Genomic DNA, 288,358 nt, shown 5'->3' with positions numbered 1-288,358 from the left:
TTCTTTAGATGTTAATAGAATGCTCCAGTGAAGACATCTAGGTATGGGCTTTTCTTTGTGGGCAGTTTATTCTTTGCTGTAAATCCAAATTACTTTATTTTTTAGTATATAAGTATATTCAGAGTATTTATTTCTTCTTGATTTGCTTTTGATAGTTTGTATCTTTCTAGGAATTTGTCCATTTCATCTTGGTTATCAAATTTATTTCCATACAATTGTTCATACTAATCCTTTTTCATTTTTTTTTTCAATGATCATTTTTTTTTCAATGATCATTTTTTTTTTTAAATTTATTTCAGCTTATCATCATGGGGGTACAAAAGTTCAGGCCAAATACACTGCCCATGTCCCGCCCATCCCCCCGAGTCAGAACTTCAAGCGTGTCCATTCTCTTGCCAGTGCGCATTGCACTCATCATGTAGTTATACCCCCATCCCCTCCCCCCACTCCCCATGAACTTTTTCATTTTTTTATTTTTATTTTTTATTATTTCAGAATATCATGGGGGTAAACATGTTTTTGTTACATAATTTGCTTTTGTACAGTTTCAGTCAAAGTTACCAGTGTGCCCTTCACCCAGATAATGTGCATTGTACCTATTAGGTGTGAATTTAGCCCTCTGCCTTCCCCTCCGCCTTCCCCTCCCACCTGCTTGATTTCTGTTGAGTTTTACTTCCATATGTGCACATAAGTGTTGATCTATTAGTGTCAATTTAGTATTGAGTACATGCGCTGTTTGTATTTCCATTCTTGTGATACTTCACTTAGAAGAATGGTCTCTAGTGCCATACAGGTTGTTGCAAAAGAGTAGATCACCATTGTTTTTTTATGGCTGAGTAGTACTCCATGGTAAACATATACCTCATTTTATTAATTCACTCATGTGTTGATGGGCACTTGGGTTGATTCCACATCTTTATGATTGTGAATTGTGCTGCTATAAAAATTCAAATGCAAGTGTCCTTTTTATAAAATGTCTTTTTTTCCTTTGGGTAAATACCTAGTAATGGGATGGCTGGATCAAATTCTAGGTCTACTTTTAGTTCTTTGAGGTATCTCCTTACTACTTTCCACAGAGGCTGTACTAGTTTTCAGTCTCACCAACATCATATAAGTGTTCCTTTCTCTCCACATCTATGCCAGTATTTGTTGTTTTGGGACTTTTTGATAAGAGCCATTCTCACTGGAGTTAGATGGTATCTCATTGTGGTTTTGATTTATATTTCCCTGATGATTAGAGACATTGAGCATTTTTTGATGTGTTTGTTGGCCATTAGTCTATCTTCATTTGAAAATTTCTATTCACGTCATTTGCCCACTTTTTAATAAGGTCGTTTGATTTATTTCTTGCTAATTTGCTCAAGTTCTTTGTAGATTCTGGTTATCTGCACTTTGTCAGATGTATAGCATGCAAATATTCTCTCCTATTCTGTAGGTTGTCTATATGCTCTATTGATTGTGTCCTTAGCTGTGCAGAAACATTTTCATTTGTTCAGTCCTATTTATTTATTTTTGTTGTTGCTGTGATTGCTTTTGGGGTCTTCCTCATAAATTATTTGCCTAGGCCCATATTTATAAGAGTTTTTCTAATATTTTATTCTAGAATTCTTATAGTTTCATGCCTTAGGTTAAAGTGTGTTACCCATTGTGAATTAATTTTTGTGAGTGTGGATCCTGTTTCAGTCTTCTACATGTGGCTATCCAATTTTCCCAACATCATTTATTGAATAGGGATTGTTTACCCCAGTGTATGTTTTTCTACTTTGCCAAAGATCAGATGGCAATATGAGGATGGTTTCAAATCTGTGTTCTCTGTTATGATCCATAGATCTATGTCTCTGTTTTTGTGCCAATACCATGCTATTTTGGTTACTATAGCCTTGTAGTATAGCTTGAAGTCCTGTAGAGTGATGCTTCCCAATTTGTTCTTATTACATAAAGTGTTTTTTTTTTTTTTTTTTTTTTTTGGCTATTTGTAGTCTTTTCTGGTTCCATACGAAGCATAGAACTATTTTTTCTAGATCTGCAAAAATTGACATTGTTATTTTAATGGAGATTGCATTGAATCTGTAAATCACTTTGGCTAATATAGAAATTTTAATAATGTTGGAAATGCTTGAAGCTCTGACTGGGGGGGATGGGAGGGGCATGGGCAATATACATAACCTGAACTTTTCTACCCCCATAATAAGCTGAAATAAAAAAAAGAAATTTAAATAATATTGATTCTACTGATCCATGAATATGATATGTTTTTCCATCTGTTTACATCCTCTTCAAATTTTTTCCTCAGTGTTTCATAGTTCTCCCTATAGAGGTCTTTTACTTCCTTAGTTAAATATATCCCTAGGTATTTTATTTCTTTTTTGCCATTGTGAAAGGTATTGAATCTTTGATTTGATTCTCAGCTTGACTGTCGTTGGCATATATGAAAGCTACTGATTTGTGTACATTGCTTTTGTAACCTGGGACTTTGCTGAATTTATTTATCCATTCCAGGAGTCTCTTGGCTGAATCTTTGGGGTTTTCTAGATATAAGATCCTATCATCAGTGAAGAGCGATAGTTTGCCTCTTCTTTCCCCATTTGAATATCCTTGCATTTCTCTGATGATTAGAGACATTGAGCATTTTTTGATGTGTTTGTTGGCCATTAGTCTATCTTCATTTGAAAAGTTTCTGTTCATGTCTTTTGCCCACTTTTTAATAATGTTTGATTTTTTGATTTCCATCTCTTGTCTGACTGCTCTGGCTAGGACTTCCAGCACTATGTTGAATAGAAGTGGAAATAGTGGGCAACCTTGTATGGTTCCAATTCTAAGTGGGAATGCTTTCAATTTTTTTCCCATTCAGTATGATGTTGGCTGTGAGTTTGTCATATAGGGCTTTTATAATTTAAAGATAAGTCCCATCGATGCCTATTTTGTTAAGTGTTCTTATCATAAAAGGGTGCTGAATTTTGTCAATTTTTTTTTCTGGTTCTATTAAGAGGATCATATGGTCTTTGTTTTTGCTTCTATTTCTGTGGTGAATTACACTTATAGATTTGTGTATGTTAAAACATCCTTGAATCTCTGGAATGAAGCCCACTTGGTCATGGTAAATTATTTTTTTGATGTACAGCTGAATTTAGTTTGCTAAGATTTTCTTGAGAATTTTTGCATCTATATTCATAAGGGATATTGGTCTGTAGTTTCTTTTTTGTTGTGTCCTTTCCTAGCTTTGGTATCAAGGTGATATTGGCTTTGTAGAAGGAGTTGGGGAGGGTTTCTTCCTTCTCATTGTTATGGAATAATTTCTGCAGTATAGGTGCCAGTTCTTCTTTATAGGTTTGGTAAAATTTGGGTGTGAAACCATCTGGTCTGGGACTTTTTTTTGTTGGAAGATTTTTTATTGTTGCTTTAATTTTGGTGCTTGATATTGGTCTGTTCATGATTTCTATTTTTATTTCTTTCTGACTGAGCTTAGGGAAGTTGTGTGTTTCCAAGAATTTGTCCATTTCCTCCAGCTTCTCAATTTTAGGAGCATAGAGATTTTTATAGTATTCAGAGATGATGTTTTGTATTTCCATGATATCAGTTGCGCTTTCTCCTTTTTCATTTCTGATCCAGCTTATTAGAGTCCTTTCTTTTCTATTTCTGGTTAATCTAGCAAAAGGCCTGTAAATTTTGTTTATCTTTTCAAAGAACCAACTTTTTGTTTCATTAATCTTCTATATAACGCTTTTGGTTTTGATTTCATTTAGTTATGCTCTGATCTTGGTTATTGCTTTTCTTCTGCTGGGTTTGGGATTGGTTTGCTCTTCCTTTTTCAGCTCCTTGGGATGATTCATTAGATTGTTGGTCTGTGATCTTTCTGTCTTTTGGATATGGGCATTTAGGGCTATAAGTTTTCCTCTCAGGACTGCTTTGGCTGTATCCCACAGATTTTGCAACCTTGTGCCCCATTATCATTTGGTTCAAAGAATCTTTTGGTTTTCATCTTTATCTCCTCTTTGACCCAGCTATCATTCAGCAATAGGTTGTTTAGTTTCCATGACTTTGTGTAAAGATGAGTGTTTCTCTTGGAATTGATTTGTAATTTTGTTCCACTGTGGTCTGAGAAGATACATGGTATAATTTCTATTTTTTAAAATTTGTTAGACATGTTTTATGGTCTAAGATGTGCTTAATCTTAGAGAATGTTCCATGAGCTAATGAGAAGAACATATATTCAGTAGTTTTTGATAAAATGTTCTGTAAACGTTTGTTAGGATCATTTGTTCTAGAGTTCTGTATAAGTCCATTGTTTCTTTGCTTATTTTCTGTTTGGAGGATCTGTCCAATTCTGCCATTAGATGTTGAAGTCCCTGGCTATTATGATACTGCTGTTTATCACTTTGTTTGGATCAAGTAGGATTTGCTTTATGAATCTGGGTGCTCCTGTGTTAGGTGTATAAATATTTAGGATTATTATGTCTTCTTGTTGAATTGCTCCCTTCACCATTATATAGTGACCATCTTTGTCCTTTTTTATGGTCGTTGATTTTAAGTCTATATTATCTGATATGAGAATGGCCACATCAGCTTCCTTTTGGTCTCCATTTGCATGGAATATTCTTTTCCATTCTTTCATCTTGAGTCTAAATGAGTCCTTGTGGGCTAGATGTGCTCCCTGGAGACAAAGATACTTGGCTTGTATTTTTTTATCCATTCGGCCAACCTATGTCTCTTGAGTGGATAGTTCAAGAGATTCATATTCATTGAGAGAATTGATACATGTGTTAGATTTCTGTTGATCCTGTTGGGTAGAGCCTTATTGTTTGCTTTTTTTTTTTTTTTTTTTTTTTTTTTTTTATCTCTTGAGCCATTGTGATATCTGGGCTCTGAACTTTAGCTTTTGGATGATTTTACACTGGCAGGTGTCTACTGTGCTGATCATTGTATAATGCAGGTCTGAGTACTTCCTGCAGGACAGGTCTGGTCTTTGCAAATTCACTCAGCAATTGCTTGTCTGAGAAAGTCTTTATTTCTCCCTCATATAAGAAACTTAGTTTTGCAAGATACAAAATTCTAGGCTGGCCACCATTCTGTTTTAGAAGACTGAGAATGGGGCCCCAGTCCCTTCTGGCTTGTAAGGTTTCTGTTGAGAAGTCTGCAGTTAGGCTGATAGGTTTTCCTTTGTAAGTTACCAGCTGTTTTGATCTGACTGCTTTTAGGAGTGCCTCTTTGGTGTTTACTTTGGCCTGTCTGATGACTATGTGTTGTGGTGATTGTCTTTTTACAGTAAATCTTTCAGGTGTCCTGTGTGCTTCTTGTACCTGGATATCCAGATTTGTAGCAAGGGCAGGGAAATTTTCCTCAATTATTCCCTCAAATAAATTATCCAACCCTATGTATTTTCTTCTTCACCTTCAGGGATGCCTATGATTCTTATGTTTGGCCTCTTTACATTAATCCCACATTTCTTGTAGGCTTTGTTCATTCCTCTTCTTTCTCTGTTCTTTCTCTTTGACTGATTTGTTTAGCTCATGGGTGTTATCTTCAAGCTCTGAGATACTTTCTTCTGCCTGATCTAGCCTATTCTTAAGGCTTTCCACTGTGTTTTGTATTTCCTTGAATGAATTTTTCATTTCCAGAATTTCTGTTTGGCTTTTCTTTAATACTTCGATTTATTTAGAGAATTTTTCATTCATTTCTAGCATTGTTTTTGTGGCTTCTTTGTGTTAGGTTTCTATTGTCTCTTTTAGTTCATTGAGCTTTCTTACAATACATATTCAAAATTCTTTGTCTGTCATTTTAACCATTTTGTTTAGGTTGGTATCCATTGGTAAGGATTTCTTTTGGGGGTGTCCTTTTGCTCTGATTTTTCATGTTTCCAGAGCTCTCTCGCTGATTGCTTCTCATCTGGCCTCTTAATTGATAGCTGGGGGTGCTAGGGCTGGCTTGTGGCCCTGTCTCTTAGTCCCCCAAAATCTATCCCTGACCATGCTGGGGAAAGAATTTCTGGTCTTGGGTTGCCTTTAGGGTGTTTTAGTTGGTATGAACCTCTCGGGTAACCTCTGACCCGTTGTCTTCACCTCTTCCCAATGGCGTGTACTGAGTTTGGTTCCCCAGCTTAATCTCCAAGCTGGTGTTTTGTGCTTTTGGGTGCAAATCTACTGCTCCCTAATTGTTTGAGTTGGAAGGCAGTATGTTTAGCTATGGGGTTGTTGCTCCCTGTCATTTACTGAAGTTTGTGTGGAAGAGCCAGCTGCTGAGGTAATCTTTCGTGCCTGTGGTAGGCTCTGATCCCCTGGGAGGTGGGCACAGAAATGCCCCAGGTTTTAAGAAGGAGCCTGTAGCTCCCAGCGGGTTGCTCACTCCCTATTCCCCCTGAGATGGGTGAGGAGCAAGACAGATCCAGGCTGGAATGCAAGAGCCAGAGGGGCTTTGCCAAGCCTCAGCGGGGCTCAGAGGTTGTTTATCCAGCCACTAGGGGAGCTGCTGATATGGAGTTCAGGGCAATCTCTCCAAGCCTGGAAAACTGCTCCCCAGAGGAGGGACCTAATCTTGTGATTGCTAATGTCCCCAGTCAGATGTCCACCAGCCTGGTTTCTCTGGGGGTTGGGGCATGTGTCCTCCCTATTTGCTCCCTGGAACTCCACAGCACTCTCCCCTCTTATCAGTCCAAATGCGCTCCCTCTCTGCCCAAGACTGGCTCTCCAGCTACCCTACAGTCATGGTGTCTGACCCACTGGTGTGTGTCTCTGAGTGATGCTGGTGGGTAGGGGGATCTTCAAGTGTGCACCCCTGTTCCACCACTAGATCTCAAGGTGAGGAAAGTACGCCTCTCTAGATGTGAGGTCTCTGCCAGGGTCACACTCCCGCTGAGGGAGAAGCAGAGGCTCATGAGTCTCTTGGATCAAGCCGCACTCCCTATTGTAGTGAGTGGTGGGAGGGCCACTGCCCTGGTGCAGCCCATGCTCCTGAGGCATTCCGTTGCCATGGGAAACCAGGGGCTAAGCTAATTCAGTAGAGTGAGGCAGCCTTCTCCAATATGGCGGTTCTCCAGCAGGAGAGGGGCATGGGGCATGCTCACAGATCCCCACTCCTCAGTGCCCTTCCACACTCTTCTGTTGGATATGGCCGTAAGTGCTACCGGAGCCTAGAACCGTGACCTCTCCCCTACGTCTCCCTACCCCACTCTCATGACCAGAGGGCCCAGCCTTGGCCTACCTGTCTGAGCCACCACTGGGTGATGCCGCCAGATGCCTGCAAGCAGGAAGATTGCAGACTGCAGCTGTCCTGCGGGCTTGGCCAGGAACGGCACACCTGTCACTGAGGACAGGCCTCTCAGTACTGAGCACTCTAGGGAACACTATGGTGGGGGGAGGGGCTGCGGTCTCCCTGCTCCTCTCCCGTTTCAGGGGCACTGGGTCCCGCCCACCTGTCTGAGCTGCCAGCAGGTGATCCCACGCAGCGCCTCTGCTGTGGCTCAACTCTCTGAGGCAGGGTCCGCTGGGAACATCCCCATGGCAGAGACACAGGCCCCTCCGTGCAAAGCGTTTTCACGATTGCTAATGGGGGGCCATGGCTACAAGCTGGCTTCAGCCAAAATTACTTTTGGGATGCCAGGTATGGAGGAGGTACAGGGGGGAGGTGGCCAGATGCGAGAATGCCGGCTGTCTGGTCCCTTGTTGCACTTCCCTGTGGGATGAGAGCCCTGTGTCCCACTGCTGGCCAGAGGCCCCTGGGGGGGGGGGCGTGGGGGGGAGCCCCCTTTACCCTTTCACTGCGCTCCGGGCCTCCCTGGATTTGGTCCGCACCACCCATCTCTCTTCTCTATCCTCATCTCTCTCAGCTTTGCAGATCCTCACGGTGGGGTCGCCGGACCTCTCTGCTGTCTCTCCCCATGGCCACATCTGAGCAATCATCGTTCTCCACTCTCCTCAGTCCAACCCTCTACTCTTCCACTGGGATGGTCTGACAAGTTGTGTCTCTAGTTGGCCATCTCAGCGGTCTCTCCCCTTTTCATTTTTTAAATTTCTGGAGCATCAATAGTAATGTCTTCTCTTCCAATTCTGATTCTGGTAATTTGTTTTTTCTTTCTTTCCTTCTTTTCTTTCCTTCCTTCCTTCCTTCCCTTCCTTCTTTCTCTCTCTCTTTCTTTTCTTTCTTTCTTTCTCTTTCTCTCTCTCTCTCTCTTTCTTTCTTTCTTTCCTAATTAATCTAACTATAGTCTTGTCAATTTTGTTTGTCTTTTCAAAGATCCAGCTTTTGTTTCATTGATTTTCTCTATAGTTTTTTTTAATTTCTTCTTTATAACTACATATATAACTTTATTTATTCATTTTGTTTTATTTATTTATTTTATTTATTTTATTTTTTTTTTGAGACAGAGTCTCGCTCTGTTGCCCGGGCTAGAGTGCAGTGGCGTCAAGCTCACAGCAACCTCAAACTCCTGGGCTTAAGCAATCCTTCTGGCTCAGACTTCCAAGTAGCTGGGACTACAGGCATGCACCACCATGCCCGGCTAATTTTTTCTTTATAATTTTAGCTGTCCAGATCATTTCTTTCTATTTTTAGTAGAGATGGGGTCTTGCTCTTGTTCAGGCTGGTCTTGAACTCCTGACCTCAAGTGATCCTCCCGCCTCGGCCTCCCAGAGTGCTAGGATTACAGGTGTGAGCGACTGCGCCTGGCCAGTTGTTTTATTTTTGAGACAGAGTCTTGCTCTGTCACCCTGGCTGAAGTGCAGTGGCCTCATCACAGCTCACTGCAACCTCACACTCCTGGACTCAAGTGATCGTTTTGCCTCAGCCTCCCAGGTAGCTGGGACTACAGGCATGTACCATTATGCCTGGCTAATATTTCTATTTTTTGTAGAGATGGGACATCTCACTTTTGCTCATCCTGCTCTCGAGTTCCTGGCCTCAAGCCACTCTTTTCCCTTGGCCTCCCAGAGCACTGGGATTACAGGCATGAGCCACAATGCTCAGGCTGTTTCTCTATTTCTATGTCATCAATTTCTGTTCTAATCTGTATTATTTTCTTCCTTCTGCTTGCTTTAGGTTTAGTTTGTTGTTTTCTTCTTTTTCTAGTGTCTTAAGGTGGAGGGTTAGCTTATTGATTTGAGATATTCTTTTTTAATAAAACCATTTACAAATGTAAGCACTGCTTTAGTTGCATATCATAAGTTTTGATATGTTATATCTTCATTTTCATTTGTCTAAAAGTATATTATAATTTACCTTTTGATTTCTTCTTTGACCCATTGGTTATTTAGGAGTATGTTTTTATTTTTCATATATTTGGGAATGTTCAGTTTCCCTTCTGTTATTGACTTTTAGTTTCATTTTATTGTGGTTGAAGTAGATACTTTGCATTACTCCAATCTTTTTAAATTCATTGAGACTTGTTTGTGACCTAAGATATGGCCTATACTGTAGAATGTTCTATATGCATTTGAGAAAAATGTGTATTCTGCCATTTTGGTGTGGCATGTTCTGCATATGTCTGTTAGGTCTAGTTGGTTTATAGCATTTTTAAAGTGTTTTATCTCCTTATTGATCTTCTGCGTTTTCTTTCTCTCCATTATTAAAAGTGGATATTGATGTTTCCAACTATTACTGTAGAATTGTGTTTCTTCAGTTCTCTCAATGTTTGCTTCATATATTTTGGGAGTCTGCTGTGAGGTACATATATGTTTATAATTATTATATCTTCTTTATGGATTGACCCTTTTACTGGTATATAATATCCTTCTTTATCTCTTGTAACATTTTTTGACTGAAAGTTTATTTTGTCTGACATTAGTATAGCCAGCTCAGTTCTCTTTCAGTTACTATTTACACAGAATAACTATGTCTATCCTTTACTTTCAGTCTATTGTATCTTTGAATTTAAAGTGTGTTTTCTATAAACTGCATATAGTCAAACCTTATAATTTTTATCCACTCTGATAATCTCTGCCTTTGGATGGGATTGTTTACTTCATTTACATTAATGTTATCATCTGCCTTTACTTTTTATTTTCTATATTTCTCATATCTTTTTTGTTTCTCTATTCTTTTACTGCTTTCTTTCATATTAAGTGAATATTTTCTAATGTAGCATTTTAATTCCTCTAATGTTTTTTTTTTCACTATACTTTTATAGTTTTTTGTGGCTGCTTTAGGGCTTACTATACATCTTAACTTATCAGAATCAGCTTCAGATTTATAATAACTTAATCCCAGTGAGATATAGAAACATTACTCCTATATAACTCTATTCCCTTTCCCCACTTTTTGTGGTGTTATTGTTATAGATATTATATCTATAAATGTTACAAGCCCAACAATACATTGTTATAATGATTACCTTATATAATTTTATGTCTTCCAAAGAAGCTAAGAAAATAAAAGATAGCAATTATATAGTTATAGCTTTTTAATATTAGTCCTCTTATTTATCATTTCTGATTCTCTTCATCTGTTCTAGTGGATTCAAGCTACCATCTGTAGTCATTTCCTGAGCTCAATACAGCTCTGCTCCCACCCACATTCTTTTTGCTGTTATTGGCAAAGATGTTATATTTCTATATGTTGCAGGTCCAACAATACATTATACACATATCATTGTATACAATTGCTTTTTAAACCAGTAGAGAGAAGAAAGGAGGAGAAAATTGCATTTGTACTGTTTTCATAATTACCTTTACCAGTGCTCTTTGTTTATTTGTATGGATTTTAATTACCATCTGGGGTCACTTGCTGTCAGCCTGAAGAATTTCCTTTAGTATTTTTTCCTTTCATATCAAATGAATACTAAACTTCCTTTTGTATCCTGTGTTCTAGTAAAAATATTCTTTTAGTATTTTTTTTATCTGGGAATTTTTTAAATTTCACATTCATTTTTAAAAGAGAGCTTTGCTGAATGTAGGATTCTTGGTTGACAATCTTTTGGGGGGGGGCACTTTGGATACATTATCTTCCTACCTTGTGGCCTGCTTTGTTTCTGATAAGAAGTCAGCTACTAATCTTATTGGGATTTCCTTGTAATTTGCAAACTATTTTTCTCTTGTTGATTTCAAGATTTTCTCCTTTGGCTTTCAGGATGTTTCCTATACTGTGTCTGTTTGTGGATCTCTTTGCATTTATGCCACTTGGAGTTCTTTGGGTTTCCTGAGTGTATAGATTAATGTTTTTCAATAAACTGGGAACATTTTAGGCCATTATTTCTTCAGATATTTTTTCTTCTTTCTTCCCCACCCTCTCATACTCTTATTATGCATGTGTTGGTGCACTTAGTGATGTCCCACATTTCTTTGAGGCTCCGCTAATTTTTCTTCATTTTTCTTCCCTCTCTGTACTTTGAATTGCATAGTTTCTGTCAATCTCTCTTCAAGTTTGCTAATTCTTTCTTTTGAAAGTTCAAATCACCTGTTGAGCCCCTGTAGTGAATTTTTCTTCTCAGTATAGTTGACCCTTGAACAACATATGTGGATTTTTTTTCAATAAATATTTTAGAAAATTTTGTGGAGATTTGTGACTATTTTTAAAAACTCACAAATGAACTGTGCAGTCTAGGAATATCAAAAGCAGTTTTTAAAAAGTTAAATATGTCATGAATGTATAAAATATACATCAATACTAGTCTATTTTATTATGCTACCATAAAAATAAACACAAACCTATTATAAAAAGTTAAAATTTATCAAAACTTACACACACACTTATAGACCATACATGGCACCATTTGCAGGAAAGAGAAATGTAAACAAATGTAAAGATACAATATTAAATCATATCTGTGTAAAATTAACTATAGTACATACTATGCTACTATAATAATTTCATAGTCACATTCTGTTGCTATTTTAGTGAATTCAAGTGTTCCAAGTATCTGCTTAAAATGTTATGTGACTTTAAAAAAATTAAAAAAAAATGCTATGTGACTCTAATTATCTCCTGAATAGTTTGTCTCTGTAGTAAATTACATATTATAGTAAAAAGTGACCTTTCAAGATTCTCATGTATTTTTCATTGTGTTTAGTACAATACCATAAACCCTGAATAACACCATGGGACCCATAAGAAGTGCCACTAGTGATGCTGGAAGTGCTCCCAAGAAGCAGAGAAAAATCATGGCATAACAACAAAAAGTAGAATTATTAGATAGACTGTAGATTGAGGTCTATAGCACTGGTTGCCTGCCATTTCAAGATAAATAAATCCAGCATGAAGGTTCATTGTGAAAAAAGGAAAGGAAATTGAAGCTACATCAGCAGGCATGAAAACCTTGCACTTTTTGTGAAATACATTTTTATCTTATATTGAAAATGCAGTTTTTATGTGGGCACAGGATTGCTATAAGAAAGGCATAACTGTAGGCTCTCATATGATTTGAGAAAAAGTGAAGTCATTATATGACAACTTAATGCAAAACGAAGGTAAAGGATCTAATGCTGGAGAATTTAGTGCCAGAAAAGGATGGTTTGATAATTTTATAAAGAAGTTTGGCTTTAAAAATGTCAAGATAGCAAGAGAAGCTGCTTCTGCTGGCCAAAATGTGGACGATGAATTCCCAGATGTCATTAAGAAAATCATTGAGAAGAAAGGATATCTGCTTGACCAGGTTTTAAATGCAGATAATAGTTCCCTATTCTGGAAAAAAAATGCTACAAAGGACATTTATTAGTAAGGAAGAGAAGTGAGCACCAGGATTTAAGGCAGGAAGGGATAGGATAACTCTATTGTTTTGTACAAATGCAGTTCGGTTTATGATTAGGACCATCCTTATCTATAAAGCTGCTAACCAGTGAGCCTTGAAGGGAAAAGATAAACACCAGCTGCCAATCTTTTGATTGTACAACAAGGAGGCCTGGACTGGACAATAAGAATGCTTTTTCTGGATTGGTTCCATCGATGCTTTCCTTGAAGTCAGGAAGTACCTTGCCAGTAAGGGGCCATCTTTTAAAGATTTTTTAAAAATTTGAGACAGGATCTCATTCTGTTGCCTGGGCTGGAGTGTAGTGGCATCATCATAGCTCACTGCAACCTCAAACTACTGGGCTCAAGTGATTTTCCTTCCACAGCCTCCTGGGTAGCTGGGACTACAGGCATGCACCACCATGCCTGGCTAATTTTTTAATTTTTTGTAGAGACTAGGTCATGCTATGTTGCCCAGGCTGGTCTCAAACTCCTGACCTCAAGCAATCCTCTTGCTTCAGCCTCCCAAAGTGCTGAGATTAGAGGTGTGAGCCACCACATCCAACCTGTTTTTAAAGTTATTTTGATATTAGACAATGCCCCTGTCCACCCAGAACCCCATGGGCTCAGCACCAAAGGTGTCAAAGTAGTCAACTTGTCCCTAAACACAACATCTCTAATTTGGCCTCTGAATCAGGGGGCTATAAGGACCTACCTTTAAGCCTCATTACACACAGTATTCTAAGGAAAGTTTTGTCAACACTATGGAAGAGAACCCCAATAGACAACATCATGAAAGTCTGGAAGGATTGCACCATTGAAGATGCCATCATTGTTATAGAGAAATCTTTAAAGTCATCAAACCCCAAACAATAAATTCCTGCTGGTGAAAACTGTGTCCAAATGTTGTGCATGACTTCACAGGATTTATGACAGAGCCAATTAAGGAAATTAGGAAAGATTTTGTGGATATGGCAAAACAGGTGGGGGTTGAAAGGTTTTAAGATATGGATCTTGGGGAAATTCAGGAGCTAATAGACACCACACCAAAGGAATTAATGGAAGATGACTGATGGAGATGAATGCTTCTGAACTAGTGCCAGATGATGAGGAAGAAGTACAAGAAGGAGTACCATAAAACAAATTGACATTAGGCAATCTGGAAGAAGCATTCTGATTATTCAAGACTGCTTCTGACTTCTTTATGACATGGACTCTTCTATGATACGAAACTAAAGCAAAGGGTGGAAGAGGGATTGGTACTGTATAAAAACATTTTCAGAGAAATGAAAAAGCAAAAAAGCCAAACAGAAATTATGGTGTGTTTTCATAAAGTTATACCAAGTGTGCCTGCCCTCCCGCCTCCTTCTACCTTCTTCACCTCTTCTGCCTCTGCCACCCCAGAGACAGCAAGCCTAACCCCTCCTCCTCCTCCTCCTCCTTCTCAGCCTACTCAATGTGAACACAGTGAAGATGAAGACTTTTATGATGATCCACTTGCACTTAATAGATAGTAAATGTTTTTTCTCTTCCTTATGATTTTCTTAATAACATTTTCTTTTCTCTAGTTTATTTTATTCTAAGAATACAGTTTTTTAGACATATAAGATACAAAATATGTGTTAATTGACTGTTTATGTTATCAGTAAGGCTTCTGGTTAATAGTAGGCTGTTAGTTAAGTTTTTGGGGAGTCAAAAGTTATATGCAAAGTTTTGACAGTGCAGGGGGCCCGCACCCCTAACCCCCACATTATTTGAGGGTCAGTTGTATTTTACAACTCCATATTTTCCATTTGGTTCTTTTTCTATAATTTCTATCTCTTTATTAATAGTCTCTATTTCATGTGACACTATCCTCATACCTTCTTTTAATTCTTGAATTATGGTTGTCTTCAGTTCTTTGAACATATTTATAATGGCTACTTTGAAGTCTTTGTTAAATCCAACACTTTGTTGTTCTCACAGGCAGTTTATGTTGCCTGTTTATTTTTTTGCAGTGCATGGTTCATACTTTCCTGTTTCTTTGCATGTCTCATAAGTTTTTCTTGGGAACTAGACATTTTAGGTATTGTAGCAACTCTGAATATTGTCTCCACTTGGCTTTTGGTTGCTTATTTCTTTGGTGACTGCTGCATAATTTTAGTGAATTCTGTTCTCCTGGTCCCCCTGTGTTAAGCCTCTGATGTTGTTCTTCAGGAAGCACAGCCTTGGGTAGACCTGCAGTCACTCTGGGCTGACAGTGGTTTTGGCAGAGTAGCAGGGCTTTCTTTAGCTATCTCTTTCCCTGACTCCACTCAGCTGTTAAACTCCACAAAATTCCAGCAGATATGCAGGGTTCCCAGCAGTTATCTCTTTCCCTGGTTTTCTCCAGCAAACTACCTGCCACACAGTCCAGCCTATGTTTCTAATGAACCCACTAATTTCCTCACAACTGTCTTTCACCACAAATCTGTTGTTTTTGAGAGTGCCCTTAGGTTTGAACTTCTCCACATTCTCTTATGAATGAAGTCAGTTCCTTTGGAAGAGACTTGGAGTTCTCTACTTTATAGTCTGCTGCTCCACTTGGGCAAAATTTCTGAGCTGCAGATCTGGGGGTGGAAGTGGGAACGATGGTGTGCTTCCCTCTGGGTGACACCTCACTTTTGGAGCTGTTTGATGGAGGGAGCGGGGCCAGTAGCATCAGGTGTTTTCACCTTGCCTCTCCTGGCATCGATCCACTGTTTTGTGAGCTGGTGCAAGGGTCATCGAGGCCCCAGTACAATCAACAGCACTGCACCCAACACAAAGCCTCTATCTCTCGAGTGCACGCTGTATGCAAGAAGGGAGCCCCACCTGTTTGCCGCACCCACCCAGATTTTAGCTTCAGCAATCCATAGCTGGAGATAGGATGAGAAGTACTAACATCGCCTTCGCACTGGGAGCTGGGGGGACAGACGGCCTTGTATTCTTAGCTGTCTGGAGTACAGTTTCCATCTCATTGAGCTTAGAGCAGAGAAGGAGGGAGTTCAGCTATCACAGACTCTCACTGTTCTTACTCAGTTTTAGTAGATCTTACCAAATGTTTCTTCATTTGCTGTATTCCCTTAGAATGATTGCCAGAGACTTTAAATGATTGCTTTGCTTTTCAAAAAGAATTTTAACCAGTCTCACTGGGTAGCAGGTCTGCAGAGCTCCTCATGCTGTCATGCCGGAAGTGGAACCCACCTTATTTGCTTTGGGTTCCTAGCCCCTAGCCCAGCATTTGGCACATTGTAGGTGCTCATAATGCAGACTGAACAAATGAATGAGTGGCTGGATGGGTGGGTGGATGAACAATGTTTATCAGGAAATGGGATGGTTAATTTTATGTGTCAAGTTGCCCGTGGCATGAAGTTCTCACACATTTAGTCAAACATTCTGGGAGTGTCTGTGCGGGTGTTTCTAGATGAGATTAGCATTTGCACCAGTAGAATGAGAAAAGCAGACTGCTTCCTCTAGTGTGGGAGGGCCTCATCTAATCCGTTGAAGACATGAATAGAACAAAAAGGCAGACTCCCTATGAGTAAGAGGGAACTCCCCCTGCCCAATGGCTTTCAAGTTGGGATATCATTTTTTTTCCTGTCTTTAAACACTCAAGACCTGGGGACATTGGTTCTCCCTAGATCTCGAGCCTGCCAGCCTTCAGACTCATCTGCTCTCCTGGGTCTCCAGCTAGCTGACTGCAGACTTTGGAACTTCTCAGCCTCCATAACTCATGAGCCAGTTCTTCCTTTCTTTCTATATGTATATGCATATCTATCCTATTGGCCCTATTTCCCTGGAGAACCCTGATCATACAGAAAGGAACATGCCAAATTAACATTTTTGACATCTATGTGATTTCATGATACGGACTCATTTGGTTAGCATGGTACTAAAAATAGCATCCTTAATTCCTATATGCCTTGTCTCCTGTGTATCAGACATTTCTGCTTTGGACCATCAAGTTGGGATATCTAAACATTTGCTATTTCTTTCTTTAAAAATGAACTCCTTTCAACACCATTATTCCTTGATTATTCAAATGAAATGACTGATAATCATATCCACCATTCCTCAAACGTGTTACCTTCAAAGCATGCACAATTTTAAAAATACAAATAACGTAGGCGAATATTTGTGGGAAACACATATTACGTTTTGTTTCTAGACCCGACTTCTTGAGAGTTAAACCGGTTTTGCTTTCAAAATAATCTTCCTCAGATCTCTGGAGAAATCACAAGAAAATGGCAGTTGGGATAGTGGCGTTTTTACATCGTGTGCCTCAGTAAATGAAAGTCTCAGCTGAACAATTTCTAATCTGCATTAGCATGCTCACCCCTCTCTCTCTCTCTGTTCTATTTTGTATTACATTCACACAGACCCTATTATCTGATCCTACAGAGATCTTGTTTAGAGTACACAAAACTTCCCTGGAGGCTTTTCCATTTAAAGCAATAAAGCAGATCAACATGGTACCCCAGTGCAGTGCTCTAGAAGGATGTGAGCCTGCAATTGATTTTCATTGTGGGAGATGCGTAGCATTCATCGGCTCACCAGCTTCGGCTCAACCTCAGCCGCGAGGCTGAGCGAGCCAAGAGCTGGGAGCTGGCTCCTCAGAACATCAGAGAAACAACAGCCTTTGCTCGACTGTCTATTTTTTGCCCAGTTTTAACACTGAAGGGCTTAGGAAGAGAACTGACAACATTTTCACCGTGAAGCTTATTCAATGTTTCTGTGTTGCCACAATTAAGTATTTCAGAAGCATATGTGCCGCCTTTTAGTCCAAGCCCGATCGTCCGCTCTGACAGGTCACAGACAAAAACCAGGATAATGACATTCTATCTTCATCACAGGATCCAGACACACCAGTCTGGTGTAGATCAAAAAAGAAAACAACAAAGCAAGTGCTGATTTAATTTCCTTTTCCTCAAATATTGAGTTCATATTGAAATTGAGCATGGCAAGTGTGAATTTTGCCAAGAATAGCACCTCTCAGTGTTAGATGAGATGTGCCAAAGTTTCTCCAGGTGACTGGAAAGTCCTAACATAGGGTGACCCCTGTGCGTTCCTTTTTCTGTGAGTTCAGATCCTAGCTGGGACATTATCCTATCTAGACAAAATGAAGACGATAATTGAGATTATCTAGGTAATTTAGAAATGTAAGAAAACATAAATTTCAAGCATACTGAGTATGGATGTGGGCCTGGGAATCAAGGAATCTGAGAAGCTTCTAGAAGTTGGATTAGGCAAGGAAACAGAATCTCCCCTGGAGCCTCCCCGAGGCACACAGCCCTTTTGAACCACGTTAGGCTTCTGACCTCCAGAACTGTAAGGTAATTAATGAGTGCTGTTTTATGGCACCATATTTGTGGTAATTTGTTATAGCAACAATAGGAAACTCATATACACTATTTCTCCATTTTAGCCTTATAAAAAAACCAAGCCTAATAAGTAGTCTCTCCTTGTCTTTTCCTTGATTCTTCAGAGCAGAGCTCTTAAATTGGGTTGGAGTGGCCATCAGCCTTCTAAAATTGTATTTACAGTTTTGCATCGCATGCATTTTTCTGGGAGAGGGGTCCACAGATTTCATCAGACTAGCAAAGTGACCTATGATCTTAAAATTGAAAATGTTAGTCTCAATCGGGCATTCCCAACTTCACATCTGTATCCCCAGCAGGATGTGGGTGAAATAAAAGAAAAAGTGTGAGAAAGAGAATGTTTAAAATATTCTTATTCCTTCATTAGTGGCCCTTCTGTCAGTCCTAAGGATGAGGCTGGATGGGGCTTTGCTCTACGCTGGTCGTCCTGGGTGTCCTTTGGGTGCTACTCTTGTTTCTTATACATGCCAAAATCTGTTCCTCAGAAGGGAGACTTAGTTGTCAATGATCTCACTGAGCATGGTGCTGGGTGATCCTGCTGCACTCCTTACTGCTGTGCAAAGGCATGCTGGCATTAGCGATGGTGGCAGGGCCGATGGGGTGTCAATAGGAACCCAGCATCACTCACGTGAGCCTAGGCTTATGTCCTGGCCCTTATATGGCATCTGGGGCATTTCCGTGATGTGTAGCCTTTTTCCATGCCTGTAAGGATATGGGGAGAAGAAAGGGCTTCTCTCTGGTCTTCAAATGATGTATTACTAGAATCATCTCGTACACAAAGGGGGAGAAAAAAGTCATACTCAATAGAGAAATAGAGACAAGATATTATCGGAAGTGGATTGTGCTTGCTGTCAGTGTAAAGCAAAGCAGAGATGAAGCTTCTACTTTTCATTGTGTAACAGTTATGACTTTGATTATGATACGTGCAACCATATTTTATTGTGATTCTTTGGTGTCTACCAGGACACAAAGGTTCTACTAGCTTTAAAGCCACTGCACCTTTAAGTAGTGACATGTGGAAAAATTGCTGTCTTGTTTGTGTCAGACAGCCACTTCCCGCTAAAATACTTATTGTTATTCCTTATTTAATAAATGCCCACTGAGCGTTGGGCAATGTCCAAGACACAGTGACAATCTCCGCCTACACACATGCATGTGCCAAAGCCAGTTGGCAGTGGGTGCTGTGATGCGCTTCTCTGACCATCGTGGATGGCATTCTTCTGAAACAAAGAGTGTCAACAGCAACCCAGCTGTAGATTTTTCCAAGAAAGCAATAAAAGAAAATGAATGCATTTTGTTTGCTTAGTGAATTACAAAGGAAACCATAACAATGATTCGAGAGTACGTATAAAGACTTTACAGTTGCCAAGTACTTTCACAGCAACTCTGTCATTGACTCTCGCCAATTTTTTAGGTATCAGGGCAGATATTACTGTCTTCCTTATCCTCGGAGAGGTAAATGGACTTTTCAAAGGAGAATAAGTAAATGGCAGAGCCAGGGACAAAACCCAACTATTCTGACTTTGGTGTCAGCCATTCCCTCCCCACCCCAGATATCACAATGTCTCTCATTAGCTGGGAAGCTTCCAAGCAGAAATTGTGAAATCTTGTGTTTTAATCCTACTTTCTTTCATACAGATAAGAGAGCCTAAGGAATAGTCCTTTAAGTTGTCTTTTCCATCAATAAAAAGTTTACTCAACACAATCTTTGTTATATATAGATTAGTATCTATTTACTGAAGTTTTGGAACACATAAGCCAACCAGGTAAATGCTCAGTGAAATTGAATTGTAATTTTTTTTGGCTGTGAATATCTTTGAAAAAATGGCAACATTTTCTGAAATAGAGTTTTGCCTTTATGCATTAATTTGATTTAAACATTTAGAATCACCTTTAATTATATACACACACACATACACAGTGTGTGTGTGTGTGTGTGTGTGTGTAAAACCACCAAGTTCCCTAGAGCTCCACAGAACATGAATAAACATATGGACTGTTCTCTTACACCTACTCCAAAAGTCTGAGTATTGAGGATTTATATAGTTAGAGACTATGTGGTGTAAATATGTATAAATTTATATTGTGTTAATTTATGGCATGTGGTACAGAAGGCTGTTTGCAAGTTGCAGTGTACTTCTTCCCACGTTTATACTGAAATATTCATTTCTGGGTTCCTTCCCCATGTTTTCCTTTGTCTCCCCACAGATGTTCAGGCAGCTTGTTTTCAGGGGAGAGAATGCGTCTTGGAAGTGTGCTTACTGAATGCAGTTCAGGTAATGCAAGTGTGCTTACTGAATGCAGCTCTGCCTCTATTAGGATGTGGCTGAGGGATAGTCCCCCTTCACCCTAGGTCCTGCAGGCTTCTGTTGTGGAGACAATTGCTCCAGAGCAGCCACACTCTGAGGGGCTGCTGTTCCCTGGCCTGCATGTCCTTAAGGTCCAGAGAGCAGTTTTAAGTAGACAAACAGCATTTCATCATTCGTCAAAGAAAAAAAAAAAAAAAGAAAGAAACCTGCACATCAAAATTGCATTGTGGCTTTTTGCCAAAGAAGCTGAATTTATTTATATTAGAGGGCCTCTGACATAGGCCGCCTCTGGTTATTTGTGGCTATGTTGAAGGGGAAAGAGTGATCGTAGATGAATGAAGCACACAGAGTGCTCACAAGCCACAATTTATTTAACCTGCTCTTTCACAAGTGCAAGTTATTAAAAAGTACTCCTATTGACTTATTTGAGTTAATCAATGTCTTCTTTCCTGGTCCTCCCACGGGGAGGTGTGCTAATGGGTAGTGGATGGTTGAGAAGGAGGCCGTGGGCAGGAAGAGGAAGAAAAACAGAGCCCCAAACTGAGTTGACGGCCCCTGAATGATCAAAAGCTGGTGGTAGAGGGAAAGAGGTTTGTCCTGACCGTGAGTGTGCTAATGCGAGGCTACTGCTCTCACAGGGACTATCAGTTTCTCCAATTTTAGGGGAAATTAGTGAGGAAACTGTGTTGAAGTTGTCTACTTCTCCTCTGCCCTTACAAGGGCACTGCTTATGAAAGTTGAGAACAGACCTGTTGAGAGACTGCTGGAATCATCTACTGTGGGGATCACACAAGGGTTTGCCAATCAAAAGAACTGCTCAGCAGGTGCCTTCCAAGCACCGGGAGTTCACGAGTCCTCACAACGACCCAATAGTGGCAAACCGCCATTTGCGCAGGACTGTAACATTTGAAAAGTTTTTATTTTTTTTTTAAAACATTCATTGCCACATCGAGTCTTCCCAACAGCTACGGTTCAAAGTTTTTAAAAAGAAAGATAGAAAATTGTAAGTACTTACTAAATGAGTGCCCTAAGGTAACATACTTGGAAAATGTCATAGGTATAACACAAATCCTAATCATTTCTCCCAAGGGTGCTGAGGGGGTGCACTCAATTATTATGCATTGGGTGAAAAACATCTGTGTTTAAGATGTTTATTGAAATTTTAGTTTTGCCAACTCATCTGGCATCCCTGCAACGTTCTCTCATTGTCCTTAACTTCTCTGGACTGTATTATTTAACATCAGCCACGCCCAGTGAAAATGCAGGTACACACATTCAGCTGGGAAAGAAGGTTCAGGTAGGGAGTAATAAAAAAGAAAAAATAACAAAAATGTGTTTGGGTGGATTTTGGTCTAAGCGTTATTTACCTGTCAGAGTTTAAGCTTTAGGCAGTAAGAAGCCGCTGAAAGATGGTGAGAAATATTGAACCCCTTCTAAGAGTTTATGATTTACAAAGCCCTTCACCTACAATCTTTCAGTGAGCCCTCCTCACCATCCCTTAAGAAAGATAACCATTGTTATTATCCCATTGTTATTTCTGGGTAAGTTGAGGTTCTGAGAAGGTGTGACTTTACTAGACTGGGTAGCCAATCAATGATAAAACTGAATCTCTAAGCCAAATAGCACGTGGTGCTTTCAGAAGTTTGATCAGGGAATGGCTTGTAGAATGCAGAATATATTCAGAGGAGGGGAAACATTTAGAAGCTATTGCAGAAACCCATGCTGTGGATTTTTAAAGTTAGCAATCTGAATGCAAACATCAACTCTTGAGGCCATGATGCGGATTGTTGCTATTCTCGGCGTGATGGAAGCAAAGGGGGTGGTCTCTGGATCTAAAAACAGGTTACACGCAGGCATGTGTCTTTCTCTTTATCTGACAGATAGATGAGTAATTGACTTCATTTACCAAACAGGCTGAGCACAACGTAAAATCATGCTACTCATCTCAACTGAAAAAAAAATTCTCTATTTTCCAGAATAGTCTCAGAGCACCATGTGTGAGAGAACATGACAGAATAGAAACTGATTATGCAAAATGTGTGAGAGAGAACTGCAGCTCTTGGTGACATGTGGCAGCCTCGTTGGGAAAGGAGAGCCGTGGAACTCTGGGTGCCGTCTCTGTCTGCCGCATGTGACAAGCTGCATGGCAGGAGAGGGTTAAAAAATGGGTTTGTGAACTCACAGGCCTCTGAGGTGTTCACAGGCTGCACACACATGGAGGGAGGTATCCTGAGAGGCCACGCTCAGCAGCAACACTCACACAGAGGTAAGGAGGGGAATGCCATTAATTCTTCCTTTCTTTTCTTTTTTTTTTCCTTTCTTTGTGTGTGTGTGTGTGTGTGTGTGTGTGTGTGTGTGATCCTTTGTCCCAGGGTCCTTACTCTGGGCATTGTAGAACCCTCTAGAAATATGAATACTCTATGAGAACCCCTCCCACTCAAGGCAAAGATTGCAAAAGCTCTTAAGAGGGTGAAAATGGTTACATGGTTGGACAGAGGGGGAATGAGAACACAGGGGGATAAAAGCTCTTTAGTACTCTGAGAATTCCAGACAGAGCAAGGAACCAAAATGCTGTTTGCAAGGTATGTCTCAGTTTGCCTACCAAAGCTGCTATGTTTAGGAGCTATCCAGGGTACTGGGTCACCTCTGGTTCTCACTGAGCAGGAGACGTTCTGCTTTATGTACCTGACGTCAAATCTCCACCTTGGGCTGCCTTGGACATGGCTTCAGCTCTAATTCATACCAGTTTCCTTCCCTCTTCTGTGTTCTTCTGGACTTCACTGATCCCAGAACCATCCACTTGCAAGCCTTAGGTTTAATCTGGTTCTGATAACCCGCTGCACCCAATGCCACCTTCACTATGGTTTTAATAAAGGGTAGCCTGTTTGCATGGATGTATTTCAGTAATAGACACACACATTCACAAACACAAACACACGCACATCATCAGACTTTGCAGCCATGGGGTTCATAGTTTTTAGATAGATTTTTGCATAAGCACATGTGAACTTATGTACAATATGTCAGACCTTGCTATATGGTAACCTGATTTTAAAAAAGTTTTGACTACAGATGTCTCTGATTTAGCCACATGTGAGTATATACAGAAGCTTGTAGCAATCAGTGTACAAAAGAATGTCATCAGGAAAAGTTTGAAGCAATGTGGAAAGAACTCAGTAGGCATTGATAGGCATTGATGTCTAATGCCTGTTCTGGCTTTGGTGAAATGTACAATGAGAAAATGATGTCAGTTCTAGGATAGGCTGGTGATTTGAGAATAGATTTCTGATTTCCTGCATCTTAATCTTGTTGGAAATGAGCAATTAAGTGCCTAAAGGGAATGTCTCAGATTGAAGAGATTCCCATTGGCCAGATCTGGGAAAATCTGAACTAAAATAATTAAGTGCAATAATGAATTATAAACCATTAAAAATAAAAAATCCTGCACCCATGCCGATGATAAACAGATAAGTAAATAATTCAGGGAGAGGAGAGGGCTCTTGCTTACAGTTGAGTGCCAGAGACCAACTGGTAAAAACTGGAAAATCGTCATTTTGCAAGCAGCAAGTTAAAGATTTAATCAGGCAAGAAACATTACTGAATGCTAAATCCCACAGGGAATTTTGAAGAGCAGGATACTTACCTGGTCTTAAAGTCTGTGTGTGTTAGTCTGTGTGTGTATGTGTGTGTGCATGTGTGTGTGTGTGTGTGTGTGTGAGACAGAGAGAGAGAGAGAGAGAGAGAGAGGGAGAGGACTCACAAGTGGGGAAGGAAGGAGGGTTTTCTGAAATGCTAAAACCTCCCTGCAATGTTGGCTGGCAGCAGTGGGAAGTAAGATGGACAAAAAAAATGGGTTGGCCCCTAACTACTTCTCCATAATGTTACAATATAGCAGATACTGGAAACCACTTCTAAAGGATTTTGAGAGGATCGTGATTCATGAATTCTATATCAAGCCAAATCATTGTTCTGAGAAGGGAACAGAAAGATATTTTAAGCCATGCAATGACTTGGAAAATATGCAACTCATATATTCTTTTTGACAACTACTCCAGGTAACTGAGTGGTTAACCAAAGTAAAACCTTCAAGCATGTAGAAGTCCTGGTATAAAAGCACTAAAAGTGATCCTTAAAACCATTTAAACCAGCATGCTTCTAAATAATACTTATAAGTATGATTGAAGAAATGGAAAGCAAAGGACAAAATGCTTAACATATAATAAAATAATGATGATCATATTAATAATAATTTAAAACTATGAAATTCCGTATAAACTAATGAAAGTTGGGGTTGGAGGGGGAAAGGGGATGAGAAAGTATAAGTATATTAATTTCAGTGTTTTGTGCAGTGGGCATTGTTTGAGTCAGAGAACTGACAGGAAGCAGATAACTCACTCCAATGGTGTAACTGAGGAGAGTTTAATGAAGAAACAGTTTATCCTAATTCTTGTACCAGGTTATGTGGAACCAGCAAGAGATGCTAAAACACCTGTAGCAGGTAGTAGCAGGTGGCTGTTACCAACTCCTAGGCCTGAAGAGGTTAGGAAAAGAAGCGATTACTGGAACCTGGAGAAAGCAGTAGCTGTAGTTGTAGCAATAGTTGCAGAAGAGGCTTCCCATCAGGGGCTGCTGTCCTCAAGAGAACATGCAGTGCCAACACCTGGCCCTATGGGAAGGGAACCAGAGAAGAAGATAGGTTGGGTTCTCTTGTCTCACACCCTCCCATCTCCTGCCAGAACCTCCCATTGGCTAAATCCAGCTGAGCCTCTGAGGGTGCGAGAATCCAGTTGAAGTTCACAGAGGAGAGACTCTGAGCCATCAAGCAGAGTGGAGAAAGGTGGAACGTGGACCTCAGGGGCAATCAGAGAATATTTACCAGAGACAACACTAATATTTTTTATATTATATAATTTATATTATATATTATATATTAACTATATTATTATTATAACATATAATATATAATATATATAACATATATAAATATTATATATTAATATTTATATTAATATTATATATTTATTTATATTATATATTAATATATTTTAATTTACTAATATTTACATAGATACAGGTGCAAAAAATTAAATATCAACACATTTTTCCAATAGTCTTCTATAGGACAATTTCGCTACAGATTTGTTGGAAAAGGGATTCTACGGTCAAATGAATTTGGCATGTTGTGCATTTTCTACATTTGAAGCCTAAAGTTCATTAATATATTCATAATAACATAAAAAGTAATAATACAGTGAGAAGCTCATTTAACTTTAATTCATCCTGAATTTCCCAAACATATTTAATGACAGAATTTTTTTGTTATGAGTAACAACTCTTAATACCCTATGAAACCTTGAGAAGTGCTACACTAGCAGGTTTAAGAGTATGATACAGACTTTATAAGTCATAACTGATAAAAAATTCATAGTAATAAAAAGTTTTAAGGTAATCATAGCAAGGAGCCCTCTAGAAATAAAAAGCCTCGTGTTAGTCACAGAAGTAAGGCGCAGATATCAATTAAGCCAAAGTATAAAGGACAAATCTCCCTCGTAGAAAGATAAAGATTCTAAAACTTAAAAAAGAAAATCCAAAAGAACACTGTCTTCAAGAAAGACATTTAAAACTAAAGAAGTTTAAAAACAAAGTTTTAGAAATCACAGGTAAGAGAGTAACACTCTGAAATATACAAATGTACTTTTCTTCTGAATTTGCCTTTGGCTGGGCATAAAGAGGATAAGGGAAGGATGAAAATGTCATAGCTGAAATGCAGGAAGAAAGAGATTTACTTAATTAGTATCAGTTGTAATCCAATTTCTGATATGTGAATCTAGAAATCTAGGCTATATTGATAGGGAAAAGGATTACAAATTTTTTTTTAAAAAACTCAGCTTTTATATAGTAAGAGGTAGACCTGGTGGATCAGTTTTCTTTATGCCTGAGGCTTGTAGTAAAAGTATATGACATTGAAGAAGGAAAAAGCCAAAATCGCACCTTTTTAAGCACCCCAAGAATGATGAGAAAATAAGGGAGCCAGGAGTAGGAAAAATGGGTTGTCAGATGTGTTTCCTGACTCCCAGGCCCAGCTTTCAGTTTGGGAAGTCATGTTAGATAGGTTAAGGAAAATGCTGATTACAGATCAGCTTGCTCCACTTCCCTTGTGGATGGTGGAAGGTGACCATTCACTGTCTGTTCCCACAACGAGCTGAATGTGGCCACATGAAGCTAAACTCAGTGGTATGATGTGCTTAGGCTGATAAAGGGTCTTGGTTTAGCTCCCCAGGGGTTCCCAGGTTGTGGACAGAATAAAGAATTTCCAGCGTGCCCTATGGAGAGATGCCAAAGGTGGTTAAGAGTGTTGCCTGGAGAACCTGCCAGCATGGGCCTTTGTGCAGTGGCCCTATCTTTGAGGGTTGTAGGGAAGATGGCTCAGGCTGGAGGAAGAATGGGAGTCCTAGTCAGAATGCAAGGTTTCTTTGGGCCAGTGAAGACTGAGGTAGAGACAGCCTAGTCATCAAGAAGAGAAAGTCCTCGCTCCCTAGACACATTGCTTCAGCTCCAGTAGAATGGCCAGGAACGGGACCAGTTGAGTCTCTCTGTTCACTAGTTCTGGCTAGTGGCCAGTAAGAATCCCTGGGTCACTTGATTCACACTCAATCTTTCCTCTAAAATCACAGGGATAGGAAAAACACACCACTGCCTCCCAAATCAAATATCATCTTGGAGAAGCATTGGAGGAATATAGAGACCAACTGTTCCAGTTTGCCTGGGACCAAGGGGCTTCCTAGGATATGGGACTTGTAGTGCAAATACCTCTGAGCAAACCCGTGTAAGCTGGTCACCCTGAGGGGATGGCAGAGCTTGGAAAGACTGGATATTACTTTCTCACCCAAGCAGAGATTGAGCTACTTAAAGAGACCGTTTAAACTGACGCATTGGAATGATTCATCCAAACTGGGCTAAAATGTAGTCCCTGATCCTCCCCTTCTCCCACAGCTCTTCAGCACCATGAGATCAGAGCAATTACATACCAATTTTATTGCACATCTGAATGTAATGAGATGTATCATGCAAAAGAGAAACCATCATCACAATAACAAAACCAAATAAACAGTACAACACACAATGTAGTAGAGCTGCTTCTGTTTACGTGGGAATCACTGGTGCAGAATTTGCCTTCCCCCTCTGAAAAATAGAAAACCAGATAGAGTATATGAAACAACTGTTTTCAGATGTTAGACAATGGGGAGTGCAGGACTGTGATCTCCAGAGCAGGAAAATAAATGAGTGAGTCCTGTGATTCCTGCAGCTTAATAACTAGAGGCAGTTTCCTGGTCATAGCACAGGGAGGGGAAACCGAAACACAAGCAGGCATTCTTGTTGAGTTAAGAAAGCCAGAGACTGATATTCAGGAAGGATAAGTCAGCTAAAATTTGTGGGACAGATACTGAAGGAGATGGGGGATGGAGGGAGGGAGAGAGAGAGAATGAGAATGCATGAGAGCAAACTTCAGAGGTGTGCAGAAAGGTCCCCTTGCAAAAAGTTTGGAAAAGAACCATCAGAAAGGTTGAAAAATTCTCAAGCTCACATAGGACTGGAAATAGATCACATTCCCACCAGTCAATGGGAGGAGATCTTGTAATAAATGGGCATTGGGTGTAGAACTCAGAAAGAGTTTTCCCCAGTAGTGAAGCTAAATTAGTCCTAGACTAATGGCTTCTGTGGCCTTGTCCTAGCAAAGGTTAAAAGCAAAGCTTTGAAAGTGACTGATCTGCAGTGACTTAACTGCATGTCAGAACAAAGTCCCACAATAAATGAATACAATACAATCCAGCACCCAATAATGTAAAGTTTGCAATGTCCAGTATTCAGTAAAAATATTGAAAAGTAGCAGGAAAATATGACTCATAACAAGAAGAAAAAGTCAAGCAATAGAAATTCAGAAATAACAGAAAGGCTGGAATTAACAAAGATTTTAAAGTAGCTATTACAAATCTTATGAATATAGTTAAGGATATTAAGAAAATATGAACTTGATGAGGAAAGAAATGAAAGAACTAAAGAGAATTTCTAGAAATGGAAAACATTATACCTAAAGTAAAAATTATAGTGAATAGGATTAACAGCATATTGGACATTGCAGTGAACTTGAAAACAGCAATAGAAACACTTCAAAATAAAAGATTTTTTTAAAGCCTGAAAAAAGTGAACAGAGTGTTGTGGTTCATTTTCTGTTGCTATAGCAAATACCTGAGACTGGGTAATTTATAAAGAAAAGAAGTTTATTTGACTCATGGTCCTGGAGGCTGGGAAATCCAAGGACCTGGCGATAGCTTCTGGCAAGGGCTTTTGTACTGTGTCGTGACATGACAGAAGAGTAGAAGAGCAGAAGAGCAAGTGCAAAAGAAGTCACAAGAGTGAGTGGAACTTGCTCTTATAACATCCTGCCCTCAGAAGGACTCATTCCTGCAAAAACTAATTCATTCTGACAATAATGGCATTAATCTATTAATCTTAAAGGCCCCACTTCTTAATGCTGTTATGTTGGCAATTAAGTTTTAAACATGTAAACTTTTGAACGACACATTCAAATCATAGCATAGAGTATCAGTAATCTGTGGGAGAATATCAAGAAGTTTCACACACACATAATTGGAGTTCCAGAAGTGAGAAAAGAAAGAAGAAATAGTAGAGTATTTGAAGAAATGTTAACTAAATCTTTTCCAAACTTGATGAAAAGTATAAACTTATAGATCCAAGAAGCTCAATGAACCCAAGGAGAAACATGAAGAAAACCATATCAGGGCACATTATAAACAAATTGCTTAAAACCAGTTATAAAGAGAAAACCCTAAAAGCAACCAGAGGGAGAGAAAACACATTATGTGCAGAAAGACAAAGATAAGGATGACATCATACTTTTGGCTGGAAATCATGCAAGGTAGATGATAGTGAGGCAACACCTTTAAAGTACTGAAAGAAAAAAAACTGTCAACCTAGAATTCTGTACTCTGAAAAATATCTTTCAAAAATGAAGGCAAAATAAAGACCTTTTCAGAAAAACAAAAGCTAAGAGACTCCATTGCCAAAAGAACTTCACTATAAGAATTTTAAAGAAAGTTCTTTAGGCAGAAGGAAAATAATATTAGGTACAAATTTGGATCTATACACAAAAATGAAGGAATTAAGAGTTCTGTAAAAGACAAATATGAGGGTAAATATAACAGAAAATGTTTCATTATTTAAAAATCTCTCTGAAAAAGAGTTGATTGTTTAGAGCAAAATTAATAGAAATATATTTAGGGATATAACATATGTAGAAAGCAAATTGTATGACAATTGTAGTATGAAGGAAAGGAGGATAGAAATGGAAGTATACTATTTTTAGGGTCTTAAATTATACATAAAGTAGTATATTATTTGAAGATAGACTGTGATAAGTTAAAAATATATATTACAAACTTTGGAGTAAGCACTAAAAAATAAAACAAAGGAGGATAATAGCAATGGTGAAGATGAAATAGAATCCTGAAAAAGACTCATTTAATTTAAAATAAGGCAGGAAAAAGAAAAAAGTAATGAAAATATATGGGACAAAGAGAAAATAAGTAGCAAGATAATAATTTTAAATCCAATTAAATGAAAAAATATATTGAATTTAAATGACCTAAACAGTTCAATTAAGAGGCAGAGAGTTTAAGACTGGATCACAAAGTGAGACCCAGTTGCAGTGTATGCTATACATAAGAAATTCATTTATTTTATTATTATTGTTCCTTTACATATATTTTTTCTTTCCTATTTTTTTATTGAAAAATATTAAGGGGGTACAAATGTTTTTGTTACATGACTACCTTATATCATGGTTAAGTCAGGGCTTTTAGTGTGCCCATCACTAGAATAGTGTTCATTGTACCCGAACATAAGAAACTCATCTTAAATATAAAGATTGGGTTTTATGTCTGGTACTTAGTAATAAATGGCATGAGTGGGCTTGACTTTATAGATTAGACTCCATTATTATCATTATTGTCTTCAAGGCCTCTGCAACCAAGTAGAAATTAATTTTAGGGACCAGTTGGCTACAAAGAATTAACTCCGCCAAACTAGCTCCAACTCAGAAGGCTGTCTTTTGGGAAGATGCAAAGATAACTCGTGAAACTGCAAAGCCCCCCTGAGAAATATTAGGAGCTGGAATGTCAGGAACCAATGCTACTTTCTCTAAATCTCTCAGTTTCTTCATGTTCCCTTAGTCCCCACTCCCACCCTCACCTCCAGATTATGCTGAGTATCTACAATACAGGATGAACACAGGTGGCCAGCACCAGCTTTATCTCACCTGGGGCAGGGGGGTGGTTAAGTATTCAGCGTAGACCAACTAAATATCTTTGAATCCCAATTTGTAATCCCTGGGAGAGGGTATCTGATTGGTTTAGCTTGGGCTAGTGTCTAACCCTGTTCTATTTGCTGTGACCAGGACTGGCAGGTGCAAGACCCATTACCACTTGGCTGGGTCTAGATCATGAGGCTTTATGAGGAGGAGGAGTGGGTATTTTTCTAAGAAGGAAGTGTAGTGGCAGAGAGGAAACAACTAGTATTTCCAATATGGGCCTTCTACACCTTGGGAGGAGGCGCATCTGGGCTTCCCACTCAAATGAGAGATAATAGCACCAACACCAGAACTTGTCCATACTGAAGAGATGAGGTGCTAAAGATAACTCATACTCTTAGTTTCAGATTTAATTCCTGCTTCTTCCCTCATTCTAAGTCACAGAAGGAGTCTATTTGGGATTATATACCCTAAACCCATACTTCCTATGGCTGAGTCAGCTAGCTGCTCACAGAAACATTTGTGTTCTTCCTTCCCACTGTATAATTGTCACTGGGAAGTAGCTGCCCAGCCAGGGCCTACGTGTTCCAGCCTCCCTGAATGTAGATGCAGCCATATGGCTGAGCTCTCCATAATGAAATGTGAGCAGGCCAGATCAACTAGAGCCTGTCATGTGACTCTCCATGCTCTTCTCCAGTTGGTTGTTGGTTTCTGAGGACTCTGAGGCCCTAACGGGTAGAAGAGCCATGATATGGAGGGAACCTGGGTCCCTGAAACAATACTGGAGAAAATCTGGTGAGCAGAAAAGACCTTTATTGGACTGTTAGATGAATAGAAATGAACTCTTATTGGGTTAAGCCACTGACATTTTATAATTTACATATGACCACTAATACTTAAAAGTACTTCTAATTCAACAAGGAATAGCTCCAGAGAATTTTTGGAATTCTCTGTGTTTCCACCAAACACTGCTATAAAATTCACTTCTGCTGAACTCTATAAACCAAAAGAGTGGCAAAGGTTGTATATAGATTGTTTAGCCTGCTGAGGGTTAACTACTCTGATACTTCTGCTCACAGTAAACACACAAAAATCAGGGAAGAAGTTGCCTTCCATCTTCTCCCTTCATAAGAAAAAATACTGAAAGAGTAATCCTATGTAGAAAGGGATATATAGGACCATTCTGACATTTTGCTTGGGAGTTTAAAACTCCTAAGTTTGTTACTGAGTCATAAATTTGCTATATAATAAATAAGCAGAAGGAGGCAAAGATGATCAAAAATAATTTCTCTGTGTTATAGAAACTGTTAATTCTCCCTTGCAGATATGGAAGGTTGAAGAATAGAGGGGATATATTGTGATTCATATGCTCATAGGTGAGGATCTTAAAGCTACAAACTTTTATTTATATTGGTAAAAGGCAGTTTGCAAACCATAGGAAGGGAAAGAACAACTTACCACAGAATTTTTGGGTAATTTCACAGGCTGCTAATTCAAAGGAATCTACTATATAATAGGTAAAATTGGCCTGGAAAGAGATGAGGGGCAGGACCTTTATAGTGAGGAGAGAAGAATTCAATGGCTTTACTCTCTGTGTCACCCAAGGGGCATTAGTAGTTTCAGATAATGCCCAATTTGCAAATGATTTACACTTCAAGGTACACTTCATTTATTCACTCTTTCATCCACTTAATAAATGCTTATAATGCCTTATGTACCAGCAAGTTTATAGCTTTGGAGATAAAGTGATAAATAAGATAAAGATCTTGCTTGTGAGCACCAGTATACTACTATGGATATGTAAACAAATAATTGTTACACAAAAGAAATCCTGCAACAAAAGTATGAAAGTCAGTTGTTTGCAACAAAGAACACATTTTTACAATAAATAATGTTATTTAAAATGGCTAAAATATAAAAGCAACTGACCAAAGTCTGCCTACCTCATAATGTAGCTAGAACATAGTTAAAAAAGATTAGTTCAGTTACATCTTACTGTCTTCCATCTGACTTATTTCCACAAAAGATTGAGATAGATAGGCAGTCCTGAGCATGAGTTACCTATTATTGCTCTACATTTAAATCCAGTCATGCACTGCATAACAACATTTTGTTCTACGATGGGCCACATATATGACCATGGTCCCATAAGATTATAAAAGAGCTGAGAAATTTCTATCGCCTAGTGATGGATGTCGTAGCCATGGTAACATCACAGCACTCATATGTTAGTGGTGATGCTGATGTAAACAAACCTACTGCACTGCCAGTGGGATAGAGGTATAGCTCATACAATTATGTACCATACATAATACTTCATAATGATAATAAACAACTGTGTTAATGGTTTATGTGTTTACTTTTGATCATTATTTTAGAGTGTATTCTACTTATATAAAAAAAAGTTAGCTGTAAAACAGCCTCGGCCAGGTCTTTCAGAAGATATTCCAGAAGACAGCATTGTTATCACAGGAGATGACAGGTCCACATGTGTTATTTCCCTGGAGACTTTCCAGTGGGACAAGATGTGGAGGTGAAAGCAGTGATATTAATGATCCTGGCCCTGTGTAGGTCTAGGCTAATGTTTGTGCTTGTGTCTTAGTTTTTAACAAAAAAATTTAAGAAGTGAAAAAAATTTCAGAATAGAAAAAAGCTTATAGAATAAACATATAAAGAAAAAATATTTTTGTACAGCTATATCATGTGTTTGTGTTTTAAGCTAAGTATTACAAGAGTCAAAAACTTGTAAAGTTTATAAAGTAAAAAATTACAGTAAGCTAAGTTTAATTTATTATTGAAGAAAGAAAGAAATTTAAAATAAATTTGGCCCATGCGTACAGTGTTTATAAAGTCTATAGCAGTGTACAGTAATGTCCTAGGCCTTCACATTCATGCACCTCTCACTCACTGACTCACCCAGAGCAACTTCCAGTTCTGCAAGCTCCATTCTTGGTAAGTGCCCTATACAGGTGTACCATTTTTTTTCTTCTAAGCTATATTTTTACTGTACATTTTCTATGTTCAGATATGTTTAGATACAGTGATACTTACCTTTGTGTTCCAATTACCTACAGTATTCAGTACAGTAACATGCTGTACAGGTGTGTAGCCCAGGAGCAATAGGCTCTACTGTGCAGCCTAGGTATGTAGCAGGCTATGCCATTTAGGTGTGTGTAAGTACACTCTGATGTCTGCACAATGACAAAATGTACTAACAGTGCATTTTCTCAAAGTGTATTGCTGTTGTTACATGATATATGACTGTAAAATCAAATATTTATACATGAGCTGCTTCTCCAGCACTTCCACATTGGATGATTCTGTTATATTAAATGAACTACCCACATTCTTTATTTTCTAGGCAACAGCAAGCCTTTGCTTGTATGAGGGAGATGGGGTATTGTTGAGCAAACCTAGGTGGATGATTGAGGGTGTCTGGAGGCCAACAGTTTTGTAAGTGGGCCTTAATGTGCCTCTGAGCTCAGGGTGTCTGAACTCAGCGTGCAGCCCACTGAGCTCAGAGGCATGAGGGCTCACTATGCCCTTCTAGCTGGATAATGAGTGAAAAGGTAATGAGCAACTGTGACAGTCATCCTTCCAGCAAAAAACAGATGGCACCCTCAACTGGGATTTTGAGAAATTTCATTGAAGGGACTGTTTACAGTGGTGTGAATGGAGCTAGAGAACCAACAAGGAGTGTTGAGGCACCAGAGGCTGATAACTGTGGGGACCTGTTACCATCTCTAGGTCTGAAGGGGCGAATTAGTCAGGGTTCTTCAGAGAAACAGAACCAATAGGAGAGCTATCTGTCTATCTATCTATATCCATCTATCCATCTATCCATTTATTTATATATATATCTATCCATCCATCTAGCTATTATCTATCTATCCATCCATCCATCATCTATCCATCCATTCATTCATCCATCATCTACCTATCCATCCATCCATCTATTTATCCGTCATCTGTATGTCTGTCTATCAAGAGAGATTTACTATAAGAAGTCGGTTCATGTGATTATGGAGGCTGAGAAATCCCAAGATCTGCAGTTGGCAAGCTGGAGCCCCAGGAGGACCAATGGTATAAGTTCCACTCCAAGGCTGAATCCAAAAGCAGACAATTGATATCCCAGCTCAAGCCGTCAGATGGAAGCGTTCCTTCTTACTTAGTCTTTTTGTTCTATTTATGTCATCAATTGATTCAATAAGGTCCGCCCACTTTGAAGAGAGCAATCTGCTTTACTTAGGTCTACCAATTCAAATGTTAATCTCATCCAGAAACATCCTCACAGACACACCCACAATAATGTTTGACCAAGTGTCTAGGCACCATGTGGCCCAGCCAAGTTGACTTATAAAATTAACCATCACAAGAGGCAAAGGATGAATGATTTACCACAGTCTTATGTGAGCTAAGCAATGGGTCTGGAGACAGGTCCTTAGAGTTAAGAGGTATGCAGCTGCTGTCAGGACAGCTGCCAGGCAGGGAGGAAGAGGGGTGAATAAACACTCTGTCCTTTCTCTCTGCACTCCTGTCCCCCATCTTCTGCCATTGCCTCCTATTGGCCCAACCCAACTAGAAGCCAGTGGACCGTGGAACTCAGTGATGCGATTAGCGGGGTGGAGAGGGGTCAACCTCCTGGGGCTCAGAGCAGGCAGATAAAAAGGGGTAAGGGGCAAATGAAGACAATCTACCATAGCAACTTTGGAACTTTTCTAGAAATACTTAGCAAAGAGAAACCTGGGGAAAAGATGGTTACTCGTGGCCAGTGGTGGTCTAGAGTCATTTTAGTATCAACTTTAAACAACATTAAGCATTAAACAAAAGGGAAACCTATTTTGTACCCAATATATAATATTTGGAGGCATACAAATTGCATATGAATGCATTTATTAGTTAGAGACCTATAGTTCTGAGACTATATTTGTATGTATATATCTTATCTCCTCTTTGAGTTTGAAAGCTATTGTAATGATTGTCTTAGAATGCCTCAGATATGGTAGATGTTCCATAAATATTTGCTGGAGCACAATTTCAACCTTTTTTCTTTGAACCTAATAGGAACTGATGAAATGCAATATAAAGAAACGAGAAAGGTCTCATAAGTGTCATATGGAATTAGCCAAGGAAATTTTTAGCACAGCAGGGAGTGGGGGTGGAACTAAATTGCTTAGCCTAAGACTTCTTAGAGCTAACTCATTCAACAAATGTGCCAAGCGTTGTGTTAGGCTTTTAAGATACAAAAATAATGTTTTAAAGGAAGAAATCCATTAAATACAAAAACTACCCACGAACCACTCAGTTTTTATGGCATGCAACCAGACAATTGCCACACAGCTCTTTGGAGCAGCCTTACAGAGGTCTGATTCAGTTAAACCAGTGAAATGAGTGGCTATAATCCATTTATTTTAGGCGTGCAGGAACAGCTTTCATTTTGCTGTCCACAGCTGTATTGCAGTTTTATTCCTTGCCAGAACCTGTATTTTCTATAACACAAACGCAGTGCTGCAGATGGTGACCACAGAAGCTCAATAAAGCTATGTGCTGCTTCTCAAAGCTACTCCCAAGACTGGGGCCCAGTGATGAGGGGTCCTTGAAACTGAAGAGTCCACGTAAGAATAGTAGTCACAGAACAGTCAGGCTTTCTTTAGCAATGTCAAATGCCAGCCAATCCCATGGGGGAACATCTTTTAAATTCTCAGACAAAAGAGTGTCCCCATCCACCCAATGATTTCAGCTAGCTTTCCCTTCTGGACCCTGAGACATGAAAAGCCACTATTTACTTGAGTGGGTTTTCTCAGAGCAAAACAGCCCTGTCTTTCAACTTCCTTTTCTAGAACCCTGTCTTGCTTCCAATAATACTGGGAAAAGTGGATCGCAGTCTCCTGCTGTTTGTGTCAAATAGCAATTCTTTTATGTTTCTCTATTATAAATGCTGCTCAGACATTTCGAGTCAAAACTGTGAAATATCCCTTCTTGTGTTCCCATTATCCATTCTATTACTAGATTTAAGACTTGTGAATAATCCCATATATGACCTTGGTTAGAAGATTCTTTTTTTAACCAGGACAAAAACCAATTGAGTGATTTCTTCATGTAGATTGTATCAGTAGTTGAACATCCTACACTTTTTTAAGAGCACTATTATTTGATCTCAAAATATTCTGTAATAAGATGGAATATATTTTCTCCAGAATTTGACTTTATATTCTATCTCATTATATCTATCATGGGCTCTGAGACATATATTAGAATCACTGAACTAATGTCAATCAAAGTTTTATCTTGAGCAGTCAATCTGAATGGAAAATTTGCTCCCTTAATATGATCCTAGTAATATTTTTAATTAACTTGCTAATATTTTCATTAGTTGAAATTCTGGTTCAGAAATGAGAATAATAATGATTGTAGGTCTTCGTTCTCTACTTTCAGATTTGTTGACTCAAATTAATGTATCTTTTATTTTGTAGATACTTGTTTATACATTTATAGATTATAAGCTTTTTGAATTTAGGGACTTCTTTATATATGCTTTCCTCCCCCAGCCAGCCCCCAGAACAGTAGCTTACATATAATAAATACTCCAAAAATGTTTGTGGAATTGAATCAAAAAGATTTTTTGAAAACAATAATGTGCAATAATAGAAATAAAATATTCAATTGAAGGGTTGGAAGGGACATTTGAGGAAATCTCTCAGAAAGTTTAAAAAAGGAAATAGATGTGGAAAATAAAAGAGAAAAGAAAATTAGGGTGTCTAAATAGATAAATGAAAATTTTATTCTAGTAAGACAGAAAAATAGAAAAATGAAAGGGGTGATGTTGTCACATAAATTATACAAGAAAAATTTCAAGAAACGAAGAACATGTACTTGTAGATTGAAAGGGTCTATTGAGGTCTAGAATGAAGAAAAGGCTCACGTCAAATCAGATAATTGTAAAATTTCAGAATCTGAAATAAGGAATAAGCATAAAGCCTCCTAGGGAAAAGGGAAGATCAAAGACCAATGATTAGCAATTATGTGGAGCTGGCTTTTGAATGGCAAAATTGCAAGCTGTAAAACAACAAAATGATGCTTTGAAAATTTTGAGGAAAAATTAGTCCCACCTATAATTCTACATATTGAAGCTATTATTAATCAAATATCAGAAGAACACAAAGACATTTGGGAACATACGAGTTCTCAGAATCAACTTTTCCCATATTCTTTCTCATGAAGCTACAAGAGGATGCATCATATTTGAGCAAGAGAGTAAAGCAGTGAAGAGGAAGACAATACATCCAGGCAAATGGAGATCAACACAGGGTCAAAGGGACTTTGCAGTGTTAGGAAAAAGAGAAGGCTCAGGATGAAAGCTACATAGCAGGCCCAGAAGCCCGGAGTTCAGATTAAATCAGGAGGTTAGAGGGTTCCAAGAGAGATCTTTTTTCTTTTTCTTTTGAGATGGAGTCTTGCTTTGTTGCTCTGACTAATTTTTTCTATTTTTAGTAGAGACGGGGGTTTCGCTCTGCTCAAGCGAGTCTCGAACTACGGACCTCAAGCGATTCTCCCACCTCGGCCTCCCAGAGTGCTAGGATTACAGGCGTGAGCCACCGTGCCTGGCATCCAAGACAGATATTAATGAGGAAAATATAGAGCAGATACAATTTCTTACGGTTTGCTCATGCTAAGGTGATTTATTTTACATCTATCTAGGAGTGCTTATGGGAAGAAGTCATGGTATACAAAAAAGTACGCAAGGCGACTGCAAATTCTAGAAAAACAAAAAGTTGTTCAAGACAGTATATATACTTGTATCACATTTTATATCTCAGTTTGAACAATTTTAACATAATCATAATAACGATATTGGGAAGATGATGGAAGAAGTATTATGTGTATGTATATATAAGGGAGAGGGTGTAAGAGAGCGACATTTTCATCTCTATTACAGAAAGAAAATAATTAATAGTTAAATTTAAAATTATAAATAGTAATATAAGCCTATTATTTTAAAATATTGTGGTAAATATAAAAAGGAACAGCTAAAAGAGTTGTGGAGCTGAGGATAAAATAAATTTAAAATTACATTGGGATTCTCCAAAATTTATGCAAATATATTCATATATAGTTTGTTTGAATGAGTTGTTAAATTACAAAGCCCTTAATAGCAGAAATGTTTGAAACTGGTCTATTAATTTTATTCACTAATATACCTCAAAATGTATTAGTTGTTCTTTATTATTTTTCTTATTTATTTTCCAAAGTAATTGAGAAAGTTTAAAAATTGAAAAATACAGAAAACATTACTTTAAAAATGTATAAAACATATTAAAAGCCATTTTGAAATACAAAACAGCTAAGTAAGACACAGAAGCTAAGTTAGGGCTATAATTGAACATCAAATTGTGCTCCCAGCTACCCACAGAAAGTAAAAATTATTTATTTTTTAACCTGAGGAAAAGAAACATACAAATTAGGATGGGAAGATAGGCCAGGCACGGTGGCTCACGCCTGTAATCCTAGCACTCTGGGAGGCCGAGGCGGGTGGATTGCTCAAGGTCAGGAGTTCGAGACCAGCCTGAGCGAGACCCCGTCTCTACTAAAAATAGAAAGACATTATATGGACACCTAAAAATCTATATAGAAAAAATTAGCCGGGCATAGTGGCGCATGCCTGTAGTCCCAGCTACTCGGGAGGCTGAGGCAGTAGGATCGCTTAAGCCCAGGAGTTTGAGGTTGCTGTGAGCTAAGCTGACGCCACGGCACTCACTCTAGCCTGGGCAACAAAGTGAGACTCTGTCTCAACAAAAAAAAAAAAAAGGATGGGAAGATAAATTTTTCTTAGCGTTAAAGTCTTGGAAGTATTTAAGGTATAGATCATTATAGAAGGAACATTTATCTTCCATTTTTCACATGTACTCAGGAACCCAAATCAGTCCTCCATTAGTCTTTCTTAAATGCTTCCTTGTCATCCCATCCACACTGTCACTGTCTTTGTCCAAATTCTTATAACCCTTCATTTAGACTCATTTGATGGTCTCCTAATTGGATTTCATTTATTCATTCAGAAAATATTTAAAGACATTGAAGAACTAACAAGAGATGAGAAAGTTTCAGACAAAATACAGAAGGCTGCAAGAACTCAGAGATACAGAGAAGTAAGCCTAGTAGTCAAAGATAACTGTAGCTCTGTTGCTGATCTAGAAGAATCGTCATGAACTTTTTGTGGAAGCTTCACCCACACATATAAATATAAAATGAATATACACAGCAACAATAATACACATGTTGGGAGGTAGGGTGGGGCATGGTGGCTCACGCCTGTAATCCTAGCACTCTGGGAGGCCGAGCTGGGAGGATCACTTGAGCTCAGGAGTTCAAGACCAGCCTGAGCAAGAGCAAGACCCTGTCTCTACAAAAAAATAGAAAAGTTAGCCAGGCATGGTGGCGTGTGCCTATAGTCCCACCTACTTGGGAGGCTGAGGCTGGAGGATCGCTTGAGCCCAGGAGTCTGAGGTTGTAGTGAGCTATGATGATGCCACTGCACTCTAGCCCAGGTGACCGAGTGAGACTCTGTTATAAAAATAAAAAAAAAAAAAAAGGAGTAAATCAGTCCAAAAAGCAGTAACTCTCCTGAACTATTGATGGGACATAATTTGGTAATATCTAGTAAACCACTTCAGTGCAAACACCCTGGAAAGCAGTTTGACAATATCTATTAAATTGAAGATACTCTCTATGAACAAGCAATTCACTTCTAGATTTAATATCCTAGAAAAATTTGTGAAAACTGTGCCTTAGGATATATGTGCAATACCATTCATAACCCTGTTGTTTGCATTGTCCCACACTGAAAGCAACCCAAATGACTATCCAAAGTAGAACAGATGAGCTACAGTGTATTCGTACAATAAAATCCTATATACAATTGAAAAGCAACAAACTGAGACTACACACAGAAGTGTGTACCAATCTTAAAAGCACAATGTTGAATTAAAAAAAACAAAACACCAAGGAATCATACAGTGTGATTCCATTTATATAAGTTCAAAAATAAACACAAATATATTAGGTTATTTAGAGATTTATACATGGATGGTAAAATTGTAAAAAAAGCAAGTGATTACCTTAAAATTAGGATAATTGCTGCTTCTGGGATAAGAGAGGGAACATGACCAGGAACAGGCCTGTGCTGGGCTTCTGGGGTATGATAATGTTCTATTTCTTGATCTGGGTGATAGTTTGATTAGTGTTCCCTTTAAAACTATTCATTATAACTACCTAATCATGAATAGTCATCTGCTTTTTGTATTCATGTTCTATTTCTCAATCAAACAAAAAAAGCCCTCGCAGTTCTCAAAATAGGGTGTATTTCTCTTGCCTATATTCTTCTCTTCACTTTAGCTGTCAAATACCTGATTTTTCTTTAAGATTGTGATGAATTCCCCCTTCTCAGTGACCCTTTCCTCTTCGCTTCCAGATAGTTCAGCATTGCATCTTTTGCTACCCAAATCTTTCGGTAAATGTCTCTGCTGTAACATTTACCACAGTGTATTGTTATTATGTGTTTACAGGTTGGATTGTGTGTGCGCACACATCCTCAGACCTGTGCTGTCTAATATTGTATACAGTGGCAAGAGACACTAGCTACGTGCACTCTTGAGCACTTGAAATGTACTAGTCTGCATTGAGATGGGCTGTAAGTCTAAAATACACACTGGATTTTGAAGATGTAGTCCAAAAAAAGATATAAAATATCTCAATACTATGTTTCTTGTATGTATTTAATGTTAATGATAATATTTTTGATATATTCGGTTAAGTAGAATATATAATTCAAACCAATTTCACCTGTTTTGCTTGCTTTGCATTAAATGTGGCTACTAGAAAATTTGAAATTACATATGTGGCTTGCATTATATTTTTATTGATTCCTTGTTCCTAGAGTGCGGGGATCATATTTTACCTATTACTTTATGTTTTGCATTGTGCCTAGCATAATTTTGGGTGATAAAAATTTTGGGGTCATGAAGTAATGAGCAAGACAATGATTATTTTGGTCAGAACTTGATCTCACTGCTTATAACAGAAAAATCCCAAAGTAACAGTATTGTGGGTAATTTAGAAGTTTATTTCTCCTAAGAAAGAAGTTCAGAGATAGGCAATGAAGGACCATAGGGTGGCTTCAGAAACTTGTGATGGCCATAGGCTCTTTCCAGCTTTCTGCACCCCCATCTCTGATTCTCAGATATCATCATCAGATGTAGAACTGCAAATAATGCCAAAATAAACTACAAGTAAGTATGTATTTACCTCCATGATAATACATCTTAGTGCTAGACCGTCTTTGGAAGGTCATAAAGAGCATCAGGATATGTCGTTTTTGAAATATTTACATTTAAGAGGGAAACATTCTAACTTAGCTAAAAAAATGTGTAGTTAACATGTCTTATAGTTTCTCCTTCAAATATCAGATGTTTCAAGTAAGCTTTTGCCAACGGCTGGATCAGAGGCAGGCCTGCAATCTCCAAGGAGTGCCTGAAGAGCCTATGTTTTGTGTTGTTGATTAAAGAGAGAGCCATATGCTTTCAATAACAGGTGTGCAGGTGGCAAAGCCGACATTCTGTTGTGCAAATTTAGTATCCTGACTTGTATGCTAGCCCAGATGGGGGCTATCCTATTTGTGCACAGCAGGGTAGGTTTAAGGGAGAAACTAATGTCTTTCAACCCAGTTTAAAATATCCATTTCAAGAACGGAGAAAAACAGAGATAGCAGGGTATCTGTGCAAAGCCAGATTTTATTCAAAAAAAGAGCTTTGAATCAATTCAAGCACTTGAAGAAGAATTTGGTTGAAAACCTTGCCCAAAGAGTAAATGAGAGTTTTGGATTGGAAAAGGGCAGGTGGAACAATTTGGCAGTGTCAACCATAAAATAACCTAAGCATAACCTGGGTAGAGGAATGATTTTTAGAAAGGTAGACCCCGATGAGTAAGCTGCAAAATATATTCCAAGATTCTGAATACATCAACCTGAGGTTAAAAGTTTTGTCTATTTTAACTTTAGAAACCATCTATGGTGATTACAGTTTTTGTTTAGTTAATGAGCGTTAGCCGGATAGCAAATTCCACTCGTACTATAATTTGGATATGTGATATAAATTAAACTCTTTTTGTTTTGTTTTGTTTTCTAATTTTTCCCCAAGGTTCCACCTGTTCTATCATCGTGCCATAAAGCTTTTGGCATGGTCTGAGAGGGTAGAATCAATATCTTTCCACTTAGAGGAACTCTGTGAACTAGGTCTTTCAAGCTTGGCCACTGATATGGTAAATGGCAAGATAAAGAATTAGGAAAATATTCCCTCAAGATTATAGCTTGAATTGCTTGGTTTATAGTTGGCTACATAATCCCTTTGAATGTCAGAGGCTAAATAGACTTCAGTATTTCTCATTGAATTTCATTTATGATACACTATTTCTTTAGGTAGATAGATTGCTACTGAGGTGAGGTGAAGGTCATTTATTTGGTAAAGCAAGTGAGGAAGTTGCATTGAATTTCTTAAAAACATGACCACCCTTTCAGCAAATCTGTCAGAAGGCTATATTTACCTTCTTGATTCCAGCAGTTTTATTGTTGGCACAATCTTGTCCCGCAGACTGGAAGTTTTCTGAGAGCAGAGATCATGTTTGTTGTTTCCCACTGTACGCCAAGCTCCTAGGATACTACTTTAAGGACTCAGTAACCAACCATAAATATTTTTTGAATGAATGAATAAACCATGAAAAATCTGGAATCTATACCCAGATGGAACAGATTAACCCAGAGATGACTCATATTTATGTAAGTCGAAGAAACTGTGTCTTTCATAATGTTGAGAAGAAAGCGGATGTGGACCATTGAAAGAAAGAATAGTAAACCAGGGAGTCTTTAATTTGGGGCAGATGCATAAAGTTCCAGGTTAAATGTGGGGTGGATTGTACTTTTTTTTTTTTTTTTGAGGCAGAGTCTCCCTCTGTTGCCCAGGCTAGAGTGCCATGGCATCAGCCTAGCTCACAGCAACCTCAAACTCCTGGGCTCAAGTGATCCTCCTGCCTCAGCATCCTGAGTAGCTGGGACCACAGGCACGTGCTACCATGCCCGGCTATGGATCATACTTTTAAAGTGTTCTGAATGAACTATACCTGAAGTGGAAATTAGGGCTAAGAATTTGGCAAAAATTGGAAGCCACTAATGAAATGATATAGAATTGAATAGACACACACACACACCCACACACACCTGCGCAAGCACAAGTAAAACTGGGGAAATCACAATAAGACCAATGGATTGTATCAAAGTCAATATCCTGGTGGTGATATTGTACTACAGTTTTGCAAAATGTTACCAGTGGGAGAAATTGGGCAAAAGACACAAGGACTCTCTATACTCTATGTCATTTCTTACAACTACATGTGCACCTACAATTATCTCAATAAAATTCCAATAAAAGCAAAAAAATGTATATATAAAGAGAGAAAATTGTGACAGTACTCGTCAAAATTGTCAAGGTCACCCAACTGGGGACCACTCAACTAAGATGGAGCTAAAGTAATTCTGACCATACTTCTGGGAACTTTCCCAGCTTTATATGATAGAGCAAATGCTTTAAGATGAATATTTTTTTCCAGAGTCAAAACTGGAACCATAAAATGTTAAAAGATCATGGGAGATTAAAAGTCAAGAGAAAGAATTTGTGAAGTTGACAAGTAAGTCTGACACTTCTGTTACCCTTTTTGCAAAAGCTGCACTAGAGGCAACCTCATCTCCATGTCTCCATTTATTGCCGGCCCTGACAGTTAAACTTTATGCTTACTCTTGAGCTCTATATAATCCAGTCTTGTAAAAGGATGTTTTCCCTTTTAACGTTGCCAGTTTTCTTTTCTTTTACTTTTCCTTGTTAAAAGTCTTTAGCAAGCTAAAATATAGGATGGTCTGCTTATCCAAAGAGGACAGTCAATGTGGATTTCAGTTTATCTACAATTTTTGGTGAGTTTGATTGAGGTAGATATCTTGAGAACATGCTTTAAGTCTTTTGATCATCTCTTGTTATATTATGGGCTTCCTTTTCTCATAATCCTACCTATCTAGTTTTGTGTATGATCAAATTCATTCATTTTTAGAATGTCAGTTTGTTGCAACAAGAGTGTATATATAACAGACGAAAATTGCTTTTTAATTTAATTACATAACAAAATCAATGTTTGCATTTGTCCATGTTATATTTTAAGGTTGCCCATATGTATATTTAACTTTTATATACTTGCAGCAATAGCATAGCTATTATTTTATTTTTATTTCATTGTAAATATTGGGTACAATGTGATATTCTAATATGTGTATATATATGTATTGAGGGATGATTAAATCATAGCTATACTTTTTAATTCTACATTTCTAATTAGCATTATACCATGAATATTTTTCCATTTTTGTTCTACATATTCATTCAGTGAATTAACATTTGAAAATCATTAGTAAGTGCCTGACATTGTGGTCAGGGCAGGCTTAAGTGAGGAGCCAATGTCTTTCAATCTTTAAAATATCCTTTTCGAGAATAGAATAAAACTAAAAGTGAAGATTACTTAATAGTAATATTGATTAGAGATGTAAGCAAAGTTCATAATAAACACACCCAAAATACCATCAAAAAGTCATCATGCTATTTGTTTAGTCCTTATTTATTTTAAAATAATTTTTTTTTTTTTGAGACAGAGTCTCATTCTATTGCCCAAGCTAGAGTGCAGTGGTATGATCATAGCTCACTGCAGTCTCGAACTCCTGGACTGAAGAGATCTTCCTGTCTCAGCCTCTTGAGTAGCTAGGACTATAGGCACACATCACCATGCCTGAATAACTTTTTAAAAATTTATTTTGTAGAAACAGGGTCTCGCTATATTGCCCAGGTTGGTCTCGAACTCTTAGGCTCAAGGGATCTTCCCATCTCGGCCTCCCAAAGTGCTGGAATTACAGGCATAAACCACTGTGCCTGACCTCATTTAGTCTTTATCAATTCATGCAGAGACAACCATGGTAATCTGACCAATAGGGATAAATCTTCACTATTTTTATTTTGTGTGGATGAAATTTTAACAGAACCGTTGCCAAACCTGTCATTCAATTTTCCTACAAGTGTTCAGTAAGTTAACATATGCTGAAAACTGTCAAACTGATTCCAAACAGTAAAGGAATCAGTGTGCCTATTAGTAGGCAGGAGCTATGTATGATGATAGACCAGGCTGATCCCATCAGGAAGCTGGACAGGAATTAGGAGGAGTACCTGCTTGCTATCTGAGTGAAATGTACCATGTTCACCTGATAATCCCACATGCTGGCACTCTAATGATAACAAAAATCAACATGGCTGGAGCCTTTGCTCCCACTAAAATTCCACGGCCTTGAAGCTTGAGAATAGCTTCAGAGAAACCGAAGATTTGGAAAAAGAAGAATTTTCTGAAACATCGAGCGTTCTGTAAAAGGGTGATGTTAAAGTCTAAGAGAAACATTACAAATTCAGAATGTCTGTCTTTGCTCTCTCACTTTGCCTCATTTAAGGAAAAGATGAGTTGTCGCCGGAAGACACATCCTTAGATACTCTCAGTGTCAGAAAAAAGGCCATGTTTCTCTGAGGACTTGGCCTTAAATGACTCCATCGTCGCTGACCCCTAGTTGGCAGGGGCAAGCGTAGCCATGAAAGGGAAGATTTGGGGCCTGTCCGTCCAACTGAGGGAGGAGGGGCTTGCAAAGCAGCAGGAGGTGACACAGAACAAGTTACTGTTCTGTGACTGCTGCGAAAGAGATTGGCTGAGGGTTAGGGTTAGGCTTCCTGGGGAGAATGAGCAGATGAACAATTTGCCTCGGAGTTTCTACCGATGAAAATGTTATCACGCAAGATTCCGCCTCATGAGGAGAATCTTGGTTAAAGCCTTGACCCTTTTATTTGGTTCTCTCTCCGGCTGTATGACAGCCTTTTGCTCATCCTTAGGAGGACACACTGGAAGACTTTAACCTCTTTCTTACCTGGCTCCTTGATTCAATTTTCTTTCTTGGGAGGTTAGCTTAGCATTATTTGCATGTGAATTCTGCAGTCCTTGGAGGGCTGGAGAAACAAAGTAAGTGTCCCTTGTAAAGAGGGACACCCCCAGGAAGCCTTGGCTACCTTTGTCTGAGAGATACTGCATGGGGCTGGTTACAGTTCTAGCTAATTTCCTGTTGCTTTACATGGTAAGAAAAGAGGGTAAAGAAATTAACACACATTGACTTTGGAAGTCTGGGTTTTGGATGAAGGGATTCAATTTACTCAGGCTTTTGTCCTCAAGGTTGGCAGTTGTGACAGGGATTCGAACAGTACTGTGAGCTATCCTCTGTTGTTTTGCTGAGACTGAGGACCACATATTTGTTTCTAAAATAAAATGTGTGAAATGCTCGTATTAATGGGTGCTTTCTGAGTGGGAATTCTCATATACTTCTTTCTCGATCCATGACATGGCTTGCTGGGAAGCATGAATGATGCCAGCAAAGTACATATGGAAAGCACTTTGAGTTTTAGTATTTACTGTCTTCAGGTAAGGGCTGATATTTCTAAGGTATAAAAGCAATGTTTTTCCAAAAGCTCATCTGCGTGAACTTTGCAACTGGGCTCTTGTTCTTCTTGTGGGATTGTTTTTTTTTTTTTTTTTTGCCCCTATAATTCTTCTTGCCAGGAGCTCTGATGTTAGATGTAGCAGTATTAGCCTACCCCAGGGGAATACCTTTACAATCAGGGGGATCTTTTAGCACTGCTCTGAATAGACTTGACTGTTTGGAGCTGCCACAGCAACCCAACAAGTCCTATATTCACTAACACAGTGAAGAGCTGATAACTAATGGGCCTTGCCAATACTGTGAGCAAGTTCTGTTTGATTTATAACCAATAATCGATCAAATGAACAAACAACCTGTAGAGGAAAGGTTTAAGCTGCAAGCTGAAGGCTTTGGCTGAGGTTTCTAGCAAAGATCTCCAAGGGGCCTAGAGATTCAGCTGATGGATCTGTTAAATGCTAGAATGCAACGAACCGCAAGGTAAAGGTGAGCTGCAGTCTGGGGCGAGGTGGAGGCATGGGCAGCTGACTCAGCTAATCTGTCAGGCCAGCTGCATTCAAAATTTGGATCAAGCAAACAGGCATTTTTTTCTCTCTTTTCACTGAAACCCTCATTCCCTTCTCCCTCTACTCCACAGGACCATGAAGTGCTTTATTTTGATTTGCTTTATAGGCCCAAGGTTATGAAGTGAACATTTATTGATCTTACTTCCAACAAAACATCTTTCATTTTTGTTAAACAATATGTCTAAAATCTGTTATGTCCCAAGGAATAAATTTGTTTATGAATTTATTTCATCTTTACAATATGCTAAACATGCAGTTAAGAATGAGGTCAACTTCTTAAGCTCCATTACAAACTGCATACATTGTTTGAATCAAACTAGAAGTCAAATTCAGACATTAAAAAAACAGTTCAGAAAATCCATGTCTAGGATTCTTAAACTTTCATGAAGCTGAAATGGTTATTTTTCATATTCTTTCTGATTATAAGAGTGTTATATCTTTATTGTAGATAATTTAGAAAAGGATAAAGAAGAAAGTAAAACTTACTCCGAATCCATTTATGATAGCACCAAAAAGAATAAAATACTTAGGAATAAATTTAACAAAAGAAGTATAAGACTTAGGTACTGCAAAACATTGTTGAAAGAAATTAAAGGAGCTCTAACTAAATGAGAAAACACCCCATGTTTAAAGATCAGAAGACTTAGTATTATTGAGATGATGATACTTCCCAAATTGATTTACAGGTTCAATTCAATCAGTATCACAAGCTGCCCTTTTCTGGGCAGAAACTGATAAGCTGGCCCTAAAATTCATATGGAAATCCAGAGTACCCAGAATAGCCAAAACAATCTTGAGAAGTAAGAGCAAGGACTCATATTTCCTGATTTCAAAACTTACTACAAAGCTACCTACAATAATTCGAACAGTGAAGTACTGGCATAAGGCTGGACATATAGATCAATGGAATAGAATTAAGAGTACAGAATTAAACTTTTACATTTATGATCAACTAATTTTCGACAAGGGTGCCAATAGCATTCCATGGAGAAAAGTCTTTTCAACAAAAGGTGCTTAGACAACTGGATAACCACATGAAAAAAAATGAGGTTGGACCCCTACCTCAAACAATACATAAAAATTAACTCAAAATGGATCATACATCTAAATTTAACAGCTAAAATTATAAAACTCCTTGAAGAAAATATAGGCATAAATCTTTGTGACCTTAGATTAGATGATATATTCTTAGATCTGATACTCAAACTACAAGCAACAAAAGAAAATATAATTGGACTTAATATTTAAACCTTTTGTGCTTCAAAGGACATTATCAAGAAAGTAAAAAGACAACTCACAAAATGGGAGAGGATATTTGCAAATCATATATCTGATAAGAGATGTGAATCTAAAATATATAAAGAACCCTTACCGTTCAATAGTAAAAAGACAACCCCATTGAAAAATAAGCAAAGGTTCTGATCAGACATTTATCCTAAGATTTACAAATGGCTAAAATACACATGGAGAGAAGCTCATTAGTTTGGGAAATATAAATCAAAATCACAATGAGATGCCACTTCATATTCACTACGAGGGCTAAAATTAAAATGACAAACGATAACAGATTCGGAGAGGGTATGAAAACATTGGAATCCTAATACACTGCAGGTAGGATTGTAAAATGGTACAGTCACTTTGGAAAGCAGTTTGGCAGCTCCTTAAACTCCTTGAACTTAACAGTTCCTTAAAATTAACATAAAATTAACAGTTCCTTAAAATTAACAATGTTATATGATAACAATGTTATCATATAACATTATTATATGATTCAGCAATTCCACTCCTGGGTATATACCCCCCAAAATTGAAAACACATGTCTACATAAAAACTTGCACCCAAATGTTCATAACAGGATTACTTGCAATAGTTAAAAAGTAGAATAGGAAAAATGTCTATCAACTGGTGAATGAATAAACAAGATGTGGTATATCAGGTAGTGGAATGTTATTCTACAACAAAAAGAATTGAAATACAATGTAGATGAACCTTGAAAACATTATGCTACATGAATGTAGCCAGTCAAAAGAGGTCATATATTGAATGATTCCATCTATACAAAATTTCCAGAATAGGCAAATTCATAGAGACAAAAACTAGATTAACTATTGCCAGGAGCTAGGAATAGGGAGCAATGGGGAGATGTCTGATAATGGGTATAGAGTTTGTTTTTGTAGTGATGAAAATGAGATATTATTGAGGGTGTACAACTCTGTAAATACAATGAAAAACATTGAATTTTATATTTTAAAAAGGTGAATTTTTTAGTACGTGAATTATAGCTCAATAAAGCTATTATTTAAAAATACAAATGAGTTAATTATCACTTTAAAATAAAGGTGGCACTTGTAAAAAAAAAAAAAAAAAAACAAACCATAACTCAATCTGAGACCGTATTACATAGAGCTAATTGCTTTATGTACATGTTGGGGTACATATGTCCAGAACTTTTTCATACACACACATATTATTTCCACAAAATTGTGATCAAACTACATTCTGTGTTTGCTTTTTTTTCAAGTAACAACATAGCCTTTCCCCCAGGGAGACCAAACCCTCTTCCAACACAGTTTCTCCAGAGGGTGGGAGAGGTACCACTGGGGGTGCTCAGGATGATTTTAGCTGACACTTAGTTGAGCATTTTTCATTTTAATAGTTATCTGTTTACGTTAATGTGTATTGAAAAATATAATTAGTACCTCAAACCCATGGTGGCACAGATATCATTGCTTAGGGTGAGGATAGTGTGGGACTATATGTTTTAAAAACTGAGTCCACATAAAGAAATATGTTAAATTTATTATAATAGAGCTGAACATAGGGCAAAACCCCCAAAGTGGTACTGAAATAACTGTAGTTTGAAAAATACTGTTACAAAACGTGATTGTTAATCACGGCACAGTGTTTTGTCGCGTGGATACACTGTTGCTCCATCACTATTGACAGGCCACTGGGTGTGTTCTGGATTAGGAATAGTTCCTCTGATGAGTCTCTCCTAGCCCAGTCGGAGCCCTCCTTGTCATATTGGCCAGTTAAAGCCGTTCCAGTGATGCTCTAGGGACCACTTGTGTAAGTTAAGAATGTAAATTTCCTTGATGGATGTGCTTAAAAAGCTACATATTCTTCTCATGGTAAGGCAGGAGACAAGAAGGGTGCCAGGCAGCCATGATGGGTTAAACCACTTCCTTTCCCCTGTGTTCTTCTCCCCTCCATCCCCTGCCCTCTCCAGGATTCATGACACGTGGGTCCTGGAACAGTGACCAGGAAAACTTGAGGTTCTTCCCACAAGATACCTCTTGCCCTCATTGCAACCACTTCCTTCCGTCTCCTTCCCATTCTCCTCCCGACAAACGGATTCGGAACAGCGAGCCCGCTTGGTAAACCCAGCTCCGAGAAGGACAAAATGCCTGATCTGTGTTGAAAAGGCAACACCATGTATTTAGAAATAACCTGTTTTCAGGAAATTCAGAACAATCTTCTTAAAGTTATGCTGGAGCTAGCCAATTTCTCTTTTAGGGTCACTTGTTTGTATTAATAGAAATCCATCTGCATAAAGTGACAGTCTACGTTCCTGTTCCCCCGTCTGTCACCAGATGGAGACTTGGTCAATGTGGGATGCTGTCTTTCACGCAGATGCCAGCATATATAAAAAGACAAGTTATTGGTGGAAATTATAAGAGATGGAGATTAGGACCATTCTAAAACAGACTTGGATCTCTGCTTTTGACACAGGAAATGTTGTTTACGCCATTTCAGTGGGATTGCCTAAAATATACCGGTTCCACGCGGAAGATAATTACACTACTTACTAACAGATAATGCATTCTTCCGAGTAAGTTTAAAAAAATAAAAAAGAAATTCTTCCAGTTAACACTTATTTATCCTTTTTACTCACCTATCCTTGACTGTGGAGCCTTTTTGTTTTTAAATTAATAAATGTTAGAGAAGTGAGCAGGGGAGGGCAGGTCGTTTCAGGAGCATGTGGACTGGAACTCAGTTCCCAGCCCCAGGCCCTTGGCTCTGCTAAGTCAAACAGCTACTGACGCCCAGGGGCAGCTGGATACAAACGGGGCCTGAAGCTCTGTTAGAGCCTGGCAGAGATGAGGGAGGCGGTGCACAGAGCTCTTCGCCATTACCTGGCTGAGTACTTGGAAAGCAGCATCAGTCCCACAGGCTGAGGATCTGAAAGTGGCTGATCCTGGGAAGACAGTGGAAGGTCCTTCCCTCCCCATTTTATGCCATAGCCAGAAGTCACCCTGACTTTTGTTTTCTACACGATCGTGCTCTACAGCTGGACCAGTGCTGGGCACGGAGTGCACCTGAGTACCTGCCAAGACGCAGCTTCCCTCTTTACCCAGGTCCTCCCCTGGCTTCTACTGGAGTTTCCTGGTTCATTTTCCAGATCCCTCCACTCCACAGGATCATAGCCTTCTTGTCCGGATCCCTCATTACCCCTCCAGAACCTTGACAGCTCTCCCTTTCCTCTGTCCCAAACCATTGTTGGAAGATCCGGGATTGGTCAGGACTCCCACTGACCCGAGAGGACTGACCAATTCACGACAACAGCATGGCCCAGCAGAAGGCCATTTTTCTCATATAATAGGAGATCCAGAGGGAGCATCCATCCAGGACTTCTGGAACTGACGTAGGAGTTCATCAAAGACGTAGGCTTTTCTTGGTTTTCTGTTCTGCCATCTCTTTGTGATTACAAGATGACTTTTTGACTCCCAGTCCTCAAATCTATTTCTAGGGAGGTTAACAGCGATAAGGGCTAAAGGCATGAGCTAGCTAAATCTGTCCTTTTTATTTCATCAAGAAAGAGTACTTCACAGAAGTGTCACCCAAAAGAATTTTGCTTCCAACCTATTGGCCAATACTAAGCAACATGGCCACCTCTAATATCAAGAGAGTCTGAGGAAGCTTTTTTAACTAGGCACTTTGTATCCCCAAACAAAATTTGGGTTCTGTTATAAAGAAGAACGGGAGAATAGATATTGGGTAATGCTTCAACACTACCATAAACAAGTCCAAAGAAAAAGTTGGCCAACTTGGAATGATGTGATGCTCTCATATGCTTTATTTCCTACGTAAATTCCACCTGGCAGCTCCTACGCCCACACTGTTTAGGACTTGCTTGATATTGCTGGTGACTGGAATACCTCATCTATCATATTGCTACATGTTGACCTATTGGCCATAGCCCTCAGCAGCCAACCGCATAGCTAGTGAAGTTCTGTGACATTTACTTACTTTTTTTTCCAACCATCTCATGTCAGTCTCATGAAAGCTCATATCTTGTGGCCAGGACTGAATGAGTTATGACAATATAAGATCTCAAACAGGGTGAAAGGCAATGACGATTGGAAGAATCAGGACAAGAGTTTAATTCACTGAAGTGATAAAAGATATACCTGGAACTAAGAAATATGAGTGACAAGTAAAAGTCCCATCTTTCCCTAACCCTCCATCCCAACTCCAGGGGAAATTTGTTTGTTTTTTTTGTTTCTAGTATATATACTGCCAGAAAATTTTCAACTGTATACAAACATACATGGTAGAATTTTTATAAGTGTGACACGAGTGACAGTATACTAAGCACCTGTTGTATAACTTGATATTTTTCCATACATAAGGATCTACCTGATTCTGCTTGGTATCACATTATTCAGATGTATCCAAATTTCTTAAACTAGTCCCCTACTAAGGGGCATTTATCTTGTTTTCAGTTGTTTTCCATTATTCAGAATACTGCAGTGAACAGCTTTCTACAACGGACTTTGATCATCTCTGTGAGTATGTGTTGGACAATTTCCTACAAGTGCCATAGAAATTCACATTTATTAAAAAGAATGAAATTGGGATTGCCCCAGAAAATCTTGGTTGCATAGGCAGAATAATTAAAACTATTTTCTGCTCACAAATAGCCTTGTAGATTTGAGTGGGAACTTATTTTTTCATTCACTATCAGCTACAGTTGAAAATTCAGAAGAAATTTATTTTGGTTTCTTCTTAGGACACATTTAAATGATATCCCTGCCCCCCAAAAGTCTGCAAGTTAATAAAAATTATTAATATAAGATTCATTAGTATTACACTTTTGTAAAGTGCAGCGCATAACTGGCACGGAGATTTAAATAATTCAAAAGAGAAAACAAAACAACTTTGCCTTAGAATAGCCAGAAGACTAGACCAAAAGTGGCGTGGATTTTCTTTCTACATTTTACTATACTGGAGGATGCCATTCTACTAGGACATTTCGGGAAAAAATATTATTTTAATATTAAAAGAACCCTATATATATAAAATGGTGTAAAATTTAAAATTTACATACTTTTTTAGATAAATAAGAGATTTTGAAGAAATTTTATTCTTGCTACAGATTAGTCTATGAACCCCATCTCTTATATATTTATATCTGCGGTTAGTGTTATATCTGTGACAAGGTTTCACTGGATGAACACATTAATTTTTCCTTCCACTCCTCATTCGTAAGAATTTGTGTCTATGTGTGTGCACAGACAGATTTAAAAGAACACAACAAAGGAAATTATATTCAAGTGCCAAATAGAGAGTTTGTAGAATTGGTAATATTAACTCTTGTTAGAGTAATGTATTGTTCTGTGTTGAGGTTAATAAATGGGAAAGTCTAGGGTAACTAAATTCCATGTAAGCTTCTAAAGTTGTGGTTTGCTTGCCTTTGACTGATCTTAGGTCAACACAGAGACTAGACTGTGAGACTTTGAAAAAAAAAATGTTTTTTTAAGAATTTAAAAGAAATGATGAACAAAACTTTCTGTCCATATCAAAAGGACTTTCATGATGTCTCCAAGCATTTGTTGAAACCAGAAATATAGCATTTCATAGGATATTTCCTAAAGCTTTAAATTTTTCTGTCATGCTCAAGGCCTGAGGAATTATAGCTGTTTCTTTTACCTGTCCTGGCGTTATGTAAAAAGTAAGCCCTTTACCTTGTTTGTCTTTGTTCCATGTCTCTTTTTATAAAGATGAATGATGACCTTGTGACTTTTGAACATCAGTGATGGGTTATTTCAGGACTTTTCCCCCCAATAGAGCTGCCTTTTTTTTTTTTTTAACCTTTTATCTATTTTGGAGTTAAGCATTGGCAGTATCACCCTGGCCCTCTTACTTTGGGAATGACTGGGAAAAAAAAAATCAACTTCTTAAAAGGATTATCTTTTTAGTTTTGTTTTTCCTTTTATACTTAAAACTCTTCATACATCCCCCAGCCTTTTGTTTCTATTTGCATCCCAAATCTGTATTACTTGGTGGCCAGTCAATGTACGTTAAGTTTCTGTTTCCAAAGTTACCGGCGTCTTCCACATCATTTCACAAGTGGGGACACTGAGGCACCAAAGGCAATAAGGGGTTTTGGAGTGTCTTTAACTTGGTTTTTGATAGAACTGAGATCAGATGCACGGCTTTTTCTTTCCAACTATGCTTTCCCCCTTGTTTCCTAGCCTCCCTCTGAACTCTCTGGTTCTTTAAATGATGGGGTTGTAAACAGCGAGTAGAATAACTAGCTGGTGAAACAGGAGTGGCTGTTGTAGTCAGCCACAGACACACAGGAAGAGCTAGCTGAACATTAACCTTGGGGGAGGAGATGACCAGCCTCTTCAATAATGTTAACCACCCATTCAGGCTCACTCAACCAGACTCTGTTCTTCTATTCTTTCAATAAATCTGTACCTTATAGTACTGAGTTAAAGGAAACATGAACCTTAGATGGAGAGTCAGGAAGACCCGTAAGTTACCATGATAGATATTAATAGAAGATTCAGAGGAGAGAGAAGTTGCTTTCAGGAGGAAGATCTGGGAAGTCTTTATGGAGAAGTTCAGCGCCTGGTACATAGTAAGTATCTGGTAAGTTTTTGCTTACCGGATAGTTACTAATATCCAGTATTATGGATGAGGCTGCATGTGAGCCAGGTCACTGAGAATAAGTAGGAATTAGTCATATTGAGTTGAGAGAGAAGGAGATGAAGCCAGAGGGAATTGTGTGGACAAAGGAGAGACATTTTTGACATGCACAGAAAAGAGCTAATGTCTAGCCAAGTCTGACAGCCCCAGGGGCCTTCTCTCCTTCAGCTGTGGCTATTTGACCTCTACTCTCGGCTTCCTGACAATCACTTGGACCCTCTGTGAATATGTGTGTGTGTGTGTGTGTGTGTGTGTGTCCCAGATCTGATGTTCAGATTGCCGGTCAAGCGTTGATTGTCAACCAGGCCTTTTCTTGTTTTTGAGCCTCATCACAGTGCTGATCTCTAGATTTCTGTCCCATTTCTTGGACCTGAGCCCGTATTTAGTAATCAGCCTGCACTTCAGTCTCTCTCAGATATAAGCCCTGCCTCATTCTTGGCCTTTCAACACTTTAAAGACATTGATCCACTGTCTTTTGGCCTCTAAGGCTTCTGATGAGGTAGTCACAGCCCTTTCAATCATTGTTCCCCTGTATGTGATGTGTCATTTTTCCTTAGCAACTTGTAAGATTTTTTTTGTTTTAATCTTTGGTTTTCAGCAGTTTGATTATGATGTGTCAGGTCTGGTTTTCTTTGAGTTTATCCTCCTTGGGGTTCACTGAGCTGCTTTAATCTGCAAATTTATGTCTTTCTTCAATTGTGGAAGTTTTCAACCCTAATCTGTTTTTCTTTTCTTTGTGAAATTGTGATGACATATATGTTAGGCCTTTTGATATTGTTCTATAGGTCCCTGAGGTTCTATTTTATTTTATATTTTCCCTTCTCTGCTCTTTAGATTGGATAATTTTTATTGATCTACCTTTTTATTCATAGACTTTTCTGTCATTTCTATTCTGCTGTTGAGCCTATGCACTGATTTTTTTAAAAATTCAGGTATTGTATTTTTTTAGTTTTGAAATTTCCAATCAGTTTGTTTTATAGTTTCTATTTCTTTGCAGAGAACTTATTTCTTTCCATTCGTTGCAAGTATTTTTACCTTTGCCTCATGGATCATAGCTATAACAGCTGCTTTAAAATCTCTGCCTAAGAATTTCAACATCTGGGACATTTCAAAGTGATGTATGTTTCTTATCTTTTCCTTTGAGAATTGGCCACATTTTCCCAGTTCTATGAGTAGTTTTGGATTGTATCTCGGACATTGTGAATATTATGTAGTGTAGACTATTGGTATAAAACAAGTGGAAAACATTGATTTTTTTGTTTGATTTATCAGGCAATCAACCTAGTTAGGTTCAGACTGAAAGTTCTGTTTTACCCTCTGTGTGCGGTGGTTTTAATCTATGTTCAGCTTTTAAAGCCTGTGGTATGCTGCTTTGAGTATGTCCCACGCATGTGCCACTCAGGGATCAATCTCCCACTTGAGCTGTAGTTTAATATCAGTTCAGCTCTCCCAGCCTGTGCTGTGCTGGTTTGGGTCTATCCATGCATGAACTTGTGTGAGTTCATGAACAGAATTATGGGATCCCTTTCTATAGCTCTCTTCTCTCCATACTTTCTGGCCCACAAAGATCCCTTTTCCCAGCTCTTTCATCTAGATAGTCAAGGTTATCATCTCAGTTTTAGCAGTCTGCCCAGCTGACTCTTTCCCTGCTCTGTGTTTGGGGCCACCCTCAGGGCAAAGCTATGGGAAAAGAAAAAAAGAATACTTGGGAAATTCATACCTTTTCAGGTAACCTCCCCAAGTTTCAACTTCCTTCTTCAATCTGCTTGCTTTGGCTTAACTTTTAGAGTCCTTAGGGGTTAATTTTTGTATTTTGTTAAGAGTTTTTTGTTATGATCAGTAAAAGAGGTAGGCTGTGTTGGGCTTGCCCTATTATGCCAGAAACAGTCTAAGTTCATATGGAAAGTCCATTTTTGAGGAGCTTGGAAAGGAAAATGAAGAAAACAGCAGGATGGTGCATTGGTAAGGAGGCAATGTGGAAACAAGGAGGTCTTAGAACGGTCTAGGGGGACTTGTTTGAAGGCCAGCATCAGAGACTTAGAGGAGAAGTTAAATAATAAAGATGATATGCCTCCATTAGAGGAAATGATGCTAGAGAGGGCTCTGAAAATTAGGTCAAAGCAGGTAGATTGTGGAGGGAAGATGAACTCAACTTGCAGAAGTGACCTGCAAGGGAATGAATTTCCCAGGTGTCTTGTCTTCCTCTTCTTCACAGCTTTGCCCTGTGGGTGGCTCCAAGCACAGATCTGGAAGGTGGGTCTGAGGTGCAGACTGCTAAAACGCAGATAATCCCCTTTCTGGCCTGAAGAATTGGGTAAAGGGGCACTTGAGGGCCAGGGAGTGTGTAGTGTGTAGTGTGCTTGGAACCCACAGAACTGCATGTATAGATCTGACCGCAGTCTCAGGAAGGAAGGGATGGGATTCAGGACATAAGTTGTGGATATGGCTTACAGGAGAGGAGACAAGCTTCCTTTTCTGGGATGGAGGAAGGAAGGTGAGGATGGGGATAAACCCCAGAATTATTGGGGTGAAGAGAAAACAAGCTAAGTTGGCTGATACCTAACATCCTGCTGGGATCACCTGCCAAGGGTAAGGGGGCTAAGTTGGGGTCCAGGACTTATGAAGACATCTTTAGCTAATCAAATCCTCATGAGGTTTAAAAGGACTTCAATCCAGATGCAGTGCTAGTATTTTATCTCTGGCTGAAGCAGGTCATCCCCATGTACCCTTTAAACCAGCACTGTTCCCATAGGAGCTAAATGTCAGACCAGAACTTGTCAGGAGGGAACTAGGTCTAAACTTGGATAACATGTGCATTGCATATTCTCTCCATTTCTAGAGTTGAAAATGGCTTTGGAAAAAAAAAATCATACAATTATAATATGTGGACCACAGAAGAAAGAAGGAAAGTTAGCAATGTTCTGGGAATGGTGCCCAGCTCTTTTATGATTCTGAGTAGTAAAGTTGCAGCTTGCCACATGCAAACTTGTTGGCAGAATGCAGGCTGGAGCAATGCTCAGTCAAGGCCTCTCACTCATCCACTTCATTTTTTGCCAGCATCACCATTATTAATGAAGAGCGACTGAGCCTCCTGGCAGGTTCAAGTTAGTTCTGATGTAATTGTCCATTATCTCTCTTGTAATCACTTCCATGCAGTTCAAGTTCCTCCCTTCTATTTCCTGAAATCTAACTCCCAGCACTCTGGTTCTGGGTGCACCAAAATGCCAAGTCACTTCAGATTGGATTTCTTCTGACTTTCTCTTCCCAGTACTAAACTCTGCACCTCTCTCAGTTGAAGAGAAAAATCATTTAGAGAGTTACTGTTGGTTTAATTTCTATTAACAAGGTACAATATCAACATTTTCCTCCAGGCAGGGGTACAAATGACATGTTTTTTCCATATGTGGTTTGTGTGTGTGTAAGTGCTCTAAGACTGTTTTTATTAAAACAAAGCAAGATCTACTTCCTGTGAGACCCGATGTTTTGTTGTTAAATGATGGGGTTTTGTGTTTCTATGTTAAAGTCCCCTGGGCTGGGGTCACAATTAGAGGTGGTGGGAACTGACTGAAGATCACCCCAGAGTGTCAGCTAAAGGGGGTTCAGATGAAGCTGAGGACAAGGAAAAAAGAATGCTTTTGGGGATGAAAAATGACTTACAAATGGACTACCAACCACAAACTGCTGGTTTGATTAGTTTAAAATTAATAATGTGCTGAATGATGATCTCCTCTTGACTTTAGTAAGGATTTAATATATGTTCCGATCATCCAGATAATCTTGATTTTTTAAAAAAGTGAATTGCAGCGTCATATGACACTAATCTCATTCATCAGTTTTTGTCTCATAAAGTCAGAATCCCATGGGTAGGTTTATGAGTTCAGGAAGGAAACTAAGCTGTAGACTCCTGGATATTTAAGGCTGAAAAAATATATATTGCAATCCTCTCATCCAACTCCTTTATTTTATAACCAGAAATTGAAACATATGAGAAGTTAAGCAACTTGTTAAAAGTCACACAGTTGGTTACTGCCATAGCCTCAATGGAGATGCACGTGTATTCACTCCCTGTCTACGAGCTTTCCCTTTTACCTTGAAGATTCATGCTTGTCTTGCTGCCTTTGTGTTTTCTCTTTAGATCGAAGAGTTGGAGGTCGGTGGGTGTGGGAGGAAGGAGAGAGAATACAGAAAGAAAGTCCCTGAAAAGGAGTCAGTTTCTCAGAAGGGAATGGCTTAAAGATGTTGATGCTCATTTATTATAAGATTTCCATTCACTTAGGAGAAAGTCTGTGATTCTCACTCCTAGGAGGACTCCTGGGATCCAGAAACCCCCTAAGACCCTCCAACATTTAGCAATCATGCCAGGCCAGTGAGGGACTTCCTTGAGCTCACAGCACAAATGGTGTTTGGTGTTTCCTGCCTGTGCTCTCCTCCCTCGATGAACCAACACACACAGCTCATCATTGTATTATGAGGGGCCTGTCGCAAACTGAAAGTTAAGATTTTTTAGGTGCTCTTAGACTTGGTTAATGTGAGAATTTTCCCTTGGAAAAAAATAACTAAATGAATGAAAAGTTCTGGCGACTTCCAGGCAAATTAGAAAATGTGGATTTTATTTAGGTTTTCAATGATCATCCTCTCTCCTGCATACGTATTCATGCTCATCAGTATGAGCCAATCCAGCCAATTCAAAGAACACAAAACCAGATGGGAATAGTTTCTCAGGTGTGATTTAGGGAGTAGCATTACCCAGTATTGTTAGAATGGGTTAGAATCAGACTCTAAGGGAAGACAGAGAGTCCAGATGGCTCTAGAAATTCAATCTCAGGGCCTGACAGCGTGGGAATTGAACTGGCCTGCCCCAAATCACTGACAACCACTAGACAGGTTGCTGGGATGAGGCAAAAGATCTTGATTCAGGTGGTAAAGAATGTTTTCTGGAATGCCCTAAGCACTAGCCATCATTTCCCAAATTCTTCTTCTTCCTTCTTCTATTGCTGGAACCAGACACAGGCCACCTAGATAGTGACTTGGGGAAACAAAGTAACTTAGCTCTGCTAGACAAAGACCCAAGACTCATTCATACATCAGCAACCAGCCTAGAACACACCTCTTGTCTTTTTTAGGAATGCTCTTCTTTCCATCCACAGATGTACCAGTGGCTGCTCTTAAACTCCTTTTTATGACCAAGTGAGACAATCAATTTGTGGAAAGAATAGGAGGTTTTAAAAAGGAGCCCCTTGGCCCAATCCTGGTGGGAACAAAACCACAATTAGCTATAGAGCCTTACGAAGGTGCTTTTAACCTCTTTATACCTAAGGGTTCACTTCTCCAGAATAATCTCTATAGTCATTCCCAGTTTAAAATTCTGTGTTTATTACCCTGTCAAGGCTGCATATTGTAGTCATAACAACTTCCACCTGCACCTGAACACCACTTACATTTGGCACCTCATGCTTTGTTTTGTTACTCAAGGTGTGGTTCATGGACCGTCATTAGTGAAAGTTTGTAAGAAATGAGAATGTCAGCCCATGCCCCAGACCTACACAATCAGGATCTGCATTCTTACAAGATCCCCAGGTGTGTGGACATTCAAGCTTCAGAATCATTACTCAAGTGGGCTCTCAGAAAACCGGATGTGAACCTGAGAAATTTCACCAATCCTATTGTGTTTTGAGGTCTACATAGGTTAAAAAAAAAAGTGAAAACAATCTGCTTATTATTTGTTATAGACACACATATAATTAATGAATATGTGTGTATGTAATTCCATTTTCATGTAGAGATCCATTCTCTCAGTAAGGAGCTAAATAAGATAAGCTCTGAAATCAATAATTTTATCTTCCAGTAACTAATCTGGAGCACACCCTATACACAGCACTGTGCCAGGCACTGCTTAAACAGTAATAAGCAAAACAACTACATTTTCTGCCCTCCTGGAATTTGCTGTAAATTCAGTAGGAGCTTTCATGATACCTGGAAGATAGTGACCGTATCTTTTACATCTTTGTGTCTTCCAAAAGGTCTAGAGCTGGTACAATATAATAAAGATTCAATAGACTTTTCTCAAGTTAAAAACATAATAGCAACCACTTCTCAGCTTTTTTGGCTAGGACCAAGTGTAGTATCTGTTCTTATAAGTTTAAAATGATAATAGCATTATGCCTGGAAATTACCTGAATAATATTTTGCAATTGTTCAAGCTGTTTGTACAAAACCCATCAGCAAGCTGCAAAAAATGTGGTTAGCATTTAATTAATTCTGTTTCTTCTCACATTATTAAAGTCTGAGCAGTTTGTCAGGTTTTATTAGTAGCAAATAACTTTCCAAATGCAATGTACCCACGTTTCCATTACACACAAATAATATTTGGTTAGATATTACCTAAGCCTGTTATCTACCTGACGGGGTAAAAAAAAAAAAAACATTTCAGCAGGAAAAAAAAAATCATGATGTTTGGTTAGAACTTGTTCTACTTTTGTTTTTTCCATATTGATTTCTGCCTGTGATTCAAAATGTTTGTGTCTGAATGGAGATTTCCAGATCACAGACTTTTGATTGAATGATAATGAGTCAGATTCCCACCTGTCTTATCTTTAATATTTTCTTTGCAAGTTAAATAGAAAGATGGAAAGATAATTTGGCTCCAATATAGAATGATTTGAAAACACCAGCCTAGAAAAAAAAATTGACTGGAAAATAAAAGCATAGGGAAAATCGTAGAGTTGGAAGACAACTTAGACAAAGTCTAATCATGTTGGAGGGAGAGTGGGGTGAGTGGGGGCAGCCCCTCCCCCTCATTTTATAGATGAGGAAAAGGAGGCCTGGAAAGCAGAATTGACTTGCTGAAAGTCAGTCAAGTTTTAGGGAAGCAAATAGAAATTATTTAAGATGGATGCCTTTAGTTCTGTAAAAAAGATTCTCTAGTGCAGTGGTCCCCAACCTTTTTGGCACCAGGGACTAGTTTCATGGAAGACAATTTTCCACAGACTGGGGATGGGTGGGGTGGGGTGTTGTGGGTGGGTGGGAAGTGTGGTGCAGAGCTCAGGTAGTGATGTGCTGCCCATTTCCTAACAGGCCATGGACTGGTACTGGACCTCAGCCTGGGGGTTGGGGATCACAGCTCTAGTGAAAGCACTAATGGATTTCATTTTTATAACCTAGGTATATTAAAAAACAACTTGTGAGGTAGGTATATTTACCTATGAAATTCCAAACTCTCTTTTTCTTATATTCTCCATTTAATTGTTACTCTGATGCCTTTTTTCCAAATCATCCTTGTTGATTTTCTTATTATAGTTGAAGTAAGTTTCTTGTAGACATCATATAGTTAGGTCATGGTGTTTTGTTTGTTTAAGTTTAACAATCTCTGTCTTTTAATTGGCACATTTGGACCATTTGCATTTAAGATAAATATTGATGTGCTTGGATTTAGGTCTACATTTTATTATTTGTTTTCTGTTTTATTTCTCTGTTTTCTCTGAGGTTATTTAAATGTTTTTTAGTATTCCATTGTAATTTTTCTATTGTATGTTTGGCTATATCTCTTTGTATAGTTTTTTTTACTGATTGCTGCAAAGAACACGGTACACATACTTAACTTTTTACAGTTGTCTTGGGATTAATATTTTACCACTCCAAGTGGAATGTAGAAACCTTATCACTATATAGAATCCTTTACTCTCTCCCATTAATGTTGTATTATATGTATATATTTTGTATAATCCTATGTATTGTATGTATATATTTTGAAAAGTTAATCAGATATGTTATAATTTTTGCTTATAATCATCCAAAATATTTTAAAGAATTAGAGAGGAGAAGAATAGTCTACTATATTTACCTATAGATCTAACATTTCTGTGCCTCTTCCTTTATCCCTGATATTCTAAATTTCCTTCTGCTATTACTTCCCTCTGTTTGAACTTTTAGAAGTTCTTTTTGAGTAGGTCTTCAGTTAAGAATTCTCTTAGTTTTCCTTCTGAGAATACCTTTATTTCTCTTTCATTCCTCATGAACATTTTTACTGAATATAGAATTCTGGGTTGATATTCCTTTGCTTTCAACACACAAAAAAATATCATGTCACTTCTCCCTGGCTCCATGGTTTTTCATGAGAAATTTGCAGTCATTTTTAAAATGTCATGCCACTTTGTTCTGCCTTCATAGTTTTTTATGAGAAATCCACCATGAGTTGAAACATTGCACCCTATAAGTAATGTGCTATTTTTTTCTTTGGCTGTTTTTTTATCATTTGTCTTTACTTTTCAGCAGTTTGATTATAATGCATCTGGGTATGGGTTTTTATTTTTTCTTTTTAGAATTCCCTGAGCTTCTTGAATTTGTAGATCTATGTCTTTCACAAAACTTAGGAGATTTTTCAGCCATCGTTTTTTTCAAATTTTTTTCTGCACTTCATTTTCTCTTCTCCTTCTGAGATTCCAATGACATAAATCTAGACATTTTGGTATTATCACACAGGTCCCAAAGGCTCTATTCATGTTTTCTTTTTTAATATTCTTTTTTCTTTTCACTTGTTCATATTGCATAACTACTGTCGGTCTATCTTCAATTTACTGACTCTTATCTTTGTCATTTCTCTTATTCCATTGAGCTCATCTAATGAGTTTTTATTTTAGTTATCTACTTTTAGCTCTGAAATTTGTATGTGGTTCTTCTTTATATTTTCAATTTTTATGAGACTTTCCATCTTTCCGTTCATTTCAAAAACATTTATTCTTACTTCTTGGAGCATATTTGTAATAGGTGCTATAAAGTCTTTGTCAGATAATTCCAACATCTATGTCTTCTCAGCTTTGGCATCTGTTAACTGTCTTTTTCCATGCAAGTTGAGATTTTACTAGTTCTTCATTTGCTGAGTAATTTTGGATTTTATCTTCCACATTTTGAATTATGTTGTGAGATGCTGGGTCTTTTTTGAATCTATGGAGAATTTTGAAGCTTTTGTTTTACCAGATGAACAGTGTGCTTGGATTCAGGCCACAAGTTCCAAATGGCCTTCTGTAGTTTCAATGTCTATTCCATCTTCAAAGCCTCATAGTGCTATTTAGGTCAATCCTACATGGGCACTGTCCAGTGGCAATTCTGAGACCTGGCCAGTAATCTATTCCATAGCTCCATTCTCAAACTCTGTGGGATGCTGTTTAGTGTCAAATCTACACTTGTACAGCTCATAAGACTAGGAGTTCATAAGTACCTTATATGTATTTATGGGTTTACTTTCCTGAGCTTCTCCTTCTTTGCTTCCAGTTCTCTGCGACTCCCTTTTTTCATCCTCTGGCAGAAAGCTGGGCTTTATTTGTCCACTCTGCAATGTAATTCCTGCATAGCCCATATCCAGAGCCAAACAGTAGGAGGACAGAGGGAGAAAAACCTCGGGAGGGGTTCCCTTTACTCTCATGGGACCCCAGTTCCTTCCATCTGGAGGAAGGTCCACTCCCTCAGAGTTGTAGATGCCTATAGGCCACTGGGTCCTGGGAAGCAAGAGAATAGAAAAGAGAAAAAAGGAATAAAAACACTGTATTTTGAGATCCCTTTTCTTCTACTTGAGCTTGAACTAGAGGACTTTTCCTAAAATTCTTTCTGTCTGTATCAATGGTAACTTCTGAGTTTCAGGGTGCCTGAGTTCAGGCCAAATAACATCAATAACAACATCTCATTGATGGTTTAGTGGTACTTAGAACTGTGGCCTTTTCCCCCAATCTACCTACTTTTTACTCTTCAGAGTCCTCGAATAACTGCTCCATGCATTCTGTTGAGGTGTTTAACTGCACCAACTGGGTGGAATGTGCTCTCCATCTTACTAGGAATGAGAACTTTGGAAGCTGTAAAAATTCAAAATAAAACAGATATTTAGGTCTCAGCGACAGAGATTCAATTCAGTTTGTATGGGATGAGATTAGAACAAAAATATATATTGTTTAAAGAATATCCATGTGATTTGAATATATGCCTAAGGTGCAAAACTCTGTCATAAACAAAGATACCTATTGAGAGATATTTTACTTTAAAATCCATTGCTACCTTTTATTGCTATCTTTGCTAGACACTGCTGGATATTTTAAGAGTTGTTTAACTTTATAGAAAATGGTTAGGAGTTCATGCTCTGGAATGAGTTGTACCTGGTTTGGGATGGTTTTTACTATAATAGAACACTCATTAGTTTTCTGTTCTTCAATAATTTGCTTTACCTCCAAGGCTGTTTTGCATCTGGAAAATAGGATAACAATAAAACCTACATTAAAGTGTTATTAGAAGTGTTAAGTGAGATAACAAATGTAAAGCACACAGTATAGTGCCTGGAATATGGTAAATATTCAATAAACATTAACTATTATTACCACTCACATCTTAAAGGTGAGAAATCTGAAGCTCAGACAGGTTAAATGACTTTCTCAAAGCTTCTTCTAAGAGCTAGGAATGTTACATTAACCAGACCCTGAAACATGTTTTGAGGAACACATGTCCCTCTGTGATAGAACAGCTGGAAACATCTGAGAAGACCTTTTAAGACTGAAATAGTTTAGATATAGTTTTGCCTGTATGAAAAAGAAGTTTGTCCAATTCATTTTAAATGTTTATGGGTAACAATTAAGAAGATGTAGCTTCTTTTAGGAAGCCCAACTTATAATAACTTAAAGGCAGAGTCTCCAGTGGAGAGTATTTGTTCTAGAAACCTCCAGTGACTTCTTTCCATATGTGCATGTGCTTAAGCTTTTGCATGGTGATAGAGAATAAGGAAATACCAGATTTTTAATTTCCCCTTCTGCTACTGTGAGCCCAGGAACAATGTTTTTTGTTTGTTTGTTTGTTTTTATCTTAAACACGATGCATATAGATTTAGGATCGTGTTCAGAATCATCAATTAAATGGTTGCTAGACATATAATCTATGTGTATGTATAGTATAAATGATGATACAGTATTTGTAATTCATACATAGTGTTTTATTATCTATTGAATTTTAAACTAACAAGGAACTCCTCCCAGGTTTTCTAAACTGAAGGCTTCAAGTGATATTTTAACTTATTTGCTTCCCAAAATGTACATTTAATTTTAATTTTCCTTTCTAGTTCTTCCCTTCTCATAATTCTCAAAAAAGAAAAAATATATTTTTCTTCTAGGCAGAAGAGGTCCTGGTACTCTCCTAGGAAAAGTTCTATCATTATAATATGATTCCCTCTTTGAGAATGAGGAGTGGCGTCTGCCTCTTACATTTTATCTGCCAATTTATTAGTAGGAATAGCTCTTTGGAGATCTTTATTCTATCATGTAACATTATCCATGTCAGAAGCACAACATCTAGAATAAATTTAATGTACCTTTAAAACCACGCTGTTGACATATTCACAAACTGTAAACGTTTTCTTGGTCTGTATGTGTAGGTGGAGGGAGGCAAAGAGGTGGTAACACCCTAACTGGGTGGGGGAAATGACTCTGTTGACTCTCAGATGGTAAATGTCAACATTTTCCCAAATTCAAACTTGACATTCAGAACAAGTCTAACTTCCATCACGTCTTCATGGAACAATGACAAGTTCTTTACTTTGTAATTTCTATTCCTCAACCTTCAAACAGCATCTCTTGCCGCCTTTGTCAGCAGCACCTTGTAATTCTCAGTCTTGAGAGTTAAGCTTCGGCAGACAAGGATCTCACGTTATCAACTGCATTTTTGGTGAAGTCATATTACAAGGACTTGTTGGCAGCATGGCCCAGTAAATACCTTCCTCTTGGGTAGAAACTAGCACAAGCACACATGACAATACTTGAACAGGGGCTGGGGGGAATCTTAGAAATGATCCATGACATAGTTGTAGTGAGCCAAAGGTTTTCTTGGAGAAGGTTGAGTACTTATGAAGCAAGACAGGGAATCCTTTGCTCTGAATTACACCGAACTGTGTGCACTGTGCACACAGTGTAGATAGCTTTTAAAACCTATCGCCTCTGCTAACGAAGGCTCTTTGAACATAGGTTAGGACAGGATGCATGGGTTTGTATGAGCAACAGATGGTTTTAGAAAAAATACAAATGTGCCAAGTTGGGATTTGATTTTCATTTTCTAACAGTATAACATTGTGATCTGGAAGTAGTTGTGTCTTGGAAGGAAAAGACAGACAGGTGCACACAGCCTATCTAAACCATACCCATTGTGGATTTCCTACTCTGATATTTCTTCTGCCAGTTCTTTTCTTTTTAGCAGACAATATGGTGGAGGTGGAAAAAGTCAGATTTAACTAGGTTCAATCTTGGGCCTACCATTTACTAGCTATTGATGGGATACATCTCTTCTCTGAGCCTCAGTTTCCTCATCTGTAAAGCAGGAGAAAAGCAATAATGATCCACTAAGTTACTAAGATGATTAAGAGAGAGAGCATTTTGGTATTTATTCCCTAGCAAGTAGACTCAGGAAAAAAAAAAAAAGAGAGAGAGAGAGAGATAGCATTTAAAAATAGCTTTGAAAACCATAAAGCTTTAAATATATGCTGATAATGACAATGGTAATAACATTTATAATGGTAAACATGTATTGAATACTTACAATGTGCCGAGGACTACTTTTAACGCATCATCTTGCTTGGTCCTCACAGCAACCTGAAGAAACACATACCAAACATGACACTTGTCACCAAGAAAGGACTCAATAAATATTTTTTTAGAGGATCTCAATTTTTCAGAGGAGAAAACTCTGGTTCACGAAATTTAATAATTCATTCTTTCTTTCCTTCATTCATTTAATGAATTCTTGCATTTAATTTCCAAATAAAGACTTCATGCCCCCTGAAGGCAGAACACATATCTCTCCAGTTCACCAGGATCCTTGGAATAAATGTAGAAACAAATTTAGACCACTAGTTCTCAACAAGCAGTGATTTTGCCACCCAGGGGACATTGGGAAATGCTCAGAGGCATTTTTGCTTGTTACAACTGGCTGGGCTACTGGCATCTAGAGGGTAGGAACCAGGGGTGATGCTCAGCATCCTACAATGCACACACAGGGCATCTCCCCACAACAGATGCTAAAAAATGATTTGCAGCCACAGTTACTGTGTGGTAAGCTGTTGCTATATGTGACTCTGTCTCTAAGAGTGTCACTGTGCCTTCTACTGGTGGGTGGCCCAACACTTTGTTGGAAAAGAGCCACCAGGGTCCTCAATTCTGGTTCCAGACTTCTTTAGCTGCTGCTTTAATTGACCAACAGATTCTAATTATAAACTGATGCTTCCTTCAGAGAGGACTCTTCTTTCCAAAACTGTTGCCCATTTCTGATGGTTGAGATATTGAAATGTCGTTAGTGGTAATTTATTCATACATTCCATATATATTTATTGAATACTTTCTGGACATACGAGAAGAAAAATCACAATCCCTCCTCTAAAATGTTTATAGATCTGGTGCTGGAATGAGGGCAATAATGGATTTTTAAAGTCCACTAGTAGGCTACATACTGTGTGATTCCAACTATCTGACATTCTGGACAAGGCAAAACTATGGAGACAGTAAAAATATCAGTGGTTGGCAGGAGTTAGGGAGAGGGAAGGATGACCAGGTGGGGCACAGAGTATTTTGGGGGCAGTGAAGCTACTCTGTATGACACTGTATTAGTGGTTACAGGTCACTATACATTTGTCTAAACCCATAGAATGTATGACACCAAGAGTGAACTCTAATGTAAACTGTAGACTTTGGGTAATAATAATGTGTCAATGTAGGTTCATCTATTGTACTATATGCACCGCTCCGGTGGGGAATGTTGATTACAGGGGAGGCTGTGTACAGACCATGTTCCCTTCCTTACTTCTATCATCTTCCTTATTTCCTTAGCACATACAATCCTTCACATTCTTTAGAATGCAATTCAACTCCCACATCATTCATAAAAAATTAATGACTCCAGCTCCAGTCTAATTGAGTCTTAAAAAAAAAAAATTTGAGATGTATTGTTTGTATAATTAATCTGGGCCCTTCATCATTGTTAGATACAATGGATTAGACTTTAATCAATCTCTGTTTAACACTATTTTTATAGAAGGGTTTCTCAACCTTAGCACTATTGACATTTGGGGCTAGATAATTCTTTTGTGGGGGGGATGTTGTAGGATGTTTAACAGCATTCTTGGCCTCTACCCCCTAGATTCCAGTAGCACAGACCCCCCAGGGGTGACAAGCAACAGTGTCTCCAGACATTGCCAAATGTCTCCAAAGGTGAGGAGCAAAGTCACCTGCAGTTAAGAACTACTCCTAGAGTACCTCCCTGAAACTCAGAGCCTAGAAAGTTGAAAACTACATTTCTCAGACTCTGTTACAGCGAGGATTCTGGCCAGAAAATAGGTTCTGAGAAGCAGGTGAACTTGTGCCAGATTTGCAAGGCTAGGTTGAAGTGGAGACCATCTTCTTTTACCTTTGGCTGTTTTCAAATGGCAAAAAGCATTGTGGAGATGCAAAATATTTCTGCAGCAATATTCCATGCCCACCCGCCTGGGTGCTGAGGAAGAGGAGTAGGGTGGGTGAGGCATGGTCAGTCTCAGTGTTCCAGGTCACATCCTCTAGTCATACGGGTTTCAGGAGGCAATTTCCACATCAGCACAGTGTGGGCAGCCTCCTGATTCCTGAATGGCAGCTGTCAAAGTGAGTTCCTGAATTCAACCAATCCGGTGGTGACTTCAGAGGTACTAGCTCCTCTGGTGGTCAGTTCTGTAATGTTCTAGGAGTCGTCCCTGAGGGCCAGTTGAGAACGAACTCTTCAGCCTTCCACAGTTTTTTCTGCACCTAGGTCACCTCACCAGTCTTTCCCCAAATGAAGCCATGTGGTTTCTCTTTCCTGAACTGAACCCATATAAGGCCTTACTTTGATTAGTTGACTCTTTCATTGATTTCCTTTCTTTCTGAGTGGTTAGGCTGTTACAGGAAGGAATCATATTTATTTCTCTTACCCACCTCCCAGAATTTCTATCCAGTCCTCTGCTCAGAGTGGGAACTAGGAAAGCAGTTGGATTAGTTTGTATTGGCATTGTCTAAAAACTTTCTTGGTGACTAAAAACTTGAAAGAAGAGATGAAAAAACAGAGACTTCTCACCCTGCCCTGACACACACATACACATACTCTTCTCCAGACCCTCTTCTTCAGTATTTCTCCAACCCTGGGCCTGCACGTCCGAGCTAGGTGTGAGAAATTGACGCTCGTGTAAAACTCCTGTGAGGCCTCCTTCTTACTGGGCTCAATCACACTCTCCCTTCCAGACAAAAGGCCACGGAATGTATCCAGGACACTTTCTCCCTAGAATAATTGCAATCAGGCTTTTGGCTTTACATATCTATTTGCTGATGACTTCCAGGTTTACATCTCCAGGCCTGGCCTCTCTTTTGAACTCCAAATTTGTGTAAACAAATTCCTATCTGTCATCTCCATATGGATGTCTAATATCATATTAAATGTAACACGTGCAAACCCAAACTCTTCTTTCCCTAACCCAGGCTGCTTCTTTCATTGCCTTTTGCTTCTTTTTAGTAAATGCCACCACCATTCACTCCTATAAAAAAACCTGGAAATAATCATGAATTTCTCCCTTTCCTTCAACTCCACTGTCAGACTATCAGCAATCCTGTGTTTTAACCCAAAAATCCTTCTAAAATCCATCCACTTCACTCTATCCCCATGCTTCCACTTTGATTCAAACCATCATTGCCTCTCAATGCCCTCACTGGTTTCTCTGCTTTCGCTCTTTCTCTCACGGTTTGTTTATTTATTTGTTTATTTACTGAGACAGGGTCTTGCTTTGTCACCCTGGGTAGAGTGCAGTGGCAGTATCATAGCTCACCGCAACCTCAAGCTCCTGAGCTCAAGCAATCCTTTTGCCTCGGCCTCCCGAGTAGCTAGGACTGCAGGCGCACACCACTACACCTGGCTAAGTTTTCTATTTTTTGTAGAGACGGGGTCTAGCTCTTGTTCAGGCTGGTCTTGAACTCCTGACTTCAAGCAATCCTCCTGTCTCGGCCTCCCAGAGTGCTAGGATTACAGGCATAAGCCACCGTGCCTGGCTTCTTCCACATTTTAAAACATGAATTTGATCATGTCTCTACTTAGCTTAGATCTGGGCAATAGCTTCTCCTCAGAATAAGATAGACACACCTTACTTTAATGAACAAGGTCCTGCATGATGCGGCCTCTGCCTAGCTCTCCAAACTCATCCTACACCACTCTCCTCTTGCTATGGTTTGATTGTTTTGTCCCCTCTAAATTCATGTGCTGGAAGCTTAATTCCCAGTGTAACAGTGTTGGAAGGCAGGGCCTAACAGGAGGTGTCAGGTCATGAGTGCCTGCCCTCATGTATGGATTAATGCCACTATAAAAAGGGCACGCAGGAGTGGGTTTGCTCTCTGCTGCTCCTCTGCCACGTGAAGAACAGTATCCTCCCCTCTGGAGAATGCAGTGCTCAAGGTACCATCTTACAAGTGGAGACCAGGCCCCCACCAGACACCAAACCTGCTGGGGTCTTGACCTTGGATTGCCCAGCCCTCAGAGCTCTGAGAAATAAATTTCTGTTCTTTTTGAATTAGCCCACCTCAGGTAGTCTGTTATAGCAGGATACCATAGGACTAAGACAGCCCTTATTGTTTACATTCCTTCCCCAGGCCTATTTTCTCTTCCCTGAATTGCCTGAGCTCATTCTCATGCCAGGGTCTCTGCAGATCCTGTCTCTCTCACTTTCTGCACCTGCACTCTAGCTCTGTGCACGTCTAGTTCTTGTCATCTTTCAGATCTTAGCTCACAGGTCACTTTCCAGACACGTTTTACTTCATCATCCCATCTTAAGTAAACCCCACCATCCGAGTCACCCTGTTAATTTCCTTTATAGCAATCGTCACTACGTAAACTACCTTGCCTACTTCTCTGTTTTCTCTTATTGCCTGTGCCCGCCCACTAGAACGTAACCCTCTTGAGGGCAGGACTCTGTGTGTGTCTCACTGCTGCATCTCAGCACCTGAAGCAGTACCTGGCACGTGGCAGGCTCTCAGGAAATACGTGTTGAATAGATGAATAGTTGAATACATTCTTACCCATGTTTATTAGGCCTGTTGTTAAAAGGGTGGAAGGATAAAGTATAAATAAATATCTTTAACACAATTATCAACTTGGCTTTGTAGGAAAGGTTCATGCTGTTGAACTGAAAGTGACATTGTCATTGCTTAGGTATGAAATTGACACTATTTCTGGAAAAGTTCTTTGGCATTCTTCATTCTAGCACAGCCAGGCCTGGAAAAGAGGGGCTTTAGTGTATGTTTTATATAGAATAGATAATAAGAATAATAACAATACCAGTGCGATAAATAGGCCATATTGATATATGCTCTCACTATGGCCAGACACTCTTCTAAGCACTTCAGTCCTCATAGTAACCTGGTGCGGTAGGTACTACTAGTAGTCTCATCTTACAGATGAGTAAACGGAGGCACAGAGAGTTTAAATCATGGCCAGTAAATGTCAGAACTTTGATTCTCTCTCAGGCAGTCTGGCTCCAGGGATACAGTACAGCCTTTACTAATAAATGCATCCCTTTGACCATGGTGCTGGTGATGGATGAAATAGATGAGCAAATCTGCCTTTCCTTTAAAGTTTGCCGGTAGGTCTGAATGCTTAGAAGCTGTCAATGAGCTGGTCTTAAAACATGTTGGCCATGCCAGAAAGCTTGTGCTTAGAGCCTTGGAGTCCAGGGCTTTGTTGTTGCAAGCAGAGCTCCATGCTAGCTAGCTTTCTTCCCAGTGTCCGGGCATGCGTTTGCATCTCTGTGACTAACATATTTTCTTGCTAGATCTTTACAACCGCTCTGACTCCACCAATGTCAGCATCCAGGTCTACAATGCCAGAGTGACACCATGCAGGGCAGCTGAGCATGCGTGGGAGGCATTCCCCTAGGTGCCTCCATTTCTTCCTCTCTTCCTCTCCCGTGGCATCTCTTCCATTCTCAGACCTAGTGTGCTCCCTTCACATCGCTGCGTTGGGCGCATCAAATCTCTGAAATAAGACCTGGTCGCTACCTCTATTTTAAGGCTGGCTCATTCGATAAGGACTGTTTCCAAAGATCAGTCTTGTTATTAGCAGAGGACAGCAGTAGCCAAAGCAGAACAGAGTGAGAGCCTCGGTGCCCTGGTCAGAAACTCCCTGGGGACTGGAGGAGGGAAGAGTGCAGGAAACCTTTTCTTGACACATCGCTGGGCCACGACCTGACGCAATAATCCAGAAAAGCACATGTGCGCGGTAGTCACAGATTTCTTCTCCCTCCTGCTGGAATATTGAGTTGGAGAAAATATTCAGAGTTGGGGCTGGGATGTTGCTAGTAAGGCAGAGATTTCAGGTGAGAAGTAAATGTGCAGAGCGGATGCAGTGACCTTTCTTATTTGCAGTGTTTTCATTCCGCAGCTTGCACGGCAGGGACCCTGACATCAGAGGCTCTGACGGCTCGAGGCTGTGTTGGAGAGGAAATAAATGAGCCTGCCCTACTTCCAGAGGCTCGAGTAATCTCCGCGCGGCACGGAACCTGGGCCGGGCAAGATGTGTGTGGACGAGCGACCTCTGGTGGCCTGAGGCGGGAGTTGCATCGCCTGCCCGGACAGGCGGGGGGGAAGGCAGAGGGGACCCTGACTCAGGCCACCGAGTCTGCGTGCCCAGCCCGGCCTGGGTGTTAGGGAGGATTCAAAGGAATTATAAACAGGCAAGTTTAAGGAGCTTATCCTCTGGCCCAGGGAAATCAAAAGAACATACGGTTTCTCTATTGACTTGAGGACTTAACAGTTTCCTAGAAGGGAGAGGCCCGCATGGATCAGAGTAATCCAAGAAGCCGAGCATGAGCAGGACGGTGGGACTTCGGATGAAAAGGGGGAGGGCATTCTGGGATTCAAGAAGGGCGCACACAAAGCCGGCAGGAGGAAAAACCTTGATGACATGAAGCAGAGATTTCGAATGCAAAAGGATGGGCTGGTCTGAGGTGTGTTGGTATGACTTGGAACCAAGCCATGTGGTGGGAGTCCGGGAATAGAAGCTCCAGCCCTTGTGCGCTCTTTGTAAAGGGCCTCCTGAGGTCTCCACTGCAGAAAACTACCTCACCACCCCCCGCCCCCGCCCCCAGCCTGGGTAGCTCTTTCTGCCCTACGTGTGGCACATTATGGATCTATGATGACAACATCAGGGGTTGCAAACTCAAATGCTACTGGGGCCAAACAGTTAACGTAAATGCATGAAACAGACTGGGTGGAGGATTCTGGCATTTCAAGAGATGTCAACTTTAATTTTAAATTTTTTCAGTGACATTTAGCCAGCTTAGAGTCATAAATACAACTGGACGTAATGGAGGCGGTGACAAAAATAGGAGGGCTTGGACCTCCTTACAGTGGACAGCAGTGACTCAGCTCTGGCCGGTTGTTAGGGTCAGGGATACAGAGCCATTTGCCAAATAGTCAAAGTAGTCAATAGAAGTACATTTGTTATCAAAAATTTTATGTGAAATCTCTCAATGTTGGGTCAACTTTTTAAAACATTGTATAGAGCAGACTTGCAAGTTGTCACTTTATCAATTGGGGTTTAGATTAATCTAGTTTATTCTGAAAAAGAAAGTTTTAAAGCACAGTTACGTATAGCAATTTTACTGCAATTCTTATGTTTTGGGGAGAGCTATTGACTTTGGTGACTGCTTTCATTTCTTTTTGATGAGAACAGAAAGTGTTTCTTTTTCTCTGATGGGTGCTTTGAAACGAGCTTAAGCTGAGGTCTGGGATCCTTTGCTCCTGTTGTCTCTCTGTCCCTCATTAGCAAGTTGGAGTCACTGTTCTGAGTTTCTGTTTCTGCATCAGTAAAATTGGCAATCTAATTCAAGGTCCTTTTAGTACCAATATTCTATGATTCCTAAGGCACCACCTAAATCTAAAATTCTATGATTCTTATTCCAAGCTGGAAGAGGATGTATTTTCCAGCTGACCTCTCATCACAGAACGCTCAGAGAGAATTTCATTTTGTGTGCTGGCCTCCTGTGATCTTCAAGAGAGGCAGCGTAGTGTAGCAAAGTCATTGTCAACTTTGGCCACACATTAGAATAAACCAGAGAGTTTTGCAACAAACTCAATGCCAGACCCCATTATGAGCCACCCACACAAATTGAAGTGGACTCTGGGGATGGATCCCAGGGCTCCAAGTCATGGGGATGTTTCCCTGGATGCCCGTGTGATTCTAATAGGCAGTCAGGATTGAGAGTCAATGGTGTAGGCAGAGGTAGGCATTTGACCCAGTCTCTGGAATCTGAGAAACCTGGGCAGCCGCAAGCCACATTGGAGTCTGAGCACCTTCTTTATAGAGCTGTGAAGATGAGATGAGGTAATGTAGTGAAATTCCCAGCACCAAGTGGGAGCTCTTAAATATGTACTCATATGGGTTGGCTAATATTACATAGATTGTATAATACCATGATTCCCATGGTACTGATTTACTGCTTATTCCAAGAAAGCTGGCTCTCCTGGGGTTTGCCAGTTCTCTGTGGGTGTAGGATTGGGGTTGTTTCAACATCGTAAACTGTCTCCAACCAGGGGATTCTAGATTAGATGCATTCAAGCTCTTCCACAGAGCCCCCTAAATCCAAAAATAACCAGATATTATTTATAGCCTAACAATGACTATACACATTGCCTAATGGGCAAAATTATTTTAATCTATTTTATGTATTTGGCTCTGTGCAAACTTAATTTTAATCAATTTAAAGAAAGAGTTCCATAGACTTAAAATGTTTGAGGACTACTCTTCTAGATCATGTTTTCAAAGTTTAATGTCCATAAGATGCAGCTGGGGGTCTTGTTAAGATGTAGATTCTGATCCAGTAGGTGAGGTTGTGGCCTGAGGTTCTGCATTTAGAGCAAGCTTCTGAGTAGGACTGGCTACATCATTTGTGCGGACCGGTGCAAAATTAAAATACAGATCCTATTGTTCAAAAATTATTAACAATTTCAAAATGGCGACAACAGAGCACTAAACCAAGCGAGGAGTCCTCCTGAGCATGGGACCCTATGCCACTGCACTGCCACATGCCCAGGAAGCCAGCCCTGCTCCCACGTTCTGCCTATGAGTAAACCGAGGCTGATTTACTGGGCATACTGTAAGTAGCAAGGGTCAAATAGGCATTGTCCAATAGACTACGATAATGGAACTGTTCTGTGTCTATGCTGTTCAATACAGTAGCCACTTAGCCACATGGGGCTTGAAATGTAGCTAGTGTAACTGAAACTAAAATGTTCTTGAATTTTAATTAAATTTAAATGGCCCCATGTGTCTAGTGGCTGCCATATTGGAGGGCACAAGGTGGATGTCAACTTTGTCCAGTAGGACAGCTTCCTACTCTAGCAAATGTCAGTTTCCAAATTGACTACAGAGCATTATTGTCAAGAGGAGTCAGACTCGATTCCTCTCATTAGGTTTTAATAGATCTATTTAAACTTTAAAAAAAAAAAAAGAAAAAGAAAAGAAAATCTGACAGGTAATGAATGCTACTCCAAATAGTCTCATGGCGAAAACATGGCCCGAGTTGGGAAATAATAGTTTTCCACATTTACAAAAAATTCTTTTTAATTTACTGTAGAAAATATTGGCAATTCAGATGTTAAAAGTTTCTTGTCTCCTTTCATAAGAAATGACTGACAGCGCTTAAGTGCTGTCTATGTCTTTTAAAACCAAAGTGACTGACATTCTTCAAGCTGGCACTTTTCTGTAGCCTTGGAATGTGACTTGCTCTCCCTCCTGAGAAGGTGGTTTTCAGGTGTCTGGGCTGCTCCTTGGGCTTTTAACCCTTTGTGGTCAGATGCCTTGCTTCTGGTAGTTAGAATGAACCTGCACAGAGAGCGAAGACGGCCTGAGTGCCACCAGCCCTGCTGTTAGGAAACAAAGATACTCTCCAATTCTAAAGGATTTCTTTTTTTGGAATTTGGGCTGAGTGAAATCTCCAAATTGCTAATCTCCAGAGAGGTTTTCTGATTTCCAAACTCTGTTCAAGACTGTTTCAAACTTTTTTTTTTTTTTTAAACAGTTTGAAACAGGGCACTCAGAGAGAGAGAGAAAGAAAGCATGAGCCAGAAGAGAAAGAGAGAAGAGAGAGGGAGAACGCAGGGAGAGGGAGGGAGAGGGAGGAGAGAGAGAGAAAGAAAGAGAGGGAGGGAGAAGGGAGGATGAGGAGAGAGAGAAAGAGTGAGGGAGAAGAAGGAAATGGAGAGAAGGGGGAGAGAAAGAGAGAGAGAGAAGGAAGAGAGAAATCTGACTTCTTGAGTCAAAGAAGATAATACCAGAAGGCTAGGAGACCAGGAAGGAGGGAAAGAATGTGAGAGAAGGTTCTCATTTAAGAATAACAAGACCAAAGTTCCATTCAACAAGAATTTATAAGTACCAGGGGAAACAGTTTGGTTTCTGTGACTGTTTTTTCTCTGGATCTGTAGTTAGTTCATGGCCCTTGACATCAAAGCACAAAACATTCAGCATTCTCCAAATGGGTCACTTCGTAGCAGCTGAGCTGCCCTGAGATATACTGCTTAGAAACCTAACACCTGGAAACAGACCCAGGAATCTACGAGAAGTTAGTAAGTATTAGAATGACAGTGAGGGAAAAGTAATGTGATTCAAAAGTGTTAGGTCAACTGGCCAAGCATTTGGAGAAAACGAATTTTGCTAAATACTTATACTCTACAACAAAATAAATCCCAGATGGATGAAATATTTATGTGTTAAAACTAAACAAAACACACACTGTAAAAGTGTGAGTAAAAGAGTGGAATTTTGCGGGCAGGAGAGCTGTGTGCACTTAATGTGACCAAGCACTGCCAGGCTGGCTGCCATTGTTCACCCTTCAGTATGAGGGTTCCGTGCCTGCAAATCCATACCAACACCTGAGATTGTCTGGTTTCCGGGTTTTGCCATTCCGGTAAGCTCACTATTGTTTTAAAATGCAGTTCTCTGATAACTAATGAATTTGAACATCTCTTCATATACTTGTCAGTTTTTTGGTTTCCATTTTCTTAATAAAGCCACCTTATATCCTTTGCCCAATTTCTATTGAGGCGCCTGTGTTTTTCTTATTGACTTGAGCAAGTTCCTTGTGTATTCTAGCTATCAGTCCCTTGTTAGTTCAGGCTCTGTGAAGATTGTTTTGCTCTTTGTCATCTGTTAATTTTGTCTCTGGTTGTCTTTGTTGAACAGAAGTCCTTCATCTTGATGCAATCACATTCCTCTTGCACAGACCCGTAAATGAATGCGGTGTTGTTTACGGTGGCGGAAGCTGGAGGCGAGCGGTGTGTCCATTCCTGGGAGAGTGGACTGGTGAAATGTGAGACACACACACCACAGAGGACAGAGCAGAAGTCAGCAGCAAGGGCCCGGTGCACACAGAGCATCAAGGAGGGACTGTGAAAATGTAGTGCTGCGTGAAACAAGTAAGAAACAGAATGAGATCTACAACACAATATCACTTATGGCAACTAAAACGTGTGAACATTATACAATACATATTTAGCAAAAACAAATGCAAATGAGAAAGGTACATATTTAACACATTAGACTGGTGGGGCGGGGTTGGAATAGGAATATGAGTAAAAGGGAATAAGTATGAGAGGCGCCTAGGAAGAATTAACCACTGATAATGTCTTAGGAGATGGGGAATTAATGAACTGAATTGACCACACCCAAGAACCTTATGCTCAACTACAGAAGAATATACATGTAAACATTTATATCATGTTGGGCTAAGAAAAGGCTTCCTAAGAGTGACATTTAGGACAAAAACTACAAAGGAATAGGATGATAGAGCTGTGATATGATAAGAAATATATATTAAAACTAAAAATAAAAATGTGTTATTCAAGTTTACCAAACAAAGTAAGTATAATATAATAGAAATTTAAATAACTGAACTTTCCAGTAGTGTGTTTTGTCAGATTTTGGCAAATATACTTCTAAAGTTATTATTTTTATTATTATTATTTTTGAGACAGAGTCTCACTCTGTTGCCTGGGCTAGAGTGCCATGGTGTCAGCCTAGCTCACAGCAACCTCAAACTCCTGGGTTCAAGCAATCTTCCTGCCTCAGCCTCCCGAGTAGCTGGGACTATAGGCATGTGCCACCATGCCCGGCTAATTTTTTCTATATATATTTTTAGTTGTCCATATAATTTCTTTCTATTTTTAGTAGAGACAGGGGTCTGTCTCTTGCTCAGGCTGGTCTCAAACTCCTGAGCTCAAGTGATCCTCCTACTTTGGCCTCCCAGAGTGCTAGGATTACAGGCGTGAGCCACCATGCCTAGCCCTTCTAAAGTTATTAAAGCTGAAAGCTGCACTGAGAATCTTGGAACACCTGTTGGTACAGGTGACACTGCCCTTGACTTCAGCTTCACTTGAGCTACTCGTGCACAGGTGTGGGTGGTGCACGTCCTGCTTCCTCTCACAGCCCTACCGCCCTCTTCACTGGTGGCCTGTGTGTGAGGATGGCTGCTAATGGGAACTCATGCCTGGCTCCCCAAAGCCATGTGATTTCCATGAAGTTACAGCCTAGGCAGTTGCATTGGAGCAAAGGTATGGGACAGGGTTAAAAAATGGGGCACCTGGGGTCGCTCTGCCTTGACAAGAAGAAACTCAGTACAGGACAGCTGCTTTCAGATACCTGAGGGGCTCAAGAAGCAGAGGTGACATAAGGAAGTGGTTTCTACCAATGAAAGCTCTCTAGCAAAGAACTGGGCTCAGAAGCAATGAGGTCCACATCCCTGAACATATTTGTCCTGTAGAGAAAGAAGACCTTCCCCTAGGCTGAACAGGATCCTCACCAAGGTCTCCTGATGCACTTGGATTTTGTGACTGACTGAGCACACCTCTGCCTATTGAGTTGCTGCTTCGAAGGACAAGAAGACCTCAATGGGAATCGGTATCTGAGTAGGAGGCGTCGCTGCATGTGCCTGGTAGCATGTGGAGAGCAGGATTGCGATGTGAGCTTGAATGTTTTTTTAATGTCCTACTTCCCTGGTTAATCACCAGCTCCAGGCAGACTGCTCTGCCCACTGTCCTCCAGTCCCAACACTAGCTGACCTCTCCACAGTCCAAACTGCCTTCTCCTCTCCCATTCCAGCCCTGCACGTTTTCCCACACCTCTCTTCCTCCACAGAGTCTTCTCTGAAAACTCCATCCTGCAGGTCTCCCCTGTGGCACTTGCTGTGGGTCTGCTTCAACATCGCTGGTAGAGCTTACCCGAGTCTACACACCGGCCCACTCACTGCAGAACGGTAAGACAGAAACGTTAAGACAGTGGCCTTTGGAGTCACAGCAAAGTCAGAATTCAGGTCTTACCAGTAGCTACCTATTACTTAGCACCCCTCAGCTTTGGTTTCCTCATCTGTTAATTGGGAAGGATAATGCAAATGACAGCTCAAGTCTGTACCAGGCACCAACTAAGTGCATCATATGGAGAGTATCTCCTAATCCTTTCTCAGCCTAAGAGGTAGGTACTCTTCATCATCTTCACTTGACCGACTCACAGGATTATTGCGAGGCACGTATAGTGCTTCACCCAACACCTGGCACATTCTTGGCACTATATAAATGCTACCTGTAGCCATATAAGCCAGCCCGTTGGATTAGGTGCTAGGCCAGCAACGATAGCCCTAACTCTACTCCTTTCTCCCACTGCCCATGACAATTGAAGCGAGAATAGCTCATCTGCACACTAATTTGGCATTTATTCACATTCTATCTTGGACTTACTGGGTCACTCACATATCTATATATGTCTTGTCTCTTGAGGACAAGAACTTTTAGCATCCTAAGTCCACACAGTCGTGGCGAGTGGAGAAAGCATGCTGGGCGGTGGGGGGCGGGGGGGGGGTGAACCCTGGCTGGGCGGCGCCTCCAACTCAAGCTCGGGAAGGAAGGGAGAGGTGCCAGGTGCCAGACAGATGCTTTGGAGAGAAATGACAAGCTGTGGGTGGGACCTCAGATAATGGAGAGCTCTGGGTCCTCGCAGCCTCCAAGCTTGCCTTGGCAGCAGCTCTTTTCCCTGTTCTCTTTTGAAAGGGAATTATGTGACTGCTGGCACTAGGCAATTATCATTTGTGAGCATTTTTTTTTCTCATGTCATGTCAGAAAAAGACACACACAAACCTTGCCTATGAACATTCAGTACATTCAGGAACTATAGGCATGAGCCAATCTAGTTTTAAAAATGATGTTGCCATCTGAATTCTATTAACCCTACAATGCAATCTCCCTCAGACCAAAATATTGCAATTTCCTTCTCTTTTCACTTTCTTTTTCTCCAATTTAATTTGATTTTTGCTCTCTTTAGAGGATACACAGTAATCAGGTTAGGCCATCGTCTTTTCAGTGTTGCCCTTAGAGCTCCTTCCCTTTCTATTTCAGTCTATTCTTTCCTTCTTCCTTAATCCACTTTCTGCCCAGTGAATATCCCAAGAAGAACTGGACAGAGATAAATCATTTTGCCTTGAAAAGTTATCAGGCTGAAAAAAAAATAAACAAGCTGCTGCCCTCCAAAACTCAGAAAATCACGTTAGCCTAAGGTACCAAGTCTGTTTATTTGCCTTTATCTAAGGGATAGATTTCATTATGAAAGCTGGGCCTGACTGAATGGCCAAAGAAGTCCTTAACACTAGGGAAGTGCCAGAAATAATAAATGAATGTGTTTGTGATTGAAATGGTCCAATCTGGATTTCAGAAGGGATTATATTTGTTTTTTTGGAGGGCAGTGAATCATATAGGTTTTAAATAATAAATCTGCAACTTCAGCTCTTTTGGAGGACATGCAGAATTGCTTGCCAACTCCTGAAAGCCCAGAGAGTAATTGATTTAACAAGACTGAAGCAATATTGCTTTTTATGCAGCTTAAGGTATAAACAAATATTTCTTCTTAACACATTTCTGATGTTTGGTATAATAACATTCATCGAATTAGAAGAAAACAGACACACCTTTAAAAAAAAAACCCAGGCTTCTTTCGTGCCTTCTCTTTCTATATCCAAGAAAACGAAGAATCGAATGAATGAAGAAACTGGAGCAGGGTAAGTGAGGAAGACTAAGGAGCTTGTTTATTTCTTTCTTATACATTTTGGTTACATGTTGACTTGAAAAGAAGGCTCCTGAGTAAAAGATCTAGTTAAAAGTGCCTCTTTATTCTTTAGGGAAGGAAAAAGAAGAATAACAATATAATAACATTTCCACCCTAGCAAGGCTACCCCTGTACATGGTTAGTTTAGCCATGGAGAACATGGTGGTCTGGAATCATTCAAAGAAGTGTCTCTGGCGATTGGGAAGCCTCAGTGATACTCCGTGACAAAAACTCAGGTGCCCTGACTTAGTCACTGGGTCCCACATCTGGCCAGCGTTGCCACCACCCTCTGTCTGGCTTCACGTGCTGGTATCCCAGTCCACTGGGATTCCACCACCCTGAGGCAAGATGCATTTGAACTGAGGTGACCTTCAAAAACATCTTTCAGGAAACAGGCCTGCCAGGTTACAGACATCCTTGGGTACACCCCCAGCAATGTGGCTTAGAAAATTCTCCAATCAGGAAGACTGGGCGTGAATCAATAGGCAGCTCCCGCAATCCAAAGGGAGAGTCTATGTTCCTCCAAAGAAGAATATGAGCCATTTAATCTACAGGGGTAAGAAGGGATATATAAAGGCACTTGGCAAAATTCTTGGTTTCCTTGCCAAACTTTTCTCTGATGGAGAGATGATATAAATAAACATAAACCAACATGAATCTATCTATCTATCTGTCTATTTATCTATGTATCTTTATCTATCATGACATAAATACAGATCCAATTAATATTTTTGATAATATTTATACTGTATTTACATTATTTAACTTGGCATAATAAAGCCATGACATTTAATCTCCCTTTTAATGGGCAAATTTAGAAGTAACTCATGCTTAGGCAGCGCAGCAGCCAAAAGTGTGGTATCAAATCATTGTCAATGTCTCCAAGTGAGCTGTGCTGAAGACTCCTAAAAATAAAAGTTGAGTGGAAGAGTAGGCTTGTACACTCTGTGAAGCAGACACGAACACAATTAGAATTTGCCTCCAACTTTGCAGTCAATTTACCTTTGAATTGATGTCAAACAGGGAAAATTTCAGCCTGAGGACACTTTTTAAAGGAACTGATCAGTATTGGAGAACAGAGGAAACAGAGAGAACCAGGATGGGCGTGTTAATGGAAACTCCATCTCAGTCATGCCTGTAGTGTTAATGTGAATACGACAGTGGAATGAGTATCATTGAAGCAGATAATTCTTCCCGTTCCTATTACCCCACCATTCAACCTGCCAACCTGTCATTATTTTAAGGTAGGAATTTTCTTCCTCTTTGCTGTCTTTAGCATTTGTATATGAGCGCTGAGGTGCTGCAATGATGTGCCTGTAAAATGTACTGGAAGGGAGGCATATCAGGCCAGAGTCCACAGCCTCAAAGAGTACTTGAAGATCTTCAGTGTAACTGGAGGCACAGCAAAAAACACACCTCAAAGCACCTTTGTCATCAGTGATGATCTTTGTTTATCAAGCTCCTAGCTTATCACGATTGACTGTCTTTGTTTAAAAGGTGTCTGTCTGTTTACCTGCTCAAGTGGAAATGATTCTGTCACCAAAATTATCTGAAACAAATATCATTCATTCAAAGGGCCCTTACTGAATCTTCTCTGCCATCCCCACGATAGCCAGGGAGAGCCTAGGTCATGATACCATCTGCTATTTTATCAAACATGTAAAAGGCAGAGCCTGGAGTTAGGCAATAGGATTTGGTGCTTTTGCAGACACGCACAGACGTCCAGAGCTCATCCTCTTTAGATCCTGGAGAAAATGGAAGCAGAATGTGTAGTCACACGGTGATGTCATCTCATCCCACCTTCCTTTTTTAAGGGAAGAAGTCATGTAGCATGGGAGGATCCAGGTGGATCCTACCTAGGGATTCTACCTGGGGTTTTCATCAATCCTATCTCCTTTCTAAGGGGGCTGTTTCTGCGGAGATGGCTTTCAATTCACTCGAGTCCATTCCAATCCAAATTAAATTTGTCAGCACACACACACACACACACACACATGCCTGCCTTCATCTCCAGGTGGGGAAGAAAGGAAAGAGTAAATGAGGAGGGGGTGGAAGCCATAAGTCAGGCAATGGAGAGACCGAGGGTAGCAAAGAAAGCAGAAAGAGAAGGTTTGGAACAATGACTGGGAAATGTTGGTCGTGGGTGAAGCATGGCTGGCTCAACGTGTGAAATCATGTCAAAGCTGTCTTTTCTGCCCAGTTTGTGGTCTCACACCACCCCCAAGTTTTGCTTTAATGTCTCAGTGGGACTTTGTGCATATGCAGTGGGGTGGGGAGGAGTGAAAGCTGGGTTTGGAGCCCTGGGAAGGGAACTATGACAAGAGGAAAGAAACAAGAAGGAAAGAACTGCTAACAATCGCCTCGTGTCTCCACTCTCCTGGCTCTGCTTCCATGTTTACCCTGAACAGCGTGTGATTGCAAGAGCAAGTACTGCAGATTCAGCAGCCGAGGCAGGAAAATGGAAAGTACTCACTTTTGAAAAAGGACACATTTGTGATTGGACAAATGGAACAACTATGTTCATTCATCAGAGGATGCCATACAATGAATTTCCAACTGGTTACCTTTTAAATAACAAGACTTGCTATAATGAAGACTGAAGGGTACTTGAGTTTGGTACTCATGCTATAAAAAGCATCAGGATTTGCACATATATTAAACTTGGTGGGAAGCTCTTGATATAAAGAAATAGAACATTGTGACCCGTGGCTCTTCATCTGTGTGGGCAAATATCTGAGAAATGAATGGCAGGATGTGAAAGAGACCATGCAAAGAGAAAGAAAAGTCCTAAAGAGAAAATTTAGCAACACCTATCCAAGCTCTACCTAAGGAAGAAGGTATTCTCAGGGTGACAAGAGGTATCACCATGTTTTAGCAATGGATGTATCTAACTATCAGATTCTACATTATTAAAAATTTTAATCCAGTTCTGAGGTCATGCTCACCAATCCCCCTCTGATGATCTGGCTTGCTAGAGAGCTTGCTTAAAAGGGATAGAAGACATTGTTTAGGACAGTGAAAATGTCTGGGCTCTCCAAAGTTATATTTCCTATTGTCAACTAACAGTCTTGCATTTATGTAATATATTTGCCTTAATATTCTAGTTGCAATTCTCTTGTATTTAAACTGAATCCAAAATGACATCTTACAAAGTTCACTTTCTTTGGAGCCATATGGAGTAATCATTACCAAGATCAGTAGTTGTTTCCAAATGTGCAACTCCCTAAATCAATGGAAGCCGGTGTCTACAAGGAAATCATATTGTGTAGGATTAGTCAATTTTGAAGTCATCTTAAGTGAGTTATTTTACAGAGTTGACTCAGTTGGTTATGTTTGCTTACCACACACGTTACTTTCCATTACTAATTTCTTTTTCTTTCTTTTCTTTTCTTTTTTTTTTTTTGTAGAGATGGGGTCTCACTGTGTTGCCCAAGCTGGTCTCAAACTCCTGGCCTCAAGCATTCCTCCTGCCTCCACCTCCCAAAGTGCTGGGATTACAGGTGCGAGCTACTATACCCAGCCTCCATTACTAATTTCATCTTGCTCTTTAGCTTACATTTATGTTGATGACATGACCATGTCATCCCTTCTAGCTTAAAGACATCTCCTGGGGTAATTATCCAGTCTTTCAAGGTCTCTTCCCATTTGTTTGATGAGGCCATTCTCCCGGTCTTCTTAGCACCTGCAGGGTGTAGACTAACCCACCTGTTCTTTTGGGCATCATGCTGGCACTAGTGCTAATATTCTGGGTCTGGCCATTGCCTCTGGAATTGAGGTACCCACTTTCTTTGATCTCCTTATCCAAACTCCAGGCTTCTCCTAGGTGGCCAAATCTCTGAACTTATCTAGAGCTCCCAAGGAGCCTCTAAGGCTTAGCTGCTATCCCCTGAGCTGTCCGCCTACTACCCCTCCCTACCATGTTGGTTGCAGAGCTATGTCACTCAGTTAAGCTTTTCTTCTAATCCATGGTCAGAATGATCTTTTATAAACTCATAGTTTTTTTCATCATCACTTCTCCCAAAGTATTCAATGGCTCACCATAGCTTTTAAGACAGATGTCTTACTGAGGCCAGTAGAGCTGTGCACAGGTTGCCTCTGTCCTGTCCCCACCCTCATCTGGCTCCACATTCTCTATGACCCCTGCTCCAGCCTCACTGGCCCTCCTTCAGTCTACAATTCTCACCAAGCTCCTGCGCACAATGGGGACTTTGCACATGCTGCTTCCTCTGCCTTGAATGATCTTTCTCCCCTCTTGCCTAGTTCACTCCTCTTTGCCGTTCAGATCTCAGTTCAACCACTAAGTATTCAATGGATGAATGTGCTCTTAAAGTATTGAGACACTACTCTGTTTATGCCAAGAGTTTTGAAACTGCTGTTAGCAGCTGACTTCTTGCTTCCTAGTGAAGCAGGGGTGGTGAATCAAAACTCTGTGCTTGGCTTTCTCCTTGCTTTTGAGACACCACCCACCTTAGACCCCAGGACTCTGACAACCACAAAGTGAAAAACACTACTTCAGGTGATAAAGAGTCTTTTAAAGCAGAGGAGGGCAAGGTGACATCTATGTTTTAGGAAGTTTACTCTTGAAACAGTCCAAGTTTATTGGGGAGGGGATCATGTACCTCTCATGTACCACTTCACAACTTCTTAGTCTCTTGTGTCTTGCTCCAGCTGGTGCCATGCAAATAGCTCTACATGGGGTCAGGATGACTCAATGTAAGCACATCCTGATGGTTGCCTGCTTCTTCCCAGGGCCACATGCCTCTTCCCTCCCACCATGGGGTCTCCTGTTGATATGAAGGTATGGGACATCACAGGATCCTGCCCAGCATCCACAAATGCTCAATCTGTATGTTGAGAAACATATTACTTCACAGGGACAAGTTCTCCCTTTTCTCCCCTAGAAGGATGGTCCTGAGATGGAACTTGTGTGTCTTGATGATTTTCCAGGCTCAAGCAATCAGTTGCACTTAGCAACAGCCAGCATGGTGATGCATCTGTATGTTGCCTCTCCTTCCCTCTGTCTCTTTGTCGTTGTCTTTCCCTACTTATCCCTGGTATGTGCTCCCTAATTAAGCAGCAGCCTCTATCTCTGGCTAAAACTAAGGGGCAAGAGACAATGGCAGAGGAATTTCCAGGAGGTCCTGGTCACCAGAAGCCCATCCCTAAGTTTGGATGGATGACTGGTGGCTTCGCCAATAATTCATGCAAGAGATGACCCAGGCCTGGTCACAAGGCATAGCTATGAGGATGGAGAGCAGAGGTAGACCAGAGTGAGATTTTGGGAGGAGAAAAGGTAGAATGTAATGACCAGTTGGATTTGGTCTAGGATGACTCCCAGGTTTCTAGCTGGTGCACTTGCACAGGAAGATAGAAGTTCAGTTTTGCAAATGTTGTGCTTGAGCTACCTGTGAGATGATCAAGAAGAGGTGTCCAGTAAGTGGCTGGAGTTACGGATCTGGAGCTTAGTAAAGAGGTCTGAACTGACCACGAAGATGTGAGGCTCTTGTGGATGCTTGAAGTCAAGGAGGGGGTGACTTGACTCACTCAGAAAAAGCATGTAGAGTAAGAAAAGGGCCAAAGAGGCATCCATGGGGTGGATTTGAGCAGATGAAAAGAGAACAGCCATGGAAGAGGAAAGTGAGCTCTAAGATATATGAGCATATGGTGGTATCTAGCCTAATCGTGTGAGAAAATGGTCTTCAATACATCTCTACATGAGAAAATGGAAAATTTGAGAGACAAGATCAAAAGACCTTTTGTCTATACAAAGCTGTCAGAGTAACTCCCAACTTGCCTTAATATATAGGTAATATTCAACATAATATGGTCACTAACTATAAATTACTTCTAAACTTTGAAACTGGAAAGATTAAGCCATATGATCTTGGCAGAAATCACAGTATTGAGGGAAAAAAATCCACACTTAAGAGAGGGGAAAATGTCAACTTACTTGCAAATTGATGAGTTTCAGTTTTAGTAACTCTGAAATAAGGATTCCTTGGCTACATCCCTCCTCCAGGTCCAAATGTTGGTTTGGGGAGTTGGAGCGAGATAAGTCCTCAATCTCTTTCTTAGATGTGTATCTATATTCAAAAATATAAAAATAAACATTTTAAAACAAATAAGTGCCCTATAAAGATATACAACTATTATGTACCCATAATAATTAAACATAAAAAATAATAAAAGAAAAACAAAAATTGTTGCCATTGCAGAGTTTCTAATGATCATTTACTAACAGGGCTCATATAGACCTTTTGTAAAAACCTATTTTAATTGTGTATTCTGGAGCAAATTCAAAATACAGTTGACCCCTGAACAACACAGAGGTTAGGGTCACTGATCCCATGAACAGTCAAAAATTCACGTATAACTTTTGACTCCCCAAAACTTAACTACTAACAACCTACCATTGACTGGAAGCCTTATGGATAATATAAATAGTCAATCAATACATATTGTGCATGTTATATATGTTATATACTGTATTTGTATGATAAAGTAATCTAGAGGAAAGAAAATGTTATTAAGAAAATCACAAGAAAGGGAAAATGTATTTACTATTCATTAAATGGAAGTGGATCATATAAAGGTCTTCACCTCACCATCTTCACTAGAGTAGGCTGAGGAAGAAGAGGAAGAGGAAGGGTTGGTGGTACTGTCTCAGGGGTGGCAGAGGTGGGAGAAAATCCGTGTACAAGAAGTGGACCTGTACAGTTCAAACCCATGTTGTTCAAGGATCAACTGTATTATAAAGGCAAAGTGACTACTTACTAAATTCATTTAGGTAAATTTAGGAAAAGTCTAGCAATCCCAATACTGGGCATATACCCAAAGGAAAAAAAAGACATTCTATAAAAAAGACATCTGCACTAGAATGTTTATAGCAGCACAATGCACAATTCAAAGATGTGGAAACAACCCAAGTGCTCATCAATACATCAGTGGATTAATAAAATGTGGTCTATGTATACCACGGAGTTCTACTCAACCACAAAAAACAATGGTGATCTAGCACCTCTTGTATTATCCTGGATAGACCTGGAACCCATTCTACTAAGTGAAGTATCACAAGAATGGAAAAACAAGCACCACATGTACTTACCATCAAATTGATATTAACTAATCAACACTTAAGTGCACATATAGTAGTAACATTCATTGAGTGTCGGGCAGGTGGGAGTGGGGAGGAGGGGATGGGTATATTCACACCTAATGGGTGCAGTGTGCACCATCTGAGGGTTGCACATGCTTGAAGCTCTGACCCAGATGAGGCAAAGACGATATATGTAACCTAAACATTTGTAACCCCATAATATGCTGAAATAAAAAAAAATAATAAACATAAAAATTAAAAAAAAAGAAAAGACAGGTTCAGCATCTGGCATACTCCACATAATTTTGAAGTAGTGAATCATGCTATTAATGTCTAAAGCCTCATTGTTATAATTAAATGCTGCAATGATAAATATCTATGCATTTGACCACTAATATGAGACCAAAGAACTTTATTTCTAATCAAAGCAACTGTGAAAATCTGGGTAGAGCAGGTCTTGAACTGGTATCAACAGGACAAACCATTAGTAGCAGCTAAATAGCTATTAAAATATAGCAAAATTTCTTAGTTAATCTTGATCAATAGGATAACTTGTGTCACATCAGATATTGAAAAATATATAGGTATCTTTTAAAAATGAAATTTCAAGCTGAATTTGGTTGCATGATATGTATTTGGCCATATTTTTCTTTCTGGCTCATTCTATAGTCACAAATGCTGTTGCACAGAGACTGCATGGTGATTAGAATACATGAGATGCAGTATATAGCTTTTGATTTTCTAAGAGGGCTGAGTTGTAAGAACTTCATATATCTGGGGGCTTTTGATACAGATCCACAATTGAAACAAAAACTTCTAACAAACCTGGAGAAGTTTCCATTCAGCAGGATGAGCTAACCCAAAAAACAGTCACTTCTGGCCAGCTAGCCTGCTTAGGTTGTAGCTGTCAATTTGGTAAGTAGTCTGGTTTGTTGGTTGGCAAAGTGCTGGGAAGGCTGATGTGCAACCCCAGTACACACACACACACACGCACACACAATGCACACATACAAGGTTACAATTGCTGAACTCAAAGAAGAGACTCGTTTTTTTTACAAATTGAAAATGAATAAGACCGTATGTCTCAGTGTCTGTTATCCTAATCCAAATGGTATGCAGGCATCAATTGGAGCACTTGTTAGCTATTCAACTTCCAAGATTAACTCAACAGTAACAATAAGGAATAGAAATTTTAGTAAACGGCAGAGTACCCAAAAGGAAAAAATGCATTCTCAAGGTCTGGTTTCTTAGCAGTGAGTTTCCATTCCCCTTACTTAACATATAAAGTCTTAAAGAGGCAGTGTGACCCTACCCTGCCATTGCAACTCTAACCAGATGGTGAGCTCGACTCCTTTGGTAGGATAGGCGGTGTTCCAGGAGTCTCGAGTGGCCATTCTAACAGAAGAGGATCATTGCCAACAGGGAAATGAAGTAGACATTCATAACACAAAAGGCCTCCTTTCTCCATGTATATAGCTGTATGTTTGGATGCATTTTCCAGGTATAAGTCTCAGGTCAATTCTCATTCTTTCGTTTTTTAGTTCTCACATTTTCAAAGGCAAGCTTTAATATCTTAGTAAGAAAGCTTTTCTCAGAAAAACAGCTTTTCCTTTTCGTGTAACTGAATCTATACAAAAGAAAAGGACATGAGTGTTAATTTCATTCTGTGGGACATGCCGTCCCAACAAGCCCTCTCCAGGAACCCCTTTGTGTGCATCCCACAATGACACAAACACAGCCCTGTGAGTCAGGGATGTTGCTGCTGAGTTTTCCCAGAGTAAGCCCTGGAGGCTTCCGATTTGCTTGCACAGACAACCAAGAAATAAGTGACTTTGGGGCCTTGGAAATAAATTATTGGGCCTGTCGAGCCCACGGATGCAATGTTTCTGGGTCTCATCTATAAAATTATTTCCCACTTATTCCATTTATAAATCTCTTTACTCCCATTTATTCTACGGACCATTGCCAGAATGATTTTCCTAACGTTAACTCTGATCTCTGCCTTGCCCTGCTCAGTGGCCAATCTGCACCCTCAGACTGACGTGGAAACGTTCCGTCTATAATCAAGACCTGCTGGTATAAACTGTCAGCCAATTGTTTAGCAATTTTCTCTCAAATTCCCCCACTTATACTCTGCCCTTGAGCCAAAGTGGATTGTTTCTGTTCTCTGTGTAACTTTACACTGCTGTTTCTCCGGTCTCGATCTCGTAACATCTTTCAAGTCCCCCAAAGCCTATTTGAAATCTCTTCTCTTTAATGAAACATTTCCCTGGATCCTCCAAGTATATATGGTTCTCCCCTCTTTCAGTCACAGCTGGACCCTGTACTTCTCTTAACAACGTGTGTATTACTCCTAGACAAGCATGTGCTTATTTGAACCCCATCTTCTAGTTGGACTGTAAGCTCCCTGAAGGCAGGCAGCATGTCTTGATTGTATCTTTGTGTCCATAGCCCAAACTCTACAGCACAGCGCCCTGCACAAAATGGATATCTGTGGGAAGAAACTGAATCAATATATTTTACATTTATTTATAAACAACCAAAGGGGTGTCACGTGAAGCGACACTTTGCAATGGAAGTGAAGTATTAGGTAAGAAATGTCCATAGAGAACCTTTGTCTCTGTTCCCTTTAGAGAAGAAAGAATATCTTTCATCCAGTCCTCCTACCAACCTGCTACTATCCCACACCATGAATATACCAGTGAGGTTAAGAAACAGCAAAAGAGAGAAATGAGACTTCACGTTTCTACGCCATGTTGCCTCCAGAGTGAAAGGACTTCACTGTCTCAGCACCATTCTTAGAGAGTCTGTGAATGGTAAGGAAAGTGCAGGAAAAGAGGAGTTTGGGGTGAGTGACGCAGCTCCTTACTGCTAACCAAGAAAATTGGGAGGCGGGCGGTGAGGGTAGCTTGGGAATGGGAAGAGAAAAGGAAAAATGGGGTACACTGGAGCACTGAATTAGAGAAAACACACCTTCCTGTGTGTAGAGACCAAGGCTGCTGGGAACATGGTCACAGCTACACAGCTCTGCTCTTTTGACTTCATCTCCTTGCCTCTTTGCCTATGAGAGTCCACAGAGGTGATGGGAGTCAAAGCTCTTGAAGATTCGTGAATTAAAAGACACTGTGTAAAGGCAAAGTTATTATTATTATTATAAGGAAACTGTCATAGACAGAAACAGACACCACAATGCATAATTTTTTTAAAAAGCAAATACCATGCTGTCAAATTGGATCCTGACTGGCTGCTAGATAATTTGGCAACCGTAGCAGAGCAAATGTTCGGGAGAGGTGAGTATTTTTCCACTATTCCAGAAGGCTGGAAGCATAAACAGCAACAATTTTTGCATCAATCTTTCAGCCATGTCCATCAAATTAGGCTTTCAAGTTTAATGCTGAATAAAATACCCTAAACACAGCCGAGAACAAGCCCAGACAGAACATCCTGAAAGTGGGGAGCCGAAAGAGAGCACGTGCACGTTCCATGTGAACGTTTCAGCAGTGTCAGAAAATGCAGCACGTTAAAAAAAGAATCAGTCGGTGGATTTCTTCTTCCCTTTCAATGGCCCAAAGGGAATTGGCGTTTCAACTGTAGGATGCGCTGTCATAGCAGCTTAGGCAGAGTTGATAGTATCAGAAGGGGAAGAGCAGTTAGCTGGACACCCTGTACTCTACAATTAACTGGGACACTCTGAGAGCAGAGAACACCTACACAGTGTGTCTGTTACACAGCCTAGCTCTTGGTGGCAGCCGTCTCAGCACACGGCAACATCAGCTGTGTTTATCTGGATTTAGGACCGAGGGCATAGTCGGGAGTGTCGGGGCTGGCATGCAGCCACAGACCTGCCCACAAGCAAAGGGATTGGCTAATAATAGTTATGTTTATACCAGGGAGAATTGAAGCCACAGCAGAAGGGGAAACTAAAGACATTAAATTTTAGTGGAGCTAATTTTGGAAGAATGGGGAAAGTGCTGAAGGAAATGAAACAGGATAAATCTGTTGAGGAGAAAGCCACGGAGGAAATAGAACGTGTTTAAAGGTAAATTAATGCATGACCAAAATCACTACAAGCTACCCAATCATAAATATTCCAATGGGAGGCGGAAAAAAAAAAAGGCCAAGGTGGATTAAAAGGGAAGATTGATGGTGAGAGAAACAGAAATGCTGTATAATGTGAAGCTGTGGAAGTATAAGAAATCCAGGATTGGCTAAAAGACAGTAACTGAATGAAAATAAAATGTGGAGAGGTAAATCTTCTGCTGGACAAACACCACTGTTTCCTTCCAGGTCTCCTCCTGTCATCCTATAAATATTCTTATTTGTAGCTTTCTGCCCGGCATCCGCTTCAACTCTCTGGATTCAACCCATGCTGACTCCCATATGTTCTTGACTGAAGGTAGGCAGTTGTTTTATTTCAAGGTGAAGGGGAAACCCACCTCAGAGAAAGTGCTAGGATTGAGGCAATAGTTACTCTCTCTGCTAAGAAGGCTCCCCTGGCATCAGAACAAGAGGTGAGAGAAATTTCCCAGGTGCACAAGACTAAGTCGAGGCGTAGACTGTAGAGATGTAGACCATAGACCAGCATCTCGTATAAAGAACACAGAGTCACTGATGAAGGGACATGGGAGTTTCTCTGCCTCTGTGTTCCCTGGGGGACATTCCCCTGAACTCAATGGGGAAAAGGCTCATGTCTATCTGTGTGTGGCTTTGCACAAGGGTAAGGACAGCACGAGAGACCTACGACTTTAAGCCTTAACTCCCTAATAAGTAGGTCAGTAGAAGTCTGCAAATTAAAAATGGAACTCAGGAAGGGGCCAAAATTATACCTTATGGATAAATTATCAGCAAATGACTCCCACGCAGGATGGCAAAAAGGGGAAAATTAAGAAAAATAATCCTCTGATCTGTAGAAATCAAATACAAGAGTTTTAATATTTCATTTTAATAGAGTCTGGGGGGCTCGGTTTGGTAGTAGCTTTCTTTTGGTTCAAAGATTCTGGAATTGTTTTCTAGGTACTGGTAGTTACTACTCACAGGTAACCCCCTAGGACTCCCGCCTAGAGGCCCTGCTGGAAGCCAGCCACCAGTCAGGAATCATCCCCAGGTCAGGAATCCCCAGCGCGTTCCACCGGCTTTGTCGGAGCTTCACTTGGAGGAGAGCAGGCATGGCCAGACTTTCCACATCTTACTTTCACAATAGAGATAGTAGCATTTCGTCACTAAGAAATCTGGTGCCGGAGAGTCCCAGAAAACAGAGTAGGGCTTAGAGCCAGCTTGAAGACGAAAGACAGCAGGCTGATTCTCAGATTCTGGGGAAGAAGAGTCTATGCTTGGCGATACTAATGCCCCAGCTCATAGTATGTCAATAACAGAAATTAGGAGACAGCTGTACCCAAGTTAAAGAGTATCTCCCCATCCCCCAAAATGGGTATCCACTCAGAACCTCAAAATGTGACCTTATTTGGAAATAAGATTGTTGCAGATGTACTAGTTAAATTAAGATGAAGTCATATAGGATTAGGGTTGTCTCTAAATTTAATGACTGGTGTCCTTATAAGAAGGCCATGAGACTACACCTGTGAATAGCCACTGCACTCCAGCCTAGGCAATGTAGCAAGACCCTGTCTCAAAAAAAAAGAAAAGAAAAGAAAAAAAACCCAGGTGAAGACACAGATACAAACAGCCACACCCAGAGGAAAGATGGCCATGTGAAGACAGAGCAGAGACTGGAATGATGCAGCTACAGGCCAAGGAACACCAAGGATGCCTGGCAACCAGAAGAAGCTAGAAAGAGGCAGGAAGGATTCTTCCCTAGAATCTTCAGAGGGAGCATGGCCCTGCTGATTTTGGACTTCTGGCCTCCAGAACTGAGACAATAAGTGCCTATTGTTTTTAGGACAGTTTGTAGTGCTTCGTTTTGACCGGTCTAGAAAACTAATACAAGGGCTATAACAGGTGGATATTCTGACAATAACCAAGAAAGCAGGGAGGGAGCTATCAGAACAACTACAAAAAGCTGACCCACGCACAATAAAAGCAGCTCCCAGGGCCTTTTACCATAGAGTAAACAACTCAATGCAGCACACACATGGTTAGGGGAGAAGGGAAAAGTCAGTGGACATTTAAAACATTGAGTCTCAGGACAATTTTGATATGTATGAAAGCAATGTTTTAATGCCCATTGGCCAGACACTGCAAAGGGAACAGGATCAGACTGGCAGAAAAGAATGTGTCTTTTGTTTCCAAGGGGCAGTGTTTTTAGCAGCACTCTGCTGGAAGCCATTCTTTCCTGCCCAAAAGCCCGTGGGGAAAATAAATGGCTCCTCCTAGCAGATTGTGAGGAGAGAGCAAAGATTGTGGGAATCACTGGAGGAGACTCAGGCACTTAGAGTAAACCACAGAAGTCAGGCTGGGAAGATGTGTGGACAACTGCTTCTCGGGTATTCTTCTACTTGTTTAAGGCCAATTCCTTGTTCCATTTCTCAACATGTGGTTACATGGCTTCATGACTTTCCCTGGAGCCCCAGCCTCCTCCTGTCGTCTCTTCTCTCTTAGCTTTGTACATCCTTGTGTTTCATTTCACAGAGAAAATTCGGGCCTTCTAACATGGATCCCCTCGCCCTTCTGCCTGCTATCCTACAAGTATCCCCTATATGTGTTTCCCTCTGTCCCAGAGCGACAGGTGCCCCTGCAAGTTCAAAGTCAACTTCTCTACCCGAACTCTATGTCTTCTACTCTTCTTAGGGACCTGGTTCCACCAGTTATTGCCTCTGTCATGTCCTCAGCCTCTTCTCATTCCCTTCAGTATGAAACACATTCAATTCTTCTCAATTTACGAAACCTCTCCCTGGCTTCTGTGAAAGCTCCCATGGCCTTCAGTAACCACTCGCTCCTGTTCCCTCCCTTCTTGGAGCTCCTCAGAAGAAGAACTGCATTCAACAGAATCATTTCTGTGCCATCTTGTTGCAGTCTGGCTTTTGACCATACCACTACATGGAAGCCATCCTAGCCAAGGTGGTTGCCACATTTCTAGTTCTTATCTTAGTGGATGGCTTGGTGATATTTGATATTGCCCCACCTCTTGAAATTCTATTCTTCATTGACTTAAATGACATCTTTGCCCAAAGAATATCATCCACACCATACTACATGCTGACGACTCTCAGATATATATCCCAAACTCCAGTCTTTCTCTTTACATTCATATCCCACAGGCCTTTTTAATCCAGCAGGTTCAAAGTTATACCAGTCAATTAGCTCTATTGTTCTTCCTCTTGTTCTTTCCTCCCTAGCTCTTTTCATTCTTTACTGATAATTCAACTAAGGTTTCTTAAAGTATCGAGTATGTAGGTGCTTGGTCTTGAGCTTGCAGAAATAAAGAAAATCTCAAAGATCAGCAGAAGAGGGCCGGGCGCGGTGGCTCACGCCTATAATCCTAGCACTCTGGGAGGCCGAGGTGGGCGGATCGTTTGAGCTCAGGAGTTCGAGACCAGCCTGAGCAAGAGCGAGACCCCACCTCTACTAAAAATAGAAAGAAATTATATGGACAGCTAAAAATATATATAGAAAAAATTAGCCGGGCATGGTGGCGCATGCCTGTAGTCCCAGCTACTCGGGAGGCTGAGACAGGAGGATCGCTTGAGCTCAGGAGTTTGAGGTTGCTGTGAGCTAGGCTGACGCCACGGCACTCACTCTAGCCTGGGCAACAGAGTGAGATTCTGTCTCAAAAAAAAAAAAAAAAAAAAAAAAAAAAGATCAGCAGAAGAGAAAGACAGGCAAGTATCTATGTCATAGTTTAAGAAGAGAAGCAAAACTGAAAGAATGTACAAGAAGTAGAGGTAGCATGGAAGAGAAGATGAGTATCTGGATTTGGGTAGGAGTGAGATTATTAGGACAGAGTCTCAGGGAATGTTCCCAAAGATCATTGAGGTTGTCTCTTCCCTCAAAGAGTTGCTTGTTGGTCTGCCTTAGACAGTGCCCACCACCAATAGTCCATCACTCTAGCCTGAATTGTGGGAGTTCTCCTAGAGTTATCTTCTAGGACCAATTCCTATAAGTTCTACATGCAACAAATCTCTCAAAATTTTTTTCTTAGACAACTTAATTTATCTCCTAATTGGCTTAAATCCTATTTCATCCCCAATTCTACCTCTATGAGAACAAAGAGTCCATCTACTTTGTTTACACCTGTGTTGTGCATGATTAGATCAATTTCTGCACTTAATAAATAGCTGTTGAAGGCAAGCATGCTTCAGAGTGGTGTTCCTATCACTAAAACCTAGATCTTGCCATGTCATGTTACTCTTTATGAATCTTCAGGGCTCCTTGTGGCAATCGAATACAATTAAAAATCAGCTTGGCAAACAAAGTCCTTCACAATCTGGTCTCTGCAGACCTTTATCAGCCTCATTTTCACCAGTTCCTCTGTTCGTCTTGCTTTTAGCCACACAAAACTACCACTGACATGTCAGCAGATGTATCACACTCTTTCAAGTTTCTGTGCCTTTGATTGTACTGTTCCCTCTTCTGAAACACATTTACCTTCTGGGTCCTTGAGGTGGACCTCTATTCATCTTTTAAGATTCTGTTCAGGTATCTTTTTATTTTGCCCATTCATCCTGTCTGACCAAATAAGGCCATGCCTTCTCCTTGATCCTCTGAGTTAGACTCTCCCAATGCTGATCACTAATTATCTCTTTGACGTATTTACATATCCTCTTCCCCAAATACAATTGTGAGCTCCTTGAAAACAAGAACTGGGAGGCAGAACAATAAAACCAACCTAATTAGCATGCAGTGATGTCACTCTTGGGTCAAAGAGAAAACCAAAAGTACAAACAAACGCAGGCTGAGATGAGATGCTGCTTTTACTGTACACATGTTGCTGTCTCCCTGGGTGGAATTATATTTCGTTTATATAAGAAGGCAGTCAAGTGTGTAATATATTTAGAAAGATTTCTATCAAAACGGTTTGGATTTTTGAAAATATTTGGGAGCCTACAAAGGATAAGCTTTAATTATCCAAAGACTCATTGGTATGGAACGTCTCATTGCCTTCCAAGGCTAGATACGGATATGTACAAAGGTTACAAAACATGCAGCAACACCTTCAGAGCAAATCCGAGATGACAAACTCCCCTGGTGTGATCTGCACTGTGGAGCCCCAGAGGAAAAACTAGAAAGACCGTGGATAAAAGCCAACAAACTGAGCAGACTACAAAACATTCGGTAGGTGAAGGAAAAGGGGAGGTGGTGCTGAGGGAGGAACAGAAAGAGAACTTTCTTCTTTTAGACACAAAAGGAGACTGCTGCTTATACAGTGTTTACAAATTCATGATATTGAGCATGCTTTTGCCTCTCTTGATTTGCAAAGCAGGATTATGAATACGAACTAATTGATCAAGCTGCAGGGCTCTCCAGAATTCAGTGATACTGGATCTCAATTAAAACGGAACAAACATGTCCGGAGAAGCCACAGAAAATTCCGGGGTTGGGTTCGAATTCTGAGTTACAGATGTAAGTCGGTCAGTTCTTAGCTTGGACTCAGTATCTCCCCAGTTCTGGAAGCTTTGTGAGATTAGTTTAGTTGGTAAAGGACAGAAGTTTGTCGTTTTAATAGTTGATTATTTATTTTAATGTGCTTTTGGACAGTTATAAATATAGCTTCTTACTCATGACTTTATATGATTAACATGTGTAAAAAAAAAAAAAAAGTAAGTGTATTCAAGGAAAAATAATGATTGTACCCACGCCATGTGCTTGAGGAAAAGGGTACCTCAGTGATATAGGAATAGCCAAAGTTTTGGGAAATGCTGAGTAAGAACAATGCTCACTTTTAGTTTTTCAAATTTGTGCCTATTTGTTTAATCTTCCTGTTTACAACTAACCGAGTATAAATTTGTGAATTTTTTATTTCTGGTGTGAAGTTAAAGGAAAACGGATAGAAAAGGGGGAGGAGATGAGGCAAAGGGAAAGCAAGTAAGGAAAGCTCCAAAACTACACAAGTTCTAAAAACCAGCTGAAGAAAACTAGCAGAAATGAGCATGCTGAACGCAGTGTACACAGCAGTCTGCATGAGGATGCAGCTCTATTTTATTTAGAATCTGGCACTCTGGAGTGGCCTGGGGAGACAGGCATCTCATTTTCTGGAGGAGCCCAGAAAAAACAGCAGTCATTCAGCGTTCTTGCCAACATCTTGCACAAACAGCACACAGCAGTGGCTCAGTCTAACAACAGACAACACCATCAAGCACTTAGAGCCTGTTCTCTCAGTAGAAACTAGGATCTCGGAGGCAATGACTCCTTTTTTACTTTCTTTTTTCAAATTACCTCTTCTAATTGCATGCTTGAAGTTGACAGGAATTTAACAGAAGAAACCAGAATGAGAAACATACCAGGAAAGGCAACACAGAGGCATGTGATGTCGATTCTGCAAAAGATTGTTGAAACAGGAGCTGGTAACTAGATCTGCCGGAATAAAGGTCACATTTCAGCTACTAAGAGGTGCTCTGTGGTCTTTGCTAGAAGGGTCCAGCCTTTGGCCCTTGGACATTTCTCAGCCTCATCTCTGACCACTCTAGCTCAAATGCTCCATCCTCTCAGCCTAGCTGGTACCTCCTTATTTTTCACAACTCAGCTGACCTCAATTCTTTCATGAGACTTCCCTGGTTCCCATGATCTGAGTCAGATCCTGCGCTCTGGGTCCCCATAGTGCCCACTTCCTCCTTTCCTCCCTCCCTCCCTTCTCATTTCCTTTATTAGATCCTTCAGCAAATATTTATTGAGCACCTACTATGCCCTAACGACTGTTCTAGGCACTAGAGCTATCATAGGAGGAACCCTGTTTTCATGGAGTGTTCATGGGGAGGGTGGGGATGAGGAACAAAACACAGCCCCCCCCAAAAGCACCCCAAATTATAAACAACATGATTTTTATTAATATAACAAATGTTCTGTAATGACAATAAAAAGGGTCATGTGATGTGACCTGACGAGGTTAGTTTATTTCAGATGGGATAGACAGAGAAAGCCTCTCTGACGAGATCATTTTAAGCTGAGATTCTGATGACACAAAGGAGTCATAAATGGAAAGATCTGGAAGGTTAGCAGCAATAGCATATGCAAAGATTCTAAGATAAGGAAGAGCCCTCAGGTGTTTCAGGAACAGAAAAAAGATTAGTGGGGTGCAAGTGGAGTGAGTATAGAGGGGTCAAGGTGTTAGGTAGGGATCAAATCTGCAGGTGGTGGGTGTAGGCCAGGAGGGTGGTTCCTAGGAGCGGAAAAGCTGGGGACCAATCAGGGGAAAGGACTGCAGGAAAACACAGAACAGCTGATAATCACTTGGTACCATCCCACACTTCCTGCAGGCCCTCCCCAGACCAGGCCAGTAAAAGGAAACCACCTATGAATCCTCAACGTCTTTCTCCAATCGTGGAGACTGACCCATTCCTCTCTCTGGAATGTATTTTCACTTTGGGTATCTTTCTTTTTTTAACTTTCACTTTGTATGGTTTCTTTCTTTTCTGTAATAAACTGTGTAGGACTGCTTTGTATTTGTGATCATGCTGTCATTGGCTCAACTTGGTGCCCGTACTCACTCTTGACACTGGGAACCGAGGACCAGGGAACATTGAGATAGAGCTAACAAAGGTGAGGTCAAAGAGGCAGGCAAGAGTCAGGTCCCAAGGGGCTTTTTAGGCTATGGCAAGTCACATGGATTTTATTCTACAGGCATTGGAAGCCACCTACAGAAGTGGAGAGGTGGGAGGATGTTATTAAAATCACCTGGGGATCTGTCTCTCTCATTTAGGACTGTTGGAAAAAAATTAGGCTGGGCACAGTGGCTCATGCCTGTAATCCTAGCACTCTAGGAGGCAGAGGTGGGAGGATTGCTTGAGGCCAGGAGTTGGAGACCAGCCTGAGCAAGAGCGAGACCCGATCTCTACAAAAAAATAGAAAGATTAGCCGGACATGGTGGTGCGTGCCTGTAGTCTCAGCCACTTGGGAGGCTGAGGCAGGAGCATCTCTGGAGCCCAGGAGTTCCAGGCTGCACTCTAGCCCAGGAGACAGAGCAAGACCCTATCTCAAAAAAAAAAAAAAAAAAAAAAAAATTAAAAAATTAAAAAATAAAACAAAATCACCTGGGGAGCCATTTTGAAGCTTGCTTGTTTGCCAAGCATTCCACACGTTCTGGTCTGGGGAGGCCAGGCGTCGCGTTTGGTGAGCCACTGACCTGGATGCTCTGTACCCATGTCAAACTTGACATGTTCAAAACCAACTCACTTCCCTCCCCTCACTTTTCTCCACTTGTTGGCATTGGCAGTTCACAGTCATCCAAGTTGGAAATCGGAGTCATCCTTGGATTCCTCCTTCATCTTTGAACTAGATTTAATCAGTTGGACTTGTTAATTTTATCATCAAAATATCTCTGGATATGGTCCCTTCTCTCCTTCCCCATTGCCAACCCCATTCGTTCAGACGTCCATCATCCTTCATCTGACATTCACCGTGGCCTCCAAAACTCGCCCATGGTCTCCACGTGCAAAGTGTCTTCCATATCGTGGTCAGCGTTCTCTTCCACAAACGAGGGATGTGATTGATCTCTGTCTAGGGGAGTATACTGATCTTTCCTTTCCAGATACTGCCTGTTCAATATCACTGATAACTCCACGTGCTTGCAGGATGAATCTCAAGTCCTTATCATGGTTTATCAGATCTTTTTGAATCCGCCTCAACTCATGTTCCGGACACCTCTCTAACATCCTAGTTCCTACAATGACTCTTTGCTTCTAGAATACTCCCTGCCTTTTCATGTCTCTCTGTCTTCTCACAAGCTCTTTCCTCTTCTCCCTAGGCAAACTTCACTTGCGTTTTAAGTTCCAGCTCAGATGAATCCTCCCCTGTAAGTGTAGGTGGTCCATTACCAGTGCCTGTACATACAGCACTTAGCACTTTGTATTTTTAGGACTTCTCATTTTGGTTCCAAATAGTTGTATCCCTGTGGGCTTCTCAAGAGCAGGGGTTAGGTCACATTTATCTGTTTATTTCTAGCACCTGATAGTATCTGGCACAAAGTGCACGAAAGATACTCGCTGATGGATAAACCAGTGAATTACCTTTTCTCCCCCCGCCCATTTGCCATATATTTTTACATCTGTTCAGTGTCCCCTATGGATACTTCCTCAGTCATAGCTTTAAATAATGTGAGGTGATGCTAAATTGGAATTATCTTGGCAGAGTAACTGCATCCGAGATGTAACTGAGTTTAGGCCAAAAGATTTCATTTTTCAAGTCGTTTGCCAAAATGGCTAAAACAGACACAAGCAGACACTGCTTTAAATATGGGTTGCTTCCTCTTTGTTCGGGGAGTTACTGGCCCACTTTAAAATGGGTGAAAGCTCCCCAGGGGACAAAAGCAATGATCATTTCTTTTAGTTTAACTACAGGTAGGACAGCCACTCGGAGACGCTGGAGCATTTGAACTCTTTGTCCTGGCACTTTTATTTGGGTTTACCTGATGCAGTGCTCTGCTAAGAACTTGCTAACGAAAAAGAGGTGTTATTAATGTTTGCCTGTGCTTACAAGTCTAGGCAAGAAGGTCAGTGATATCTGGAAAGAAGATGTCAGTATATCTCCCTTACACAGAGGCTTACCCCCCTGCACTCACAAAGCAGAGCACAGAAAGCAAAAAGCAGTCAGGCTGAGCTGGAATACTTTTGATGCATAATCATATTGAAACAGAACCAGATCCCAGGGAGAAGGGGAGCTGCTCTTGCAGAGATTTCTGTGTTGCTCACTTGAATTGTCCAGCTGTGTCCACCTTTACCTGGACAATGAGAAGGTTAGCTTCATTGAGCTGTGCTCTCATTCCATAGAAGGTGTGTTGCCCAACTTCTGGGTGATGCCAATCCCATACTGGCAGGTTTCCATTTCCTCAGCTATAAGGTAGGGGAACTCGTGTCTAGGAGAGTAGGACTCTGAGTTCAGAGGAATAAAAGATTGCTCATAGGCAGTATGGCATATGTCATGGAAAGCTGTATAGATGCTCTAGGCTTGGAGCAGTACCTGGAAGAATGCACAGGATTTCAAGAGAGGAGGGGAGAGCTGAGTCAAGGGGGTTATCAACGTGCAGAGGGTAGAGTATATTCTGAATTCAATGAGTAAGCCAATTGGTATGACAGCCAAGTCCTACCATATCTATTATTTAAATCTTTCATCTGCTAACATTAATCAAGATCCTTCTATAGGCTGAGCACCATCCTAGGAAGCTGAAGGGGAGGCAAAGAAAAGAGATGCAGTTTGTCCCCAAAGAACTGATAGTCTAATGGAAAACCCAAACTTGTAAACAAGTTCAGAGGAATATGATCAATGCCATAGTAAGAGTTGCAAGCAAGTGCCTTGGAAGCACACAGAGAGCACTGGCTGTCTGACTTCCCAGAGGAATCACAGAAACCTTCATGGAGGTGGTGACAATTGGACAGGTCTTAAAGACAAGCAGGAGCTTGTCATATAAGGCAGCAAGAGAGCTCCAGCAGAGAAGAGGATCTCTCTAAATCTTGCCTCTTGTTCTTGCTCAATATGAACCTTCAGGTGTTTAGAATTTCCTTAATGCTTCTTGTATATGCCAGACTCATGTTCAGCTCATTACCCATTGTGTGTGTCCATTGCTAAATGTCAAGGTCCAGCACCTCCCTGAAGCTTTCCATGTGATCTTCCCAACTGTATTAGTTGCACAAATGATATTCCAGCTGTCCAGAGATGATACAAAACCGTGTATAGCAGTGTAAGGACTTCTACAACTCATGCAAAGGAACTGCTCATTCCAGACCTTCTACTCCTGTTCCCAAAAACATCCCAGGAAAATGCAATGCCAAGTTAACAAATGGCTGCCACTATTCCAGCCCACAGTGTTCTCTCCCTGTTTGGAAATTCTAAAACACCCTTAGTTTGCACTGCCAACTTAGCATATATAAATGTATCATTTTAAAAATAAATGTATCATTTTAATTGTATTTTGTGTGTTAGTTGTATCTCACTAAGCAGACAATAGTTGTATAGTTAGTTGTATCTCAGTAGATAATAAGCTTCTTCATGATGGGATCCAAGACTCACATTCTTCTCTAAGTAGCATGACCCTGTGTCCTGGGACACCAGTGGCAATCCCAGTTACACCAGTTATGTGGGTGCCCTGCTCAGAAGCTTCCCACCAACCAGCTCTATGCTGGAAACATCCATCCACTCAATTGCAGGCATGCAGAAAATATTTGATTAATTGATTTTCTCCAAATGTTCACTAACCACCTGGTCCTGAAGACAAAATGGCTCAGAGCATTGCCTCATCTGTGACTGCAGCTCAAAGGCATCCATTGGATCCAATACTACCAATTTTATGCAAATGACTCCTAAAGCTACATCTCTGTCCAAAACATTTCACATGAGCTTGGAGCACCCATTGTCCTCTAACCCGAAGCACTCAAACCTAACATGCCCAGAATTCATCCTCACCACCTCACCCTGATAGCTGTTCCTTCTCCCTCATTCCCCATCTCAGAGATTGGCATCCATTCTGTCGCTCAAGCTGAGATTCTGTGACACATCCTTCCCTTCTAAGTAGAGTAGCCATAATGTAAAGTTTATCATACTTGAGAGTGAAGGGAAGCACTAACAATAGTTACTCTGGTATGATAGAGACCTTTCTGGACAAACCAGGACCCATGATGACTCTGCTTCTTACTTTCTCTGACCACTTCCTTCCTTGATGATCAATCACCAAATCCTGTCGATTTCGTCTCCTCAACCTCTTGGGGGCCCCGCTGCCCCTGTTTCAGATTGCCATCATCTCCTGTTTAGATTATGGTGAGGGCTTCCAGCACATTTCCCTGCTTACAGTCTTTCTAGTTTCCGGTCTATTTTCCACCTAGCAGAGGGATCTTTCTAAAACATGTACATAATTATCTCCCTCCTATGCTTAAAATCTTCAACGGTCTCACACTTTTTTTTTTAGTTAGAATAAATTCCAAACTCTTCAATCAGGTCCACATTTACCTCTTGAACATCCTTTCTCATTGCCCTTATCTACTTTTACCCTGGGGATTTATGCTACAGCCAGGTTGGGGTACTTTAAGTTGGCTGCAAATGCTGTACTCTTGCCATTTCCCAGCCTCTGCACGTGTCCTGCCCAGTGCCTGAAACCCTTCTCTTGCCCACGCCTCTTTCGCAGGGTGAACTTTTCCTTATCCTTCAGCCCTCCTCCAGTCTTACCCTCAAGGCTTACACCCACCCTCCAGCCAGCAACTGGAATGACCTAGCTAAAATACAAACCTAACCACGTCACTTCTTCGATCAAATTACTCAGTCGTTTCTGATCCCCTACAGCATAAAACCCAAGTTCCTTGGTAGATCTCTGCAGACACTGATTTTTCCTGCCCTGTCTTTATTCTTAATGTTTTGTGTGCCCAGAATGCCCCTCCACATTTTGGGAGGGTGCTTGGTTTGAATCTTGATTTTAACACGTATTCGCTAGGCGATCATGGGCAAAATTTTAACCAATTTGTGTCTTAGTTTTATCCTCAGTACGACTATCGCAGACAGTTATTGTGAAGATGACATGAATTATAAACATTGCACATAATAAGCTTTAAATGTATATTTGTCATCGTAATTATTATCCTTATTGTTCTAGAAATCATCTCCTTCAAGAAATTTTTGTTCAACCCCAAGGTTTCATTCATTCATTCAATAATATTTATTGATCCCCACAGGGTTCCAGAGACTCTGCTATATGCTTAGAAATAAAGATGAATAAGGTAGTCTTTGCTTTCAAGAACATTATAGTGTAGACATTTTCCCATGATACTAGTGGTGATCATATCACTTTACCATAATGTATCAAAATCATCTGTTCATTTGTCGCTTTCCCTGGGGGATTGCAAGATCCTCAGAGGCAGAAATGAATTTATTTACTTTGAATCTGCCAATGCCTCGTATACTTCCTAGCACGTGGTATGTAGTAATTTCAATTGCTGTTTGTCGAACTGAACAAATACCACACTTCATCATTCTAGTCTTACTCAACTCTTGGAAAATATTCTGCAGGCAAGTTTCAAATTCATAAAAACTAGTTTATACCAGTTCTAAAATTTCCTTTCTTGTTTCTGCTGTGCTGAACAAACTAAAAGTGCTACTGTACTATTTATTTATTATCTGATTGTTTCAGTAGTCTGCAAACTTTAGACACAAAATCTGCTACAGCATCTTATAAGTTATGGATGGAAGTGAAACTACATTTGTTTTGGCTAGCTTTTCTTAGTAAGCTCCATAAAAATAATAATTGCCTATTTCTCTGAAAGCATCCATAACAGTTCTTCACTGTGGACAAATTTCAGCAAGGATCATCATAACCTCAAGCCATCCATCCATCCTTCTCACCTTCTTTTTTTTCCCTCCCTTCATCCATCCATCCATTCATCCACCCATCTACCTATCTACCCATTCATTCCCAAACTAATAGAGATTAAACTCTATGCCCAGAATAGTGTCTGGTCACTGCCACTTGTGAATTACAAGTATTTCTTATAGAACTTTCAGCACTTTAGCAGGAATAAAGGAAAAGATTGTTATTGGCATTTTTATCTAATCATAAACCATTTATCAGAGTTTATATGTCATATCTGAGGAAAGTGATGTTTTTAAGAAAGCAAAATGTTTTTTAAGTTGCTTTGAGAAAGCAAACGTGAGTAAACAGATAAAAGTTCTGGGAATTTAATGGAGCTTGAAACTTAAGAACTAATGAACAAATAAAGAGAAATGATCATGTGGTTCTAAGTTAAACAGTGAATTCCCCACTGCCCACCTGGTGAATTGTAATCATTATCAGTGCCAAGTGTTCTAAGGATGTCAATAAATCCAACTCCCCCAATCAAATTTAATTTACCTGGAATAATTGCAAAGAATACCAGTCATAGTAAAAGGGAAAATGCTTACCATTTACTCTTTTTGTGGTTGCACACTATTAGAAGCAACACATCAAGAAACACTTTCTTCTAAGACAATCTCACAAGAGCAATTCTACCACCATAGTCCATGGTGTTCAGCTTTCTCAAAGTCTCGTTTCAAAGAAAAAAAAATTCAGGCCTAGGTATGTCATTTCCTCCATAGTTATAGAGCTCCACCTGCTGAACAAGGCATGGACCAGCACACCCTAAAAGCCAGGAAATCTCAAGGGCAATAAAAAGATTGGATCAAATATATGATGACAAGGAAATGATCACACACTTAGTCTTGCAAGAGCTCCTTTGCAAAGAACCCCAAGCATGTCAACCTTCATCTGACATTATTACATGGCCTTACTGACAAGGTTAACTTCATTAAACATCAACAAGCAAAGGCTGTATTGTTACCTTTCAAAGTCTATTTCTATGAGATTATTACGAAGTTGGAAGAATTTAGGGCCATTCCCAGACTTACCAATCTCCCCTCTGCTGTATATGGGGACCTTTAGCCCCAAATCCTGTATTGAATCCATACAAATATATCCAACTGTGAATGGCTGATGATATCATCCCAGAAGAGCTTGTTTTCTCTCTCTGCTCTAAAACCATTGCAACATTTTCCAGGTGTTTCCCTTGCGAATGGACCATCAGCACTTCACAGAATACACTGTCCACCTGCTCTTCTGAAAGCAGCAACCCACAAGCTCAGCAGCAATATCAGAAGTAATTATAGCCTGTGTCTCATCGTGAAATTTGAAAAGGCTGGCAAGTGAGACCTCTTCCGTGGAGGACCTTAGGGAGACATTCCACCAAAGAACAACCTTCAAGCCTTCTGGTCTCTCTCATCGTCTGAAAGATCCTAATTCCTTATTATTAATTATTCACTGTTTCCTAGGATTCCCTAAGACTTTCTAGTTATCTAAAAAAATGTGAACACTGTCTTTTCATTACCTTATCTGTGGATTTTACTTCCTCGCTCTGAGTTCTATTTTGCTAGTTTCTTATTCTAGAACAATCTAACAGATCATCAGCTCAATAGTTGGATGCCTGGTGTCCTTTTGCCCAGAAGCAGCTACCCACCTGGAGGCAGTTGTCTACAAGGGAACAGACACACCTGGGCAGGGTCCCTGCTGGGAACCTCTGAGAGACCATGTAAATCAGACCAGCTTTTCCAAGTGCTGAGATAAACCTGTGGCAGCCTTGCAGGCAAAGGTATATTTTAGGATAACAGCACTGCATATTTAAAAGTTAAATCCCCTGTTACACATTAGTGTTTCTCTCTCTCTCTCTCTCTCTCTCTCTCTCATTACATCTCTGACACACAGATACAATCTGTTTCTCACTGTGTCTGTGTCTGTCTGTCTTTTTCTGTGACTTTCCTCCCTCTCTCTCCCTCCCCCTCTCTCTTGTCTTTCTCTCTCTCTCTCTCTCTCTGTAGTTTTTTCTCTCTCTCTCCATCTACTTCTTCGCTCTTCTTCATCTTACTCTGTCTAATGTATCCCTTTCATTAAAACAGCACAATTCTATTGCCAAATGGCTGCCACTAAGTGGGTCATGTGAGCCTATGTGCCTTACTCTGTTCTTAGGTTCTTTTTCTCGTACTACAGAGACCTGAGAGAATAAGAGTTTTACAGGGAGGAAGAAATTGATATTTTTGTATCCCCAAGATTTGAATGCTTGAGAATGGTCTAGATGTCTGCCCAAGGCTATATAGAGAAGCATGCCTCTCGGAGTATGAAGTGCCAAGTCTTGTGACCATGCCAAGCAATAATCAGCAAATTGATAACTTCGCAAGAAGGGAGTGAAGCTGAACACCAGGCACAGGCTATCAGGGTTCAGATTCAGGCCAATCTGATGATTTTAGAAAATCGATCCAACAGCCAGCCACATCAACATCTGGTGGACACACTGAGTGGAATTGTAGCCAGCTTTCATAATCAGGAGAGGGAAAGGAGGATATTAGTAAGAAAGAGCAGAAAAGATGATCAGAAATGATGAGAGTGGACAATGACAGCTGCAGGGAAGCTTTTCTTTCTTTCTTTTTTTTTTTTTGTTTCTTTTTTTAAACTTAAAATAAATATATTCCAAGTTGAGAAATGAGCCACTAAAATAAATGAAAATTAATTGAAGTTGCTCCAAAGAGTGAGTGTTTTTCACCTACTAAATGGGCAAAGATTCTAAACTGAGAATGCTGAGTGCTGGCAAAGATATGGTGGAAAAATCAGTCTTAGGATACTCGTAAAATGACAGATTGGTACAATGGTTTTGGAAAGCAGTCTGATGGAACATTGAGATCCTTAAAATTTTTCATAACCATTGACATAGTAATACAACTTCAGGATAGAATTCTAAAATTATATTCTGAAATGGATAAAATATTAATGTACAGGGATGTTCATCATAACATTATTCATTATTGCATAAAGAAAGAAAAACTAGAAACAACTTGAATATCCACCAATAGGGGAATAATTAAGGAAAAAACAGTTTGTAAAGAATTTTAAATATAGAGAAATGCTATGTACAGTGTTAGGAAAAACAAAGCAAAATATAAAATGATCTAAACTACAATGATATGAGTAAGAAAAATTGAATGTGGAATTATAAATAATATTCTCCTTCTGATTTTGTCACACTTTAAAAATAAAGCAAGGATTTTTTTTAAAGCCTTACAAAATCTCTACAATATGCAAATATTGTTTTAATAATCAGGAAAAAATAGCATTCTTTTGGCTGTCATCTGAGAGCTAAGGGCTTTCCAATACTTTGATTGAGACTTCAGAATTTAAACTCTTCTCGCCAGTGCACAATGCTTGATTAGCTAAAATGTTCACTTATAGCATTAAAATAATCCTCTTAGTTCACCATAGTGCATTCTACTTTTATCCTCAGAAAACTATACACTTGAAGGCAGAAATTTACTCATATGAATCTTTTAACTAGACTCTCCAACCAAGTCTCTGAAGCATGGTTCCCTGAGAAAAGAAACTGTGTGTTTCCTTCTGAGATTCTTTGACTCTCTGATAACTTTCTATAATTATCCTTTATTGAATTAAATTACCACAGCCCTGATTACTCACCCACATGTAGGATTTTCAGAAATCTTTTGGAGCAGTTTCCCAAATTCTCCAGGGTTTTCTGTAGTTGCAAAATCAGAGGGTTTAGCTAAACTGGATATTGCATGAAAATACAGTGTTACAAGCTGGCTTACGAAAGTTCCCTGGGAAGATTTTAGTAACCATATTTTGATGAATAAATGGAACTAGGAGAGTGTCCCAATCACGTTCCAAGATGTCTGTAGCTGGGAAAAGATACTCTTGCTGAGAATCCTCTTCCTGGGGCCTTAGGGCTGGCCCCAGGGTGCCTTAGGACTGTAATTGCTAGCTATTTCCATCTAAATTTAGTGTGCTCTTCCAGAACCTGTTGGTCTGATAATTCAACATTGTTTTCACTTTGTATATTCTGAATACTTATATTTGTCAGATATATGTCCTGGAAATACTTTCCTCTCGACTGTGGTTTGCTGATTCATTTCCTTAATGCTGACTTTTAAACAATTTCATGAAGCCAAATTTATTATTTTTTTCTGATAGTTTTAGTGTTTCTGTGAAATATTTGCCTATCCCAAGGTCATAAAGATATTCTTCCTTGTTTTCTTCTAGAATCTTTTGAGTTTTAGCTTTGAAGTGTAGGTCTATGATCCATTTCAAATTAATTTTTGTGAGGTGGGTTTGAAAGTTGATTTTCCCCATGCATATGTTCAATTGTTTCAGAACTATTTTCTTGGGGGAAAAACCCACTTTCTCTATTGAATTCTCTTGATTCATTTGTTGAAAATTATTTCACCATTCATATATAGTGTTTATGACTGGACCCTACACTATTGTGTTCCACTGATCTATTTGTAGATCCTTACATCAATATCACACTTAATTACAGAACTTAATAGTGAGTCTTCAAATCATGTAGGCCTTCCAACTCGGTTCTTTTTCTTTTTTTTTTTTTTTGGTTATTTTGGCTACTCTAGTTCTTTTGCATTTTCAGATAAATTTTACAATGAGCTCTTCAGTTTCTACAAAATGTCTGTTGAGATTTTGATTGAGAGTGCATTGAATCTACAGATAACTTTAAGGACAACTGACATCTTAAGAATATTGAATCTTCTTATTCATGAATATGGTATATATTTCCATTTATTTAGGTCTTCTTTAATTTCTCTTGGGAATGTTTTGTAGTTTTCAGTGTTGAAATTTTCTATGTCTTCCATTAACTTCACTCCTTAGTATTTTATGGTTTTTAAATTCTATTTTAAGTGAGCTTAAAATTTTTTCATTCTCCTATTTTTTTGCTGCTAGTTTACAGAAATGCAATTGATTCATGCATATTAATCATGTATCCTGTGACCTTGCTAAATTTATTCTAGTACAGACAGTCCCCAACTTACAATGTTTTGACTTATAATTTCATTACTTTACAATGGTGTAAAAGCAATACACATTCAGTATAAGCTATACTTCAGGTACTCATACAATCTGTTTTTCACTTTAAGTACCGCATTCAAAATATTACATGAAATACTCAATACTTTATTGTAAAATAGGCTTTGTGTTAGATGATTTTGCTCAACTATAAGCTAATGTAAATGTTCTGGGCATGTTTGAGTGGGCTAGGCTAAGCTATGATGTTTGGTAGGTTAAGTGTATCAAATGTATTTTCCACTTATAATATTTTCAGCTTATGATGGGTTTATGGGATATAACCCCACTGTAAGTCAAGAAGCACCTGTAGTTGTTCTGTAGATTTATTTTAGCATTTTCTATATAAAGCATCATGTTATCTGTAAGTAAAGACCATTTTACTTCTTTATTTCCAATCTGTGTATCTTTTTCCTTATAGCTTTATTAATGTAAGTTGTCATATAAAAAACTGAACATGTTTAATATATATAGTTTAAGTTCTGACATATGATAGACTCATAAAACCATCACCACAATCAAATAATGAGCATATCCATTACACTCAAGTTTCTTCAGCCTTATGTACTCCCTCTCTTTTACCCTCCCTATCCAAATGCCTTTTATTTCTTTTATTCATGTCCTTGGCTAGAGCTCCAAATTACATACATGAGGATGAAAGAGAGGATATCACTATAGATCCTACAAATATTGAAAGGATAATAAGAGAATATTATGAATACCTTCATGCCAGCATTTGACAACTTAGAGTAAATGGACAAATTGCTTGATAAATACAACTTACTAAAACTGAAACCAAAAGAGATGAGAAATATGAATTGCTCTATATCTATTAAAAATACTGAATTCATTGTCAAAAGATTGCTCACAAAGAAAACGAATGAAAGGCCCAAATGGCTTTACTATTGAATTCCATCAAATACCAAAGAAAAACATAATGCCAATACTACACAAACACTTTTAGAAAACACAAAAGAAAGAAACACTTCCCAGCTTGAGTTCTAGCTACCAAGAAGAATAGATAGTTCCCTCAGGGCAAAAGACACATAAACAAATGTAGGTCTTACCCAGGGTGAGTGGCCCCTTTTTTCAAGGATCAAATACTCCCATATTTCTGCTCATTTGGGATCGCTTTCTTCTGACTTCAAATAGTTGCTTCTCTATATTTTGGTCATAGTTTATAATTGTTATCGGTCCAATATAAGGTACTTTACCAGCATCTGAACTCGAACTTCCATTTGTATTTATATTTATCCAAAAATTTTAAGAAAGACATTATGCCTCACTAATATGTAAGGTAATGGTGGAGGCTGTTTCTTTGCTTGATCCACATATCTGATAGTTGCATGTCACACGTGGAAAGGAAGATGTTCTGAGAGGAGAGTGGCTTCCTGAATGCAGAAGTGGCGACAGCAGTAATCACTCTCATTTGCTCCAGGTGATGATGAAAGGTAGTTTATCTTGGCCTACATAAGGGATTTACAGATTATGTTATCAAGGTTTAGACTACATGAGTCTTTGAATTTTGACCAGTACTTTAAAAAGATTTCTTCAAGGAAACCAAAGACCCAATATAAAGATAAAAACACAGGCCAAACACCAACTTCTTTTACTTCTAAAACTAGCTCTTTGAGAGACACTTTAAGAAATAAAAACAATGACGGCCCAATCAGATCTTATGAAAAGTCACCCAGAGAGGGTACTAAGAATGAAAACAGTAGAGGCATCCTGGAGATTATGGAATATCAGCTTGTAAAGGCTGAGTAGAGAAAGGAAAAATGATGGGCATATGACCCAGACTTAGGAGACTTCAGGGTCAAGAAAGGCCAGAATGTGGTCCAGCAGCTTAGCATCAACCCCATAGGAGGTATTTGGTTTTTAAAGAGGGTAAGAGGATGGTAATGTTCTGGAAGTGGCAACAAACAGCCGGGAATAGCGAAAGCAATACTGAGCCAAAAGAACAAAGCCAGAGGCATCACACTACCTGACTTCAAAATCCACTGCAAAGCTATAGTAACCAAAACAGCATGATGTTGGTTTAAAAACAGACACATAGACCAAAGGAACATGATAGAGAACCCAGAAATGAATACAGGCCAGGTGATTTTCAACGAAGTGCCAAGAGCATACACTGGGGGAAGGACATCCTTTTCAACAAACGGTGCTGGGAAAACTGGCCATCCATATGTAGAAGAATGAAAATAGACCCCTATCTCTCACCATATATAAAAATCAACTCAAAATGGATTAAAGATGTAAATGTGACACCTAAAACTATAAAAGTATTAAAAGAAAATATAGGGGAAACCCTTCAGGACATTGACCCAGGCAAAGATTTTATGGCTAAAACTTCAAAAGCACAGGCAACAAACACAAAAGTAGACAAATGGGACCATATTAAACTAAAAGGCTTTAGCACAGCAAAGGAAACAATTAACAGAGTGAAGATACAGCCTGTAGAATGGTAAAAAATATTTCCAAACTATTCATCCTAGAAGGGACTAATACCCAGGACATACAAGAAACTCAAACAATTCAACAGCAAAAACCCAAAAAATCTTATTTAAAAATGAGCAAATGAGCTAAATAGACATCTCTCAAAAGAAGACATGCAAATGGCCAACATGTACATGAAAAAATGCTCAACATCATTAATTACCAGAAAAATGCAAACCAAAACCACAATAAGATATCACCTCACCTCGGTTAGAATGGCTACTACCACCACAACAAAAAATAATGAATTGTGGCAAGGATGCTAAGAAAAGGAAACTCTTATACATTGCTGGTGGAAATGTAAATTAGTACAATCATTGTGGAAAACAGCATGAAAGTTTCTCACAAAACTAAAAATAGAACTACCATACTATCCAGCAATCCCACTTCTGGATATTTTTCCAAAGGAAAGGAAATCAGTATATCAAGGGATACTTGCATCCCCATGTTTATCAAAGCACTCTTAAGAATAGCTAAGATATGGAATCAACCTAAGTGTCGAATGGATACAGAAAATGTGATACACAGACACACACACACATACACATACGTAGGAATACTATTCAGCCACAAAAAAGAATGAATTCCTGTCATTTGCAGCAACATGGATAGAACTGGAAGTCATTATGTTAAGTAAAATAAGCCAGGCACAAAAAGACGAATAGCACACGTTCTCACTCAAATGTGGAAGTTAAAAAATTTGATCTCATGGAGGTAGAGAATAGAATGATTTATAACAGAGGCTGGGAAGTGTGAGAAGGATGAAGAGCAGTTGGTTAATAAGCACAAACATACAGTTAGAAGGAATAGGTTCTAGTGTTCAATAACACAGTAGGGTGACCATAGTTGACAACAGGGTATTGTCTATTTCAAGATAGCTAGAAGAGAAGATTTGAAATGTTTCCAACACAAAGAAATTATAAATGTTTGAGGCGATAGATATCCTAATTACCATGATTGGATCATTACATACTGTATGCATGTATCAAACTATCACATGTACCCCATAAACATGTATGAATATTATGTATCAATGAAAACAATTCAAAAGAAAATCAAAATTGTCAGATATTTTCATATTACATCTTAAGAGAAGGAACTCTTGGAAATAATAGTCTTATTTTTCAATCCCTATTATACATTCAAAATTATCAGACTGATTTTTTAAAAACTGTAATGATTAACTTCATTTTATTTTCTGGCTATTTCAGGCAAAAGAGAGGTTTGATTTAACTTATCCACATAATTTACTCATGAATTTACTTTGGATATTTAATAAGACAAAGTATAGTCTGAAAATTTTTTAGCCTATAAATGTTCACTGATTTATTCAAATTCTAATAGCATTTTAAAATATTTGTTCCTTCACTTTAAATTACGCATATGCCCCTCTCAACCCAACCCCACAACTCTCTCTTCCTGCTCTCAGCCACACTTCTGGAAACAGTTGTCTACACTCACTGACCCCCTTTTCTTAACTCTTCTTAACTCCTTTTCGGTTTTTAGACGACTGAGATGTAGTTTCCAACGCTTAGGCTTCTGAAACTGCGCAGTCACCTTGCTATTAAAGCCGGTACATGCTATTCTTTCTTACCTTACTGACCTCTTCAGAGCTTTTGTTGATGTTTACCACACTCATTAAAAGAAAGAGAGAGAGAGGGAGAGAGAAGGAAGGAAGGGAGGGAGGGAGGGAGGGAGGCAGGCAGACAAACATTTTCCCTTAAGGTCTGCAACATGCCACTCACTCTCTCAGTTGTCTGCCGGCAGTTCTGTTTTAGTTTCCTTAGCAAATTGTAGTTTCCCTTTCTATCCTTGGACTATCAATATTCCTCAAGGATCTGACTTGGTCCCCTTTTGTTCCTTCATTTTCAAAAAAAATTCCCCAGATACTCTCAACCCTTCCCATAGCTTTAATTATCAGCTTTACCCTGATGAATTGCAAGTCCCTGTTTCAAGCCCAAACTTCATTCCTGAGCCCCAGATCTTATACCCAACTGCTGACTTCACTTCCCCACGTTAGTGTCCACATCAACATGCCCCATGCAGCGCTCATCCTGTTGGCTCCCCACCTGCATCCCACCTGCTGTCTCCCTGTGTTCCTTGTCCCACAAACGTGGGAAATTCAGTTGTTCACATCAGATTCCCGGGAATCATCCTGACTCCTCTTCTTCCACCATCTTCCACATCCAATCAGCCACTGAGTTTCACCAGCTGGACCTCCTAGTATCTCCCGAGAGCATCCAATCCCACTTTATTATCCTAGTGCAACACACCACATTTCTTCTCACTTCGATCACACATTTGTGTTCTAACTGTTCTCTTCGACTTTGGACTTTTCTCCCTCTACTCTCCACACTGCAATCAAACTGGTATTGTAAAACTACAATTGGGTGGTTACACCCCCTGCCCAAGACCATGGGGTGGCTTTGCACTGCTGTGCGGATGAGGGCCCACTGTCTTGCATTCCTTTCAGGACCCTGTGGGATCTGATTGGTGACGCCAGCTTAGCCCTTAGCATCCTGAACTTCCCCTGTCCTCACATGAGGTGCCTGATACTATCCTGAAACAGCAGTCTTTGTGCTTTTCTCCTCCCGGCATCCTTGTGCTTGCGTGACTTTTCCGTTTGTCAGAGGCACTACTTTGCCTGGATTCCCTGGAGGAAAAGGAGGATTGTTAAAGCAGGAATTTAAAAAGCAGGAAACAGTCAATGTTCAGTGTGTATTTAAAAAAGAAAAAAACCAAAGCCCTCTAATAGGGATTTTGAATATCTGAAGAAATGTCCTGAGGGAATCAGAACATTGTTTAGAAAAATAAAAATAGAAGTATAAAGAGGATGAAAGAATGTGGAGCTTCCCCTCCCTGCCCTGCATGGGTGCGATGGAGGGCATTTGGGCTGAGAGCAGGAGCCTGCTGGGGGGAAGGACAAGCATGGCCCTAGGGGAGGTGGGGGTGGGAAGGAGAGGCTCCACAGGACAGGACAAATACTGAACAGCAGTGTCTGCATCAGAATCGCTAAGCATGAGGCCAGGCACGGTGGCTCACGCCTGTAATCCTAGCACTCTGGGAGGCCGAGGCACGAGGATCACTCAAGGTTGGGAGTTCGAGACCAGCCTGAGCAAGAGCAAGACCCTGTCTCTACTAAAAATAGAAAGAAATTATCTGGACAACTAAAATATATATATAGAAAAAATCAGCTAGGCATGGTGGCACATGCCTGTAGTCCCAGCTACTAGGGAGGCTGAGGCAGGAGGATCACTTGAGTCCAGGAATTTGAGGTTGGTGTGAGCCAAGATGATGCCATGCCCAGGCACTCTAGCCTGGGCAAGAGAGAGAGAGACTCTGTCTCAAAAAAAAAAAAAAAAAAAGAATTGCTAAGCATGGTAAACAGCACTGGGGATTTGTGCTGAAGCCTAACCAATGCCTGCTAACCATTTGTTGCCATTCTAGGGCATGCTACACACTATCCACAAAGGGAAGCTCTGTCAGCTATTCATCTTGCCCTTGACAGCTTCCATTATAACACTTCCACTGTTGGTTGCCTTCCCATCTGAAATGTGTGGGCAGTCACTTCACCCTTCACTTATTAAGAGCTTGGGATGTTCATTAAGTTCTTCCTCCAACAGAGGGTGATGGGGCCCTGACACCCAGAGATGGGAAGGGGGTATGAAAGGGACAGTCCTCAGCACTAAGACTGGGTGTAACTGGACAACAGTGAGAACCATTCCTAACACACACTTATTATATGGTGCTGTGATAACGTTCTTACTTTTCCTGTCTTCCCTAAACTGTAAGCTTATGAGAGTGAAAACCATGTTGATCTTGGTCAACATTATGCCCAGTGCTCAATGCAGTGCCTGGTATATTGTAGGTGCTCAGTAAACATTGACTGGTTAAATCAATGATTTAATAAAAAAATGAGTGATTTTAAAGACATTGATTTTAGTGGTTCCTTTAAATACAGAAACTGTCAAGATGGTGATGCCTTTTTATCCTAAGCATCTAAAGCCTAACACTTTTAAGCAAAAGGACTGAACTATTAATAATTTTTCAGTAATTTTAGACTTTTCTGTTCTGTTGTTAAGACTTTCAACCTTTGAGGCCTGTTTACAGACTCCTGTATTCATCGTTTGGAATACCATATATATTTTGTATCTCAAATGATAAAGTCATTGATAGCCTGACATCTAGAAAGTTGGGCCAAACAGACATATCATCGTGAGCAAACTCCATTCCTTCCATTTGCAAGAAATACAAGATGTACAGAAAATTATTACATTACACTGTTTTCCCTTGTACTTATGGTGGGGTGAATTATGGCCTTCCAAAGATGTTCATGTCCCAATCCTCAGAACCTGAGTGCTACCTTACATGGCAAAAGGAACTTTGTAAATATGACTAAGTTAAGGATCTCATTCACAGAGAAGATGGGGATGTTTTCCTGGATTCTCCAAGGGGCCTAATGTAACCACAAGGGTTCTTGTAAGTGGGAGGCAGGAGAGTCAGAGTCATAAAAGGTGGTGTGAGGATGGAAACAAAGTCAGGGAGATTTGAAGATGTTCCTCTGGTGACTTAGAAGATAGAGGATGAAGACATGACATGCAGGCTGCTGCTAGAAGTGAGCAAAGTCAAGGAAACATTCTCCCAAGAGGTTCCAGAAGGAATGTAGCCCTGCTGAAACCTTAATTTCCATACTTTTTTTTTAATGTGGAAGTTTAAAAAAAATTTAATTTTCAAATAAAATTGAATATGTTCAAGATGTACATGCGATGACTTGATATACATATGCATTGTATAATGATTACCACTATCAAATTAATTACTACATTCATCACCTTTCATGCTGTACAGTAGATCCCCAGAACTTGTTCATCTTATAACTGAGAGTTTGTACTCTTTGACCAACATCTCCCCATTTTCCCCACCCCTCAGCTCCTGGCAACCACCATTCTACTCTCTGTTGCTATAAGCTCAACTTCTTTAGATTCCACGTGTAAGTGAGATGAAGCGGTATGTCTCTTTCTGCGTCTGGCTCATTTCACTTAAGACAATGTCCTCCAGCTTCATCCATGTTGTCATAAATGACGGGATTTCCTTCTTTTTATGTCTGAATAATATTCTGTTATCTCACAATTTCTTTATCCATTCATCTGTTGATGGACACTTTGGTTATTTCCGTATCTTGGCTATCATGAATAATGCTGCAGTAAACATGGAGGTGCAGATGTCTTTTTGAGATACTGACTTCATTTCCTTTGGATATATACCCAGAAGTGTGATTGCTGGATTCAATGGTAGTCTTAATTTTACTTTTTTGAGCAATCTCCATACTTTTTTCCATAATGACTGTACCAATTTACATTTCCATCAACAGTGTACAAGGGTTCCCTTTCTCCACACCCTTGCCAACACTTGTCATTTGTCATTTTGATAATAGCCATTTTAACAAGTGCAGATTGATACCTAATGGTGGTTTTATATACTTTGCATTTCTCTACTAGTGATGTTGAGCATCTTTTCATATACCTGTTGGCCATTTGTATGTTTTCTTTGGAGAAATGTCTATCCAGATCCTTTGCCTATTTTTTAATTTTTAAATCAGGTTTCTTTGGGGGTTTTTTGGCTACTGAGTTGTGTGAGTTCCTGACATATTTTGTATATTAACCCATTATCAGATATATTGCTCACAAATATTTTTTCCCATTCCATAGGTAGTCTTTTAATTTTGTTGATTATTTCCTCTGCCGTACAGAAGCTTTTTAGCTTGATGTAGTCCTACTAGTTTATTTTTGCTTTTGCTGTCTGTGCTTTTGGTGACATATCTAAAAAAGTCATTGCCTAGACCAAGAGGCATTTCCCCTATGTTTTCTTCTAGGATTTTTATGGTTTCAGATTTTACATTTAAGTCTATAATAAATTTCAAGTTAATTTTTCAAATTTTATTCTTTTGCATGTGGATATCCAGTTTTACTAGCAGCATTTATTAAAGAGAGTTTCTCTTGTGTATTCTTGGTGGCCCAAGATTAGTTGACCATATGTGCATGGGTTTATTTCTGGTATTTCTATTCTGTTCCACTGGTCTATGTGTCTGTCTTTATGCCAGTACCATACTGCTTTGATAAATATAGCTTTATAATACAGTTTGAAATCAGCGAGTGTGATGCCTGCAGCCTTGTTCTTTCTTAAGATCGCTTTGGCTATTCAAGGTCTTTTACAGCTTCATACAAATTCAAATGAAGTATAAAAATCATAGGGTCATCTCAGTAGATACAGAAAAAGCATTTGACCAAATTCAAAATCCTTTCATGATAAAAATTCTCAACAAGTCAGATATAGAAGGAATGTACCTTAACATAATAAAGGCCATATATGACAAGCCCAGAGCTAACATGACATTCAATGGTGAAAAGCTCTAAGCTTTTCTTCTAAAATGAGGAACAAGAGAAGGGCACGTACTTCTATTCAACACAGTACTAGAAGTTCTAGCCTGAACAGTTAAACAAGAAAAAGAAATAAAAAGCATCCAAATTGGAAAGGAAGAAGTTAAGTTGTCTCTGTTTGCAGATAACATGATCTGATATATAGAAAACCTTAAAGACTCCACCACCAAAACAAACCCTGTTTGAGTATATTTTAGAGTATATTCCTTTTACTTATTAAAACAAAGTTAACTGTGAAACAGACTCAGGCAGGTCCTTTAGAAGGGTTTCCAGAAGAAGGCATTGTTATAGGAGATGACAGCTCCGTGTGTGTTATCGCCCCTGCAGCCCTTTCAGTGGGACAAGACATGGAGGTGGAAGACAGTGGATATTAATGATCCTGACCCTGTGTAAGCCTAGGCTAGTGTGTGCATTTGTGTCTTAGTTTTTAGCAAAAAAGTTTTAAAAGTAAGAAAGAGTTAAAATTTTTTAAAATAGAAAAAAGCTTATAGGATAAGGATATAGAGAAAAAAATATTTTTGTACAGTTTTACAGTGTGTTTGCATTTTAAGCTAAGTGTCATTACAAAAAGTCCAAAAAACGTTTATAAAGTAAAAAAGTTACAGTAAGCTATGGTTAATTTATTATTGAAGAAAGAAAAAAATATTTTTATAAATTGAGTGCAGCCTAAGTGCACAGTGTTTATAAAGTCTACAGTAGTGCACAGTAATGCCCTTGGCCTTCACATTCACTCACCTCTCACTCACTGACTCACCCAGAGCAACTTCCAACCATGCAAGCTTCACTGCTGGTAAGTGCCCTATATGGGTGTACCATTTTTTATCTTTTATTCCATATTTTTACTGTACCTTTTCTACATTTAGATATACAAATACTTACCATTGTGTTCCAATTGCCTACAATAGTATAGTAACATGCTGTAGAGGTTTGTAGCCTAGGAGCAAGAGGTCATACCATCTAGGTTTGTGTAAACATACTCTATGATGTTTACATAACATCATAATGAAGTCACCTAACAACAACGAATTTCTCAGAACATATCCAGTTGGCAAGCGATACATGACTGTACTGTTAAAATGTCAATACTGCCCAAAGCAATCTACAGATTCAATGCAATCCCTATCAAAATTCCAATGTCATTTTCACAGAAACAGAAAAATAATCCTAAAATTCATATGAATTTTAGTACTTCTGACCTCCAGAATTTGTAAGGTAATAATATGTATTGCTTTAAGCCTTGGAGATTAATATAGTTCTATAAACCTATCAGTTGTATTAGGGGTACTCACCTGCTTAACAGAGTGCTAGCTGGGAGAAGGTGGTTGAGAAGAACTTTATGAGGTGATGCTCAACTGGGACAGAAAGGGAGTTCTATAAACAGATTGGGCAATGCTAAGGAAGTCAAATTATTCATTTATGTATGAATTGCCTTATGAATATTTATAAACATATGTCTCAATATTATAAACATATCCAGATTTCATATATATAATACACACACACACACACACACCTCACACAAATACACACATATACACCATCTTGAAAGAGGTGTAAACAGAACAGTGTGATATAAGAGTACTTAATCCATTTAAAAAATTACACATTCCTTATGCTAATTTTCCATATATATTACTATATTTTATTTGAAAAAATAAAGTGTTGAAAGAGTTAGTTTGGAAGGGGAGAGATGCTGTTTTGGGGAGGTAGATGAATTAATAATTAGAATTAGTTAATTGAAATAATACAAAATATGTACCAGTGTTGCATGGTGGAGCAGCTATTGACTTTATTGGTTTTCTCTAAGAATATGAAAAATCCTAGACACTTTGTGGATACATCTGATCTTTGAGCAAAGCTGAAGAAGTTTTTACTTTTGCTTTAATATCACCAGAGTCAAAGCCAAGTATATAAATAGATGCCTTGAGTCGTGGTGCCAACTTCTTAACCTAAATTCTACTCCAATTACAATGTTTTGAAAAGTACCAATCACTGAGATCCTTTTAGCCCAAAATAATACCATTCACCCTCATTATGATGGCTGAAGTTCCATTAGTAGCTGTTTATTTCTTTAAGACCTCTAATAGTCATCTTCTTTTAAAGTGCCAATACCCATAGTCAGGATAGCTCTCCAGGGTGTCATCACCAGCTATCACGGCAGGAATAACTAACGGAGATTCCATTCTAGGGCAGCAGCAGAAGGGAGGAGAATGCTAAATGGAGGCAGAAGACGCCAGAATCTGCTCAACACTGGCCATGGCCACAGTCTAAAAACTCTGCACTCATGTTGTTACCGAAGTTAGCTGCAAGCAAAATTGCAAAACAAGTATTGCTAGCTGCACGAACTGCATTATCTGGCTTTATCCCCACAACAGCCCCGTTTATTAAGTGCTAATAAGATTCTAAATTTACAGGTGTATAAAGTGAGGTACAGAGCTAGAAATGAGGGTCAGGACTAAGTGCCAGGTCTGTGGGCCTCATGACGCTGCCTCCATTCTTCCCATGGAGCTTCTCTTTGGCACCACTTCTCTTTGCTGCCCCCCACTTTCCATCTCAGATGCCCTGTGCTCTCCTGCCACCCTGTTGCTCGTGGCCTCTCACTTCAGAGCTCCCAGTCTGATGGGTTCCAGACCCCTAACTGAACTCTCTCCCTCAGTGCTAAAGCTGGGGTTGGTTTGACTCCAGGAGGATTGCAGAGGGAACTGAGAGACTCAACGGGGCTGTCACGGCTTAGCAGGCAGAAGGTTCCCATAGCGCTGATTCAGGGGTAAGCAGTAGGCCATTGCCGTACATGCAATTATTTGACAGCCACTGAGGGCCTACTCTGTGCAGGGGACTGTGGTAGGTGCTGGACAACTGCAGCCGGAGCTGGAGAGGTCTGAGAGTGTGCAGTGGGGACATAGCCACGTGAAGTTCTTTTAGTGTAGGAGGAACGAAGCACAGAAGAGGGTATTGTGCTGGGGTCCAAAATAGCAATTCAGTATTGGAATTGGAGTACAAGAAACAAAGCAAGAACCCAATGACTAGAATAGGACTCAAGGTGAGAGGAGGCCAAGCAGCAAGTTTGTCTTGACCTTGAACCACTCAGCTGTGTCCAAATTTCTGCTGGTTTACTAGGGCTCAGCCTGCAACTGATGGTCACTGTTTTTCAAATTGCAGGTCATGACCCATCCAATGATCATGCAATTCATTTGTGGCTGGTAGCTAGAATGCTTTAAATAGACTAGAATGGAATAGAAAAGAAAAATAACAAAGTGCATTGCACATAGTAAGGGTTTCAGCTTTAGGTATTTGTGTCTTGCTATGTGATGTAAAATATATTTCTTAATGTTATAGTCCAAAAAAGCTTGAAAACTTCTGGTTTGAAACTCAAGGATGCAGGGCAGGAAGCCAGGTTAGTCATTATGTTTAAAATATTTTCTGCTTTTCCCAGATGACTGTGAGCTAATGTAATAAACCAATCCCGGCTGCTGTGTGGCTAGATATGAATGAATTAAGGATTACAGCTTCCCTCATGGAGATTTTCCACATATAGCCCTGCTTGAGAAACAGAATTGTGGAATAAAGATGGAATACTTTTTTAAAAGACATTATTTATTTTAGAGCAGTGTTAGGTTCACAGCAAAATTGAGAAGAAAATACAAGAATCCCCTACATGCATAGCCTCCCCTATTATCAACATCCCCACCAGAGTTACAACTGATGCATTTACCCTGACACATCATTATCACATGAAGTCCATAGCTTACATTAGAGTTCACTCTTGATGTTGTACTTTCTATGGGTTTGGACAAATGCATCATGGCATGCATCCACCATCATAGTGGCATACATAATAGTTTCACTGCCCGGAAAATCCTCTGTGTTCTGCCTATTCATCCCTCCCTCCCTGCAACCCCTAGCAATCCCCGCTCTTTTTATCGTCTCCATAGTTTTACCTTTTCCAGAATGTCATATAGTTGTAATCATACTGTATGTAGCCTTTTCAGATTGGCTTCTTTTACTTAGTAATATGCATTTAAGTTTCCTCTATGTCTTTTCAGGTCTTGCTAGCTCGTTTCATTTTAGTGCTCAATAATATTCCGTTGTCTGGATGTACCACAGTTCATTTATCCACTCACCTATTGAAGGACATCTTGATTTCTTCCAAAATTTGGCAATTATGAATAAAGCTGTTATAAATATCCATATGTAAGTTTTTGTGTGGACATAAGTTTTTAGCTCTTTTCAGTAAATACCAAGGAGTGTGGTTGCCAGATTGTATGATAAGACTATGTTTTATTTTGTAAGAAACCACCAAACTGTCTTTCAAAGTGGTTGTACCATTTTGTATCACCGCCAGCAATAAATGAGAGTTTCAGTTGTTTCACATCCTTGCCAGGATTTGGTGTTGTCAGTGTTCTGAATTTTGGCCATTCTAAGAGGCATGTAGTGGTATCTCACTGTCATTTTAATTTGATTTCCCTGATGATGTATGAAATGGAGCATCTTTTCATATGCCTGTTTAACATAAGCACATCTTCTTTGATGGAGTGTCTGTTAACATTTTTGGTCCATTTTTCAATCAGGCTGTTTGTTTTCTCATTATTGAGTTTAAGAGTTCTTTGTATATTTAGGATAACAGTCTTTTATTGAGAATGGCATTTGCAAATATTTTCTCCCAGTCTGTGGCTTGTCTTTTCATTCTCTTAATGTGTCTTTACAAAGCAGAAATTTTTTACTTTAATGAAGTCCAGCTTATAAATTATTTCTTTCATGAATTATGACTTTGATATATTATATGAAATTTATCACCAAATATAAGGTCATTTAGATTTTCTCCTATGTTACTGTCTAAAAGTTTTAGAGTTTTGTGTTTTATTTTTGGGTCTGTGGTCCATTTTGAATTAAGTTTTGCAAAGGATATAAAGTCTGTGTCTAGATTCATTTTTTGCCTGGGAATGCCCAGCTATTCCAGCACCATTTGTCGAAAAGACTATCTTTTCTCCATTGCATTGCCTTTCTTCCTTTGTCAAAGATCAGTTGACTATATTTATATGGCTCTATTTCTGGGCTCTCTCTTCGAGTCCATCAATCTATTCTTTTGCCAACACCACACTGTCTTGATTATTGTAGCTTTATAGGAAGAGTTGAAGTCGAGTAGTGTCAATCCTCCAACTTTATTCTTTTTCTTCAATGTTGTGTTGGCTACTCTGGATCTTTTGCTTCTCCATGTAAACTTTCTAATCAGTTTGTTAATAGCTACAAAATAACTGACTGGGGTTTGGATTTGGATCACACTGAATCTATAGATCAAATTGGAAGAACTGACATCTTGATAATATTGAGTTTTCCTACCCATGCACATCGAGTATCTCTCCATTTATTTAGTTCTTTTTCAATTTCTTTCATCAGAGTTTTATAATTTTCCTCATATAGATTTTGTACATATTTTGTTAGATTTATACCTAAGTATTTCATTTTTAAGGGTGAAAACATAAATAGTATTATGTTTTAAATTTCAAATTCCACTTGTTCATTGCTGGTATCTAGGACTCAAGGTGAGAGGAGGCCAAGCAGCAAGTTTGTTGAACTACTCAGCTGTGTCTAAATTTCTCTTGTATATACCAACCTTGTATCCTGCAATCTTGCTATAAGTGCTTATTAGTACCAAAAGTTTTCTATCAATTTTTTTTTCATTTTCTAGGTAGGTAATCTGTGAAGAAAAAAAAAAACAGTTTTATTACTTCCTTCCCAATCAGTGTACTTTTTCATTCCTTTTTTGTCTTTCCAGTATGATGTTGAAAAGGAGTGGTGAGAGAAGATATCCTTGCCTTATTCCTGATCTTAGTGTGAAAGCTTCTAGTTTTTCACCATTAAGTATAATGTTAAATGTAAGGTTGCTTTTTTTTTTTTTTTTTTTGTAAATATTCTTTATCAAGTTGAGGAAGTTCCCCTCTATGCCTAGTGAAACGGAGCACTTTAAAAAAATAAATGAACTCTCAGTGGTTTCCATACTTGCAGGGTCATTTACATGTTAACAAAGGTACCACATGGATCACTAACTTGTGAACCATTGAGCTGTTTTGCCTTGAGGAGGCAGTAAACTAGAGCTAGCTTTGAGGACCTCCCTCTAGCCAGCGTGGCAGCACCCTTGCTTGGCTGAGTCATGAGATTTTCACCTCTTGGTTTATCTCAACAGCTAATGCCAGTGAATCCGAAATCTGGACCCTGAAATCATCCTTTGTCTTCAGTTTCACATCTTCAATTACTCACTGGACATTGTCACTTCATATTGTCTTCCCCAAGCCAATCCTATCCAAAACTTGTATCTTCTTTCCCCAAACAAGCATCATCTCCTACCTCTTCTGTCTTTTTGAAGGGCACCAACATCCTTTCAATAACCCACATTTTAAAGTTTGGAATTGTATTTAAATCTCCTCTTTTCTTCATGTCCCCGATTCATGTACATATACTCTCAAGACAGAGTAAATATTTGTTGAGGTGTGCTCTTTTCTGTCTCAGATTCCTCACTTTCAGTTTCTACTTCATATCAGTAACACAAAAGTGTTTTCTAAAGCCATCTTTCATCATGCTATTTCTCCTCAGTGAACACGTGACTCTCATTTCCTGCTACATTTTCTGCTATGACGCATTTCCGTGCATTGTTTTCTGGCTTTTCTCACTCTTTAACTTAAACTCCTTCTCTCTGCCTTCCCAAATATAGACTTATCTCCACTAACTGATTTAGCAACCACTTAAATTGTACTTATTTTGCCCCAGGAACTGTTCTAAATGCTTTACAAATATTAAATCTTTAACCCACATAAAAACCCTGTGAAGTAGATTACCCACTCCCCATTTTACACATGAGAAAACTGAGGCACAGAGAGGTGTATTAATTCAAGAATGTACAAAGTCACAGAGCTTATCTCGCTATTTCCCAGGTATGTTATATGCTATAGACTGAATGTTTGTGTCCCTTCCAAAATAATGTTGAAATCCTAACCCCCCCACTAGGATGTCATCAGGAAGTAGGGCCTTTGGGAGGTGATTGGGTCTTTGCAAATGGGATTAGTGCTCTTATAAAAGAGACCCCAGAGAGCTCCCTCACCCCCTTACACCCTATGAGGACACAGCAAGAAGACGGCCGTCTATGAGCCAGGAAGACACCAAATCTGCAATGCCTTGATCTTAGACTTCCCAATCTCCAGAACTGTGAGAAATAACTTTCTGTTGTTCATAAGCCACACTCTATTGTATTCTGCTATAGCAGCCTGAATGGACTCAGACACAAGGGGGCATGTTTATCCCACCTGCAATGTTGCTCCCCTCACCTAAATGCCACCTCATCTACCCGACAGTTACAAAGATTCTATCGATCCTTCAAAGCCCTATTTCTGGCATTCTCTCATCTCCTGGATGACTTATCTTTCTTGAAAACTCTATCTCTTAGTATTTCTCTCCTTTGATTTCTACAACACTAACAGTCTTCTACACATAAGTTGCACTTAATCATAGAGTTTTATTATATCTCCCTTACGTTTCATGTGCAGTCTGCTTGTCTTGGAGGCAAGGACCATAGCACGGGATTGTTTTGTATTCCTCTTTTTTACTTCTTTCCTTCTTGTCTCTCCTTTTCCCTCCTCCCACCTATCCAAGCCTTGAAGGCATTGAGTTCATGAAAATATTACACAAATAATGCCTTGCCTAGACCTCATCACTTCATAGCTAGAGTAGGGAAGCTTGGTGCATTTGCTTGGGTCCTATGAGAGTCAGATAACAAGGGAGGGTTAGACATGCAAGAGATTTACTGGGCAAAATGTCTGTGAGGGGAAAAGGGGAAAGAGCCAGTGGAGGCAGGGACAGTGTTTAGAACACAATGCAGGGATGACCCATGTGAGAGAGAGGAGGGAGGGCTGGGCAGGGAGACTTTCAGGTTGCAGCACAATTTGCAGTGCAAAGATTTTGGAGTCCTCACCATAAAGTTGCCAGAAAGAGAACACTGGCATTTCAAAGAAAAAGGCTGCACCAGGACTCAGCTGAGCCAGGTCATTGCCTGGACAGCCCAGAGGAAGTGTGGTCTGGGCGTGAACGTGGAGGTAGATTAGGAGCAGTGGTGGCCGTCAGTGTGTCACACTTGCTAGAGCAGGAGATCTGAGTGGCACATTTTTGTGACCATCACTCCTGGAATATTGGAAAGAATATGAATTCAGAATCAGAAATCCTAGATTTGAATCCCAAATGTATTACTTACTAACTCTGCACCTTCTCTTAAACTCTCATTTCCATCCCTTCATTTGTAAAATGGAAATGACCAAGAGCTTACTCGGTATGATGGTTCATTTAGTGTGTCAACTTGACGGGGCTAAGGGTTGCCCAGAGAACTGGTGAAACATTATTTCTGGGTTGTCTGTGATGATGTTTCTAGAAGTGATTAGCCTTTGAATCAATAGACCAAGTAAAGAAGATCATGCTCCCCCATGTGGGTGGCATCCTCCGATCCACCGAGGGCCCAGGTAGAACAAAAAGGTGGCAGAAGGGAAAATTCTCTCTTTCTCCTTGAGCCTAGGCATCCATCTTATCCCACCCACAAACATCAGAGCTCCTAGTTCTTGGTGCTTCAGACTCAGCAGGGAGGTACACCACTGGCTTCCCATGTTTTCAGGCCTTTGGGCTCAGATGGAATTAAACCTGTGGGGTCCATAGGTTTTCCTGGTTCTACAGCTTGCAGACTGCAGCTCGTAGGACTTATCAGCCTCCATAGTCTCATGAGCCAATTATTATAATAAACCTCCCCTTATATCTATCTATCTACATATGTATCCAATTGGTTCTGTTTCTCGGAAGAACCCTGACCAATATACTGGGCTATCACGAGGCCTCCATGTCAACAAGGATATACAGCATTGTGTCTGTATTGCCTATGTTGTCATCAGCTCTGTCTAACTATAGTAACACCTAAGGTTTGTGAAACATCACACAGGTCACAGCAAACATTTGTTCCAGCCAAGGATCCTATGAGGAAGGCAGAACAACCACTTCTTTCCACATCCACTGCCCTACTGGCTCTCCAAGAAACAGAAAGACTCTGGAAGGAAACACTGGGGTGCTCAGTGCAGGTGGAGACAAGACCTAGAGTCCACTTGCCAGGTGGGAACTGGTTAAAATCAGGAAAGTGAGGAGATCAAATTCCTGAGGAAAAAATATGCATCAAGGATCAGGTAGGCCCTGTTGGTCCAGGTAGCTTTGAGAGCTGGCCCAGAAATCAGCTCAACTTAAAGGCAAAGGGCCAAGTCCAGAGTCTAACAGGTAAGAAACAGTGTTACCTGCAAACGTGAGACACACGAAGTGAGTTCTGATCTGGGACACACACAAGTGTGCCGAGGCCTCCATCCTTTTTGGTGCACAGGTGGAAGGAGGGTCCATAGGTGTGTGTGGCAGATTCAGGCAGAGGAGGAGGCTACCAGTGCAATTTGCTTCTGTTAGTGTAGAAGCAGAGGGCTTGGCCTTCGGGCCCAGCAGCTACTGTGGGTGTTCACAGCATGCGTTGCCTCAATAGCCCTCCCTTCCCTCAAGGGGCCTGGTCCTTAAGACTAGTGCCAAGTTAATAGCCTCAGAGCTGGCTCTTCTCTTCAAGAAGCATGGAAAAGGTAAAGCCAGAAACAAGGAAACCGTCTCACTCTTCTACAGAATACCCGGTTCAAAGAATGCCGATAGCATCCATAATCCCACTCCAGGAATGCCAGCAGCAGCCCTGAATTTGGGAAGAGTGTGACCAGTGTGCTAGAGGTTGCACAGGCACTAGAATTATGAAAGAGATTAAATGTGGGTTCTATTATGAGTTGAACTGTGTCCTCCCAAAAAGGACGGTCCTAACCCTCAGGACTTCAGAATGTGACCTTGTTTGGGAAAAGGGTCTTTACAGAGGTAATCAAGTTAGAATAAGGTCATGAGGGTGAGCCTAATCCAACATGACTGGTGTCCTCATAAAAGGGGAAATTTGGACACAGACACACACAGAAAGAACACCAGGTGGAGATAAAGGCAGATACTGGGGTGATGTTTGTATGAGCCATGGAGTGCCAGCAAACCACCAGAGTTAGGGGTGATACCTGGAGCAAACTGTCCCTCACAACCCTCAGAAGGAAACAACCCAGCTGATGCCTCAAGGCAGAACGGCAGCCTCCAGAATTAGGAGATGACACAGTTCTGCGGTGGCACTTGGTGATGGCAGTCCTGGCAGACACTACCGCAGGTTCTAGGCAAGTTCGCCCAACTGGCATTGGCTCTGGGGGACAATGGAACTGATCCTAATGCTACTTCATTACCTTGACAGGAGGGCAAGCGGAGACCTCCTCTCCCCTGTCCTTTCTCCTCACCACCGCTTCCCTGCGCAGCCCCCACGCTTCAGCCTAGAGGGATCTGGGGGTAGGTAGTGAGGCTGCTGAGTGGTCAGGGGACGGAAGTCGTGGGGACGGTGGAAATGGTGATTTCCGCCATCTTTTTCCCTACTTCATGTCCTGCCTGGAATATGAAACAAAACAAAAGAATACCAAGTGTCCTTGGTCAAAACACCTCTGTGTCAAAATAGCTTCTGAGGCATCAGCCCACAGGGGCACTGAGTCTTCCAGGAACAAAGAGGTCTTCAGCAGTGCCCTGGCCCTCCCTCGCTCACCCAGCGGTTTTCATTTGCACGGACACGGGCCCTCTTTTTGTAATCAGAGGGTGAAAAAGCAGATCTGTGAAGGCAAACCAAGGAAGTCCATGATCAGCTGCCTAAAAACAGACGCACCACCTCACCGTGGAAAACAGGGCCGCCGGCGCTGCTGTGCACCTTTGCAGCAAGGTCCCTGGGCTGGAATTTGCAGTGTAGACCGGAGTTGGTCCAGCCTCTAGCACTGCGCTTGGGCCTTAAATAGAATCCCTGTCCGTGGTAACTTTTGACAAGAGCTGGCAAGCTGAGCCTTTCTTTGAAACGAGCATGGGGCATAACCTTTGCTTTTGCACAAGGGACAGGACATTGCTGCAGGTGTGAGCCAGAAGGCAGACTCCATCGGTCACCAGAAGGGAAAATTGCCCATGGTAGATCACCAACGGGGGGAGGTGGGCGTCCACGTCATCACAGCAGAATTAATTTTGAAGTGCCAGGATTATGAGAGAAGAAACCGTTTTGACATGTCATTTTGCCCATGCTACAACATCTCTGTTAAACAAAAGCAGCTCAAATTTTAAATGATGAGAAAGCCGTGAAACACAATTTAAAAATATGTCATGCCCAGCTTTGCCTTCCTCCAAGGCAAATAAAAGTCTTGACATAAAAATGTTTCCACTTATTTTCAAATCTTTGCATGGGTTGCACCTTTAGTCATACATTCCCTCTAATATTACTCACGAGCAGCTTCAGTGGAAGTTATTAGCATGAATGAACACTCCTTAGTGGCTGGATCACTGGATGAAGTGAGTTGTAAAGCCCAGTCACATGAAGAAAAGCAATTAATAAAATTTTCCTTCCTCTAAAAGAAACCTGGATTTTTTTATAAATGCAGTTGTGTATTGAGGAAAATGAGTATGTGGCTGATTATCAGGAGAAATGGACTGAATCGTGCCCACTAGTGAATTCACAAATGTACTTTAAATGGAAAACCCAAGCCTACATCCTTGAGGAATTACGCAAATGTATTATCACAAGACGAGATTTGGCCCAATGCCTAGAAGCTGATGAGGTCACAAAACTCATTACTCAGAAAATAAGCCGTGAACCTGGCCCTCGCTCTGTTGCATTTCGCCGCAGGATGGAGATTCCTCTGTCTTTCCCCTGCTCCCACCTCCCATCGTTAGAAGAAAAATGGGATTCCCAGGTGTTTAACTTTGGGAATTTTACAGACATTCAACATGGACTCTTTCGTGCCACATCCTGGTTTTAGCTGTGGCTTTTCTCACTCTGTCTGGAGGCATCTCAGTAGTTAATGGGAGTGATTCAAATGATCCTACTCCAATTCCTGCTATTTTAGGATACTTAGCTTTTCTTAGCCATAGATTTCTTCTGTCTAAATCTGCCCGACTGAATTGGAAGCTGCCCAGAATCTTCTTCTTTGGAAATTACATTTGTGCATCTAGGGTATATTTGTCGTTCTGCCCACGCTCCAGCCACTTTTTGAGAAGTGCAGAGAGAGTCATGTGACAGCCATCAGTGTATTTGCACCCTTTTTTGTTTAAAAACATAATCTGCATTACAAATTGCACCAATTCCTGTATGTAGTAAGTCATCATTCAATAAAAAGCACAAATGTATGCCTGTCACATTCAACATAATAAACTGCAAGTAAATACATCTTTTCTTAGTCCAAATCAGTCAGTAAATGATGTCTTTATTTTCTCTGTTATGCACCAAGTTTGCAATCAGCTTTATTCTTGATTCTCTCAGGCCAAGCCTACACAGCTTAAGAGCGGTGGAAGATTGTGCTTTTATCAGAAGTGTTTGAGCACCTGAGGACAGGGACGTGGCTGAAGCAATCCATTTCTCCAAAACACTTTGTTCTCCTTTATCATCATCATTCCAGCATTATCATCATCTTCATTATAACCTTCATCTCAGAAAGATGCATCACGCGGGTCTGCATCTGCTGGCCACACTTTAACAGAGACAAGACATTGCTGCCTGTCTGCTCTGAATGAGTTTGCAGTTTGCAAAGGAATATAGAAGAGAAGAAACACCTTGTAATTTGACCTAAGACAAAACTGGGTTAAAATTGCAGTCTTCTCACTTACATTAGATATTTGACCTTGGTAATATTATTAAACCTCTGACAGCCTCAGTTACCTTATCTAAAAGAAGAGAAGTATAGTTACCTTACAAGACAGATGCGATAACTCGGAAGGGCACGCATGCTGTGCCAGCTACACAACACCTGCTCGGTTAAGTGTTAACTAGTAACACAGACATGTCCTTACGGAAAAAGGCAAGCTGGCCAGGCTATATTTATTATGGGCGTGTTATTAATAACTGATTATAAGAATGACTACTATGATCTCTTTTAAATCTATAACAAGTGGGTAGGGTTGGCTCTGTCATTCTTTCTTTATAGATGAGGAAACTGACAAGAGAGTAAGCCAGATCTTTCTGTTTTAAATTTGGATTCCTTTTTCATGAAAACCATGACCACCACATTTGCCCTCTCTCTGTCCCTCAAATGATTCAAGTTCATTGTGCCTTAGGATCCTCGTACTAGCTGACTGCTGTGCCTAGACAATTCGACCCTCCGATCTTTACATGTCTGACCACTTCTCATTGTTTAGGTTTCAGCTCAAATGCCACCTACGCAGACAGATCTTCCTTGACCACCCTATTTAATGCAGGCTCTTCATCCCAGATGTGGCCTTAGGCCCCAACTCCAGCACTTAATACCTTCACGCGTGTGCAAGTCCACATGAGACAATGGTTACGAATGTGGGCTCAAAAATCAGATGGTTAAACTGGAGTCCTGGGTGGAGCTGGAGCCCATTCTTCGAAGTGAAGTATCACAAGAATGGAAAAACAAGCACCACATGTACTCACCATCAAATTGGTACTAACTGATCAACACTAAGGTGCTCACATGGAAATAATATTCATCAGGTGCCGGGCAGGTGGGAGGGGGGTGGAGGGGATGGGTAAATTCATAACTAATGGGTGTGGAGTGCACTGTCTGAGGGGTGGGCACACTTGTAGCTCTGGCTTGGGTGATGCAAAAGCAATATATGTAACCAAAATGTTGTACCCCCATAATATTCTGAAATTTAAAAAAAGAAAATAAGAAAACATCAGATGGTCTGTATTTACATTTTAGTTTTACCACTTCCTGGCAGTGTGGCCTTGGAAAGTGACAATCTTTCTTAATGTGCCTCAGTTTTCTCATCTATAAAATGGGATGGCAATAATTTCATTTGAAGCATAAAACTACTGGGAGGGTTATGTGAATAACACACACAGAGCTTGTAAATCAACATCTGGCACAGAGTAAGCTCTCAATAAATGTTAATTAAGCTTCTACAGTTACAAGGCACATCTCACTCTGTGATATTATCTCAACTTTTGTGTGTTTACTGTCCATCCCCACTGCCATGAAGGCATGGGGTCAGCCTGTCTCGTATCACCACTCTAGAATGGCACACAGTAGGGACTCAATGAATATGTGTTGTTGGTGAATGAAAGAGCATTAGGTATGTGCATATTATAGACCAATAAACAAAGGAATGGAGAGAAAGAGGTGAGGACAAAGTTGCGGTATATTAAGGTAAAATGGTTTCTATATTAAGGTAAAATGGTTTCTACGGACTTTCTGCTTCTGTTTCACTGTGTGTTATACATTTATTCTCTCAGTGCCTTCCAGAGCCTTCTGTTCTGATTTGGTCTGTGCACTCAAGCAGAGATTTCTAGCCAGCCCCTCCGCGTGTGCTCATGACCCATGGGTATAACTTCATAAACTGTTACGACTTGGGAAGAAAAAGCCACCTTGAACCCCCTAGAAATAATAGCAGATTTTATGCCTACGCAAGAAAGGCAAGCAGTGAGCTGACTCTATAAAAATCAGCATCACCATAAAAATAGAGCTGTACCCAGAAAGTGAGCAAAAAGGAGGGGGTTTTGACAGAAGCTGCTTCTGCCCCACACCTCATACACAGACACCCTCTCACACCACCACACAGAGACACAGCCCCAGCCAACACACACTCACAACCTTGACTGGCTGTGCTTTTCCATGAGCGGTAGGAACCTGTATGTCCGTGAGCCGTGAAGCAGAGGCTCATAGAGGCTGTCCGAGTCCACTAAGCACCCGCCAAGCACACATGACACCTTGCCTCCATCCTGGCCAAACATCCACGGCGCCTGTCCCATCCTCACCCATTACAGTTTCAGCACCCAGTGCCCTCCTGGTTGCTGTCCTCAGTGCATTCCAGTTTGGCGATGCCTAGGATGACATATGTCCCTGTTTGTCTAGGACAGCCCTCATTTACACACATCCTCAAGTAATTACCGGCGACACCCATTTTCAAAAGTGTTCCAGTTTGGACATTAAATTATACAGTCCCCTTGGCTTACATTTGGTTTCAGAAGAGGATGCAGAAATTCCCATGGGAGCCCTTTTTGTGAGCCCTCAAAGAGTGCCAAAGAACAATCCACTGGAGCTCCACATCCAATAGTAAGCTAGCAAACTTTGGCTGTTTCATTTCTAAAAGGAGGGCAAAGAAAAAGGAGAATGTTAAGGTTCCAAGGTTATGAGGGAAAGTTGGAATGCAGACGAACTATAATAAATAAAACAAAAAACTGGGGTCCTACTTCCTTCAGCTTCTTTGTACTAAAGCATACGTAGGTGTATTTTGCCATTTAGAATAGGTGCAACCCTGAGAAACTGCCTGCAAAACAAATTTCTGTTTATCCCAGCGGATGTGCCTGTTGAAATTCAATTGAAAATATATTGTTCAGTGTTTATATATTCTCCCGGAACAGGTGGACTTAAAAGTCGAATGAAATGTCCTTTAAATGAGACTGGGGTGATCTAGGGAGTTTGAGGTGCAATAACATTCACCAATTCTTCCCCAGAGGGCACATCTTTGGCACCCCTGACGATCAGTCTAAATAAAGTCCTTCCAGGCCTTTCTTTTTATGTTCCCATCATCTGAATATGATTCTAATTCTTTGGTGCAGGAAACAAGCTTTGTGATTTTCTTACTTTTAATTCCACTTTTTACACAAATAGTACATGAATACATTCTCCATGTAAAATATTCATATAATATTTTGTACTTTTCTTATATACCTCAAAAGATCTTGCACATAGTATATATAAAACTGGCGTTCAGGAAAACATACGTTTAATAAATAATATATAGTCATTCAGCACATTTGAAAATGCTGTCAATAATGTTCTATTGAAATGTTTTTTTCAATGTGAAATAGGTCACACATACAAAGGAGGAGAGTTTAAGGTATACTAACAATGTGAATGCCCAAATACTTGTCATCTGGCTTAAGAGGCAGAACATAACCAGGACCTTACAACTTCTCTGCGTTCCCCATCAAGATGGCTCCTTCTTCTTTCCCCAGAGGGAGCCATTACTCTGTCAAATTTCATGTCAATCATTGCTGCACTTTTCCTGCATTGCTAGGTGGTGCAAATTGTTTTCCAAAGTGGTTGCACCAATTTACATTCCCACCAGCAGTAGATGAGAGTTCCTGATGTTCTATATCATTGTCAATATTTGGTATTGTCATTTCAATTTTTGAAAATTGTTTTAGTGTGCAGCTGCATCTCATTTTCATTCCAATTTCAATACTCTGGATACTAATCCTACATCAGTCATGGCTTGCGGAAATAACTGCTCCTAACTTATGGATTTTATTTTTTTTTACTTATGATGTACTTTGATAAATAGATGTCTTTAATTTCTATTTACATGTTTTTCCCATTAGGCTTTGTGTTTTCTGAGGCTTGAGAAATGCTTCCCTACCTAGAAATTATAATGATATTCTTTTCTGTTATATTCTAAGTGTTTATAGCTTTTGCCTTTCACATTTAAGTTTTTACCCTAACTGGAAATTATATTTGTATATGGTACGAGGCAGCAAGATAATTTTAAAAACCTGGATAATCAGTTTTTCCAGGACAACTAATTAATAATCCATCTTTCCCCCCAGTTCTCAGATGTCTGCTTTGTACTATTCAAGTTGCCTCCTATGCAGGGATGTACTTCTGAACTCACTATTCTATTCCATTTTCTGACATGTCTCTTCCTAGCCTAAAACCACATTGCATGAATTATTGTTACTTGGTGATAATGTTTGATATCTGGAAAGGCAGCCCTTCTTGCTGCTGTTGTCATTGTTCTCATTTGCCTTCTTTAGCTTGACAAGTTCTATCTAAAACCATGTTGGAATTTTTGTTGATATTTTATTGATTCAATATCGACATAGTTTTTTATTGTTAAATAAAATGTAGATTCAGAAAACTGCAGAAATGCATAGCCTAGTGAATAATTATAGGTGAAGAAACAGAACTTTGCCAGCCATGCTTTTCAAGAATGAAATATACATGGGATGATACACATGTAGCCTTGACACAGGCTCTTACTCAGGCACTTACTCTCTTACTCAGCATAATGCATTTGAGATTCATCCACATAGATGGTATCTTTTTATCTCTGAGTAGTATTCCACTATGGGAATGCACCACAGTTTTGTTAATCTACTCACCTGTTGAAGGATAGTTGGATTGTTTTCTGGTTTGTGTGTTTAAGAATGTTTCCATAAACATTTGTGTACAGGTTTCTGTGTGAACATGAGTTTTTATTTATCTAGGTTAAATAGCTAGGAGGGGGATTGCTGGACCATACAGTAAGGCTATGTTTTACTTTATAAGAAATGGTCAAACTGTTCCAGAATGAGGACACCATTCACAATCCCACCAGCAATGTATGGAAGTTCTCATTGCTTTGTTTCCTTGCTATTACTTGATATCATAAGTTTTATATTTTTAATTTTGCTTTAGCCATTCTAACAGATGTGCAGTGGTAAGTATTTCATTGTGTCTTTTAACTTGCATTTCCCTAATGACTAATGGTGTTGAGCATTTCTTCATGTACTTATTTGGCATGCATGCACTCTGTCTTACTTGGAGAAGTGTCTACTCAGATCCCATTTTTAAATTGAGCTGTTTATTTAGATTTGAGAGTTCTTTACATATTTTGGATACAAGTCTTTTGATGCATATGAGATTTGAAAATATTTTATCTCTGTCTGTGGCTTGTTGTTTCATTCTCTTACCGTTGTCCTCCAGAGAGCAAAATTTTTTGACTTTTTTAATTTTGATGATATCTACTTTATCATTTTTTCTTTTATGGATCACATTTTTGGTGTCATATCAAGTACTCTGCCCAGGACAAGATCACAAAGATTTTCTCCTGTTTTCTTCCAAAATTTTTGTAATTTTTATATTTTTAGGCTTCAGTATAAAGTCTATTTTAAGTCAAATTTTGGATAAGATGTGAGGTATATAGATGTCCAAATTTTCCAGGACCATTTGTTGTAAAAATCATCCTTTAACCATTGAATTACCTTTATACCTTTATCAAAATAAATTGACCATATTTGTGTGTGTCTATTTCTGGATTGTATTTTATATTACATTGAATTATGTGTCTATCCTTATGTAAAAATCACACTCTGTTAATCACTGTAAGTCATAAAATACAGTAACATAAATCCTCTGGCTGTTCTTTTACAAAATTGTTTTGGTTGTTATAGTTCCTTTGACATTCATGTAAATTTTACAATCAGTTTGTATATTTTTACAAAAAAATTCTCCTGGGATTTTTTTTTTTTTTTTGGTATCACATTGAATCTACAGATCAATTTGAGAAGTATTAGCATCTTAGCTATATTAAGTCTTCCACTGCATTAAAGAAGCATGTTTCTTCAATTATTTGGGTATTCTTTGACTTCTTTCATCAACATTTTGTACTTTTTAGCATATAGATTCTATACATCTTTTGTTATACCTAAATATTTAACTTTTGGAGCTATTGTAAATGGTACTTTTTTAAAATTACAGTTTCCAATTGTTCATTGCTTATATATAGAAGTAAGATGGATTTTTATCAATCTGGAGTACTGCCACCTTCCTAAATTCACCTATTGGTCCTAGGAGCTTTTAAATTACTCAATATTTTGTACATAGATATTCCTGTTGTCTCTGAATAAAGACAATTTTATTTCTTCCTCTCCAATCTATTAATATATGCCCTTTATTTATTTTTCTTGCCTAATTGCACAAGCGATGACTTCCAGTGTGATATGAAATAGAAGTGGTGAAAATGGACATCTTTGTTTTTCTCCTGATCTTAAGTGGTGACTCAGTCTTTCACCATTAAGTCTGAGGTTAGCTATAGGTTGTTAGTTGATGCCCTTACTGGATTAAGGAAGTTCCCTCCTATTCCTAGTTTACTGAGTGTTTTTATCATGAAGGTGTTTTCAATTTTGTCAAATACTTGTTCTGCTTCTATTGAGTTGGTCGTGTGTTTTGTTGTTCTTTAGTCTTTTAATATGGTGGATCACACTGATTTTCAAATGTTGAACCAGCCTTGCATTCTGAGATATTAATAAAATCCACGTGGATGTGGTATATTATTATTTTTACACATGGATGGATTTGAGAATATTGGCATCGATTTTCATGCAGGCTATTGTTCTGTAGTTTTCTATTGTTGTACTTTAATTGTCTAATTTTAGTATCAGAGTAATGCTGGTCTCCTAAAATGGGTTGAGAAGTGTTCTCTCCTTTTCTGTTTTCTGTTTCAGATCAGGTGCATGCATGCTCAGCATGGGGGTGGGCTTGAGACTTCATGCACAGCTCTATGGGATTCTTTTCTCAAGCTCCCTCCTCTTCCTCATTTCTCCAAGCTCTCCAGCTCTCAGAATACCCATTCCCTGGTCTCTTAGCTAGGAATATAGGATTTTATCCTTCCCATTCTTTAACACATGTTCCACAGCTGGGTCCATTTCCAGGCCGAAGTGGCAAGAAAAAAGAAACAACAATAGCAAGATTCCCCCCACACTTTCAGATAATAGGGATCTCTTTTCCCCATTCCTTTCCTCAGAGAGAAGGATTTTTCTCTCTCTTGGGGCTACAGGTGCCTGTGCACCACTGCTGCTGCCAACTCTGCTGCAGGGGTGCATTTCAGGATGGGGTCTTGCCTCATGGAAAGGCTAGGAGAGAAAGAAAAAACTGGGGGATTTCCCCCTATTCTCTCTGACCTTCCTTATCCTCTGCTTAGAAAATAAGGGCTTTTTTTCCTGGAGCTTTTTCTGCCCATGCCTGTTGTGCAGTTCTAGGATTCAGGCTACCCTGAGACTAATTGGGGAAATATAGGAGAAAAAATAGGAAAGTTTCCATCATATTTGCCATTTTTCACAATTTTAATTCCCTTCCCAACCCACCTGCTATTATTTATTTTCAGAGTCCTCAGATGGCTGCAGTGTATATTCTGTCCCAGGGCTTTTAGCTGTAATTAGTAGGAGAGAGAGAGTGTGGACTGAAACCAGAAGTCTTGTCTTTCCTATTCAAACAAACTTTGACATGGATATTAGAGCTCTTTTAATCTACATGTTCCTGCCCATCTTCTGGTTTTCTTTGAAATTTATTTGTTGAGGGACCTGGCCATTTGAGCTGTAGTATATTTTCCATACCCTAGATGGGGGGATTAAAACTCAGTTTTGATCTCTTTTACAAGACAATAGTAATAGTGTGTTCTTTCAATGGAAGGCAAATAATGTTTTGTTGTCTAATTTTCTATAATCTTTGCAGCCAGTATGCTAGACCTCTAGTATCCATTAATTCATTAGTGGGTACAAAATGACAATGTTAACTTCTATAACTTCTTCTTTATTTATTCATTGGAATACTTTTTAAAAGAGACACATACCTCCATCTACTATTCAGTTATTCAGTGTGATAGTAATTATAAGCAAGAAAGGAAAAATGCTTGATTTTTCCCCCACTTGCAAGTATTATCTTTATTAAAACTCCCATTGTTCCATATTTGACCCAGGGGAAGCATCTCCAATTTGGCTCCTGAATCCTTTTGACATGACTGTAGTAGTTTTTGATAACTTCCTTGCTATCTAATAAGACAGGATATTCCAGGCACATTTTGTGCATTTCCTGCACTAGACCTAGAATTGACCGTTTCTCCAAGAAACCTTGATATCCTTCAGTGGAAAATCTAGGTAGTGTTTCAATCCATCACCTAGATGCTAGGATGCTGTTGCTCCTGGGTTGGTCATTGTTTTAAAGGAATTTTTAGTGGATAGAGCTAGAAAAATTATATATGAGATAAAATACCTGATAAGTTCATACTGGTGTTTTATTTAAATTCAGCATTATAGATTTTAACTTAACCTTTTCTTATTACATCGGTATCTCCTTTCTTTCACACCAAGAATCTTGATTCTAAAGCTGCAGTCCCCAATCCCCGGGCCACAGACTGGTACCAGTCCATGTCTGTTAGGAACCGGGCCACACAGCAGGAGGTGAGTGAAGCTTCATCTGTATTTACGGCTGTTCCCCATTGCTCGCATCACCACCTGAGCTCTGCCTCCTATCAGATCAGCGGCAGCATTAGATCCTCACAGGAGCGAATCCTACTATAAACTTTGCATACGAGGGATCTAGATGGTACGCTCCTTATGAAAATCTAATGCCTGATGATCTGAAGTGGAGCTGAGGTGATGATGCTAGCGCTGGGGAGCAGCTGCAAATAGTGTTTATCATTAGCAGAGAGGTTTGACTGCACAAAGACCATAATAAGTCAGTTGCTTGCAGACTCATATCAAAACCCTATCAGTGAGTGACAAGTGACAATTAAAAGCTTCATCTGGTGAAAGTTTTTATAGTGGCAAGTGAGCATCTTACTTAAATTGTACAGCTGCATGTGGTGGCAGGCTGTAAGTCAGAATCTGACACATTTTAGTCCACGTGTGGCCCGCCTATTATTTTACTTACCACTTCCATCCATGCCTCTTTCCTGCACTGCATACTTGTCTCAGTCACAGTTTTGGTAAGCCCACAATCTAACCCCAGCAAAAATGAGTAAAAAGCAAACATCACTGAAGAAGTTCTTTGAAAAGAGGGAAAGACCCAGTGAGGAGACAGCAGAAGACTCTAAGACTGCCAACAAAATGAAAGTTGCATTTAAAAGAAAATACCAAGAGTCCTACTTGAATTACAAGTTCATTGCAACAGGTGATTCACATTCTCCAACCCACTTTATATAATATGTGGCAACCAGCTATTCAACGAAGCCATGGAACCTTCAAAACTGCTTTGCCACATGGAGACCAAGCACCCTACATTAAAAGACAAACCTTTGGAGTTTTTCAAAAGAAAAAAACATGAACGCAAAGAACAGAAGCAATTATTGAATGCCACCACTTCATCAAATGTGTCTGCACTGACAGCATCATTCTTAGTAGTTAATCCATTACTAAAGCTAAGAAGCCCTTTTACTGTTGGTGAAGAGTTGATCCCGCTTACTGCTAAGGACATTTGCTGGGAACTTTTAGAAGAGGCTGCAGTTCAAAAGGTGGCACATATTCCTCTTTCAGCTAGCACCATAACTAGATGAACTGACGAAATAACAGAGGATACTGAGGCACAATTGTTAGAGAGGATTAATGAGTCACTGTGGTAACACAATCCAGGTTGATGTTTCTGTGTGATGTATTTGTCAGGAGGATGGGCATGAGGATATGTTATGTGCACTTTTGTTGCCAACCAACACCACAGCTGCAGAACTATTCAAGTCTTTGAATGATTGCATATCAGGAAAACTGAATTGATCATTTTGTGACAGTATATGCACGGACAGAGCGGCTGCCATGACTGGACGGCTTTCTGGTTTCACTATTCGGGTCAAGGAGGTCGCTTCTGAATGTGAGTCTACACACTGTGTCATCCATAGAGAAATGCTGACTAGTGGAAAAATGTCACCTGAACTAAACAACGTTTTGCAGGATGTGATTAAAATCATCAACCACATTAAAGTACATGCCCTTAACTCACGTCTGTTCACGTAGCTCTTTGAGGAGATGGACACAGAGCACACACGTCTTCTCGTATACACAGAAATAAGATGGCTTTCTAAAGGGAGATCTCTGGCCCGGGTTTTTGAGACATGAGAGGTGCTGCAGAGATTTCTTTTAGGAAAACAGTCACCACTGGCAGCACATTTCAGTGACACAGAATAGGTCGCAAAACTTGCTTGCTTATGTGACATATTCAACCTGCTCAACTAACTCAATCTGTCACTTCAGGGGAGAATGACAACTGTGTTCAAGTCAGCAGATAAAGTGGCTGCATTCAAAGCCAAACTAGAATTATTTGGGCGACGAGTGAACATTAGGATTTTTGACATGTTTCAAACATTAGCAGAGATTTTGAAAGAGACTGAGCCGGGCCTTCTTTCTCCCAGCTGGTGCATGATCACCTATCTCAGTTTTCAAAAGCATTTACACATTGCTTCCCAACCACAGAAGACCCCCGAACTGGGAAGGAATGATCTGCGACCCATTTGTGAATAAACCAGGTGAATCAACTTTGTCTGTGCTGGAAGAGGATCGACTGCTTGAAATCGCAAATGGCAGTGGCCTTAAAAGTATGTTTGAGACAACTTCAAATCTCCACATGTTCTGGATTAAAGTCAAGGTGGAATATCCTGAGATTGCCACAAAAGCACTGAAAAGCCTGCTTCCCATTTCCTACCTACCATCTTTGTGAAGCAAGGTTTTCTGAAATGAGAGCAACCGAAACGACATTACGGAGTAGACTGCACATAAGCAACACACTTTGGGTGTCACTGTCTCCCTTCACCCCCAGATGGGACCGTGCAGTTGCAAGAAAACAAGCTCAGGGCTCCCACTGATTCTGTATCATGGTGAGTTGTATAATTATTTCATTACATATTATAATGTAACAATAATAGAAATAAAGTGCATAACAAATGTAATGTGCTTGAATCATCCCGAAACCATATCCCCCATACTCCCCCCATGGAAAAACTGTCTTCCATGAAACTGGTCCCTGGTGCCAAAAAGGTTGGAGATCACTGTTCTAAAGGCTACTGGGGATGATATTATTAGAATATACCATAATTATTTATTTAAACCACATGGCATGCACAACACTCTCAGAAAAGCAAGCTAATACTACCACCACCAATATATTTACAAAAACATATTTTAAAATTTTCACATTGTCTCCCCATTTTTAATAGTTTCCCAGTGTCTGCATCATCAGAGCATATATCCATTGCATACTATAGCTGTTTATTCTTGAGCCTCAGTTAGTCTTAGTTCTAAAAGTAACCATACACAGTGTTCACCAACTGTTCTCATGTCACTGTATCTCTAGTTATTTTGGTTGTCTAAAGATCATTCTTGAGTGGATTCCTGGGGACAAGCACATGTGAACAATATTTCCTGAGTTCTTGCATGTTTATTAGTTTGTTCTGGTTATGCTTGGAAGTCAGTTTTGCTGGGTAAAAAATTCTTGCCTCACATTTTTCTTTCTTTGAATATTATCTATACATAATCTATTTTCATCTGTTATTATTAGAAAGTCTGTGATAGTCTAATTTTTTTTTTCCTATATGAATTACCTATCCTTTTTGGCTAGGAAAGGATTTTTTTTCTTTTTCTTTAAAGTCCAGCAGTTTTATTAGAATATATCTTTGTGTTGATCTTTGTAGGTTGATAGCCTGAGGTACATAGGGTGGCTTTTCAATACATAGTTTTAAAACATTCTTTTATTTCAAAAGAGTTATCTTGAACTATAGGATTTTGAGAGGATGAATCAAATATTAATAATATATGTAAAGTGCTCAACACATTGCCTTTTCTATATTAACATTCAATTGATATTAGCTATCATTTAAATAGCAAAATTCAGATTGCTCCCTCTCACCCTGGAGAGATGAAGGAACATTTGCAGCTTCAGATTTCTAAGACTGTGAATGCAGTGTCTGATGGAGAGAGGGACAGTAGTCATGAAGGAGTTATGTTCACCACAGGCTGTTAGGAGCAAATTCCTCCCCCCCCCCCGCCCCGCCCCTGTGCAGCCATTGGGTACCAAGCAGGATTCTGCAAAGACGTGCTGTATCCCATTCTTGAATTCTGGAGCCAGAAATCCCCTGTAAATTAACCAGACTCCTAGAGCACACTTAGAAACCTGGAACACAGTATAGTCATCATGGCTAAAATTTATTTCCTCGATACTCCAGAAAGGACTGGTCCTATTTATATATAGTTGGAAATTGGAATTGATTATGTCTGCAAGAAGTGTTGAAAGTTTTATCTGCCCTATTATATCTCTCTCACCAGACTCCATGTCTGAAACCTCCCCTGTGACATTGCCAAGGTTAGCTCAGGCAGCAGACACACAGCCAGGGTTTGAACTGGAATCTTTCTAACTCTGATGACAAAGCCTTCGCATTCTGCTCTTCTTAGTTACGTCCCCGTAGTTTTAGGCATACATTAGAACTGCGTGCCTGAAAACAGGACATGTTTTCCCAGCCTGTCTTGGAGACAAGCCATGCATTTGTTCCAAGCACTTTTCCTTCATGTCCCCATTCCCAATCTTCATCGTCAGTTCTAGTGGTGCTTGACTTCGCAACAACATGGACTCTATTAGCATGAGCTATATTAAACCTGTGGGAACTGGTCCCGTAGATGGCAGCAAGCTTTTGCCCTTAGTCTTATCCTGCTGCTTTGCTCCGACACAGAGCCCTCTTAAATACTTTCCTTGCCAGGTTGGCTGGGCTGCAAAGGTTGCTGCCCAGCACTCCACAGCCAGGCACCCTTGTTTAGAGTTACATTCCAGTATTTACTTAGAACAAGGGTGGGGATATTTTTCTGTAGAAGGTCACTGGCCATGGGAAAAAACTGTTTGGAGGCAACATAAGTAAAGGAAAAAAAAACCCAGATAAATAGCAAATAAAGTCTCAGTCACTTTGTGTATTAAAAATTGTTAACAGGAAAACAAATTAGAAGAAAACATAATAAAAATGTATTAAGTTTCATATTGTGGCTCTATTTAAAGGAAAGATTGCAAGACAAATGGACAGAAGAAAGAAAATAGTGTTGAAAATTAAAAAAAAAAAAGATTTGATGGATGGATTTTAAAACTCAAAGGTTTAAAGAAAGCAGTTGAATACTTATACATACACATACACATATATGTGCATATATACATGTATGTATATATATTCAATTGAATCAATTGTGTATATTCAATACTTGCACTGTATTGAAATATATATTCAACTGAATAGAATATTCTCTATATATACATACACACACGAACATACGAGAGAGAGGAAGAGACACATCAGAGAAGACACGCCCACCTCTCTCGCTCCACTTTGATTTTTCTGTTTCTCTTCTCCCTAGCACCTCAGCTGTCACCGATGTCCTGCCTGCCTCCTGTAGACTCCCTTTTGGCCCAGTTCCTGAGCCAATTGTGAAAGGAGAATAGCCACAACCTCATTGCTACCAACTGATGGATCTTGGAATTGACTCTCAGGCCCCAGATATGGGTTCCAATCGCCCAACCTCGTCTGCTCGGCAACTCCAGTGGCTCAACAAACCTCTGTGACCTCCCAGGAAACCTGGAAGCTGGGTGGGTGGGGGTCGGGGGTGTCACAACAAGTCCCACATCTCCGTGACACACCTGAGCTGAGGCTGTCCTCCACCCGGTTGGAGAATATTACTTCACTGTGGCCAGAGCATCTTCCTCTAGGTGGGGGGTTGGGTTACTCCTACAAGAATCACACTGGGACGAGTTAATAATGGGGCAGGAATAGAGGACTCAGAGGCAGCCCTTAAATTGGTATAAGGGAAAATATCCTCCTCTCTCTGAGGCCTGGAGTAATTTTGCCCCGAGCTCTGAGATCTGGAGGACTTTGGAGCTCCTTTTATGGGGGCCTCGCAAGGCACCCAGAGGAGACTCAGGATGTGAGCCGTGTCGGTCAATTTCTCTCTGAGCTAGGCTTCTCGTCTACCACTTCGCAACTTCCAGCAAACTCTCACGAGGGCACAGACACTCTCTGCCTTGTGGTGGGGAATTAGAGAAGGGACCTATCCCAGGTTAGTGACAGGGTAGACAAGGGACAGCAATGCCTCCTACCTTGAGGCCACAATGGTACCAATAGCAGTCATATGGACAGCCGCAGAGGGGAGCCGGGCCCAGCAGGATCAACGTTCTCCCGGGCATTGTAGGGAGCAGCAGCAGTGTCGGGTGACAAGAGGAGGACCTCCACCTACTCCCAGAAATTGCTGGTGAACATTTTGAAAGGGATGATTTCGATGACCAAACTTAGGATATCAGCATCATTCTGTTACCGTAATAACATCAACTGCTGTTCATTGCGTAAAAAATGCTGCCCATAAATGATCCCGTCTCATCATCCCCACAACCTTAGAAGGTTAATATCTCTAGTGCAGTTTCGCAAAAGAGGCGCTTTGCACCTCGTCAGACTACCTCACCCTGCCGTCCGCCCCCCCACCACCCCTCGGCCGCTTAGATCATGTGGGGACGGTGACAGTGTGGCATGATGTAACCGAGAAGCTACAAAGGGAGTGGCTCGGCTCAGACGCCACTCTCCATCGTGTGGCTCTTAAAGAAGTGGCAAGTGGTCACTTTTATGTTTCCACTGTGTTTGGGTAACTATGGGCATAAATGAAAATATAGTCTCTTGCTATTTGTTTTGTGCACAGGATTAAATTTCAACGTAAGAATGGGTTTGGCTCCAAATCCAAAATTTCCCTCATCTAATCCAAAATTATTTCCTCTATTAATTCCATTTTTAGACACCTGGCCTCAGTGTAACTTGAGCAACTGCTATGTTGCTCTATTTTGTTCTTTCACTTGTTTGTCTTCCCAATCGTTATCCCAGCTTAAAGTAAGTATCAGTTACTGAAAGAAATTAACATTCCACAGAGGCTTCCTTCAGCAACAAAGACAATATTATGGTCATGTTCAGTACAAGTAAGCCTCTAATTAAGATACATGATGTTTAAACAGCCTTTAAAGATGGACCTTGAAAAGCTTTTCTTTGGGGAAAAAAAAAACATAACACGTAAATACAGGTTTTAAAATATGTTCACGTCGGATTCAATATATACCATTATGTTCTCATACATGAACCCTTTCATTTTATATTTATTTCTGAGCTATTTGTGTCACTTTATTTGTAATTATTTCATGAGATTCTAGCAGAGAGATATACCTTGTTATAACACATTTGCAGCTAATGGTATTTAACTACATTAAAATTGTGATGATATTTTACACAAACCAAGCAGCTTTAGAATGAGAAGAAAAGCACTCCAATGACCTGGCCTGCAACCCCATTCTCTGCATGTGAAGTATAATGTAATCCAGTCCTTCATCTCTGTCTTGTGGGTTTTCCAAGGTTTAAATTCACATAGTGTTTGTGTGGCTATAATCTCTCTGATGTCTCATTCTGTCATATTGCGGTCCTACCACGTTGAAATGGGAAAAAAAAAAAATAAAATCACACTAAAATCATTCAGATCCCTATTATCAAGGCATTTATTAGTGCTTTCTCTGGATGTTTTGTGGAGTGATAGAAATATCCTTTCCCTGGAGGATGTCCAAGGGATTTAGATGTAGACTACCACAAAAATGGCCTTTATGCCACAAGGACAAACTTAAAAATAGGTTATTAAACTGACGTATAGGAGTTTTCCACCTAAAATCACATTGCCGTGGAAAAATCCTTCCAGATTACAGCTTCCAGTGGGTTGATTGGTTTCTGTTTGCCCTGTCCCAGAAAGAGTTGTGGATAGCTGACCATTGCTATTTATCTGATACTGTGCACCATGTATTATTAATAAAAATCCTTCCAGCAACCACTCGGATGGCTTCAAGCTGGGGATGAAGCAAGCATGTTGGAGCTTTCTTCACGCACCATTAATATGTCACCAAAACCTCATTCTGACCCTAGCTGTCACTTCTAATATTTTAACCCATGACATATGGATTTTTAAATATAGATGCTACTATTTTTATTTAAATGGCTAGGAATTTTTCCACGTTCACAAATAACGCCAGGCAAAATGAAAAGGCCTGATATTGGTCTGAAAATGAAACAGTGTGGATGGAGGCATTCTAATTCTGTCCCCCGGGCAAGATTCACCAGAGGGGAGCATGAGGAAGCTTAGAAATAAGGAAGACTTTTCTTACCCAATGAATCAAGACCAGGAAATGGTGACTTATGCTGCATGCACTTTCAGGATAATAGGAGCAGCTTCCATTTATTAAATCCTAGACACTGCAATAGGCAGAGGCTGTACATACGTTTGCTCTTACAATGACCCTGTTATTATGTCCAACTTACAGAAGAAAAAAATGAGGCTAGACAAGTTATAGACCCAACTTACAGGGACTCAGCTGTGTCAGGCTTCAAACCTGGCTAAGCCCGGCTCTCTCCTTGCACCACGATGAGATCCTGCCTCCCAGTGATGTTACGATAGCACACACCTGCCGTCCTGAAGTCCTCGTCTACTTGAGTCAGCTGAAGGAAGCAAGTTAGATCTCACTCACACCCACACCACAGTTAATTCAGGCCCCCCTTTGGGGATAAATCTGTATTATAATACTCTGTCATTCGCCTGGTTTCAATTTAGATTATCAAAATTTTCAAAACTCCTAGACAAAGTGATTAGATCACTGATGTTGTCGTGTGGGACATTGTTGGCAAGTTCCCTTCTAGTTGTGTGATAATGTGACATAATAAGAAAGATGTATTTGGTCTCTGCCCCTGGTTTCTGGCACACAGCTCCCAAAATCCTTGGCATCTCCAGAGTGATTTGTATGCCAGTGAGATGATGGGGGGCCTCTCAATAGCTTCAGGATGGGGGCTGGTGACCAGAAAAACCAAGGCACGATTAGAGGGTTGGAACTTTCAGCCCTACCCTCCAACTTCCAGGGAGGGGAGGAGGGCTGACGATTGAGTTGATCACCAGTGGCCAAGGATGTAATCAAACATGCCTATGTAACGAAGCCTCCATAAAACCCAAAGGACAGGGTCTGGAGAACTTCTGGATTGCTGAGCACATGGAGGTGCCTGGAGGGTGGCGCACTGGGACAGGGCTGGAAAGCTCCACAACCTTCCTACATGCCTTGCCCTAGGGGTCTCTTCCATCTGGCTGTTCATCCATATCTTTTGTGTTATAATATCCTTTATGATAAATGGTACATGCAAGTAAAGTGTTTCCCTGAGTTCCGTGAGCCGCTCTAGCAAATTAATCAAATCCCAGGGCAGAGGAGGGTCATGGGAACCTCAATTTATAGTCAGTTGGTCAGAAGTACAGGTCACAACCTGAGACTTGTGCCTGGCATCTGAAGTGAGAGCTGTCTTGTGGGACTGAGCCCTCAACCTGTGGGATTGGATGCTATCTCCAGGTAGACAGGGTTAGAATTGGATTGTAGGACAGCCAGGTGATATCCGCTGGAAAATTGCTCTGTGACATTTCCATGATCAGAGGTGAAGTATTCTGCGTGTTTATTGTGCAAGAGTAGGAAAAACACTGCTGTTTTTTTTTTTTTTCTATCTCTAACAGTAGTTGTCATTTACTAACAGAATTAGCAGGATTATGGTTGAAGAGGCTAGCACTTGGAATATTTGGCTGAGAAGAGATTTCAGGCAAAGCCCCTAACAACAATAAGAGCTGTCTGCCGTAGTCCACCCCTATGGCTAATCAAATTTCTTACATACCCATACATGGACATGCAGTGCACAACAATGTATCAGTCAGTGACCAACCACATCTATTATATAACGGGAGTCCCATAAAACTATAATAGAGCTGAAAAATTCCTATTGCCTAGTGACATCGTAGACAATATCGTTGCTCAACACATTACTCACGTGTTTGTGGTGATGCTGATATAATCAAACCTACTGCACTGCCAGTAGTGTAAAAGTATACTACACACAATTATGTACGGTTCAGAATTGGTTTATGTATTTACTATACTATACCTTTTATCTTTACTTTAGAGTGTATTCCTTCTGCTTATAAAAAAAAAAAAAGGTAACTGTAAAACAGCCTCAGGCAGGTCTTTCAAGAGGGATTCCAGAAGAAGGCATTGTCATCACAGGAGATGACAGCTCCATGTGTGTTTCTGCCCCTGAAGACCTTCCACTGGGACAAGACGTGGAGGTGGAAGACAGTGATATTGGTGATCCTGACCCTGTGTAGGTCTGGGCTAATGTGTGTGTATCTGTGTCTTAGTTTTTAACAAAAGATTTTAAAAAGTAAAAAATAAGTTAACAATTTTATGGAATAAGGATATAAAGAGAGCATATATTTTTATACAGCTATACAATGTGTTTGTGTTTTAAGCTAAGTGTTATTACAAGAGTCAAAAAGTTAAGGAAATTACAAAATTTATAAAGTGAAAGAGTAAACTAAGATTAAATTATTATTGCAGAAAGAAAAATATCTTTTTATAAATTGAATGTAGCCTAAACGTACAGTGTTTATAAAGCCTACAGTAGTGTACAGTGATATCCTGTCCTCACAGTCTCTCACTTCTCACTCACTGACTCACCCAGAGCAACTTCCAGTTCTGCAAGCTCCATTAATGGTAAGTGCCTTACATAGGTGTACCATTTTTTATCTCTTATATCATATTTTGACTGTATATTTTCTGTTTAGATACTTTTAGATACACAAATACCATTGTGTTATAATTGCCTATAGTGTTCAGCACAGTAACATGCTGTGCAGATTAGTAGCCTAGGAGCAGCAGGCTGTATCACATCAGCCTAGATGTGTAGTCGGCTATTCCATCTATGTGTGTGTAAGTGTACCCTATCATGTCTGCACAACAATGAAATCTCCTAAAAATTCATTGTTAAGCAACACATGACTGTAGTACACATTCATCCCATCTTCATGAAGATGATTCCGAAGTCACAACAAATTGTAGCAACCAGCTCAAAGCTCAGTTTCTGTAGGAAGTAAGTCAAAACCTTAGTTCTGCCCACCCCAACACAGTGGAGAGAAATGTGTCGGGGCAGCCATGAAATTCCCTTGGAAAGTGGAGCAGTGGTTTAGCAAATTTACCCAATTTTAGCAGACTAAGGAGAGAGATAGGAGAAAGGAGAGAGGGCGAGCGGAGATGAGGACTGGAGCAGAATGTGCTGGCCTTTTAGGAGCCAGGGACCCGCTTTGGGAGGAACCTGGCACCTCGTGACTCAACTGCAGGCAAAATTGGAGAATAGGGAACATTTGTGTTCCAGAAAATGTGCTCTGATATCTCAACTCAGAAGAGTAACTCCTTATTCTGAGCTTTATGCTCTTGGACCCCTTCTTCCTGTGCAAACGAGAGTCCCCTTTACATTAAAGCCAGACTCTGCTGGCTGTCCATCCAAACTTCTCCCTCACTGGTAGACCCTAACTTTTGTCTGGGCACCCATCCCTCCTCTTTGTGACTTCAGAGTGAGTCTGGTGTTGGCCTCAGACAATCATTGTGGTCCACTCCTCTTGACAATAAGTGGCCTGAGGTGTGCACGCTGCTCAGTTCTGGCTAACTGAGATGTGGGGAGAAACCTGCTGCAGGGGGCTCCAAGAAAACGTTTCCTTACATGGGAAGAAGTGATCCCTCTCCTTCTGTGCCATTTTCGTAGTGTCTGGATATAATACCTTGACCATGAGGAGGCTAGCCGAGGATGGGGTTGGCCCTCTGAGGAAGACAGAGCAGAGAGGCAGAAAGCATCTGGGCCTTAATGACATAATGAACTAACCAAACCTGAATCTGCCCCACCGGAAAATTCTTGTTATGTGAAATGATGTATCTCAGTACTTAAGCCAGTAGAGTTGGCAGGCGTGCAGACACGAAAATGATTGATTTTGTTATAGCCATAAGACCCTAGAAAGAGGAGGCTCAGCATTCCAGTGGGCTTCATGGGCAACACTGAGGCAGTGTGAGCTGGCAGGGTGGGGAGACTTTGCTGTGGGTTCATGGGAAGGAGTGGGCGAGGCAAGGTAGGCAGACTAAGCAGGCTTAGAATGGGCTAGATTGAATAATTTCAGCAGACCCCGGGGCATAGGGGCTACCCAGTCGTCTGGTACCTACCTGGTCCTCGTGTGATTAAGGCAGGGATACAGTGGCCCAAAGTACAAGAGCTCACTAAAAGGAGGAAGTTGAGCATATGGGCTCTGGATTGGTTGGTTTGTATAGCAAAAGCACACTCAAAGAGAAGCATTTAATATCTCTAGGTATTAACTAACCTTGGAAGGGGCAGTCCCTCCAGGTCAGCAAGGCCCCAGACATCAGAGCATCAAGAATACAGAAAATTAAAAAAAACATAGTTAATATATATTCCAACTGACACAGTTATTTTTAGAACTTTTTGAGTTTTAAAATGTATGTGAAACCTTTACGAGAAAATGAATATTTATTGTAGTATCTCAGAAATACTTAAGAAAGTAGAAGAGATTATTTCGTTTTGTCCAAAGTTATCTGTTCATAGTTCCTCAAATCATTCCATATAGACACTAATTGTGCATTATGCCTAAGCTTCGAGTTAACAAACCCAAAGGAAAGAAAACCAAACTCACAGTGTTTTAACCAAATACCACTTTATGTTCTTGTATATCAAGTACTCCAGAGGTAGGAGTCCAAGGCATGAACAGCAGCTCCACAATGATCTCAAGGTATCATTGTCCTTCTATCTTTTTTCTCAGTCATCTTTAAAAGGTGACTTTCAGCCTCATGCTTGTTGCCTCATGGTCACAAGAGGCTGCCTCATCTCCTGATAGTGTTTGCATTCCAGGCCAAAAGAGGCAAAAGTTACCTAGAATACATTCAGCAACTTCTACTTATATCTTCTTGGCCAGAACTGTTTCACATGGCTACCTCTCACTCCAAAGAAGGCTAGGGAATGTATATTTTTAGATGGACATGCTATTTCAAACAAAGTTAGAATGCTGATATTAACAGTGAAGGAGAGAATGGATATTGGATAGGCAACAGTGCTGTCTGCCACGGTTCACCCCCTTTGGCTACCCAGTGTTTTCACATATTCTAGAACACATTCATCCCATCCCCATGAAGGTGGTTCCAAAGTCTTGAATTACAGCAACACACTTAAAACCTGGTCTCTGTACTAAATAAAAATCTTACTTCTGTTCTGTTCCGATACAGAATATATGGTGCCCTTAATTTTTCATACATCTAAATTGAGACTGAGACTCTTGTTGGATGAATATTAACAAAGCATTGCCTTCTTGTAGGCAAAACTTGTAGTCCTGATGCATAAAGGAAAGCATGTTTTCATCACAGTGCTTCCTTTCCAAACTTTCAAAAACTTCCTTATATACAGATCATTTAGTTCAATGTACTTCCTCTTCTAGGTCAACAAAAAAACTAAAAATGTCTAATGAAGAATGATTTCTAGGGGTAATTTAGAGGAAAATGCAAAGAATCTCGTGTTCTCTATAAGTAGTTGTGGGTAATGAAATAATTAGTAGTTAGAATTTGCCAGCAATTATGAATAGAGAGGGTTATTTGAAACTCCAGAAAGAATTCTGCTCTGTACAGACTAACTTTATAAAACCTAGATTTATATATGTATCAAGAGAACACTAGCTACCATGTAGGTAAGACCACAACTATAATAGGTACAGACTGGATTTGTGATTCAAAAATAGGATTTTACATGGAATTCTCATGGCTGATAAAACATCATCGGTATAGTGAAATAATGTTTTCCTCCCAGTGCCAAGTTCAACTCCTCATTTCCTAATACTGTTCTTGGCTACTTTAGGATGCAGAGTCAAATGATAATAATAGCACTAATAATCATCACAGCAGTAATAGAAGCTAACATTTGTTGAATGCTTATGATGGGTCGGGCAATGTTCTAAGCACTTTACATGTATTAACTAATTTAATCCTAATCATAATCCCAAGAGGCAGAGGTAGTATTTTTACCTTTTGTGCCGTCATACGCAAGTCAGTGAACTTAACTGCGCTCAAGGTTCCCATTGTCAAAGACCTGCTTTTTTGAAGGAGATGAGACAAAGTGAAGCTATTGGGGTTGAGGAGGCTTGGAGACAGGTAGGATTAGGTAGAATAATTACAACTGAGGAGGAAGATCCACACATGCCTCCCTCCTTCCCTTGGGCCTTCAGTTTCTTACTTCTTACATTCATACCCCAGTGGTAAATCTCAGGCTAGAAGTTACAAAGAATGAGTTGGAGTTGATAACCTTGATTAGATAACAAGGTAGACAGATTTACTGTGAGATGCATAAAAGGTGACATGGTTCCTCTTGCCTCTTCCAGATGGTATCTTGTGAAAAAATGAATTTAGACTCAGGAATAAAAAGGATTTATTTTTTTTTTAAAAAAAAGGATTTATTAGAAAACATCCAGAAACTGTTAGGGATTACACTCACAAAGAAGATACTTCTTTTTAGAAATACTGATAATTCATATTCGTCAAGTACCCAGGTACATTTGGAAGTAGATTGCATATAAGCATTTATATCTGCATAATAATATTTATAGAAATGATTTCTCCTCTATTCTTTGTTCTGCAGAAGAAAAGTAAATGTCTGAAAGGAGAAGGAAACTAAACCCAAAAATAATAGAAAGATTTCAGTTGCTCTAAAATGTTTATACCTGTGCATTGAATGGTACTGACAATGACATAGTAAGAATTGAAAAGGTGCCGCCTTTGTCCACTAATAAATCATCATCTAAACCTGGCTATTAATAAAGGGGTGTCAAATCTGGGGAAAATACACTGGCAGGGATTTATAGATCACACTTGATAGAAAAAGAAGAGATGAGGAAAGAGAGTCTCAAAATGACAACATGAAGTCTGAAAAAAATGTTAGGACCAAGATAGTCCAGAGGAAAAAGGAGCAATTGTACTAGTGTGACCCTAATGCTCCTACACCCCAGGCTGTGGCTATGAGTGAGATCACAGTACTAGAAATAACTGAGACTTTACAGTTTATCGCCACCATTTGGATAATCCAGCTCTCCGCCTCCCACTCTTACTTCTGGGAGTCTCCTGGGAGCTGCACACATGCTCACAGAGAACCTCTGACATGCTGTCCAGCCACAGCCTCCTCGTTGATGGCCATGGTTTGCGTTGCCTGGGGTGGCGTGTCATTCCTGCCACTACAAGTGCCCTCTGTCTGGGGATGCTGACTTCATGACCAGGGCACTGATGTCTGATACTCCCAAAGCTTTCAACTATTACAGCTCAAAATACTAATTGTTTAAGAGCTGTGCTATGCTATTCACAGAAATGGGAGACTGGCTGCCAGGTGGCACTCTGGCTTCTTGGCACCAAAGCCACTCTACACATCTCTCAGAGTCTTTTGTGAAAACAGCTCTAGTCAGCTTCTGCCTGCAGCCCCTACCCGCCACCACTTGGATCTAATTTTTAGGGCCACACTCCATCTCTGAGAAGCAAATCAGGGTGCATTTAGAAGCCCCCTCAGATAGATGCCATCCCCCCTCCCCCTCTTCAAGCTGTCTCCGTGAGTAGTTGAAAATGCACCTGATTCCCAGAGCAATAATCCCTCTGCTCACCTATTTCTATCTCACTTACCATGGAACGTAGCTTGGGATATCCCAGTACAACACCCTTGCAATTGCACCAACATTGTGCTGATCACCCCTGAGCACTAAGGAAGATTTCAGGGTTATTAAGAAATAAAGGGAAATGAATGCCTAAACTTATTGTCTGGGTGTTGTGCCAAATTTGGGATGTCTATGAAGCCAACAGACTCTGTTCATGAAAGTATTTTTACTGGCAATGCATGGGCTACCCTTCAGTTGTGTTTATGGTATTTAATCTTGCACCTCCTGGCCACGGCTAATTGGACAAGGGGTGAAAACACAAGCTTAAAGAAATCAGTTCAGGGGCTAACGGTATCAGTCAGGATCCTGGAAAGAAAGAGATGGCATTTTCAAACTGGGATAATGAGAAAAATTTAATAATGCATAGACAGGCAGTAAGAAAACCAGTACTCTCAGGCTAGCAAGGGCTAGGACTTCTTACCATCACTTGACCTGAAATGTAAGAGGAGTATGAAGTTACTGGAATTCAAAGGGAGTAGTTGAATAGAAAGAGCCACCTGGCAGGAAACATTACCTTTGGTGGAGGGATGTGGCCAATCCATGGCAAGCTAGCAGGGAATGGGCTGAGGACGGAAGCTGAAAGAATTTATCAGCAGCAAACCTACACTACAAGAAGTATTAGAGGAAGTGCCTCACGAAGAAGGAAAATAATACCAGATAGAACTAGGAATCTACACAAAGGAATGTAGACCACCAGAAATAGCAAGTATATGCATAAATATAAGACTTTTTCTTAGTTTCATCTCTTAAACTAACTGGCCGAACTAACATTTATAGAATAGTCCACTCAATAATAGCAGAATATACATTCTTTTAAAAAGCATATGAAGTATTTACCAAAATAGGCCATATTCTGGGTCATAAAACAATTCACAATAAATTTAAAAGGACTCAAATCATCCAAAGTGTATTTTAAGGCAATGGAATTAAATTAGAAATAAATAACAGAAAAATATCTGGAAAATTGCCAAACACTTAGAAATTCAATCACATAATTTTATTAAATTTTATTTTGTTTTATTTTTTATGGTTGTATGTCTTTATAGGCTACATGTGATGTTTTGATACAGTAAATCACATACTTTAAATAACTAAATAATCCATGAGTCAAAGAAGAAATCAAAAGGGAAATTAGGAAGTATTTTGAACCTCTGCTTATCATAAAACACCACTAGCAAAATGAAAAGCAAGCTACAGAATGGAAAAAAATATTCATAAGACATATATCTGATAAAGGACTGCTATCCAGAATATACAGAGAATTTCTTTAAATCAGTTATAAAAAGACAAACAGCTCAATTAAAAATGGGCAAAAGACTTCAGTGAGCAACCAACAAAAGGACTTATCCATATGACAACAGACACAAAAAAAGTTGCTGAACACCCATTAGACATCAGGAAAAAACAAATTAAAGCTGAAGAAGATAAAACTAAATACCCATTAGAATGGCTAAAATAAAAAAGACTAACAGTATGAAATGTTATCAGGGAGGTAGAGTAACTGGAACTCTTATACACTAATGATTAATGTATAATAAAATGCCAATTTGAAAAACTGTTTAGCAATTTCTGATAAAGTTAACATGACCTAGTAATATGTATGTATCTAAGATAAATGAGTGATTACCAAAAAAGTCTTGTTCAAAAATATTCATAATTACTTTTTTCATGTAGCCCAAAACTTAAAAGAACACAAATGTCCATATATAGGAGAATGAATAAACAAATTCTGGTATATTCATAATGTAGAATACTACTCAGAAAAAAGGTGCAAAATTACTGCTGCATGTAACAGCATGCATAAATCTCAGAGATATTATGTTGAGTGAATGAAGACAGATCCAAAGGAGTCAAACTGCATGATGTCATTTATAGAAAATTCAAAGTAGGAAAAACTAATTTAAGTTGATAAAAGTCAGAAGAATTGTTTATCTGGTGGAGAGTGAGTTGTTAACTGGAAAAGAGCATGCATGAGGAAACTTACTAGGGTGATGAAAATATTTTATAACTTGATCTGGGTAATGGTTATATTGATGTAAATATATGTAAAAATTCATCAAGCTGTACATTTAAGATTAGTGCATTGTATTTTACATAAATTATGCATCAATTTAAAAAATATAACATATGAACAGATTGCTGGGGCCCTCCCAGGATCTTGGAAGAGACTTGTGTAAGATGATCAATTCCAAAATCAAGTTCAAGGTAAAGTGATAAGATTAAAACTAAACTAATAAACAAATTCACCAAGGTTGCAGGATATAAGATCAATATACAAAAATCAATTGTATCATTATACAATAACAATGAATGACTTGAAAATAAAATTTTTTAAAAATCCATTTATAATCACATCAAAAAGAATAAATTACTTTGCAATAAATTTAACAAAAGAAGTATAAGACTTTTATGCTGAAAACTATAAAATCTTGTTGAAAGAAATTAAAGACCTAAATAATTGGAAAGAAGACCTATGTTCATGTATAAGATTTAATAGTTAGGGTGGCAGTACTTCCCAAATTGATCTATAGAATCAAGGTAATCTTTATCAAAATCCCAGTTGGTTTCTTTGCAGAAATTGAGAAGCTGATCCTAAAATTCATAAGGAAATCCAAGGGACTCAGAATAGCCAAAATAATCTTGAAAAATAAGAATAAAGTTGAAGGATTCACACTTCCCACTTTCAAAACTTATTACAAAGCTACAGTAATCAAGAGAGTCTGGTACTGACTTAAGAACTGACATATACATCAATGGAATAGAATTGAGAGCCCAGAAATAGACCCTTACATTTATGGTATGGGTTTTGTATGGGTTTGGTATGATATGGGTATGGTAGGCTGGTTTTAGATAAAGGTCCTGAGACCTTTTAATGGACTAAGAATATGGTGGCCGGGCGCGGTGGCTCACGCCTGTAATCCTAGCACTCTGGGAGGCCGAGGTGGGCGGATCGTTTGAGCTCAGGAGTTCGAGACCAGCCTGAGCAAGAGCGAGACCCCATCTCTACTAAAAATAGAAAGAAATTATATGGACAGCTAAAAATATATATAGAAAAAATTAGCCAGGCATGGTGGTGCATGCCTGTAGTCCCAGCTACTCGGGAGGCTGAGACAGGAGGATCGCTCGAGCTCAGGAGTTTGAGGTTGCTGTGAGCTAGGCTGATGCCACGGCACTCACTCTAGCCTGGGCAACAGAGTGAGACTCTGTCTCAAAAAAAAAAAAAAAAAAAATTAATGGACTAAGAATAGTCATTTCAACAAATGGTGCTAGGGCAATTGGATAACCACATACAAAAAAATCAAATTGGACCTTTTTTTACACTGTACACAAAAATGAACTCAAAATGAATCATAAACCTAAGTGTAAGAGCAAAAACTATAAAATTTTTAAAACAAAACCTAGAAGTCAATCTTCATGACCTTGGATTAGGGAACATCTCAGGTATGATACCAAAGGCACAAGCAACAAGAGAAAAACAGATTAATTGGACTTCATCAAAATTAAAAACTTTTGTCCTTCAAAAGAAACCATCAAGAAAGTGAGAAAACCTACAGCATGGGAGGAAATAATTACAAATCAGATATCTGATCAGGAACTTGTACCTAAAATATATAACAAGCACAACTCAATAATAAAAAGACAAATATCCCAATTTAAAAATAGGCAGCAAAGAGTTTGAATATACATTTCTCCAAAAAAGGTATAAAAATGTTCAACAAGAAGAAGAAAAAAATACTCAACATTATTAGTCATTAGGGAAATACTAAAATAGATTATCAATAAAAACCATTGAATTGTACACTTTAAACAAGTAAATTTGTAGTTTATTAATTTTATCTCAATAAAGCTGTTTAAAAAAAAACAAACAAACAAACTTACAAATCACTCCTGAAACACTTATGGTTAAAACAATATGCTGTCAGGAATATGCCATAAAATAATTTAGAAGCAGTGGGAAGAGAGTAGGGGTATAGATAAAATAAAGTTGGACATGAATTAATAATTATTCTTAAAGCCAGATGATGGGTAAAGGGGGTACTATTTCCTTAATTTTTGTGTATGTTTGAAATTTCCATAATAAAAAGTTAAAAATATATTCTTAGGAAATCCCAAGGTATACATAAAACTTCTATATGAATGTCCATAGCAGCATTCTTCATAACAAACGGATAAATAAAATGTAGTATATCTATGTAATGGAATATTTTCTAGCCATAAAAAGAATGAAGTTCTAATAAATCCTACAACATGGCTGAATCTTAAAAATACTATGCTAAGCAAAAGAAGCCAGATACAAAAGGCCACATATCGTATGACTCCATTTATATGAAATGTCCAGAAGAGGCAAATCCATAGAGATAGAAAGTACATTAGTGGTTGCTTAGGGATAATCAGAAGTGTTAATATGGTTACCATTCACTCCTTAAGTATTTGAGGATTAAGACAATGAGTTCCTGAACAACCTTGAAAAACTCTGCCTCCTCTGATAAATCCTGGTAGGCTCCCTGGAGGAGTCGGGGCACAAATAGTGGACTGTGCTACAGTGATGAGGCTGGAATTCCTGAAAGAGGTGGTGGCAAGGTGTTGCTAAACAACCCTAGGAAGCCTCCCAGAGGTCTAGCACCTGGGAGGAGAAAGTCTAGAATTGCTTGTGATTGCAGGTACCATAAATTGGTCACAAAGGGAAGTTGATACCAAGTCAAGGTCAGATATTTACCAGCAGGGCTAACGATCAATTCCAGAGCACCCTGAGGAAGTGGGCACAGGGTGTGTGGAGGCAATTATAATTCCTCCCTTTGACACAAATGTGGACTAATATCATTATGACACACATATTACTGACAATCAGTCATGAGCCTTGCATCAGCGTTCCATTTGCTCCAGCACTATGGGAATTTGGTGAGATGCTCCCAGGCTATCTTGTTGGGAGAGAAGGTGGAGTCCTCAGGTACAGAGGATGGAGCTGCAATGACAACAGCAACAGTGAATAATCATAAGTGACACTTACCAAACACTTGGTACGGCCTAGGCACTATGCTGAGGATTAGAAACTGTTTTAATTATTTTAATCTTCACAATGACCCTATGAGGGAAATATTATTACCTTTTCACAGATGAAGCAAATGAGGCCTAAAAGGGATGAATGACTTGACCCAAGGCATCCTGCACTGCAGCCACGATCTGCAACCAGGTGTCAACCCCCTGCAATTTCATTCTTAACTCCTGCACGCTGTGGCCTCAGGGCAATGTAAAGACCAGAGGTTGTTAAACACAGAGATCACCTGTTCTAAAAATGCTACATTCATATGGGAAAGGAAAGCTAAAGTGAGGGTCAACAAGGCACAGTGAGTTTATGAGAAAGGGAAGTGGAACATGCATATATAATGGGCTTAAGTTCATTGTGACCACCTGGGAAAGGAAATTTAGAAGTGAACCTGGACTCTGCACTGCAGAATAAGCATAAGCTGTCAGATGAAGTAAAGGCAAAGTAAAACCTAGAATCACTGTAATCAGCCAAATATTAATAAATAGAGTGCACTCTATACAAATAAAGACATTTATGAATCGCTGGTGGGCATGGGTAGGTCATGGTGCATGCTACTGGACCAATCAGAAGTTAGAAAATAAAATATGCTAATCATTGCTTACATACATACTTAATTTCCACCACATTGAATGCTCATTACATTGATATTATAGTTTTGGAATATGAGTGCAAACTTTTCTGAAGATTTATCTTAACTTTTGTTGTGCCAGGGTGAACTAGATCAATAAAGACTTTGGAACACCAAACATTGCTTGGGAGGAAAAAGTAGGTTTCTATCACTCACAGATTGGCAATAATTACCAGAACAAGGACTTATCAAAGGACAGACTTGCTCAGTCTGGAAGGAACTGTGTGTATCTCAGTGGGATCACTATTAACTCCCACGCTAAAATTTATCAGGGCCTGGAGCTGTTGAAGATACATGTTGAGTTGATATTGCATCCTAGGAAAAGCCACTTAACAAGTGACATACAGGTACAACCCTATCCTAGAGACCGGCACAGACTGCTGAATTTTCTTCCACCCATTACCTTCCATGTCCCTAATCTGTATTTCTCAGAGTCCAACACCAGGAGTTTTATATGAGGAATAAAAATAAATGTGCAAGATATAGTCCTTAGCCTTAGTAAGTTTTTGGTATCCTTGCTGAAACAATAAAATTCATGAAGCAGAGAACCAAAACAGTATATAATTGAGTGATGAATGTGTTATAGGATTTAGAAAAAAGAGAAATGAATGTGGACTACCATCGTTAATGAAGAGTTGACAGGAAATCTTCCACCTAGAAAGATTTAAACAAGTAAAGGCAAAAGTGCATGTATCGGTTCATATATTTTTTTGTGCTTTAGGGTTTCCCATTTGAAAAAGTAGGGGTAACACTTGCTCTGCTTTACAGCTGTACATTAGCTAGTTGGGGATAATGACCAAGATCCTTGAGACGAAGGTGCCAGGCTGCAGAGACATCTGAAGAAAGGGTCTCAACCTGTCAACCAAATAGAAAAGGCAGGTTAAGTAGGGAAACAGGCATCAAAACCTGAACAATTGCCTCCTTTAATGTAGCCTATATTTACCCAATGGTAAAATATCGAATGTTTCCTATATGATGTTTCTCTAGTATTTTGCTGGCCGTAACTTATATGAATCCCCTTTCACACCATACTTCTTCTTTGGCAAACCTTGAAATTTTCAAGAAGAGCAAGAAGTTAAATAGTGCTTGCTATGTGCCAGGGACTATTTCAAGAGCTTTAGAGACATTAGTATACTTAATCCTCTTAAAACAATTCTATGTGCCAAGTGCTATTATTATCACCCCATTTTACTGATAAGGAAACTGAAGCACAGAGAAGTGGTGATATGGACTGAATGTTTGTGTCCCTCAACCAAATTCGTATGTTAAAGCTCTACCACATTCCCAATGTGATGGTATTGAGAGGCGGGACTTTGGGGAGATAATTAGGTTCTGAGGGTGGAGGCTATAATGAGTGGGACTAGTGCCCCTATAAGAAGAGATATGAGAGAGACGATCTCTCTCTCCCATGTGAGGATACATTGAGACAATGGCTGCCTACAAACCAGGAACAGGGCTGTCAACACGAACTATTGTTGACCAGAACCTTGATCTTGGACTTACAGCTTCCAGAACTCTGGGAAATAAATGTCTGTTGTTTAAGCCCCTCAGTCTACGGTATTTTGCTATAGCAGCCCAATCTAAGACAATTAGCTTGTCCAAGGTGTCACAGCTAGTGAATGGAAGCAGTGGATTTAAATTAAAATAGTCTAACTGGAGCCCATACACTTAATCTCTAAGCCCTAACGCAGTCCTCTAGCACAGTGGTCCCCAACCGTTTTGGCATCAGGGACCAGTTTCATGGAAGACAATTTTTCCACAGACGGGGGGTTGTGGGGGAGTGTGCAATGCAGTTTTGTTGCCAGGTCCCTAACAGGCCATGGACTGGTATCTGCAGACCAGGGGTTAGGGACCGCAGCTCTAGCACACCATTGCAATGTTTTGCAACTGCTTGGTATTGCTAAGCAAAGGAAGAACCAGTACATGTCTCTCCCAGACAGAACTGCTACAAGAAACATTGCACAGGAGGTGTCCACAGTTTCAATTTCACTGGAATGTCACAGAGGGTCAAGAGGCCACCTTGACCATCAAGATACCCCAGTGGTGATTCTAGAGCCTGGTGTGCAGGCCATGGCTGGAGAGGGCTGGGCAACCGAAGAAGGAAAGATAATGGTTGAAGGAGAGATGTGGATGTGGGGGAGCGGAGAGGGATGCAAAGTGGGGTGACGGTCTGGAAAGGGTTAGAATGCAGTGCCGCTTCTTAGGCATTCCGAGCTCTTTCTGTTTCACCGAAATAAAATTTCCTGGCAACAAATTATCCCAGTATCTCAGGGCTTTTGTCTATGCTGAAATGTTAATGCAATGAGGGTAATTTCAAACTTGGTAAGCTACTGGCACAAACTAGGAGCTCTCTTGCTTATCTAAATTTCTATGATGAGATTTGACATGGGTGTGTTTGTGAATTATTGGCCCCATTCACAAAGGACTGGCCTGAGTCATCTTCTTCTAGACACTGTTTATTGGATTGGCAGATATTAATATTGTGAACACTTTGGAGTAGACACTCTGGTAGTGTTACCGAAAGTTTGGCGCTTGTTTCCAAAGCTGCATCAGAAGAAGTGGGACGAGTGGTTTGAGGAGAAGGAAAGGGAGGTTTATTAATTTACCAACAAATGAAGAAAATAGCAGGCTCCCATCTTAAAGTACCAATTTTCCTAACTATAAGCAGAAATACAGAGCTTTTAAACGGAGATTTTCAGCTTCATATTGTTTTAACTATAGTTGATGGTCCTGACCACTCTTGTGACCTCCACTCCAACCTCTGCCCAGACAGTGCCATTGAGCCATCTCCTGTGGTATAATACAAAAACCAAAGGACACTCCCCTGTCCCTGCCAACCACTGGCCTGAGGCACGGCTACTGATTTTAATTTCCAAAAAGACTGGGGGAGGTTTTAAAGAAACAGCTTGTAACACATTTGCACTTTTTCAGGCCATTCCCTCTGTTACAGTAGATGCTGGGGAAATAGATGAAGAGGTTCAGCCCCTGCCCTCCAGGGTCTCACTGTCTAGGGAGCAGTCAGACATGAACGTGGTCATCGGCAATGCAGGCACCCTGACAATAGGGCAAAGGGAGCCCAAAAAGCACAGAGCGGGGAAAGCCTGACCAAGAAAGTTTCAAGAAGAAAGTGTCAGGGCTGACTACTGCAGGAAGAATAGGAGTCTGTTCCATGGAAAAGGATGAAGGAAGGGACAGCTGGACACAGGTATGGAAGCATGAGAGGGCATGCTGCATTCATGCACTTATAAGGTGAAGATCCGATTCATTGCTATCACTTTTCTTTTATTCCCATTTGGGGATAGTAAGGAACAAGTCAGTGGGAGGTGGTGGGGAGAGGAGGGGTTGGTAACCGGCAGCCCCTGAATTGTAAAATACCCGCCTTTGATTGAAAAACACAATGGAAAATTCTGGCTCTATCTATAACCGTCTCCCAAATTGCTTCTTTCTGTCTCCTGAGTTGCTGCAGGGAATTTGTGCACCTCCCTTGTACCTATGAAACCAAACCCCTTCCCGTGATAGTGATGGCACCAGCTCCCGGTCTATTTCCTGCCAATGGCAAAATTCCCCCTAATCTGATTACTGCTTTCTTATTAGACTCTATTTTCCTATTACCCTTTTTAGCATATAGATGGAATTTTTAGTTATTTCTGAATGCACAACATAATTTTACCCCTTTAAACACCCTTTAAATGCGTTTGCAATGAATGTTACTCATGACTGGTGAGATTTAGTCCCCTCTGGCTCTTGTGAAAGGGCAGAGCATCGAGGAGATAACAGATTTTGACAAGTTATTAAAGAAGGGTTAAGTGCACAGATTTCACTGTATTTCCTGGCACAGAGATTGGGGTACTATTTTATGTTTATTTCATAACATGAGGCTTTATCATATAATCCCCCCACTGCCACCACCACGGAAGGAACCTACTATGTGGGAGTTCCTGTGACAATACATGGCTTGCAAGTTGCCTGAAAGAGATCAGAGAGTATCTTAGAAACAAAGTAGAATTTGTCTCTCTCTGATCATGATAACCAGAAATGGAAAAGAACACTGAACCAAAAATAGTAGCACCATTTACTCTGACAGAATAGGAAACTAGCAGCTTCTGCTTGTGAGTTTTAGGATCTCAAGCAAGCAACACCTCTGTGACTCCTTTTACTCATCTGTCAAACAGAAAGGATGATATAGATGCAAATGTATTTCCCTAAACAAAGTCCAGAATTAGTACAATTTTCAGCCCAATTTGCACAGCTCTGAATTTTACCAAAAGAAATGCCTAAAATAGTGGAGTAGTCCACCAGCCAAATGGCAAGCAGAGATTGCCATGGGCTTTAATAAAATTCTATTTATAGTCAGAATTCTGGAGCCGTATTCACAATTGTCTGTTAGATAAAATAAATACACGATTATTGAATGCTCCATGTAGAGTACAGTTTAATAGAACACTCTAACACAGAAATGAACAATCTTTAAGAGTTAGATGTTATGTGGGAAGGTAGAAAAATCACATGCTTTGGAGTCCAAAAATATGGTTCCTATTCTCTGCGTGGCTTCTGTGTGATTCGCATACCCACTACAGCCTGAGTCACTGGCTCTTAAACTTTGTCACACAGGTACCCCTGTCTGCAAAGAGGAGCAAACAAGTCACTTACCCCCAAATTGGGAGGAGTTCCCACTCTCAAAGCTTTGACTCCCCCTACCTAACCATCCTCTTGAGTAAATGATCTTTTCTTTTCCATAAAAGAGAAAAGTGAAGCTGTCAGACAGGAACTTTCTCTCATTCCCTCTACAAAATTCGCCACCTACCTGTCTCTCCATCTGACTTCTCCTTCTTCCTGTTATCACATACGAAGTGTCTGTCCTCTCAGCAAAAGGGTTGTGGTCCCTGCTCCCTCTTGCCTTCCCAGGGACCATGCTGTGCATTATCTCCTCATTGTCTGCATCTTTTATCTTCCCTTCTCAAATGGATTCTTCCCATTAGTACCAAATATTGTTTTTTTTTTAAGAATCTTCCACCAAAAAAAAAAGAAGCAATGGAAAATAAACAACCTTCCCTGACTCCCTTATCTCTTGTTAGCCAACAGCCCTCTCCATACTTCCACTCAGAACCGAAGTTGTTCAGAGCTGTCTCTGATGTAGCCTCCCTTCACTGTAAACATTATTTTTACATTTGTATTAAAATAATCCATGTACATATTTTTAAAAATTCAAATATTACTGCAAAGTATTTATTGAAAATATAGTGTCTTTCCCACCTCTCCAAGTCTGCCGACCAACGACAACTACTTTCAATTTATTTTTAGCTTTTTCTTTGAATATTTATTCTCATATTTTAAAATAATATTCTTGAACCTTATGGAACTGAACACTCAGCATGTAATCTTCTGCACATTGAATTTTTTGGTTAATATTATGTATGTAAGAGTCATCCATGTAGTTCATTCACTTTCAATACATGTTGTGTAACATTCAGCTCAATGGATAAACCACAACTTATATATCAATTCCCTTGAGGTTGGTTACCTGAACACTTTCCAGGTTTTTTCTCTTATAAACAGTGTTACATTACTGTGAACATTCTTATACATGTCTCCGGGCACGTGGGCAAGATTTTCTCTACATTCCTGGATGTGGACTAGGAGGATGGCTGGTTTGCACATTTCCAACTTGTCTTTTTTTTTTTTTTTCACTTTCTTTATAAAACAGAAATTCTTACTATTAAGGTAATATTAGTCAAATGTATCAGTCTTACCTCTTATGACTTGTCCTTTTTTGTGTCTCAAGATGTTGTTTCTTGCTGTAAAACTGTGAACATATTCTTCCATATTTTCTATAAACACTCTACAGTTTTGCCTTTCACATCTAAGTCCTTAATCCATCTGTGATTTATGTTTGAGTATCGTGTGCCCATTTCTCTTCAAATCCTCTCACCTGGCTGCCACTGTGACCACCTTACTGAAATACGTCAGGAAGGAAACTGATGGTCTCTGTGTTGCTTATCAGGTGCTCTTCAGGCCTTATCTGATGCAGTTACTCAGCAGCACTTGACAGGCTGACTACACCCTTCTTCCTGAAAGAGCCTCTCTTTTTGGCTTCCACGATACCACATTCTCCAGGTTTCTTCTACACATCTGGCAGCTCCTTTGCAGTCGCTTTTGCATGTATCCATTTCCTTCCTGACCTCTAAATGTTGGGATGTCTCCTGGGCCCAATTCTTGGCCTCCTTTTCTTGTCTCTCCACGCTGTTCTCCCAGGCTGTCTCCTCTACTCTCAGTTCTGTCTGCTGATCATCCCTCACCTGACTCTCCAGCCTACACCTTCCTCCTGAACCCAAACCTTATACTCCCTCATGGATGTCTCCTGGTGTCCCAAATGATCATGTCTAAAACTACACCTTGGTCTTCTGCTCATCTCCCTGCCTTCCCCAATGCAGTAAATATCACCCTCATCCACCCAGTCATATGCCAAATATATGGGAGGGTCTTCCTTGACACCTCCCTTTCCCTTCCCTCCAACATTCAGCACAACAAGAAGTCTCACCCAGAATCACTCAAAATGCACCTATAGGCCAAGCACGGTGACTCACGCCTGTAATCCTAGCACTTTGGGAAGCGGTGGTGGGGAGGATCACTTGAGGCCAGGAGTTCAAGACCAGCCTGAGCAAGAGTAAGACCGCATCTCTACAAACAACAAGCAACAAAAAAACCCAGAAAAATTAGCCAGGCATGGCGGTGCATGCCTGTAGTCCCAGCTACTTGGGAGGCTGAGGCAGGAGGTTGGGTGAGCCCAAGAGTTTGAGGTTACTGTGAGCTATGATGAAGCCACTGCACTCTAGCTGGGGCTAAAGAGAGAAAAAAAAAATGCATCTGCAATCCGTTTACCTATCTCCATCCTCACTACCAAGCATTCATTGCTTATCACCTGATGACTACAGTAGCCTCCTAATAATTCTCCCCACTTTAACTCTTGTTCCCTTCCAATTTTTTTTTCCCAAATGGAAGCCAGAATGATCACATGAAATAATTGGATCCATGTCAATCCTCTGTTTAAATCCCTGAAAACTTATCATCACAGTTAGGATGAAAATCCCAAATCCATTACATAGCCTAGAAGGTACCTCGCACACCACCCTCTCTGTATACAATCCAGCATGCCTTAGGGTCAGCCTGGAGTACTCTTCCCCACCTTTTTTTGTTTCTCTCATCCCTCAAGCCTCAGGTTAAGTCTCAGATTCTGACCAGCCTTCCCCCTATTATATATTCCCCCTATTATATAACTAGGACTTTCCTTTATATCATCTAACATGATTTGTGATTAGATGTTTGTCTGATAATGACTCATTATCTGTATCTCCACTAGATCCTGGGGGAGTTTCCTGGGGGCGTTTCCTGGGGGCAGGAACCATGTCTATATTGTTACTATTATTCTTCCCGGGGCACAGCACCTACACATATTAGGAACTCAATGAGCCCATGTCACATGCTGAGGGCACCTGGAGATGATGCCCCTTTCCTCACTGAGACTCCAGCATAGTCTTATGGAGCACCTGGGAGATGGGACTCAGGGTCTCTGGGCTTCAATCCTATTTCTAGGAAGATGATGTCGGGAGATTCACTCCTTATGTCTCTGGGCCTCATTTTTCTTGCCTGGAAGCTTCCCTTTTCCCTGCTCCTGTCCACATGCAGGCCCTGTCCCAGGGTTCCCATCTTACTCCCTTTTAGGGCTAAGATTTCCTTCTAAGGGGAAAGACAGCCAAGGGGATTAAAAGTTTTCCCTACAGAAGCCTGCCCGACTGTACAGGCTGCATACACTGATTATTATTGTTACTTTAAGGCAGAAATGTAATTAGTGTATCAGTACTTAATTGTATAGTAGACTATTAGTAGCACAAAATCCATTCACCTAAGATTATTCTTGTAGGTGATTTGGACTCAATAAAGGTGCTGACTCGGGAAGGGGGAGTGGGGAAGGGAGGGATATATACCTCATGATGGGTGCAACGCGCACTACCTGGGGAACAGACACGCCTGGAGCTCTGACTTTGGGGGGAAAGGCGGTACAGGAGCAACATATGTAACCTGCAATTCTGTATCCCCCATAACAAGATGAAATAAAAAAATAAATAAATAAAATAAAATAAAATAAAATAAAGGCAAGCTGATTACTATTCCAGCATCGCTGTGGTATTATTGCCCCCTGGTGGCTACACGAATTACTTAGCCCTGAATGGTTTGGAACTATTGATGCTTTAGCAGGGATCCACGGACGTTCCCAGGAGATTGTGGTATTCACTTCTCTCCAAGCAAAACTAGACACAAAAAAAATCATGCTAGCATTTTTGTCATCCCCACCCACATCTTTTCCTTAGGGTGAGCCACTCCCACCCTTTATCCCCCTTTGCCTAGAAGACTTTTCTGTCCCCTCTGGGCACCACCCAGTGAGGCAACCACCAGAACTATGAAGCCATTCGGTCTCCAAGGACAACTGATTGGGCACCCCTATTTAGAGAACAGCTGTGCAAATTCAATCCCATAGGAGCTAGCATTTCCGTGGGCTTAGATTTTCAAATGTATAAAATAACGGTAGCACTACCAATAATCAGACATGCGAAGTTACCTATAATAATTGCTGTGCATTCTTAGGAAGTGTCACCTGTGGACACGTTTTCGTGTTTCCAAAGGTTTTCCATGTTCCAAATGTTTCCAAACCTACCCACAAAACACAATTCAACTGCTCGCAATTGCACAGCCTTGTTCTAGCTTTTAAGACAAAATAGTGGAAAGGTGGCTATGGGGAGCTAGGTTTCTAATTGACAGAAAATCCTTTGGCAGAGTTGAAAAAATATAAATTAGTGTTTGCTCTATGTTCTTTCTGAGGGAAGCATTTCCAAAAAGCCAGAGATGGCTGCTTTTATCTCTAATGGAAACAATTCAGTGAAATGACTAGTTGTTCACAAAGCAGAACTAGCAGTGGAAACAAGGCTTCCCTGCTGTCTCCATTCCCCCTTTTTTCTCTATAGCACTGGACCAGGAATCAGACGTCCCTGGCTCCATTCTTGATCTTTCCTTCCTAGCCATGCAAGGCAGTTACTTAAGGATTTCTGAGCCTCAGGATCGGCTCTTTACATCCATAGACTGGATATAATAATACCTACCCATACATTTGTTGTGAAGAGTGTGTGTAATATTATTTGTAATATATTTTGCAAAGTGCCACACACACATTCAGCATTGAAGAAACAGTAGCTGTCATCATTACTGTAATTATTCTTAACATTATTCAAGACCTTACGAATGGTCTTAAGGAAAAAAATAACATGAAGCCAATCAAAGCTTATCGTTTGCATCTGAGAACAATATTTAGTCACTTAGAAGAGATTATGAGTAACAAATAACTGACAAATAATATCCTTTCTCTGCTCTCTTTCCATTCTGTCTCTCTGTGGCAGACAGGATCCTAAGATGGCCCCTAAAATCCCAGGCCCTTGGAATATACCCCTGGACAATCCCTTCCCCTGGAGTGTGGGTGCAGCCTGTGATTATGATGGGATGTCACAGTCTAAGCAGGTGATATCATATGGTAAAGGGGAAGGCATTCTGAAGACATAATTAAGGTTTCATGTCAGTGGATTTTGAGTTCATCAAAAGGAAGATTATCTTGGGTGGGCCTGACCAAATCAGGTGAGCCCTTTAAAAAAGGAGGGTGTTGAGGTTGGAGAGAGAAGCAGCAGCAGCAGCAGGAACTCCCTCCTGCTGGCCTATAAGAAGCAAGCTTCCATGAGTTCTACAGCTGCAAGGAAATGAATTCCGCCCATAACCACATGATGTTGGATGAGGATCCTGAGTCCCAGATGAGACCCCAGCCAACACCTCAATTGCAGCTTTGTGGTACCCTGAACAGAAGACCCAGCTAAGTCATGCCTAGACTCCTGATCCATGGAAACTGTGAGATAATATATGTGTGTTGTTCTAAGCCATTAAATTTGTGGAAATTTGTTACATTGGTATAGAAAACTAATGCACTCTCCAATAGCTCCAAAAATATTAACATCATATTCACTGGTGTTTTAACTTCCCAAAGAACTGGGAAAAGAACTTTTATATTAGTATTTGATTGCTTCTTTGACTCATGGGATTTAGAGGAATATTTATTAGTTTCCAGATAATCAGGAGCTTATCCAGAGATCATGTTATTGATTTCTTCCTTATACTTCTAGTATATTTCCATTTCTCCCCTCCTGGCCTTTGTGCTATCGCTGTTGTCAGACATTGATTGTACTTTTACATGTATCATAGAACCCACCCTGCATTGTTATTATTTTTGTTTAAACAATCCATTATCTTTGAAGACACTTAAATAGTAAGAAAAACTCATGTTTATGCATGTACTTACCTTTTCCAGTGCTCCTCATGCTCCTGTATAAATCCCCACTTCCATCTGGTGCTATTTCCCTTCTACCTGAAGGATTTAGCATTTCTTATACATGGGTCTGCTGGTGATAAATTCTTTCAGCTTTTGTATGCCTGAAAAAGTCTTCATTTTGCTTTTGTTTTTGAGAGATATTTTCACAGGGTATAAAATTATACATTGCCATATTTTTCTTTCAATATTTTAAGGTGTTCAATACTTGAAATTCCTCTGCATGTAGCATGTTTTCTTTCTCTGTCTGCTTTTAAGATTTTTGTCTTTATCATCAGTTTTGAGAAATCTGACTAATACATTCCTTGGTGTAGGTTTTTTTTTAATGTTTCTTGTGCCCAGTTTCCTTGAGTATCTTGGATCTGTGAGTTTATAGTTTTCATCAAATTTAGAATTTTTTTGGCCATTATTTTTTTCAAATATTTTTTCTGTCCCCACCCTTCCTTTTTCCCCAGTTACATGTATATTAGGATGTGTGAAGTTGTCCTTCAGTGAACTTATACTAAGTTCATTTTTTGTTTTTAGTCTTTTTTTCTCTGTATATTTCATTTGGGATAGTTTCTATTGCTATGTCTTCAAGTTCGCTAATCTTCTGCAAAGTCTAATTGGCCATTAAAACTATTCAGTGTATTTTTTTAAATCTCAGTTTTTTATCTCCAAAAGTTCAGTTTTGGTCTTTCTAATATCTTTCAGGTTACTACTTAACACGTTCATTCTTTCCTTTAGCTCTTTGAACACATAGAATTCAGTAACAATAAGTTTTAATGCCTTTGTCTGCTAATTATAGCATCTGTGTCAGTTCTGGGTCAGTTTTGACTGATTTCTTTTTCTCCTAATTGTAGATCATATTTTCCTGCTTCTTTGCATGCCTTGTAAGTTTTGTAGTAGATGTCCAACATTATCAATTTTACCTCTTTGGGTGCCAGATAGTTTTGTAATTCTATAAATATTCCTGAACTTTGTTTTGGGGTGTTTGTCCCATTATTTGGACACAGTTTCAGATCTTGCTTTTGCAATGTGTTAGCTGGGAGCATAGCCATGTTTAGTGTAGGGCTAATTTTTCCCTACTACTAAGGCCAAACCTGACTAAGTACTCTAATCTATGCCCCATACTGTTTTCTTGTCTGTGTGGTGAGAAGAGGCACCGTCAGAGCTCTGAGTACCGTTCCCTCTATTCCTTTTGGGTAGTTCTTTCCCCAGCCTTGGGTAGCTTTTTCATATGCATTCTCAAGGGGACCCTCCGCAGGTCTCCAGAGTTCTCCCTCTGTCTCCTTTCAGGTACCTGCCTTGCAAACTCTAGCCACCTTTCTCCTCCCTGGATTGTCAGCTCCTTCTCCTCAATTCAGGCCATGCACAGGGCTCTGCTGGGTTTTCTTCTCCATGTACCACCATGTGGAGACTTTGTCAAAGCAATTATCTGGGGGTAATCACAGGGCCCACCACATTTGCTGTCCATCTCTGAGGGGTCACTGTCCTTCATTGCCGGATGTCCAGAATCTTGAAAATATTGTTTTATATACTTTGCTTGTTTTAAAATTTTTTTCATTGAGAGAGTAAATCTGATGCTTGTTACTCCATCTTGACCAGAAGCAGAAGTCTATCTGGACCATGTTGCATCAGAAGAAAGAGCAGCAGATAGGAGTTATCATTCAGCTGAATGTCTTGAAGCTATCTAGCTATATGGTACTCATACACTTGAGACAGCTTTTCTGTTTCACACTTTGTTTCTTTTTATGTAACGATTGAGGAAGAGGGACAGGTGAGATGCCTCTTTTTTTCTCTTGCAGTAACTTGGAAGCATTTTCTTTTACTTTTTTCCTAACAGAGTGGGAAATAAAAGATTAAAAATCATTGCTGAATTTAATTCAATGCAAGCTAAAAGTATAAGAAGATAACAAGCTGAATATCTCCCTCTAGTAGTTTGAGCTGACATCCCATCTGCTCTAAACAATTGAAAGTACAATCTTGCTACATTGTATAGGGTCCTTTGAAGTTAAGATTCTCCCTGCTGGTGAATAGCTTTGCTAATATCATTGCAAACATCTATCCCTGTTGCCCTTTCAGCATTTATCTGGTAAATAGTCAATCTAATTTCTAGTCAGTTGGGATTAACTCTAGAAGGGAACAAGAAGAAACTCAGCAGGAAAGTTTTAGGCCTACCCACTATGGATATTTCTTCAATTACTCCTTTTAAGTCTTCAGAGACTGTGCTGAAAAGGACCGATGGTGCTGTTAGCTATAAAACCTGCCAGGAGAGAAGAATGTTCCCGGCTGCAATGTTTGCTGGAGTACATCAGTATCTGAGCAACATCGCCATCATTACTAACACCACCTGTTTGTAAAGTAAAATACATTTGGAAAAAAAAATGAAAGAATTTTGTCACACAATAGACTATTATCCTCTGCTGAATGCTAGAGAAATTCTACTAAGGGAATAAGAAATAGCAGAATCTGTGCAGGCGAGGTGGGCTTAGGGACACTGGGAACAACCACATCCCAGGCTTGGTGCTTAATACATTGCCCGCTTTTTGGCCCTCAGACACCTCACACAATGAGTATGTTAATGCAAAGCTCCTCTAAAACAAGAACTAGATGGTCCTACTTCTCTTGGGGCCCTACCCAGTCCTAACACCAGTGGTGCTGATCTTATCTACCTCTCTGACCTTGTCCCTACCCACCCTAAACACCTGTGCAGCCCTACTGGCCTCTCTTCTTTCCCTTGCATGTGCCAAGCATGCTTCTACCACAGGGCATTTTCACTTACTATTCCCTCTGCCTGGAGCACTCCACCCACTTACTCCATAAGGGTCATTTCCTCTCTACCTTTCCTGACTCCCCAGTCTGAAATTGCACCACCCCTCCAGTACTTTCTATCCCTTCCAAGCTTTATTTTTCCTCCCAGCACTTTTCACCTCCTTGCATGGTATATGTCCACTTATTTGTTTATTCTGTTGCCCCTCTAGACAATAAGGTCCACGAAGGCAGGGACTTTATCTTGGTCTCTCCTGTATCCCTAATATCTGAGACAGCACCTGGTATACAGTAGGGGCTCAATAAATATTTGCCGAATGAATAAATAAGCACGTAGAACAACTTGCAAGCTAAATAAATGCATGTGCATCATTAGGATACTGGCCTGGATAGATGGAAGTAACAAATGATGTTTGGCTGTAAAAATTTAATACATCAGGTCATTGGAGATACTACTGGACTTTGTCAGTATGGCATTGGCTGGGATGCTGGGGTAGCAATCTGAGAAGGTGAGGAGGAAGGATTCATGAGAAAAATAAGGTTGGTTGAGTCTGAGACACTCCCCCAAGAAAGAATTAGTAAAAAGAGGCTCAATCATAGATCCTGCGAAACATCCATCAGCAGGCTGATGTCCAGTCATCCCTCGGTAGCCAGAGGGATTGGCCAGGACCCCCTGGAATACCAAAAATCTGAGGATGTTCAAGTCCCTTACATGAAATAGCATAGTAGTTGCATATAACCTATGTACATCCTCCCATATACTTCAAACCATCTCTAGATTCCTTATAATACCTAATACAATGTAAATGCAATGTAAATAGTTGTTATGCTATGTTGGTTTTAAAATTTGTATTGTTTTTTATGGTTATTTTGTATCTTTTTAATATTTTCAACTCATGGTTGGTTGAATCCGAGGATGAGGAACCCACAGATAGAAAGGGCCAATGGTACACTCCATAGAAGGTGGAAGAGTAAAGCCTTTTTTGGACCCACCCAGATACTCAATATTAGCAACTGAAATTGTGTGATGGGGAGGCACCTAACCACATATAAAAACAAACCAGCCTCACAGGACCTAAGAAACTGAGCTGCAGTTTTGCATTAGCACATTCCCCTTATAAGCTGGCAAAAAGAAAAAAAAAAGAAAAAAATTTAAGAATGAACAACATTTTGTCATGCTCAGTTCATCATCTGGCCGGCTCATCTCCTCCTTTAATGGTTGTCACTATGAGAATTCACCTGCCGACATGCCATTGAAAGGACGGTCAGAAGTTATGAAGGACCAACAGTGGGGGTGCCAAATACATGTTTGAGGAATTAAATGTCACAGAGCCATTTCTGCAGGCAGTGATGCTAGTGCCACCTGGTGTGTGCATAAAGCCCATTCAGGCACAGGGAAGTTGAATTCCTCTTTCCCAGTGGAGGCTGCTCCCTGAGCTTGTTCAGGTACCCTTAACTGTTTGGGAACGATGTCCCCACCTTTCTCTATCCTTGTGCTCCCCCTGCCCTCCTCCTCTCCTCCTCCCTCTTCTTCCTTGCCTCCCTCCCTCCCTACCTCTCCCCAACAGCAAGAAGGCTGTACCTGAGTTTCTCACAGAGAGAGCGGAGTTGGTAGCAGCCTCCCTGTAAGAGTGAGACTCAGCAGACTTTCTAGGGGAGAAGAGCTATAATTTCCCTCGAGTAATTTTGACTATCAGGCCTCACTGCAGCTTGTTCTGAAAGAGAACAGAGAACAAGCAGCTTCTGCTATAGCTGCTATAATTGTAGAGCCAGAGGAAAGAGAAGACAGAGGGAAGGTGGGTGTGAGCATGAGGAACCAGAAACACGGGTCTGTGCTTCCCCGGGAGACCCTTGGAGACTTTCACATGAAGAGGGTACTGCCTGCACTAGGGGTCTGCCACACACAGGACTTGAACCCCTTCCTGATTTTCCTAAAGCCGTTTGGCAGTATGTATACAAGTGAGATGTAATCAAGCTCATGTTTAAAACACACACACGCATTCCACACACACACCCTAAAACAACTAAATCTTCTTCAAAAACCATATTATTAGACACACAAAAAAATTTCTTCATTTGCAGTGAGGCCAATTTGATAAATATGTGGGCTTTCAACTGGAATTTACAATTTTATTTACTTTACAATAAAAAAAAATTAGCCTTAACTGTCAAAATATAACTTAGATCATCTCAGCTGCCATGTATTGCCTGATTACTGGGAGGAAAGCACTTCCCAGGCCTTTCTTTTTTTCACATTTAATTCTCCCAATAACCCTGGGAGGTAGGTACTATTGCTATCTCCTTTCTTAAAGAAGAGGAAACTGAGATTTAGGAAGGTGAAATAACTTCCCAAGGTCAAAGGGGAAACCAGGTCAGTCTCCCTCTGCTCAAGCTCTTCTCTACTCTGCTCTCTGCAGTGGCAGTCACCCCCGTGCCTGCCAATAAACAGAGACACTTGTGAAAAATACAGATTCTGGGCCAGCAGTCCTGGAGGTGCTGATTCCATGTGCTTGTTCACGTTGCACCTGCACTGATGACAAACAGCAGAGGCTATTCTAAAACAGATGCCACCGCGCATCACTTTGAGAACCAGAGCTCCGGGGGGTGTTAAGCACCAAGCATCCCTAGTCCAGCCTCATCATCTGAAGAATGGGGCAGGTACTGGTCCAGCCCCCAGACGTTGAAGGGCTTCCTCAAGGCCAGTCCACTAGCCCGGAACAGGGCTGGGACCAGAATGGAGCCATCTGGCCCCACATTCTTTCCACCACATTCCAATAGAGAAAAAACTCCAAGTCTCTTAGAGAGCTTTGTTCTTCCCCTCATTTTTCAGATCTTCAAGCAGCCAAACTCCCCTGGAGCGTCAAACAATATGTTCAAGGCCAGCACAGAAAAATCACACCACTAATTCGAAAAGTCTCAGTGCTTTGTGCCCACGTACTGCCAAAATTGGAAGCAGTGAAAATCATTTAAATATTACTTTTCTTTAATTGTGAGAATATCAGTGTGTGAAAATCGCCATGTGTAACCTTAAGAGTTGTTACAGCTTTCTAAAAAGCAAGCTTGCCTTTTCCAACTGCCATTCAGCAAGTATTGTTTCTCCTTTTACACATCCCCATTAAGCGCTCAGCATAGAATTAGACCGATATAATATCTAAACGCGGCTCAGAATTGATTCTTAAGGGTAGATGTAAATGGATGCCTTATAATTCTATGAGTTGATTACAGTGAAATCTACTGCTAAGCTGCCATTCTCTGAGTTACCACCCCGCGATTGGTGTTTTCTCTCTGTATTTACCCAGTTTGTGTTGAATGAGCAAACATCAAGATTGTTGGCTTAATGCCAAGGTTCAGCAAACAATTGTTCCCCTGTTTGTGGGCTTATTTATTTATTTCTGGTTGTTCTCTGCAAGAATCTGTCATACCAAGTCTCTTAAAGGGATACCTAAAATATGCTTGGACTCTGCGTTTGGGGGGCAACTCCATTAACTCGTGGCTGGTGTTATTGCAAGCATTGGCACATGAGTTGCAAAAATCTTCATTATGTAAATGTGGTGTTGTGTGTGTGTACTTTTTAATGACAATATTCTGGTCCCAATTTCCTTTAGTAGTAGTAGTTTTCTTCATCACATAACTGTTCACAGATTATTCATGAACTTTATAAATGCACTTGGTACAGTTACTGAGGTTACCTGCCCCAGTGGATTTGAAAGACAGAAACTTCAGAGACTCCCTCGCATCTAAGCAATACAATGTGTGTACGAAAGAGGGGAAGGTGACTGTTTTCCAGAAATATGTTTGGGTTGAAATGTCTGACAAAGGGACTTGAAGAACCAGAGCAACACGAGATTTTAAAATTAGGTCTTTGAATTCAAGATGACACTCAAAATGCCACCGGTTTCTTACAATCTGGTGCTCTCTTGTCTTTTTCCAGAAGCTACAATGCTCCCTGCTCTATGTCTCAGATGCAAAACAGCAGGGCAGCACAGTGAAGTTTTGTTCCCCATTCTGTAGCCCTCCTGTTGAACAGGGTGCTCCAGCGAAGCATGGGAGGGTTTTATCAGCTGAATGAAGCCACTTAACAAAATGTTTTACAGGCCTGGGAATTCTGTTCTTTAATGAGATAAATTCCCCGGGCACTCTCTCTCAAGTGTTTTTCCTTTCTGGAAATGGCACAAACTCTTTCTGGCTGTTAGGGTTCCATGTACTATTTAATATCACCGTGGGAATTACTTTTTCATTTTAAATCAGGGGTCAGCAAACATTTTCTTTAAAAAGCTGAATAATAAATATTTTAGATTTTGCAAGCCATATGGTCTCTGTCGCAACTATTCAATTCTGCTGTCGTGACACAAAAGCAGCCATAGATAATACACATACAAATGGAAATGTCTGTTTACAAGTACCGAAATTTGAATTTCCTATAATTTTCACAAATCACTAAATCACATTCTGTGACTTTTTTCCAACCATTTACAAACATTAAATCCATTCTTAGCTCATGTGCCATATAAAGACAAAGAATGGGCCAGATCTGGCCCAGGGGTTATAGTTTTCTAACCCTTGCTTTAAACCAATAATGGATGGATAAAGTACAAATAACAACATGCCCATCAGCTTCCCTCAGTGACCTAATCCATAGCAAGCACTCAAAATGTGAGCTAATACTGTAAAACTTAGTCAGGACATGTTTGAGAATGAAAGTCAGCACATAATTTTGCTATTCATAGAAAGAAGGATGGTAAACTCTGAATTTGGTGTTGGGATTTGAACTGATTTCTCTATGTGACTTGCCACTTCTTGGAAAAGCTTGCAGTCTGAAACGACCACAATGGGAAAGCTGTCACTATGGAATTTGAAGCCCCTGGGCTCTGTGTGACCAACCCTGCCCTAACATACTGATGTTCTCAGTGCTGCAGGGAGATGTCTCTGCATTCTGATGTGTCCTGCATCCTGCATCCCGCACAGGTTAACTCTCTATCCGAACAGAGAAAATGGGGGCAAATGGACTCCAGAGCTTGGGTGATGGCAAGTAAGGACTGTTTTTCTCCTTCACCCTGACTCACCAACTTAGAAAGGTCCCTCCTCTACCAGGGAAGAGGATAAGAAGCTGGGGTACCATCAGGGCTCCTCATTGTAGTTTTATGCATAGAGGTCTTCCTAGATTGAAAATGCCTTCATAAAAAGAGGCCAATGTTTCTTTTCCTCTATACCTGATTGTCTAATGGACTTCATCTTAATACTTCCCCATATTTTCTCGGTCATTTCTTTCTCCTTCCTTCCATTTTTCCTTTTTACTTTCTGTCTTTGAAGAATGATTTAATATTCAGAGGTGTGCTATACCCTTGCTACTCAAAGTGGGGTTGTATTTATTACCTTTATTTTTAATATAACTAATTTAATTGTAAGTTTATATCATTTAATATTAATAATGGCTTAATAACTGGGTCCAAATATTCCTGATGATCAGCTCTCATCAGCCAGTACTAGCTGGCCCTTGCATGCCCTTAGAAAAAGGGCATTTTCACAATTTTGGACTTTCAAAAACTTTGATGCTCCAGAAGATACCTGCACGACACATTTGGGAACTGCCCCATTCATTTACAGCTAACCTCTGTTCACAGAGAGCCTTAAAAGAAAAAGGAAAAATTGTGTGCAGTACCTCCCTCTTACAATTCTACAAACATCCATTAAACTTTCTCAAGAACATTTTATAGGTGTCCTTAGTGTTGGATTATTCTAGTTGAGAATTTTCTAGTTTCCAGTTGGAACATTTCATGTGACTTATTACACTCATGAGTTAATACTTTTAGAGATATTCCCCAGACAACATTTTAGCCTTGTTTCAACTCTTCATTCAGAAATCTGTAATGTTTGTTGCTCTGTAATTATGCTTTGACTTGAGTTTCATCTCATCTTTCCTCTTCTTCAATTTTAGTAAAAGAAAAATTGACAGCAACATTCAGTAAGAGGAAGAGAGTGTGAAATGAGTTTAAATGCTGTAAATAATCAGCTTCCTATAACAGAGCTGACCATTTTCAAGAATCCTTAGTTGTGTTTTCACGGTGTTGTGGGTACATGGAGGGCCTGAGTCAGGCCACCTGGTTCCTCGTCCCAGCTACCTCATTTTTTTTTTTGTTTGTTTGTTTTTCAGCTCATTAAGGGGGTACAAAAGATCAGGCTATATACATTGCCCATGCCTCCCCATCCCCCCGAGTCTGAGCTTTAGTTGTGTCCATTCCCTAGACAGTGCACATCACTCTCATCATATAGGTGTGCACTCCTCCCCTCCCCCCACCCCATCCCCCCCAGAGAGAACTTCAAACGTGTCCATTCCCAGGCAGTGCGCATCACACTCATCAAGTAGGTATACACCCATCCCTTCCACCCAGCCCCGACCTCTGTCCAATACCCAATTGGTGTGAATCCCAAATGTGCACTCAGGGAAACCAGTTTGCTGGTGAGTACATGTGGTGCTTGTTTTTCCATTCTTGGGATACTTCACTTAATAGAATGGGTTCCAGCTCACTCCAGGAGAACCAAAGAGATGCCATATCGCCATCATTTCTAATAGCTGAGTAATATTCCATGGTATACATATACCACATTTTGCTAATCCATTCATGAATCGATGGGCATTTGGGTTGTTTCCACATCTTTGCGATTGTGAATTGTGCTGCTATAAACATTCGGGTGCAGGTGTCTTTTTTATAGAATGACTTTGATCCAGCTACCTCATTAACTAGTTCCCTGGGGTGTTGGGACAGTCACTCAATTCCACTGAGCCTAAGTTTGCAGCCTATAAAAAACAAGGGTTAGTAGAAGATCTCTAAGATCCCTTTTAGTTCCTTTTTTAATTCTCAAAAATTAAAAAAATAATAATAAATTGGAAACAGATCAAAAGAAAGAAATCCAGGAAGGACAAACCTGTTGCTCATTCGAGCAGTCTTCCTGGTCTGCCTTTATCGATGGATTACACCATTTTTTATTTAATTCTCTGCAAGAAATATGCCTAGCCGTGCTTTCTCCTTACAATGTCACCGCTCATAAAATGCACCTTCCATAAAAATGATTTGCGAGATTTGAGCTGTTCGCGGTCCTAAACGTCTGGTTTTCGTCATTGCATGGGTTTCTGTTTGTGTGACTGTCCTTTCTGAGGTTGTCCTGTGCCACTGCCTTCTGGTGCCGTCCCTCCTGCCTCCACTTTGGCCACCCGTCCTCAAGAGCGGTCCCCACCGACTGGACACCTGTGTCGCCTTCCACACAGTCGCCTTCTACACAATCCCCACAGCGTCTGAAAACAACTCAAGCTCCTGGCCCAGGCACCAGGAATACGGGCATGTCCCACGGTGCCTCACAATGGAAAAAAATAAGCAACCCGCAGGATGCTTACGACTCCCGTTGAAAATGAACTTGGCCAGGCGGTGGGCCCTCCCCTCCCCTCCTTGCTCTGGAGAGGGCTGCAATTTGCATCCTAGTTGCCATTTAGACGTCTCCAATCTTCTAGTTCCAAGTTTACAAAAGTCCCATCGCCGCCCAGGTGCCAGGTCCGCGTGACGCAGTTTATTGTGGCAACCATTCCCGGCAACTGCCCAGATGCCCGACGCGTCCCGCCCAGCGTGGAAGTGCGGGAGGTGCGGGAGGTGCGGGAGGTGAGAGACGCGGGTGGCGCCGGAGCGTACGGGCAGGGGCAGGGGCAGGCGCAGGCGCAGGGGCAGGGGCAGGGGCCGGCGCAGGGGCAGGGGCCGGGGCAGGGGCAGGGGCAGGGGAAGCAGAGGGGCAGGCGCAGGGGCAGGGGCAGGGGCAGGGGCAGGGGCAGGGGAAGCAGAGGGGCAGGCGCAGGGGCAGGGGCAGGGGCAGGGGAAGCGGAGGGGCAGGGGCAGGGGCAGGGGCAGCGGAGGGGAAGGGGCAGGGGCAGGGGCAGGCGCAGGGAGCGCCCGCCGGGGCGCAGGCGGCGAAGCCGGCGGAGGAGGAGGAGCGGCGGGCGCAGCATGGGCTGCCGCCCTTCCCAGCCTGCTGGAGACCGGAGCCGCGTCCCCGCGCCCAGGAAGGGCTGGGAAGAGGGATTCAAGGTAAAACAATCAAACAAAGTAAAAAAAAAGAAAAAAAAGAAAAAAATAAATTAATTAAAAACAGAAAGACAGAAAACATTTAGCGCTTGGGGGCGGCTGGGGTCCCTTGGAGCAGGATGGACCGAGGTTCACAACCCCGCATAGTAGGTGGGGAGTGGAGAGGACTCGGTGAGAGCAACTTTATTCTGCCACTGTTTAAATGCTGTCTTAACCAGGAAATACAGATAGATAGATAGATAGAGACACACACACACACATATATATGCATACCTGTGTTTGCATATAAATTTATCCTACCAGGACCGGTTTCGAGAGCCTTTGTGTTTAAGGAGCCTGCGAAGGTGGCCCGCACGCCAGGGCAGAGGCAGGAGTAACGGGATGGGGTTGGCCGTGGTTCTCAGGGGAAGGTGGGAGTTCCTGGAAACTACCAAGTATTTTTTAGCTTCTGGAAAATGGCTCCTTTGGTAGTTACTTACTTAGAGCTAGGAGAGATCTCAGAAGCCATGTAACTGCGTCCTGTCTCAATTGATAGATGAGGACCCTGAGGCCCGGAGAGGCGGACATCGTGCCCGAGGGGGCACGACTTGTTTGGGGGCAGAGCTCGAGTAGAATCTACTGTTCAAGAGTCTCGTTCCAATACTCCTTCCACTGTCCATCAAGGCTGCATCTCTTGTAAATTCTTCTGGGGACACTAAGGGAACTTTACTCCCAGAGTGGGGCATGGAGGGATGGGTGGGTTGAGACAGAAATGAGGGCCAGGATTTCTTCCCATTTTTACCCCTCTCAAGATTTCATAAACAGAGGTAGGGACTGTCAAGGGTCCATTTCAGAGCAGTTACCCAAAGATAGAGCTTCCATATAAATTTATAATCAAAATCATACTGTTAAGAGTGGGAGGGAAGACTATTAATAAATTTTCCCAGACAGTCTGGCTGAAGCCCAGCAAACTGGGACTTGTGGCCGCCTTTCCTAAAGGGTGTTTTGGAGCTACTGTTTAAACACCATGCGCTTTGTCTCAGCAGGCTCTGTTTAGGACAGGTTAGGTGCCAGTTACAGCACCTACCACATGTGGGGCACATCTGCTGGGCTCTTGGAGTACATCTAGGAAGCAAGCAGACCAGCGTCTAGTAAAGGCTGAGACTCCAGACTTGTTACCTGGCCCTGGGGGAAGCCTGTGCCCAAATGACTACCCATCTTAATGCTGTTTTCCCTTTTCCGTCCCGAAGCTGCCACTGTCTGCATTTTTTATGGGCCCATTGCCACTTACCAAGTCCTTGTGCCTGTCCTTTCACCACCCTCCCAATCTACCCCACCACCAGTACCACCTATCTTCCCAAGAAAAATTTTTTTTGTAGTGTGCAAAACCGTTTACAATTTGGTCCCATCCTTTCTGTCTAGTATCATCCTTTCCTCTCCTGCCAGTGCCTGTCACCTGTGGGTCTGCCAAGCCAAATGACTCACAGAGCTCTGTTCTCCCAGGCTTCTCATGCCTCCATGCCTTTTCCCAGGCAGTTCCCTCCTATGGGAATGACCTCCCGGGTCAGCCTGCTGAACTCCTATTATCCTTCAATACTGAGCCGGAAGACGACTGCTATGACGCTCCCTTGCCACCTGGAACATGTTTGTTTAAAGGTCCTTCTCCTTCCTAGATTTATGGGCTTCTTGGGAACACTCTGGTCATCTTTGTCATTGTTCATTATTACTTTGGACTAATATGTAGGAATACTTCTTTCTCCCTTTTTCCAAAAATACATTAATGTCATTTAAAAATATTAATCCATCATTCTTTTTTCCTTTTCATGTAAAAATCTTTCTTTTTTCTATATGTCGCTGGCGTGGTTATGTATAAGACCTTAGTAGAAGAAACTTTTCACTATTTGTGTTTCTTTTCCAGCCATTATCATTTATTCCATCACATGGTTATTACTGAAAATCATTTTGCTGTACAGAGCAGGAGGGAATGCTAAAAGGGAATCTTCTGCAAGTGTCAAATCCACTAGGTCCCTCTGAGCCAAGCCACTGCAAGGCCTGAGAGGGTTCCGGGTTTCTTCCTGAATTTCTTGGGTACCACAGTCATTACCTCTGGCTCGGGGTTTTGTACATGTCTCCTAACTGCTCTCCCCAGATCCTTTCTCTGCTGACTTTGCACATGACCTCCAGAGTGACCACTGTAAAGTAAAATCTGATGTATCAGTCCTCTGTTAAAAAAAAAAAAAAAAAAAAGCCACCAACCTATTAGATGGGCACATACACCAATGGTCAAGAATATGATGACCTGGGTTTGATTTTTGGATTTATTATTTGTTAGTTGTGTGACCTTGCTCAAGTTATTTAACCTCACTATGCCCCAGTTTCCTTATCTGTCAAATGAGGGAAATAATAATATGTAAAGCTGGTCCTCCATATCTGTGGGTTCCACGTCCATGGCTTCGACCAACCTCGGATCAAAAACATTCAAAAAAATAAAATTCTTATTAGTTTCTTCCTTAACAAATACAACTATTCACATAGAATTTACATTGTATTAGATATTATAAGTAATCTAGAGATGACTTAAAGTATATGAGAGGATGTGTATAGGTTATATGCCAATACTATGCCATTTTCTATAAGGGACTTGAGCATCCATGGATTTTGGTATCCGAGGGAGGCCCTGGAACCTATCTCCCATGGATACTGAGAGATGACTGTACTCATTTTTTAGAGTTGTTGTTAGGATTAAATGAATTCAATCCAGGTAAAGTGCTCGTACCAATGCCTGGTGCAGAATAAGTGTTTAATATAAGTTATTACAATGATTATTATAAGATAAAATCCTAAATCCTTATATAGCATGCCATCCTATCCCATCCTTGAGCTGGGTCTTGCCAACTTCTCCATTTTCATCTCTCCCCCCAGCTCACATTCTAGGCAAACCTTATGGATTTTTCTCTAAGCCCATTCCATTCCTATCTCCGTGCCATTGTACTCACTGTTTTCTCTCCTTTCAGACATTTCCCTTCTCTCCCTCCTGGGTCACATGACAAATGTATACCTGTCTTTCCAGACCCTCAAGCCTGCTCCTCCATAAGCTCTTCCTGACACCCTCCTCCTCTCCCCTGCCCCTGCCACCATGCTGGCAGAGGTGATCTTAAACCTGCTCCTATCACATTTTGAAACAATTTGTTGTATTTATTTGTTTCCATGTTTGCCTCCCATCCTGAGCTGTTACCTCCTTGGGAACAGGACCTGTTTTTTAATCTTTGTGTTTCCAGTGCTTGCTAATTGCCTCATATCGATCTGCAGAAGGCACTAGTGAATATTTCTTGAGTGACTGCACGTCCCTCCAGGTTCCAAAATTCCTTATTGTCTTTTTGTCTCCTAGAAGCATAACTAGACTAATGACAGTCTGCAAGGAGGAAATTCAATATTAAAATAACCTGAAAATAGTCTCACAGTTGACTCATGCATATACCTTTCCCTGCCCCAAGCACTTGACTTTGGAAATCTGATCTGGGAAAGGTATGATTATTATTAATTAAACACTCTATAGCTATCAGAATAGTAATGCTTTCACTACTTTCATAAATGTATAAGGCTTAGAGTTCAGTAGTTCAGCAGTGTCTTTAAAATGAAATGAATATGTTTGCTTGCATGAAATATTTATGTTTCTTAGAGGCACAACTTCAAAATATTCTGAATTAAACTTCTTGAGACCTGTCTACAGACTTTCTCTTCACTTTTACCTTAGTCTAAAATGGCAAGAAGACACTGTAATAAAATAATGCATAATAACAAGAAAAGTATGGGAAACTTCTCTTAGTTGGAGAAATGCTCTCCTAGATGAATAACTCAAAGCTCCTTGCCTGTTATAAAAGGAGAGGCTAGATTGGAATGGATGGTCTCCAAAGACCCTGCAGTTTTTTGCTAATATCTGAAAAGAAAATTCTTGATTGTCAGTAAAATGGACTAAATTACTTCTCAAAGTCCAACTTTTAAAACAATCATATTTCTGAGTGCTTTTAGAGAGTTGCTGTTTATTATTACATTTATGAGAATTAAACTAGAAAAAATCAAATTTTGCAGAATTGTTCCTTCCTATATGTTTAGAGACAAATATATTTATAAAATGCATCTGCTAATAATTTGATTTAGGAAGGCTTTAGCTCCAGGGAGCCTCGACAAATTATTCCCTCCCAGCTGTTAGACAAATATGTTTCCCAAGAGCTGTAAAACACATGTAGTACATCCAGACCAAAAACCAAACAACGACAACAACAAAAACCCCACAACAAACAAACAAACAAAAAACCCACCTGTCTATAGTTAAAAGCAATACCTTTTTGCAATATTGATCATTCCTGTGATCAGCTGGTAGTTTGGAATTGACAACTTTTTAATTCTGTCTAAAATTGATAAAATTTTATCCTTAAGACACTGAGGTATAAAAATAAGTTGACACAAAATGTAGAAACACATTGAATCTTTTTTTGTTACACTTTAATCTCAAGGAAAAAATAAAACCTTCTACCCACTGCCCTGTCCCCTGCCACAGTACCATTATTATTTGTATAATCCAGGTATAATGCTCAGTGGTGTGGAAATATAAACTCTGCATGCATATGTAGAACAAAAACACTGTTTGGCATATCCCCAAGATGCACAGATCTAATTAATTTGTAAATATGTCTGGTCTTTGAGCTATGTCTATCCTCAAATCTACATTATAAAATTGGGTTAAAATTTCTAGAATGTGTTGCATATAGGTAAGATATTTGAGAGACCTTCTTAGTTTTCAGAAGAAAAGAACCTTAAATTTCTGCTCTGGAAACAGAAGGCCAGTTTGTCTTGTTTTATGCTAAGAGATTGTGTTTCACCTGCTGCAGTTTAAGTTTTGGTCACTAACAGAGCTCAAGTCTCTAAATAAGCACATATAGGTGGAGATCCTTGCTACGGCCCGGATTCTAAATCCCAGTAAAGTGGCTTTGTTGAAACAATTGTGAGATCATTCAGGGTTGTGGTATTTAAATCTATTCCAAGTTGTAAATTACAGAATGTCTTTGTGAAAAGCCACTTTTTAGACTGAAGATATTCACATTTGCCCTGAAATCCAGTGTAGGCATTTTGTTGCTGCTGCTGTTGTTAAATCAATTAAATTTTTCAGGCTCTTTATTTGGAAATGTTAAATGACAAAATTAGTCCCTGTGTGTAACTCAGTGCTTTACTAGGATCAAAAAATGATGGATCTGCAAAACAAAATTAACTTGTGAAAATACTTGTCTTACTATCACTGCAGATATTGGCTTTTAATAGTTTATTTGGAAAGGAAGGAAAGAATGCTCAACATGATTTGCATCTTTACCCTCAGTAAAAACTGTTGTTTCTTGGCCGGGCGTGGTGGCTCACGCCTGTAATCCTAGCACTCTGGGAGGCCGAGGCGGGTGGATCGCTCGAGGTCAGGAGTTCGAGACCAGCCTGAGCAAGAGCGAGACCCCGTCTCTACTAAAAATAGAAAGAAATTATATGGACAACTAAAAACATATATAGAAAAAATTAGCCAGGCATGGTGGCACATGCCTGTAGTCCCAGCTACTCGGGAGGCTGAGGCAGTAGGATTGCTTAAGCCCAGGAGTTTGAGGTTGCTGTGAGCTAGGCTGATGCCACGGCACTCACTCTAGCCCGGGCAACAGAGCAAGACTCTGACTCAAAAAAAAAAAAAACTGTTGTTTCTGAAAGAAAAGCATCAAAGTTTCCTTTTCTTTTGTTATATGTAACAAATATATATGTTAATGTAATATGTATGTTATATGTAATATGTTGTGTGTAAAGACTTTTCCTGGGCCCACTTACCCTGTAGGGACTACATGGGTAGTGACCGTGTCTATGAAGAAAGACAGATGGAGGGACAAAGAGAAAAGGATGTAGTTGCTTTTAGGCTTTCTCCTTGTTCTGATTCCTATTTCAGATACACTGGGTTTTTGTTTGCTTACTTGTGTGTTTAGTTGGTTGGTTTTTCATGTTTTCCCATGTAGTCTTGAGCCATAGAACTAATTAACTCTCAACACAATGAACTGATTAACCCTCAACACAATAAACTGTTGGTTTAGCTGAAGTGATCATTTTATCTAAACACAGTGATAAGGAGCTAGGTAAGACCCGCAACAAACATGCAAGAATCCCTAATTGAATTGTGGAAACCTGATCATGACTGGCGCCACTATAAGCTCACCATTGCCATTTCTGCTTAGCCTCTAAGGGACTTCAAATTTTGGAGTAATTCCAGAAAGTGGTCAAATGTCCTTATATATTTTTTTAAAGTTTGTATGATTTTTACTGTAAAAGTGCCAAGAGTTTCATGCCAATGTCCTATTTTTTTATTTAGCTTTCCTAAAGAGAATGTCTTCTGCATGGTTCCTAGAGTCATAATTTTAGAGCCAAAAGGGAGCTCCCTTCTTCAAACTGAGCCTCCGGGAGGCCGACTCTCTGCCTTTCTAATATTTCTGGACCCACCTCTTTCCCCTGTTTTCACTGCCACTGTCCTAGTTCATGTTTAATCAAATCTCACCTGGACAATTGCAGTCATTGTAACTGATCACCCTGTTATGTCCCTTGCTTCCTTCTGTTTCCATCACTCACACTAACCCAAGAGTGATCTTTCTATAAAACATACCTAGTGAATTTATTTTACTTCCATGGATAAAAATCCCATGAAGGCTTCCTGTTGCATTCAAAACAAATCAATCTCCTTTACTTGTCACAAAAGACTTCCCTTTCCCACCTCAGCACCTTCCACTATCTACCTCGGTCTGTTTCCACTACTCTGGAATAGTTCACATTCCTGGACATAAAATATGTTTCATATTCCTCTCTTGTGTGTGCTTTTCCCTGCATCTAGAATGCCCTTCTCTCGTCCACTGGAAATGCATTCATCAAGACCCAATTCAAGCATCTTCTCCTCTTTGACCCAATTCAAGCATCTTCTCCTCTTTGACACCTTGTGCTCCCCACAACAAGACACAAGCTTGTGTCACATACAGCAGGGCTGTGCTGCAAAGAGTGGGAGGTGGAGGGTGGGGTCCTGAGGCCCTTCAAAGACTCAGGGGAGTGGCCCCACTTGGGTCAAAAAGTAAGATCAACACATAAGAAGAATCCCAGAAGACAATACTCAGTGGAAGATGCTTATGTTCTTCTCTCTTCTGGGGACACTGAGGAGGTTTCCTCTGGTATGTGCGTCATAGCTGCAGAAGTTGATAAGACCCATTAAAATGAAAATTGGGAAAGTTGCAACCCAAGCAATGAAAGATGGCTCCACCCCAGGAGAAAGGAGATGTGGTAGTTAGAGGGGACACGAGAAAAGTTTTTCTGAGCATGTTAACATGTAAAATGTACTTACTCTCAAAATAAATGACAGTTCTTTAAATTGGATTAACTTAGCTTTATGAAAAACTCTTTACATTTTTCTTATTTTTCTTCGTTTGCTGTGGAACTGTGAAAAATTTGACATAGACAAGCATTTTGTCCTCAATGCTTCATTAAATCACAGATTTTTACACTGTGTTTTGACCTATGTATTAACACAAGCAATGGAGTTATGGTATGAAGAAATAGCACCCTTGGAAGGAGAAGGTGGGATTGTGAATTCATGCAGTATTTATGGAAGGCCCTCTGGAAACACATGTTGATATAAAATGTGCATATCCTTTGACCCACCATGTCCACATCTAGGAATTTATTCTCACGGAATGATTGGATAGGTTCACACTGACATGTATGCACAGATATTCCAGCACTGCTTATTATATTGAAAAGTTAAAAACAACTGAAATGTCCTCCAGTAGAAATTGGTTAAATGAATTGTGGTATAGTTACATAATGGACTACAATGCCACCATCAAATAAGCAACTACTCCTCACCATTAAATAGAATGAGGTGGACCTATATATGTTGACATAGATAAATGTCTCTGATATGTTGTTAATGGAAAAAACAAGTTACAGAAATATATCATTTAATATGTAATTCTGTTTATTTTCTAAATGGCTTTATTGAAATATAATTCATATGCTATATCATTCGCCCACTGTCTTAGTCTGTTTCTGCTGCTGTAGCAAAATACCAGAGACTGGATAAGTTATAAAGAACAGAAATTTATTTCTCACAGTTATGGAGGCTTGGAAGCTGGGAAGTCCAAGATCAAGGCAACAGAAGGTTGGGTTGTCTGGTGAGGGCTGTTCTGTGTCTCACATGGCAGTAGATTGGAAGAGCAAGCCAGCTGAAGGCTGTGGGAAGCCTCTTTTATAAATGACTTAACCCATTAACAAATTAGGAGTCCTCCTGGCCTAATCATCTCTTAAAGGCCCCACCTCTTGATACTATCACATTGGTAACATCTGAATTGTGAAGAGGACATATTCAAACCATAGCACCCATTTAAAATGTGCAATTGACAACCATCACCACAATCTAATTTGAGAACATTTTTGCCCCCCACAAAGAAATGGCTACCCATTAGCAATCTCACTTTCCCCCACCCCAAACAACCACTAAACCTATCTTCTGTTTCTATAAATTTGCCCATTCTGAGCACGAATGGTCTTTGGGACTGGCTTCTTTCACTGGCTTCTGGTTTCCAAGTATCATCTATGTTGCCACATGTATCGGTATTTAATATCTTTCCATTGCCAAATGATACTACTTTCTTTGACTAGGCCACATTTTATTTATCCATTCTTCAGTTAATGAACATTTAGATCATTTCTATTTTTGGATACTATAAACAATAATCAAGTACATTTATTTGCAAGTTTTTGTGTGAACAGATGTTTTAATTTTTTAGGGTATATATGCAGAAGTGATGTTTTGGGTCAGATGGTAACTCTATGCTTAACTTTTTGAGGAACTGTCAAACTGTTTTCCAAAGTAGCTACACCATTTTATATTTGCACGGCAATGCATGAGGGTTCCAATTTCTCCATATCCTCATCAACACTTGTTATTGTGTTGTTTTTTTTTTTCATTATAGTCATCCTAATGGATGTGAAGTGGTATCTCATGATGGTTTTTGTTTTTCATTCCCCTAAAGACTAATGGTGTTGAACATCTTCTCATGTGTTTATTGGCCAATTCCAATTTATTTTTAAAGATTATATTTATATGAGCAACACATCTGGGAAATGATATACTAAGATGTTAATAGTGCTTCTGTCTAGGGGATGTTATTTCTTATTTTCTACTGTGTTTCTGTATCTGTCACGGCTCTACCAGAGGAACAGAACCAGTAGGATAGATGAATGGGTAAGACAGATGAATTGCAAGGAATTGGCCTATGCAATCACGGAGGCTGGCTAGACAAATCCAAACTCCATAGGATATGTAGGGCAGGCAATCAGAAAGGACAGGCTGGAGTTGAAGCTGCAGTCCACAAACAGAATTTCTTCTTCTTCAGGGATACCTCAATTCTGTTATTGAAGACTTTCAATTGGTTAAATGAGACCCACCCAGATTGTCAAAAATAATCTCCTTTGCTTAAAGTCAGTTGATTGTGGGTGTTAACCACATCTACAAAATACCTTCACAGCACCTGGATTCATGTTTGAATGAGGCCCAGGTTCAATGGCTCACACGTACAATCCTAGCACTTTGGGAGGATTTCTTGAGGCCAGGAGTTTGAGACCAGGCTGAGCAAGAGTGAGACACCACCTTTACAAAAAATAGAAAAATTAGCGAGGCGTAGTGGTGCATGCCTGTAGTCACAGCTACTCAGGAGCCTGAGGCAAGAAGATCTTGCGAGCCCAGGAGTTTGAGGTTGCAGTGAGCTATTAATATGATCAAACCACTGCACTCTAGCCAGGGTGACAGAGCAAGAACCTGTCTCAAAAAAAACCCAAAATAACATAACTGGCTTTTGTTGCCTAGCCCAGTTGACACATAAAACTGACCATCACCATTTCCCTCTATATTATTTAATTATTTTTACAATGAGTTTATATTCATATTTTTATTGTTTGTTTTGTTTTTAGAGACAGGCTCTCATTTTGTTACCCAGGCTAGGGTGCAGTGGCACAATCATAGCTCACTGCAACCTTAAACTCCTGGGCTCCAGTGATCTCCCAACCCAGGCCTCCCAAAGTGCTGGGATTACAGGTGTGAGCCACCACACTTAGCCAGTGTTACTTTTTTAATCAGCAAAAACAATATGGTTTCATTTTTAAAAGAATACTATAGTCCCTCTACTTTCGTACTTGATGATTATGAACTTGTTGATCTTGGTATCCTTCAGAATGATCAGCATGGTAACTTGTACCTGGTAAATTAATATTAAATATTATATTAGTTTTGTATTGCTGCTATAACAAATTAACACAAATTTAATGGCTTGAAACAACATAGATGTATTCTGTTACAGTTCTGGCGGTCAGAACTCCAAAAGCAGTCACACGGGGCTAAAGTCAGGGTGATGGCAGAGCTGGCTGCTTTCAGAGGCTCTGGGCGGAGAATCCTGGCCTTGCCTTTTCCAGCTTCTAGAGCTGTATTCCTTACATTCCTTGGCTCAAGCCCCTTCCATCTTCAACTCCCGCACCCTAACAGCTTCAAATCTGTCTCTGCTTCTGTTGTCCTATCACCCTCTCCTCTTCTGTAGTCAAATCTCCCTCTGTCTCCTTCTTATAAGGACACCTGGATAATTCAGGATAATCTCGCCATCTCGAGAGCCTTAATCACATCTGCTAAGTCATTTTGCCATATGAGATAACACCTACAGGTTCCTAGGTACCATCCAGCCTACCACAGACGCTGGTTGGCTAGAGAGTCACCAGGCAGACCCTGCAACGTTGTTTTTATTTTCCAGGAAATCTTGACACTCTGTTCCCTTTTCACAGGCTGGGCTCGCTGCAACTCATTCCAGGGAGAATTGCAGCCCCCAAGTGGAAGCTGCACTACCCAAGGGTGCTGTGGGTAATGCAGAGGACCTAAAGCAAGCCCAGATGGGAAACTTACCCGGAACTATTCCAGAAAGTTCTCCATCTCCTAGTGAAAGAAACAGAAGAGTAAATTCAGGTAACTTCCCTCCACCCCCATTCATGCTGATCTTCACAAAATACCGTTTCTCTAAATATATTATAAAATTTCTGCTTGGTAGACCTTTTATTGCTGCTTTGTGGACCATGAAGTACTTTTAATGGCAAGGTTTTTCTCCCTAAGACATTAGAGTTTAGCCTTAGTTCTTCATTATGTGAGTAAATAATGCTAACCATTAATCTTCTTGTTAATGAAGTAATTAAAACCATCTTTTAAAAAAAAAAAAACAAAAAACAACTAAGAGCCTTTATTGGGAGTTGGGAACAGACCTTAGGAACAGAACTGGCAAAGTTTAGAGAAATTTAACTTCCCACTGTGTTAACATCTTTCCAGGGGAAAGTATATTTTCAAAAATAAATAAAACCCACACCAAACTGTTTCCCATGTCTTTCCCCACCCAAAGTATCAGCAAATATACAGTAAAAGAATCTTTCAAAGCGTAAAAGAGGCAATTACTACCTATTAATAGTATGTTATTTAGAAATTATTTGTGGTTTTTTTGCCTACGGTGGGAAAAACCACAAATACTTGAGTGACCCCTGGTGTTGATTTAACACATCTCATTTATTTATGTCAGCCTTCGCAACAGATTGAACTTCACAGACCTCAAGGAAGAGTTTTATGTTGGGGGAAGACTTTTATTTCTTGCCTTGTCTCTGTAGTTTCTTCTCTAGGTACAAGTTAGGATGGAAAAACAGGTTAATACGTGCGATTCTTTTTCTTGGACTTTTCTGGCACACTCAGGTTATCACAGATTTTATATGCTCCTTCCTCTTAGGGCTCTGATGTGGAGTCAATGTGACCTGTGAGAGTGACAGAAGAGGTCAGGGAATGCAGTACAGGAACGGCCCCTCGTGCTCTTCTAAGTGTTGGGCCAGCTCGTACATTATTTTCTGTCTGACGCTTATGTTGATGAGACTCCCTTCTAGACTGCAACATGAGTGCTACATGTCTGTGCTGGTCACAGACTGCAAAGTGTCAGGCAGACAGGGACCCGGTGTGTCCTAGGACAGTCTGTCCTGCCAGCTGTAGGGATACTGTTAAAGGCCTATGCAGCAGGCAGGAGAGTGCTGGGCGAGGACAGCTGGGGAGGGGTCAGCCACCAAAGCAGATGTTTCTAACATGCAGTGCCAGTGAGTTCTCAGGAAGCACCTTGCCACAGAACGATCAGTGCCCTGGACTTTCTGTTTGTTCTCCGCCCGGTTTCCTTTCTACCTCCCAGTCCTGGGCATCCTCCTGGCTGCATCTCTGTTCTTCACATCTGCAGAGTATATTTGATAAGAATTTCAGGTTGCACACTGATATTTTCCAACTGTTTCCTTTAAAAAAAAAAACTTTTTATTTTGAATAATTTCAGATTCAAGAAAAGTTTCAAAAAACAAAGAACCCCTGTATTCTTTCACCCAGATTCCCCAAATGTTAACAGGCTACCACATTTGCATTACCATATCTCCCTCATATACGAGTATGTTTTTCTGAAAATAAGTCACAGACTTAATGCCACTGTGCTTCTAAATACATCAGTGTGTATTTCCTGAAAACAAGGACGTTCTTTGCATAATCTCTGTACAAGGATCAAAATCAGGAAAGTGCCATTGATGCCGTACTATTAGAACATCAATAGACCACATTCAGGCTAGACTCATGCCTATAATCCTAGAATTCTAGAGACCAAGGTGGGAGGATCATTTGAGGTCAGGAGTTCAAGACCAGCTGAACAAGAGGGAGACAGCATCTCCATAAAAAAATAGAAAAAAATTACGTGGGCACGGTGGCTCTTGCCTGTAGTCCCAGCTAGTAGGGAGGCTGAGGCAGGAGGATCCCTTGAGCCCAGGAGTTTGAGGTTGCTGTGAGCTATGATGATGCCATTGTACTCTCCCAGGGGCAACAGAGCAAGACTCTGTCTCAAAAATGAAAGAAATCAAATGCAGTCAATTGTCTCACAAATGTCCTTTATAAATAAAGTTCTCATTCAGACTCCCATATCACATGTTTAATTTGGTTGGCAGGTGTGTTCAGTCTTCTTTAATCTGAATAGCTCTTCAGTTTTTGATTTTCTTTTACGATCTTGGCATATTTGAAGAGTATAGACCATTTATTTGCAGCATGTCTGGGTTTGTCTAAGGTTTCCTCATGATTGAGTTCAGGTTATGCATCTTAGCAAGAATACCAACACTGATATTGTGTCTTTCTTAGTACATCAGATTAGGAGGTATGTGATAACTATATTATATATTTTTTAAATTTTTTGCTTTGCAAAAGTTTTTTTTTATCTAGTAAAATTTGCCAATTTTTAAATTATATTTGGAATTTGAATCATAGTTAGAAAGCCTTTCGCTACACCAAGGTTAAAGATAAATTCACCCATGTTTACTTGTGCAATTTCAAATGACATGAGAAAATGCTAATGTAAATGCTAACTACATGGAAATAAAACAGTATGTCCAGTATGATGTCAAATTTGTAAAAATAAAATTTTATGTATTAACAATAGTAATCTCTGGATGGTGAGAGTACGGGCATTTTTATTTTACCTTTTATTCTTTTCTGTATTTTCTAAACTTACTACAGTAACTATTACTTTTATAATAAAAAAACCCTCAATATTGTTTTAAACATTCTCCAATATTCCCTGATATCCCAAGAAAGCAAGAAAAGTAGTTGAAATGACTGACATATTCCAGGAATTTCTGTGTAGGTTAGTTACTGCAAATGTCAAGCTAAATACTTGGACTCAGAAAAGAATGGACCACATGGTCACAATAATTTCATTGTATTAGTGACAGATGTCAAACATGACATTCCTTTTAGAAACATCCTGGGAGAGACATGGACCACAGTGAGCTGTTTACATGACATATTTGGAAGGAAAAACAGTGAGATGGTGAGAATGTGGGTGTTGAAGCCAAACAGACTTGGATTCAATCCTAGTTAACACACGTGCTACCTGTAACACCTTGAATGAGTTAATTAGCCTCCTTCATATCAGTGGTTTTTTTTATAAAATAAGGATAATAATAATTCTTTCTCAGAGCTTATGTTTGCATCAGGTGTTATACAGTATACCAAGTACTTAGTATATAGTGCAGGTGCATAAGTGCTCGATAAATAGCAATTATTTTTTTGACCTTTCCAGGTAAGCCCACCTTCTAAAAACAGCAACAACACATCATTTTAATTCCTTAACGGGGATTTGCCTCTGATATTTTTATTGAATTTTTCTCCATTGTTTCAAGCTTCTAGTTTACCTACGTGAATGACATGTGCTAGCCCAGCCTGTATAGAGCTGTGTCTGTATAGAGCACTTTAAAATGGGAATTGGCTCTATTTCAAACACCTGCATGGGTGGAAAACACAACGCTGAAAAGGTACTGAAATGTGAGGGAATTTATTGGAGTTACTTGCAGTGGTCAATCAGAGAAATGCCCTACAGCACAGAGGTTACCATTCAGAAGTGACAGACACCTGATGAGTGTGTGTGCATCCGTCTGGGTGTGTTTTCTGTCTTCCCAGCACAAATTCATGAAAGCTGTCTTAGCTAACCATTGAGGTTAGAAATTTTCATAAAAAATATTCCATCCACAAAATGGAATGGACTTTGTTACTATCAGGAATTCAAGATGATTACAAAATAGAAGAGAGCTTGTATCTGAGGACGCCCCGTCACACCATCTCCGACGAGAAAAGCAAAACTATCTTTGGCCCGACAAACCAGTGACCTTTATTTAATAATGTGAGGACATAAAAGCAGCTGCCTATTTGCTTATTTATGTAATTGGGTGATTTGGAAGGGGGGCCTCTCTCACTAGTACAGCTTTTAAAGACTCCCCTATAAATCATTTCAGTGCTCATTTTTAGAATCATTAATAAAAATTTAGCTGATAACAATCTGACTCCAGCTCTGATTTGGTTCAAAGACTCTTTGCAAAAAGGCATACTTTTCCTTATGTAGATTTACCAGATGGCATAATTTTAAACTAAGAGTTGCAGAACTAGAAGTCTCTTGGCAACATCACGCTGTTTATCCTTTGTATACAAAGCATAGAAACCAAACTGCAACTCATGAGAGTCACCAAAAGAATATCTGAGTCTTAGCGTGGTTTGGCTACATAATGAGTTGAGCAAACCCATGTCGTCATACCCAAGTGTATAAGTGTTGTTATAACAAAAAGGTAGTCCTTAGCAGCACACAGGAAGACTTTTTGTTGCGTTAATATGTGACCTGCTAAGTAAACAGTATGTTATGTTGATGTGTATCCTCTGTAAGAACATTAAAAATTTGAACTTCAAAAGATTACAAAGATTTAAAATAGAAACAGATATTTGGTAAGAGTGCTGAGACTAAGATTTAATTAAGTAGCACGATTCATTGACTGATTTAGAGACAGCGTCTTGCTCTGTTTCCCAAGCTGGAGTGCAGTGGTGCAATCATAGCTCACTGCAGCCTCAAACTCTTGGGCTCAAGTGATCCTCTCCCCTCAGCCTCCTGAGTAGCCAGAACTACGGATGCGTGCCACAACACCAGCTAATTTTTTTTTTATTTTTTGTAGAGACGGGGTCTCACTATGTTGCCCAGGCTGGTCTCAAAGTCTTGGGCTCAAGCGATCCTCCTGCCTCGGCCTACCAAAGTGCTGGGATTACAGGCGTGCACCACTACCCCTGGCCCTAATTAAGTAGCATGATTTATTAGGCATCCATTTAGCATTCGATTGATAAAATCTTCATTCTTAAATTTCACTTTCTTTTTTCTTTTCCTTTGGAAGACCCAGTGACCAATGGATTAATCAATAAGCCCCAACCCCTAGAGAATCGAGAGCGACAGAAGTCATCAGACATCTTGGAGGAACTAATTGTTCAAGGAATAATTCAAAGCCACAACAAAGTATTTAGAAATGGAGAATCATACGATGTCATGGCAAGTAATTTTGTAATTAACATTAGCTTATAGTTCAAAGTAGCAATAGAATATGATTGATCGCATGTCGTTATTTCCAGCATCTTCGAGTTATAATACCGATGACAGCATTTATCTAAGTCAGATTTTTCTCCCATAAATTCCCCCACACCTCTGCACACAATCCTTCTCTGTAGATTCAGGAATTTCCCTAATTGTTAATGATTAATCAATCCAATAGAACATATCGTAGGTTTTACTTGAAAAACAATAATCCCCACTGAATAACATGCCTTAATTTTTTCAGCAATTTTTATTATGCATTACCTATGTAATAGGCTTTGTGCCAGGCATTGGAAATATAAAACTAAATTCTGATTTACCCAAGAAGGAAATAGGCCTGTGACAACACAGTGGCTGTTTGTTTGTGTGTGTGTTTTGAGACAGTCTTGCTCTGTCACCCTGGGTAGAGTGCTGTGGCGCCATCATAGCCCCCTGCAACCTCAACTCCTGGGCTCAGCCATCCTCCTGCCTCAGCCTCCCAAGTGGCTGGGACTACAGGTGCCCACCACCATGCCCAGCTAAATTTTTCTATTTTTAGTAGAGATGGGGTCTTGGTCTTGTTCAGGCTGGTCTCAACTCCTGAGCTCAAGTGATCCTCCCACCTCGGCCTCCCAGGGTGCTGGAATTACAGGTGTGAGCCACCTCGCCCGGCCATCACAGTGCTTTAGATGATGGATATGCTAATTACCTTGATTTGATCATTACATAATGTATAAATGTATCGAAACATTATACTGTACCCTATAAATATGGACAATTATGTTTCCATTAAAACTAAAATAAAATTTTAAAAAAAGAAAATGGGCCTATATGCCAAAGCTAAAACAGATATGCTTATACATTTATACATATGCACACCCTGAAAGCAAACATGAGGAAATAAACACAAATCTAACGATTGTTATTTTATTAATTTTTTTGTTGATTCATCCTGACTAATCTGTCACTGTTTTTCTTTAGTGTGAGAAATATTTTTACTCTGATTTTAACTGGTGTGGCTGAAGTCTTGAGTTCTAAATTTTTAAATAAATTCTCTATAAACCTGTGAAGAAGACAGCAGGTTTTGTCATTGTTGCATGTCATTGTTATTTTGTTTTGTCGTTTGGTTTTTTTTTTTAAAGCCTGTGTTCTCAGGCACCGGCAGTAGTCCTTGAAGCATAGGCAGAAGAGAGACGGTGAAAAAAAGAAATAAGAAAGAAAAGCCGGAGGAAAAATGAATGGAAAAGATAAGAAAGAAACAGAAACGGTGGAAATAGGGAACGCAAATCCAAGGCTCCTTACTGTTTGCCTATCCCTGTGTTGTAGGGAAAACAGTCCATTGAGAATAAAAAGACGCATTATTTTAAATCAAGTTTTCCACCTAGACCAAGTCACTTCATGTTTGAATAAAGGTCATTTCCTTCTCCGTGTGTAGGGAATGTTGAGAACTCATGAATAAAAGCCAAAGTGGCATTTTGTTTTGAAAAGGGAAAACAAGTCTTGCAGAAAGTTTTTGGGAGATTTTCAAATCTTATGAATGATATTACCAGGCTGCCAATAATAAGAGGATGTGGGGGGAAGAGGAAGGTGAAAATGGATCATATAATGGAAAGGATAATGCCAACGTAATGACAGTTTACATTTGCACAGTGCTATCTATGATACCAGGCATTTTGGAATTTTGGAGTACCTTATCTTATCTGGAAGTACTAGAAGAAGGGTGGGTTTTGTTTTTTTTTTAATGTTGAGGGGGTGTAGAGATGTTTTTCTAGCTGTAGGTGAATCTCTGGGAGTCAGAAAAAAAGAAGGCATGTCAAAAAAAAAAAAAAAAAAAAGATAGAAGAGTAGTCCAAGTGAAGAGAATAGATTTTGAAAGCATTCAGTAGTTAAGCAATGCCTTCTTAAGGGAAATGCTTTAGACACATCTTAGTGTTAACACCGGGGGGAATAACATTGAAACATTTCTCAGTGATTCAATTGCCAGAGATGAATGAGTTCTGACTTAGACCTTGCAAAGGAGCAGGCAAGGTTAATTAATATAAGCTGCCTTGTGAAAGAAATGTTTCTACTAAAAAAATGAAAACTATGGGCTTGACTTTGAATGACATGATTAAGTAAACCAAAGATGAAGATGTTCATATTATACAGACATGGAATGGTTGTTAGAAGCAGAGTTGGATCATTCACAAAAGGATTTAAATGTGACAGGCTGTAAGAATAGCACAATTTTTTTTTTTTTTTTTTTTTCCGTTTTGGTGTTAGGCCACGATATCCCAACAAAGGCCAAGCTTGCAACACACAACCGTTTGTTTTATTGCCCAAGGCAGTAGTCCTTGACCTGGCTGTACACTGGAGTCACCCAGGGAGCTTCCAAAAGTCCCAGTGTCTGGGTCCCACCTCAGGCCAGTGCCAGGGCAGGGGGCGCGGCTTGCACGCTCTCGAAAGCTCCCAGGTGATTCCCGTGGGCACCCCAGGCTGAGAACCACTGCCCTAAAGTTTTAACAAACCTGTATGCAAAGCTCTTCAATTCATTACCAAGTTGGAAAAAACTGACAGCTTTTGAAATCGTAGTCCATTCTCCATTCATTGTGAAAGAGAATTCTAAAATATTCCTGAAAACATAACATTTCAGGAATAGGGAGTCAGATTGCGCCCAGGAAGCCTATGGAAATGAAGAAGAGATGCAGTTGCTCGGTGTCACAGATGAAGCCTCTTTTAATTCAGGTGTAGCTGAGTTAAAAGCTATGTGTGTGTCAGACACCAGGTGTCTTGCATGTTTGGGGAAAAGTTATATGGCCAATGTAAAAAGATGAGCATGAATATCGAAGAGCTGAGAGGGGAACCGTATTAAGAATGCAACTGTTATTATTTTGAACTATCTAACACTCATCTAAATAAAAAGACCAGGCCGGGCGTGGTGGCTCACGCCTGTAATCCCAGCACTCTGGGAGGCCGAGGTGGGCGGATCGTTTGAGCTTAGGAGTTCAAAACCAGCCTGAGCAAGAGCGAGACCCCATCTCTACTAAAAATAGAAAGAAATGATATGGACAGCTAAAAATATATATATAAAAAAAAAAATTAGCCGGGCATGGTGGCACATGCCTGTAGTCCCAGCTACTCGGGAGGCTGAGACAGAGGATCGCTTGAGCTTAGGAGTTTGAGGTTGCTGTGAGCTAGGCTGACGCCACGGCACTCACTCTAGCCTGGGCAACAGAGTGAGACTCTGTCTCAAAAAAAAAAATAAAAAAAAAAAAAATAAAAAAAAAAATAAAAAGACCAGATATGATAAAATTGGCTAAGAGACAAACTCGGGAGTCAAGGGAAACACAAAGCGGATGGTCATGAAAAGGATGTTGATGCCAGCAGTTACCACACGGTGGTGAATCTGGTTAGACGTGGAAATATTATTTCTTCATTGCTCTGTGGGGGAAAAAATCTCTTAAATAAAATATTATGAGAAAAAGAGAATAAATGTGAGACTACTTCAAAAATAAGACTTCTTATGTGGAGCAACGGTATACTTAAATACAAGGAGTCTCAGACGTAGCTCTGGCCCCTTCTTGGACGGGTCGTTGTCTCTAATGGAGTTATTTCAGTGGAGTGGAATAAATGATGCTGGAAAGTGAGGGTCTTCCACGCATCTTCCGAACCGGGGGCATCCCCGGTGAGCCAGTCTCGCCTTGGAGGTCCAGGGGAGGATCTGTGTCCACCACGGAGCCCTCTTTCGTCTTTTTTTCTTTATATTTATCGTGTGCTTGCTGGTGAGCACTACAGCACTTCTACGGTGCTCTCTGGATAACCAGTTTTCAGGAATGTTCATACGAATAGATTTTGTGTTTACTAAGAGTTAAAAAGATATGTAAGAAATATAATACTAAGAAGCTAAATATCAGATTAAGTGAATCTTTCAAGGTAGTTTAAAATATTCTAATGAGACCTAGATGACTGTATTATAAATGTGCATTGGTTTTGTTTTTTTTTCCTTAGGGTTGCGAGGAGGGTTGCTCAGTTGCCTTGTGTTTTGGGTTGAGACAGAAACTCACTCCATTGGCCTGGGTAGATTACAGTGGTGTCATAGTAGCTCACTGCAACCTCAAACTCCTGGGCTCAAGCAATCCTTCTGCCTCAGCCTCCCAGGTAGCTGGGACTACAAGGTGCTCACTGCAATGCCTGGCTGGGATTTTTTTTCCTTTCTTTTTGGTAGAGACGGGGTCTCACTCTTGCTCAGGCTGGTCTTGAATTCCTGAGCTCAAGCAATTATCCCACCTCGGCCTCCCAGAGTGGTAGGATTACAGGCGTGAGCCACCGCACCTGCACCTGGCCTGTGAATTGGTTTTATGTACCCATGTCAATATGTGTATGGATTGGCGTGGGCCACTGTAGACAGATGTGATGGGCTGTCATTTATCCACATAGGTTATCATTGGGTAAATTGTCTTTTATCCCCAACTCATTTCTCCCTGCTTCTTGGCATGTCCTGGGTCTCCCTACACGAGGCTCTGTGCATTCTCTATTGACTCCTCCTGTGTCTGGTCAAAGTTTATTCCCTTCTCTGTGCAACTTCTGTACTTGGTAACCTTTAGTGTAGTTAGGGAGTTTGTTCACGTTGCATCAGAGTCTCTAACATTATTTGCTGAACCTCACGTGGAGCTTTTAAGGAAGAGGAAGTTCACTGGGTTAGGACTAAATAATGTCAGTTAGTGATCAGGGTGATCTTCCCCAGGAGGTCTAACCTTGACAAAACAGGAATGACCAGATCTTTTGCAGGAAGCTTTGTCCTTTTCTATGCACAAGATGCCCTTAAGGAAAACAAAACCAAGGTTGATCCACAGATCAATAGTTAAGAAAGCTTTGAGGAACACACAGTGGCTGTAAGAAGTAACATATACAAGTTAGGTTGGCTAGAAACAAAACTCAAATTTTATCTCTGCACCTTTGGACTTGGCAGTCCTCTAATAGTATTCTTTAAGAAAATAACTGGTAACTTTTATAGACTTTAAGGTTGATTTTTTCTTTTCCTTTTTTATTTAGTTTCTCTTGGTAGCATCTCTCTAAGCATAATATGATCATTGTTATCATTTTTAAGTGCCAATATTTGATAATAATGACTTCATAAAATTCAGTGGAGAAGACCCCAGATATCATGCTATGCATCTTTCAATTCCTTTACTTAAAATGTTGAACTCAAGAAAGGACAGGGCTCAAGAGGGAGGAACAACACGATATCACAGGCATCATTGTGGGATTAAGCCACAGGAAGAGGCCACCCACACTGGAAAACCAAAGCTCTGTGAGAACTTCTGATCTCATCATTTTCATCAAGATTCAGACTCCTGTGTAAAGAAAACCCAGCTTTTCTTTACTGGATCTTGAATTACTGCTTCCATTTTCTCTTAGCCCTCTGCAAGCGAACATTCCTTAAAAAAACCATTTTCATACTAATTTCACAGTACGTCTAGTTGAGCCACCATAGCAAGTATGCCCCTCTCTTCAGCAGATGGCTTTTGCCGGCAGGAAGCCTGAGAGCCAATTGTCATAAAAATAATACAAATGGTGGGGGAGGGGTGGCTTGCTTTGAGGAACATTCCACAGTTTTCACGTGGTGAAAAACTTCACACTGCATAAAACTGTCTGATGGCTCTAACGAGCCAAAACGTCAATAAATGTTTTCCCTTCAGAAGACTTTGCTAGAATCATAGATTTCAAAGCTGAAGGAAACTTAGCAGTCCTCAGTCCCCTCACTGTTTCACAGTTGAGAAAACCGAGTCTGAAGAAAAGAGGCGCCTCAGCTGCCACCCTGGGTATTCGTGGTCGCCCCGGGGTGACTCTCTGGCCTCCTGCTGGCCTGGGATTTGGTAATACCGCATCCTGGTTATGATTTCCTGTGCTGTCATTGAAAAGTCACAGCTTTTACTGAATGAAAAGTAGTTCCTGTTTACTGAGTGACTACTATATACTTTCCTTTTCTTTCTTCCTCCCCCGCCACAATCCTGTGAAATAAGTATTATTAAACCTATTTTTACAAATGAGGAAACTGAAACCACCATTTACAAATCAATAAAGGGGTGCAAGACAAGAGAGAACTGTGGTAGGGGCCTAAACTTGGCAGAGGCACAGGCACAGCTAAAAATAATGACAATAACCAGCCACTGTCCCCAAGTTTGCTTTCCTGTAATTGCTATTCAGGAGTCACATAGCTGATGGTCATAAAGATTCTTAACTTTCCCCATCAATAACATCACCCTTGTGAAACCTAAGGCTAGTTTTTGAGATATCGTCCACTCCCTGGGTTTGGTAGAATGGTTGACCCACCCAGACCAGTGGCCCATACCGAGGAACTGACTGGTACTGCGATCGCCACCCAAGAACCCACTCAACAAAGAAGACAATTTCTACAGCCCTGTGGTTCTGCCCCTCCCCGAACCCAGCCAATTAGCAGATGCAATTGCCTAGCCTTTTGCCTGCCAAACTATCTTTGAAAACCCTTTCTCCCAAATTCTCAAGGAGATGGAGTCGAGAACTTTCTCCCATCTCCTCACATGGTACCTGTGATATTAAACTCTTGGCCGTAACCCCTGCTGTCTTAGTGCATTGGCTGCTTCTTGAGAATTGGGCAATGAACCTGCTTGGGCTGTGACAAAGCCATGTCTGGCAGAGTTTAAGGACTCATGGACAGTCAGTCCATAGCCAAGCCAGGATCCCAACCCGGGTCTGTCTGAGTTCTGATCTTGGGTGCCTTTTTCTACTAGACTAAGCCGCCTCTCCTTGTTTGATTTATCTTCACAGTATCTACAACAGTGTCTCTGAAGAGACAGCCTTTTAGAAATTACCATGAATATTAATAGCTTCATTGTCTTTGAAAACATCTTTAGAGAAATTATCTAGAACAATATTCAGTTCATTTTATCACAAAGACTTGGAGTTCATTAAACCTCCCCAAAACCCAGTTGTAATAAATCTGTATATACTGACCTCAAGAGATGTCCATATGAAATTAATTGGAGAAAGCAAATTGCAGAGCAGTGTGTATGGTATAATTCCATTTAGGTTCTGTTTAACATTATAGATGTCCTGAATGCGTATTATGTATATAAATATTTGTGCATAAAATATATCTGGAAAGACACACACCAAACTCCTTAAAAAGGTTCATACTAAGAAGTAGGATTGGGAGGCCAGGTGGTTAAACACAGGATTAGGAGATTATTTATGTATCATTTTAATTTTTCATAATAAATGTACATTATAAAACACTAATTTTAAAAAGGAAAACATAAATTAAAACTTTCTTTATAGGCCCTTTACAATAATTTTACTTTTCTTGTAGCTAGATATTATAATTAGAAAGTCTTTCTTACTGCTTCCAACTGTCAAAAGGGCAGTTGATCCTATGAAATGGGATTTTTTTTTTCTGCTGGCATAAAAATATTTGTAAAGTTCCAGCAGGAAGGGCCAGCACAGAGCAGTTGCTCAGTTATTATTAACTCTTCCCACCACAAAACCAAAAGTAGCAAAAACTAATCTCTGTCCCAAATGAAAGTAATTTGTAGCTTGTGGAATATTATAAAATCATCAGGTCGAACTTTTCACCTTGAACTGCAGATTCATCCCTCATTCCTTATCTTTTTCCACCTTGTATTCCATCTCCAGGTTTTTTTATTCTTAGAAGTCTTCTTCTATTTAGTTTCAGTGCATCTTACATTCTCAGCACATTTTTTGTAGTAGCCTGGTATTTTAAAGGCATCTAAGAGATTTTATCTTTACGATTTAATTCTGTTGTTACTACTAATAGCTTTCACATTGTTCTTGCTTTTTAAATTTGCTTCTGGAAAATTTAGCTTTTTAGGATTTACCTTTTTTTTTTTTCTTTCTTTTTCTTTTCTTTTTTTTGGGGGGTGGGGTGGGGGACAGAGTCTAGCTCCATTGCCCGGGGTAGACTGCAGTGGCATCATCACAGCTCACAGCAACCTCAAACTCCTGGGCTCAAATGATCCTCCTGCCTCAGCCTCCTGAGTAGATGGGACTATAGGTGCACGCCACCATGCACGGCTAATTTTTCTATTTTTTGTAGAAGTCTCGCTCTTGCTCAGGCTAGTCTCAAACTCCTGACATCAGGCCATCCTCCTTCCTGGGCCTCCCTGAGTGCTAGGATTACAGGTGTGAGCCACCGCGCCCAGCCTAGGATTTACATTTTAAACTGTGTTTATTCTAACTCTCCTGCCTTTCTCCTCTGTTAATGAATATGGTTGTTTTTCCACTTAAAAAGTGTCTTCTTCTAGGTGAACATAACTGAGAAGCCACTGAGAAAGCCACCGGCCAGGCTGAAAAAACTCAAGATCAAAAAGGAAGTGCAGGATTTCACCATGAGGGACGTCGAGGAGAAGATGCAGGCCGCAGAGGAGCGCAGGAAGGTACTCAGCTCTCAGGCGCTCTGGGCCTGCAGAGTTGGCTGCATGCTAAGATGAGCTCGTGTCAGTATTTCAATGATCTGAGCGCTTCTTATGCTCTATGTTTAGTGTTCTTTAAAATTTCCCTTGTGAAGGAATAAAGCAATATCTTACAGTTGGTTGAAGATTAGTTTCATCCATATAGCCTAAGTAAGCAACATGCAATTCTCAAAATCAAGTGAAGTATGGAGTTTTCCACAAATAAAAAAAGAAGTTTAATTGTGTGTAGGGGCAGGAGGAGAGGCAGGGTGGGGGTGTGGGGTTAAGCTGAGAAGAGACCCTGCAGGGCATCAGACAACAGCTCCTGCAGCATTTGCCCCTGGGGGCTCCCAGAACCCTCTACCAGCCGCTCTGCCCAGACCCAGCCTTCGCAGTGTGGGTCCATCAGCCTTCACCTCCCAGCTCTCTACTGGCCTCTCGGAGCAGGGTCAGACTGCAGGCTCTGCGAGGGCAGGCCCTGTGCCTGCCTTCTTCAAGGGGGTTTCTCAACGACCTTTTGTTACATGACTGAATAGTGAAAGACAGAAAGCCATCAATGTTCATTAACAAGCAAACTTAATAAGAATTTGTAGAAAGTTATTCGAGCTCTTTTTCATTCTTTAATCCTGCTTTTATAGACTAAAGAAGACGAAATAAGAAAAAGGTTACGGAGTGACCGACCTTTGCCCTCAGCCGGTCGTGCGGGTTCAGCCAAGCTGAGCCAGGCTGAGGTTCCGTTTGCCAAAGGACTTCAGACGGTGAGTTCTGCTGGGTTTGAACCCTCGGACCTGCAGGGAGGAAGGCCACTGAAGAGGAAGAACAGTACAGGTGATGCAAGTTCGACTGATGGAAACTACAATTATGAAAGCATTGTGGTTGTGGAGTCAGACATGTCCTACAACCAAGCGGATGACATATTCTAATAAGCCATTTTTTGTGAATTTCATAAGAAGGGATCCATTCTCCCCAGTTGTGACATTGTTAGTATGTGTCATGTTCTCTGACTGCCTGACCTCACTCTATTGGGATTTGGAATGATCGTGTGAGTTAAAGGTTAGCTGAGTAAATTAGATGGTCATGCTAGCTAAATAAAAGGGAGGGAGATTTGACCAGCTTAGATGCTATGAGATTGGTATTCTTCTTCATGTGCTTCAAACATTGTGAAGGTGTCTTTATTTTATGAGTATCTTCAGCATACATTAATGTTTGTGCCAAATGAAATCCTTCCTTTTTACTCCTGCCCTGTGGCTGTGTCCCTCTCTGTTGGTCCTTGAAGACAAATTGCATGGATTTGTATTAAACTTATTCACCACCTATATGCTTCTTATGCTGTATAGCTAGAGTTTTTTTTTAATTTTCTTTGTGTTACAAAGGAATAAAGCAATATCTTCAAGTCGGTTGAATTAACCAGTTTCATCCATATAGTTTAAGTAAGCAGTATCCAGGTCTCAGAATTAGGTAAAGTATGGAGTTTTGGTCATGTGAAAACAGAAAAACTTCAACTGGAGCTGGGGACGGGAGGGAGTTGGGGAGACAGGGGACACACCGAGGGTCAGCCCTGCTGCCAGTGTCTCTTCCCTGCAGGCATCTGAGCTGAGGAGTTTGCTGGCCCTCATCTTATGGGAACTATTGGAATTATGCCTTGGTTCTTCTTCCCTCACCACCCACATTCAATCGGTTATCAGGTCTCATGGGTTTACATTCTAAAGGTTTCTTGCATCCATCTTCATACTTTTCTTCTGTTACTGCCTAGTTTAGACCACCCCGCCAGCATTCAACTGGGTCACTGCAACAGTTTTCTCGATCTTTATTCAGTAGTCATCTGTTGAAAACCCCTCGTTTGCCCCCTTTTATTGTCAAGATCAAGTCCAGACTCCTCAGTGAGGGTCTCGGCTTTCACAATTCCCCCAAACTGAGCCTATTCCAGTTCCTCAGACTCAGCACAGTCTCCCTAGCCTCTGGGTCTTTGCACATGCTGTTCCCTTCTTCCCCTCTCCCCATCTTCCTCCTTGATTTGAAGAATGTCTTCTTGTTTTTCGTGTCTCAACTCAGACATCACTTCCTCTAAGCCCCCGGGGTTCAGGTTGGTGCTCCTCTCTCAGAGTCACCTTTTGGCAGCCTGGACTGTTCATCTTTGCATTTCTCACCCTGTGTAGGAGTTACCTGATACGTTTCAATCTTTACTGTTGGGTATTTTCAGTTCCCAGAGGGCAAAGGAGTGGGTCTGCTGTGATCATGGTTGCATTTTTTTGTACCTCTACAAGTGAAATGCACACAATAAGTGCTGTGTGAATATTGCTTTAGTGGATGGATGGATGTGCCTGTATATCCCACAGAAGCAGGAGGACAACCCCAGGAGATGGCTTGTTTTCCTGGGAACCAGTGGCTGAGGGTAGAGCAGATTTGACTTGAGGGCCACTCAGCATCTCCTGTTTATACATCCTCTTTGCATATGGACACCTACACCCATAGCCTGTAGGACTTCAGACTCTTAACAGCCAATAAGGTATGATGATGGAAATGGAGTGGGTAGAGGTCTCTTCAAAACTCATTGCAGAACCAGATTTTAGAGTCAGAATCTACTTCTAACAGTGTGACCTTGGAAAGGCATGTAGGCTCTCTGTGTCTCATCACTTTACGTGTTAATTTGGAATAGCCACCATCACAGAGTTGTAGCAAATGAAATAATGTGTTTAAAATACTGCATAGATTAGAATATACCACAGTATTTATAGCATATTAGTTATATAAAATCCCATGTAAGCAACATGATGTTTTTCACCCATCCCAAGGTTTTTCTATGGAAGTGTTCTCTTGGTGACATATGCCAATATTATAAAATATTAGAGTAGCTAGAATAATTGTACAAGGACACTTCAGAAAAAGATTTGGATATCATTCATATCCCTACAAATAATAAAATTTAAATGACCACAAAATACTTTCAACACATATTTATACTGTGAATTAAATTCCCCAATTTGATAAATACTGACATAATACTTTCTCTTGAAATCTTATGCTCTTTCCTGTGTTATTTATAGGGGCTTGGATGACATGTTTGTTGAGTTAAAATATAGATAGTATAAATGTGAACATTATCATTGATACCTTGGCTTGAAAACCTCTCTACGTATATAGAGTTAAATATGAAAAAGATAACATATCCTAAATGATAATCTGTGTATTTTCTTAGCGATACCACCCACATTAATAGGATGGGAAGAGAAATGATTAGAATGTAGGGCACCTGGATACCTAAAGTTCTAGGTACATTACTGCCCACAAAACCCATCTCAGGGTTTGGGGACGAGGAACCAGAGACTCAGAGACTCTGAGCGACATCCCACAGTCACAGAGCCACCACCACCAACCAGGGACGAAGCTCGTATTTGAATCCTGCTCTGCCTCCAAAGGGCTATTAACTCCATCGCTGCAACATTTTTTAAAGGCTTCAAATGGAAATGTGATTTTTCCCATGATCATCTTTGTTTCTTCTTTCCTTTCTCTTTAAAGGATAATTTGCACTGAGTAATCAGAAAGAAAAATTGAGATTTCTAAAACATAGCCTCAGGGATAATGTTAATTTTATGTATTGAAATAGTATAATTGGTTTTCTCATTCTTAAAGCACAAAATTTTGAACAACCACTAGGGTATTTCAACTAAAATCAAACCACAACCTTCAGGAAGATATGGGCCAGGGAACACATGATTGGATAAGTGTCTCTATAATCATCTTAATTGGTGGCCAACTGACTAATGCCTGTGCAGTTATTTTTTGTGTGTGAAAAATGACCTTGCTGTATCTAATAGAAATTACTTTGATATTTAATGATACTCTAATTTTAGGGGAAAAAGCCTCATGGATGATTCATATTTAAGATAATATATTTTAAAGAATATATAAGAGGTGTATTTTAAAATCTTTCAGATATATTTAAAATAACACATGTTGTAAGATACTTATGTTTATAAAAGTAATTTGGTAATCACAGGGACAAAAATAGAATTTATCACAGAGTGTTGCCATAGTGACTACCAGTAATTTATGACTGTGCCTATTTCTGTGTTTGTTATTCCATTATCAGTAAATAGTTAGTATTTGAAGAAGTGATTATACAGCAAAGACCGCATTCTAAAGATGCGTAATGCTAAATTGTGTCAGCATGTAGATCACTTTTGCATCCACATAATCTGTGTACGGGAAGCCTTCATATAGGGCAGAGTGGAGCCTGTGTCTCAGGTCAATAAAGGCCTCTATTTTAAAATGAACTATGGGAGATGACAGTTATGTTCTCTCTGTGTCACTTGTGTTTGTCTTTTAATTACATGAGTAATGTGTAATGGTAAATACTAAAAACTGTAAGAAGCAAAAAGCGCCAGGAATCTAATACTTTCCCCTCTCCTTAAAATAACTGCTGGCAATATTTTGTTATATGTACTTCAATACTTTTTCCTTACAAAAATGGACTCATCCCATATAAGCTATTTCGTGCCTTGCTTTTTTCTCTCCACAGTACGATATCTTTCCCTGTACATAAATCTGCTTCCATAGTATCCATCTTCATGATGTAACGTTGTTTAGTTTCTCTATTGTGTTTCTAAGGGTTCCCATAGATAAAGATGCCAAAACATGTGTTTTCGTTTCTGTTTTGAGAATGTTGATAAGCAAATATAATTGAACATTTCCCCGTCAAAGCAGAGCAATCTAAACACCTTAAAGAGCAGAAGCTGCGATGCTTGCTTTGCATCCACTTTCCATTGCTCTTACTCTTGGTCACTACTTTTCGACAAAAGACTTCGAGTGCAAACCAACAATGAAGGTTGGATGCAATCAGTTTTGAAAATCCACCTCCAGACTCTTCTCCTGTTCAGGAAATTGAATTCATCTCATGACAGTTTTTATTCAGCACACGGAGCTTTCAAGCATACTTCAAAAGTTCACGTGATAGAAAAAAAAGATTGATTATCATATCCTTATATCCAAGTTGGCTTTTCATTGATAAGGCATAAAAAAACTAGCCATGTGTGCAAAGTGTTACTGGCAGAGAAGTATTTCCAGGTCAGGGTCTGAAACCTTTTCCCTTGTATTTAGAAACAAGAAATTATTTATAAAATCAAGTGATCAGCTATTTTAAACACAAAATGCAATCATCCTAGTAGTTTCTAGTAATTAATACATAAATTTCCTCTCTATGCTAATAGAATTCAATCCCTAACCCGAAGTCAATGTGTCCTGGAAAAATGTATATGACAAAAATTCATGCTTTCTCTTTCTTAATTTGAAATAAACAGCAGTGCTCCCTTGTTAAATGGGAGAAAGACTGTACCGAGGATTAACACGTAACCAACCTCCGTTTACCAACTTGCTGGATTGGCCTATGCCAATAGTTCCCGGAGTGTGATCCCTAACCAGCAGCATCCGCATCACCTGGGAATGTGTTATAAATGCACATTCTCAGATCCTACCCTAGACCTCCTAAACCAGGTCACGGGCCCAGCGATCTGGGATTTAACAAGCCCTGCAGGTGATTTTGATGTATACACGTTTGCTCTGTGCTTGCTGTTCACACTGTAAACACACTGAGCAATGCCCACAACAGGATGCATGTTCCAGACTAGAAGGCATCTTTCCAGCATGCCCAAGAGTCCCTGCCCCCAAGAGTCAAGTTGAACATTTACTGAGCCACCTATGTTTATCCTAAGACTTCTCAGTGCTATTTATGCTGGTTATGATATTTAATTTTGTATACCTTTTTTAAAAAATGTGATGGGAAAAGGAGTAGACAAGTCTGTAAAAAACAAATCTTTGAAGGATTCTACACTCACATCGTTTTGTAAATGTCCAAATTTCACCCTCTGATTTAAGGGGACTAAAACTGTAATTTCAGATAATACGTTATGGGGGTGATTGATGCAAGAATTTTAATCATGCATTGATGTTACATCAAAGTATTTTCAAGTGACAGTATATGTAAATGATTTAAGTTAAAATAAAATATTTAGAATATATAACATATGCATTGTTTCTTGGGACTCTCTCATTGCCTGTTATTAGATAGGAAAAACCAAGGTGTTTTTCCTATTCTCGTGCACTCGATACCACTTCACCCCTGGTCACCAATATGTGTGGGGATTTCTCCCCACCCACAAACAGGCAATTCTCTAGTGGACACCAGCTGGGTGTCCTCTAATTCAACTCAATACTGACTACCTGGAGATAGTGTCAGGTCCCACAGGCTAAGGGCTTGGTACCACAAGACTGCCCCCTACTTCAGACGCCAGCCACAGGTGGTAGGTTGTCACCTATAATTCTGACCAACCAGCTATAAATCAGGCTTTCCACAACCCCCTTCTCAGGTTCAATTAATTTGCTAGAGCAGCTCACAGATCTCAGGGAAACACTTTCCTTATATTACCCACTTATTATAAAGGTTATTACAAAGGCAACAGGTGAACTGCCAGATGGAAGAGATGCATCGGACGAGGTATGAAAAAAACGTCCCAAGGGCAGGAGCTTCTGTTCCCTGTAAATTTAGGGTGCGCCACCCTCCCAGCACATGAATCTGTTTGCCCACCTGGAAGCCCTCTGAACCCCATAGTTCAGGGTTTTTTAGGGAGGCCTCATTGCATGGGCATAATGGATTATTAATTCCATTTCCAGCCCCTCTCTCTTCTCCCAGGTTGGGGAGGGGGGTTGATGAGGCTGAAAGTTCCAAGCTTCTAATCATGGCTTGGTCTTTCTGGTGACCAGCCCCCTCCCAGGAGCCCACCGAGAGTTGTCTTGTCAGAACAAAAGCTGCTCCTATCACCCAGGAATCCCAAAGGATTTAGGAGCTCTGTGTCAGGAACTGGGGCAGAGGCCAAACATTAGAACAAAAGATTTTCCTAGCACCCATCACTCAGGAAATCCCAAGAGTTGCAGCAACTCTGTGCCCAGCACCAAGGGCAGAGACTAATGTGTGTATTTCTTATTATTTCACAGCTGTTTTTATTAACTAATAATTTCTCACAGTTGCATATATTTCTACTTTAAAGAAATTTTATAACATAATATTTAATGTGTTGATCACAGTTTTAAAAATATTTGTATGGAAAATCAGTTCTTTCTTTTGTGCCATTCCAAATTGCTGACAATATTTTTAAAACCACTGAAGGGGATTTGCAATTCTAAAAACATTGTAAGATGCTGCTATTATTTATTTAACTGATCCCTGTTGTTGGAAGTTTGGGTTATTTTTGGTTTATCAACATTATAAAATATTGTAAATAATTCTGCAGTTAACGTTAAAAAGCTGGTTTATTAAATTAGTCTTAAATTTCCCTTCATAAGGTAAATAAAATACAACATTTCCTTTTGGATCTTGTGTCTGACATTGCAGGGAACTTGAAGATTGAATTGCCATTTCCACAGAAATGCTGTGACAATGAGTGACTGCTTGATCAGCCCAGATGACTTGGAACAATGTGTTTGAATTCTCTGAGGAGGGACTGTTTATTCCTTTGTCCCTTCAAACTTGTGGAAATCTGTGCAGCTTGATTGCTGGAAACTTACAGACGGAAAAAACAAGTAATCACCAGTTGCGCCAAGGTAGAGAAATTCATTTTGACTTGAATCCTCAATCCAAGGTGAGCAGTAATTGCTGACCTGCAAACAGTTGCTAGAAAGACCAACATCTCCAATACAGCACATTGTACAGCAAAGGGAAAAAGTGATGTCTTGGAAGATGGCCTTGGACTATTGGCCTGGTTAAAGTATTATGTTTCACAATGGTTAGCAATTTTATTTCGCTCATCCTTGTAAAAGCCTGCTGTTTCATATGATCAAGGAGCATTTTAGTACCTGCCTAGGTGGCACCCCCACCCCAGGCAAGAGCAAGGACAGTAGGAGGAGGAAAGAAAGCTCGGTTTCTCAGCAAGGAACACCTTTGAAGTGCCCCCTGGAACCTCCTTAAAAATCAGCCAACTGGGGCCCTCCCAGAGTGGCTGTTAATTAACTGTTTCTCTCCTATTCCCCACATTACCTTGTGAGATTGGTAAATATTTTTCAATACTTTTTTTCTCCTTCTTCCCTTGATCTTAAGTTGAAAGTCTTGTAATGATTTTAGTTACCACTCCTTCACTCTAATTCCCAGTTTTTCTGAGATCATTTGGAACTTTTATTTTCATGTTGTTAAATTATCCATAAAGTATGCTCTTTTATTTCTAGATCCATATTTGCACTAACATTACAGATTTACTGACAGTCTATGCTTATTCATTTAGGTAGGTAGATAAGAATAGATTCTAGATATAAAGATCTCAAGTTTCATCTCTCATCTTGTTTCTTCTCATCTTCTTCTTGCCCTGTCTGAATGTCTGGGTTCATGTGTGGTTTGTTGAGAGTATTTCCTTGAGAGCATCCCTCATTTGGAAACACTTAGGTGTATGATCTCTGAATTCTTACATACCCTAAAGAAACCATGTTAGATGGGATATCTTGGCTGGGTATAAGATTGCAACGTTTGTAGTTCTTCTCTCTCACAAGTCCATAGATTCAATTTCACTAGCTTCTATAGCTACATATAAGATGTCCAGATGCCAATCAGATTCTTTTTCATTGAGAAGTGATTTGGTCTTTTTGCCTAAAGATTTTATGATTTTCTCTTTCTTTTTTGAACTCAGGAATTTTATTGGGATTTGCTTGGATATGAGTCTTTTCTCATCAATGTAGTCTGGAAATCAGTGTACCCTTTCAGTCTACAGGCCACCAATAACTATTCAACTTTTCTCTTATTATTTTTTAAAAGTGTTGCCTCTCCTCTTTCAGAAGTTCTATTATAGAATTAGGTTTTCAGGCCTATTCCCCAAGTCTCTTATCCTCTCTATTAATATACCTTTTTTTTCCTCTGATCATTGAGATGTTTTTTAGACTTGCTCTTCCAGGCAACAAGTTTGGGTCTTAACAGTAAACGTCTACTTATCTTTGAAATTGCTTAATCGGTAAGTTATATTTGACTTCAGAAATTCTTTTCTTTATTGCCAGTGACTCCCCTTATTTGATCTTTTTTCCCTGCTAAATTGTCATCTCTCTCCTCCAGCAGCTTCGTTTCTGTGGACTTGTATTCTATTCGTTACAACTTAGTATCCTGTCTTTGCTGAAGATCGCAGGTGGGATTTGTTGTTTTTGTTGGATGTTTGGTGGAGTACCCAGGTGAGAGTGTTTAAATACCCTAAAAGGCAGCAGTCACAGGAAGAGAGTGGCAAATTGGTCTTCATTCCAGGGATTTAACATGCAGGAGTCGGGCTGCCAATCCCTGCTGATGTACGTGGAGGAAGGGTCCGTGATACTGGTCTCCATGTGCCTTACTAACCTCTTAGGCAGGAAGACTTAGCTGACCCATTTAGCTTCTTCCTGCCTTCATGGAAGTCCAGTAACCAGGCACATTTGTCAGGATAGATGATATTCCCCAGGGGCTCCTTTTATCTCCTTTTATCTGCATTCACACAAACAGCCACCATTGTCAATCATCCAGCCCCTGGGAGAAAAAGCCCTCTGCTGGTTCTCCTCCAGAGTCCAGCTAAACCTAGGAAGCAGCTTTCTTGCAGCTTCCTGTAGACCCAGAAGCTGTTTGGCCCGAGAGACCCATATGGATTGGATTTGGGAGTTAAGGAGAAGAGAGGGCCACTTTCAGGTGGTTACTTTCCCCAAATGCTTCTGCCCTCTAGGAGAGGGCTTAGGAGTATTTTTCTATGCATTGTTTACTAAGAGAGAGCCTCTCACCCACAAATTATTCTGAGCTTTCCCAAATTAGGAATTTTCTACCAGAGACTTACAGGTGGGCAGCCCGTCCTCCTCCCAAGCTGCTAAGTTTGGGTCTGACAGTCTCCTCGTGGGGATTCAAATAATTTGTTATCAACTTTGCTGATTTGAGAAAGCTACACTGATGATCATCCTTTCAGTTCTACCAATTTCTTCATGCTTCTGGTCTTGGATCAGTTTTTTTATAATACCAAACTATATTTTATGATATCTTTATTGTTTTCTTTAAATTAAACTTTCAATTTTGCGGTCATGAGAGATAATAAAGAAAGATCCCATGTTCCCTTTACCCGATTCCCCCCAGTGGTGACATCTTGCAAAACCATGATACACTATCACAACCAAGGTACTGACACAGACACAATCAAGATACAGAGTATTTCCATCACCACAAGGTTCAATCACGTTGCCCTTTTTAATTTTTTAATGGTGGTTAAAAAAATACATAATATAAAATTTACCATCTTAACATTTTTAAGCATACAGTTCAGTAGTGTTACGTACAATTGCCTTGTTATATAACCATCTTCACTTTCAAGTACTGCTTCCTGCTCCAATCCCTGGTAGGTACAAAGCATCTACCTTTCTTCACCTGGCCCGGTACAAGGTACAGGCTGGGGCGTGTGTATCACAAGTAATTTTTAAGTTGAGGGGGGAAAAACACATGTACACATGAAAAAAATAACAAAATTGACAGTATATTTCCCAAAAGACAAGTTATAGAATAATTAGACAATTTTGCCATCTCATTCCTGCTTCCTTTTCTTTTATCTCCTTTCATTCCTTTTTCTTCTATATCTTGTTTCTTCTTGTATCTTTTATTTCTTCCCTACATCTTTTGGAAACCAATTTTTGTAAAATTGATTGCTTCTGATGAAATTCAAAGATGAGTTTTCTAATTAATCACAGTTCACTAAGATCCTTTCCCCCAACCCCTATGAAATTCATTAAAATCACAAGGACGTTCCCTGGCGGCTTCATCCTTCCTATAGTTACTTGCTTTGGTCTGTGTCCAGCAGGTGGCGCCAAAGGATAGTTAATAGAAATCAATATTAGTCTTCATAGTAAATAGACTCAAAATTGGGGTTTTAAGGCATTTTGAGTTTTTCTATTTGATTGCACAATAGTCAAAATTTTGAATAGTCTACCTCTTAAATATTTTAGCTCCAGGATCACTATTACATCCTCCAACACTTCTCTTGTATTAATTCTTGGTAATTTCAATATCCACGTGTATGATTCTTCCCAAGTCCTTACCTCTCGGTTCTTTGACTTCCTCTCCTCTAGAGATCTCCTTTAAAGTGCCATCCTGTCACATCAAGTTCAGGACTACTAATAGGAGTGGGCCCTCAGTGAGGCCCTGCTGCTTCCCGAGTCCATTCACTCCACTCTACCCTACATGACTCGGAAAGACCTTTTCCTCTGTGATACTCCAGGAGCTGCTCATCCTCACTCTCCTTAGACCAAGCAGACCTCAAGGTGATGATCTTGCTTCAAAGTTCACCGAGAAAATAGAAGCAATCAAAAGAGTACTTTCGCAACACCCCCCGCCCCCCCCAACACACACACACACCCCTACCTGCTTTCGTGCCTGTATTCGGCAGCTTCCTTCCTGGGTGTGGAGACCTGTCCACACTCCTGATTGAAGCCCATCCCTTCTCAGCTACCCAAGGACGTCAGTCCTGTAAGTACCCCCCTTCTACGTCAGCAATTCTCTATTGGACCTTCCCCAACTTCACGTAAATATGCTCTTACTTCTTTCTTTTTGAACTTCCCTGAACACCTGGTTTCCTTCGTATCCACTCTTCCCCCTCCAGGTACCACCCCATCTCTTTCCTTCCTTTTACAGCCAAGGGTATTGCAGAGTGGTCTGTGCCCACTGCACCAATTTCTTTTCTCCTGCTGTTCTCCCCTGGCCCCGTTCCAATGATGGCTTCACCCTCACTATCCCACTGGAACTATTCTTGTTAAGGTCGAGGCTTGCTAAATCGATTAGATGATTCTCAATGCTTATATCCTTGGCCAATCACAGCATTTGATAGGAGTGATGGTTCCCTCTTCCTTAAAACACTCCCTTCACTTGCCCTCCAGGAGGCCACACTCCCCTGGGCATCCTCCCAGCCCACGGGCTGCTGCTTCTGCGTTTCCCTGGTGGCCACACCTTGCAGAGCGTAGCGTGTTTGCCTTTGGACATCTGCTCTTCTCTAACTACATACTCATCTTTGGTGATCACATCCAGTCTGATGGATAAGATACTATTAATATGCAGACGACTCCCCGAGTTTTATGTTCAACACAAACATGTTTCCCTAGGTCCAGGCTCCGCTTGGATGTCTCCTCGGCATCCCTACTTAATATGCCCAAATGCAGCTCTCTCTGCCTCTCTCAAAGCCTCTCCCTTCTCAGTGAATGGCAGCTCCGCCCTCTCCGTAGTTCAGGCCAAAAACTTTGAAGCCATTCTTGACCTCTCTCTTTCTCTTGCATTGTCTACCCAGTCTTTTAGTAGATCCTGTCAGCACTTTTTTTCAAAATATATCAGTACCTGATCACTTCTCACCACCTCAGCACTGAAATTCTTGTCCAAGCCACCACCATCTCTCACTAGATTATTGGAATCGTCCTTCTAATTCATGCTCTGCTAGTATCTCCCTTCAGCCTATTCTGAAGACAGTAGCCAGGCCAGTCCTATTATAATTTAACATCATGTAGATCTTAATCACTTTCCTAATTAATATCACAAAGACTTCCCATCTCACACCAAGTAAAAGCCAGAATCATCATACATGACCGGAATCCAAGGCTGTATATGACCAGGCCCCCTTGGGTTCTCCTGAACTTCATCTTCAACTGCTCCTCCATCCACTCGCTCACCCCAGCATGTTCTGGCTCACAGTTACCCTGTCCAACACCGCTGGGCTTAATTCTTGGTGACTTCAACGCTAGTCCTCACGCCTGGCAGGTGTGTGTCCCACCCGGAGCTTTTGTCCCTCTCGTTTGCTCTACCCTGATAGCAGCTCCGGTCACTCTTCTACCTCCCTCGGGCCAGCGAGCTCTTCCCTGGCCATCTTGTTTAAAACCACAGCCTCACCACTCCCACCATTCTCGAGCCTGCTTCTACCTTCATTTTTCTCCACAGTGATGTATATTGGTTTATTGACTCTCCCCAGCTAGCGTGTAGGATCCATGTGGGCAGCAACTTGTGTCGTTTTGTTACGTGCTGTGCCCTCAGGGCCAAGGAGAGCCCCCGGCACCTGGTTGACCCTCCATACAAGCTAGTTGAGGCAGTGAGAAAATGAACGAATGATTTCTCTGCGCTGAATCAGCAGTTGACTCCCACAGTATTTCTCAGCACACAAACAGCACCTTTCACTCCTGACATGCAGTGCTTTGCCCTTCTGAAGTACGAGCACAGGCAGACCTCCAAGTCCTTGGTCAATGTTTTATTGAAGGGAAGTTTAAAACTCAGAACAAACCAACTCATATGCTTTTGTAAATCATTTACCAAAATATGTTCTGCCAACAATTTCCTTTTCTCGGGCCAGCTTTTATCTGAATGTACAACACTTCATGGCATAAATTCTAGAAGGTTGAACACAATGGCATGTATTATAAAATACCAGCCAGGGACAGAGAAACACCCTTGCCCTCAGAATCATCTATAAATTTAGGGTTTCCCCAGCCTAGTCAATATCTTAGCAGCCTAAGAATGGATGGTTGTAATTTTTTTTTCAACCATGCTAAATTTCTCCTGTGACCGTTTAAGTGTCTTTAAGCCTAAGATATGTGTGTTCATCTTAATAAAAGGAAGGACTCTGGGTCTCCATCCTCCAAATTACAGCATGTCCTTTATTTCAGATGTGAAGAGTTTTATTAAGTCACTTCTCTGGCTTTTTGTCAGGTAAAAGAATTTGTAGTTTATTTGCCCAGAAGAATGGGACCGCACCCAAACTCTTTTTTGTACCAGTTGGATTTAAAATGCTGAGCCCTTTTTGGGGTGTGGTGTGGGGAATAAGGAAAATGGCATTAATTCCTATGCAGAGAGTACAGTGGTCTAAGGAAATTCTTTTTGTAAATCTTCATCTCTTCCATAGTGTCTAGCCTTGAAATCAGTTTCCAGGTCCTGCCAAGGTGATATGCCCAACCCCCAACTAAAGGATGATTCTGCCTTTTCGCTCTAAGTATTTTTATGTTCTAAGGAAAAAGTCAATCAACTCTTTGCTTACATAGTTTGCTCTTGATTGTCCGCTTTTTCCTGCAATAAATGTTTATTTAGCATGTATTCTGTACTGGATGCTGTGCTAGGTCTTAGGGATGTAGCGAACACAGGGACAAAATGAATAAAACTTCGCTTTATTCATAGGGGCTCAGCATGTATTAGGGGAGGAGAGAGATATGCAAACAAGTAATCGAAATGCATCAAGACATGTTCTAAATTAGAGCACAGAGGAGAGAAGAGAAAAAGGTTCTGTGAAGGTTTCATGGAGAAAGTGACATTTAAGCAGGATCTTGACTGATGAGTGGGAGTCTACCCGATATAGAAATAGGAGGAAAAGGCTCCAGGGAGAGAATTGTGTATGCAAAGGCTGAAGGTGTGAAAGAACACGGCATGGTGGCAGAACAGGGAAATGCTTGTGTGCTGGAACCAGAGACGCAGGGTGGAAGGCGATGCCGCAGCTACAGCACAGCTCGATGCCTGTGTGCCCTGCTCGGTGGGCGGGCGTTACGCTGTAAACATTGAAGGGTTTCGTGCAACGGACAAATGCACCAATCTGTTTGGGGATAATCTCTCCAGCACAGAGCTTCTCGGAATGTGGCTTCAGACCAGCAGCAGCAGCAGCACCCGGGAACTTGATAGAAATCCAAATGCTTGGCCTCAACCCCACACTTCAGAATCCACGATTCTAGGCATGGGGCCTGGGAATTGTGCTGTAACAAAGCACCCAGGTGATGGTAATGCACCCTCAGATTTGAGAACCACGGCTCTAGGAACAGAGTGGAGGAGGCGGTGGGGTGAAGGCCGATTAAAGCTCTGTAGATTGTTCCAAATAGCCCAGCCTCAGACTTGGGGGAAGCCAGGGGCCTGAGTCTGGGCAGGACAGGATGGATTCGAGTGACCTTCCTGAGACCTCATGTTTGGCAGGAGACAAGCAAAGGACGTCTGGAGCACCAGTTCTGAGATCTCGTTGACGACCAAAATCATCTGGTGGCTTTTAAAAATGATAACTTCTGGGCCCCACTCCCCACCTACCAAACAGTATCAGCATGTCTGTTTTGGGTCTCCTCTTTCCCTGCTGTTGTTGTATCTTTGAATTTGGTGGGTTTTGTTCATGGAGTTTTCCCTCTTGCTAAGGTTGCTCACCTCCTTGCTCTTTCAGGGGATTTCTGGCGACTCCGCCTGCCTTCTTTAGAGGGGACTAGAGCCTTACAGCACCAGGGCAGAGAGAGGCTGTCACGACACGGAGGCCTGTGGCCCTGTGTTCTGGCCACTCATTAAATTCCCTGGAGAGTATTTTTTAAAAATACCGATATTCAGGATGACTCTCAAGCTAAAGAAATTAGAATTCTTGTGAGTGAGGTATTTCTAAAACGCTCCCTCGGTGATTCTAATGTGCATCTAGCACCGAGAACTGTAAACCAGCTGAATACCTTCATTTTAGTGAGAAGACGGAGTCAGAAAAAGAGATGCTAGGATCTAGGAGGAAGAGCTTATCGTGTAACTTGGGTCAGATAACAGCATGGTCAACTGTATTAAAATGCTTAAGAGGCGGAGAGGGATGAGTACCAAGGAAAGGTCATTAAATTTAGTGACAAGGGTGATGCTGTTGGACTGCCCGGCACAAATGGCAGAACAAAGCCAGCTCATAGAATCTCTCCCTGTTAGCTGACACAATGAACAAAATACTGTAAACAAACACAAAAGCCAAAAGGAAACAATAAAAAATTTACCAGTTGCAATTAAACAAGAAAAAAGAGACAACTTCATGTTATACACTTTTAAAAAGAGGTCCCAAGGGAAGAACCAAAAGATTCTGGAGTGGTACGACATGGTCTGGCTTCTGCCTGCTTTCTCCTCCCCAGAAACTCCACCAAGCAAAGAAGGTACATTCACAAAATCTTGAGCCTTCTCACTAAGAATGCCTTCTGATTTGCAGAGAAGTGGACCCAGGGCGTGGATTAACATTCCTGGGAAAAACTGTAGAAAAGTCTGAGAAGTCTTAGAAGAAGATTAGAAGCCCTTCTCTCCCCAGGGGGCCTTGAAAGATGCTACAAAGTCCACCAGGGCTTCCCACCCTCCCAGGCACCCCGCTGAGCTGGGTTCATGAGCCAAACCTCATGGGAGTTGTATGTACCCCTTGCTGGATGGAGCAGGACTGTCACATTTGACACAATCCCAAAGAACTTTCAGAACTCACGTCCTCTAGGCTCAGACTTAAGCCCCAGCTTGGCTCTACCTCCACCCTATTCACATCAGCAACCTGCACAAAATTATGGACTGAAAGCAGCACCTAGCCTTAAACCCGGAAAGGCACATTCAACTAACTGGTCTCAAAGTAAGGTGCAGGGCATGTCAAGTAGAATGCATCCCACTACATGAGAGCAATTAGACATCGGAGCAGAGCCATCTATTGCTGAGTAATTTCTGTCTGCTCTGCAGGGATTCTGTGGCTAAAAACAAAGCTAAGCTAAAAGAAAACTGAAGGTAAAAAGAAGAGAGCATGCAGAAAGTGGACAAAGGACCAAGTCGGAAAGAAAACATGACCAAGAAATAGATTTCCTGTGAGTGCCTCATGCGATAGAAAAACTTTACTTTTAAAAATAATTTTTTTAAATTCCAGAACATTCTGATACTCTTAGAGAAAATAGTTTTAGAGGAGTGGTGAGGCAGAAACCAGATCATAATGAGTAAAAGTGAGGCTTTATTAGGATAGTGAGAACAAAGGAAAAACAGAACCTTAGGGGTTTATCTGTGAAAAAGAGATTATTATTATTTTTGTTATTTTTTTTGTTACTATGAGATGGAATCATTGAGCATATTTATAGGTTAAAGAAAATAAGTAACGAAAATAGACAGTCTTACTTTCATTATTTTTTAAAAAGAAGGAAATTCTGTCACGTGCTACTACCCAGATAAAGCTGGCAGACATCGTGCTAAGTGCGATCCACTCACATGGGCCGTCAGACTCTCACTGACACGGAAAGCAGGATGGTGTTGCCCAGGGTGGGGGAACGGGGAAGTGGGGAGTTGTTGTTCAGTGGGTACAAGGTCTTAGTTTTGCAAGATGAAAAGGCCCTAGAGATCTGTCCCACAACAGTACCAACATACTTAACGCTACTGCACACTTAAAAATGGTTAAGATGGCAAATTTTATGTTGTGTGTGTTTTTTCCACAATTATAAATACATAAATAAATAAATCTGGAGAGTCTTAAGGTCCAAATGGTCACCTTTTGTCCCCTCACCCTGGGGGCCACTGCTCATCTATGTAGAATGTTTTCCAGCCTCCCTGGTGGAGAAGAATCCCACTGGGGCCAGACTGACTCTTACTGTATTCTTTGGGCCGCAATATAGAAAATAATTTGGACTGAATCATTTTTGGAATAATAGTTTAATAATTTTTAATAGTAAGTTAGTAACAGAGGACAAGCCCTCTACCACGACGGAAAGTGTGTGTGTCTCAATCAGTGTTGATTAACCGGTTGTGGACCGCCGGGGCCGGCTTGCTGTAGGATCTGACAGCGCTGGCTGCTCTCCTTAGCCGGAGAATGAACTCCAACAGCTTAGCTTTCTCACGCAGAGCCTACCCAAAGCTCCAGTATCCATATAAGTTCTGGAATTCTCACAGATGAATATTCAAGATAATTCCTATCCGCTTTGTAGCAATTCCCCTTCCGTACATCCACTTTCCTGTTTGGTTATTTTTAGCATTACCCAAGCTGGAGGTTCTGGTCTGTTTGTAATGAGCTTCGCCCTCAAACTGCTTTTCCAGGTGCTCGGCAAGGCCCTTTAAGAACATCCAGAAATCTCAAGTTGAAGGGAGGGGAGCCCAGCAACGGATCACCTGGGAGATGAACTGAATGGGTTTCTCGTTTCTCCCATGTGCAATATAGACAGAGAGAACTTTCACTGCCTCCTCCTCTCATTGGTATCTGGCTCTTACAAGGAAGTGAAGGAGAGGTAGTTAAAAAATTAAAAGATGTCTGTACCCATAGCAACACCTGATGAAAAGGATCAACAGCTATTTCCAAGGATAGACAGTTTAGATGAAAGACCTGAAGCTATTGTCGGCCAACCGGTACAGAAAGCAAATGTGTGGTATGTCAGATCAGCGATGCTTCCAGGAGAGGAATTTTCTGGAATTGAAGATATCCCAAGTGGCCTTTAAAAAAAAAAAACAACATACATCATAGTTTACAAACAGTATCAGCATTAGTTTATTAGTTTACTCAGCATTAGAGCATAAACGTTTCTATGGGTAACACAATCTTCATTTCTGTCGGGTTTCATAATTGCTGCATAATATTCTACCCAGTGGATATAATTCATATTTCTTAACTTTTCTCATGTTGTTTTATACTTTGCTTCTGACATTGCACTATTGGAGATAACGATGATGAATATCCTTGTCTATGTAGATTTTCCTATGCTGTGAATTGTTTCCTTATAACAGACTCTCAGAAAGGGAATTATAGAGTCAAGGAATGAGAACACTTTTATAGTCTTTGATCCATGCTGCCCAGTGGATTCAGGCAATTGAAGATCAGTTTCACTCTATCACTGTTAACCCTCAATATCATTAAAATAATTTTTATTATAATTAAGAGGGAGGAAATGTTAGTTTGAACTCATATGATTACTACTGAAATTAAACATTTTCCATATAGTATTTATTAATTTAATAAATAATTATTTCTTAAATTATAATTAATTTATTAATTTCTCTCTTTGTGAATTATTTATGTGACAGTTTGGAAACCAATGGCAGAGATGAAGTTAAGTTCTGGAGCTTTCTAACGCCCTCAAACACCCCCTCTCACTCATCTCCGCTACCTGTGACTGGCAGACCAGAAAAATCCCTGTTACTCTGTATTACCACAGCGGGCCACTCTGCTGGGGACAAGCACATCACCATATGGTTACAGACAGCCCCAAAATGCCTTTGCATCACCCACCACCGCCTTCTGGCTGCCCTCTAGTATCTCAGAGAAGTGATGCTGCCATTTCTGCATTTGGACAATTTATGCCTGAAATCAGTGGTTCCCAACTGCACGTTAGAATCACCTGAGGAAATTTTACCAATACCCAGAACGTTCTTCAAACCAATTAAATCAGAATCTCTGGGGGTGGGAACTGGGCATCGGTGTTTTTGAAAGCTCGTTTGAGGATTACAACGTGCAGCCAAGGTGGAGACCACTGCTTTAAATCCACAGTCCTATGGAGCACCGTGCTAGACATTAGGGTACAAGGTCCCTACATAGCGCTGCTCTTGGGCAGCTCACAGCCCCATGTCGGGGAGATTAAAAGGTTTGGATAGCAAGGCACACTCTGAACGTTTTAAAAGGGAGTCATTGTATGTATACATATGGGTAATTTATTAACTATAACTTGACCAACCAGTGCCATCAACTCAATGGAATTCTTCTGTACTTAGTTTTTGTCATTAAGAGGTCAAGTGTGTAAAAACACAGACTTGTTAAAAACGCACAGGTAACGAAGACTGAGATCATGAAGATCTCTAGACTCTGAGCCATTGCTAACCTACAAGGTTGATTCTCCCCATAGGGAGCTGGTTTTTTAAAAGGATGACCTTAAAACGCTTTCAGACTCTGATTCGCCTAAGAAATGATTGCTTATGTTCACTCTGCTATATTTACTAAGGCAATATATATATATATATATATATATGCAAATTGGAAAAACCGTTTAGAAACTAGAGATAAAAAAGTTTTCACTTGTCTTAACAAGGAATTTAGCTCATTGCACTGTCTGTTCCTCAGGCTGCTGCAGCAGTATTTACCTATTCACTAGGTGGTGCTCTGGACAAATTCATAAATCGCTGCCTTTGCCACCGTGAACGTCCCTACAGTGTCTCGTTAGACAAAGCCAAGTCCCTTTCTGTGGCAGACATGGCTATTCATTCAAGATCTCAACCAAAAGCAATCAGAAACAGTTTACCTGTCACTAGTGAGAATTAAAGTTAGGCCCACTTGAACGGTGTTGATAGCTCTAGATCCAAATATTATCTCCAAAATTTAAAAAAACCTACCTTATTATTTTATTGAATCCTCCTGCATTTTCCTCCAATTATCAAGACAATCATAGGCTTTAAATGTCTTCACGGGCTTTATCTTACAGACATTTAGTCCTTGCTTTTTTTTTTTTATTAAAGCCAATAATGAAATATAGCTCCAATTGTCTATATATAATCACCGAGACACACATTAGGCTTCAAAGAATTGGATTTATTTTTATGGGTTAAAGCATCTGCATGTTATCTGAGACAGGATTAAATGGAAAGTGTTCCTGACTCTTCTCAACAGAAATAGGATCATCACTGGCCCTGGGCCTCGTGGTTGAGTTCGCAGCTAGAATAATATACAGTATTCAGCAAAAGACAGGTTGAGCTCGGAGGCATCACCCAGGGTGGAGTTGCTGCCCATAGCGGGCTGTGCAAATTCTCAGGAAGCTAGATCAGAATTTCCAGAGGCAGCTGGCCACTGCCATTCCTTCTGCTACCCTGGAAAGGGCAGGATTCTTGACCACGCAGGAGGCCCAAATGCCAAATTGTGCTCAGTGTTCATCGTCACCTAACCATGGGCCCTGACTCATGGAGTTTTCCTTCTGGAATTTACGTTGATATAGATAGACCATTAGAATAACTTCAGGTTCTTCTGTTGTAAAACCAAGCGCCAAAGGAGGGCAAAGACATGTTTGTTTCCCTCTAGCACTAGGAGAAACGTCATCTCCGATAAACCAGATATTAACGAGCAGGGAAAACAACGGTAACACTTTGTCCTTGCATTGGCATGGCCTAGCGTTTGGCTGGTCTCTTGTCCTGCCTCAGCAAAAATGACGCACTTGACGTTCAGAGTAGTTTCTTGGATGAGGAGATCCGTGCCTGAGTGTTTACGTGGCACTGTTTCTGATGGCCAGTTGATACTCTTTCCCGTCACCCTCCAGGGGCCAAGCCAGCCATGAGCAGGGCCAGCCAGCTCCCTCGCTCCATCTGTGCTGGTGCTTTTACATGCACACTCCTTCCTCTTTCTAAGGTAGGTTCTCCAAAGAAAATAGAGTGCTTGGAACAAACACACAATTAAATATGGAAGATGAGAGAAGGGAGAAGACAAACTTGTCCCCTTGAATCCGGGCACATAAGACAGGTAGACACTCCCTATGTGATGAGTGCTCTCCCTGCATGAGGCCAGCCAACCTGAAAGGACCTCCTATTCCTATAAGAACAGAGAGAAGGGAAGCTGGGGATTAAGTGGCATTAGCCTTACTGCTAGTGGCCAGCTTGAGGGTGGGTGTGGCTCTTCCTTGTGCTGGGGGAGTGAACGGGACAAGAAGAGAGACTTGGATGACTCAGAACAGGGAAGGAGGTCAGACTCCGGTTGGGCCCCAATAGAGCTCTCGCCAAGTAATCATGTGCCAAGCACTTTACATAGATGATCTCCTTTAATACTCCAAACAGCTCTGGGTGATGTTACCATCTCAACTTTACAAACGAAGAAGTCAAAACTTTAAAATGTCGAGTGTGGTATTCGGCATCACACAGTAAGCAGCCAAGTCTAAGTTTGCATCCAGGCCTGTCTGCCTCCCAGTCTCACACGCTGCCGGATAGCCCAGCAGGAGAGCTAGGTGTTCTGCTTGGTCTTCCTGTCTTCATCTTCATCCTTTAACAGGGGCAAACAAGTATTCCTGAATGAAGTGCTGGCTCCCCCAGGGAACCAGCAGTGAGGAGTGAGAAGGATAAGGGAAGGATCTTGCTCTATTAAAGCATGATTAAGTGCAACAAAGCTGAGCCTGACGGTAGAAATGTTGGTTGCTTTTCTGTTGCAACCAACATTTGTTTTCTCAAAGGAAGATGACACATACTACCAATGCTCACTCATATTTTTAAAATATGAAGACATAGCCCAGAGCTATTTTTATCAATTCCCCCTCCCAAAGCCTCAGCTGTAGTTTCTCCACAAATGAAAGGTATATTTAAAACAGAACAGAGTTTTTCATGCTAGACACAATAGTATCAAGTTTATTAAATATATAGATTGTCCGTAGCACTAAATATCCTTTACACCTGCAGTTCCCAGTCCCTGGGCTGTGAACCAGTACCAGTGTGTGGCCTGTTAGGGACCGGGCCCCAGAGCTCTGCTGCCCCCCTTCCCCAGGCTGTGGGATAATTGTCAGTCATGAAACTTAGGAACCTGGGGGGCCGCACAGCAGGAGGTGAGCAGCAGTGGGCAAGTGAGCAAAGCTTCATCTGTATTTATAGCCGCTCCCCATCACTTGCATCACCGCCTGAGCTCTGCTTCCCCCCACCCCACCCCTCCATGGAAAAATTGTCCTCCATGAAACTGGTCCCTGATGCCAAAAAGGTTGGGAACCACTGTTTATACAGTAGCACTGAACACAGGCTTTCAAGCAGAATATACGACCCATTTTAATGAACGTGGAATAGAAGACTTTTTAGCTGAAGTGGATATTTCCATGTATTCCAGAAAGATTCTGTCAAAGGAAGCAAACACCACATTCAAAGCCTTGATTTTTCTCAGAAAGAGACACGTATGCAGTAAAATCATCAAGATTTGCATGACACAAAAGAGGAGATGACTTCGTTAGATTCCAAATCTCAACATGATTTGATAAACTGTTCAGAGGAAACTTCTCCAGGTATGTGAAGGCACTTGGAGGCAGAAGTGAGTCCTTGGTGGAGCTGAACCAATCACAGCCCTTGCTGGCATCTTATTTTACCTGAGGACCAGAGCGAGAGTGAGTCAGTCCTGTTCTAGTGATAGAAACAGCAAGTTGTGAAATTTGGGGCAGTCTGTAGAGATAATGGGGTCCGAAGGTAGAGAGAAGCAGAAACAGAGCTTTCTTCTGACATTCAAGTCTCTCATTACAGTCTTTCCTTGTGTTGAGTTGCATTCTTGCCTTTCTTGCTGCTTGGCTGTTTGTTCAACCCGTCTTTTGATTACAGAAGAAACTCTAGTATCCTATTAAATCCCTTCATGTGCTTAAGCTCATTGGAGTTGATCTTTTATCACATTCAAGGAAAGGAAAAAACAATGCATGATTAATGCACCATCAAACTGAAAATATATGAACTATTTGTCTCAAGGAATTTCAGGGCTATGTCAGAATTTTTAGTTCTTGATATAAGGAGGCCAGCTTCTTTGATAGAGCTGCCAAATGATCCCTACCTTAAAAGGGCTCTGCAAGATCTGAGGGAGATGAAAGCAGTCAGAGGAGAGCCCTGTTGTGGATCAGACATTTACATAAAAGGAAAGCACCGCACGCATCTGCATAGGAGCACCCACCGCTGCCTGGCTGGTGGGAAATGCTAATGAGAATCCCCTTCCCTGCTCCTGGGCTTGCTGAGCTGCGCAAAAAGGAGCTGCCTTGATGTGCCTGTGAGATTCAAGTCTTTGAATGTAGAGATGGAACCTTCAAAATAGTACCCAGTAGAGAGGTTGTATGTGATCCAATTACATACAAGTCATGTCAGTGATTAACAATAACTCTTAGACAATTCGGGAATGTCATTTATATGAACGAACACCACTGGTGATTTCCGTGCTGGACAGAAACCTCAAACACCAGGCTACCACCTTGCAAACACCCTACAGCCCAATTCCTATGCAGCCTTCCCAGCCTCCTTAGAATCAGGTCCCTCTGATCCCTTGAGCCCAGGAGTTCAAGATCACTGTGAGCTGTGACAGCGCCACTGCACTCCAGCCTGGACAACAGGGCAAGACTCTATCTCTAACAAAACTGAAAATAAAAAATAATAATGTAAAAATGAATCAGGTCCCTCCTTAGGCAAGGGTGAAGGGACAAGGGCAGGGGGGAGCAAAGAGGGGCACATGCTCTCTAGTTACAGAAGGTCCAAGAACGGGCCAGAGCTGGCTCCCTGGGCCAACATCTGCAGGTGTCATCCCTGCCCCTTGGGCCTGAGTTTTTGGAAGGAGAATCCACATCCCTCCTGGCAAGAGAAGAGGAGAAAGGACCAGTTCCAGAGAAAACATTTAACTTGGCAGCTTGTTCCATCTCCTGTTCAGCACCACACTCACAATGCCTATGGAGTGGGTTGAGTAGTGTCCAAGTTCATGTCCAACCAGAACCTCAGAAGTGACCTTGTTTGGAAATAGGGTCTTTGCAGATGTCATTGTCAAGAATCTTGAGGATAAATCATCCTGGATTTAGGATGGGCCCTAAATCTAATGACTGGTGTCCTAACGGGAGGAAAGGACACAGAGAGACACGGACAAGGAGGGAGGTCTCGTGCAGAGGCAGGCGGAGATCAGAGAGATGCTGCGCAGGGCATGGAGTGCCAGGGGCCACCAGAAGCTGGGAAGAGCAAGGAAAGAGTCCTCCCCCCGCCTTCAGAGGGACCACTGCCCTGCTGGCACCTTAATTTCAGACTTCTGGCCTCCAAAACTGCGCGAGAATAAACGTCTGTTGTTTTAACCCGCCGAGTTTGTGGAAATTTGTTACAGCAGCCTGTTTTGAGTGAAACTCTTCCAGTTTCTCTATCAACTTAGCTGGTAGCTACTGTTCTCAGTGGCCACAGGAGGCCCGGACAACAGCGTCCACCGGCGTGGGGCCCCTCAGGGAGGCCTTGCTGTCAGGGGTCCCATTGTGGGCACAGCTTCAATGACGCACCCACAGGGTGAACATTTAAGGCTGTTTAGTACTTACAGACCCTGGGGGTTCACGGCACACCTGGGGGCCACATACACACACAGGTTGGGGGGCTCGGGCAGGGCGAGAGAAGAGGTATGGCACCTGGCAGTAGGTACGAGGGGGTAGAGTGTGGGCCACTTTAAGTTCAAAGGCCAATGCCTGAACTGTCGCTTTATTTTTTATTTATTTTTTTTTTTGAGACAGAGTGTCACTTTGTTGCCCTGGCTAGAGTGAGTGCCGTGGCATCAGCCTCGCTCACAGCAACCTCAAACTCCTGGGCTTAAGCGATCCTCCTGCCTCAGCCTCCCGAGTAGCTGGGACTACAGGCATGCGCCACCATGCCCGGCTAATTTTTATATTTTTAGTTGGCCAGATAATTTCTTTCTATTTTTAGTAGAGACGGGGTCTCGCTCTTGCTCAGGCTGGTCTCGAACTCCTGACCTCGAGCAATCTTCCCGCCTCGGCCTCCCAGAGTGCTAGGATTATAGACGTGAGCCACCGCGCCCGGCTGAACTGTCGTTTTAAAGGAAGTGCAGGAAAGCAGGGAGCTGGGTCTGCTGGGCGGGGAGAGATGTCCCTAAGTCCTTACCTCTGGCCACAGACTGGAGCCATCTGAGTGTGTCAAGGGTGACTGAGTCCTGACTCCAGCATGAGAAAGCTAAACCCGCATTTATAATGGATCCCAAGGCAACAGGAAATTATAAGTGCTCCTCCCTACACAGCCACCAGACACTACTGCAGTCTGGAGGCCCTGTAGGCATCCCTCTGCACCCAGCAGCAAAGCCTCCCGCACAGACCCGCTTTCTCTCCACACCCCCTTCCCTCGCACTAGCGCCCCCGCCTCTCCGCCCTCCACCTTCCCACCCCGACATCAATCCCCCATGTCCTCCATGTGGCTCACGTCAGCTCAAGATTCAAAGAAAATCAGTTCAATTGAACCAATTCTCATTAGAGAAGATAATGCCACCATTTGCCCAGAACATTTCCATTTTTTAAGGGGATTCTTAAAAACAAATCATCATTTGGTAGAATTTCCTATATGGGGGGAATATTTGAGGACTAGACGCATCTTCACTTCTCAAGGAGAAACACTCACCTCTGGGCTTCCCCAGGGTAGGATGTGGGGGCCTTTTGAGAGACCTCAGAGCAAGAACCCAGTCCTTCCTCCCACCACCTAGTCCCCTCAGACAAGGTTATGTCAAAAATACTTACCTAATCTTGGCTGTGCATATTCCTAGTCCCACACCCCAACGCAACAAATGCGAGAACTAAAACAGACCTTAGCGATCGCCTCCCTCCAAGTCCTCATCTTACAGGTGAGGAAACAGAGGCCCAGTATTGATGTCACACAGTTCACAGGGCTGAGATAAGAACCACGGACTTTCCCACTCCAAACACAGTAAGTGACATTCATTGACTGCTTACCATGTGCTGGGCACCGTGCTCGATGCTTTGGACACATTAGAGCATTTCATTCCCTCTGAGATATGCACATCCTCCACTAAATTCACAACATGTATAAGAATGTACAGGAAGAGTCCATTACCAAAAAAAGAAAAAAGATGGCAAGAAGATGGTGCAAAGCATTTCTTTTCCCACTGAGAACTTTTTATTAATAGCTCATTGGTTCAGAAGGCATCTGAGTGATCTTTCTCTTTCTGGTCTCTCTTCCTCCGGATCCTTTTGGCCTTCTCTACCCTTTGTTCTTCCCCATGGGTTGGCTGCCTGCATGGGGAGGGGTCACGGTGAGACCCACGTGCTCTGAGTACCAGTTCTCCTGAGAAGGCCTTGCAAGGCCTTCAGTGGGGCCAAGGAGGAGCAGCGGCACTGCAGAGATTCTACCGGAGAAACTCACCTCTTGCCAACATGACCACCGTTCGTAGCATTCAGTACTGTCGTTATCCAAACAAAGCCCTGGCCTTTGATTTTTCTTCCTATGGACTCATTCAGCACCTGGATTGAAGATGGCCAAGGAGAGAAGGAAGAGGCAGAGCAAAAGAAAACCTCATCTTGCCACAGGTTTGGACCACTGCACCTGTGTCATAGATGAGGCATCTGGAGCTGAGTGAGGTTAGCCCAGGGGTGCTCCAAGTCGCTGGGAAGTCTCCTGGGCTGATGTCTCCCACCAGCGCTTTGTGCTCCCGTCCATACTGCTCAGTCTCGATCATTTATATAATAACTCAGACCTCTCAGTTGCATGGCCCACATTTCTCAGTTCACCCTGGCCTGGAGGGAAAACAAGGCCATGTCAACAGAAATAAAGAATGTTTCTCTGCCTCTGCAGTCACTTTCCTCCAAGGCCTCCAGCCTCCACCCCAGGGTGTTTCCCCAGGGCTTATTCACATGCCCTCGCCCTGGCTGCTGGCCCTGCTTGCAAGACAGATAAGGGGACTGAGCTTCGTCCTGCTGCTGCTGCACCTGCTGAAGCTGGCACCAGCCCTGCCGTGCAGCCACTGCCTCTGGTCAGTGCCCCCACAGCCATCGCTCCGCGGGTGCCTCTGAGCAGGGAGAATCCCCTTCCACCTGTTACACAGAGACCTTTAGATACACCGGGTATTTGGGGTTGATACCAGAAAATTTTTATTTCTCAAGCACACAGATGGACACAAGCCACATGCCTGTGCCTCTTCTTTCCCTTTGTTCCTTCCTGATGGACAAAAAATGGAAATGGTGCCTGGAACTGGAGCCACCACCATAGACAATACGGTGTCTTTGGGAAAGGAGGCCGTGGGCTGCTGACTCTACCACCTGGCCCGCTTGCCTGTAGACGCTTATGCGAGTGAGAAACAAACTTCTGTCTCCTTTGATCTACTGCTATTTGGGGGTTTCTGTACCTCGCAATTAAACCTAGTCCTACTAATGTGCTCTAGCTTTATTTGTGCTTGACGCTCATGCATAGTTGCAAGCAACAGAACACCAGGCCGGTGAGGATTTGAGCAAAAAGACATTTCACTGCCCCCCATGAGAAGAAGTCCTGAGGTCAGCAAACTGTAGAATTTGTTCTACAGGTCAACAACATCAGGACACAATGGCAGCATCTCTGTGGTTCTCTGAACTGTCACTTCTGGTCACAATCTGGCTGCAGCAACACACTCTCTTATAACAGCTCCCAGAGCAGAATCGGAACTCTCTCTAGGATCAGTAAGAACCTTACACCTCACTGCCCACCCGGAGTCTGGCCACTGCCAATGGGCAGCAGGATTGCCCAAACTGGCTTAGCCTATGGTAATTTACTTCCTCTGCCAGGAGGCACATTGTCATTCAAATAAAGCCATTTTTCGCAGGAGACAGGAAGGAAGAATGGCTGGGGGTGCAGGGAACCAGCAATGTCTGCCCCAGTAATCAAAAAGCTCACCCTGCAGGGATAAAGGCATTTTGGTCCTTGATTTGATTTCATTCTACAGTTGGGTTGACATTGTTCTGAAACTCCAAAATTAATGTCGTGCACTTGCGGCTTGTAGCTTTTCTACTTAGAATAGACTGATTGATTATTTAGGGCTAAAGAAGAACTAAGTGGAAACACTATTTAGCCAACCTAACAATTAGAAAAGATTATGATTTTATCTTTTATGCTCTAAGCTCAAATCAGCCTCAGAGGGAAGCAAGAGCTGTTTATTTTAAGGAACACCAACCTCAGTGGCTTCTGAGCCATTCTCCCCCATTCTGCCTCCCTGGACTGATGGTTCTATTCTTGAATCCTGTGTCTGCGCTCTTCCTCCACGGAGCTCTCTGGAGCTCCTTCCTCAGGCAGTTTCCTCCCTCTCTTCCAGGCTGGCCCTGTGCCTTCCCTTTTGTTATTGTTCTTTTTATTTCTTTTGTACCTCTTGCCCCTTCCTTCTCCCGCCTGCCTTTCCGCGGCTCCTAATATTTGAAGTATCCCTGGTAGAATCTGTTGTTTCATTAGATTTGTTTCCACGTTTACTATTCTTACTTTTAAAGGCAGGTGAGTTAAATGTTTGTGCACGGCCCTCATAGAAAAAGCTTTTACAAAATTAAACGAAACAAAATGACACACACCCACACACAAATTACCTTCCCCGTTTGTGTCATGTGACTGATTAAATACATCCAGTATTTGGTCTTGTGATGGGAAGGATTAGCAAAAAGCAATATCCTTTCAGGCTCTCTTCTTTGATTTGATCTAATTAATTCAGCCAAGCTCTGGCAGACAGTGCAAAGCCATATGGGCTGTCATGAAGCCCAGCAAATATTCATGTAGCTGGAACCTCTCGGGTACTTGGCTATCAACACAGAGATCTGGCTTGGACCCAGCACTGAGCAGGAGAGTCCTGCATGGAGGGGGTAGGGGGAGGGGCTACGGACTGAATTGCATTCCTCCAAAACCCATATGTTGAAGCCCTAACCCCCAATGTGACTATATTTGGAGACGGGGCTCCTTAGGAGGTAATTTAGGTTAAATGAGGTCATAAAGATGAGACCATAATTCAGTAGGACTGTGACCTTATAAAAAGAGGACGTGAGAACATCGCAAGCAGGTAGCCATCTGCAAGCCAGAAAGAGAGCCTTCACCAGAAACCGAATCTGCAGGTGCCTTGATCTTGGACTTCCCAGTCTCCATAACAGTGAGAAAATCAATTTCTGTTGTTTAAGCCAGCCAGTCTGTGGTCATTTGTTATGGCAGCCCGAACAGACTAATACAGGGGGTATAGTGTCAGAGCCACGTGATGAGGGACAAGACTAAAAACAACATAGAACAATTGCCCCACCTAGACTGCTCTCAGCTCCTGTAGCTGGTTTCACCCTCCTACGTAGGTTGACTTTGTCCATCCATGAATCAATGGAGCCAGCTCTGGCTTCTAGGGGGTGGGGATGGTGAGAGAATGAAACTTTGCTGAAATGAATGGTATCTCTTTCATATTTGTGGTGATTTCTCTACTAGACTAAGAGGTCATAGATCAAGACACCAGCAAATTCAGTGTCTGATGCAGGCTCATTTCCTGATTCATAGATGGCCTTCATCGCAGTGAGTCTGCACACGGCAGAGGGGCGAGGGAGCTCTTGGGGACCTCTTTTATAAGGACACTAATCCCATTCCTGAGGGCCACACCCTCAAGACCAAATCACCTACCAAAGGCCATCACATTGGGGAGTTAGGATTTCAACAATAAATTTTGGGAGGTGGGGACACAAACATTCAGTCTGAAGCATTCTCCTCAACTACCATTTAGTTTCCCAGTGGCACAGGTCATATAGGAACATCAGGATAAATGCTTGGTTATTTTCCTTTGTTTATTGGTTTTTACATTAATGAGTTGATTCACCATCATTCTCCAGTGACGATAGTTTCAGTTGCTTTTTTTTTTCTTTGTATTGTAGTGAACTTGTGGGTTTTAACATATTTTATGTGTTTCAATCCATTGCCATTATTATCCTTAATAATGTTACAATTGTTCAAATTTTAGCCAGGGAAGCCTCTTCAGGTTGGATCCTGAGTTCTTTTGACATGACTTAGTAATCTTTTACCTCTTCCTTTCATTTTTGCTCTCTGATCTACAAAGATATTTCAGGCTCTTCCTATACATTTCTGACTCAGACCTGGAGTCTGACTCAGTCACTTCTTCAACTAACTATGTCTCTCTTTAGTGGGAAATGGCATTGCATGATCACAGTCTGGCTGCTGGGGATTTACACTGCTATGAACTTGATCATTATTGTCTCGGTGTGTTCATAGGCATAACTAGAAAACTTGTGTTTTTAAAGATAAAATATGTCATGGGAGCATACTGATACTTCCAATTCAAATGCAGAAGTAAAGGGTTTATTTAACCTTTTCTATCTTAAATACATCCTTTCTCACCTACCAGTAAAAACTATTGTCAATGACACTGAGAATGATACAATTAGAATGTTGTACTGTTATTCACTTGCTTTATCCCACTATATACCCACAGCAATCTTAGAGGGGTAATTCCACGACTCACCAAAAATATGAATGCTGTAACCAGTTTAAGGCTTTTTTCAGTTATGTTTGTCCTTAACATACATTCCACTAAAGATGTACAGTCAAATTATTGTGTTTAAAGTCTCTTGGAGTAGTTCTCCTTTATGTGGCCCTCTTACAGAACATAGATCTGAGACGTTTGAGATCTTCCAGTGCAGACCAAGCCAGGGTAAAGGACCAGTCTAGAAACGGATCATATTCTTTCCAAGAGCATCAGATGCATTCACATCCAACTTAACTTTATCTCTGCTTACTTCATTCAGACCTCCTAAATCCTAGTTTCCCTATCATCTCACCCCACGCTCAGCTATGCCAGCACCACCTTCCAACACCCTGAATGCCAGGCCTTTGTGGTATAGTTATCTTTACCCCATACATAGGAATATAAATCAAGATTTATTAAAATGACCATATAGCTTTGATGCAGTACTTCAGATAATTTATGAGTAAGTTAAACAAAAAAGGGAAAACATATTGCTACAAAGATTTTAATAATCCATGGACTAGATGATACTTAAAATTTAAAATGAAAAAATACTTTCCTAAAGAACTTATTTAAAATGTAGATGCTATTTGTAGACTTTTACGTGCATTTCCCTGACAACCAATTCGATTAGGTACTTTTTCATATGTCTATTGGCTATTTTATTTCTTTTTATATGGGGGTTTTCCCATTTTTTCTATGGATTTCTCAGTTCTTACCTTACTGATTTGTAGGAGTTTTTAACAGTCAAGATACTAGCCTTTTGTGAAAATATATGTTGAAACTATTTTTTTCTATTCTGTGATTTGCCTTTTTATTCTCTTTATGATGTATATTCATGAAGAGTTCTAAATTTTAAAGTTAAATTTATCAACTGTTTCCCTTTTGATTAAGAAATTCTTCCTAACTCTTGGGTCATTGAAGTCTTTTTATCTTCTTTATAGTGTATGGTTTTACTTGTCACATTTAGTTCTCTTACTAGAATGGATTTTTACATATGATATCAGGTAAAGGTCAACTTTTACCTTTTCCTTTTTTTTTTTCAGAGACAGGTTCTCACTCTGTCACCCAGGCTGGGGTACAGTGGCCTGATCATAGCTCACTGTAACTTCAAATTCCTGGGCTCAAGTGATCCTCCTGCCCCAGCCTCCTGAGTAGCTGGGACTAAGGCATGTGCCACCATGCCCAGTAATTTGATTTTTTGTAGACAGGGTCTTGCTGGGTTGCCCAGGCTGGTCTCAAGCTGTTCTCAAGCGATCCTCTTGCCTTGGCCTCCCGAAGTGTTGGGGTTACAGGTATGAGCCACTGTGCCCAACAGACTTTTGCCTTTTTCCGTATGGGTACCTACTAGTCCCAGTACTATCATGTGAAAAGTCCTATTGATATACAAAGTGACCCAGTCACAAATGAACTTTCCAAATAAGCATATCTGTGTCTGGAGTCCTGTCTGTTTATCTTTCCTGGTATCAATATCACACTATTTAATTACCATAGCTTTATATCGTATAGGAGGACAAATTCGCTCCTTTTTCTTCAGAAGTGTTTTGGTGTTTTTTCTGTCATTTGCATTTCCATATACTTCACAAATGGTGAGTCAATTTCAATATATAATCTGCTATAATTTTTATTAGGATCGAAAGGGATATGTAGTTCAATTTAGAGAGAATTGGCATATTTAAATAATTCTAAATCTTCCAATTCATGAACACTGTGTATCTCTTCAGTTATCTGTCTTCTTTGTTGCTCAATACAGTTTTATTATTTTCTCCATAAAGGTAATTTGCACATCTTTTGTAAGATTTATTTTTAGGTGTGCTTAGATGTTCGTTTTCAAAACATCCTTTTCCTTACTTTATTTTCTAGTTGTTTGTGGGTAGCACACAAAATATAAGTAGATAGTGCATATTAAATCTTATATCCAGTAAAATTGCTGGACTCTTTAATTCATTCTAATAACTTATCTGCATGTCATTTGTATTTTCTATATACATTATCATATCATTTACAAATAATTATAGTTCTGTTTCTTCTTTTACAATCTTAATACCTTTTATTTCTTTTTCTTGTCTTACTATTCCAGCTTGAACCTCTGGTAGAACAGAAGTGATGATAATAGATGTCCTTGTCTGAGTACAACCAAAGGGAAAGTTTTTATTTTTTATTGAAACTTATATTAAGTATAACATTTGCTATAGATTTTTAGATGCCCTGATGGACATAAGAAAGTTCCATCTGTTCTCAGTTTGTTAAAAGTATTTTCTAAATTAGTATAATATTATAAAAGGGTGTAGAATTTTATTAAATGCGTTTTTTTTTTTAAATATCTGTCAAGAAAATAATGTGGTGTACCTTCTGTAAGAATTTAATGTGGTGGATTACACCAGCAAATTTTTCTAATGTTAAACCACCTTGTATTCCTCAAACAAACCTAACTTGGTCATGATGTATTGACCTTTATAAAATATTGATTTGGATTTGATTTTGGGGGAGGATTTTATATTTTATTTATTCATTCTTTTAACAAATGTTTATTGAGCACCTATTTGTGCCAAGCACATTTCCATGTCAACAAAACAAACCAGGGTCCTTGCCGTCATGGAGCTTAAACTCTGTCAGAAAGAGAGAGAAAGAACAATTAAACATAATTCATAAGTCTTATTCAGTGTGTTAGAAGGTGAAAGGGGCTATGGAATAATGAAAAATGGAGCAGAGGTGGGGGACAGGGAGATGCAGGGATAGTTTGGGAGGGTGCAGTGGAATAGGGTGGTAAGGGTGGGCCTCACTGAAAAGTAACAGCTAAGAAAATATTTGAAGGGGGCAAGGGCATTAGCCATCTAGATACCTGGTGAATAGTGTTCCAGGAATAAGGAAGAACAAGAATAAGTGCAAAGAGGCCAGTGTGGCTGGACTGGAGTGAGCAATGGGAGGACCAATGGGTGAGGTGGTCAGAGGTGTTAAAGGGCTAGATCACGTGGGGCCCTGTAGACCACTGAAGGATTTCTGAAGTGGAGAACCACTGCAGGGTTTTGAGCAGAAGCCTGGCATGATATGACTTGCACCTTAAAGGGACGACTCTGGAACATTGTGAATAGACTATAGAATAGCAAGCACGGAAAGAGGGAGACCAGTTAGGAAGCTATTACAATAATCCAGATGTGAGGTGGTAACGGTTCAGGTAAGGTAAGCAGTGGATGTAGTGATGGTTAGATTCTGGATATATTTAAAGGCTGAGACAACAGAATTTCCTGCTGGATTGGATGTGTGGTGTGAGGAGAAATAAAAGATGAATTAAAACTAGCTCCAAATTTTTTTCCAAATGTGTGGCTAGAGGAATGATTCATGTACATTAGGTGGATGAAATCCCAAGTTCATTTTGGTACATGCTGAGTTTGGGATTTCTAACGGAAAGCCAAGTGGACTTGTCAACTAGGAAGTTGGATCTTAAAATTGGGAGAAAAGTCCAGACTGGTGGTAGAAATTTGGGAGTTTTTGGTATATAGATGGAATTTAAGTAATAGTCATCTGACATTGATAAGGAAATAAGTGTCCATAGATAAGAAGAGGGGAACTAAGGGTTCACCCCGTGAACCCCAACATTAAGAATTTGGGGTGGGGCATGGTGGCTCAGGCCTATAATCCTGTCACTTTGGGAGGTGAAGGCAGAAGGATCACTTGAGCCAGGAGTTTGAGATCAGCCTGAGCAAGAGTGAGACCCCTGACTCTATAAAAAATAGAAAAATTAGCCAGGCATGATGGCATGCACCTCTAGTCCCAGCTACTTGGGAGGCTGAGGCAGGAGGATCACTGCAGCCCGGGAATTTGAGGTTGCAGTGAGCTATGATGACGCCACTGCACTCTAACCCAGGTGACAGAGTGAGACCCTGTCTCAAAAAAAAAAAAAGAGAGAGAGAGAGTTTGGGGAGAAGAGGAAGAATTAGCAAAAGAGAAAGGCAACAAGCATTGGGCAACTGGAAGCCAAAGAAAAATGTATTTCTAGAAAACAGAAAAAATTTACTCTTGCTCTGTCAAGCATTGTTGATAGGTTAAGTAAGATGGGAATAGAGGCCATTAGATTTAGCAAGGGCACTGATGCCCGTGACAAAAGCCGTTTTGGTGGAGTGGTAGGAGAAAAATCACAAGTGGGTAGAAGGGGAATGGAAGGGGAGGACATGATGAGAGGATATAGAGAACATTTAGAGCCTTTTGCTATAAAGAAGAAGCACAGAAATGGGTAACTGAAGGAAGATGTTTGTATGCTGAAGGAAATAACCTGGGAAAGAGTAAAAAAAAAAAGAATATGTAACAAGGAGAGGGGAAAATTGGTCAAACTAATGTCCTTAAGTAGGAGACAGAATGGGATCTAGTGCACAAATGGAGGGATTAAACAGCATCATGGGTGAATTTATTCTATTAACAAGCAGGAAGCATGCGGGTGCAGATGAGGGTGCTTGTGTGCGAGCAGGTTGTGTGGTGGGGTCTGGAAGTTCTGATTATTTCAGGTTTCTTGGCAAAGTAAGAAATGAGAGCATCAACTTAAGATCTAGAGTTTCGAAAATTTTAGAACAAAGTAGCTCATATTATCCTCTTTTTTATTTGTAAAATAACTATACCATCTGCAATGGAAACTCATTGTTGTTCCTGTTTTTGGTGATTTATACTTTATTTTTCTGTTCTTTTTCCTTCATTTGTTGTCTATTGATTTCTGTACTTTATTTCCTTTTACTTTTGGGGGGGTTTATTGTGCTGACTGTTTTCTAGCTTCCTGTGACTGATGCTTAGCTCAGTAATTTTCAGCCACTCTATTTATCTAATATATTTTTAAGATTTAACATTTTTCTTTATGAATTGTGTTAGTTGCCTTCCACAAGCAGCTAAATATGTATTAGTTTTCAGCTCAAAATATTATCTAATTTCTATTATGGTTCTTTCTTTGACCCGTGTGTTATGTTCAAGTATATTTTTTGATTTCTAAAAACATGGGCTTTTCTACTTATTTTTATTGTTGATTTTTAGCTTATTTATTGGCATAATACGTTGCAATTGAACCAAACTCTATAAAATCTCATTCTTCAAAATTTATTAGGACTACTGTATGACCTTGTATCTGGTTCTTTGCTATAAACGTTGTGTGTGCTAGGGAAAAATTTTAGTGGGTGCAGTTTTTTACCTATGTTCATTGCTTATTAATCATGCTATTAAAATCTTCTATAGTTTGTTAATTCTTATACACTAAATTTATCAATTACTCAAAGGTGTATGTTAAAACCCTCTGCTACGGCTGTTCGTCTGTCTCTTTTTTGTTCTTACATTTCAAACTGTCAATATATGCTTTCTGTATTTTGAGATTAGGTGATTAAGTTATACTTTCTAAAATGTATTGCCTTTTAATTTGAACATTTAGTTCATTTACATTTAATGTAATTAGTAATATATTTTGATTTATATCAACCATATAATTTTATGCTTTATATTTGTTCAATCCATTCTACATATATATTTTTTTTAAATCCTGGCATACCTACTTAACAATGTCTCAAGTTAATCTTTCTGAGCAAAACAAAACCCAAGAAACTCAGAACACCTTTAGATACATTTATCCTGTTTTCAATTTACATGTTATGGTGAGCATATATTAAATCTATTTTATTTTTCAACCCCTTAAGATACCACTTTCTTGTTTTATGTAATCTTTGCTCCATCTCACATCTCAGATTTTCCATATGGGATTACTTTCTATCTGCCTGAAGTTCAGCCTTTATCATTTCTTTTAACGAGTAACTGCTTGTGTTAAACTTTCTCAGTTTCACTCATCTAAAAATGTATTTATGTTGTCCTCATTCTTGATAGATACTTTCATCAGGTATAGAATTCTAGGTTGACTGTTTTTGGTGTTTGTTTTAATACCCTGAAGATATCATTTTACTGACCTGGGCTTCTCCTGTTACTATCGAAAAGGCTGCTATCAGTAATGCTGGTCCTTTAGAGGTTGGGGTGGGTGGTAACACTAACAGCTCCCATGCGCACGCAGCTCCTGGTATTCCCCCCAGATGGAGAGAGACACCCACTGTCCCAGCCATCAGAGCTGAGCCCATCTCCCAGCCAGCTCACTTGAATAATCAAATAAGTGAGCCCAGGTGAAACCAGCAAAAGAATCTTTTAGCCAACCTACAGAATTATTAAAAATAATAATAATAAATCATTGTTGTTTTAAGCCACTAAGTTTTGGGGTGACTAGTTATACAGCAGCATATAACTTAAACAGAGATTGGTACCTAGAAATAGAGTGTTGCCTTAATGAAAACCCGCATGTAAAAACGAACAAAGAAAAACAAACAAAAAACCCAAACCCCACCCACATGTATGGTATTGACTTTGTAGGCAGGGGGTGGAGGCTGAAAGCCTGAAGCCTGGAGGTATGGCAAATAAACTATTAGTGCAGGCTAGAAAGGCAGAGAGGAACTTTTTATTGGAGCGGTTAAATAAGTAGTCATTGTTTTGTATAGTGAGACAATTGCATATTAGTCCAATCAGCCTGCTATAACAAAATGCTATTAAATAGGTGGCATATAAACCACAAAAATTTGTATCTCACAGTTCTGAAGGCTGGGGAGCCCAGGATCAAAGTGCCGGCAGATTCAGTGTCTGGTGAGCGCCTGCTTTGTGGTTCACAGATGGCCAAGGGGTAAGGGGGCTCTCTGTAGCCATTTTTATATGGGCACTAATGAACTCATGACCTACTCACCTCCCAAAAGCCCCACCTCCTAATACCACCATTTTGGGAGTTGGGGTTTCAACATATGTATTTTGTGGGGATACAAACATTCAGACCATAGCACATTGGTAACACTATTGTCTGCAGTAACTTGGAAGAGGGAAAAGTGTACCTCATTCAGGTACACTTAGAGCTGTGGCTAAGATGTCTAGACAGAATGCTGAAAGTATCAATTGGCTTCCTTTAGCTGCATATGACAAGACACATGGTATTAATATATGTGATGAGGGATGAACTAGAAGGAACTCTTCAGTTTTCAAGTAGAATCTAGAGGAAATCTAGAGTGCCTAGGATTTATTGTGTTGTAAAATAGAATTATTTGTCATCCTCAATCACTCTAGACAGCAAAAAATTCTCAAGGTAAGAAATGCTAAAGAGGAAATCAAGGTGTGGCAGTAAAGTCCTTTATGAAGACCTTAGAAAGATTTAAGGCAGTACTTAGTAGACCCTGTTAGCTAGACAAATGGGCTTCTAAGAATCTTAAGGGTGCAGACCCACTATGTCTTGATATGTCCAATGTAAGAGTGGTCTGTCTTGGCCTCATGGGTTTTGGAGCATGGAATAAATCTCACCTTGATTCATAAGAAACCAAAAATATCTTTAGAGAAGTTGTACCTGCTTGGACTAAAAGTAATAAGGAATAGCTCAAAATGAAAAAAGGTCTCTGGGCCCCCAACATCAACAGGCAGAAAAAGTCAGAGAATGTCACTCAAACATGGGCCATTTGCTATCAAAAATGAAAGATGCCTAAATTTGGAGCCAAGAGCCCAGAGGGCAACACCAGGAACTGAAGAGAATAATGCAGTGATAGAGTGATATGTTAATAATAAGAGATATATATTTGGTCTCTGCCTGTGGTTCCTGGCACACAACTCCTAAAATTCTTATAATCTCCAGAGTAATAAAAGTGGTTTTTGTATGCTACTGAGATGGCTGGTGGCTGGCAGCCCCTAGGTAGCTTCAGGACAGGGGCTGGTCACCAGAAAGACAAAGATAGCATGGAGAGGGTTGGGACTTTCAGCCCATCCCAACCTTCAGGGAGGGGAGAGGGGCTGAAGGTTGTCTGATACACCGGTGGCCAATGATTTCATCAATCAGGCCTGTGTAATGAAGCCTCCACAAAGGCCAAAAAGGGCAGGGTTCAGATGAGCTTCCAGATAGCTCAACATTTAGAGGTTCCTAGAGGGTTGCAGGCCTGGAGAGGGCATGGAAGCTTCTCACACCTTCCCACATACCTTGCCCTATGCATCTATTCTGCCTGGTTATTCATCTGCATCCTTTACAATAAATAGGTAAATGCAAGTAAAATGTTTCCCTGAGTTCTACGAGCCATTCTAGCAAATTAATCAAACCTGACAGGGTCATGGGAGCCCTGACTTCTATCTAGCTGGTTGGTCAGAAGCACATGTTTGTGATTGGCATCTGAAGTGGGGTAGTCTTGTGGGAGTGAGCCCTTAACCTGTGTGAGCTGATGCTATCACTAGGTAGACAGTGCCAGAATTGAATTAAATTATAAGACACCTAGTTTTTGCCCACTGGAGAATTGCTTGTGAAAAAGCCTCACACATATGGTATCAGAAGTGTCGTGTTATATACCATGGAGTCCTACTCAGCCATAGAAAGGAGTGAAATAATGCCTTTTGTATCAACTTGGATGGAACTGGAGAACATTATTCTAAGTGAAGTATCTCAGGAATGGAAAAACAAACACCACATGTTCTCACTAATAAGTGGGAGCTAAATGATGTGTCAACATGGTCATATAGTGATGGAAAGGACATTGGAAACTAAGAAGGGGGAGGGTGGGAGGGATTGAGAGGAATAAAAATGTACTTATCAGGTACAACGTACACTACTCTGGTGACAGGCACACTAAATGCCCTGGCCTCAGCATTATTCAATTCATCCATGTAACAAAAACACTGGTACCCATTTAATATTCTGAAAATTAAATAAATAAAAAATAAAAGAATCCTAAAAAAAAATAATGTAATCTTATATTTTATGTGCAGCTGCACATGAAATATTGAAAAGATCATGTATAATTACTGATCATCTTGTGGCTTTAAATCTCCAAATGCAAATAAAAAAGAATAGGAGGCAATCATGTGAAGATTATTTTATTTAAAAGAAAATGTCCAGTAATATAGTTATAAGTACAGCTGCCTACTTAATCACATTAACTATACCTGCAGTTGAGAATAATTCTGCTTATAGTAGTTATCTTAGATTTCATGTCATACTCACTAAATTGTAATTTAAAATGTACCCTATGTAAATAAAATATGCTTTGACTATTAACTTTCAATATTGTCATTTAAAACATTTTTTACTAAAAAAGCAAAAAGATACTAATTTTTAAAAAGATGTGTTGAGTTGGTGTGAGGGTAAGAAAAACAGTCTGCTTTTTCCCTATATTTTGGAAATGCTCTAGGGACCAACTCCTAGAGAGCTGAACTAGGCCCTAATCAAGAAATGTTCCCTGCCCTTGCAGTAGGGAAACATGACATTAGGCCAGCTAAGTTTCAGAATTGCTATGGACCAGTGACTGACATGTACCTTCTTTCCCTCTCTTTTTGGTGAGAATGAATTTTGACTTAACTCACCATTGTATGCTTGGTGTGTTAAGAGGAAGATAACTTTTAAGTTCACAGGTCTCTAAATCAAGAGGAGTTACACCTGAGGAGCTGCACTCAGGGATTCTCATATGCATACGCATCCAGACCTAATATGAATCTGATCCAGTTATTGAATGATACTTTGGTCTTGGTAAAAGAAGAAAGTATTTTTCATGGGGGTGGGAACTGAATTATGGAGGCCAAAAGGCAGACTGTGGTTGATTGCCATATTAGTGTCTCCTGATGAATCATGCTTCCTGATACTCATGGCCTAGTGTCATCCTCTCCCGTATTGACTCTGGGCTTGGCCAGGTAACTTACTGTGGCCAGTGGAGCACCAACAAATATGATGCAAGCAGAGACTATACAAGCATCTATGTCTTCAGGTTTTCCCTCCTGGAATGCTGTTGTTGCCATGTAAGGAATCCCAGTCTGTTGTCTTTGAGGGTGAGAGATCTTATGAACAGAGAGAAATCAAGCCCTTTTAGGCATCCCAGTTAAACCCAGCCCCTAGTTAACCCACTTGGGGATGCAAAATACAGTTGGATGAGTGAGCCCACATAAGATCAGTAGAAGAATTTTCCAGCCAACCCACAGGATTGGGATAAATAGTAAGTTATTATTGTAAGCAACTAAGCTTTGGAATCATTTGTTATATAACAGATACTGAAACAAAGGTAGTCTGTCCTTTATCTCTGGCTACTTTTAAGATTTCCCCTCATCTTTGATGTTCTGCAGTTCCATTACAATTTTATATTCATCCAACCTCTTAAATTTATGGATGTGTGCCTTTAATCACTTCTAGAAAACTCTTAGCCATTATCTCTTCTGTGTTCCAATCTCTCTCTGCTCTCCTTGCAGAATTCTGAGTCAACATAGGGTAGACCTCCTCACTGTATCCACCATTCTTCTCTTGACCACTCTTTTGTCTTTTACATCGCTTTGTCTCCTTGTTCGCATGCTGGATAATTTCTCCTAACTTCCACTTCAGTAATCAGCTATATTGAACTTGCTTTCAAACCTGTCTTTAGTGCTTTATTTCAATTACTATATGTTTTATTTCCAGAATATCCATTTGGTTCTTTCTTAAGTCTTCTACTGGGTCATTTTATTTTCAGATTTAATCTTGCCTTTTTTCTTTAAACATAATAAATAGAGGTTTTATTCAAAAGGTGACTAATTATTCCAATATCAGAAAACTTTGCATGCCTCTTTCTGTCAGATGCTTTTTCTTTCATTTCTCATTCATAATGCCTTGCTTATCTCCGTCTACTTGATTTCATTGTCACTGAGAAATTATTTTTGGGTATTTTTCATTTGAGTTTGTTATGATGATAAAATACACACAATATTTAACATTTTAACTGTTCATAAATGTATGTGGCATTAAATACATTCACAATGCTGTATAACTTTCACCACTAACTATATCCAAAACATTTTCATCATTCCCACCAAAACCTCTAGACCATTAAACAATAACTCCCCCAGCTCCTGGTAACCTCTATTCTATTTTCTGTCTCTAGGAATTGGCCTATTCTAGGCACCTCATATTAATGGAATCAGGATTATTTCAATAAGTGTATCTTCAAGGTCTATTCATGCAGCATATATCATGGGAATTTGTTGATGTGTAAGGAAGTCACCTTCCTGCGGAGAGGATTTGCGTTTCCATATCCTGGGTGCCCAGAAACAATACCAGTGTGGGGTCACTTTTAAATCAGTTTCACTATTTAGGGTTTTTTGTTTGTTTGTTTGTTTTTTCTACTCAAGTAATATTCAGAAGAGCCTACCTGCTGGGTACCACTTCTCAGAGATGGGTTTGGTTTTTCTTTTCCTGCTCTGCTCAGCCCAACACCGTTATGGAAGGTGCATTGGTCTGCTTAGGCTTCCATAACAAAATACCACAGACTAAGTGACTTAAAGAGCAGAAACTTATCTTCCAGTAGTTCTGGAGGCCGGGAGCCCCAGATCAAGCTGCTGGTAGGGTTGGTTCCTCGGAGGCCTCTCTCCTCGGCTTGCAGACGGCCACCCACCTGCTGTCTCTCCACAGGAGTGTCACTCTGTGCACTTGTGCCCCTGGTGTCTGTTCATGCATCCTCATCACCTCTTCTTATGAGGACACCAGTCAGATCGGATTAGAATGCACCCTAACAGCCTCATTTTAATTTAATCACCTCTCTAAAGGTCCTATTTCCAAATGTAGTCACATTCCGAGGTACTGGGGGTTAGAGCTTCAACATATGAATTTTGGGGGCACAATTCATTTCATAACAGGAGAGAGACTCCTATTAGATTCTCCACTTTAGGGGGAAACTGGCTTTGGCACCTGTCCCCTTAGCGTCAGGAAACTTTCAAAACCTAAGCCTACATTTACCTGGCTCAGCAAATGCTCTCGAGTACAAGAGAGTTGGTGCTCAGCTTCCCATTTAGCTCTCTTGGTTTCCATTTCCATTTAGATTTTAACCTATTAATTTGTTATTATCTTGTCATCTTTTCCATGTTTGAATGACCTGGCCTTGCATAATATCAGTATCACAAATGATATTCTACCAAACTTTATATAGTGAATCTATAAGCATTTTGTCAATTTCAAAAAAAAAAAAGCATTTTCCCACTATAATTGTGTTTCCATTCTATTTTACTTTGCAATATACAGAGATATAATGATTAAGAATAGCAGGCTTCCCACACTGAGTGCAGAGCTGGCCACGAAGTGGGAGTTCATTAAATATTTGTTAAATAAATGAATAACTAAATGTTCTTTATTATATGTGATCAAACATGGTAGTCTTTTCCATTGTGAATTTTCCTGTTTCCGGGCTCCAAAATTAAGAGGGTTATTCCCATAATTTATACATTAAATGTAAGATATACTCTGGAGTTAAAAATAAATCAGTCAATACTTCTAAAATATATGGTAGTACGAATATAGGCGAAATTAATACAGACCCTAACTTTATTTAGCCAACATAATTAATAACTATCCTCCAAGCCTCTGATGATACTCTCTATAGCTAAAGACCCCATTAAATGTGATTAACACCTTGCGTTGTGTTTTTCTGCCCTCCTAAAGTAAGTTAATCATATTGGAATACATGCCTGTATACACCCCCAGGGCATCTGCTTATTAAGAATGTTTTTCTGAGCTATTTCCAAGGACTTGGACCTTGGAAATATTAATCCAGTCTTAGGACATAACTTGATAAAGAAATTCACTTTTCAGAGCCCTCTCTCAACCTCCCCTCAATTTCCCTAATCCCTTTCACCCTTGCCATTTGCAATGCCTAAGGAGCAGGGGAACAGTAAATATTCATCTTCCTGATGGTCACTAGTACTGGATGAGGTCCCTCACTTCCAAAAGTCCTGGGAGCAAGTTCCTCATTTGGTAAGATATCCTATTTATACCAGTGACCTTCCCGGCTTGCAGAGCTTGAACAGCTGCACAATATATATAACGGAATGGAAAGTAACACGATACATGTTTCAAAGAGAAAATCGGGAAAGGGATATGTATCCAGCGTTCCTTCCAGCTCTAAAAGGTTCCGCTTCTTTGAGTCTCTATCATAAAAATAACAAAGGGGCCAGCGTGGAGGATGACAGAAAAAGCTGTTTTAGGGAACATAATTTTGACTCCCTAAACCAAAGGCTCAAAGAAAGATGGAAATGTTTTAAGGAAAAAAAAAGTTTACTGATAAGACTCTTAATGAGTGATATAATCATGCTCCTTTTAATTTGAAACAGTCCATTTTAAGAGGCACCAATCATTCAACTCAACATATTTTGAAGTAATGATAGATTTGTTTATTGGTACCCTTGAGATCCAAAATCATATTTGTATGATTTTTTATCTCCAGGGCCTATCTAATGTAGGGCCTCGCACACAATAGTCACTCAATTCATATGGTGTCATTGATGAATTACAACAATCTCAAGAATGACCTAGGATGTGTGTGTATGTGTGTGTGGGTGTGAGTCCATATACCATCAATTGGAGTGCCCACTGTATATACCACCCTGCTCAAGCGATTGAGACTTTTTTTTTTTTTTTTTTTTTTAGACAGAGTCTCACTCTGTTGCCCAGGCTAGAGTGCCATGGCATCAGCCTAGCTCACAGCAACCTCAAACTCCTGGGCTCAAGCAATCCTACTGCTTCAGCCTCCCGAGTTGCTGGGTCTACAGGCATGCGCCACCATGCCTGGCTAATTTTTTCTATATATGTATTTTAGTTGTCCATATAATTTCTTTCTATTTTTAGTAGAGACAGGATCTTGCTCTTGCTCAGGCTAGTCTTGAACTCCTGACCTGGAGCGATCCTCCCACCTTGGCCTCCCAAAGTGCTAGGATTGCAGGTGTGAGCCACCACGCCCAGCCGTGATTGAGACTTTTAAGGAGATACCACAGGACATACCTAGACTGGGCTTTGTGATAGGACACTGACATTTAGAGTATAAAACTATTTAAAAGCATAATTTAAAAGTCAAATTAAGTCAACGCTCTTCCTCATCAACAAAAGATCTTCCCTGTCTGTTCATCGAGCTCAGGCTAGAAAGCTAAGGTAAAAAGCAGGGGCCCCATCAGCCTAAGGACCCCCATCTTCCTACTCACCCCATCTTCTCCATTGTGCACCTCCACTAAATTGGAAGCAAGAATTGTGCTGTTTGCTCAGATTGCTGCAATTACTAGATGGGGCCCTGGAAGATACAGTCCCACACTTTCATTATCCTTGTCTCTGAAGCACACTCCCTCTTTCTAACAGTGTAGCGGAAAAGCGGTGATGTTGTTTTGCAGTTATTAAGCTGTCAAGGCTGCTCAGTAGAAAGCACAAAGAGCATACAAACATATGAATGTGTTCAAATAATTTGGAAATAGGTTTATTTTTCTTTTAATATAGGAAGAACATGGGGACTTATTTCGTTCTATCACACCCCACCCAATTTTACCCACTAGCCATTTTCTGGGATATAACGTTAGCTTTACTTCTTAATTGTTTTTTTCGCAGAAAAAGTGGGTATTGAATGGGAGAATGGGAAAGTCATTTTACCAAGATGAAGTGAAATCCTGTTCCCAGAATTCAGAGGGCACACAGGCGGTAATACGGGGAAGGAACAGAGATATGCTTGTCTCTAAACCTCCAGGCTGCATTCTGGTTGGTCTGAGGTCCCTTCCTGCTGTGGAATTCTAAAATTCTGTGATTTGAATGAAGAAAAGTGGTAAGGAGGAAAAACAGGTGAGTGAAAAGTCTGGAGCAACCTCAAAGATGACTGGCATATTCCATCTAACTCAGGGTACAAGGCTGGCCAGGAGGAGTCAGGACCTAAAGGTTGAGATAGTTGCCACCCATGTGTTGGGTAGGAAAAGACACTGGAAGAATAAACCCAATTCTGGAAGCTATGAAGAAGTGTAGGAAGATGCAGAGACTGAATTCTGACTGGTCTGACAATGCAAAGTGGATATCAGGGAACTCTACAACCCAGAATCAGTGAATCCCAAATGGCAGATGAAGAACAAACCAGGAATACAAGAGCTGTCAATTTTCAGAGATCCAAACAAAACAGGGGGAAAGTGGCATCAGGGAAATTGACTGGAACTCAGTTAGGCCCCAAAATGGACTTTGCTTATAGAACTGGGTTCAATGTCTGGCCTCAGGAATAGGAAAAGACCAGTGTTCAAAATGAGACATAAGTAAAACTGGATGGTGGATTAATAATGGCCACAAATCTGACACTTCTTCCATCAAAAGATAGGATCTAGGTCCCCTACCCTTGAATCTGGGAAGGTTTTTTTAATTGATTTGATCAACATAATATGAAGGAAATGATGCTATACTAGTTTTTTGGCTCAGGTCTTAAGCAACTGGAAGCTTCCACTTTCTGCCTCTTGGCACACTCACTCTTGGAAACTAGCTGCCATGCGGTGAGGAAGCCCAAGCAGTCTTTTTTTTTTTTTTTTTTTTTTGAGGCAGAGTCCCGCTCTGTTACCCTGGCTAGAGTGCCATGGCGTCAGCCTAGCTCACAGCAACCTCAAACTCCTGGGCTTAAGCAATCCTTCTGCCTCAGCCTCCCGAGTAGCTGGGACTACAGGTATGTGCCACCACGCCTGGCTAATTTTTTCTATATATTTTTAGTTGTCCAGCTAATTTATTTCTACTTTTTTAGTAGCGACGGGGTCTCGCTCTTACTCAGGCTGGTCTCAAACTCCTGAGCTCAAACGATCCACCTGCCTCGGCCTCTCAAAGTGCTAGGATTACAGGTGTGAGCTACCACTCCCGGCCCCAAGCAGTCTTCTAGAGAGACCTACGTGTAAGAGAAAACAAGATTCCTGTCCAGCAATTCCAGCTGACTTCCAGCCAAGAGCCAGCACTGACTTGCTTGTCAGATGAGTGAGACATCTTGCACGTGGGTCTTCCAACCCCAGTTGAGCTCCCCCCGCTGATGATAGAGGATGAAGAGACCGTCTGTCCTACTGAGTCTTGCCTGAATTGCAGATTCATGAGCAAAATAAATTATTGTTTTAAACAACTGACTCTAGGTGATTGGTCATGTAGCAATAGATGACCAGAACATTCATGATACTGTTATCTCTATTTTAATGTATGTATTAAAATTCTCATAATAAAAACATGTTTTAAAGGAGTACAGAAGCACAGCAGCATGCTGTAACTTGGCATTTGAGCCCTAGGAGGGAGGTGATTCTCAAAGGATGAACTGGGAACCATTTGCATCAGCATTCACCCGAAGTGCTTCTACAATAGATCACTGAACCTAACCTCAGACCCAGCGAGTTAGAATCTCTCAGAAGGAAGAAGAACCTGGATTTCTCGTGGGAACTGCCGGGGAATTGCTACCTCTTAAAGTTTGAGAAACACCGGGCTAGAGCAGTGATACTCTACCTTAGCTTCACATTGTTATCAGCCAGGGAATTGTACAAAATGCTGGTGCCTGGGACCCCCCCCCTCAGAGGTACTGGTTTAACAGTTAGAGGTGCACCTGGGCCCTAGGAGTTTTTCAAAGTTCTCCAGATGATTCCAGTGTGCACCCAGGGTTGAGAACTACTGAGCAGGAGGGTTGGGATCTGAAGGCTGCAAAGGAGTCAGTTGTCCCCATATGGGTGAAGGACTACAGACACAGGAAGCCAGCAGAGTCTGCTGGAGAAGGCCGTCTGTGAGGATGCATAATGCAGGAGGGCAATGAGGATTCTTTATGAGTCTATGTGACAGGGACTAACTACACCATATAGGGTGGAAAATAGGAAAACATGAAAGGAAATGCTACATCATAATTTTTAACTAAGGAGAAATGAAGGTATCAAAGCACGAACTCAAATTTTCCTTCACGATTAAGTAGAAAATAGATGTTTTTCTACTAAGAGGAAATCTGATTTTCATTTCCTTTTCAACATTATTTCTACCTCCACTTGAACCTTTTCACTTCTCTCTTGCTGTTTCAGAGGCACTCCTGAGCATAGCTTCGTATCTGATTTTGAGGAGTGGCAAGTTATTAAAGCAGAGGGCCTGTGGGGAGAGTTGCTAAGTACCAGGAGTATGTACGATGCCTCCAGGGGATGGCAAGGCCAGCGAATGTGATAGGGCGCAAGTGATGAAGGCATGAGCATTCAGAGCTTTCCCCTTCCCCACTGCTAAAGATGATTCTGTATTTGTCCACCTGATTTTAACCCTTTCTTCCCCTCTCACCCAAATGGAAGAGGATTTGGATGGATGATCTGGGAAAAGAGAAGAGATACCAGAAAACTACACTGGCGCTTGTTGAGAGAGTTTTACTCGGGTACGAGTAAAACAGTAAAAAAGGGCACAACTAAGTGATGCTGTGGATTATAAAAGGAATCTCTTGTGATATTCTCTGAGAAACCCAAAGAAGAGGATTGAGTTGCTTTTTAAATACTTTCACTTGCTCCTTGAATGTACCACCCACCCTGAGACTCATCCCTGACACGTGAACATTGTATAAATATGAACCTAGTTTTGGAAATTGCAAAGCTATCCCAGGGACTTTCTATTCTCCTTGAAAATTAGGTGCAGGGTTCTTGAGCCAACATTCCACCTTTTCACCATTTATACTTATTTTTATTTATAAGCTGCCAAAAAATACCATATATGTTTAACTAGTCAATTTTTTAGCACCACAAGAGAAAAAAAAATGAGTTCTTGATACTCTGTCCCAGATGGAATCTCAAATCTAAAATATTTTATGGATAGCCATATAAGAGAAGCAAGAAAAAAATTTCTTCCTGGTCAGCAGTAACACCAACTACTTATCTATATTGTTTAAACCCAATCTCTTATGAGGAAGAACTATTATAATTCTCATTTGCCTCAAGATAACCAGAAAAGAGTGTTAGTGGGAAATGGTTCTGGGTTCTGAGTAGAGTCTTCAGGGGTAGAGATGGTTAATGTTCCCCAAATATTGGTGGGCTCCCTGCATTTCCCTACCTCCTTGCAGTCAAGTTGGGGTCACATGACTAGACCTGGAGAATGAACTTCAAGTAGAAGGGATGTTTTTGTCACTCCCTTCTAAGTCTGTGCATTTCAAAGCCAATGTGTTTCCTCTATTCGCCTCTTCCCCTTTCCCCAGTGACCTGGCAGCTATAGAATGCAGATGGCATCACTTATAAGTTAGAAGCCGAAGTCACTATTTAGACAAGAGCTGCCAAGGGGAGCCTGCCTCAGGCTGTGCCATGAGTGATAAGTACACTTTTATTAGGTTAAGCCACTAAGAACTTGAGGTTTACTTGTTACTGAAGCAAAACCTCACTTTATTCTGACTAACCCTGCCTGTGGGGAAAATTAGGAGACACTGTGTTATCCTTCTTATTGGAAAACTGCGTAGAAGAAAGAAAACCTACGGCTACTGATTTAGAAATCAACTCAGGAAGGCGACCTTCCCATTTGGTGGAAGCCACAAGGATAGATTAGATATAAATACTATGAGGCAGGATAATTTTGCATCTATTTGCCCAGATTCTCTGAAGTCCCCACTGATCCCCTGACTCACACCTTTTGTGACAAACTTACTTGTCAATAAACCTTATTATATTTACCTGGGGTAGAACTCTGGGCAAAATTCTGTGCTGGGTTTGAGGAAGCTGGGGCAATACCTTTGAGAAAGCCACTAGTCTTCATCTGCTTAATGATTTCCACACTCCCTTCTCATTTACCCAGTTGGTGCTGAGCACTGCCTAGGAGGTGGCCCCAGTCCTCAAAGATCTTTTGGTCAAGGCTGGCTGAAAGAAAAACCGACCTCTTGACTTTAGGCTCTCAGAACTTTAAAATACTACTACTCAGCTTTAGACAAAAGGACATTTATTTTCATTTTTATGTAAGTAATAGCCAGCAGCAAATTCAACCAGATTGAGATTTCAAAAATCACTCTTTTTTTCACTTAAAACTGAGAGCTTTCCTTAAAGACCCAACAAGATCATATTTTTGAAGCAGCAGTTGGATAATGTATATGAAAGTTCTTTATGAACCATTTGTTTTTGGTACCGTCCAGAGACAACGTCTCTCGATTGGTTTTAGAGAAATAGAGAATAATCATCATATTTTTAAAAGACTATCTAACCCCAATAAAAGTTTAGAATTATTCTCATGTAGACAGATGTCTTGTGGGTGCCTTTGTCCTTAGCTAATAGAGCTGTGGATGTCCCCACCGCTATCTCTGTTTGAATAGTGTGCAATCTGGTTATTATGTGAGTTTTATTTTTTTTAAGCACCAAAACCCAGCATTTAGCCCATGGGTTTCTTTATTACCATCTAAGGAGCCCTGGCAGACTGGAGCCATTTTTCCCTCTGACAGACCTTTAAATGATTCTTCATGCTTTTGTCACATAATTAAAATTAGATTACTTCAACTCCCTGCTGGCTGGCCTGAGTGGGGGCCCTTGTAAAGCTTCCAGCTGGCCCGGGGGCCTTTGAAAGGAGGAATATGGTCCAAACACACCCAGCCGAGGCCTCCCCCACCCCAGCCTGGAAGGCATTGTGCTCTCTGCCAGTTAGACAAGACCTACCCGGAGTTTATCAATGGCTGCTTCTTTTCTGAGGGCCGGATTTTCCATTCTAAAGAATGTGGTGTCAGAGATTGGTATGTTTGTTTCTAAGGAGGGGGAGCCATTCTGGTCCCCTGTTTCTCAGCACCCAGAGAGCTCACCTTGTAGTGGCGTGCCTGGGGGGTCAGCTGAAATGGATGACGAGACAGAGCAGCTGAGCGCACATACTGGAGCGTATGTTTGCTTCCAAACCATCGTTTGGTTTCTCAGCCAAGGCAGAATTCAAAATCCCTTCTCTCCTCTCTGGGCCCTTTTCCTTTAAACCTTTCCAACCCTCTGCCCACAGGACACTCCCTGGCTGGGCTTCTACGGGCTGCCTGAATCAGGGGGTCACACTGAGCAGTGAGAGCTCCCATCCCTGCAGACAGCACAAAACGGCTCCTCCTTGCGGCACACCTACTCCAGCCGAATTGTCAACATCTGCCTCTTCTCTCTCCTTCTCAATTTCCAATCAATCAATCAATCAATCAAGGCAGGACAAGTAAAGATTAGTGTTGCTATCAGTCAAGGAATCTCAGCTCCCTCTTCTAAAAGGACAGCTCTTCTCAGTCACTCTTGGCGTTTCCTCTCTCTGGCCAAATGCCTTCTTTCCAATCGTCCCCTGGGTCATTTCGGTTCATCTTCCCTCTGCCTGCTTTTCACCCTTCCACTTTCTATTATATAGCACAGCCGAGGAAGAGAGGGTTTGAATTCAATCAGATGTGAGCTCGACTCTGCGTTAGCAACTTAGTGCTGTAAACCTGAGCAAGTGACTTAACCTCTCCGAACTTTATTTCCTTATCCTAAAATTAGGAGCAATAATACCCACGTTAAGTGACTGGAGAGAGGACTGGGGATAATACAATTACTGCCTGGTCTACGGTAAATGCTTTAACCTGGCTTCTCTGCAGAGCAGAGAAATTACACTCTTATGCTTAGTTATTAAACACTGCCTTTCCTCTTTCTGTAAAAGGCAGTTCATTTTCTTAACTTATTTATTACCAAATCCCTCACAATATGGTGGATCTCCTTTAAGCCCTTAAAAAAAAAAGATAGCCATTGTGATAATTTCTGCCAACACACCTCAGGTGCTCTGGTGTGTACGTGATGTGTGTGTGTCTGTCTGTGTGTCTGTGTGTGCGTGTGTGTGTGCACCTAACACTTACTATTTGTAATGTGACAGGCACTGTGGTCTATGATGAGCACTTTGCATGGATTCTCTTATGTAAGGTAGCTCCATTAAATCCCCATTTTACAAGAGGAAATCAAGGCTTAGAGATCAAAACTTGCTTAAAGCCATGTACTTAGCAACTGGCAAAGCTGACGTTTGAGTCCAAGAGGACTGGTTCTGGAGCCTGCATTATATACCTGTTTCTCAGGGATGCAGGGAGGTCATTCAAGAAATAAAGACTTAAAGAGTTTTCAGGGAAAAAAGAATGCAAAAGTCCCTGCGAACCTTAAGACATCCTTTATGGTCCTCTTCCCACAACCCCTCTCTACCTCTCTGGATCCTGTGAGCCAGTGGAGCTCAACCAGGAGCAACAATGTCCCCTACGGGACATTTGGTCATGTCTGGATGGAGATACTTTTGGTTGTCACAGCTGGAAGGGTGGGAGGTGGGTGCTACTGGTATCTAGTAGGTAAAACCCAGGGATGCTATTAAGCATCCTACAATGCACAGGACAGCTCCCTCTGCCCACGCCCACACTCTCCAGAAAAATTATCTAGCCCAAAGTATCAGTACTGCTGAGGGTGAGAAAACTGACTCTACACTATGAACTGTCTTCAGTTCATTCCCGCAAAAGGGTTGGGGGTAGTGATGAATAAGGAAACCCATGCACAGTACTTGTTTTTCCCGTGCTACCTTCTGGCACGAAGATTTAAGGTCAATACCACAGCAACCCAACCTACACAATGTCATCTATTGGAAGTTAGGATCATCCAAGAACAATAAAGGCTGAGATTTTCTTTAGAACATTTAGAGAACAGCACTGAAGTGTTCGAAAATTAGAAAAATAGTGACACCATATAGCATGGAATTTATAATAAGTACAAACTAAAAGATTTTAGGACCTTTTAAATACATTGAAGAACAAATGTTCCCAGTGTTAACAAATTATTAAATGCCAGTAAAGATTTAAATGCAAGTAAAGCTTTGTACCAGCAGTTTAGAAAAGATTGCTAATTGGATTTTGGTATAAATTTTGATGTAATACATACAGTTACGGTTTAAAAAGGAAGGGAGATTGAGGAAAACCGAGCAAAGGGCATAGAGCATCTTTCTGTTATTCTTACAACTTGCATGTGAATGTACAATTGTCTCAGCATAAGTTTAATTTAAAAAAAGGAAAGGAGGAGGGCTAGAGGAAAGGACAATAAAAACAGAAACAAAAGAGAAAACATGTATTACATTTGTCTTTTGCTTTTTAAAATTAATTTCTATTTTTAGTAAGTTACTACCAATCATGCTTGTTTTGACGACTTATTTTCAAGATAAAGTTATGATGTACACTAAGCCCATGGGAGGAACATGGACACTCTTAACATCGGACAAACTTCCTCTGAGCTGGGCAGGGCCAGCTTATTCATTAGGCACAGTAGGCACAAGGTCTAGGGCTGAAAGTGCTCAGGAAATGTCACCCCAAAATATGACTCCTAAGCTGGCAAAGATGATAAATGGAACCAATAAGCTCCAAATGATCACCCGGGCGGACACTAGGAAAGTTCATACTCTTCAGATTCTCGTCGACACTTTCAGTGACTCAGAAAGCTTCTGTCCACATCGTTCCCCCTGGGTTTCTCATGATCTAGTTGAGGAAACAAGGCAAACACACAAGAACATCAGAGATTCATACGAGAATGGCTGGAATTGAGCACCACAACAATAAACACCATGGGAGAGCAGGAAAGGGAGTCAAGTGGTAACTCGGCCTTCAGTGGCAGACAAGGAAGGGCACGACAGGCAAAGACAGTGGCCTGATGGAGCACAGACTCTGCATCCCAGCGCTAACACTCACTTGGTGCATGACCTTGAGTACATTACGTAGCCTCTCCATGCCTCAGTGTGCTCATCTGTAAAATGGGGGTGATAACACTCCAAATTTCGGGCTATTTTTAGGAGAGCTAAATGAGTGCATGTTTGTGAAGTTCTCAGATGAGCACTTGGCATGACACAAATGGTCCTACGTGTTTGTTAAATACGTTGTGAAGACGCCGGGGCTGAGTTTGTCGGCTAACGCAGATCAAAGAGGGAAAGGGAACCTGGGAGGAGAAGGGAGCCGGCAGCCAAGGCGGAATTCTATCCCTGCATCCCATATTGCCGAGCAGGTGTGCCCTTCCACACCTGACTGCTCAGGCATCTGCCATTGCTTTGAGTATCAGGATCAGGCTGGGTTCTGCTGTCAGTCCTTTCTGGAAAGTAGAAATTCTCCTTTCTCTGAAAGGCCACGTATCCTCTTATTATCTCTTCAGGTATCCCTTGGGCGTGGGTCTCTGGAGGCAACCCCAGGGGATTTATATAGACAGTCATTGCTGCCCTTAATGGCACCATGACAATTCTTGGCATAAATGTTTATATATGTATGCACCTCAGTATGTAAGGAAATGGCCTGAGGTCACTGGGGAAAGTGTTTGTGAAATGGTGCTAACCACTTGCCAAAGACTAAACTAACAGCTCGTGCCTATAAAACCATCTTTGTGATATGCATGCTGGTCTAGCACCAGCGCATGACACTTGGACGAGTGCTGCGGGTGCCCACTGCGGGGTTAGTCATGTTCCTGGCACCAGCAGATAACCACAAACACCTCAGGGCCTGTTTCCCTGCCCTGTTGATGTTTCTTTTATTAGCACTGAGGGCTGCCGGGCGTGAGTAAGTAGAAATGGTCTGTGGCCTTACAGAAGCCTAAAGACAGGTGGACAAGGTGGGTGGCCTGGTTGTCCACTCATAAAGTGTCCTGGGACTTCTGAGCTTGTTGGGCAGCCTGCCCACCATACCCTGCTTCCCACGGGACTCTGCAAAGGCGACACCAGGTCACTGAGAGGTGTGGATGCAAGGAACAGTAACTGCCACTCACCATCTTGCCGTGGCTGTCTTAAAATGTCAAATCCACATGCACCCCCAAATTCAATGCCAGGAGCCAGTGAAAAAGTGTAGTCAGGAGCCCAGTTACCTTTAGGAATTGGTTTCCTGGTATGTAAGTATGTATGACATCTGCCAGTGATCCTTTTGCTTTGCCCATTGCTGTGGCAGCCAGGTGCCATCAGGTATAGTCTGGTGTGCTGGCCTCAGCAGAGTGGCCTTCTCTTGCTCACTGGCCTGAGCTCTGCACTGCTGCTTGCTGGGATGCCCACAGAGACCACCCAGCCACTCTGCCACATTTATAGGCCTGGGAGTCAGCACCTTCAGGACAATCCTTGAGCAAGGGGAGTCAAGCCAGGGGGTCAATACTTCTTCTGCTTCTCTTGTGGATGATCCTCAAGTACATTCTAGGTTTCTCGAAGGGTCTGGAGTGGGCTAGGTCCCCAGTCGACAAGGAGAAACCAGCTCAATTGCACTCTCCTGAGTTGGCTTCCCTCCTCTCCCCCACTCTCCCCACCAGTGCCCCTCCCCCACTGTGGTTCCTTGAGCTCCTGTCCCTAAGTGCACTAGCTGCACCAGGTCCTAGCTGCAGGTGGTGCTTTTCCAAGCCAAGACGGTAGGCATGACCATGAGAGAAGTATGGCATAAGCGTCCCATGGCCCTTAGCTAAGGCCCACAACCGCATCACCACGCACAGCTCCCAAAGAGGGAGACTGATTTCAACACCCTGTACATCATGCTAATATGTGCTTGTTGCTTACAGTATCAGCAATCACTGAGTGTCCCCAAATTGCAGGCTTGCAAAATTCAAGTGAGTCTGGCAAAAGGAAGGCAGGCACTTAAAATTGTTCCAAAATGGGTAAGAGGAAAATTACCATGATTAGGGAAGAAGAGATTTAGCATATCCCTCTTTTGATTGAGTTTAAGGGAGTTTCTCCTTCCAAACTAAAATGTTATTAAAATGCGTTAGTGCCCTTAAGAAGGAATCCGCAATTTAATTCCCTAGAAAACGGCCTGTGTTCCACATCTGCAAACATTCACACAAGTGTGTTTGTAGAGACATCTTGAGACCAACAAGGAACCAGCCTTGTTCTGGTCATAACATGTCCTCATTTAATGTCATCAGAGAAACTAACTCTATCATAATGAAAAGCAATATTACAAGAATACAAGCACTTCTGGCAGAAACCAATATTCCTATTTTTAAGTGATATTTTGGCGCTTCAATGTTTATTTTTAATTGTTATCAGGGTTGAACCACAAATTTTTTAAATAAAGAGATAGATGCTAAAAGGACTGTGTCAAAAAACTTAAATACTTTTAAGTTTTGATTCAAGGAAAAAAGAAATACATGAACCAGAGGCAAGAAGGCACTAAACATGATGGGATAGCGATAGAAAAAGTGCTAGGTAACCAATGAATAGTGCTGAAAACTGAAAAAAAAAAAAAAAAGTCAGGGGATATGGAAAGGAGATAATATGTTAATTCTAATTTCCCAACTTCCCAGATCCTAGGACTGGGAAGGCATAATAAGTTGCTGTTTCTGTGGCATCAAATAATAAATTCTAAAAACTCCATCTATTCTAGAATGTCTTATCCCTTTCAGTTACTTCTTTGTTTCAAGGCATTATTTAAAAACAAACACACAAACAAACAAACCAATAGCACCTCCAGACCCAGATAAGCCTTTATCCTCTATTTCCTTATCAGGCTAGTTATCACCTATGGGAACTCTGAGGAAATGGGACACAAGGCAAATAAATTTTGATCATTTTGATCATTACCTGAAAGGCAGGAGCACACACCTGGGAAAACATACTCAGCAGGTCAGTAGAGAATCCTGGTTAATCAAAAGGTGTCACGATACAGTAAGTGATTCATAGCTCACGCCGGGAAATTCAATATACTATCAAAGTGACATTTTCAATAAATGGGGAAAAGGTAAACTATTCAATATCTGGTACTCAGACAAGGAGGTAGCCACCTGGAAAACACTAAAAAAAAATCCACCTCCTTAAACCAAAATAAATTCCAGAGACAAAACGTATTTAAATGTAAACAATAAGACCATAAAGTATTAAAAGAAAACAAAAGAATTTAAATAACGATGGAGTGGGCAAAGACCTTTCTATAATTTAAAACACACAAACTATAAAAAAGATAAATTTAACTATATAAAAATAAAAAAATATCTGCACAGCAGAGGAAAAAACATTAAAAACTCAAGACAACCGACAAACAAAAATATTTGCAACTCATCACAGACATTGAGATAATCTCCCAAATATATAAAGACTTACAAATGGTTCTTAGATGCATAAAAAGATGCTCGACTCACTCACATTAAAGGAAATAGAAAACAAAACCATAAAAAGACCTAGCTTGGCAGCTACGGCTGAAATGATTATAGAACTTCTCAAACCTCACATGCATAAAAACCAGATAGAGATGGAATTAACACAGACTCCGACTGAGAAGATCGGGATGGGGCCTGAGAATCTGCATTTCTAACAAGCTCCGAGCTGCTGCTGGCAGCTGCGGGTCCCCCAACATCTCATGCAGCATGCATTGCTGGTGGCGATACAAATGTATATTATCTATCTGGAGGGTGATTTGGTCACATCTTTCAAAACAAAAAGTACACATCTTCGTCAGCAATTCCACCTTAGTAATTATCTCATGATATATTCATATATACGCAAAATTGCAGGTGAACAAGAGAATGTACTGCAGGACTATGAATAATAGCAAAAAATTAAAATCAATATGAATATCCTTCAACAGGAGATTGTTTAAATGCATAATCCATACAACTGAATATGCAGATGGGAAAAAGAATAAGGCCAATGCTGATGTGGAAAAATTTCCAAGTTATTTTAATTTTACAAAGAAGATTCAGAATAGTGGGCAAAGAAAACCCACATACATTTGGGCTTCGGGGTGTGTATGTGTGTGCGTGTGTGTGTGTATGTGTAATTGTTCTATCAAATGGGCTGAAGATGACTTTTTTTGCCTCCACATTGCCTGTTTAAGCCTACTCTGTGATCTAGTCCTTTCCCTGCGCAGAGGTGAAATTTCAGACAGATTCCATAACTCTTCCAGACAGGCACAAATAACATACGCATGTGCATATGTACAAACAGTGAAGTGCTGTTTGCTTCCAACGTAGCTCTCTTTGTATCTGCTCTGCCACTGCAGGCAGATGGCCACAGCTTCCTGCCCTTGGCCTGCTCACACACCAGTCATCAGACATCATCCACCGTGTCTCTCAAACTCCAGGACATGCAATCAAGCTCTCCAAGTACACTCCCTGAAGCCCCTCTCAGGTCTGAGGAGCAGTAAAGCAGAAACTTCTATCTCGTTTAAGCTTCTATTTCTGGAGTCTCTGCTACTTGCTTCATTGTCATAGACGTAGGTATAGATCCAAAATGGGGCAGCAGAGATATTTTGTTTCACCCTCAAAGTACTGGTGAACAGTCCCAAATTTGAAGATTTTACATAAACCTCCAGATTTCTGAAATTTTGAAAGATTTGCCAACACAGAGCCTGCACTCATCCTTTACAATATTTGGCTAGAGCTGAGCAATGGTTGCCCCTTTAGTGAGACCCTCCAGGGCCCCATGTTCCCAGCACTCCCTGTTGTCCCAGGCATGTTTATTATTATGCCAGCATTGTAGTATTTCTTCTACCCACCTGGTTCTTCCACTGGTGTCCATTTGAGTTTGTGAACAGAGCAGGGCAAACTTGTAAAGCCTTCAGAATATCCTACTACTACTTTCAAACTTTTTCCTCTGATTTTACCTTCTCTTCCCTCCCTCCAAATCCAGGAAGTTAGTGTTTTCTTACTGTCCCAAGTTCTACTTTCCTGGAAGAAAGAAATGGGATCATCTCATTCACACTAAATTGTTAGTGATTTAATAAGTCCTTTGGGGGAAAAAATGGGAAAGAGTTGTTTACCCTTTCCAAATGGTAAAATTCCAGCCATTTTGGCAGTTGGATAAATGAGACATTTGGGGGTTGTAGATTCTTCTCTAAGACCCTTCAGACCCAATCTTGTGGACAATTGTTCCTTCTCTACTGTATGTCAGCCAGATATAATCTTTGCCAAAATGATCAGAACAGCTGTTCCTTTTTGCTTCTCAGGCTAGTGGCTTGCCAGGGAATCCCTGCCCTAGTTGGGTTCTTCCTGGGATAAATATTTATATAATTCGTTTCTCTTCTGGGATGGGGTGCACTGTGTGTTTTAGCCTACCAGAATTTTAATGTGTGCTAACAGTGCAGTGAGAAAAGAAAGAAAGAAGGGAAGGAAGGAAGGAAGGGAGGTAGGGAGGGCGGGAGGAAGGGGAAAGAAAGGGAGAAAGGAAGCAAGAGAGGGAGGGAGGGAGAGAAAGAAAGAAAAGAAAACTTGAACATAAACTTAGCCACATACATAGATAGAGAAAGCACAGGAAGTCACTGCATTGTGCTCTGAAATCTTAACTCACACGTGGGGATTTGTACAGACCATTCTGGGAGTCCACATTCTGCGAAGAATGCTGACAAGTCAAGAGCACTCTGAGAAAAGAAACTGGGAGAGGGGAGAGGTTGGAAACAAACCAACAGTAAGAGAAGACTAAGGAAGGACTTAGTGGCCACCTTCAAAAGTTTGAAAGGCTGTCACCAAGGGGAGGAACCACGTGGATTAAGTCCTTGTTGTGCCAAATAACAAACTAAGACCAATGGAGAGAAGTGAAGAGTTGGGAGTGGGAAGAGACTTTGGCTCGGGAAATAAATTTAACAGCTACTAGATAGAGATTGGAGAAAAATGACTTTCCCTTTCACTAAAAATATCCTGCGAGAGGCTGTTTGACCATCTGTTTGGAATGCTATAGAAAGAATTCTTACCCTGGTTGGTGGCCTGATTTGATTTTTGTTGGGACTCTTCAGACCAAATTCCACATTTATATGAATTCTCCTTGCATATCCTAGAGAATATATAATGCATAAATGCAGGGTAACATCTCCACCTACTCCATTTGAACTTCAGTATAATCGTTTAGGTCTAATTACATCAATGTTCTCTTTCAGACCCAGTGATCTGTATGACTAAAGTCAGTGATTTCTGCAGCTTTGTCTCTATGCTCTTGGATGTGCACACTTTGTATTCTTTGTTGTCAGTAAGCATGTGAAATAGATTTTCACTCCATGGGTTTTTCCTAATTGCTCTTGCAAAGAAAATGATGTGGCCAATTGTTTATTCCATGGATAGCCTTTTTCTGTCTCCAGAATATGGCCAACATATCTATGACTCACATTCACAGGACAGAAGGATTGTTCTGGCTTATGCTTTTACTTCTTTTGGCCAATTGGAGAGTTATTTATAAACATTTATTGATTTGGATTCATAAACCAAAGTGGAAAAAAAAAAATCTTGCTGTGCTGGTTGCTATGGTAACTAGCATTTCACACATGTATCCGCCAAACAGTGATGGCTCAGAACAGAAACTAAAAGCCTACCTGTAGCTTCTGACTGCATATTTACTTCTTTTGTATTTTTAACTGAAAATCCAAGATTTCTCCCACCAGTGCCAAGTGATAGCATTGTATTGAAGCAAAAAAAAAAAAATAGTTCTTCATTTATTCCTAGGGTGATTCCTATACTTCTCTTGGGGGCATTTTCCAAACAGACGTGATTACTAATCAATTTTGATTGTCAAGAATTAAAGAGATTCCATCACAAGTTCAGCTCTCTGCCATGTGTTGAGGGTGATGTGGAAGAAATTTGGGTTCTATTCTTTATATTCAAGGAACTTATATTCTAGCTGGAATCCAGGAGAACAAACATAAAGCAGCAAGCAGGTGACACAAGGAAAAATGCAGTTAAGTGCTAAACTACACAACACAGAAGATAATAGAAGCAAAGCATGCTGGGAGGAGCACAGGCTACAGAAAGACAGAACGTGTTTGAACTGTGCAGCCTTGAGTAAATCGCTTCAATGTTTTTGTAAATTTGTTCCTATTTTTTGTAACCTACTAGAATGAGAACCATATCAACCCATACAGTTGTTTTAAGGATTAAATAAGAGAATTATGTAAAGTGCCTAGAATAATGTCAGGCCCATAGCAAGCATTCAATTCATGGAAATTATTATTTTGTGTGTTGGGATAATTTTTTTTAGATTATAAATTATGTCTTGTTTTTGCTGGAAAAAGATCTTGGTTTTATGGGAGACTGAAGCTTCTACAATTTTTTGTCCCTATTTTAAAAACATAATAAAGATGTATGAATATAAAATCAGTAGAATGAAACACTGCAAATTCAAGACTTAAGAAGCTGACAAAAATCTAAAAATATAACGCATTATTTCATTATTTAATTGCATAACACATCTCTCTAATATTTCTTCCTACACATTCTGACTGTGTACTCTTTGACTGCCTCTTCATATGACATTGATTTTGTAACATTTTCTATGAAGCAAATAGAGAATTCAGTCATTCTTCTAGCAGAGTTCATTGAAATTTGCTTTTTGTTATTGACATTTGGGATGTATAAAACATGTGACTTCACATACAGATATACTTGCTATTTATAGTACTGCTACAGGCTTATGACTTACAAACACAGAAATTCTGATAAATTCTATTTCATGTGATTGCCATAATATAAGAAAAAAAATAGTGCATGCATAATTTTACATACTGCATCATAGATTATATTCCAGAAAGAACTTCTGTTTTGACTAGGCATCCATGAGAATCAAATATTTGGCTTACGTTTTTCTACATTTGGTGATTGGAAGATTTTTCCACAGACAACCTTCCAGCTCCATACATCTCAAACCTTGTTTCTTTTCTACCACGTATGTATTTCTGGTTCCAGGAAAAAGACATGCATACCTTAATTAACCTCTGAACCTGCCCAGGGCATCAGCAGAACAGGCAGTAGGAGGATTCCTAGGAGTCCTTCCTATACCAGAATGGACAGCAGTAACATAACAATATATGAAAGTAAATGCCTACCACATAAACATATTCTGCTAAATCTAAGCTAAATGTTTTTCCAACTTAATTTTCCCGAGGTTGGATCCTTAAAATGCCCATGGCCAGCCATCACTACTCAGCACTGGGAGGAAGAGAGAGTTGTCCTGCCAACTGTAGTTAGAATATCTTATTTTTGCTAATTTTGCACCAACCACATGAATACATCATTAGGGCTCCTCCCAGGGCCTTGGAAGGGGCCGATGCATGTGAAGGCCCTGAAGATTAAGCTTCATTACCTCATGCAAATGCTTTCAGTTCTTTCTGCTTTTGGGCAAAGGCATTTTACTCTACGTGTGAGAAAGAATATGAGCAAGGGCTCTGAAGAAGTATAGGGAACTTAAAGGTCCTGGATGGCTAGTCAGGAGCAGTGTCCTTGTCAATAATACTCGATGATACCCAACTCTGGAGGGCCTTACAGGGCAGGCAGAGAAAGGCCTGAGAGGCTCTTGGCAGGAGAGGGTCAAAATGAAAGCAGTTTGAAATATGAGTTTGAATGAATGCCTACCAAGCCTCAGGTATTTTCAAAGTCCCATAGAAAAACATACAGATCTCATCAAGAGGCAGAACTCAATATGGCAAAAGGACCATAATAGATATTAATTATCTAATTGTCTAGATAGTAAGACTAGGGAAGCCTATTCTCTGAGATGGATCTGAACCACAGACCATTTGATTGAAATGCCCTTAGGATGGTCCCCTGTAGAACAATCTATGAGGCTTCAAACACAGGGGGATTATAGAAAAAAGAAACTGTGGCTAGCAGTTCCATCGAGACCCTGACTGCACTGGAATTTTAAATCAACATCTTGACTTGTCCTCAGAAGTCAAGATGCGAATGGCAGGGGTCAGGGAGGAACCTGGCTTTCATGGCCAGGCAGGTCCACGTTTGCCGATCAGTGTCTCCCAGCCGTCATCAAGAACATCCCAATCTGTGTGCTGCATGACTGTATTGTCCCCTGAGGGGTATAGACAGTGACCAGAGGAGAAACAGCATTAGCTACGGAGCGCCTATTTACAATGGCAGACAGGAAAGAAATAAGAAATGGGCCCACAAAAAGGGGACAGAATTAACCAGAACATCTGGCTGAAATCTGGCTGAAAAGACCTTGTATTAATAATAAGAAAGACAGGGCAGCAGGGCATAGAATCACATTGCTTTGAACATGGAATGAGAGATGATAGCTGTATTTTGTGCCCTAGGTCAGTGAAGGTGAATATATGTATTTTATATGTTGGGCCAATATGTTTGGATTTTAAGTTGCTTACTTATTTATTCAGTAACTATTGTGATTGAGTGTCTATGCGTGAGTGACCATAAACACTATCCTTAGCTAGGGAAAAGGCAATCAGTGTTCAAGACAGACAGGTTCCCATGGAGCTCACATTCTAGTCATAAGGAGAGGGGAAATAAAAAAAAATTACAAAGCACAATAACATCAGATACTAAGTCATTAGAAATATATAAAAGAGGTAATTGAATAGAGTCAGAGTCACGGGAGGAAGGGGCGCAGCTATTTTACCTCCATGACCAGGAAAGTCTCCTAGGGAATAGGGTGCACGGGCTGGAAGGTAAGGAGGAGTCTGCCACGCAAACACTGGGGGGCAGAGCATGTTTGGCCGAGAGAGCACCGAGGACAAGATCCCTGAGGCTGGAGGAACAGGAAGAAGAGCAGAGTGGCCAAGCAGAGTGGAAAGGGAAGGGGTGGTTACAGGATGAAGGTGCAGAGGTGGGCAGGGGCCGTCACATGATTTACGGCCTGGAAGTCATGGTAAGGGCTGTGCGTTTTAGTCTCCGTGCAATGGGGAACCCCTGAAGGGCTCTGAGCACTGGAGTGACATGGTCTGATTGATGCTTTCAGAGATGATTCTGGCTACGAGGCGGGAATGGACTGCAGGAGTTGATAGTGAGAGCAGGACGACAGTTACAATGGGGCTTCTGGAGCCACCCAGTCACCCTATGAGAGTGACTTGGCCTGGGGCGGTGTGGTAGAGTGGTCGCACGAATGGCCCCAATTAATGGCCTTCCAGTATCCAAGCCCTTTGGTTTCTAATTTGCAGTCCCCTCCCATCCTGACTCTGGGCTTCTCACAATGTAATACGGGCAGAGGCTTGCAAAGGGCCTGCGCACTCCCTGGCCCTGTCGGTCCGGTTTGCTCTGCTGCGTGAGGACAGGCCCGGCTGCAGGAGCAGAGACCGCGTGGAGCAGAGCTGAAGCCTAGCTCAGAAGACATATCCAGACAAACCAAGGATGGGTGAAAAATAATAACTGGCTCAGTGCTAAACAACTGATAGAAATGATATGGAAAGAAAAGTTTGGATCTGGAATACAGTTCTGAATTAGAGAAGGCAGAACTGCTGACTATTAGAATAGTTATCTACCCTCAAGCATGTGTCATTAGAGGTATCAACATGATCTGAATCTAACAAAAAAGCATATATCCTATGATCCTAATAAACAGCACATTTTTAGTCACATTTTTAGTGTTTCCACCAGTTCTGGAAGTCCAGGTCAAAGCAGAACCAAGAACGCCATGTCATGCTAAAGGGTAGTAGTGTGGAGACTTGGGACAAACCAAAACTTTCATAATGGAGCAAATCTCTGAGGACTCGAGAGGGCAGGAGGCATAAAAGGGGAGAAGCGCAGACAAGGGTGCAGTTTCTCTAAAGGAGAGCACAGTGTTGAGATAGACGTGTCCTTCAAATTTTCGATTCATAGAAATTTGACTATGGTTCCAAGGAAGAGGTTTGGATCCAATATTGTCCCAAGTAAAAGTTATCTGAGAAAATGAAGAAATTGACCAAAAGACCTAGAAGTTGGGACTGAACTTTATCTGTTGCTATGAAAGCCTAGGAAAAATTATATTTTGGGATTCAGCCTGATCAAATCTTCCTGGCTCAGTACGTGCCAGCAAAGTAGCCTAATGGGTGGATGTTGGATTAAAAGTAAGAAAAATTCTTGGCTCTATGACCTGTTTGTCCAGGGAAATACTTAGCTTCATCTGTGTCTCACAGCAAGTTCCCCAGAACTCGACTGTGAGACAGACACGTTCTTGCAGGAAGTTTGTCGGAAATTGCTCTCAGAAACAACAGCTATGAGGGAAGGGAAGAAAGCCAGATGGGGCAGAAGGAGAAATTGAACTTGCAGTGAAGTTGTAATAAAGCCTTCAGTCAATTCCATGGAAAGATCTGAAGCTTGGATGGTTCTTCAAAGGTGTCCCTCACTGAGGCAAGGGGCCTCGTACACACTCCAGACTACCAAGGCGGCGGGTGCAGGCTGTCTGCGGAGAGGAGAGTAACCTTGGTGACATGGCTCCCTTCTGCAGGAGCAATGACTGGTGAGGAGCTCAGGTGTGAGCCCTCGGCAGGCAACACGCCCAGCACCTGGGGAACAAGCGCTTCAGCCCCCGAGGGGGAATCTGGACCCTAACAACAGTGTCTACTACAGTCTGTCAAGCAAAGACACCCATGTTTTCCTCCCCCACTCAGTGAGCGGGAAGATACGGAAATTGATTCAGGTGGGACCATGGACAATACCTTTTTATGATCATGACGAGGTTAATGCCACACCACAGTCAGTTGAGAAACTGAGAAGGGAGAAGGAAAAGGCAGAAAATATTATAAACTTTGCTATGTGAGGGGTGAAGGAGAAAAGCTGGTAGCAACCACAGAAGAAAGAAGGGATGCAGAGAATATTTTTTTAATAATGGGAGAGATTTTGAGCATGCCAATAGATGAGGGAACAGTAAAATAAAGATACTAAAAAATACTGAAGAGAAAAAAAAATAATTGAGAAGACAAGTACCAAAAAAGAGAGACAGTTTAGAATTGAGAATTCATGTAGAGATGAGCCTTAGAGGGGGACAGAGAAACAATTTTCTCAGGGGGGAAAGGAGAGACGGCTGCAGGGGTGGTTGGAGGGGGGAAAGGCGAAGGAATTTATAGCAGCCACACAGTAAGTAGTCGTTACTATTCTCGTGCAGTGGGTCTTCTGCTTACAGTGTCAGGCTCAGAATAGAGTCAGGATTCGAGGTAAGATGGGATGCTCTGAAGTCACCTCCCCACCTCCGGGGAGAAGGGTAAGTTTGCTGGGCAAGGACGAGAAAACCAGAAGAGGATAGAAATGATGTGGTGGTCATGGAGCCAGCCCTGATTCAGTCCTTGGTGTAGGTTTTACTTTTGGTGTGGGTTTTTTTTTCCCCCAGTAGCATATTTCACCTCCGGGACAGGAGTGGAAGACATGAATCGTTGTGCCGATCCCAGGCAAGGGTCAGATCGGATTGGCTGATGCGATGGCATCACAGGGAAGAGAAATCTGCGGGTGGTGGCAAGAGCTTGCTTAAAGTATTTGAGCAAGTCTAAGGGGTCAGGGCCCAGCCAGAAGTGGAGCTGGTCAGCTTGGATAACCAGAAGGGGAGGGGATGAGGAGAGTTCAGTGGAAGTGAAAGACGGAGCTTTGGAGTGGTGGCCCTAGAAGGCGGCTCCTGCAGTGAGGTGAAGATACCTCCCTCTCCTGTTGGGAATTCCATCTCCAGCCTAGTCAGCCAGCAATGATCTTGGGGTTCAAGTCTTCCTGGTCTTGCTGGCTCTCCTGCCTAAGAAGCCAGTAGCTACCCTGACCCTTCAGGCCTTGTGTCTGACAGTCACATCTCTAACACCCTCTGACCCTCAGGTCTCAGTGATCCTTTGATCTCTCCTTAACCTTGGGCTCTGACACTCTCTGTTGTCAGACCCATGAGAAGGATACTTATCAGACCTTTGTAGATCATGGCGGGAAAGCCTGGGCTCACTGCTGGGAAGACTAGTCCTTCCTCTGTGGGCTTGTCTTCTATCGTCTCTCAAAACCAGACCCTTTTCTTCCTAGTTATAAGACAAGGAGAAAATGCTCGATGGCAGAATTGATTTTATACCAAGACAAAAGTTGTGTGTGCTGAATAAATGCTTTCCATATGGAATGTGCCCATGTGCAACAACAAGGAGTTTGTGTTTAAATAAACTCGGAGACACAGATGTACAAAAACAAGACTTATGTTTCATACCGCATGTACACATATACCTAAATATCCTATTAAGAATTCATTTGTGATTGTGAAATACTTCTGTTCTGTGGGATCGCACAGACTCTAAATAGTCTTTATTTAAATGACATGAAACAAGGTAACAGGAGAACCGCTGTGGTTTTTTGGGGACAACAGTAGAAACCAGAGATGGACGAGGTCATTCAGGTCATTCTACACTGTAAGTTCCTTGGGAGAGAAGCTCTGCCCTGTCCCCTGCGTTCGCTTACACTGTCCCCAGGTCAGTTTCAGCAGATGCAAGAAGTCAGGCTGCCGCCATGTCCTCAGGATTTTGCTCTTTTTGGAGTTGATTAAGATCTCTGGACTTGTTTGCACTCTGACTTAATTTTGTCCCTGCCTCTTGGATATATCATCTTACGAAATTCCTGAGCATATCTCCTGCTTACTATTAACCGGATTTCAAAATGCCCTCACGAAATGAGGGCGAGGGAGCACCCTTCCTTGTAAGGAAGTTTTGACCAAATGACCCCCCCGCAACCCACCATTGACCTAAGCCACAAAGCATCACAGAGTCCTTCCCCCTTGCCTTGAGGACCCATAAAGACAGCATCCCGGGCCTCATAAAAGAGTAGGTAGCTTGACAAGGAGATGCCATAAATAAGTAATTCCCTCCCAGGTCCAATTTCTTTTGTTTAGTTTCAGTGTCCAAATACCACCTTGTTTTATTAATGCAGGTGTCTCATTTCCATTCTCAGTTTCAAAGCTGATGGAATAAAAAAAAAAAAAAACAAGAAAACAAAACAAACCCTGCGTTTGTTAATAGGCCAAAGTCCATCAATGTCCTCATGAAAAGTTTGTTAATTTGCGTTGTTAAAGAAAAAGTCCTATTGGCATTTTCTCTGACTGATTGTTTAGGGTACACATCTTCCTATGCTAAATTGTTGTCTTGGTATTGTCTTACACTGAGAAACTGTGGCTGATTTTATGTAAACTGGACTCTATCATTCTGTATGATGTAAGGGAAAATTGCCTCTCATTCTCAGGGATGGATCATTAAAATGAGCCCCGGACAGGCCTGGGTGACAGTGGAGGGGCTCAAGGATGAATGTGCGTAAGCAAGTGCCAAGGTGGAAGTTAGTTAGCCAAGGACCTGGAAGAGACCCGTGGAGACTCTTAACTGCAAGGAACCTTAGAGACGGTCTGGTGCAAGCTCCTCCTACAGGCAAGGAAACTGAGGTCCAGCCGTTCAAATAACTTCTCCAACACTAGCATGAATGAGTGGCAAAGACAAGAGTAAAACCCAGTCCTCCTGACCCCCAGGCCAACATTCTACAACCTGAGGCTCTTAAACAGAACCACCCAAGCCTGGGAGATGTATCTGTTCATGTGCCAGGAAATACCCCAAGTGATAGCATAAATATGCCATTTCTTCCTAAATCTTGATTATCACCTTAAGGTGAGTAAGTTAAACACTTTTTTTATTTAAAAACAAACATATATTTACCATGCAGGGGAAAACCAAATTCACATGATTTTAAAAGAGGACACAAATCTCAAAGGACGTTTATGCTTGGGGCAGCAGGCTGACTGACTGTCCTGGGGTATGTGTCGCTACTCACTGCTCAGGGTATGTCACAGACCAGTTTGACAAGCACAGCTTTACCCCACACTGCCTCCAACGCCCAAGAAATCCCTCTGAGAACCACTCTGGCTAATTTCTTTCTGTCCTATTTTTTGTTGCCTATCGCTACATAAGCAAGCACAAGTGACTCAAACCCACACGCATCTACTTTGTTTCCTTCCTCTTGGGTAGAGGGAGTGGGAAATGGCCTCTCACTTGACATGTTGAGATTTGAATCATTTTTATGCCTTTTCATCCATATTCTTTGTGTACAGTAGGTCCAAAGCAAGACTAATTTTTCCAATTTAATGATACCAAACCTGAGAAGGAATAACTTGTACACTTTAAAGAAAACCCTCTTTTCACTTAATTCTACATAGTGCTTTTTGTTAGTTGTCATAACAAAGATGTTACTCAAATCCATATTTGTTTTTCTTCATCTCAATTTACTATTGCTCCCACGTTTTAAAGAGTAAATACTGTTTTTCTCTCCTTCACTTAATTCACATCCTGTCCTACAAAAGGAGCTGCTCTTAGAATTTGGTAAAAGCACCTTTGGTATGAAGCATGTGCTTCTGAAAGTATAAACTGAAAGAGTGTTTGAAGACTTTTTGTGCCCTTTACTATCTGTCTTTAGATTTGGTCAGAACGACAACTAGAATTATTTCAACAGGTATTCCTGATGCACTTCTGTCCAGAGAAGCAGACTACAAAAATGTATCCGTAGAGGTCCTTTTCACTAGTTACCTTGCGGTGCATTGCATTGATGGCTCCAATTCTTCACCCCTTCTTTTTTTAAATTTTTTTATTTCAGCATATTATGGGGGTACAAATGTTTAGGTTTATGTTACATATACTGCCTTTGCTCTACTCGAGTCAGGGCTTCAAGCGTATCTATCCCCCAGACGGTGTGCACCACACCCATTAGGTGTGTATATACCCACCCTCTCCTCCCCACTCCCGTCTGCGGGACACCCGATGAATGCTATTACTATATGTGCATTTAAGTGTTGATCAGTTCAAACCAATTTGATGGCGAGTACATGTGGTGCTTGTTTTTCCATTCTTGTGATACTTCACTTAGTAGAATGGGTTCCAGCTCTATCCAGGATAATACAAGAGGTGCTATACCACCGTTGTTTCTTGTAGCTGAGTAGAACTCCATGGTACACATATACTACATTTTATTAATCCACTCATGTATTGATAGGCACTTAGGTTGTTTCCACATCTTTGCAATTGTCTTCGCCCCTTCTTGTAGCCCTGTACTTATCTATGTGACTTAATAGCTCCTCCTATCAAGTGGCAGGACATACTTCCCTGTTGTTTGATTAAGACTTCAGTCATGCGATTTGCTTTGGTTAATGGGATCTTAACAGATATGGCATGAGCAGAAGCTCACAAGGTGCTTGCATGTATCTGTCTGCCCTCCTGAGTCTCTGCCATTACCATGAGAAGAACATGCTCAAGCTAGCCTGCTAGAACTCAGAGGAGGATGAGAGACAGATGGAGCAGAGCCACCCTCAGTTAGCTCAAGATATCTGGGTGACTCCTGCCCAAACCAGTAGCTATTTGTTTTATCTGAAAACTTTGAAGATACCATTCTACTGTTCTTGGCCTCCACTGTTCTCTTAAAAAAAATCAACTGCCACTCTTATTGTTTCCCCTTGGCTGCTTGAAAGATTATTTTCTATGTGCTATTTTTCAGCAGTCTCACTCTGATGTGCTTGGATATGTTTTTTTAAAAAATATTATCTTTCCTGAGGTTTTTAGTGTTTCTTACATATATGGCTTGATATCTTTCAGGGTTTTAAAAAAATTCTCTGCTATTATCTCCTCCTATATTGCTTCTGCCCCATCATCTCTCTCTTCTACTCTTCCAAGACTCCGGTGACACATATGTTGAACTTTTCACTGTATGTTCTATGTCTATTACACTCTTTAGTGTTTTCTACTTTTTGTTACTGCTATTACTCTGGGATTCAGTAAAGATATTTTCTTTTGCGTCATCTTCAACTTAATTCTCTTTTCATCTGAGTCTAATCTATTAATGAACCCATCCCTTGCTTCTTAATTTTGGCTATTTTATTTTTTACTTCTAAAATTACAGTTTGATTCTTTTTATGTCTTCCAGTCATCTGTCAAAATTCTCATCTGCTTTTTAAAAGTTTCCTAAACATTTTAAACCTTATCTCATATTCCTACTCGGTATGTTTATTTCTATTTTTTATTACTTCTCTTGTTTTGTTTTGCTTTTTGCCATGTTATGTTGTCTCATGTAACTAGTTAATTTTTATTGTGCATGGGACATTACATGTGACAGATGGCAAAGCTAATTTTAGGTTCTCGATGATGTTCTCTTCCTCCAGAAAGATTTATATTTGCTTCTAACAGGCTAGGCTAGGGCATTAACAATCTCAAATCACCTTAATCTAATCAAAGATTGAGATGATTAAGAACTGGTCTATGCCTGGGTCCTCCTTTCTCCTAAGATATAGTTCTATAGGGTCCTAGCCCAAAGCCTAGGGGAAAGTTAGCAGGGCATTCCCCATCTTTGGCAGGCCATGATCTCCATATTTTGTCCACCAAGATTCATAAATCAGTGGAGAGCTTTTCTCAGATTCTTTGCTTCCTCTTCTAAAATTAACAGCTATCTCCAAGAGAAAGCAGCCACAAATACTGAGCCCAGCTCTCTAGGTTCTGTTTCTCTTCTAGATTTTAGCCCTATAATTCTTCAATGCCTTGGCAGCTAACAGATTTTTTTCCCTTATATTCTCTGTTTGTTCTCAGTGGGAGAGAAGAAAAATTATCTCAGAAGGAATAATGAGATGCATCAGAAATGTTAGAAACCAAAAGACAATGGAAAGACGTTTTTTAAGTAATGAAAGAAAATAACTGCTAACCTAAAGCTTTACATCTGCCAAAAAAAAAATTGTTTCAAAAGTAAAGATGAAATTAATACATTTCTAGATGACACAAATGGAGAGAATTTGTCAACAGTAAACCCATAATAAAAGAAATACTAAAAGAATTTCTTTAAATGGAAGGAAAATGATCAGATGTGGATACATATGAATGCAGGAAGAAATGAAAAGCAACTGAAGTAGGATAATGTGGGTAAATCTATGTAAATATTGACCATGCAAAACTAATAACATTTTATAGGCTCAAATATATATAGAATTAAAATATACGACTACATAATGCAAAAGGCAGAGGGGATAAAGGAAGTTAAAGTGCTCAGAAGTCCTATCATTTTCTATAAAGAAGTAAAAATACTATTTTATATTGACTCCAATGAATCAAGGGTGCATTCTGTAATCTCAAGAATAACCCCTAGGAAAAGAATATAGAACTAACATACTTATGAGTAGTAACGGTGGTGGTGGAAAATAGAAAGATAAAAGAAATACTTGATGAGTGCAAAAGAATGAAAGAAAGGAAAGAGTGGGGACCACAGAACAGATATAGGACAAATAAAAGATAAGTAATGAATTGTAAATACAACCCAAATATATCTGTATCTGGAATCACATTAAATGTAAACAGACTAAATACTCAGTTAAAAATATTGTCAAGAAGATCAGCAGCTGCAACCCTAGAAAGATGGCGGAGCAAGAGGAAAGGAAAAAAAATCCCTTTGGTTCCAGAAAATCTCCTGAAAAAGAGGAAGGCTTACCAAGCCCTCAAAGCCACCCAGGCAAAGCAAGCACTTTTGGCAAAGAAAGAGCAGAGGAAAGGAAAAGGACCCAGGTTTAAGCGACGGGAATCATTTTTACATGATTCCTGGCAGCAGCAACGCAACACGGTGCGTCTCAGACGACTAGAAGTGAAACCTCATGCCTTGGAATTGCCAGATAAACATTCCTTGGCCTTTGTTGTACGCATCCAAAGGATTAATGGAGTGAGTTCACTGGTGCAAAAGACCATCGCAAGACTTCGCCTAAAGAAAATTTTCAGTAGCGTCTTTGTTAGAGTCACCCCGCAAAGCCTAAAATTGCTGCATATGGTGGAACCTTATGTGACCTGGGGATTTCCAAATCTGAAGTCTGTCCGTGAACTCATCTTGAAACGTGGACAAGCCAAGGTTAAGAATAAGACCATCCCTCTGACAGATAACACAGTGATCGAAGAGCACCTAGGGTAGTTTGGTGTCATTTGCTTGGAAGACCTCATTCATGAAATTGCCTTCCCGGGGAAGCATTTCCAGGAGATCTCATGGTTCTTGCATCCTTTCCAACTCTCAGTGGCCCATCCATGCTACCAAGAATAAAGTGGGCTTCCTCAAGGGAATGGGCTCACCTGGCTATCATCACAGTCCAGTTCCAAGGAAAAATTCCAGTGTTTTCCACTTTGGCTGCTGCCACCTCTGAAATCACATGCCATGGAGAAAGGAGTCCTGCTTTGTCAGATCTTGCTTTGTCAGATCTTCTATCCTGCAGTTAAACATTGGTGAATGAATGACTCAAGCATGTGTATGAGGATTCTTAAGACTCCTGCAACAGTGGACCAAGCCCCGGTGCATACTTGAATCTGGGTATTCCCAGGGCTTTGTTTTGAAGATTTGAAATACAATTAGAAAGGAGAATGCAAAACCAAGTGCTCAGTTGTTTCTTTGAATCCATGTTCCAAGTTTTCAGTGATGGCTTTGAGAACTCTCAGACTTGGCTGGCTCTAATTGCATCTGGTGGCTTTTGTATCCTAGTCTGCAACTGGTTTAGTCCCTTTCTCTAGTTCAGGATTTGAGGATGAAGGACCACTTTGACCGGTACATGCATATACTCAAAATTTTGCTTACAATTTTAGGGTGTTCATAGACTCTTCTCCCCATGGACCATAGCATTTCCTGTGAGGAAGTCCTGCTTTTCCCAGGATTGGTCACCCAAGCCCTGATCTTGCTAGTCTCTGGTTCCATTATCTTGTGGAAGACCAAAGCTGACCAAGATAGCTTTTCCCCTTCACAGTGGCAGACTGTGTTGCCCCTGCACCTTGAAGTCTGGGAAATGCCTCCCATTCCTCCCCCTCCTCCTAGGGCTCAGGATGGAATTTCCTGGTTTCTGTGATGATCATCTTAAAACCAAGATCAGGAAGGAATGAACCATTTTCTTGGTTTGGCATGGATGAACTTAGTGGTATTTGGCTTTTTGGGCATCTGGCAGGCAGCTTAATTGACCTTTATCTTGCATATTCGGGACTCCAGAAGTATTGCCCTTTGTCCTGGTGGTAATGTAGACATCGGCAACAGGCTTTCTGAGGATGTTCACCTTAAAGAAGTCAGTCTGATACTCCTTGTGTTTTTTCATCAGTGTCCACTTCTAAGCGGGCCTTCACTTCGTTGCCTCAATTGGCAAAGATGTGCCAGGCCTAGGTTAAGTTTGGAAATGGGCTTGACCATTGTGTTCCTGGTCCTTTCAGTTCAGCTTTGCTGCAATTTTGGCTCATGGGGCCCTCAAATATAGCTGTGAAATTGAGTTAGAGGTATAACAGTGCCTGAAATGTGCCAGGTTATGAGGCAATTAATTAGGTTGGTTGGCTCCAGAGTTAACCTGCCAGCAATAGATGTTATAGATGTTACTCTTATGTTTTAAAGCATTGTGAAATCAGATTACTTTAAAATGATGTATCACAAAGTCATGAGAAAAAAGCTGTTGTGAGAATGGAAACTCAGGGCTTAAATTCCAGCTGTCTTATATAAATATGGGAACAGTATTTCCATTCTTGCCTGTGAAATGGAGATAATACCCTCTAGCATGTGTGCCTCATGTCGTGGTTAAAAGGTTTGAGCAAAATAAGAGTTTGTAATTTATAATTCTATATAAATAAAAGGTTATCACACACAAAAAAATATTGTCAAACTGGATCAAAATAAATTTAATCCAACTATATGCTACTTTTAAGAGACATACTTTAAATATAAGAACCACAATGGGGCCAGGTGCAGTGGTTCATGCCTTTAACCCTAGCACTTTGGGAGGCTGAGGCTGGAGGATCCCTTGAGGCCAGGAGTTGGAGACTGGCCTGGGTAATAGTGAGATCCCATCTCTACAAAATATTAAAAAACTAGTCAGGCATGATGGTGTGCATCTGTAGTCTCAGCTACTGAAGAGGCTGAGTCAGGAGGATCACTTCAGCCCAGGAGTTTGAGGTTGCAGTGAGCTATGATGATGCCACTACACTCTAGCCCCTATGCAACAGAGCAAGAGCAAGATCCTGTCTCAAAAAAAAAAAAAAAAGAACAAAGATGGAAAAAGAGATAGCATAAAAACACTAAGAAAAAGAAAGCTGGTATAGTTATACCAACATCTGGCAAAGTAGACATTAAGGGTAAGAAATATTAATAAAGATAAAGAGAGACAAAAGATATATAATAATTGTAAATTTTTATGTACTTAATAACAAGGTTTTAGAATACATAAAGAAAAATTTGACAGACATTAAGGAAAAATAGACAAATCCACAATCATAGTGGGAATATTTAACTGCCCCTCTCAGTAGCTGAATGATCAAGCAGGAAATAAATCAGTAAGGATATAGAAGACCTGAACAACATGAGTGAAAAACTTGAATCATTTAGGATATACAGAACATTACATCTAACAACAGCAGAATACAGATTGAAATGTATATAAAACAGCTATCAAAATTGACCATATGCTGGTCCATAAAGCAGCTCTCACCAAAATTCAGAGATTTTAATAATTCAGGACATATTTTCTGACCACAGTGGAATTAAGCTAAAAATTAATAATAAAAATATAATTTTAAAAATCTCAAGTATTTGGAAATTAAACAATAAATTTCTATTCTAAGAATACAAAGTTGGTTCAAAATTTGAAAATCTATTAATATAATTCACCACATTAACAGAAAAAAAGGAAAAAAATATAGTTATCTTGATAGATGCAGAAAAAAACTTTTGAAAAAGTTTAGTAAAATTCAATATCCATTTATGATTCTTTAAAAAACATGCAGACAACAACAGAAAACCCTCTCTATATAAAGAGTAACCATAGAAAACAAACTATAGCAAATATCATACTTAATGGTAAAATAATGAACATTTCCCCTCTGAGACCAGAATAGAGACAAAGATTCCTGCTACCAATACCTCTTTAACTTTGTAGTATATTTCCTAGCCAGTGCAATAAGACAAGGGAAAAAAGGTACAAATTACCACAATAATAATCAATTTGAGCAAGAAGCATTAGCAATGTCAAAGTATCGTTCCACAAATTCATTTATTAATTACAAAAGTAAAAGAAAAGTTTACAATGGAGAAATCTGGTAAACATTATCTTAACCAAGTGATCAGAATTAACATCATCAATAATAGGTCACAACATGTGCCTCCTGTTGTGATGACTGAGAAATACATGTTATCACATAAAAATTATTCTTGCCAAGAATGTTCATCATGAATATAAGCATCAGGAATCCATCAGACAAATCCATATTATATGATATTCTGCTTAATAAATGGTCTTAAAAAATGTCAAGATTATGAAAGATAAAAATAACAGGCTATTATCCAACATATGCTGCAGGCACACCCTTAAGAGTGTGTGTGTGTGTGCGCGCGTGTGTATGAGTGGGAAGTCCCATCTAAACAAAAGACAATCCAAAAATAAGAAGCAACAGCTGCTCCAGAAGAGAAGGAATTAGTGCAAGAACCCCAGAAGTATAAAAAAAAATCAGAGTGAAAGGAAACTCCCCCAAAGGAGCACACCAGCTCTCTAGCAACGGATCCCAAGCAAAATAAAAATACTGATATGACAGATAAAGAATTCCAAATATGGATTGTAAGGAAGCTCAATGATATATAAGAGAAAATGGAGCCAGGCATGGTGTACAGCTCATGCCTATAATCCTAGCACTCTGGGAGGCCGAGGTGGGAGGATCACTTGAGGTCAGAAGTTCAAAACTGACCAGCCTGAGCAAGAGCGAGACCACATCTCTACTAAAAATAGAAAAAATTAGCCTGGTGTGGTGGCACGTGCCTGTAGTCCCAGCTACTCGGGAGGCTGAGGCAGGAGGATCACTTGAGCCCAGGAGTTTGAGGTTGCTGTGAGCTAGGCTGACACCACGGCATTCTAGCCCGGGCAACAGAGTGACACTCTGTCTAAAAAAAAAAAAAAGAAGAAGAAAGAAGGAAAAAAAAGAGAAAATGGAAAACCAACTCAAAGAAACCAGAAAAATAATTCAGGAAATGAATGAGAAAATTTACTAGAGATAGACATATTAAAAAAAAAACAAAAACAAATAGAACTTATGGAAATAAAAAAAAATACAGTGGAAAGTTTTAAGAATAGGCTAAACCAAGCAGAAGAAAGAATTTCAGAGCTTGAAGACAACTCTTTCAAATTAACACAGTCAGTCAAAAATAAAGCACAAAGGATCAATAGGAAGAAAATCTATGAGAAATATGGGATTGTGTAAAACAGCCAAATATAAGAATCACAGCATCTCAGAGGGTGAAGAAGATAAAGCAAAAGGCCTAGAAAACCTATTTGAGGGAATAATTGAGGAAAAACTTCCCTGGTCTTGCTAGAGATTCAGACATCCAGATACAAGAAGCTCAATGAACATCTGAGAGATTCATTGTAAAAAAGGGCATCACAAAGGCACATAATCATCAGTCTAGCAAAGTCAATGTGAAGGAGGACCTCCTACAAGCCATGCGGTGAAAACATCAAGAAACTTACAAAGGAAAATCCATCAGACTGACAGCAGACTTCGCAACAGAAATCTTACAAGCCAGAGAGGAATGAGGTCCTAGCTGTAGTTTCCTTAAACAGAATAACTGCCAGCCAAGAATTTGCTAGTGGGAGTATAAACAATATGGGAAAAGTTGCTTGGCAGTGTCTACTAAAGCTGAACTTATATACACACACACACACACACACACACACGTGCACACACATAGCTTATGACTCCTAGATAAATACATTAATACTCATTAGAAATGTGTTCACCAAAAAAAAAACCTGAATTCAGCAGAGACAATATATATTCCTTGCAAATACACATAGAGATTTATAAAAAACCAACATCCTTGGCCAGGTGCGGTGGCTCAAGCCTGTAATCCTAGCACTCTGGGAGGCCGAGGTGGGCGGATTGTTTGAGCTCAGGAGTTCAAGATCAGCCTGAGCAAGAGTGAGACCCTGTCTCTACTAAAAATAGAAAGAAATTATATGGACAACTAAAAATATATGTATAAAAAATTAGCTGGGAATGGTGGCGCATGCCTGTAGTCCCAGCTACTTGGGAGGCTGAGGCAGGAGGATCACTTGAGCCCAGGAGTTTGAGGTTGCTGTGAGCTAGGCTGACGCCGTGGCACTCTAGCCCAGGCAACTGAGTGAGACTCTGTCTCAAAAAAAAAAAAAAAAAAAAAAAAAAATATCAACATCCTGGGCTATAAAACAAATCTCAACAAATACCAAAAAATTAATATGAAACAGTCTCTGATCAGAATACACCAAAAATATAATTCAAGGCTGAGCGAGGTGGCTCACGCCTGCAATCCTACCACTTCAGGAGGCTGAGGTGGAAGGATTCCTTGAGGTCAGGAGTTTGAGACCAGCCTGGGCAACAGTGAGGCCCCATAATTAAAAAATTAGCTTGGTGTGGTAGCACACACCTGTAGTCACAGCTACTTGGGAGGTGGAGCCCAGAGTTTGAGATTACAATGAGCTATGATGATGCCACTGCACTGTAGCTGGAGCAACAGAGTGAAACCCTGTCTCAAGTAAAAAAAAAAAAAAATCAAAAGAAATAAAAAGAAAAACATAATTCAAGAATGAAAAGATAGCCAACCTCTCCCCTGTGTTACTGTATGTTCATCACAAAAGAGAAAAAAAGAGAAACCTTTAAATAATTCATTGGCCAAGAAGAAATCAAACATTAATTGAAAAGATGTTTTAAACTGAAAGACAGTGAGAAGACTATCATAATTTCTAGGACACAACAAAGACGGAACTTAAAGTTAAAAAAGATTAGGAGAGTATACTTAATATAAATAGAAGGAACAATATCACTTACGATTACAATTTAATGAGATAGACACAAAACCAGTCAATAATGAGTTAATTAAATTAAATTAGTATCCCTACTCTTCATGAAATATACAAAGATCCTCTTCATGAAATATACAAAGATCTTCAAATACTTATTTGTTATTGTCTTTCCCATTTTCCACAGTATTATCTAGTATGTTGTTTACATCTTGCTTGTAAATAATCCCCAATGGTTCAATGCTTACTTAGATTTACCAAAATATTATCTATTTGATTACTGTAACTTTTTGCATCCCATTTCTTTTCACATTCAATTTTCTTCTTATATAAACACAAAGCTGTATGAGTAATCTCATATTGCTTTTGTGCATGTATGTGAACATACCTTAATTTCAGCTTTAGTCTTGAATAATGGTTTAGTTAGAAATGGAATTCTATCATATTCCCCACTATTCTAATTTCTATTTTTGCTGATAAAAAGTCTGCTATTAGTCTAACTGTCATATCTTTATAGAAAATCTCCCCATAACAAGTACAGTTGACCCTTGAATAACAGGTTTGAACTGTGTGAGTCCACTTATAAGCAGATTTTTTCAATAAATATATTGGAAAATTTTTTGGAGATTTGAAAAACCTTGTAGATGAACCATGTAGCCTAGAAATATCGAAAAAATTAAGGAAAAGTGAAGTATGCCATGAATGCATAAAATATATGTAGATACTAGTCTATTTTATCATTTATCATAAAATATGCACAAATCCATTACAAAAAGTTAAAATTTATCACAACACGCACAAAATACAGACTGTACATGGCACCATTTGCAATCAAGAGAAATGAAAACAAATACAAAGATGCAGTATTAGATCATAACTATATAAAATTAACTGCAGCACATACTGTACTACTGTAATAATTTTGTAGCCACCTCCTGTTGCTATTGCAATGAGCTCAAGTGTTAGAAACATCTGTTTAAAACATTGGGTGATGCTAATCATCTCCACGAGCAGTTCATCTCTCCAGTAAATTGCATATGCAGTAAAAAGTGCTCTCTCATGGTTCTCACGTATTTTTCATCATATTTAGTGCAATACATAAACCTTGAATAGCACCATGGGACCCATACAAAGTGTCACTAGTGATGCTGAAAGAGCTCCCAAGAAGCAGAGTCATGATATGAGAAGAAAAAGTTAAATTGATTAACATATCATCACAGCTATGCCAGCAGACACGAAAACCTTGCACTTTTTGTGAAATACCTTTTTATCTCGTATCGAAAATACAGCTTTTATAGGCTTAACTATGGACTCTAACATGATGATTCAAGAAAAAGCAAAGTTGTTACATAATAAAGCAAAAAGAAGGTGAAGGCTCTGAAGCTGGAGAATTTAATGCTGGCAAAGAGTGGTTTGATAATTTTAGGAAGAGGTTTGGCTATAAAAATATCAAGATAACAGAAGCAGCTTCTGCCAACCATGAGGCAGCAGATGAATTCCCAGATGCCATTAAGAAAATCATTGAGGACAAAAGATATCTGCCTGAACAGGTTTTAATGCAGATGAAAGTGCCCTATATTGGGGGGGGGGAATGC

At 40.4% G+C, this 288,358-nt stretch overlaps 1 protein-coding gene and 2 pseudogenes across 1 annotated transcript; all 3 read left to right on the top strand.

Moving 5' to 3' along the window:
* The first annotated feature begins 61,852 nt into the window (after positions 1–61,852).
* Positions 61,853–62,023, top strand: LOC138399276 (U2 spliceosomal RNA; annotated as a pseudogene).
* A 122,332-nt stretch (positions 62,024–184,355) lies between these two features.
* Positions 184,356–211,758, top strand: STMND1 (stathmin domain containing 1). Its single transcript, XM_069493293.1, has 5 exons — positions 184,356–184,516; positions 195,374–195,551; positions 200,336–200,487; positions 208,788–208,919; positions 209,573–211,758. The coding sequence occupies exons 1-5, from the start codon at positions 184,436–184,438 to the stop codon at positions 209,855–209,857; spliced, it is 828 nt and encodes a 275-aa protein (XP_069349394.1). The 5' UTR covers positions 184,356–184,435; the 3' UTR covers positions 209,858–211,758.
* Positions 211,759–223,363: 11,605 nt separating this feature from the next.
* LOC138398807 (large ribosomal subunit protein uL30-like 1) lies at positions 223,364–281,126 on the top strand (annotated as a pseudogene).
* Positions 281,127–288,358: the final 7,232 nt, after the last annotated feature.

This window comes from Eulemur rufifrons, chromosome 18, assembly GCF_041146395.1.
Source record: "Eulemur rufifrons isolate Redbay chromosome 18, OSU_ERuf_1, whole genome shotgun sequence".
Taxonomy (NCBI): domain Eukaryota; kingdom Metazoa; phylum Chordata; class Mammalia; order Primates; family Lemuridae; genus Eulemur; species Eulemur rufifrons.
The sequence above is the reverse complement of the archived record's forward strand: the minus strand, read 5'-3'. Positions and strand labels throughout refer to the sequence as shown.

Excerpts from the sequence above, each read along its gene's own strand:
- STMND1 (XM_069493293.1), top strand. The coding sequence starts at position 184,436 with ATGGGCTGCCGCCCTTCCCAGCCTGCTGGAGACCGGAGCCGCGTCCCC. Across the intron at positions 184,517-195,373 it reads GCTGGGAAGAGGGATTCAAG|GCTGGGCTCGCTGCAACTCA; the intron begins GTAAAACAATCA and ends CCCTTTTCACAG. Across the intron at positions 200,488-208,787 it reads GAGAATCATACGATGTCATG|GTGAACATAACTGAGAAGCC; the intron begins GCAAGTAATTTT and ends GTCTTCTTCTAG.